This window comes from Diceros bicornis, chromosome 14 (assembly GCF_020826845.1).
Source record: "Diceros bicornis minor isolate mBicDic1 chromosome 14, mDicBic1.mat.cur, whole genome shotgun sequence".
Classification (NCBI taxonomy): Eukaryota; Metazoa; Chordata; class Mammalia; order Perissodactyla; family Rhinocerotidae; genus Diceros; species Diceros bicornis.
The window spans coordinates 14,282,250-14,570,607 of record NC_080753.1 but is presented as its reverse complement, the minus strand read 5'-3'; the positions used below and the strand labels follow the sequence as shown (position 1 = coordinate 14,570,607).

Sequence of the window (288,358 nt, the reverse complement as noted above, 5' to 3'; positions counted from 1 at the left end):
TTCTAAGCGTAATGGGGAGGGCAAAAGGGATAAAAGGACACATATGTATGGTGATGGGTAAAAACTAGACTATTGGTGGTGAACACAATGCAGTCTATACAGAAACTGATGGACAATAATGTACACCTGAAATTATACAATGTTATAAGCCAATATGACCTCAATAAAATAATTAAAAAAAAAAAAGACTAATGGGGGGCCATTGACAACAGTGGTGACACATGAGGAAAGCAGTGGGAGATGAACTTCAGGGCAGACAGTGAACTGGGCAAAGAACAGAGATGGGGTTTGGGGAGATGGACCAGAAGACCCTTGTGCTTAGCCATGGTTGAGATTCTAAGGGCTCTTTGAAAGCAGGGATCCTATTTTTTTATACTTTTATATCCATCACTACACCTCATTAAAATCTAAATATTCAAGGTTTAAACCATAGCTGAGAAAACTAAGAAAAGAGATAATCTGACATGAATACACTAAATAGTCTATAATTGGAAAACAGTGTGAAAACATAAGCATACATTTCCTATGAAACTTTGAAACAATTTGAACCATGGGTTTATTTTGTTTTATATTTTATCATCAAGATCTGAGGTAATTAGAGAATGAATTTACATTTTTTCTCTCTAAATCAGGAAATAATTATTCAATCTCTGTGGCATAGATGGAAAACAGAGGCAGAGAGGGAGAAAATCAGGACTATATTTTGTGTTTCTTGCCCAAATATTGCTACCATTTGCCTTGTGCTACCTAATACATACAGCATGGTCTGCCTACTGAGCACAAATCACTAATTAGAACCACTAATCCGGTGGCTGGATTTACCATTGACTTCTGTGACTGGGCATCTCCATATATTTCCTCATCTGGTCTAGTTCCTTCCAAATTCCTCTTTGAAACAGAGCTCTGATGAGGTGAGAAAAATGCTTACCCCGTGTAAAACATAAAGCTGATACTAAAATGGCCTTGAATTAAAAGAGAATGTGAAATATAAATGTCTATGCATTTGTTAAAAACAGCAGCATTGTTGGTATTTTTCAACATGGAAGAAAGCCACGCAGCTGAGACCCACGTGCCCCTTCTCCACTTTGTCCATATAGTAGACCCCTTGGTGATAGCTGGTCACACGGCCCCTTGGATCAAAGAGTACATTTCCTACTATCTCTTGCAGCTGGGTATGGACATGTGTCTAAGTCCTTCATATGTTCCTTGTAACATCTTTAAATAAGAATATCTTATAGTTTATATCATCTTTCTTTCTACAATATCAAAGCTTTTCAAAAGTTTTTAAAAATATTACCTGTTTCATTAATCAAAATTTAAATATCCATAGTGTTCAAGGTGTTATAATATTTTTATTACCAAAATACTTTATATCATGACTTTCCAACCGACTTGAGGACATTATTTTTTCTCATTTAAAACCATAAGTTTCTTTGAAAGAAAATAGAATAATGAAGCAAGAAGCAAGGGGTATAATTTCATTTTTAAATGTGAAATAATTTTCTTAGTAGTTATTTGCAAGAAAGGTAATTAGACTACCCATTTAACATTTTTTTTTTTTTGGTGAGGAAGATCAGCCCTGAGCTAACATCCATGCCAATCCTCCTCTTTTTTTGCTGAGGAAGACGGGCCCTGAGCTAACATCCGTGCCCATCTTCCTCCACTTTATATGGGACGCCACCACAGCATGGCCTGCCAAGCGGTGCCTCGGTGCACGCCCGGAATCTGAACCCGGGGCCGCCAGCAGCGGAGCGCACGCGCACTTAACCACTACGCCACGGGGCCGGCCCCCGCCTTTAACATTTTAATACCCAATTTAGGGTTAGTAATGTATAATTAATGCTACTTACATTTTACATGAAAAAATTGATGTATGAGAAGTATATATCAGTCAGGATTCTCTGTGGGAAGCAACAGAAACCAACTCTGGCTAATTTAAGCGTAAAAGGTGTTTATTTTGTAAATATTGGGAAGGTCATAGAATTGCCCAGGGTGAGAAAACCAGGCTTAGAGGCTACAATGCAGAACTGACATGCCTGATGAAATTTACATTTGGTGGCCTGCCAAGCGGTACCACCTAGTGGAAACAAAACGTCCTGGCTGAGCAAGGGCACAGTTTGGTGACCTTGGCATGATCTTGAGGGAGAAAGGCATACTTGGCTATAAAAATGGGAAATTATGGCCTTGAGGTTTAAATTAAGTTTACATGATAGATGATGACCACTATTTCTAATTTAACTCAAGTACACACACACACATCTACCATCTCATAAATCTTACAAAATTGAATCCACCAGACATTATAAATAATGCATACATTGTATCTGTTGTATTACAAATACAGACTGAAACGCCCTATATGAAATGGCTACCTTATTTATTTGTGCATATTTAAGGCTCAAAAAGTTGCCCCCAAACTCTCAGTCATTGAAACCACTACGAAGATTTAAGAGGGATTAAAATGGATTATTGGCGACAGTTCAGGCAAAGGCGAGGAGCCAGTCCTGGCGTTCTGAGAAGGTTGCAGTACAAAACAGCTCATTAACTCTTCCTGCGACCAGAGCAGAAAGCACCTTTGTCCTTTCTGCAGATGGTTGTTGTAAGTTACCAAGATGCCTTCACTTTGGCTGGCTTCAGGATTAGAGAGACAGAGGGACAAGTCTTAGTTTTGGTCATGCCCCTCAGCTCTAACTTGCCAACTTCTCAGGTTATCTGTGAGGATTGTAAGACCACCTACAAGTGTGGTTTGAGCGTCATTTGCTGCTTGTGAAAGAGGAAATGCCCCTCTGGTGTTCCCCCATTTCACTATCGCACTTCTTTTAAGACAAGAAAAGAGAGAATAGTCATAACAGTAAAAACTTCTAGCACTTTTTGAGCAGACGCTATGTTCCTGGGATTTGGCCAAACACTCAGATGCTTTATATCCTTTCATCCTCGTGAGAATTCTGGGCGGAAGGCGCGGCTACATCTCTGTTTTACAAATGAGGAAACTGAAGATCTGAAAAGTAGTGCAACTTTTCAAGGAAAAATGCATCAAGTGAGAGGCCGCCTGGATTAGAATCCAGTCTGGGTTATGGCAAAGCTGGGGACCCGAGCCACCACGCCACGCCTTGTTCCTTTTCTGTGGGATCCTGACCCTTTTCCTTCTTAGCATTTTTTCTAATAAGGACTGCAGTCTCTCAACACCCTCCTCTCCCCTTTGCATCGCTGTCTCTCACTATTAATCCCAGTGCAATGCCCTGGGAGTGTAATTATATTAGCATGGCTCACGGGTGAGCCTCTGTGTTCATGCTGAAACTTCATAGAATCAGCCACAGAATAATGAAATTAACCAACTAAGTGTTACCGCCCAAAAAGGGGACTCATCTGCCCACTGCAAGATGTGCCAATATTCAAGAGGCAAGGTGGTAGGAGAGAAAGACTCTTTATTACAGATTGCTAGCAAGAGGAAAGGGGGCCAACTAATGTTGGAAAGAACCATCTTCCAGAACAAAGACTACAGGCCAGTTATATAAGGGGCTGGTCTCCAGGTGGGGGAGGCAGCTGGTGTCCGGGTAGGGGCATCCATCTGGTCTTAGTTCCTTATAGTCTTTTGTTTTACTTGATATGCATCAGAGACCAGAGCAATGCCCTTTACCCTGATCTGTCAGTTGTCATTGATGATGGCTATCAGCACAGACTCTCTGCCCGGGGGCCATCACATTCCTAAGGAACTCAAAAGAACAAAGTTATCAACTTATAGCAGCTGGGAGGGGCCATAAAATCCACAGAGTATGTCTGGATTAGTTTGTCAGAGGTCATTCAAAGTTACAATAGGGTTTCTTTTCTACAATATGGTTTCCCTTATTCGACCTTGTGTTGAGCCGGTATCATAAGCACCATCTTAGAGGCCTCTTTGCATCTCCCGCTCCACCCACTCTGAGTTTGTGTCTCCCACATGGCATGTATCATTAGCAGCACTGTCTATTGCAGCATTACCTCTGCACGCTCGGGACCTGAGCTGCCTGCCCCCCCCCCCAACCACGCCTGACCACCAGGAAGACCCATCTAGGCTGGAAAGCTCGCCAACTGTAAGGCGTATCCATTTCCTTGCTTATCTGGCAGAAGGTGCTCCCTTCTGGCCTCAGCTTCAGTTTGTATTTCCCCTCTGGGCCCTCAGTCTCTGCATGCTGCTCCAGCCCTGAGTCCTGGCAAAGGAAGGGTCTTTCTTCTCAAACTCCCTCAGATTCCCCACTCGGGCTCAGGCCATCCTGCGCTAAGCCAGCCTTTTCCTATTGTCTCCTTCTGGAACAAGAGCGTCTCTGACATTCCAGGTTCTTGAAGGCTTATCCTCTGCCCTGACCCTTTCCAGGGAACCACCAGGCCTTGTTAGAGCTACTTTCTGCTGGCAAAAAGCCAACTATGAGGTAGGAGAGTAAGGAAGGGGTTCCAGCTGATCCTCCTCACTCTAGAAGTCTGCAGTCCACCAGAGTGCACACCATCTTCCACTGGAACTTTTTCAAAATGATTTTACTGAGGTGTTTTGCATGTCAAGAGTGCAATTCAGTGATTTTTAAGAAAATTTATCAAATGGTGCAATCATCAGCATAAACCTGCTTTAGAACATTTTCATCACCCCAATAAGATCCCTCATGCACATTTGCTGTTAATCGCTGTGCTCTCTCCCCTACCCCCTACCCTGCAAAACCACAAATCTAATTTCCGTCTCTATAGCTTTGCTCTCTGTGGACGTTTCCTATAAATGAGATCAGCCACTACGTGGTCTCTTGTGCCTGGCTTCTTTCACTGAGCATAAGTTTTTGAGGTTCATCTATAGTTTATTCTTTTTTAGTGCAGAGTAGTTTTCCATTGTGTGGATATACCACAAGGTCTTTTTGTGTGTGTGTGTGAGGAAGATCAGCCCTGAGCTAACATCCACTGCCAATCCCCCTCTTTTTTCTGAGGAAGACTGGCCCTGGGCTAACATCCATGCCCATCTTCCTCTATTTTATGTGGGACGCCTGCCACAGCATGGCTTGATAAGCGGTGTGTGGTCCATGCCCAGGATCCGAACCTGCAAACCCTGAGCTGCCGAAGAGGAGCACGCGAACTTAACCACTACACCACCGGGCAGCCCCGCCACAGTTTCTTTACCATTCACAAGCTTTGAGAAGCATTTAGGTTGTTTCCAATTTGGGGCTATTATGAATAATGCTGCTGCAAACATTTGTGTGCAAGTTTTTGTGTGGATCACTGGAACCTTTTTCAGAATTAATAGGCATTAATTGCTTTCACTCATGTCTTTTTGGTTTTCCTAGTCCTAATGGTCAAGTTCCTATATTTCTTTTGGAAACCACTCTCTAGCCCTTGGCTCATTTGGAGAGCAGAGGGGACTCAAACTCCCGAGCCAAGGAGTGATCACACGATCATAGTTCAGATCACTAGCTTCATCTATTAACCCAAATTCTGTCCGAACTTCTCAGAGACTCAGCTTCCACCTGGAGAAAGTAGAACTCCTAACAAATCCCCTGACACATATTTCTTCAGTCCAAGATGGTTTTCCTTCTAAAAAAAGTTTTAACAAATTTTCCATTGATGGATTTTCTGATTGTATGCAAACTCATAATTACAAAAAGTACTGCAATGAATAATCTTGTAGTACGTCATAAGTACAGGACGTCTATAGAATAAATCCCTGGGAGTAGAATTTCTGGGTCAAAGGCACATGCTCTTATAATTTGCATAGATATTGGCAAACTTTTCTTCAATGAAGTGGCAATGTATGTGTGTTTCCTCATACCTTCATTGGCTCTTTAAATCTTAACTTTTTGATCTTAGCTAACCTAATAGATGTAAGGTGGTATCTCAGTGTGATTTGACTTGTATTTCTCTTTTTATGAGTGAAGTTGAGCATAATTTATATATTAAGAACCATTGTTATTTCTTCTCTAAATTCTCTGTTCCTGTCACTTTCCCATTTTTCTGTCATGCTTTGGGTCTTTTCCTTACTGCTTTGTAGGGAAATTAACCCTTTGTTCCGATAGAAGTGGCAAATATCTTGTTTCTTTGCGTTTTGGTGGGTTTTGCCAGACAGAATTTTATTTATTTATTTTTTTATTGTGGTAAAACATATATAACATAAAATTTACCCTTTTAACCATTTTTAAGTTGTGAAGAAACAAAATTAACCCAGTAAATTTGAAGATTTAATTGGCTTTATTAAATGATTCATGACTCAGGCAGCATTCCATCTAGCAAAGAGAAGGGCGCTCCAAGGAGTTGTACAAAATGGAAAGATTTATAGGCAGAAGGAAGTTATTAGCAAAAGAAAAGAAAGGATTGTTTCAGGCCAGGGTGTATTATTTTAGGAGGCTGGGAACTCAGGAGTTTTATCACACAGATGACCTCACCAGTGCTAATCAGGAAATTTCAGATTGGCTGTTAAAAAGGTCACATTCCCGGGCTGGGTTGAAACTGTAATTAAGCCTTGGTTTGCTGTTGTGGGGGTAGATGGCTCCATTTTGGGCCTTCTATTTCTTTTTTAACAAAGTGTACAATTAAGTGGCATTAAGTACAGTCACCATGTAGTGCAACCATTGCCATTATCCATTTCTAGAACAGAAATCCCAAACAGAAACTCTATACTATTAAATAATAACTCCCCATTCCTCCCTCCCCATAGTCCTGGTAACCAACATTCCACTTTCTGTCTCTAGGAATTTGACTACTCTAGGTACCTCATATAAGTGGAATCGGACAGTATTTGTCTGTATTTGTGACTGGCTTATTTCATTTAGCATAATGTCATCCAGGTTCATCCATATTGTAGCACGGATCAGAATTCCCTTCCTTTTTAAAGCTGAATAATATTCCATTGTATGTACATGCCACATTTTGTTTATCCATTCATGAAAATTTTATATAGTGTGGGAAGAATCCATCTTTTTTTTTAATGACTTCTGATACTTAGACCAATCAAGGGTATAAAAAAATTCTCCTCTAGTTTCTTCTACTACATTTATAGTTTAATTTTTTTTTTTGAGGAAGATTGGCCCTCAGCTAACACTTGTTGCCAATCATCCTCCTTTTTTTTTTTTTTTTCTTTTTTCTCCTCAAAGCCCCCAGTACATAATTGTATATCCTAGTTGTATGTCCTTCTACCTCTTCTATATGGGGTGCCACCTCAGCATGGCTTGATGAGCAGTGAGTAGGTCTGCACCCAGGATCCAAACCTGCGGACCCCACCACACCAAAGCGGAACACGTGAACTTAACTGTTGCGCCCCCAGCCTGGCCCCTAGTTTAATTTTTTTTTAATTTTACATTTTAAGCTTGGCTTCAGGGAAATTTATTCTTGTTGAATATGTGAAGTTGGCATCCAACAAAGGAAGAAAGCCATTTTGAAGACTAGGGTCCCAAGAGACAGATTCTGGGACAGAGATTTGAGTGCAAGAAGTTTGCAGTGGGGTGCGCTCAGGAATACACCTATAAGGGAGTGAAGGAAGCAAAACTGGGCAGAGGGGGAAGTTGAGTTGAGATGCAGTGGCAACAAAGCTTCAGCCAATTCCATGAGCTCTGGACCTGGAAGGGCCTTTCAGAGCCGTCTTAAATTGAGGGAAGATGGCCAGGCATTCGTACTCCCACATCAACTGGTCAGTGGCTATGACGGACCCCAGGGCTGTAAGTTTGGATGAGGCAGCTCTCTTTGGCTGAGAGCAATTCCTGGGGAGGGACTCTTCCAGGAGCTTTCAGCAGACAACACTCCCAGCAGCTGGGGGAGACAGTGCCTTGGTCTTGAAAGGGGGATACCTATGGCACACCACAGCATCCTCTGCACCACCTTCCTAACACCACCTGTTAATTAATGCATCTCTTTGCCACCTTTATTATATACACAATTCCACGTGTATTTGGATCCATTCCTGGACTTCTCTATTCTACTCCCTTGATCTATTTCTTCATATATCAGTAGTATACTGTTTAAAAAATTATAGTTTTGGGGCTAGCCCGGTGGCATAGTGGTTAAGTTTGCACATTCCACTTCAGCGGCCCAGGGTTCTCAGGTTCAGATCCCAGGCACGGACCTACACACCGCTAGTCAAGCCATGCTGTGGCGGTGTCCCATGTACAAAATGGAGGAAGATGGGCACAGATGTTAGCTCAGGGCCGATCTTCCTCAGTAAAAGAGGAAGATTGGCAGTGGATATTAGGTCATGACCAATCTTCTTTACCCCCCCCCCCAAAAAAATTATACTTTTATAATATATTTTAATGTGTGCTAGGGCTAGTTCCTTCTCTGGCAGTCTAGTGGTTAAAATTTGTCACTCTCATGGCCACGGCCCAGGTTCGTTTCCCATTCAGGGAACCACACCACCCATCTTTCGTTGTCACACTGTTGTGGCTGTGTGTTGCTGGGATGCTGAAAGCTATGCCACTAGGATTTCAAATACCAGCAGCGTCACCCATGGTGGACAGGTTTCAGCTTCCAGACTAAGATAGACTAGGAAGAAGGACCTTGCAACCCACTTCCAAATAAGTTGGCCATGAAAACCCTATGAATAGCAGCAGAGCATTGTCTGATACAGCACTGGAAGGTGAGAGGATGACACAAAAAGACCGGGCAGGGTTCTGCCCTACTGTACACAGGGTCACTAGGAGTTGGAATTGACTTAGCACTAACAACAACAATAATAAGTCCCTTCTTACTAACTTCAAAATTTTCCTGGTTATTCTTGCTTTCTTATCTTTCTTTTATAAACTTTAGATCAGCTTGCTAATTAAATTTGAGGGAGGGATGACCGAATTAAATTCATGGACTAATTTAGAGAGAACAGACATATTTATGATGTTGAGTCATCATCCTCTACAAGAATATGCTTTGACTCTGCATTTGTTCAAATTATCTTTTGGGTTCCTCACTGGTGTTCTAAAATTTTCTTTATACAGGTATTATGCATCTATTATTAAATTTATATCTAGCTATTTTATCTTTAAAAATTTTTTTGGTAATTGAGGTCTTTTCTGTGTATTTTTGACTGGTTGTCTCTATGAAGGTTAGTTATTTCTGTATATTGAATTTGAATGCAACCACTTTACTATGTTCTTTTACTGTTCATAGTGGTTTTTTGGTTTGTTCTCTTGGGGTTTTCAGACATACAGTTTTATCACTTTTAGATAATGATATTTTTGCTGTCTCTTTTCCAATTTTTCAGCCTTTAACTTCTTTATTTTGCTTAATAATCAAAAGTACAAGATATTTTAAAACTCTAAAACGCATAATTGACAAGAGAAGAGAGCTGTTGTGTATACTTTTACAGCTGTGGTTACCACACTGTCTTATAGTTATAATTATATATTGTCATTCTAATCTTTTGGGTGGCTGTCTCCATTGTTAAATTATGATCTTCCTTGAGGGCAGAAACTGTTTTATTCACTTATATATCCCCAGCCCTAAACCTAGTGCCTCAATAAATGTTTGTTGAAAAATTAAAGAAAAACCAATAATCCAATCTTAAATAAGTTAAAATAACTGTCGTTTGCAAAGTGTCTGTCAGTGTCAACTGGCATTAACGTCAACTAGCCCTATTTCTCTTAAACATTTTGAGACCAATGAACATAATGTTTTTAGGTCAGAACACCTTCCCACCATGGCCTGGTTCTCTGTTCTGCCAACCAAGTGTCGGCTTCAGATGCCCACCGACCTCTCTATCACCAGACACCGTCTGCCTGAGACTAAGTGAACTATGCTGGTCAGCTCCAGCGCCCTGGACAACCTGGAGAGCTGAAGATTTCAACTTCCAGGTGGAAGACAGAAGTAACGTGGGTGCCTCCGGTATTGCTGATACAGCATTTTGTAGGGCATAAAGGGAGACTGAAATCCTTCTCAACAGTTTCTATTTTTGTTTTCTGTCATTTCCAACCTTCTTTGCCAAAAAAAAAAAAAAAAGAGAGAGAATCCAAATACGGTCTGGCCTAATTTGAGGTCTTTGAGTTTTATTGGTGGTCTAAAACATTCTCAAAATTGCACAAGGTGTAACTGATTCAGCCAGAACTTGAGGCTACATCTACTGACTCTAAGTCTAGTGCTCTTTCCAATAGATGATGAAGTCACGTCTACTTGAATTTTACTCATCAGAAACCCTTTCAGTTCTTTTCTACTTTGGTGATGGTGGTGAGAGAGTGCCTTCCAATTTATTACAATGGTGTCAATATTCCCAGGAACATTAACACACAAGAGGAAATTCAAGTAACAATAAACATTAAAATCTCAGCCACAATTTGCAGAAAGGATACAAAGTACCAAGTAATTTAATTCTGAGGTACTATTTTACATGTATTAAACTACCAACAAATTCTATAGTGATAATTTCTAATGATGGGAGATTATGCTGAACTGCTCCTTCATGCTGCAGTATGAATTGCTATAATTTTTTTGGAAAGCAATTTGGTAACAGATACCAAGAGACCTCAAGAGAGATGTTCAAACACTTTTACTCGATCATCCTACTACACAGGATTCATGTAAGGAGTTAATTCAATTGAAGATGATAGCCATCTGAAGAAAGATAATAATTTTATGTAAGATATACTCTATAATAATAAAAATAAACCTAAATGTTCAACAACAGAAGGATGATTTTAAAAAATTATGCTACATCAACTGAAGGGAATGTTATACTGAAATTAAAATTGTAATTATGACTACTATGTAATAATAGGTGAAAAGAGTGCTTTATGACATAGTGTTAAGTTAAAAAATAAACACAAAAGTACATGTACACAAAGATAATAATCAAGCAATATATATACATATATCGACTAGGGAGAAACAGAAAAAAAATAAAGTAGATGTATTAGGGAGGTGAGATTGATACAATTAAAAACTGTCACAAGTTGGACACCCCAGAAAGCAGACTCTGAGATGGAGATGTGAATGCAAGAGGTTTTTTTTACGTCTCTATCCCTCAGGATCAGCACCCGTGGGGAGTGACGGCAGCAGAGCGGGCGGTGGGGGGGAGTTGGGCTGCAGTGGATTCCCTAGAGGAGCTCTGAAGCTGGACCAGCCATGGGTAGCAGGAATGACTTTGGGTGAAGCAGCTCTCTCCAGCCTGACGGCCATCTTTCCCTGGGGGAAACTTATAAGAGGAAGGTTAACAGGAAAAACTAGAGTCTCCACCTGCAAACTGGAGACTATGGCTGACCTCGAGGCCCCACCTAATACTCATTACCTCCATCTTCTGCTATCTGTGAGAGGGTGCCCTTGCCCTTAGCCAGCACTGTTGCTGGTCTAGGTCCTAGGCTTTCCTAAGTGGGATGACCCAGGCTCTTATGCCTTAGCGGCCTGAGCTCCTGATCACTTTGCCCTTCTCAGGCTAAGGCTGCTGCAAGGCAGTACCAAGTAGATCATCTGGCGTCAAATATATTCTCCATGCCCCCCGCTATAGAACAACAGTCCTACCCCTCCAGATGATGATTAGGCCAATTACCCATTCAGGCAAATGACTTCTTTCCATGCCTGCTGAGTTCTTGGCGTGAGGAAGCCGAAGCGACTAGGCAGCAGACGAAGCTTGAATGGAATTCTTGCTATGTACTCTCGGATGTTCCACATGTTCTTCCTGGGACTCAAGATATCTAAACTCTCAGAGCCCAGAGATGCAGGAACAGAAGCAAAAATTCTCCCAGTGGGTCTCTGGGAGTGCGGGGAACCTGGGCCACTCCTGCTTCCGCCCCTTGGTTTTCAGACCTGTCTAATCTAACTATTAGGGACACTGCACCGTATCATGGTTGTTGATTTAGGGTACGTACTGTAAGGTATCACCTCCAAGCTGGCCTTTCCATTGCGTCTCAACAAGCCATTCCATTGCTCTATCTGTGTGACGTAGTTTGGGATAGGGCCGGTAATTCTCACGGTTGGGTACCCACTACCACACCTTATTTGCTATAAAGTGTGTCCCTTATTCCAATGTGATCTTTTGTAGGATCCCCTCTATATGGATCAAACTCTCCGTAAGCCTTTGAATAATGGTGCTGTCTTGGGCCCTGTAAACAGCAAAGGCAAACTCAGAGCTGGAATATTTGTGGATTCCAGTCAAGATGAATTGTTGCCCCTTCCACAGTGGAAGGAGTGCAATGAAGTTAACTTGCCACTAAATGGCTGGTTGGCCTCCCCCAAGAGATGGTGTTTATTAGGGACATAGAGTTGGTCTCTACTGCTGGCAGGTTGGAGCAGTAGCTTTGGTAGCAGCAGTAGCTCAAGCAGTCTTGCTGAGTGGGAGCCCATGCTGTCAAGCCCATGCATATCCTCCATCCCTGCCACCATGGCTATGCTGTTGTGCCAACATCGAGGCACAACGCAGAGGTTGGCTGACATCAACTGGCTGAGTCATTCTGTCTACTTAGACCTTAGTCTCTTCCGTGGTTCAGTCAAGAGTTCTTGGTGTGAAAACAGACTGATAAGGAAACTGAGCAAGGGATCATGAGTTTTTATTGGGACAGCTGCCCTCAGCCTCTTGATCATTCATCCTTGATTATTTTGATTGGGTACATGGAATAAAACTCTTGTTGGCTGGCCATCTATCTTGCCTATAAGGATGCTCTGTTCTATTAACATAGCTTTCAGTGGGGCAGGCTGCTCTTGCCACCTCTCCAACCTTGCCTCTCACTACAATAATTGAACCCACCTAGCCTCTAATGGTTAAGCACTGCCATGATCTCTAATATTTCAGGCTATTATCATCCCCATTGTTATTGTCGGGGGAAGAGGGAGAATCTCCCTCTGCCCTTTCCCTTAAGGTTCTTCTGGCTGGCCAAATAATCAACAAGACAGGTTAGCAGGAGAAAATAATACCAAGTTTAATAACATGTATACATGGGAGAAAGCAGGGACACTGCGTTTCTCAACACAATAGCAGAAATTCTCATCTTAAATATCATTTTCAGCCAATGACAAAGGAGGATTTTGGGGGTGGGGGGAGTCAGTTACATGAGATTACCACTAAAGCACAGTAAACAAGAGTAAGGTTTATTATGTAGCTCAAGGCCTCACCTTCCACATTGACAAGTCACTAGAGATGAGCTCATCCCCCTCTCTTCTCCAAACAGAGAGGGAGATACCTTTACACATGGAGATTTCCCTTGTAAATGTAAATGATTGTCTGGCAACTCTTCACAGGGTCATCCAGAGAATGTGGCCAGAGAGACAGAACTTCTGATAAGAGGGGCTTGTTGGTGCCTTTCCTATTGTAACATTTACCCTACGTTATCTTTACAGCCATCATGATAGATCTGTTCCAGGAAGGAGCCACCATGTCAAATTTTTTGGGCAGTTAGTGGGGGAGGTCAAATGTCCTCAGAGAAAACAACCAAGGTAAAGAGATAGATTTCAGGGTGGCCAAATCTTGATCTCCCACATTATCAAGGAGCTTAATTTTGTAATGACATCTCTTACCATGAGCTCTGGACTATACAAGAGAGCCACCAGTGCATTTCTCAGTGAATCTGATGTCCCTCTTACCAGGTCCTTCCTTGTTGCTTTAGTAAATGGAACGTCCTCTGAGCCTTCACATGGAGAATAGTCATCTGGTGAGGTTTCCAGCCTCACATTACAAATCCACTCAAGCAGGCACTCTTCTATGAGATATTTGGTTCCTTTTTCCATTGTCTGCAAAAGAAGTTCTGGAATTAACTCCTTATTGAGTGTGAGCATCACTTTCTCCAAGTGTCTGAGAGCCATCCTAGCAGCATGTGCTGAGGTCCCTGCCAGGGTCTAATAATCATATAGCTCAGGAGGATGCTCCCATATCAATCAAGACTCCCATAGCCAACTTTATGTTCTACTTCCGCTTGATCCCACACCCTCAGAATCCAATCCCATACATGCTGTACCATGCTGGTACATCCCGGCCAGGTCCTGCACCTCCTTCAAGGTATTGTAACCACGGGCCCGCTAGGACCAGTTCAACTGACCCCATCTCTTATCAACAGAGTGATTAAGAATTGTCTTTCAGAAAAACTGCAAAGTAACATAGCCAGAGCATGCACAGGAGAAATCTTGACCTGAAATGACTGCAGAACCAAAGATCCTCCTCCTCTTAGAACCCAAGGACTGGTACACAACCGGAACTTGAAAGTCGGACTCTTATTGGAAGCGAGGGGTCCCTCATTCAGGAAGATCCAGTGTTAAAATTCCATCCCTACCTCATCAAAAATGTTTAGAACCGTATCACAAAAGTTTAGAACCTCATCATAAATGTTTAGAACCCTATCATAAATGTTTAAAACATTACCATAAATGTTTGGAGCCCACCAATCAAAACCTGTCCTGCCTGTGTTTCCACATGCCAGCCTGTTCTCCCTAACCTCTTAAATTTTGCCGCAAATCCTGAATCGGGGAGACAGATCTGATGGCACACACCCCCCTCTCTCCCTTCAGGTCAATCTGGCAGAATATAGCTGATCTCTTTTCCCAAAGGCTGATACCGTAATTAATTGGCCATTTATGCACATTGGGCAAGAGAACCCCAACTTTGTGTGGTAATAGTATGGTCCCTTTCCTCCTGAGCAGAATTATTGCATCCCTGACTGGGTTTATTGTGACTTAATGGGCTATGTTATCAGCTATAATGGGTTATAAAGGTCTAGTGACAAGAAGGAAAGTGGTGGCAGATTCTGATGGGGACACATGTGTCTTGCAAGTCAGAGGCCTCAGCACCATCCTCAAGTGAGTGATGAGCACTAACCTTTGACGGGAAGGGTCAGGCCCTTTCTGCAGGCCTAGAGCCTTCAGGGGAATATGCAGATTCAAGATTTTCATTGTATCAACCCAAACACCCACATTCCATTTGTCAGGGCCCCACTCTTTCCCAGTCAGAGCTTAGAGTTCCCTGTAGCCGACCTGCCACTGAGAACTCAGTCTTTTCTGGAGCTCTGCTGCTTTTATGCTAAAGCCCTGAGCCTGATCTTCAGTTTTATCTGCCCTCCAGCTACAGGGGATGAGTCTCATTGTACTCTGCCAAGGAGGCCCTCTGGCTTTTATGTTTAGCTTTTAATTGCTGATTAATCACCTCAGCCTTTCCTTGTTTATCTCCAGAACATCTTTTGCCCCCAGCAACCACCTTCTGATACCATTGTCTTTCTAATTATGAATTCCCTCCTGCTTCTCAAATACTGGTTCCAGTGCTCCAGCTGGTACATTCCCTTTCAAAGCCACGCCACCCCAGAGTGTCAACAATCCACACTGCTGCTGGGGCCCAGCTTTATCCGTGCTCTACCTCCCACCCACAATGGGGCCCTTATTTCCAGCCAGCTGGTGGGTGACCCAGCTTTAGCATCTGCTCTCTTACACCACTCCTGCCACCAACTGTCACAAGCTGGGTTTCCTGGGAGGCAGACTCTGCAGTGGAGATGAACACGCGGGAGGCTTGTTAGAGAGCGCTCTGGGACCGACATCTGTAGGAGTGTGAAGGAGCAAGGATTGAGCAGAGAGATGTTTGGCTGTGACACTGTCACAACATGGGCCTCACCAGATGCCATAAGCGTCTCTTGAACTGGGATGGCTCTGATGCGTTGTCCTCCAACTGAGAACGTTGAGCAGTCATTGTATAACCGCCCAAAAGGGGGTTCGTCTGCCCGCGGCAAGACACACCAATAGTCAAGAGGCAAGGTGGTAGGAGAAAAAGGCCTTTTTATTATAGCTTGTTAGCAAGAGGGAAAATGGCCGACTCATGTCTGAAAGAACCATCTAAGGGGGCACAAAATCTTACAGCAGTTTTATAGGCTGGTGGGTTATAGGTGAGGGGCTTAGCTCCCTTCAGCAGAGGATAATCACAGGAAGAAGGTCTTACTTGGGATCTGTCAGCCATCCACTCTTGCAGCAGCTGGATGAAGACAAGCCTGAAAGGAGGGCCTGGGTCTAGGCAACACTGCAGTGTCCGCTACAAACACTTTAAAGTTGTTGTAATTGTATTTTAATAGTAAAAGAAGTCAAATTACTTTAAAAAAATTGCTGAGGAGAAAATGGTGACACGCTTTGTGTTCTTTGGTCCAGAGACTTTGGTCCTGGGGATGTTTCCCCACCTGAAGAATGGCTCAGACCTCCCACAAAACAAACAGAAACTTGGGAACGGCTTGGCCAGTGAACCTACTGATAGGGGGTCAGTGACCCTAGCCTGACTCACCTCTCCCACCCTACCCAACCCAGGCCACAAAGAGGTGGGTCAGGTGTAGACTGCGGGCTGCTCCATAGCAGAACCGGCAGGCAACCTGTGTAACCTGAACCAATTAATCAAGGCCTGCATGCTTCTGCTCGGACACCTATTGCCACCTGGCACCCACACTAAAAAGAAACATAATCTGACACCTAAGACCTTGAAAAATAATGTATGTCTTTACTGAAGTCTGGTGAAAATGTGGCAGGGACGTTTTATCACGTTTCCTAAAAAAAAAATTATACCTCCGTGGGGGCCAGCCTGGTGGCATAGTGGTTAAGTTCGTGTGCTCCACTTCAGTGGCCCGGGGTTCGCAGGTTCGGATCCCGGGTGCAGACCTACGCACCACTTATCAAGCCATGCTGTGGCAGCATCCCACATATAAAGCAGAGGAAGATGGGCACAGATGTTGGCCCAGGGCCGATCTTCCTCAGCAAAAAGAGGGAGATTGGCAACGGATGCTAGCTCAGAGCTAATCTTCCTCGCCAAAAAAAAAAAAAAAAAAAAATCATACTTCCTAAAAATCCTATTTGGACAGCTCATTCCTAACTTCCATTCATTCAAGCTGCTGCTTTCCAAACCTTTCTTTTCTACTGCCGGCAAAACTCCAAAGACCCTTTCCTCCACCTGTGGATTTAGTCCTTTCTTTCACAAGTATATATGCAAATTAATTTTATGTATATCAGTCAACTCAGCCTCTCTCTGCACTTTTCAATTCTCCTGTTCTCACCACCCTTAACGGCGTGCAAAGGGCAAACACAGACTCCTGAACAGAGGGGGGGATGTAAAATTTGACCCTATCACACTTGAACTGGTAAAAATGTTATATATTTTTAATGCTATGTTCATGGTGACACACTTCACCAGAGGAGAAGAACCCAACAATAAATTAACATGTGGGAACCGTTCCTTCTTTAGAGCTGCCATCTTATTACTCTGTGACCGCCTGTCCTCTCCTCAGTCCCCTCCTTGTCCATCAGTGTTTCCATGGTGCTTTGTCTGGAACAGACCTGGCTGCCTCCCACTTATCCTTTCAAAGAACACTCATCTTTGCCTGATGGGGAGAACACACGCATGTGAGGTGCAGGCTTCTGCATATACACAAACACAATTTTGCGTATAATTTCGGTGAGTTCATGGACCCCTGAATAAGTCTCAGTTAATAACCGCTTAATTAGTTTCCTTGCCTAATTTCACTTCCTGAAATCTTGACCCCAAAATTTTAGCTAAACTAATAACGTACTTAGATGCCACGACAGGATGCAAAATTCATTTTTTTATATTGGCAAACGAATCGTCCTTATAAATTACATAAAGCACACATAAATTGTGTACTAGCAAAGCCGACTTTTTAATTCATTCATTCCTTCCTCTGTTTCCTATTCACTCATTCATTTAACAAATATTGTTTGCTAAGTACTTACTCGTTTGGAGTAATACATTTATATAAAATCAATCTCCAACTTTAGGAATCAAACTAGTTAGGGGAGAAGCGATATGTAAATAGACAATTACAATGGTGTGCTGTGACAGAGCAGGCTGTAGGAGCCTCAGGGAAGACAGGCGTGAAGGGAGGGCAGCAGTGGGCAGGGCGCCTAACTCAGCTTGGGAGTTGGGTATGGCTGAGAGGGGTTTCAGGGAGAGCTTTTTGGACAAGGTGGCACACAAACTGTATCTTGGGAAATTCTTAGAGTTTTCAGAAGACATGAGTGGAAGAAAAATATTCCCTCCAGAAGGGATAGCGTTTGCAGAGCCCCAGAGGCAGGAGGGAGCCTGGTGCACTGGAGGGCTGTCACTGGTTTGCTAGGGCTGACGCTGGGTGTGGATATGGAAACTGTGCAAGAGGTGCAGCAAGGGCCAGGTCACAGAAGGCCTGGAATGCTGCTCGGAGGCATTTACCCCTTACCCTTGGCGGGATAGGGAGCCTCTGGAAGCCATTTCGCAGGGCATGACAGAATCAGACCTGCACAGAGCATGGACGGGCAGGTGGTGGGGCTCACACCCATGCACGGAGATTGCTTCTGTTATCAGTTGCATTTAAAGTTTGAAAATAATAATAAATAATTGAAATTGTAAATGACTTGCTTTTAATAAATTAAAGCAGATACTTGGTTATACCTTTATACAACAGCTCTCTGAGCCACTTGCTTTTAAATGTTATTTTAAATGGAGCTATCACCAGGGCATTTCTCACGTCCCAGCTTATCTTCGCGCCAGCTTTTAGAGAGACACCTGATAGAACCTCTAATACCAGTGGAGATTAAAATAGTGTTTCTTTATAATTTTATGTTTATTTCCACTTTCTTTTTATTTTTCCCACTGATTATATTTTTAGTTTAAAAAGGAGAGAAAATATAAATGAAGAAAACATGCATAGAAGATTAATATTATTCAATGGATACTTTACTTACTCGTATATTTATAATACTCTTTTACGAATATAATACCCCTTCCCTCAGTAGTCTGTGGTCTATCTGCTTTACTTTCCAGCTAAATTTGCATTAGAACTTAGATAAACTCAAGGGACTAGGTAATGCCTGTGCATGTCATTTGTTGTAGCAGGAAGACAATTTTTAAAATCCAAGCAATGCTGGGGTAGTAAAAAGAACACAAATTTTGGTAACAGACAGATCTGGGTTCAAATCCCAATTCTGTTAGTTACCAGTCGTGTAACATTGGGCAGGATATTTAACCCTTCTAAATCTTAGTTCCCTTTATGTAAAACAGCTCTAACAGTAATTTCCTTGCAAGATTGTTGGGATAAGTGAAAGAACATGTACTCAGTGCGTTTATAGGTGCTTAAAAAGTGGTGGTTAAGGGCCGGCCCCGTGGCTTAGCAGTTAAGTGCACGTGCTCCACTACTGGCGGCCCGGGTTCGGATCCCGGGTGCGCACCAATGCACTGCTTCTCCAGCCATGCTGAGGCCACGTCCCACATACAGCAACTAGAAGGATGTGCAACTATGACATACAACTATCTGCTGGGGCTTTGGGGAAAAAAAAGGAGGAGGATTGGCAATAGATGTTAGCTCAGAGCCAGTCTTCCTCAGCAAAAAGAGGAGGATTAGCACGGATGTTAGCTCAGGGCTGATCTTCTTCACAAAAAAAAAAGTGGTGGTTAATAGTAGAGAGATCACTGTGAAGGTGATGTGGAGGTGGACTCTGAGGCTGGGTTGCTTACCAAGACTAGATGCAGAAGACTCCCTCAGGCAGATAGGCAGTTAGCCCAGGAGGCCTAAACTAAGGCATTTGAAAAGGGGAGAGAGAATAACTTTTAGAAATATTAAAAACTTGATGGTTGTATTAGTGTAGGCTAACTACTTTAACCCACAACTCCCCCAATCTCCATGATATGATAAAATAAAGGTTTATTTTTCCCCTGAGTTAGTTCAGGTCGTCTGAGAAGCAGATGCCAGGATGACATTAGACATGCAAGAGATTTATTGGGGAAAACACCTGTGAAGGGTAACTAGGAGGATGCCAAGGGAGGCAAGGAGAGCTTTCAGACCACAATGCAGGTCTGATATCTGCAAAGGAGAGGGGCAAGGAAGGAGGATTGGGTAGGAAGAGTCCCAAGAAAGATTCAGCCAGGCCAGTGGAGAACCCATGAGTCAAAGTCACCTGCTGGAGGAATCCCGCGTCTTACAGGAATGAGTTTGAATTTGTGCCCCCACCACGCTCAGTCATTGGCTGGGAGCAGCCCAGGGGAAGTGTAGCCTTGGCTCAAACACAGTGATAGTCCAGTGGGGCAGCAGCTGGGGCCATGGTAAATCTTGCTCCCCAGCAGGAGCTCAGAATGGCACACTTTAATGACCGCACACCCCCATATCAGAGTACAATGCAGATTAGCTCTGGGAGTTGCAGAGCTCCATTGAGTGGTTCAGGGATCCAGGCTCATTATAGCTATGGTTCTGCCCTCCTCTGGGTTCCTGAAGTTCTCTCCATTCAGTCGGCAGATAGGGAGAGAACACAGATGATGTATGAAAGGTTTCCATGGCTTTCACCTGGACTTTGCTCCCATCGCCTGTGTTCAGACTACTGTGGCCGGGATGCAGGCAGATGGCCACACCTAACTGCAGGAAGACTGGAAAATACAGACCAACTGCAACCATTTGCATGAGGCAGACGAACAACGAACAACGCCCCTGGTTTCTGGCTTAGATTACTGGATAGATAGTGGTGTCTTTCGTTGATATAGAAAATACAGGGGGAGGATGCTGGCTTCAGAGGAAATGGAGCTATCTAGTTACCAGCTGCATATTCAAATCTGGAACTCAGGGTTAGAGATAACCCAGGTGGTGGTTGAAGCCACGAGTTGATGAGAGATAGTCTTAGCACCAGGAAAGAAAAGGGCTAAGAACATAATTCTGAAGAACACCCAAATTTAAGAGACTATGTGACTCAATGTCTATTTCAATCTCCTTTTAGTGTGCCTTCCTGTACTGCAGAGTTGGAAAGCTAAAAATGACATTTCCCAGACTTCTCTCTCCCATGGATTCTGTAAGTCAATTGATAGCTTATAATTATCCCTTTCTGCTCAAACTAGCCAGGGTGGGTTCTGCCCTTTGCCCCTAAACCATGATGGGTAAGTCAGAGAAACCTGAGCCTTTGAAAGAGGTTGCGAAGGAAAGGACAGAGAAATAACACTAAAACCAGGACAGACTGCTGCCCCAGAATCAGGGGAGGGGAGAGTTTCAGTAAGCAGTCAGTGATTAAATGCTGCAGAGAGGCCAAGGCAAATGTAAAGCAAAATAACGCAGCCAGGGGTCACGGGTGGTCCTGACAGGAGCAATTTCCGTGAAATAGTAGGGGAAGAAGTCTGATTGCAGGAGGTTTAGGAAACTCTTCCGTTTTATTTAGACTCAATTTATGAAGTAAGAGTGAGGTGTTATAGTCAGGTATTACCATATGGTGGAAGATTATTCAATGCTTATGACTGTGCCTGAAAATACAACATGGCGGGCCAATCCCCTAGATGTAGGAATTTTTCTTCTGGCATCCTTTATTAAAGGAGTCTCTAGCCGTAGCTCTGTTAATTCTGTAAAATAGTTCTCCGAACTTCCGTTTTTAAAAGAGAGAAAGATCCTTTAGAAAATGGATGTACTGACATGTAGCCTGCCTTCTGCACAGGCATAATGGCGTAGGAGAGAAAAGCACAGGATCTGGACTTGGCTAGACCCACGCCTTAGTCCTGGTTTGCCACTAGTCCTTTGGCAAGTTACCTACACCTAGCTTTCTCCTCTGTCAAATAGGGATAATGTTATCAACCTCCAAGAGTGGTTATGATGATTAATTGAGGTATTTAAGGCATTTGGCACAGGGGCTGACAAGTAAAAAGTACCCAGTAAATGGTTCATTTTATAAGTGGTCAAAAATACCTTTTGGGAAATAATGACCATTACTGCCTTCTTCACAAGGGTTGCTGGCCAAATGAGATAATATAAAGAAAGCAGAATATGAGGTCTATTATTAGAATGAAAGTAGACCATGAGAAGGTCACCCCTAAACTAGAAATTGACCAAGTTCCTTGACAACTAGATTGTACTGAGGAGAGGATGGGGAGGGCAGGGCCAGAAGAAAGAGGAATTGAAGAGAAACTTCAATTGTTTTACAGTTTTTCCCAGGGCTGGCCCTTCTTGGAATAACAGACACTCTGCCGCAAAAGGGCAGTTGATTAATACATACTTGTTGGTAAAGACAGAAACTCTGTGCCTGGGAGAGCTGGGTAAGTGAGAGGGCAAAAGGAGCAGATATATTTGCTTGAAATTGGGTAAAGGATTCATGTACCAAGAATCTCAGGGGGCCGGCCGGGTGGCGCAGCGGCTGGGTGCGCGCGCTCCGCTTCCGCGGCCCAGGGTTCGCGGGTTTGGATCCCGGGTGCACACTGACGCACCGCTTGTTAAGCCACGCTGTGGCCGCGTCCCATATAAAGTAGAGGAAGATGGGCACAGATGTTAGCCCAGGGCCAATCTTCCTCAGAGAAAAAGGGGAGGATTGGCATTGGATGTTAGCTCAGGGCTAGTCCTCTTCAAAAAAAAAAAAGAACCTCATTCTGGCTGGCTTCAATGCCACACTTCCCTCCTCTCCCTGCCTCTTTCTGGGCCTCTGCAGAAAGCACACACCAACTGTGTACAAAGTAAGAATACAAAGTAGCTTACTCGGAGATAAACCACCTGCTCGTACAAATAGGAAACCCAGAAATCCCTGGAGGTGAGCGAGGGAGATCCTCCTGCTCCCCTGCCGAGCCCAGCCCTGCCCTTGGTGCTCTGCTACCACAAAGAAGTGGAATTAAACTCCCTTCTCCCCAGGCCCCTTTCTTTGTTCCTCCTCCTGGAAACACATCCATAAAGGTACCTACTGGTAGCCAAAGGTGGCCCTCTGATGCCACCCCCTTACCCCCTGATCCACCCCCTACTCCAACCATCACTTTATCCTTATACTTGTTAGAGACTAAACACAGTCAAGGGAGTGAGTTCTCACCGTGGATTATTTTATTTTTTCCGCTCATTGTTGTTCTAATCAGCAGTCATCCATCTTCCCGGTTACCTCATTCTATAAGGTGAAGAATTTAAAACCGTGTTAGAGTTCAAGGTCAGGCTGCCTTCTGCAGCTGGAGGCACCCCCCCAAAGCCCTAGCTTTACTCATCTGGCTACTGTCGGGGACCCTTAGGGAATGGGCGGAATGGGCAAGTGGGCAGAGGCGATGTGACCAGCTCCACCACCTGCTGAACAGGTGTCAGTGCTGGCTGAGTCATTCCGCGAAGAGGGACAGCCCTGGCGCTGGCCCAGGAGAGGCTTAGTAAATCCCTGCTGATTGCTAACCTCTGAGACCTCACTTCCTATAATTTCCCCAGACAGACCTGTGATTACAAACGCCCAACCTACTAATCACTGCCCAAACCCAGGTGTTCTGAAGAAGTGGGTGTAAGCTTGTATTTAAAAAGAAAACGATAAGGAACTATTTGCCCAGCAAAGACATTCTGTAGAGCAGGTCCCATGTACACATTGTACTGCCTTCCTCCATCTTCCCACAGCACCCTACAAAGTCCCCACAAGCCACCAAATTAGGATGATATTGTGGCTGTCCTTTCTGTAGGCTGTGCTCCCATTTTTATAAAAGATGATTTAATTTTATTCAAATCAACCCATTGAGTTTATACATTTATTTTAGCATCTATTCTATGCCTGGCACTGTGAGGGTGAGGCATGAATTACAATATTGGGGCTGCCTTGAAGGTACATTCAACAGAGTTAGAGAAATAAGCACGTTTACCATTTCACAGCGATGACTGAGGCCAGTAGATTCAAGTGCTTTAGGTATCCTCCCCTTCACCATAGACCTTCTGAAGACCATAGCCTGTTCTTTCCTCCCTCCCTGTTTCTCTGGGGAAGAAAAATGGAGATCTTTATCCAAGGCTTATTCCTCTATGGGATTTGAACCTCACGGGAGACTTTGTTTCATTCATCAGCTTTCTCTTTTATTGTCAACCTCTTTGCACTTGCCCTAGAAACATGTCCAAATCTAATCCATCTTTACATTTCTTTCTCTGTCTTCCCTTCCTCTTGGGATATAATTTTTCTTCTCCCATTCATGCTATCATTTACTCATTAATTGAACAAATGCGAAGTGATGACACTATGGGTAAGGCCTCTCCTAGGCTGGAGACATAGAAACAAATAAGGTCCTTGTGTTTCAGGAGCCCACTTTGTGGTTGAGGAGACATTCAAACAGGTATATATTGGTGGCACCTTTCTCCTTCTTATCACTGTCAAAATTCCTGGAAGAGTAACCACCTATTCATTACTCAGTCTCTGTGGCCCACACAGCTCTGAAAAAGCCTTCAGGAAAGTCAGCTGGGACTTCCTATTTCCAAATGTCCTTTCTTCATCTCAGCGCTCGCTCATCCCAGCCCCCTTGCCGGAGTTGACATCTTGCTGAACTCTTGTCACAACATGGTTCTGCAGACAGAGAGCTCCTGTTCCAGCTACACCACTTACTAGCTGTGTGGCCTGGGTGTCACACATCCTCTCTGAGACTCAGTTTACCCTGATACTCTGTCAACTGGGAATTTAAGTAGTCCATGTATCAGGGTTATTGTGGGGATTAAATGAGATATCATATGAAAAGTTCCTGTCACGTGGTAGATGCTAAACAAGTATCAATCTCCTTTTCTTTGGTGACATTTTATAGTCTTTTTAGTTCTTTGCCTTTCTCTCTTACTTGAAATTTCTTTGCTGGATCATTATCTTCCCTATTCCCCTGAGTTGCAGGCATTGCTTAATGGAAATTTGCTCTTTTGGGGCAAATTTTCCCTCACCAAAATTCCAGGACAAGTCCAAGATTTTCGTCTGGAGAGTCTCCACCTTCCCAACCTCCAGCTCCATCCTGAGTGGTTTTGGTGGAGCAGATCTGGGCATGGTATGTGATCCAGGCCTGGCCAATCAGAGTCTTGAATTCTCCTGGACAAGTAGTGATTGGTTCAGAAATGAGCAGGAGACTCCCCTCAGAATCACTGAGATTCCATGAGACCTCTACTGAGGCTTCTGGGAGTAAGACACTTTTTCCCACTGGGCTTGAATGTAGGAGGATGTAAGACCAGATGCAAATGTGGCCATCCTGCTACCATGAGGGAGACCCAACCCGTGAATGGAGCCAAGCCCAAGGAAGCTGAGCCAAAGGATGTGGAAAGAAAACCTGGGTGCCGTGACATCATTTGGCCCTCTGCATCACATCACACCTAAAAGCAACATAACTTCTGGACTTTACATGAGCCATTAAGTCCCCTTTCTGCTTAAGCATTAATCCTTTTTTTGAACTGAGTTTTCTAATACTGAAAAGCAAATGAATTTTGGGGCTGGCCCAGTGGCGTAGTGGTTAATTTTGGCACGTTCCACATTGGCAGCCTGGGTTCGTGGGTTTCGACCCCAGGCATGGACCTATACTACTCATCAAGTCATGCTGTGGCAGTGACCCACGTACAAAATAGAGGAAGATGGGCACAGATGTTAGCTCAGGGCCACTCTTCCTCAAGCAAAACGAGGAAGATTGGCAAAACGTGTTAGCTCAGGGCGAATCTTCCTCACCAACAACAAAAAAAAAGCAAATGAATTTTAACTGAGAAAGAACTACGTTAATATTCACTTCTCATTCATTAACAAATGCTGATCAAGCATCTTCTGTGCGCTAAGGACTGTGCTAGAAACTGGAGATACAATTGTGGGCTAGACCCCATCTCTGCCTTCAAGAAGCTTGTAGTCTAGTAAGAGACAGGTGAGTAGGTAATGAAAGTACAGTGCCATTGGAACTACGGAAAGAGATTGTATAGCTTGCTCTGGAAGCACAAAGAGGGGACACCTAACTTGTCTCAGGGAATCATGGAAGGCTTTCTAGGGGGAATAATCTGCACAGAGACTCAAAGGATACATAGCCAGGAAATAACAGGAGGAGGGATGAAGAGTGTTTCACGCAGTGGGAAAATGGTAAGCAAAGGCTCAGAGAAAATAGCACAGGCCATTTTGGAGACCTGTAAGGAGTGGAGTAGAGTTCTAGGGAGAGGGTCTGTCAAGAGAGTAGAGAGGTAAGCAAGAGCTAAACCATGAAGGACCTTGCCCACTTAAGGAGCTTGAGTGGAAACATGAAATGCTTTTAGCAGGGGAGAATGTGGACAACGTGACTACATATACAAACGTCCCATCCGTTCCCACGGCTGCAAATGTCATCTATTTCTAGGGTGACGATATCCATGTCTATGTCTCAGGCCTCTGTCCTGAGCTCCAGATACACAACTCCACATGGACATCCTATGGGAACTTCAAATGAATCTCTTCATCCTCCTCCCTTCTTGTTCATTCTGCTTGAGTCCCCAGATTCAGTAATAGCATTGCCCTCTTTCCAGTCACTGGCTGTAAAGCACTGAGTCACCTTTCTCTCTTTCATTTCCTGCACTATGCTCCACGGTTGCCAAATCCCAACAATTCTTTTTTCAGAATGTCTCTTTTCATTTTCATGTGAACTGAAGGATCTTATATTTTCAATTTCCCAGAAAGCTTTCCCATCTCCCTTCTTCTGATAATTGTGCTGGGTATGTGCAGGCCTGGCTACTCATGGTGTCTGTGACACACAGATGCTAGGGTGGCCCCTCATGATCCCCACTTCCTGATGTGCCTCTGTGTGTTCCCTTTGCTTTGAGTGTGAATGGGACCTCTGACTTGCTTTTACCTGAGAGACTATGGCAAAGGTGATGAGATGTCACACCCATGTTTATGTTATATTACATAAGACCCATCTTGCTAGAAGGCTTGCTCTAGAGATTCTTACTGGTTTGATGAAGTAAGTGCCCAGGTTGGGGAAGCCCACTAGGTAGGGAACTGTGGGTGGCCTCTAGGAGCTGAGGGCAGTCTCCAGCCAACAACTGGCCAGAAGCCAGGGACCTCAGTTCTACAGCAGCAAGAAAATAAATTCTGCCAACAACCTGAGTGAGTTCAGAAGTAGGCTCTGTCTCAGTTTAGCCTCTAGACGAAAACCTAGTGCTGTCCGACCCCTTGATTGTAGCCTTGCAGAGAACCCCATTATGCTGTACCCAAATTGTTGACCTATAGAAACCATGAGACAAGAGATGTGTCTTATTTTGAGCCTCTAAGTTAGTGGTAAATTGTTATGCAGCCATAGACAACTAATACCTTGTCCATTCTCATTGCATGGCAGATATGTTAGCTGCTTCTCTACTGGCTGTTTTCCCCTATGTTCTTTCTGTCAGACACTAATTGTGTTTTCGATATTAGGCACCCATGTGCTTCATGGGTACCTCTCCACCCTACGAGATGTAGGTCGATCCATCTAAGCCACTCTTGTTTATCCTATTTGCCTCACTAATGATTGGCTTAACATGGGTATATGACACAATCCTGACCAATGAAACTTAAGAGGAAATTTCCTGGGAAGCTTTCCTCATCCTAAATATGGATGCAAGTCAAGGACTTGCTTCTTCCTGCCCTAAACCTTGTTCTGTGAGGAGATGATTCTTAGAAATGCAGCAGCCATCTTACCCTTGAAGAAAAGTCAAGAGAATAGCAGAGAAGCCCACCTGGGACCCTGATGTCATCAAATCACTGTCTAAACAAACAGTAAGCTGCCTCAGAACTTCTTGTAAGTAAAATATTATATTATCCTCAGTATTTAAACCACTTTTAAATGGGTATTTTGCAGCTCCCAGCCAAAAGTACTCTAACTGAAACCTTATAAAAGGTTCAGAACAAGAAACGGGCATGTGACCAAAGCAGGGCTTCTCAGAGTCATTTATCGGGATTGATCCCGATTCTGGGCCGAGTCCAATAGGCTTGCTAAACTGGGGGAGGAAATGAGTCCTGCCTGCTGGAAGCTGTCTTTACCCCCACATTCAGAGGGCCTCTGTGCAGGACACAATGAGGCCAGACTCAGAGAGAGACAGAGAGACATGGCAGTCACGAGTCCCCATACTGTCACCAAAGGTCTGGTTTCCTGTGGCTTCTGTTATTTGGTTCTCTAAAATAACCTCCCGTTCTTCCTAGCTATGCCAGCCAATAATTAAACCCTTGCCTACTTGGGTTTGAGTTGAATGTCTATCACTCACACTGAAAGAATCCCAACTAATACCCTCTCTCCTCTGCCCTTCTCGAACCTGCAGTAACCCTGCCTAATTTACTGCCTGCTACTTGACTGCTCTCCTCAATCTGTTCCTTCTATGTATCTGGTTATGCCACTTTCCTTCTGAGAAGCCCCCAGGGCACCACGTGGAAGGCAGCTTTAAGCCAGAATTCCTCAGACTGACATTCACAGTCTAGCCCCAGCCTATCTTTTCACCATCTTCCAGTACTTCTTAAGCTTCTCACTTTTTACCATCACTCACAATAAGAAATATTATATATAATATATAATATTATAAATTATATATAATTTATTATATATTTAATTATATATATAATTTATATTGCATTATATTAATTTATATTATAAATATAAATATAATTTATATAATTATATAAATTATATATATAATATATAAAAGAAGAAAAAGATAGTGTATAGTACATAGTGAGGGTAAGTATTGTTTGGTAAAACCTTTGTTTTAGTTATATGTGTGTATATATATATATAGGGTCAAAATGTAAAAAATACATCTATTGTAATATATATTTATATATTATAATAGATATATATTATATATAATATTACATATGCTATAAAATTATATACTACATATACTACAATATATATTATATGTATATTTATAATTTATAATTACATAGTCTATATTTTTATTTTGCATTTTTTACATTTTGACCCTATATATATACAAACATATAACTAAAACAAACGTTTTACAAAACAATACTTGACCTTACTATGTACAACACGTTGTCTTTTCTTCTTTTCTATTCGATTGATTTTTGTAAACATGCTAGTTGGCAGCCAAAACGTTTCTCTCCTCACGAGAGTGAGACACGCAATTGCTTTGCTGCTCTGAGTTGTGGTCACTATAGCGTCAGGGGTTTTGAGAAGTTCTGTGCCCTGACGAGGGGCTTTTATTATTTTTATTTTTATTTTTGGGGGTGAGGAAAATTAGCCCTGAGCTAACATCTGTTGCCAATCCTCCTCTTTTTCCTGAGGAACATTGGCCCTGAGCTAACACCCACGCCCATCTTCCTCTACTTTGTATGTGGGACGCCTGCCACAGCGTGACTTGATAAGCGGTGCCTAGGTCTGTGCCCAGGATCTGAACCTGTGAACCCTGGGCCACTGAAGCAGAGCGTGCGAACTTAACTACTACGCCACCAAGCCAGCTCCCCAGAGCTTTTCTTACAGGGAATGAATCTGCAGGCCAGATTTTCTTCCACTAGATTTAGGAAGTTTGCCGCTATGGATGAGGCTGGGCCTTTGTCAGGAATTCGGTGAGCCCTGATGGTTCAGAGATGGACTAAGATGAGCAGCTTCTCTTGGACAGTCCCCCTGGGGCACACCAAGATGCTCAAACATTGAACCACTACTCCTTGAGAGCCTCCTAACAATTCAGGGTAAAAAGAGTTCAGAGAGAGAGAGATCTCTAGGCATCTACTCCTGAAGGTCTAGTTTCCAAAGCAGAAGAGAACTTGACCTCACCTCAATACGCATCTACCCTACCCTCCATCCTCTGCTCCTTGATGGCTTCTTAAGGAGGTTCCAGTGGGACAGCTGTGCTTTCAACTGGATGGGGAAATCCATTTGAAACAGAAAGCAAGTTTGGAAGACAGAAAAATAACATGTACAATAATCACAAGTGAGAGCAAAAAAATGACTCAGCGAATTATTGAATAAAGATGAAGACGAAATGCAGAACCTTTGCAAAGCATATAAAACAAAACATAGTCAGTACCTTCCGTTAGCAAAGACAGTGTTTTATGTGTTGCTTGAATTCTTTTATTTTCAAGATAAGATAATAATCATGAAAATATGTCTTTACATATAAACCTCTCCCCCACTATCTTAATGGGGACAATTTAAGCTGATATTTAACATTCTGTAAATCGTTATTTTATAATTAATCATGGTGTAGAATAATAGGAAACTTTGGAAGTTCATAAGAAAGCCATCATATAGACCACAAATAAATATTGTAATCTTTAAAAATATCAGTACTCCCTATGCAGGCAATATTTTAGGTCACTAAGGTAGAAAAAAATGCAAAAACTTCAGCTTCAAGTAAAAAAGGCCCTTAGACAGGGCTACTTTTTATGATTGATTAGTGCCAGCATTTTAAAATTTTATGTTCCATTGTTACAAAAACATTAAGAGAACCTTGAGCAACATGATAGTAATGCGAGTTCTCTTTTGTCTTTAATTCCAAGAATCAGTTGTTTCATGACTTATACTGAATGTTTTTTGAAAAATCTCTTTTTTTGTGTTTTACATACATAAACAGGAAATAAAATTAGCGTATTCAATATAAATCAACGTACTTGTAGGTTCAAAGCTTTCCCCCAGAAGAGCTCATTTTATAATTTAATTCAAGGGAAGCCAGTAGAGAATGTTCTGCAAAGTTGCCCAAAATATAACAGGTCCTCAAATACTTGAAATAGAATTAAGTGAATATGAAGGAAATTTGTAATATTGTCGGTACAAGCTCCAGTTGAAATGAGTTGGCTTGCCACATATCCAGATTCTCAGCACCCCAACCTCTGATATGAACACATTCCTCCATCTTTCTTTAATGTCTTGTATGCTTTTCCCATAGACCCTGCCAAGCTCAAGCTACCATCCTCTTTTTTAATATATTTTTGGCTTTTTATTCTGAGATGGTTATAGATTCACATGCAATTGTAAGAAATACTACAGAGATCTCATATTTTCTTTATCCAGTTTCTCCCAATGATAATATCTTGCATATCTAGAGTACAATATCACAACCAGGAAATTAACATGAATATAAACTACCCACCTTACTCAAATTTCACCAGTTCTGTACGCAACCATTTGTGTGTGTGTGCATTTAGTGCTACACAATTTATCACAGGTGTAGATCATGTGGCCACCATCACGGTCAAGATACAGAGCAGTCCCATCATGGGGATTCTTCGTGGTACCCTTTTATAGCTACAGCCACCTCCTGCCCTTTCCCCTGCCCTAATCTATGTGGCACCTACTAATCTGTTCTCCATTTCTATTATTTTGTCATTTCAATAATGTTATATAAATGGAATCATTCAGTGTGTTACCTTTTGAGATTGCCTTTTTTTCACTCAGCATACTTCCTTTGGGATCCATTCAAGCAGTTGCCTGTATCAGTGGTTCATTCCTTTTTGTTGCTGAGGGGTACTCCATGAAATAGATGTACAACAGCTTGTTTAGCCATTCCTTAGTTGAAAGACATTTGAGTTGTTACCAGTTTTTGTCTATTATGAATAAAACTGCTATGAACATGTGCGTAAAAAACAAAACGAAACTAAACAAATGGCTGGTTGCAGCCCACTGAATTGATTTCATGCTCCACTAATGGGTTATAGCAGACAATTTTAAAAGAAGTCTTCAGTTACTTGGCCCTACTAACCTTGTTCTCAAGCCACGCTAGAGGTCTTGCTTTCCTCACACATGGCTCATAAGCTCCTGTATCTCCACTCCTGTTTATGCTATCCTTTGTGCCAAAAATGCTCTCTCTGAAACATCTTTGTCTAGTGAAGTCCTACTTATGGAAGCTAGAAATGTGTTTGGCTACAAATTACAGGAAATTTGACTATAGTATCTTAAAAAAAAAGTTTTTCTTTTCTGCCATAAACAGGTATTGCCTAGAGCAATAGCAAGAAAAAAAAAAAATAATATTATAGGAAAAGTTGACAAACTTTTTCTATAATAATAAGAGTAAACATTTTAGACTTTGTGGGATGAGAGGCAAAATCGAAGATATTATGTTGGCATTTATAAAACAGGAGAGAAAACTGCCTACTCCACTTGCTTGAGGTGAGCCATCTGGGCGGTGGGCATGCTTTGCATCCGGTTGTCTCCCGCTGCAGACATTCTCGGGAGAAAGAGCACCAGCCTGAAGGGGTGGAGCCTGGCCAGGTGGATGCTGGGAACCGCAACCTCCGTGGTCAATTTCACTCTCTGCCCCAGTGACATTCAGAATCCTATACATCCTATACTCCTGGCAAGCCCAGCTCATCGACTTGGGCAGCTGGCTAGAGGCAAGGCAACTTCTGTGGTTGCCAACCCCCAGAATGAAAGTCCACCACTCATTGCCTATCCGTTGTCAACAGTGGAGTCCCCAACATGTTGGTGGTAACCAGCTGGACCCTAGGCACTGGTGATGCATAGCTGCCCCCTGGCCTGGGAGCCAAATACTGGGAGCAGAGGGAGAAGTAGGGGCAGAGGAGGATGCCCTGGCTTGGTCTTCACCCCTCACAGTGCTAGCCTTCTCAGGCAGTGCCCCTGAAGCATACAGACACAAATTTGGCCTGAGAGCTGTAGTTTGCCAACCCTAGACTAGAGTAAGGTAATTGCTAGATATTGTTTGGGTGGCTTAGATATCAGAACTTATGTCTTTGTGATTCTCTTTGTCTTTCCCTCATGGTCTCAAGATGGCTGCTTCAGCTCCAACCATAACATGTGCATTCAAGTCAGGAGGGAGGAAAAATAAATGGGACATTGACTAACTCCTTACTAACAGAAGTTTTTCCAGAGACAAGTCCAGTAGATTTTCTTTAAGTTGCATAGGCCGGAACTGGGTCCATGGTTTCATTCTCAGGCTGAGTCTTTCAAAATGATGGTCAGTATCCCAATGGCAGCACTGGGTTTACATGAGCCTCACTAAGCAGATGATGCAGAGAAAAAGTGTGTCTCTTTATTAATGATTCCTGCCAGCCCTGGAAAAAACAAAAATGGTCCAGCTTGGGTTACATATTCATCCCCGCTGCCAATGGGTCAGGAAACTCTGACTGGCCAATTTGGGTCCATTCCTGACCCACAGGCCAGGAGAAATGGGGCAATATGATTATTAGCACTGCCATGTAAGGGAGGGTGAGTTGCTAAAGGAAAAGATGCCAGCAGAAACATATCCGCTACAGAAGGCAGTCAATGCATTGCTGCTAAATTGAATTGAAGTATGATTATAGAGTAGTTATACTCAAGGTTTTAATATATTTTTAAGTGCTGCTATCCTGGCAGCATTCTGGGCAGTATACAAACAATTAATAACATTTGACCTCAAGGTATTTACAGCCTGGGGTAGACAATGGTTATTTGGCTAAATATAATTCTTTTGGTAACAAGCAAAAAAAAATGTTTAACAAAATGTATAGCACAAAGCCATGAGCTTCTGAATAACAGAGACTCAGAGGTAAGTCAATTGTGTACTTTTGTGTAAACAAACTGAAATGGAGAAGATTTAAATGATGGATCTGGGCCGGCCCTGTGGCTTGGTGGTTAAGTGCGCGCGCTGCGATGCTGGTGGCCCGGGTTCGGATCCCGGGTGCACATCGAGGCACTACTTCTCCGTTCATCCTGAGGCCGAGTCCCACATACAGCAACTAGAAGGATGTGCAGCTACGACACGCAACTATCCAATGGGGCTTTGGGGGGAAAAAATAAAATAAATAAAATCTTAAAAAAAATAAATGATGGATCTACAGATGCACTGAAGGTAGTCACCAAAATGGGGTCAAAATACAGGATTGTTACCTTGGGAGGGTCGAATAAACCTCCTGAATCCCTCCAGCTTGGTGTTTTAGACTCTGCCCTTAGAGGAAGGGTACTCCATCCTGGCAGACATGACGAGTGTCTACAGACTGTGATCATGTTTCACCTTGGCTGGCTCAAAGCATCTGGCTAGACATGAGGCATTTTACTGTGCCTGGAGGTACGCATGCGTGCTACCTGCAGCCTGGCTGGGACTCAGCCAGTCAAAGAATCATTTCACAACAAGTGATACAGGACATCCTTGATGACTCATGACATTCTAGGTTTTCTCACTTTCCTTTGCCAAGTTTAGACTAGGACAGAGGGTGCAGAAAGTGGAAGTGGAAATCATAATGAAAAGAGAAGATAGTTGCTGGGTGTGTTATAATATCACAGAGTTATCAGATGGGGATGGTCAGAGGGCTTGGCAATAGCAAAGCAAAGAGCAGGAAATCCTCTTAATGTGTCCTAGACAGTTCAATGTTGTCTTTATTTGACAAATCTTGAATTAAACCACCATATCACAATGTGCATCAATTCCTGCTTATCAGCCACAGTCCAAATCTAGCAATTCAGCAAAGATAGATTCAAAGTGGCCACACACCCTCCCTAAAATGCAGTTATACTCTCCTTATCAGGATAAGTAATACAAGCACTAATTAATATTTCTCCTGCCATTAAAAAACGCAAGCATCCTCCATATTTTTATGATGCCAGGGGTATGAGACCGAGAAGCAGAGAGAATGTTGAAGGAAAAGACACCTGGAGTGACTTTAAGAAGACCTACAGTCTCCACTCTGACATATCTGTGTGATATCAGGCAAGTTTCTTTAGTTTTCTGGATCTCAGTTTTCTCACCTGTCAAATGATGGAGTGATTTCTAAAGTCTCTTCCAATTCTATTGTTTAAAAAAATCTTAATGTCTAAATTAAAGATTTTATTTGTTTATTTTTCCCCCCAAAGCCACAGTAGATAGTTGTACGTCATAGCTGCACGTCCTTCCAGTTGCTGTATGTGGGACGCGGCCCCAGCGTGGTCAGAGAAGCGGTGCGCGCCGGGGATCCGAACCCGGGCTGCCAGCAGCGGGGCGCGTGCACTTAACTGCTAAGCCATGGGGCCGGCCCTTAATGTCTAAATTAAAAGCGTTCTGAATTAGAACTCTTTTGGTTATCAATAACCGAAACTCACTTGAGCTAGATAAAGCTGAAAAGAGACATTAACTAGAAACTAGTGTGCAATATAAATTTCCTTTAACTCAAACAAAATCTGATTCTGATCCTCCATCCCCTTGTGCGGGCAAGAATGTGCAGGATAGGGCGTGTGCAGGTGCAGGGACAGGGCTTGGAGAAGCAGGGATGATATTAAAAATATTTAACAGCTGCTACAGCCATGGTGGTGCATACTAGCTGAACATCAGCCTGGGTGAAAGGTGTTGGGTATTGATGTTGGGGAGGTCGGGGTCAGTGAGGGAAAAAGAATAAAACACAAGTAGCTCTTCTCCTGTCTGATTCTTTTTCGCCAAAGCAGGAATATTAGTACCTCAATAAATTAACTCAACACATAAAGATCCATAGGCGTTTAATGGAATTAAGGGCAGAGATGCCGCCAGCCTGCAGGACTGAATTGGGCTCAGGGGCTTGAATGGCAGACTCTAGATCCGTCTCTCACAGGCCTTCCTGTGTAGGACTCGCTCACTGTTTTCTTTCTCTTGTCTGCTCTGACTGGCTTCATCTGGTTTTCCAGTTGGCATGCTGCCAATGTCTCCTGCATGTACATTTTTGTTGTTGTTCAAAATATCACATAGACTAAGGATAAACCAAGTTCATGAAGGTGGTCTAATTGGCAGAACTTGGGTAGGTGCCTTTTCCTGGACCACCTAGCTGTGACCAGCGGGGGATAGTCATATTGGAAAAAAATAACTGCTGGGAGCCTGTTGCTGCTACAATGTGGGTGGCAGCGCAGGAGTGTTATTGAAAATATTTAATAGTTGGGATGGGATAGGCATCAACCGTTGAGAATGGACACCAGCCATAAATAACCAGTCCAACTGAACCAGGGCATTCTAGCAGGATATCAGCCTGGGATGCGGAAAGAAGAGGACCAGTTCCCAGATAATGGTGAATAATCATGGATTGGGCAGTTAATCCAAGAGTGACTTGTTACCGAGTCTAAGGAAAAAATAGTCAAACCCATTTTAAAAACAAAATAATAGTGTTCCTGGAAAGTTTTTACCAATTAGAAGGATTATTTAAGTGCCATTTTGTTTTCTATTTGATTGTAGGTGAGAATTCCATACAACAATGTGCTAAGTGTTGCAAACAATAAAAGAAAAATATAGCACAGGACACCCCTACCCTCTGCCCTCAGGAGCTCTTACTCTGACTTGAGAAGGAAGACCTAGGGAACATCTACAGAACCAGACATTTAATTGAGTAGCTCACACAGAGAGTGCCCTAAGAGTCAGAGAAAGAAGAGATCCCCATGCACCAGAGAAGTCAGGGACACCTTCGGGGAGTGGCTGAGGGTGCTTTCTATGGCTCTTTTCAGCATAAAGATTTTCCAGATTCTATAGATTAACGAAGGGACCCACCATCTGGACTTGAGGGAGGTACTCAAAAGGTTGGAGAGAGCCTTACAAGTCAAGGATGGGATTGCAAGGAACCTTGCACAAGATTAATCACCAACCTTCTGAATGAAGTACTGATCCGTGCTACAACATGGATGAACCTTGAAAACATTATGCTAAGTGAAAGAAGTCAGACACCAAAGCCACATAGTGTATGATTTCATTTATATGAAATATCCAGGATAGGCAAATCCACAGAAACAGAAAGATGGTTTGTGATTGCCAGAGGCTGCAGGGAACAGGGAATGGGGAGTGACTGCTAAGGGGTACAGGGTTTCTTTTGAGAATGATGAAAATATTCTGGAATTAGACAGTGGTGATGGTTGTACAACTTGGTGAATGTACTAAAACCCACTTGACTGTACACTTTAAAATGGTGAAATTTATGGTGTGTGAATTATATCTCATTAAAACACAAACAATAACAAAAACAAAAAAAATACCAACTTTCTGGTTAGAAATACCTTCTTTGTCCTTTATCCTCTTTGCTTCACTCTGTATACTTGTCCTACCTACACCTGTGCTGCGAATGTCTATCTATTCACTGACAACTACCTAATCTATAACACCAGACAAGAACTCTCCTCTGGGCTCCAATTGCAGCCGGACATCTTCCCTGGAAATCCCGTAAGCACCTCAAACCCTACGGGACCAAAATAAAATTGCAATTTTAGACTCAAACCTCCCTTTCCACCTCTACTCCCTCCCTTTGTCGATAGCTCCCCTGACCATCCAGTCCTTTAAGCCATCCGTGTGTGGGTCGTTCTTTATGTCCTTCATCCATTTGTTTGTTTATCCATTCAGCTAATCTTTTTTAAAGACCTGTTCTATATCAGGTGCTGTGCTATGTGCTGGAAACATAGCTGGGAACAAGACACACTTGGTTTCGGCCTTTGTGGAGGACACTGGGAAGACTGTTTAATCAAGAATTCCAACAGAGTGAGAGATGTGAACTATGACATGGGAAATACAGAGATCTGTGCAAGCACACAGCACGGGAATCCAACCTCCTACCTCCAACTAGTCACCAAAGCTACTGACTTTGCCTTCTAAATACCTCTAGAATCTGGTGTTTGCTCTTCATCCACAATACCCTTGCCTTCTTTCAAGCCCTCATCAACTCTCGCCCAACTGACTACAACTGTTTCTGTTGGGAAACAGTTGTTGTCTGTTAGGTACTCTTCGTCCCAGTTTCTCACGCCTCCAACCTTGCTAGTCTCAAATCCTTCTCCCACACTGCTGCTAGAAAGATCTTTCAAAACCAAAACATCTCCTCATGCGATTTTTTTGTTTATAATTTTTTATCTCCTATAGTGACCCAACACCCCTGAGGGCTATAACATGCTCCCATGCAATCCATAACTGCAGTGATTGATGACATGCGGGGAGTTTGCCCCTCATTCCCAAGTCTGGTGGAGAATCGTGTAGTTCAAGTTCTTTCCTAGGACATGCAAAGTCCTTCATAACGTGACCCCTGCTTAATTCTCCAATCTCACTCCTTGCCACGCTTCCTCCCTTGTGGTTGGATGGATTTTCTTTCTCCAACTTTCCCCAGTGTGCATGGTCTACACATCACCAAGCTGAGAAGGCTTCCCGGGGCAGAGAAGTTGACAGACTTAATCTAACAATTCACCAGTGCTTTGCTAGCAGGAAGCTAAACCAGCTAAATTAGGCCACATGAAAGATCTGAAGATCTTTTAGATATTTGCCTCTGAGGCCAGTTCATGGGCTCTATCTCCCACCCACTCGATTTGAAGCCCCCAACCCAGTCCAGCAGCAGAAGTGGATGGAACTGAGTGACTGACAATCCCCCTAAGAATGAACACAAGAAGAGGTGGGATGTTGGACAGAGCAGGCAGTGGAGGGAACGAAAGAGTTTAAATGGATCAAAGAAATGAGGCAGGAGACAGGAGACAGAGAGAGAGCCCAAAGAGGAGAGATGACTCTCCTGCCCTTGCTTTCTCAGGCTGCAGACCATTCAGGGTGCGAATATTGACTTTAAGTCTTGGTGCTAGTTAGAGGAACTGGTGCGGTAAGAGGAGCTACTCCAGAATATTTATTCCCCTGAAGATTTTATATGAGTCGGAACGTGCCATTGGAACCCAAAGTAAAGGATTGCTTCTACTTTCTTTTATACTTTGTGTGTGATTACGTGACTAACAGTAAAACTACTTGGTTACGGACTGTACCATCTCTTCCTTCCATGTTGAGGGCTGTTAAGCTGGGGTTGCACCCATATGCGCTCCACACACTAACCATTGTCATTCCCTGCAAGTGTTGTGCTGTTGTGCGCCTCTGAGCTTTCACATCTGCTGCTCCCTCAGCCTCGATGCTCCCCTCCTCTCTTGTCTGCTTATCCTCATCCTTCATTGTTCACCTTGGAGCTTTTGCTGAGCTTCCCAACTAAAAAGCGAGGTGCTTAGGGAGCTAGGTGCCCCTCTTCTGTTTTTCCATAACATCCAGCGTACCTGTCTTACAGCTCTTGTAACACTGCATTATAATTATTTGTATAAATATGTCTTCTCCACTAGATGGGAGGGTGAGGATTGTATCAGGTTTATCTCTTTATCCTCAGGTCTTAGCAAAGTGCTCTTAGCACCCAGGTCATTTTCAATAAATATTTTCTAAATGGATGAAAGAATTAATAATAGAATACTGCATGTTGAATAATAGCCATATGTCCCTTTGTCCCCGGACTGAATCTTATTTAGTGTCCTCACAGCCTCCTAATACGGTGCTTCCCTTCTGACCTAAACAATTTTCTGACCTCCTTGTCAGAAATGCAGAGGGATCAGGGCTAATTGGATTTGTCTAAAAAGGAAGAGAGAAAGAGACTTAAAGCAGCCAGGCCTCATCTTGTTGCAAAGTTTACTGGATTCAATCTCAATAAAATTGGATCTGCTGGCGCAGTTCTCTTCCAGCCCTGATTTAATAGAGGCAACAAGAGATGTTGAATGCACCATTAAAGGGTAGCATGGGAGGAAGGGAGACTGCTCAGATCCAAAGGAGCTAGTCGAAGGAGCCAATCTTGCCCATTAGTCACTGCTAAGAGAGGGGGCACCTTGTCTATTACACTCAGTGTCCCCTCCAAGAACCTCGGGTTCCTGGAATCTGAGCACATCGAGTCTGACCTCCCTGCCACCTGCATCCGAGGTACCACCGATGATGGAGGGACTCTGACACAACTTATGGTTGCCTTGAGCAAATTACCACCTTTAATACCTACTTTAAAAAGAGAATAAAGATTCTTGTTTGTTGTTGTTATGAGCTCAGAAACACAAGGTGCTCACAAAGCACCCCACACATCACAATTGCTGTAATTAACTTCATTATATTTTTGTCCTGTAATAATCTACAATTAGTTATAGTCCATTAGAACTATGCTTAGGTACAGAACAATGAACAACAGCCATTTGTTTATGTATACGTTAAGGATATTTTGAAAAATATTGAAAATTATAAAAAAGAAAATTAAATTCTCCTCAAATAGCCCCATCTAGAAATAACCATTATGAGTGTAGAGTTTTCTTTCTTTTTTCATTTTTTTTTTTTTTTGCAATGCATATATATCTTTTTTAAAGAATTAGATCCCAGTCTGTTTTACAGAGCCACAGAACTGCAGACTGCATGTTTCTCTATGCCATGTGATCTCTGCGGTTTTTGAAGACTGTACAGTATCCCATCTCATGCATGGACCCTAGTTAATTTGGTCAGGCTTCAGTCATCATATCTCACCCCAGGGACTACTTGTTTTGTAAGCTTCCGCTGGAACTTCCAGTTGGCATTGCCAGGATTCTAAGCCTCTGGTCAAAAGCCACAGGCTGTTAGGTAATTATTGGAGGCCCTCAGGAACATTTGGGGAGAAGGACGCAATCAAGTTGAGTCTCCACATCCAGAGTGGCTTCCAGGGTCCTCCCTGGATGTCCTCAAGGCTGAAAGGTCCAGTCTGTGGTGGGAAGGGTAATCAGAGAAATTTAATTGAGAGGGAGAATGAAGGATGAGAAGAATTTTACTTTAGTTTGAACTCTTCAGGATGCCCCTTCAGTAGGCTGAATTCCTGCAACTCAATTTACTTCAGTTCAATGGAGTGTGACACTTAAAAAAATTGAGTGGTCTATTTCTGTAGTGCATTCTGCTGGGGACCTGGAATTACCCCAGCTCATTCTTTTCCCTTTTCTCCTCTTTTCTGGGAGAGATGGGAAAACATGCTTCTCCTCAATTGCTTTTTCTTGTCCTCATTGTTTCCACCACTGGGGCATATTCTCTTCTAGTCCATTTCTAGATCATTCTAGCATCCTCTAAGAGATCTAGAGTAAATGATGGTGGACCCTGGGCTAACCGGATTCCAAATATGCCAATCATTCACATCATTTGGTTCATTCACTTGGCAATTTTTTCCAGCACATACTATGTTAGGTCATATGGATGGCAACGAATAGCATGTACACAAACCTTGCTCCCTAGGAGCTTACGGCCTAGTGGAGGAGCCAAAGAAGTAAATAGGGAATTATAAAATGATGCAATGATGTAAGAGAGGTCAGCTCAAGGTACTAGGTCTCATTAGATCAAAGGTCACCTTTGGCCAAACTTATAACTTTAAATCTGGCTCAACATCCGGGTCCCTGGGCTCATTCATAGAGGTACATACATGAACTACAGAAGACTCCAATTTATCTGCTCCAGTCCTGTGGTCTGGGCTGGTGTATAGCCAAGGTCTCATCTATTCTGAGAGGCCTGCCAGATCGTCACATGCACAGGCCAGTCCTAGCCCCCTAGCTCACGCTTATGCAGTGAAAACAGACTCAGTAAACACCAGCTGAATTAAACTGGTCAATCTTGCATTGATTTTTTTTTTCTTTTTAAATAATTAAAACCCTAAAACCAAGCCAGGATCAAGCATGAATAATGCAGTTGTTACTCATTTTGTCCAAGATGGCCATTTTCATCTTTCCATCCTATTTAAAGAACTGAGAGGCAAGATTAGTCTCCTCCAGACAAACATCAACTAAAAAGCTATGGACAGAACACTCTGTCACTGCAGGGGCATCTGACTCCCAGGTGTTCAATGGAGGATGGTCCGTGCCTTTGCTCATTAGCCTACCTTAGATGATAGGTGACAGACTGAAACCAGCTGTCAGGTGTTGAGTGCTCCGCCTAGCAACACAGCAGGGGGTATGGTGAAACCCAGCGGTTCAAGTCTCAGTTTTCCACCCTGGGTAAGTTCAAAGGGCTCTCCTTCTCTAGTCCTAACCCTGAGAAATTTCCCTCCAAGATCTTCCTTTAGAACACAGTCCAGATGGAATTGGAGTTGGGCAGACTAAAAAATGTTTACTTCTCAACATTTTTGACATCAGTCTTTGAAGTTCAATTCTTCTGATTTTCTCCATGCTTGGGGATTGCCCACGCCCCTTCCTCCCCCAGGATATAATGACTAAGAATCAGGAGCAAAGTGAATGGAAGAAACAAAATTGTCAGGACCTTTGAAGAGGGGAGCAATCCAAGCCATTTACTTCGAGGTTTTTTAGTTGCAAATTTCTGCTGAAGAATAAGGAAAGGCCTCATGTTTTAATACCCACACTTTTATTTGCCCTTAAATTACTATGATCCAACTATATACGGTATTCCCTAAATTTAGGTCTTGTTTAGGAACAAGTGTTAAAATTAACACTTTTACACATGGAATTCTTAGAATTTAGGAATTCATATAATTTTATTAATAACAGAAAGGATTCCTGGTTGGTCACTTTATCATTCATCCTTGGAGTTTGCCATCTGAAACTCTTCAACCAGGAACTAGGTACCTCCGAGCACAAGAGATCAAACGTAGGCCACATAACCTCAAACGTGCCCAGGTTGACTGAAGGCCTGGGAGCAACTTCTGCATCTTGTCTCTCTTGCCTACATGTGTTAATTGGTTTGCTCCCTAAATTAATTAATTATTATTATTAAGAAATAAAATGGAAAAAAATCAAAAGGAATGATCCACTCCAGATGAAATCAAATTAGCCTTTAATAAACCCCTACCATTCCACAATTAAACGAGATAACATAGACATACAATACAAGAAAACCGTTATTCTTATTTTTAATCTGATTCAACCACAGCTCATTAGCATCCTGTGTGTGAAATTGGTGAAATTAGTGTCATGGTTGCTTTCCCAGCTGGCCAGCTGGCAAGGGATCCAAATAGAAAAGCTAATTATGGGTGGCTATCTGATGATGGAATGTCAAGGAATGGACAGATTTGACTTAAGGGTTAAAAATATAGATCTTCAAACTTCTCCAAATTCTTCCCATGTAGTCTGCTGGCATAGCACATCTTTTCTTCAAGCAGAAAATATCAGAACAAGAATCCTATAAGCCATCACTTACACGAAGCCAGTGCCTTTTTACCCACATTTATCAAGCCCTCATTATGTGAATGCTTAATGTGTATTATTTAATTTAATCCTAGCAATAACTGTATGAAGTGGGTATGACTATTATTTCCATTTTATAGATAAGGAACTGAAGCACAGAAAAGCTAAGTAACTTAACAAAGGCTCTAAGTGGTGGTTCTGGAGCTCAGACTCAGGAGGGTCTGACGTCTAAGCCCACACTGTTAACCACAGTGCACAGTGCCTCTCCTTTTCTCTGCCAAGATGGTGAAGAAATTAATGGCCTTCAGTCTTTCCGTAAGTCGTAAAAAGAAAACAATAGTGACTGGGACTTTCAAACAACTCTGTTTCTTGTATGAGTTTTCACGAGTAGGTCTTCTTGGAGGATAGACTAGTATAAACCAGTATACCAGGATGTTCCAGGCAAATGGTTTAACTACATCACACTTCCGTTTCTTCATGTTACAGTAAGGCTAACCGTTCCAGCCCTTTCCTGCTTCACAGAAAATATATGAAGTTTAGTGATGTGATGTCATCACATGCACTTTGAGCTTCTTGGAAAAGAGATGCTATGTAAACACACAGTAGAAGCGACAGAAAAACAGTGTCAGTGTGGTATGTATACAACACAAAATGGACCAAATGATTTTGTTAAAGTTTGGGACAAAAATAGCCCCTTAATCTTTCATATCTATTTTTTAATCATGTTGCATAGTGCCTGTGTCTGTGGCTTTCAAGGGCAATCTGAAAGGGATATGTGTCTGATAGAGTGTTGATTGGATTAGCAGATGAGCATTCTCCTTTTAGAGGAAATATTGAAATATCCAAGATCTTGCCTATTTCCAGCTTTTGGAAAAACCACAAGTCAAAATTTTGTTGCCAGATGAGAGTGTTATATGGAGAGGGGTTGGCTGTGAATTTCAGGATGGATACTAAAGGCCATCCTGACTCTCCTTTATGAAAAATCCAAAAGCCTTTTATTATGATTCAAAAATAGTAAGGTCACTTGAGGACTCTTTTTTTCCAGAGTTACCAAAACATCACTTGTACTGCCCAAACTGAAGTGGGCCACTTTCATCTCAGAGTAGAAAATGGAAGAAGCTCGTGTGAGATCCAAGTAGCTTTAAAAGACATGAAGGGTGTAAATGTATTTAATACTACTGAACTGTACATTTAAAAAATGGTTAAGGTGGTAAATTTTATATTATGCGTATTTTACCCCAATTAAATTTTTTAAAACGTTAAGATTGTAAAATTTATGTTATGTGATTTTACCACACTTAAAAAAACACCAAAACATGAAGGATGAGAAACCACCACTCTTATCTAGTGGCTCTGGACAGCACCACCTGTAATCAGAACCCCCTCTCCCACAGATAAAAACACCTAACACCCATTACACTTTATGATGCACTTTCACACCTGCCCCCTAGATAAAGGTTCAGAAGAAAGGAGCATTTACCATCTTCTTACTTCGAAGTTGAGAAACCATTAAAGGACTTGTTGGCCTTTTTTAAGACAAGAAAACCCTTCTCCACACTCCAGGCAGAGGAACTCTCAGGGAGAAAAAAAGCTGTTAAGAATAATCAGCACGAATTTCACAGATTCATCAGCTCTTACCCAACAGCTCACTTCAGTGGATGGAGCCTGTGATTGGACCTGCATATTTGCTGACCTGTAATTTTGTTTCTAGAGAGGAAGAAAAGGGACTTTTCACCTCCTCTCAATCAGCTGTTGTACAATGATGATCTCAGGCTGAAAAATAAATGCCTGTTATATTTCTGGCTCAACTTTTTGTGAATATAGGAGAATTCCCTGACATCTTTGGTGATTCTGTGGGAAGAGCAGTGGCTCTGAAGACCAAGCTCTTGACTCTTTCCTAGTCCTGACTGCTGCAAACCTGCCATTTGACCGCTCAGAGTCTAAATGTCTTCATTATGGAACTAAAATAACTCCCACTGGATAACCTACTATCTTTGTTTCATGATGTTTTGCTGAGGATAAATTAAATAATGGATTTTAAAATGTTTTGAAAAGTGAAAACACTGTACAGATGTGAGCTGTTGTTGGCATGTCACTGATGCCAGCGATATAATGGAAAAGTGCCGGGTGTCAACAGACCGAAATTGGGCCTGATGGTCTCAGAAAAGTAATGAAATGAATTAAATGAACCTCTCACAGTGGCATTGGTGCAGACCATCTTTCCAGGATCTGATGGGTTCTGATTGGTTTTTCTTTTTCCAGATAATGAAGATGGCTTTGTAATAGCAAAGCCAATTTGACTTGTTAATTGACGCTCCTACATGTTAAGTGTGTTTTTCTCGTGGTAAAATATAGACAGCATGGTGGGTGAGGAGCAAGTCTGGCACCAGACATGGAATTTCCTCTTCCCCCTACTGCTTGTATGTGTAGGTCATTGTTATATAAAGAATGGCTAGGGTTGTGGTTGTGGATATACCGGTATAGACACGGGTTCCTAGCATGTCAGTGTAAGAGGTGTGTTTGTTGTGCATAAGTCATGGGAGAGCCCTTCACGGGTGTATTTCAGGGATGCGAAAGTGTGTGTGTCTGCCACGGCCCTCCCTGGTGTTATAACATGATTTCATAGCAGAATGACCCTGACTGCGCAGATGCGAGTGGCGAGAGAACGCCAGGATTTGCATCAGTCTTGAGATGGAAGATGAAGTTTGCTGTTGTTTTTCCCCCTCGTGAAAGACTTGGGAAACGGCCCCTCGGGGTGGGTTCTCGGAAAGAGGACGACAGCGGTTAATGAGTCTCTCTCTCTCTTAACCCCTCGGGACTGGAGCAGCCGAAAGGGGACCGTGCGGGTCTGAGCCCTGGGTGGAAGGAAGAGGCGTCAGTCAACTTCCTCGGCGGCGGCGGCACCGGCGGCCGCGGGGGTGCGCGGGCCTGCGCATCCCGCCCCCGGGCCGGGAAGGGGCGGAGCCGGGCGGGGCCCGCCCCCGGCGGTCCCCTCCTCCCGGCCGCTCCCCCGTGCTGCGCCGGCCGCGGTCCCAGCAGCCTGCGGGAAGCTCGGAGCCGGGAACCCGAGCCGGCAGCGCGGGCTGGGCCGGGCTGGGCTGCGCGCACGGGCTCGGCCGCCGCCCCTGCCGGTGAGTCCCGCCGGGGAGGCGCGCGGAGTGTCGGGCGGGGCATCGGGACCGCGATGTTGGGGAGCCCCGGGGCGCGAGCCGGGAGGGGCGTTCAGAATCGCGATGTCGAGGAACCCGAGCCCGGGAGCGAGGGGTCGGTGCCCCGATGTTGGGGACTCCCAGAATCGGAGCCCTGAAGGCGAGGCGGCGGGTCAGGACTGCGATGTTGGGGAGTCCTGGAGCCCTTGCTTGCAGGATTGAGGGTTCAGGACCGCGATGTTGGGGAGCCCGAGCCCGGAGGGCGGGAGAGTCAGGACCGCGACGTTGGGAAACTCCTGTGCGGGAGCCGGGGGGGACGGAACGAGGGGTGTCCTGTCAGCATTCTTGGGGCGCCCTCCGCAGGGCGGAGGGGAACAGCACCCGGAGGGGAGTGCTGGGGAGCGGAAGCCCGAGGTGGGCGGGGCAGGAGGGGGAGCCCGAGGGACGGGAGCCCCCGAAAGGGTAGGATGCGGCGAGGCGCGTGGCTTCTCCGGGGAAAGGTCGAGGGGGCTTCGAGAGGGTGGGCGCGGGAAGGGGAGAGTCGGGGGGCGGCTGGTTGTGTTATGGAGGATAGGGGGCTGGAGGGGTGGAACGCCGCGGCGGGGATCCGAGGTGGCTGGGTGGGTGCTGGGGACTCGGGGACTGTCTCGGCCAAGGGAACGCAGCCTCCTCGGTGGAATGAGGCCATGGACACCTCGAGAAGGCACTCACCGAGAGAGCAAGACTAGGCAACCCCAGACGGGGACAGGTGGGGACTCTAAACCCAGCGAGCTCGGGGAGTGATGGGAACTTGAGCGGGGGAGACTCGGGAGGGGCGCCCCTGGCGGACCTGTGCAGGGACCTGAAGGCACGGCGTAGGGGGGAATCGCAGCATCCCGTGCAACTTGCGGCCTCAGGCACAGACCGGTAAGGGGGACGGGCTCTTTGTGGCACCCTGTATTTCTGAGCTGGGTTAGAAGTTATTTTGCCCAGGGCCCCGATGAGAAGTGTCTGGGCTTAAAAGAATAGTTATGAAGTGAGATTTCAAATGTACAGGTAAGATCTACCTGTGTGTGCGCCTTAGGCATAACTCATTAATAAAGGTGTGTGCCATTTTTAGATCCATATGTGCTACTTGCTCCCAACCCTCCTGTGCTCTGTGAGAGGCAGTTTCTGAGTAAAAACTGGAGGAAAATCATCAGAGCGCACGCACAAACACACACACGCCCACAAATGCACAGCATTCCACAGCCGAGTAAACAGGGGAAATATTGTAAGGTTTGGATGGTTTGTGTTGGTGGGCCCTTTTTACTGAAGTTAACAGGAAGTTACCTACATGGAAGGTGGGCTGCCCTTGACTGCCCTCCTAAGATGTCCACATTCTGTACCCACCCCTGCGCTGCTCTTCTGACCAGGTCACCCTGCAGGGAGCTAGGCTGCTTAGGACCTCAGTGGATGGGTATCCGAGTTTGTGTCTAAAGATAAACAAATGACCTGTGCATTGTCTGTTTTTTTTTTTTTCTGTTGTTTGTCTTGGGTTCCCTGGCTCCTTTTAATTAGTTAAATACTATTGACATATTAACTTATCCTGTATTGTTAATTATGTATGGTAATTAGTTTAATTATTTGGTATAACAGCTAATTCAGGAAGACCTAGGGCCCGGGAATCCTATTCTGTGGATTTCTCCATTGGAAAATTCCTGGGCTTTGGAGGACAAGGGGAAAGAGATGCTCCCCACTCCCTTCCTTCTGTGCTCTGCATATAGGTCCATCTTCTGGCACACGCTGGGACTGAGCTTCCTGGGAAGATCAAGGACTGTGTTGGCAGCTAGCATTTGCTGGGCCCATTTTTTTTCTTCACAAAAAGGAAATCTCTTCAGTAGTTAGGCAAGTTAACGGGAAAGCAATTTATTCATTTTATGAGTATCATTTCAGGACAAGCTTTTATTTCATTAACGGGGTGCTCGTTAGAACCTTTCACCAAAACCTGCATTATCATTATCTCAGCAGCACATTATTCACTTGGATGTAAAGCTAGCCGATTCTTCCAATTCTTTATCCAAATGTTAAAATAAATATGCCAGTATTTATACATTCAAATGAGTATTTCTCCCCTTCAGAAGCCTTCTCTTGGCACGCTGTGTATTAATTCTAGTGATGCTGTCATTGCTGAGAATAATTTTGGAGCTCCTGCTTTGTGGTTGCCTTCAGAGTTTGCAATGCATTTACGGAATTGCCTCCTTGATGGCAGACCTTCCTCCGTTGGGAAAGAGCCAAACAGCGTGTGGGGCCGAACTTTAGCTTCTGAGGCGGGGAGTTGAGGTTGCAATAGGAAGGATGACCATTAAAGTAATGAGTCCTCTTGAAGGACTGGCGCTCTAAAGGGGACATCCAATGAAGGTATGTGTACGTGGTTGGGATTGGGAAGTAACCGAGGTGCAGCCTTCATTTGGGTGTTTATGCTCTGAGTCTGTATGTAAGTTGATCTTATCACCTTATTGTCATACCTTATAGCCTATTGGGCTGGAGAAAATAAGCCTTTCTGTCCCCTTTCCAGGTACCATTTACCAGGCAGTTTCCATCACTGTGCATTTTTACAGAAAACAAAACAAACAAAAAGATTTCTTTTCTCACCAGAAAAGGTACCCAGAAAGTCACTTACTCCATATGTAATGAATGCCTGGTACTTGAGTTTTTATGTGAAGGGATCTATCTAGAGGCGAGAGGAAGAGAATGATTTCTGAAAATCCATTTCAGTTTTGGGATTCCATGGCACACAGTGTGAAAAATTAACTTAACGTATCCCTTTTCTTCTGTTGTTTCCCTGAATTCCCAATTTTTTTCAGATTATCTAACGTAAAGCTTCATACAGCCATCACTTGAATCTTGATCTAGCCATAATCCTGGGCAAGTTATTTCATCTCTTTTGGCCTCAGTTTTCTTACCTTAAAATGAAGATGCTAATGAGTATGTAGCTCACTGGGCTGGGATGAAGATTAAATAAGATTTATGCGTGTAGAACATTGAGTTTGGTGCCTGACACAGTAAGTGCTCAGTAGAGTCTAGCTATTTTGTTATTAACATTGTTTATTGATAGTTTCTTATTAAAATTCCTTTGAAGCCATGTACAAATTTACCATTTCCCAGGTAATGATATTCCATTTGGCTGGGCTTGGCAAATGAATATGTGAATGAGAACATTTTGTTTTTACTCTCTGGCCTCTTAGGAGTTTTTAAAGAGTGACCTTAAAAGCAACTGTAGCTAGCTACTTTATTTTGAATTCAAATGTTTTTAAAAATGAACATTCCTGTTTTAATTGTGTATTAAGTATAACGGTTTGGTGAACACCTGAAGGCAAAAAGTTTAAAAGCTTCTCCTGTAATTTTTTTTCCTTGATCCAATAAAATATTATTCTAATGAAATAGCTGCAGTTCTATTGGCCTGTATTGAAAGAGATGTTTCTGGCAAACACTTGTTTCAGTTAAACTTGAGTTTTGCTCTGCTTTTTTTTTAAGTGACAGAGAAGAATCACCTGGCACTAAGCTCTCAGCTCTTCCATAAATATTGACATTAATTTTTTTTCATATTTATGAATTTTATTAAAATATATATAAATTAAGAAGATACAGAAATGTGGGAATGTAATTTTATCTTAGTTTTAATCAGATGGTTAGGAGTTGCTGTGAAATAGATGTTTCATGAACTGTTTGACATTTAGTGAGAATTCTCTGTGATTTAGGCAAGTTTGTGCAGGAGAGAGAGAGAGGTACGAGAAACAGACTTTGTCCTCCAGAAGTTCACATAAGTTACTCTCTTAGGATGACGCATTAGTAAAAGTTTTTTCTCCTAATGGCTTATGGGGCTAAGGATTCATATGGATTTCCCTACACGTTCTTTTCCCTCAGTTTCTTGGAGAAAGCTAAATATATTCGTCACTCAATAGTGTTCATATTTTTGAGGTTGATTAACTCTTTTGGCATTAGATCCCTCTATGTACTCAGATGCCATGAAAGGAGATAATGGCTATAAAAGTACTTGTGAATTGGAAGTGATACTAAACCATAGGATAGGGGGGTATTATTACTATTGTACCGTACTTTCCGGGAGTGTTCTGATGATCACCACCATAGCAGTGTTTGGTTCTTGCTCTGTCTTTCTTCTGAGTAGTAGATTATGTACTTATAAAGTATCAGGAAACAGTACAGCATGGTGGTTTAGACCACAGCAGTGGTTTTTAATGGGATGGGGGGCATTTTGCACCCACTCAGGACATTTGGCAATTCTGGAGACATTTTTGATTGTCACAGCTAGAGGGGGAAGGATGTTACTAGCATCTAATGGATAGAGGCCAGAGATGCTGCTAAGCCTCATATAAGGCACAGGACAGCCCCTCATGACAAAGAATTATCCAGCCCCGAATGTCAGTAGTGCTGAGAAACCCTGGCCTACAACGTGGGATCTGGAGTGGGGATCAATCAGCGTCACATCCTGGCATGACCCTAGGTGAGTTCCTTAGACCTGAGATTCTATAATGAAATGCATGTCTGAAGAGAGAGAGATTGTGGAATTAAATGAGGGTATATAAAGTGCTTAGCACACAGAAGGTGCCCGGTAATTGGTAACTCTTGGTATTATGTCTGGTTAGTAAATCCAGGGGCTATGCTTCAGACAGCTTTGGTCTTTTAACCCATTGTGTACAGAACCAATCCAAGTTTCTTGATCCCTTCCAGGTGTCCAAGAGTAGGGCAGGCACATAGCCTTATGGCCTCCAGCATCTGTGGTTCCTTCTGCATTCTGGCCCAGGTTCTGCCCTGATTCTGCTGGGCCGCTAAGTGTGGGCCACAGATCACTCCAACCAGGTAGGCAGGGCCGTCCCTCAGACCTCTCTTGGGTAAAGCAGAGATGAGCTGAGGGTGGAGGAACTTTCTCTTTGATCTGGGATACGCCGGGAAGGAGGAGATGGCCAGGCCAGGAAGCCCCATCTGATTGAGCTTATCTCCAGCCTCTCCCAAGACCCCTGTCCTGCACGGTCAGAGTGGCCTCTGCTGCGTGAGCAGGCAAGGAAGTCTGGCAGTTTCCCTTTACTCTTCCTTAGCCCCTCCTACTCAAGCAAAGAGTTCTTGTAGGCATCCCTTCACTTTTAATAAGATCCTCCAAATCCACTGCAGTTTTTGCTCCGTTGGCGTCACTGGCCATCTGGGAGGAGAAAGGAAGCCTCCCATAAAGCCCAGACTTTGATCTTTATGCCTCTCTGTGTTTTCCTCCTGCACACTGGAGCCACAGGAGGGAGTAATCCACTCGCAGTAACCAGCAGAGCTTCAGCAGGCTGGGGGTGGGGCAACATTCCCGGTGCGGAGAGTGTTTAGCAGACTGGGATGTAAATAACAGTGGTTTTTTAGCTGTGAGCCAGAAACCATTAGTTCTGTGGATCTCAGTCCTGGCTGTACAGTAGAATCACCTGGGGCTAAGAATGCTGATGCTCCGGCCCCACCCCAAACCACTGATTCAGAATCTCTGAGGGTAGGGCCTGGCCCATCAGATTTTTTAAATGCTCCCCAGATGATTCTGATCCCTGGTGAGAGCTGAAGGTCAGGACCATGCCTTGTGAAATTAATAACCTGCATTAAAAAAAAGAAAACGAAGAGAACCAAATTAAAAATATCAAAGTAATAGAAGTATTATTTTGTTAAGCTTTTGTTTTAGTGATGAATGTATGCCTGTTTGCAATGTAAAATATGTTTCTTCTAATGGATTGTAGTCAAAAAAGTTTGAAAAACATTGTTTTAGTGCCTTGGCGGTATTTAATTAATATTGACAAATTTACCTCCTTCAGTATTTCTGTGTGAACATCTGCTGGACAGATTTCAAAGGGCTTTTATTTACCTTGTCAAATACAACTTTTGCAACCATCCTATGAGCATAGAGAGCAGATATCATCATGTTAATTTTTTTCACAGATGAAGGAAACTTGGAGTTGGAGAGGGTAAGAAATTTGTCAAAGTCATAATGAGAAAATGGCAAAATCAGGGACTCAAACCCAGGGCTTCTGATTACTGTACAGGGCTCTGTCCAGCTCATCTGTCTGTCTTCTGACTAGTAGACCGTTTGAAAAAGGAACTGCAACTACAGCAGGAGTCTGGCTTCAGCATCATGAAAATAATAACTATTGAGGGGCCGGCCCCGTGGCATAGCGGTTAAGTGCACAAGCTCTGCTGCTGGCGGCCTGGGTTCGCATCCTGGGCGCGCACTGATGCACCGCTTGTCAGGCCACACTGTGGCAGCGTCCCATATAAAGTGGAGGAAGATGGGCACAAATGTTAGCCCAAGGCCAGTCTTCTTCAGCAAAAAAAGGAGGATTGGCATGGATGTTAGCTCAGGGCCGTTCTTCTTTACAAAAAAAAAAAAGAAAGAAAACTATTGACTAAGCACTTTCTAGTGTCAGGAAATGTGTTTATAGTATCTCATGTAATTCTCAGAACAATCCTAGGAGACAGGTACTATTATTAGCCCCATTTCAGAGGTGGGGAAACTGAGGCATAGAGAGGTTGTGACTTGCCCAAGGAGTAGAGCTGGGCCTGCACAGCAAGCCCAAACTCTTTATTTGTGCTCTCTATTGCGTTAGTACTAATTTGTTGGCATTTCTCTAGCTTGTAGACTCCTCTCTCTAGGGGCAGTTTAAATAGCAGGGAAATGGCCCTATGTCTTAAGTCTGCTTGGGCTGCCATAACAAAATACCATAGACTGGGTGGCTTAAACAACAGACATTTATTTCTCACATTTCTGGAGATTAAGAAGTCCAAGATCAAGATGCCAGCAGATTCAGTTCCTTGTGAGGGGGCCCTCTACCTGGTTTACAGATGGCTACCTTCTTGGTGGGGGCAGGGGGAGCACAAGAGAGCAAGAGATTATGTGCTCTCTCTCTCTTCTTCTACTTATAAGGGCACTAAACCCATCATGGGGACCCAGCCCCAATGACTCATCTAAACCTAATTACTTCCCAAAGGCCCCACATTCCACTACCATCATGTTGGAGGTTAGAGCTTCAACATAAGAATTGGGGGGGGCACAAACATTCAGTCCATAACGTCCTTGTACTTGTAGTTTCCACTCAGCTTTCCTTGTGTGTGTGGCTGGAACCCTCCATCCACCAGTGATTAAGGGAAGAAAGCCCGCTCTGCTGCCCAGGCTTTGTGGATCCTTGTCCAGGCTGACACTTAGAGTGTCACTTTGTGACACTTAATGCCATGAGTTGCTGAAATTCGGGGTGTGGCTTAGATAGTCCTGGCTGAGAAGGAACCTGAACACTAACCCTTGTGGAGTGAGATCTTGATGGACTTCTCAGTGGTCTGGGAACGAAAGGATATCTTGTTCATTCATTCATTCATCAAATATGAAGGGCCAGGGTCCGTACCAAACACGGGCTAGAACGATGAGCAAAAATGCAATCCCTGCCCTTTTGGAGGTTACAGTTTGGAGGCGAGTTTTAGAGATGACACTCCACTTCAAAGAGATGGGTGGGGAAATTGTGCATCATGGCTCTCTAATACCTGTACACGGGGCGAAAATCACCAGGCCAAAGCAAAGCTCAGGACGCGTGTAAGTAGGAGGGAGCTGGTTGGTTACCTACTCAGGAGCTTAGAGCGGAAGAATTAGACTTCACATTATCTCACGGGACATTCGGAAACCACACTTCACCAAAGGTGGGGAACCGCTCTCTACTGTAAGTTGACTGGGTTGGATGATCGGGTTGAATTAAGCCTGGAGCTTAAGGAAGACTTTTCTTCTCTGTGTGTCTGGGAGGGTACAAGCTGTCTAGATAGCTAATAAACGATCCCTGTTTTCTTATGTGAGGACAGCCGGAACAGTATTTGTTGAATGAGTGAATTAATAATAATGCTGATGAATGTTAATGTATAATAGAGGGAATGGGAGACTTCAAGATTTTGAGAGAAGTGCACCCAGAGAAGAACCAAGGCTAGCTCTCTCCCTTTCCAGGCTGATCTGCTTCCTGACTTGAACCAATCCCCAGTTCCTAGGACTGTAAGAACTTGAAGGAGATCAGAGCTAGGGTTATTGATTTAAGATTTTTTGTTGGTCTTGAGATATAGCTAGCATTAAGGGCAGTGACATTTATCCTTCTAGGTGATGTAGCCCAAGATTAAGAAAAGCAAAGAAGAAAAAAATTCTCTATTCTCAAGGAATAGAGAGTTTGTTGTTTTCATCAGTAGCTTGAAACTCTGCATTTGCTCCATCCTTAGCACCTCCTCTTTGGAGTCTAAGAGAATACCCAAGAAGGTAAAGATAAGTCTACAGTCTGGAAACTGGAGGAGGGCTACACTTACCCAAACCAGTTGAAGGTGGACGTAAAATACGTATACTCTGCTGAATATTGCCTGTAGATCATACTTTTGTGAGAAATGAAACTTTTTGTTGGTGAAAACTATCTTCTCATTTTCTTTTTAGACTCATTCTAAAGAGGATTGGTAAAGTTGTATAAAATATGGAAGAAAAGGGAGGATGATATAAGATCAATGTTGGAGTGAAATGGCTCTTGAATGAGAAAATTTATGTTCTCCATGGTGTATGTAACTCTGTCCAAAGAATTTATTCCAGGAATCTCATCTTAGCTTTTCTATTCCTGCACTTAAGCGAGATAAAGGCATTGATATTATTGTCTTGAGTTGCCAGGAACCCTGAGCACTTTAGAAAGTGGAATTAGTCCGTTGCATGCATGGGCCAATGCTGAGGCTGGAACTGGCTGCAGTACTAGAATGTCATCCAGACAGGTTCAGGTAAAGCTCCAAGAATGTCGTTGATACTGGGTAACACTTCAGGAAGGTAGAAGCTGAGTCATCAAATCTCAGTTTGGTTTAGAAGGTTCAGTTATTTCACAAAGTGCTATAGGTATTTCTTGAATTGCGTGGCCTTTTCTTTTTTTTCTTCTTCAAAATATCCTGAATGATGACTTGTTGTTTAGGGTTTACATCCCCGGAAGTAATGCCGCCTTCTGAGTCGCTGCTGTCAATTCGCAGGGTCCCTGACAATTGTTTCTCTCATCTGGGATGTGCCTATTTTAGATCTTTGCAGCCGAAAAGTCATTATGACAGAGGAGCACTTGAGAGGAAGAGGGAGAAAAGGCAAATAGATGTCCTTGGGGTGTAAGTGGAATCATGCCATAGCAGCAGAGGTGGAGTTCAAATGGTAAATCTGTCAGTTCATCTATAGGGGTTTTTTGACCACTTAATAAGTGCTTGACACTGTGCTGGATACTTTGAGGGATACAGGAGAAACATGAAACATGACTTCTGTGCTTAAGGAGCCTATAATACGTTCGGAGCATCACATTTTTCTCATATGAAAGAGAAAGAAAACTTTAGACGTTTACCGTTAAGTGCTGGGCTGTGAAGCACTGGTGGTAGGTTGTGCCATTTGGCTTAGAAAAGGCAAAGTCAGTGTGAGCTCTTACAGTCGGAGTATAATTCAGGACAAACAACCCAAGAGAGAGCTGAGGTAACATTTAGATGGAGAAGTGGGCATTTCTGACAGGAGAAACAGCACAGAGGGCCACATCAGAATGGTATATGTGTATGTGAGGCCTGAGGAAATCACTTCATTCCACTTCATTTTTCTTCAAATCACGTGGCACCACTCCACATGTTATGTGTTTATTTGTTTATCCTCTGTCTTCTGCACTGGGTCACAGTGGTCAGCTATGTAAGGGATAGATAGGGCAGGATTTCAGATCTAGATTCCTTTCTGCAGTTAGGTGTTTGGAGAAAGGAAAAGGAAATTAAATCAGTTCATGAAAAAAGATTTTTCAAAGGCCTACTCTGTGCTTGGCACCGTTCCAGGTATCAGAGATAAAGAGATGATCAAGATCCCTGCTCTCGTGTAACATATGTTCTCTTGGGGGGAGGCAGACAATAAACCAGACAGTCAGGAAATATATAATTTTAGGTAGTGAAAATGCTATGAAGAAAAATAAATCAGGATAAGGGGAAAGAGAATGCTGGTTTGTAAGGTTAAGAGTAAGGATAAGATAAAGATTTTAGATTGGCCCTGAACTTCCCTAGAGAAGCCTGGTTACCACTGAATCACCACTACAGTCTGTGCTGATGGAGTCCAGCTTTATTATTCACATTCATGTCATCCGTCGGCCCCACTCCACAGTGTATATATGGTGGACGTTCAGCAAGCATTTCATAGTAGTAATAAGAATGGCCTTGCTAGACTTGAATTGGACCACAATTTTCTCCTTACTTTTTACTTTTTTATAATTTTTCTATTCATTTAAAAGATATCGTCCTAAAACATTTATGGAAGGAGAGAGGGAAGAATCCCACAGGAAAGGACATGTAGGTATTGACAACAGTAACAGTTACCTATACATGAGCTCTGTGGAGGACAAGATTGAGCGCACCTGCATCAAAATTTTGTCACATGAAAGAGAAAAAAAATATTAAACCATTTGTAATGATGTGGCTTTGAGATGTCTCGTGGCCTGGAGAACCACTGTGTCTAAATATATTAACCGAATGCCAAAGGAGGTAATAATACATCCATGTGTACATAAAGGCATATAAGACATAAAATAGCGACAATGTACTGAGCAATTACTCTGTGCCAGGCATTGTGCACTGCACTTTGTTTATATTATCTCTATTCACTGAAACAATCTTAGGAGGGAGATATCCCGGTTTACCAATGAGAAAACAGAGATGAAGTGGCTCGCCCAAGGCCATTACAGTTAGTAAGTGGCAGAGCTGGGATGGCAGATTCCTTGTTTGTGAGAGGGCGTGGGGCAGACAAGTTTGGGTTTAATTAAGGGCTCCCTTAAGTGCATATCTAGCCTGGAATTGATCCAGAGTGGGGTTTTCTGTCTTTCCAGCTCATCACCCTGTCTAAGGGATTCCAGAAGCTGGGAGTGTCTGGTACTGACTCTGAATTTATATATGTGATTCCCTGCACCTACTGGAGGCATAGACTCTGGTAGCACAGGGTGGGAGGTCGTGGTGGTGGTGGTGGTGATGGTGGTGTGCATTGAGCATTTTATCATTATTTCACATGCCTGTAAAAGTGTATATATGTGCGTCAAACAGCTACTCAGGCCGTTAAAACTTGGAAGTGCTTTGCTTTCCGCTGGGTGATAGCAGCTCAGTTTGGTGCCATCTGCCAACTCCTCTAAAGCTGACTTGAAACTCTGACTTGGGATGATGTGTATCTGACTAAAAGATGTGGGTAATGAATATTTAGTGGATGTGGTTGATTCAGTAAACGTTCAAAGCATAGAGAACCAAAAATAATTAATTTAAAATAGGTTTGATGGTGAAAAGGTTGGGCAATAATGGATGGCCTAGAGTGACAGTGAAGTTCTCAGTGGGTGTCTGTACCCCCCCCCTCCCCCCATTGCTGGCCCCAGAGCCCACCCATGTCTCTAGAGGGGCAGGCTGCTCTCACGGTGCCTCTTTGACCTAGAAACAAGGCCTTCGAGGCATTGAGCTATCTGAGCTATCACAGGTTACATACACAGCAGTTTTACATGTGTTATATTCTCTCTCTCAAACTTTCTTTTTTTTTTTTTTGTGAGGAAGATCAGCCCTGAGCTAACATCCATGCTAATCCTCCTCTTTTTGCTGAGGAAGACTGGCTCTGAGCTAACATCTATTGCCAATCCTCCTCCTTTTTTATTCCGCCCCACCCCCCCAAAGCCCCAGTAGATAGCTGTACGTCATAGTTGCACGTCCTTCTGGTTGCTGTATGTGGGACGCGGCCTCAGCATGGCCGGAGAAGCGGTGCCTCGGTGCGCACCTGGGATCCGAACCCGGGCCGCCAGTAGCGGAGTGTGCGCACTTAACTGCTAAGCCACGGGGCCGGCCCTCTCTCAAACTTTCTATTACAGGAGATTTCAAATAGACATGTGGACAGAATGGTATAATAAGCCCCCGCATGCCCATCCCCCAACTTCAGCATTTACCAACTCATGGCCAACTTCTTTGTATATACCTTACCTCCAGATGATTTTGAAGCAAATCCAGAAATCATATCAGTATTTGTTAGCATTTCAGAATGTATTTCTAAAAGATAAGGACTCTTTTATTATAATGCTTTAAGCTTCACAGCAACCCTATTAGTCAGGTACCAGTATATCTTTCTTTTATAGATGAAGACAGTGAGACACAAGAGATTAAATATTTGCCCAAGGTCACCCAACTTGTAAGTGGCAGAGTTAGACTTCAAACCCAGTTGGCTAACTCCAGAGCCCGTCCTGTTAACCCCATTTCTGTATGGAAGCCACTAGACCTTTCTGCTGTAGCTAATGCTAGCTACATTATGGAATTGGATCCTGGGAGTAGCAGAGCAAACTCCCAAGGACATAACTATTGATGTCTGTGAGTTCAACCACTGGGCCATTGCTGCACATTTGGTCTGTTTACGTGCACAGGGACAGAATGGCCATGAAAGGCTTAGAATTGTCATCTCTGGGAATGAAAGGACCAGCCTGAAATATTAGTGGATCCTATTTGGGCAGCAAAACTGATAAAGCACCGTTATCGTAATAGTGTTTGAAACGTCAGAGAAACCCACAATGAAAAGGACTTGACAGAAAATATCACTGTCATTGGGCCATGGCTGCCAAGGGAAGTACAAGGTTTCTTTTAAAATGAATTTTCCTTTGGTTTTCTGTCTTGGCAGAAGGAATCACTGTCTTCCCACTGAGTGTTTTCAGTTTGTTTCTAGCACAGCTAATTGTGTTTATTTGTCTCCGGAATCACATGGCTGCCTCCTCTCCCTTGCCTTTTCTTAAGGTCTCTTGCCTGCTGTGTACTACGGTTACTGCCAAGAACGTTCTCCTCACCTGGGAGCCAGTTGGCTGACAACACAGAGTAGATGTTGGGAGGCCAATTCTGTCTCTCCGGAGAGCTGACCTGGCCCCTGGCATCCCAGCCCACCTCAGGGGGAGGGAGAGAGATTATATAAGCTGGTATGAAAAGAACCATGTTTGCCTTGTATGCATCCACTCGGTCCATCAGTGTTAAGAACCAAGCAGAAAGCAAGTGAACTCTTGATTGATTGATTAACAGAGCTTTGCGAGTTCAAATTCAAGAAACTGATTCTCTATTTTTCCTATAAAAACAAACATCACATGACTTTTCTGTTTAATACTTTCCTTATCTTTGGGATCCCTGACATTCCCTTGATTCTCAAACCTCTGTTTCTTTTCCTTCCTCCTTCCCCACGCAGTCCCATCACAGAAGCCAGGTAACTGTTAGAGAACCACCCAGCTCCTTAACCCTCTCACCCGTGGAGCACCAAAAGGTGGTACTTCTCAGGGTGCCGTTGAGGAAGAGCTTAGCAATTCCACCTTAAGCTCCCACTAGGACATGCCAGCGAGGACCTCAGCTGGTGTCTTTTTCAGGGAACATGTATTTTCTTTAAACATTTGTTGTCACAAATATTTTGACATAGTTTTTTATGATTGATGCACTTCTGCTTTTAAAAACCCTCAAGTAAGGAATGCAGTGAACTGCAAGTCACTTAGCTCTTCATAGTAGAGACCCTCAGGGATGGCACATATGTGCTCTGTGCCGCAGCTCCCTCCTGAGCCTGGTCTCCCTCAGGAGCTAGTGGCAGTCACTATAAATTGATCACAGCACCTCCCTGGAATGCCTCTCAATACTGGACTCCAGGAAGCGTTATCAACAGGGCTGGCACAGGGTTGAAATCTATTGGCCATTTCCTGTGTACGTGGTCTTTAGAGCCCTTCCCACACTAAAATCCCTGAGCCTTTCTGTGGGGGCGTCACGTGAGGTCACTAACAGCTAGAGGCCAGCGCTCCTCTTTCACCAAGAATCAGATCTAAGGGTGAGGAAATTTTACCACGGGAGAATGCTAAACCCTTTCTGGAAAGCAGATGACAGGGGAAAATGTTTTAAATGCTGATAGTTCATGGAGGGTTTGGAGGTCGTGACTCTCTTCTCAACCCCTAGTGGGTCCTTCAGTGGTTTGTAGATTTGTTAGTCAGTAAGACTAATTGAAGTCATTCTTTTTATGGGAGAAACAGAATGCTTAATGCCCAAGGGGAATGCAAAGGAAATGGAAGCCCAGAGCCTGTCCTTAAGGAGTTCCTAATCTGGTATAGCAGTTGTATTATGTTGAATTTAGAGTCAGTGTAGTTTAATGAGATGCAAGAGCAAGAAACTTAGTGCCTGGTTATAATTCACTCACTCTCAGTTGACTAACAATTGTTTTTACTTTTGAAGAAATTTGGAGGGTATTAAGATAATGCCTGTGAAGCAAGAGGACTTCCCTGACAGAAGATGTTTTAAGTATTCATGACCATGTTATAGATAATGTCCTGGGCTGTAGGAATGGCTTAGGCCACTCTGTAGCCACCAGAAATCATGAACGTCTGACCAGCTGTGCAGGCAGAAGCTGTGCGGGCTGCTTGAGGCCTGGCTGTCTCCGGGAACATGGACAGAAGATACCGGCTGCCGTCTGGGCGGTGAAGATCAGGCTGTGTGTGCACGAGTGTGGTTTTCTCTTGCTGGTTTAATCAACAGTATATTCTTTTGCAAAAAAAAGTCAAACCAAGGCTCATTTGGAATGCTCTGCATTAACAGCAAGGACCAACAGAGGTACTTTTCCATTTCAGAAGTCTCAACTGGATATTGGAGGTAGTGGGAGGGAGAGGGGGTTAACAAACCATACAGGTGAAAACATTAGACTGGCCAAGTATTTTTAAAAAATCAGGTTAGGGGCCAGCCTGGTGGTGTAGTGGTTAAGTTCACGTGTTCTTCTTCGGCAGCCCGAGGTTCCTGGATGCAGACCTACACACTGTTCATCAAGCCATGCTGTGGTGGTGTCCCACATACAAAATAGAAGAAGAGTGGCACAGATGTCAGCTCAAGGCCAATCTTCCCCACCAAAAAAAAAAAAAAATCAGGTTAAATTTAGAGCCACCCTCCCCTTAAGCATGTACTCCTATGTAGCAATGCTTATCTAAAAATCACACTTAAGCTGAAATCACTTCTGGTTTACGATTATTATTTACTTTCTCCATCTTTCTGGATGTCATAGAAAAAAAGGCCAGAAAACATGGTTTGCTGTTGTGATTTGGGAATGTCCAAAATAATTGAATTCTCCGGAGGGAAGAGTAGCCAGTGAGGCTGAAATGGCCAGCTGGGGAATAATTGCGACTTTTCAGTAGATACTACAGTCCTTTGTTGGAGGGAGCATATGAAACTGCCAGCACTGACCTTGAATTTTCTGGTAACAATAAGTGCTTGTCTCTTCCCAGGACCATATGATCTGCAGGAATAGCTTCTGGCTGGTACTGCATCTTTTGTTTTCTTTTTTTTTTTCCCCCCAAAGCCCCAGTAGATAGTTGTCTGTCATAGTTGCACAGCCTTCTAGTTGCTGTATGTGGGACGCGGCCTCAGCATGGCTGGAGAAGCGGTGCGTCGGTGCGCGCCCGGGATCGAACCCGGGCCGCCAGCAGCGGAGCGCGTGCACTTAACCGCTAAGCCACGGGGCCGGCCCATCTTTTGTTTTCTAAAGGCACCCTGGGGACTTTAAAATTCACTCTTTGGGTTAAAATCATCTTATTTAAAAGCATCTTATTGAATGTTAACTTGATGGTAAACTTACATAATGTTGGCTATTAGACACTGAATAAGCTTGGAAGTGACACTTTCTGGACCAGCAGTCCTGCTGTCTTAGGCTTGTAACAGCATTCTTTTTTTTTTTTCCCCCACCATTAATTCAGAAATCTCAAGTTGTTGGCCTTTATTATTCTCAGTTTGCAGATGGCACTGCTGGTGCCAGAAGGATTGTGGTTTATTTTTAAGTATGTGATTCATTTAATCTGATGAGAGTAGGCTTGGGCCTTCTGCCTTCCAGCTCACTTTGCCTCCAAGATCAATACAACCTCAAAGAAGAAAAAGTTGTCCATTTTTAAATGGTGTTTATAATGGATGTACCTAGTTGATATTAATGACAGTGTCTCTACTTCAGCATAGATTTGATTAATCAAAGTCTTCAGTTAAACTGCTTTTCACTGACATATTCCACTTTGTAGAAAAAACATCAAAACACAGGAAAATAAAGTCCTATTAGAACTTTTAGGGGCCAGCCCAGTGGTGCAGTGGTGAAGTTCACGCATTCTGCTTCGGCGGCCCCAGGTTTGCCGGTTCAGATCCTGGGCACGGACCTATTCACCGCTCATCAAGCCGTGCTGAGGCAGCGTCCCACATAGAAGACCTAGAAGGACCTACAACTGTGTACTGAGGGCTTTGGGGAGAAAAAAGAAGAAAAGAGGAAGATTGGCAACAGATGTTAGCTCAGGGCCAATCTTCCTCAAAAAAAAAAAAAAAAAAGAACTTTTAAGAGCAACTTCCCAGTAAGGGCTTAGGCTCGCCATAGACACCATCCAATCTTGTTGACAATTGGTGCCTCCACTATCCAAGCTGCATAGTGATCACTGGTATCCAGAAGGAGATGAAGGACCTGGAGAGTTCTGAATTACTAAAATTGTATTCATGTGTGAAAGTGAACTAATATGTTTTAGAATGATTTTCAGTAAATGAGGTTGAAACAGAAAGCATTTCCTGAATATTGTAGAAGTTCAGGGCATGGCCTCTGGACCGAGACTACCTGGGTACACATTCTGGCTCCACCACTTCCTGGCTGGGTGACCCTGGGCGAGGCACTTAACCTGTTTCCTCATCTGTATTGCATTTCTTAGGGTTGTGAGGAATAAATAATAATATGCAAAGAACTTAGAACTGTCCCTAGCATAGAATAAGTGCTCAATATATGTGAGTCATTATAATAATTATTATTATTTTGGTGTACCAGGTTAAGGTGAGGGAAAAATATATCCCTGGTCTCTGGCTTGAGCACCTGGCTGCAGCCATTTACTGAGATAGGAACAAAGAGTACAGTACAGAAGCAGGTTAACTGAGGAAGCTCCAATCTCTTTTGGTTGAGTTTTTTGAGATATCTTTGTTACAGCTGAGCAGAGATATCAAATGGACATTGGATGTACCCTGTGCCAGGTAACAACTAAGCTTTCTGTGGACTACAGATTCTCTCCTTGGTTTTGTTATGGATTTCTTGTGAGCTCTCCAAAAAAACTAAATCCCATGTGCTTCAGAATTTCCATCTGAATAATATTGAACATAATAATGGCACACAGTAGACATTCAGCAAATATTTGTTAAAGGGATAATTGCTTTCCAAAGGTCCTAAGTAACTTGGGTAAAGGTAGTGTGTGGGTATATGTATATTTACATTCCTCTCCAAGGAATGTAAAGGCCAGTACACTTTCGGTGTGTCTGCATTTCACCCATTCATTTATTCATTCTTATAATGAATATTTACTGAGCATTTACTGTATACCAAGTACTGTTCTAGGTGCAGGTATATAGCAGTGGACAAAATAGACAAAGATCCGTCTGCTAATGGGGCTTATATTCTGGGCCAGCAGTGGGGCCAGAGAGGACAGGCAATACACATAATAAATAAAAATAATATATTAACATCACACCCATTAGGATGGCTACAATTTTAAAAAACTCGGAAAATAACAAGTGTTGACAAGGATGCAGAGATTGGAACTCTTATACATTGTTGGCGGGAATGTAAAATGGTGCAGCCACTGTAGAAAACAGTATGGCAGTTTCTCAAGAAATTTAAAAGTAGAATGACTGATGATCCAACAGTTCTACTTCTGAGTATATACCCATAAGAACTGAAAACGAGATCTTGAAGAGATACTTGTACACCTATGTTCATAGCAGTGTTATTCACATAGCCACAATGGAAGCAACCCAGGTATCCATTGACAGAGGAATGGATGAACAAAATGTAGTGTATACACACAATGGAATATTATTCAGCTTTCAAAAGGAAGGAAATTCTGACACGTGCTACAACATGGATAAGCTGGAGGACGTTATGCTAAATGAAATAAGCCAGTCACGAAAGGACAAATGCTGTCTGATTCCACTTATACGAGGTATCTAGAGTAGTCAAATTCATAGAGACAGAAAGTAGAAGGGTGTTTGCCAGGGGTTGGAGGAAGTGAGGAATGGGGTATTGTTTAATAGGTATAGAATTTTAGTTTTGTAAGATGAAGAGAGTTCTAGAGATTGATGGCGCAACAATGTGAATGTATTTAACACTACTGAACTGTACTTTTAAAAATAGTTGAGATGATAAATTTTAAGTGTATTTTACCATAATTTTTTTTTTAAATAGAGAAAGAAAATAATATATTAAAGCACGAGATGAAAAGTACTACAGAGAACAAAGAAAACGTTGAGCAGAGTGAGGGGGCTCCGACTTGCTGGGGAGGGTGCAAATGCACTATTCAATCCATAGGGCAGTGGGGAAGGCTCCTTGAGGAGGTGGGATTTGAGCAAGGCCTAGAAGGAGTTGTTTGTCTCTTGGCCTCTGTTATAATCAGCGTCTCAATCTTCGAGGGCCCGCAGGTGGTGTGTGGTGTGTGGCAATGCCGAGACAATGATCAAGTGGCCTTTATCTGTAAAGTTTATATTGTTGGCTGCTGACTCAGAAACTGGGGCCATGGGCATTTCAACTCGATGAAAAAACAATCCAGGCCCTCAGGTAGCACTTGCACAGATTATAATCAGACGTCTGCTGAGACTTGGGGTTATGTTACGTGCAGTAAAGAGAAATGGGTGTTCTTATTTGTGGCCTTTTCTAAAATCAAACTATGACCTAGAAACAACCATCAGGAGTTTGAGTCTTCAGTTACTCCTAAATTTGCAAGTAATTGTTTAGGCCATTTCCAGTGTAAGTTTGAAACTCCTTCATAAGATGAGGATTTTCAGGGCTTCATGTGACCTTTCTGTCAACCTAATACTAGAGAGGGCATCTCAAGAGTACTTATATCAGTTATTCTCTCTCTGGTAGGTCGTATGGCAGGGAATGGTGAGCTGCTTATAAAACTGTGACTGGGCCCTGTTTTATTACTAATTTATGAGGCTGGGATAAACAGGGATCAACTTGCTATCACTTTAAGCCAATACTTCGTACTCATGAAAAAATTGAAAAAAGTTTGCAGCGCTGGATTCTTGAACAGACTTTTCCACATCTCATTTTTAAACTTTTTCCATGTCTAATAAAAAAGATGTATAATGAGCATGCATCTGTACTTGGGAATCAGGAAGAAGTCCCCCACCATCCCCCACCCCCACCCCCCCACACTGAACTTGGAGGGGAGATGGGCATCTGTGGGTGGACAGGCACCTGTGCCCCTGTATGATTCTGTCCTGGCCAAGGATTCTGAAGCTATACTAGCAGCCGTTCAAAACACACATGCCTGCTTGTGCCCCTCTCCCCAGGCTCGAGTTGTACAGTAATTGCTAAGGTCCTGGGGACTGGCTGGGAGGAGCAACGGATTCCCTCTGTGAGTTCTTTCCAGGCTAACGGCAATAAGCGTTGGCTGACTTAAAAAGCACGACACCAATCTCAAAAATCACACCCCCACACCCCCACCCCACGCCATTCTTTGGTAACGTCCTTATCTGCCCAATGTTTGATTTCTTTTAGTTCTTAACAAAATTCTTAGGAAATTTTTGGCATAAATGTAATATCTTGGGTGCTCTGGCAATAAAGAGAGGAGGAAGAATATTTTCCTTGATCTTTATGCATAAGCAGCTGCCGATGGTCATTTAGCCCTGGCTGCTTATCAAGCTCAAGGTATCCCCTGGGACCTCCAGTTTCTCCCAACATACAGTGCCAACGATAGACAGGCTTCTCTTTCTTCCCATGGCCAAGGGATAACACCTGGGAATGTAGCAGCCATTAAGTGTATCCTGTTGTCCTTAGATATATGTCATTAGATGGTGAGAGCAGGACTTTGTAGCAAAAAAACGAAAGCTCAATGGATTCAACAGACATTCATTGAGGGTCGCCTGGGCAAATATATACGCTAGGCTCTAAGTTGGAGGGAGAGGGAATTAATGCCACATGACGTAGTATTTGCCCGTAAGAAACTTATATGCTGCTAGTGGTATAAGAAAAGGACCCAAACAACTACAGGACAGAGTTATAAGTGATGGTGTCATTTAAGTGGTGCAAACTGAAGGTCGCAGGATGGATGGAGGATATTGCTTTGACTGGTGAATTGGAAGGCATGGAGGAACCAGCATCTGAGAGTTGCCTTCAGGGATGGATAAAGTTTTCCGAGGTAGAGATAGGGAGGAGGCCATTCCAGGTAAAGGGAACAGCCCGGACAAAGACCTAAAGAGGAATCCCCTTCCAGGTATATACCCAAGAAGACGTGTACAAACTACCCAGCAGCCTTGTTTGTCACAGCAGACAACTGGAAACGACCTGTGTGTCCACCATAGGAGGAGGAACAAATAAATTGTGGAATTTGGAACATATTCAGCAAAGAATTGAATCAACTAGAGAACCATGTCACAATTAATGTGGAAAAAACACAACACGTGTCTTAAAGAAAGAAGGCTGCAGAATGTTAGGTACAAACGTTATATATAGGTTAAAAATATACAAAACAATATATATTGTTTATGCCTACTTAATTTCATGATGTTTTTATTATATCATTACATTTAGTTATATAATTTTATAGTGTCATAATGTTTTCACGTGAAAACATTAGTGGGAATGAAAAACACCAAATTCAGTGTATAGTGACGGCTACTGGGAGGGAGGGAAGGAAATGGATGGACACAGGAGGCTTGGTTGCAATTGTATGTGTTTGACAGACAGACAGACAGACACTCATATATACACAAATACACACACATATATATACATATAGATTTGTAAATCTAAAGTAAATATGACATTAAGTGATGACAATTGTTTGTTGTATAATCCTCTATACTTTTCTGTATACTTGAATTTCATAATTTCAAAATGAAACAGAAAGTCACAAGGCAAGTTCAGGAATAGCAAATGGTATAGATCGGGGGTTTTCAAGCTTTAACATGACCCTTGGTAAGAAATATATTTTATTTAGGAACCAGGAGTTTCATGACAGCACTTCTGCTTAACGTGTGGGGCGCACCCTGACGTGTTCTGTTCTATTCACTCTGTTTTGTTCCACGTGAAAGCAAGCAGTGGGTGATGTTTGAGGATGCAGATAGGACCAGGACATGGAAGGCTGTGACCACGAGTCTGAGGAGTGTGAGCTTTAGTTGGCAGAGAGGAGAGGGCTCCTGGCAGCTTTGAAGCATGTCATCATCAGAGCTGAACTTCAGCCAAATCAAATAAGATGGAACTGGAGCCAGAGATTGGAGGATGCAAAGTCAGTTAGGAGGTCACCACTGTGTATAACAGGGACAGTATATAAGCCTACAGGGGAGGTGAAAAGAAGGAATAGATTTTGGATATGCTGCCATTAAAAGAAAAAAAAAGGGTTTGATGCCTGGGATTTGAGAGAAGCAGGAAGAAAAGAAGAAATTCCACTTTGATTTCAAGGCTTAGGGACTGGGAGATTAGTCACACCGGTAACAGAACCAGGTACCACGGGAGAAGTCTGGTTATACACACAGTGCTTAAGGTGCTGATGGGACATCCAGATAGATCTAGTGAAGTCTTGGTTGAGGGTTAAAAGGCATGAATTCATAATGGCTTCATAATGTTTTATGATTTTCCAAAGCAGTACGTAGTACCTGTGAAGAAAAAAGAGAAATTAGGTGTAATCAAGGTGGGGCTAGGCGGGCCGACCCAGTGACGGGGTGGAGGGTGAGGAGAGCTGGCCAGGGTAGAAATGAGATGGCTGGACTGAGTCTGGTTTGTTTGGGGATGGCAGTGGGGCCAAATGAGGCAGGTGGACTAAGAGAGAAGAAGAGTTGGAGGAGCGGAGGATATGAGGAGCCCAGAAGGTGGGAGCAGATGTGAGGAAATAGAATAGGTGGCGGTCGGGAGTGTTGTGATCAGGAAGGGGAACTTCAAATCTGAGATCTTGGAGCTAGAGTAATCCTGAGAGAGAAATAATCACCGCCTTGCAGGACTTGCAGGCTAGGCCGGTGGGCAGTTGTCCTGTACGGAGATGAAAGTGGGAGCTGTGTGGCAGCTCACAGTTACTAATCTCAGCTGAGTAGATTAGCTCCTCAAATGAAGCTCCTCTTCATTTGGATTTTTAACCAAACCAGCTACTGATTAGGAATTACTACTTCAAATTGTAGAAAAGGGGCCAGCCCCGTGGCTTAGCGGTTAGGTGCACGTGCTCCGCTGCTGGCGGCACTGGTTCGGATCCCGGGCGCGCACCGACGCACCGCTTCTCCGGCCATGCTGAGGCCCCGTCCCACATACAGCAACTAGAAGGATGTGGAGCTATGACGTACAACTATCTACTGGGGCTTTGGGGGAAAAAATAAATAAAATTAAAACCAAATTGTAGAAAAGGCCACACTGGGAAGTAGAGAGGGGTCTTCAGGGGTACCCTTAGGAGAGCCCTCATGGAATGTCCTGGGAGATGAGGCTCTGGATAACATACCTGGGATGTTACAGTGAGCCGGAATTCCTAGTCCATCATCAGCTCAGAGGCAGACAGGCACTCACTTCTCATCTCGCTCTCCCTTTTCCATTCATGTTAGATGGACTTTCTTTTTCTGAGACACAGGTGGCTGGGCTCTTGGGACACGAATGTCAGAAGCACTTGGGTCTGCCCATACCTTAGGGCTGATTTGGTTTAGGGCTTCGAATAGGTCACTGAAATTCTGTATGCATTAATTCTTCTTACAATCAGGTAACACAAAGTAAAATGTTTTTAAAAAATGTCTTGAGCAATTTCCTTGTGCAACTCAATGAATTTCACAATTTAATGCAAAGAAAGATGCATGTACAACCAGTTACAACATAATGCTAAGAAGGTGTAACAGGACATGATTAATTCTGCTTGAGGCTGTTGCTAAACTTCACAGAGGAGGTTATATCTGAGCCTGAATGTGAGAGAGAAGCAGGCTTTGCCAGGCAGGGAGGGGTCAATTAACATTGGCGATGCAAAGTGTGTGGCTCATTCAGAGGCCCAGGACAGTCTGTTCTGCCTTCGTCTATGCAACAAGAATAAAAAACTAGGTCTCCTAATTCCTGCTCCACTGTTATTTTACTTTATTTTTCTTCTGCCTGGCCTCTCTATTTCCTGCATCTTTGTTAGGCATTCTTGGGCACAAAGTACCGATGGTAGGAGGAGATAGACCAAAAGTGAGCTGGTGATTGAAAATCCAATTAACAATTTAAATACTGTTACGGACACCTATCACGTAGCTCAACCACCCACAGAAAACAACATCCAACTCAAATGTTTCCTTTTGAAAAATATCTCACATTTTCATTATCTAAGATCGCACCGCTTTTACCTTTAGAAGCAAAGGAGAGTCTTATTTCATTGTCTTTGAACAAGTATCTGTTGACACATTCTGGGGCACCTTTACTCTGGTAGCTGCTGATGAGAGAAATAAAGGATGGGTAAGTCACTGCTGCTGTCTCAAGGAGCTGGCAACCCAGTACGTAGGAGAGACAAGGCCCTACACACATGAGTCCAGATGTTCTGCTCACCAAGTGTGTGGAATGGGTAGATAAACATTCAGGGAGAAAAGAAATCAAGATGGCCTAGAGAAGGCTTCCTGGCCAATGTGGAATTGAACTAAGGCCTGGAGGATGTCCAAAGAGAAACTGAGAATGAAGTGACTTGTTTGATTCTTGGTAGCAAATAAAAAGTCCGGGTCTTGGGAACACCAGGAGAGTGTATTTGCATTAGCTGCAAAAGGGTTAACTTTTAATAGCTAGGGAAACTGCATTCCTTACATAGTACTCCATCCCGGGCTTCATTTGTTATCAGATTCTTCCGCTCTGCAAAGTATATTTCCAAGATTGATTTCCTGCCAGTGGAAATCTGCTGCTCTCTTCAGGGTTCACCTGGCCTGGCCCGGGTCCCAGCAGGTTTGTGGATGGGTGATGGAGCTTCCTGCAGGCGCAAGGCTGGATCAAGCTGGGAGGCTGCATAACTGAAGCCAAACCACGGCTAATGAAGCCAGTAGTTACGCTCTTAAGGGAACTGCTGGGAGACTCCTGTGCCTAGGCTTTAATAGGCTTTCAGACAGCAGAGATTACCTTTACCCAAACAAGAAGTCTCTGAAGAAAAATGATCATCACACCCAGCTAACATATTGATTGACCTTAGACTGCTCAGTGTGTTCTAAACTGTCCCCAGCTCCTCCGAATTCTCCCACTAGCATTAAACACAGATACTGTTTATTGCGTGTGGAAGGTGCATTCTGTGTCTGCAATGATGCATTTTGAAAACAGTCTTGCTCAAGTTGAGATGTGGGAGGTATTGGAAGTAACAAAGAAAATTCGGGAATCCCAGCTAGGGAGTTCCAGCTGGAGAAAGAGAAAAAGGCATTTGGAGGAAGTGTGCTTTGCTCATCTTCCCCAGGGCACAGCAGCAAATTAAGGTTGTCTCTTCTTTCTCCTTCTATCGATATGGTGGGGAGCCGCAGAGGTGGAGAGGCCACTGAGCCCAGAAGGTGACATGTGCTCCTGGCACATCTGTGGCACACAGGTCTACCTCACCCCTTTTATAGGCAGTGTTCAGCCACACCAGGTATGCACATAGTCAAGGATTGACTCACTTATTAAGGCCATTTGGGTTTGTGTGCTGTGGGGAAAGTCTTTTGACAATATTGTGTAGACTGGCTTTCCCAATCTAAGAGAACATGACTGCTGCCTTAACAGTAGATGTTAAGTATTTTTTTCCCCTTCCCCACTCACCCCCACCCATGCCCATTTGCTTACATTATGGCAAATATAGCTAGGTTACTCCTAATAATAATTTTATTAGTATGGTTAGCTAACTAGTTGAGCTCAAAATCCACAGAATATTGCAAAGAAGTATGTATTCCTTGATAAAGCTGGGGTGTTTTGGAGGGGGAGGGCATCTTAATATCCATTGTACTAATTAATCATGTTTTACTGATTTTTACATATTTATCTCAAACATTCCTATTTGTAGAATAGCAATAACTTCATTTTTCCAGTTAGAAAAGTAGTAAATGTTCATTGTTAAAAAGTACTATAATGATAGTATCTACCCAGAAAAAAAGTAAAATTCCCCCATAATCCCACCACTTAGCAATATCTGTATTAATGTTTTGATGATGTGGAATTCTATACTTTTTCTGTGCCATATGTATATGTTTACAAAAATGGGATGCATACTTGTAATTTGCTTCTTCCTTGTAACAATATCTTTATTTATTCAACAAATCTTTGTCAAGCATTTACTATGTGCTAGTCAGTCACTGTTCTAAGTGCAGGGGAGACTATTGTTAAAAAACAATGGAGTCCATGAATATTTCATGTGCATCTTTAACAATGTGTAAATATATCTACATAATTATTTTAAATAGGTGCATAGTAATCTATTATATAGATTCATCATAATTTATTATATCAGATCTCCTATTTCTGGATATGGAGATGCTATTTATACTTGTTAGGTTTTCTTGAATATGAGGAGGATATGTGTTGACTGTTGGTAAATCTGAATTCATGTTAAAATGATCTCTGCTAGTAATAGGATTCTGCTGGTAGTGCTACTCCTTAAAATATGATTTTATAAACAGTGGTCAGATAGTTGGCAGATGTAGCTACAAAGATCAGTGTAGGCCCAGCGGCCTCTCACTTGATGGATGACTGTGGAGACCCAGGCGGCATCGGAGGCTGTTTGCAGCTCCACCTCTGTCTCTGGTTAGACCAAGGGCTGCTCAAAGCACGGTTCCAGTCTTTAACTATAACTGGACACCAAGTTGGCATTTTGGCCCCTCTTCCTTCTCAGCCATTTACGGTTATGCAGTGATGTGTGAGGCTGTGTTTCTGTGGATTCTGGAAGCATTTCTTTTGCCCTCTTTGATGGAAACTGCTGTTCTTTTGTTCTCTGTCCAACAACCAGCAGGCCACCTTCCTGCCATCTGTGTGAGCCCCACACACAGTGACACGAGGTGATGTCACAGGACCTGCCTGTTGGTGATTTCAGCACACTGCGTGATCTTCCGTACAAAGCAGACATAACCCAGATGAATTATAGAATTTCACAGTATTAGAGCTTGTAGAGATTATACCCCCGATTTTATGGACAAGACACTGAGGCTTGACGCTGTAATTAGTGGTAGAGCTAGAACTACAAGTGGGGACTTCTAATTCCTGGTCCAGTGCTTTTCCTGGGAATCAGCTTTTCCAAGTTTGTGGTCTGTTCAAGCAGAGTCCTTGTAATAGACCAGGGAACACCATTGCTCTGGAGACCTTGTGTTCAGCCACCAGATAAAATGTCGTCAGTACCAAACTATGTCCATTTCCCAAATATGGAGCTTTTTATTTAATTCTCTACTTTTTTAATCAGGGAAAGGCTTTTTAGATAGCATGCTTTATTTTATTTTTATTTTTATTTTTTATTTGTGAGGAAGATCAGCCCTGAGCTAACATCCATGCTAATCCTCCTCTTTTTGCTGAGGAAGACCGGCTCTGAGCTAACATTAGATAGCATGCTTTAGGTGTAGCAGAATTCAGTGACTATTCTCAGTGTCAGTGTGCTTTCCTCCAACACCCTGGTAAGCGACCTCAGCCTATAGGTTTATGACTGAGACACACCACTTCTGCAAAGCCGGCCACAATGATTCACATGTCTCTTTAAAATGAAAGAGGCCCTTAGGGCTTATGATCACTTTTATCTGGGTTACAGACCCTCTTGGGTTATCTGATAGATTCCACTCAGATTTTGTAGCAGTCACATTTTCTTCTCTTGGAAAGTACTGGAATCTGATTGACAGATAAACTCCATGGTAGAGAACTGAGAAGCTTTGCAGTCCTGATTGCTTTTGTAAAGCCAGTTGCAAATTATCTTTGTTAATGGAGCAAAGCAGTTGGTGCAGTGGCATATCTGAAGTTGCATATCATCGAAAAATATTTGAGTTTAGTCTTAGAGTGCATTTTTTGAGGGCATAATGGTTAAGAGCCCAGGCTCTAGGGCCAACTGCTTCGGGTTACCTCCTGGCTCTGTGATTTACTGTGTAGCCTTGGGCAAGTTACTTAATCTCTCTGTGCTTCTGTTTCCTCACCTGTAAAATGGGAATGATGATAATAGTACCAATGCCAGACAGGTGTTGGGAAGTTTAAATGAGTTAATATTTGCAAAGTACCTAGAACACTGTCGGGCATGTGATAAATACTATATAAGTGTTTGTTGTTATTATTATTCTGACATTTTCATTCCATTTACTTATTTATTCAACCATTTATTGGAACATCTCCTATGAGCTAGGCACAGTGGTAGGTGACAAAGGATCTTACAGCTTAGTGAGCAGAGAGACATATAACATAAACCAGGACATTGTAGCTATACAGTAAGGAGAGTGCGGTAATGGAGGACTAGTGCAATGGCAGTATAGACAAAGGAGAACCGGGGGGGAAGGCTTCAACAGGGGAAATTTGAGCTGGGACATAAAGGATGAATAGGAGTTGGCCAGTGGGCGTCAGTGGTGTGGGCACGTACACAAGCACAAAGGCCTAAGAGGATGGCAGAATTACTGGAACACAAAATAAAAGTGGCCAGGGTGGGGATGGTTGGGGACAGTCATGGAGACACACAGGTAGAGACCAGAGGAAGGGCCTCCGCCATCCTACAGAGGTTCCTGTGGGGGATAATGAGGACTCAAAGTGGAACAGTGGCCGCCTCACCCCAGCCCCCCACTGAGAGAGAAGCCAGCAGGTGGAGGAGGTTGCGAGGGGCGGTGAGGGCAGGGGCAGACCTGGTATACGTGGTTAGATCTGTTCCTGGGAGACTAGAGACGCCCAGACGCTGCTCTGCTCGTCCACACAGCTCCTCTCGGCAAGTTAAATGGTTATTTATAGGTAGGTGACATGAGTTTTTACTATGTTTTCAGGGGACCACAACAGTCACCAGAAACAGGTCATTTCATTGTTTTATTTAACGTTACTGAAAAGGAAATGCACTCTGGGTAGTTTTCCTCAGTCAAAACTAGGTAAACAAAGCCAAACCTTAAAAATGAGTACTTTAGTTGTGATTTCTTTTTAAAAAGAAAATCTAAATACACAATTTTTGGCTAAAATGTCAAATTATTGCCGTGAACATAGGTTTTACCCTGCTTTTCTCTCTCCATTTTTTCTTAGAGTAATTATCTTTAATTTTTTTCTAAATAGTTTTAAAGGAGCACCTGAGATGAAACTTTAAGATTAGACCCCTAAATAATCCAAAGCCTGATGTAACATTTTAAAACACTTTCTTACAAATGTTAACTGAATTCATGGTATAGATATCATACTCAGGTTATTAAAATAGAGTTAAATAATAGTTCATATTAAAATAGAACTTTTAATTCCAATTCCATTATAATCTGAGTCTAATTAAAACTCTCTACAAGGCAGTTGGGGGAGGTATTATGAGGATTCCCAGAAACGTAACCAAAAATGGTTAAACTCCTTTTTGGTTTTCAAAGATTGCATTAACATAAATTATAAGGCAGAAAAAATATATATATATACATATTACTAAGTTATAATCCTTCTGTGAGTTTAGTTTGGATATTACTAGTACTGCACTGTGCATGTTTTGCCTCTTCAAAGTACTTTCCAACTACTGCCCATTTTATTATTATTTATCCTCTTTTTTTTTTTAATTTTTTATTTATTTATTTTCCCCCCCAAAGCCCCAGTAGATAGTTGTATGCCATAGTTGCACATCCTTCTAGTTGCTGTCTGTGGGACGCGGCCTCAGCATGGCCGGAGAAGCGGTGCACCAGTGCGCGCCCGGGATCCGAACCCGGGCCGCCAGTAGCGGAGCGCGAGCACTTAACCGCTAAGCCACAGGGCCAGCCCAATCCTCTTTTTCCCTTGAAAGGTGGAGAGACAGGAAGTTACCTCCTCCCATAGGGAAAATGACACTGAGTAGTTGAATGTCTTGGGCCTAGCCACACAGCTAGTTGAGTAGGGCAAATGTGAACAGCCAGACTTTGCTGAACAGAAGGAAATTGGTGCCATATGTCCGGGCCCGGAGAACTATTCATTCAGTAAATAATTATTAGGTGTATGATTATTTTATAGGCCACATACCGTTTTAGACCTGGGAGCTTGCACACTGCACTGTCCTTGCCCCTAAAGGGGCTGGCCGCGAATGGAATGGGGAAATGAGCAGAGGAGACCAGTGATGGGGCCCCAGGAGAGAAGTGTGCTGGGGAAGGCAAGCCAGGGTAGGTGGTCGCAGAGGAGAGCCCTAATCCTGGTCTGTGGGTAAGAAAGGCTACCTGGCAGAGCTGGCTCCTGGGCAGAGTGTTGATGACCTGGGGTTGCAGGGCCAGAGGGTACTGAGGTTGCACTGGAGATAGAGAGTATGACACTTGTGAAGAACTCCCAGTATTATAATCTAGGCCATCTAAGTGACCTGGGGGCATGAGACCTCTCTGGGAGAGGAGGCTGGAAGAGGAAGGAGGTCAACAGAAGGGCCTGTTTGCATGTTAAGCACTTAGAGTTTGTGTTGTAAACAAATAATGGTGAGCTACTGAGGGATTTGAGGAGGGAAGTGGTGATCAGATTTCCTTTTTTGTGTGTGTGTGTGTGTGTGTAGAAGATTGGCCCTGAGCTACCATCTGTTGCCAATCTTCCTCTTTTTGCTTGAGGAAGATTGTCCCTGAGCTAACATCTCTGCCAGTCTTCCTCTATTTTGTATATGGGATGCCACCACAGCATGGCTTACTAAGTAGTGTGTAGGTCTGTGCCTGGGATCCAAACCCGTGAACTCCAGGCCACCGAAGCGGAGCATGCAAACTTAACCTCTACACCACCAGGCCAGCCCCCAGATTTCCATTTTTAAACTACCCCCCTGAAGTTGTTTGGAGAATGAAGTGAGGGTCTGGGAGACGGGAGGCAGGGGAACCATCACTTGAGCAAGAAGTCTCAGTCATGAGACTGCTGTTTTCGTCATCTACATAAGGTCACTTTGAAGCCCTGAGTTAAGGGAGAGCAGTGGGAATGAAAAGGACAAATGGATTCCAGAAAGGTTGAGATAAAATCAGCAGGCCTAGATGACTGATTAGATGTCAGGGAAGGCTAAGTCTGGGCCCGAGGAGAAGTGTAAAGATGTTGAGTTTCAAGTGCCCATGGGATATTCGGTTGGACAAATCCAGAGCTGTTGGATATTTGAATCCAAACCCCTGGAAAGATCTGTCTGGAGGCATATGTTTAGAAATCATCTGATATAGATGCTAGCTGAACCCAAGGGCATGGGAGAAGTACCCGTGTGTGAGGTACCATGGATGCAGAAAAGGGGGCAGGTGGTGGAACCTCGGGCACACCACAGTTGACGGGGGGTGGGAGAAAAAAACAGGCTAGACCAGAGAGGGTAGTGTCACTTAAGCCAAGAAAGGAGGCATTGGTCAGCGGTGTGAATCCCCCAGGGCTCAGGTGACAGAAGGATTGAATGAGCTGACGCTTCAGGGATGAGAAATGACTCCCATCTTCCTTCTGCAACATCAAAAATTCTAAACACCTTATCTAATGCTGCGGGCACCCACCCCACTTGCTTCCTCATTCCTCCCCAACAGCACCTCTGCTCAGGGGCCCACAAGGAGGCCACACCATTCCTACACTCATACTTTGCCCCTTTCCTGGAATGCCCCACTCCTCATTCCTTCACTTGTCTAAGTCCCATCCGGCCTTCCAGGCCCAGCACAAGTCCTGTTTTCCCCACGGCTACCCCAGCATGCCCTGAGCGCGCTCTGCTCTGTAGGGACCTGTTTGTATTTCATTCTACTTAACACTTTATGTGCAGACTGGTGGTGTTGGCTGTTGATTCATGAAGTTTGCTGCTTCTTGTAAGCTGTTTGAGGTAAGGAGTCGTATTTCATTTTTCCTCTGTGGCCTTTTGTGACCTGGAATATTGTTGAGAAGATAATCCTTGCTCTGAAAACTCTCTGTTGATCAAAATTATTGTCTTGAGCTTATCTAGTTCTTGAGGATTCTTAAGGAAGATTTACATTTCAGCTGTCCCAGCAGGGGAGTTGGAGTGTACCCTGTACAAGGGAGCTCATTCTAAGATAACACCTTTGTCAGCTGATGGAGCAGTGCACAGGGACAGAGGCCAGGAATGACGGAGGGGCCCATACTCAGAGCGGCCACCGGGAGGACTGGGAGGTGTGTGCCTGCACCAACATCATGATGCCAATATGTGGTTTCCTCCAAAACAGGCTTTCAGACTTTACAGCTGGCCCTTTGAAGCTGATTTCTGGAAGCAATGCCCACTCTGACTTGGTGAAAGTAAGATCTGTCTAGGGGGAAAGTAAGATCTGTCTAGGGGGATGGACCCCACTAGACAGCGACTTCTGTAGTTAAGGATGATAAAGGAATTATAACTTATTGTCATCGCTGTGGCTATGGTGGCTGCTCGTGGACGAAGGGAGAATTTTATGGCAGGGGAAGAGAAGTTGCTAAGCAAAGGACAGAGAAATAATCCCCTCTCTTTCTGACCATTAGTTTAGAATTTTCCATGACCCTGGACTTCCAAAGGGAAATAAATGTAGGTCCTTTTCACCCATAGATAGAGGAACTAGGTCTTTGCAGCCCCCTCATTGCTGAGGGAGGTGAGTTGGGGGCCATGGTGGTCACATCCCTGGAACTGCCAGGTCCCTTTGTGGGTGTCGGGCTACACACTCCAGAGGATGGAGTTATTAAGGAGACTCTGAGACTGGTGTGGCTGCATTTTAAAGGTCCTTGAAAAAGGAGGCCTCGTTTGCAGGAGAAATGATGATTCTGCCATTTTTTTTTACTGTGCACCTTTTCCATTGAAGTTCAAGTTAATATCCTTGTGGTCTTGTCCCTCTTTGCTTCTTAGTTCTATAAACCTCTTCCTAGTTTATTTTCCATAAGTAGGAGAGAAGTGGAAATAATTTTCTGAAAAGGACTTGTCAACATAAAGCCCTGAGATTAGGTTGGTGCCATGAGGACTGGAGGAACTCTGGGGTCAGAGCTCCGCAGACGTGGGTTTTCTGGAAACTGACAATAAGGCAGCGTCATGATTTATCCTTTCTCCCTCAGAACAGGCAGATGCCAGTTGGTCCCCAGGTCTGAATTGTGCTCAGTTCCAACCATTAGACAACCAAAACCCAAGGTTTTAGTCTTTAGAAATTCAGTTGTGTCGTTGGTTTATAAGAGCCTACTATTGTGCCAGGCACCCTATTTTAGAGGCTATAAAGATGAGCAGAAATTGTGCAGTCATGTGTTATTTAACTCTGGATGCAGAATTGTCTTCACTGGTTCAGGTGCCCGGAGAGGATGGAAACACCCTTGATCTTAGATGCAACGCAGGTGGGGCCCGCTGGGGAGCGTCTTTAGGGATTCCTTCTTCTATAGCTCATGTCACCTCTGTTTCCCCTAACCACAAAATCAGACTGATATTTTCATCTGATTCTCTCTCTGCTTCACAAGAGTTGGTAGAAGACTGTATCTAAAGAACGGAGCCCTTTAATTCCCCAGAACTCCGACAAGCCCAGCTCCCCCAGATTATATGCTTCTCAGTCAACAGCAACAGGGCAACTTGAAACGTCATCCCATGTTCCAGGCCCAGCCCTGCAGTGGGTCCACCTGTTCCTAGGTCCAGTTACCCCAGCTGTGTGTCGTGTCACCCCCCCCCCCCCCCCCCCCCCCCGTCCCTTACCCCTGCTGTGCTCGGTCACCAACTGCCAGCAGGTCAGGTGGAGGAATCTCCATCCAGAGCTTAACTCCCAGGCGCTCAGATCCCTCTGCTGGCTGACCACAGAAGCACTGCTTAGCTTTTTCTTTTTGTTTGTTTTTAAATGAATTAAGATGTTCTGGGACCATTTTCTTTCTCTCCCATCTTCCTTCATTCTGTCTTTCTGACTGACTCTGTAATCTTTAATAAATTTCTCTTGGGTCTTTAATTCCTACGTTGAGCACCAGTCTCTGGCCCGTTCCTGGTCGGGAACCACTGGTCGGTGCTTGCTAAACAAATGACTCAATATGCTGTTACCGGAGCCACCTCGTAGGTCCATGGTGCAGAGGGTAGTAGATCCTCCAATCAGGAACCACCCCCACCTCTCGCGCCAGTGGTGGTCCTAATAGTGGCAGATGATTCTGCGGACATGAAACCAAGGACTTCGTTAAACACTTTACAGGCGTTACGTTCTAGAGTCCTCTCATCAGCCGCATGAGGCAGCTTCTCTTTATCATTGGGTCTGTTTCTCAGATGACAAAGCCTAGGCTGGAGTTCCTCGGCTTGTCGATGGTGGTGCTCAGGGTTGGAGCTCATGTCTCTGGTGCCAGTGTTCTACTTGGAACCACACAGTTCGACCTCCTCCGGCGCTCTGGGCTTTCCAGGGCCTTATCTTGGCATGTGTTCTTTGGCCTTGCTGTCTGCCTAGAGATCTCTTTCCCCCTCATCTTCTTTCAGGAATTCTGATTTTTCCTTCAAGACTCAGTTCAGGAGTCACTTGGAGAGGCGTGCACACCCCTCCTTCCCTACCTTCCATTTTGGTTGTGTTTGCAGAGACTCTGCCCGTGAACCAGTGCTCGCCTCCCACGGAGCACTCATCCCACGTTTTTGTTATGATTTCCCCACGTGTCTGTCTCTGCCAGTCGACTCTGACCTCCTGGAAGGCAGGGAGCATATCTTGTTGGTGTTTGTGCCCCCGGCACAGGGCCCAGCTCCTAGTAATAAAAATAACAGCAGTGCTTAACATTGACTGAGCCCCTATTTTGGGCCAGGCAGTGTGCTAAGCACTTTATATGTTAGATTCTCTCATTTAATTGTCACAAACACCCATACGACAGGTGGAATTGTTACTCCCATTTTACAGGTGAAGGAACTGAAGCTTAGCGAATTCTATAACTTCCCAAAGGTTACCCCATAAATGGCCCAAACCAGGCTTGACTCCAGATCGCCCTGAACTTTTTTCACATTTTTAAAATTTTCATGCCCTACATTTTAGACGTAATTAGGTATTTTTTCTCTTTCAATATTGATTAAGCAGGGTGGGTAGGAAGGTGAAATTTTCTTCACTAAAATTAGCAGTGCCTTGAGAAGCACTTGCTATCTCTCTCCCAGCAGAAGGGCTCTGAAGGAAGGCGGCCATTTAGATAAATCAGGTTTTGAACCTTTTTGAGGAAAAGAGTTTGCGAAGTATGAAGTAGAAAAGGTCACTGGAGATATGCTGAAAATCCATTCCTTTACCCAGTAACTTCACATGAAATTTTGCACCTATTTTATAAAATAATCACTGTGCTCATCTGGCTCATCTGTCATCCAAAAATTCCGAGTGTAAGTTAAACATTTGAGGCCTGAAATTCATTGATTACAGATTTAGGTACCTAGGAGAAACAAGTCCAAAACTACTTACTTTCTAGAGCATGATTTAAAAACAAAACCAAACAAACAGAAAGCCACAATCTTTGCAATTAGACTTTATGTTAAATTTAGGCCACATGTTAATTTTGTTTAACTGTTAAAATATATCCCAGAATATGCATTGGTCTTTACCAGTGTCGACTGAAAAAAAGAGTCTGGATAAAGGTTAAATGGAGTTTATTCAAATAATCAAGGTGAGGAACTCAAGTCCTGGGAAACAGTCCAACAGAGTTATTTTGAGGAAATGCTCTAAGGTCTACAGATCTGAATGCAGTTTATATACTTTTTTTTTAACAAAGCAGTATATGTGCAGAAAAAGAGCTTACACATCTAATATTCATATACTTTAAAGATAACATAAACAAGAGCTTTTTGGTTATATATCAAACAAGACTTGTAATGTTGGTGTTATCTATGTGTGGAAGGAGGCAACAACCAGGGTCATTACTTTTTCCCTCAATCTCCAAGAAATGCAGCCAGGAAATGTGAGAGGGAGGTACCCTTTGTCTCTTCCTGTTGTGGATCTGTCCACTTGGTGTCTTCAGTCATGAGGTGAGGGGTTGCAGGGTCATTCTTACACAGGCTTAGGATGGCCTGCATGGCTGCTTCACAGGACGGCATGGATTTCTGTCCTGACTTTAAGCCTATGCAGCTTTCCTGCTAGATTCACCTGTTAGACCAGGGAGAGGGGCCCAAAAATTCCTTCACACCAACCTAACTGACGACTCATTTGCCTGTCTTTACTCTGAGGTTCAAGTTACCATTGCTTATCTCAGATTTTCAAGTTACCAGTTAAACTAGTGGATAATTTAAGATGAGGTGCTCAAGAAATGTAGGCTACCATTAGTAATATCAATATTTATAATTTTTGTATTTCAATATAATATTTCATACTATTAGAGCCTGTCTGATGATTACATTTTGATAACATCCAGAAAACTCCACAGGCTTTAAAGGTAACCTTACTTACCTTCTCGATATCATTAAAAGAGAGTGGCTAACATTCCCATTTTATAAGCTGTGACCGCCTCACTCTGTAGTGGCTAGTGGAGACAAAATCAGAATGTTAGGGTAGTAAGGGATCTTGATCCAACTCTATCTTTCTGCAGATGAAAAAAAAATGAGGCTCAAAGAAGCTGTCTGCAGCTCCCTGTCTCCCCTAATGCACTGGAAAGCCACTTTCCATTAAGAAAACCCTCAGGGCTGGCCTGGTGGTGCAGTGGTTAAGTGTGTTCTGATTCCGCAGCCCAGGGTTTGAGGGTTCGGATCCCGGGCACAGACCTACACACTGCTCATCAAGCCATGCTGTGGCGGTGTCCCATATACAAAATAGAGGAAGATGGGCACAGGTGTTAGCTCCGGGACAATCTTCCTCATGAGAAAAAAACAAAAAAAAACCCACAGCCCCTTCACTGTCTTAGCTCATCCCTCTCTCACTGCATTTTTGCCCATGTTACTTTCCTTCCTGTAGGTTGCATCCCCGTCTGGCCGTGCTGTGCCACCATGACCACCGCCATCCTCGAGCGCCTGAGCACGCTGTCTGTAAGTGGGCAGCAGCTGCGCCGCCTGCCCAAGATCCTGGAGGATGGGCTTCCCAAGATGCCTTGCACCGTCCGGGAGACAGACGTGCCGCAGCTCTTCCGGGAGCCTTACATCCACACCGGCTACCGCCCCACGGGACACGAGTGGCGCTACTACTTTTTCAGCCTCTTTCAGAAACACAACGAGGTGGTCAATGTCTGGACCCACTTGCTGGCGGCCCTGGCCGTCCTCTTGCGATTCTGGGCCTTTGCTGAGGCTGAGGCCTTGCCGTGGGCCTCTCCCCACGCCCTGCCCCTGCTCCTCTACATCCTGTCCTCCATCACTTACCTCACGTTTAGCCTCCTGGCCCACCTGCTGCAGTCCAAGTCAGAGCTCTCCCACTACACCTTCTACTTTGTGGACTACATTGGCGTGAGCGTGTACCAGTACGGCAGTGCCTTGGTGCACTTCTTCTACAGCTCTGATCAGGCCTGGTACGAGCGCTTCTGGCTTTTCTTCTTGCCAGCAGCCGCCTTCTGTGGCTGGTTATCTTGTGCTGGCTGTTGCTATGCCAAGTATCGTTACCGGAGGCCTTACCCAGTCATGAGGAAGATCTGTCAAGTGGTGCCTGCAGGGCTGGCCTTCATCCTAGACATCAGCCCTGTGGCACACCGAGTGGCCCTGTGCCACCTGGCTGGCTGTCAAGAGCAAGCTGCCTGGTACCACACCCTCCAGATCCTCTTCTTCCTGGTCAGCGCCTACTTCTTCTCCTGCCCGGTCCCTGAGAAGTACTTCCCGGGTTCCTGTGACATTGTGGGCCATGGGCATCAGATCTTCCACGCCTTTCTGTCTGTCTGCACACTCTCCCAGCTGGAGGCCATCCTCCTGGACTACCAGGGGCGGCAGGAGATCTTCCTGCAGCGCCACAGTCCCCTGTCCATCTACATGGCCTGCCTCTCTTTCTTCTTTCTGGCTGCCTGCAGCGCTGCCACTGCAGCCCTCCTGAGGCACAAAGTCAAGGCCAGATTGACCAAGAAAGATTCCTGAGGCTGGGAGGTGGGACAAGGTGTGGAGGTAGCCCATCGTGATTTGGGAAAACTCGATACGACTATAGGAGTTGACTTTTTGTTTTTAAGAGTTGGCTTTTAAATTAATACGTTTTTCCAAGGATATGCTGTAACTATGGCGTTGGAAAGCCAAAGGATTCAAGAGTTTTGTTGTTGTTATTGTTGTTAATGAAAGGAGTATTCCTTTTCCCTCTAGGTCCTAGCCTTATAAGGCACAGGAATGGAAAGGACCTGGCTAAGAGTCATGGAACACTGAAGTAAGGAGAACCATCTTCATGCCGGAAAATTTAGTAGGATTCTGAATTGGACTGAAAAGTAGGTAGATGGCTGGTTCACACCATATTGGAATGGCCATCTTACTATGCTGGTCTTTGGTAATTGAATAAATTGACCCAAGGACCATATTTCATTTGGATTTCATATTGTCCAGGGTGGAGAAGTCAGAATCTTCAAGATGATTCAGTGAAACCCTTAGACGTGATGAACTACTCTGTTCACCTGATTTCTGATCCCTCCTCTCTCACCCACTCTAACACTGACCCTTTTCTCAGGATGATGTCTGCCTGGCTGTTTCTCTAAAGTGCTGTTCACTCCCATCTGTACCTTGCCTGGTAATGTAGAGGACCATGGAGCAGTCATACTTCCAGGAAATGCTTGGACCCACATGGACATTCAGGAAGCTTATTCTCATGTAATACTGATGTAAACGGTACTAGAAAGTTCAATGCCAGGAGCCACCAGGAGGCCCAACCAACAAGCGTGGACACTGTTTGGTGTCATGGGACCCTTCTGTTTTTATAGCTGTGGACTGTGGGATTGCTTGAGATCTCTTAGGGCTGCCTCACAGGCCAAGAGATCGGGGGCTGGCTCCAGGGAATCTTCTCCAAATTTTGACCAGCATGTTCAGAAAGCCCCTGGTAGAGTGAATTGGTTCTGAGAGTCCCTCTAGGGATCTGATTATTTCAAGAAGAACCCAAGGTCCAGCCTCTTAAATAGATGCTGCCCCACGCAGGACTCTTGTAACCACCCCAGTTCAGGGTCCTCAGGCAGGCTGTTGTGCCTCAACTTGGAGCAGAACCCTTAAAATACTCAACCCCCAGGACAGGCGAGCTTGTGTGCTCACTGCGGGTTGGTCCCTGAAGGCTCCTTTGGGTAAAATGGTGAATCGGGCACCCGGTAGGTGGAATAGTCTGCTTGGAACATCATTGTCCAGCAGCTTCTGTGGGATAGGAGGTACTTAACGATTGATGTGTTCCGGCCACGCAGCCTGCTCTGAGGAGTGACTTCCGCACTATCCAGTGAAGGGGGCTGCGTTGATAGAAGGACCGTGGAAGCCTTTTCAGAGGCCACGTTTCCTATCAGTATAAGGTCCCTATCGACCAAAATGGGAAGTGGTTTGTTTTCACTCCAGTTTGATGAACCTCTTCTCTTACCACGGTACTTTATTGTCTTCAAATATTTGTTTTCTCATTCTCTGAGATATTTGTGTGTTTTGTGCCTTATAAATGGAAACATATAAACACTTTACTTAACATGTGGCCATGTGGGATTTTCAATTTTGGGTTATTGGGATAAGGAAAAAAGCTTTCCAACCAGTGGATGAAAGAAATTTCAGAAAATCAGAATTGCTTGTCAACCGAAAGACTCTTTCAGCCTGTATTTTGGCCAAAAAAAAAAAAAAAAAAGATATTCAACTGGAGTTTTCCTATAATCTTTATATTGAGAAAGTGTATGTCTTGTCAGCTACATAGTTTTCCTAGATGGATTTCTGCTGTTAATCCTCAAATACCTGAACTTCTGTGCTACCCAAGTGTCTTACACAAGCTTCTGGTGTCTAGGCCAAATTCACCACAAATAAAGTCAGCAAAACTGAACTGGGTCGAGCTAAACAAGGGAATGGGGGAATTGTGCAAACACATTGCAAGTTGAGGGTCAGTTTAAAACGGGGACTAGAAAGTCTTTGAAATGTTCATCATCATGGATTGAAAGATCATATTCTTGGAAAAGTTGGAAGGAAGATGTAAGTCAAGCTCTTGGATATAACCGTAGTAGTCATGGTGGGCAGAGATCTTTAGGGCAAAGGCAGGTGTTTTTTAAGAGAGCAAACAGGAAGTAGGACAGTGATCCCCAAATGCAGTCCACAGACCAGTGCCAGCCTGTATGCCGTCTATGGTCTGTGACAAGATAAGTACCGACAGAGAGACCAAACTGTTAGATGTTGCCATAAAATTTTCATTTTAATTTAGACAAGTATTGGTCCCTCAAGTGACTGGAAATTTTTTAAAAAGTTTTTTCACCAGAGGTATTTGAGAAACATTGAGGTAGGAGACTGTCTCATTAGAAACACCTGTATCTCATTAGAGATATGTGAACAGGAGATGCAGAGATTTTTAACTACTCGGACTTTTGAGAGCTCACATACTCCTTTTAAAACATTTTCATTAAAATGAGTGTATCAGTAACGAACAGACCTAGTTTGTTTAAAAGGAATAATGAAGTATTTGATAAAGGAGATGATTATCTTACTCCACCACAGCCCCTCCAACAGTTGACATCTACTGGAAATTCTGCTGGTTCTCTCTCTCTCTTTTTATTTTTTATTTATTTATTTTTAGTGAGGAGGATTAGCCCTGAGCTAACATCTGTGCCAGTCTTCCTCTCTTTTGTATGTGGGACACCACCACAGCATGGCTTGATGAGTGGTGTATAGGTCCACTCCGGGGATCCGAACCGCTGAACCCTGGGGCGCTAAAGCAGAGTGCACGAATTTAACCACTACACCACTGGGCTGGCCCCACGCTCTCTTTTTTTTAAAAGAAGACTTTCAATCTGTTGAAATGTAAATGCCTCTGTAAAAAACTAAACTATCAGTCATTTACTTCTTGAGAATACAGATTCTGATGGATTTGTATGAGGCCCTGTTCCAGGTAGGGAGAGGGGACAGCAGGACACAGCAGACTGGGGACACATTTGCCTGTTTCCCCTCTTGCCTAGTACTTCCTGCCCTATACTTACTAACAAGCTGATGTTAATACTCTTCAGATGTTAGAGTGTCATTTCCCACCTCCGCTGAAAGTACCTCAGTCAGTAACAATAATCTCAGTCCTCTACTGGAAGCTTGAAATCGTAGGAGCTCACGCCATGGAATGAAGGTAGTTCATTCCTGCCTCTGTTGTCCACTTGTTCACAAATTGTACCTTAATGCTTCAAAACATCAGGTTCTTCTGTTGCTGCACTGTAGTTTCACGTGGGCCCTCCAGAGGGCGCTCATGTCTTCCTCAGAGTGGGCGCAGCCATTGTCCGCAAGGCCTCAGCCTACCGATTGTGTTGGTCCCAGTGTTTTGCTTGATTGCTTGGCAAAGAAAAAATGGAAGTATTTTCTGTGTATATAAATCTACTTACACGAAAGACTATTAAACAGATTTTGTATACGCAAACAGATTTTGTATACGCATTCTTGTACTGTCAACAGCTACCTTGTTTCTTTGACAAGGCCCTTGACAAGTGCTACTTGGACAAGGCTCATCTTAAAGAAAGGTTTTATCTAGATAGACGTTGCCAGGAGGAGGAGGAGGTCAGAACACTTGATATATCCACCTAGAAGTAGGAAAGTATAAAAGCTTAAAAAATCTCCATACCCAAACCCCCAAAATACACCCCCCCAAATTCCCACTTGTGCGTAGATCAAATTGCCCCCCCCCAAAAGCTGGAGTTGATTTCTCTGAGGATTTCAATCTAGTTGAATAAATACTCCTAGTGTCATAGACCAAAGGATTTGGTGCCAATCAACTAAAGGATTTTGTAGCCTTAACTGTTAGATTTAAATAGCTGTGAAAAAGGTGATTCTCTGGGCTACTCCAGCATCAGGCTATCATATTATCACAATAATGTAAGAAAACAGCATTTCTCTGGCTTGAGGCTCCACTGGTAGGATTGTGGATGTCCCTCTTGCCCATACCCTTTTTTTAATGGGCAGCAGTGGCCCTAGGCAGTTTGCAGATGCTTCTGTTGTCAGTGTTAATAGTTTAACCACTCTTCAGTTATTGATTCAGCAAATATTGATGAGCACCAAGTATTTATGGCCGGCACCATGTTGGCATCTGGAGATGCCACAGTGAAGGAAAAAAACAGGGACCTGACGTGGAGAGTCTGCAGTCTGCCAAACGAGGACAACATCTTCCCACTTTGGGCCAGGACAGGTCCCCCTCTCCAGGTCTTGGACCCAATCACAGCCTGAGGGCCAGATGGCCTGCCAAACCCACGAGAGGCTGGGACCTGCTTCAGGCTAGAACATTTTCAAAGGATTGAGCGTTCTCCCTCTTCCCCCTAGGCTAGAAACATCTCCCCCACCAGCAAGGCTGTCACCTTAGGGCCGGCTCCTTGACCCTTCTGGTTACTGCTGCTGCTTCTCCAGCCATCTTCAATGTCCTCTAGTGTTTTAATTCAGTCTTGGCTATCCTTGACACATCCAGACACAGCAGCCCTGTATTGCCACAGGCAGTATAGACTGCCCAGGTACATAAAGTCCCATCCTTCTGGGAAGGGGATGTAGGGTTCCAACCTGAGTACAGGTTCCTGATTTGGTAAATTGGAAATGGCATGCCACACACTGGCTGCCTCCTTTTCAAAAAAATAACCATCTTATCCCTTAAGGAATTTTTATGGAAATAATTTAATGTGGAAGGAAAATCATTACATTAGAAAGAGAATTTAAATATTAACTTCGGGATCCTATCTATCTAAGGTAAGGGCTTTTCTTCCCTGACATAACTCTCATAGGAAGAGGTAGGCGCTGTATTGGAGACTCCAGGAGGCCGTGACCAACTCAAAGGCCACAGGATAACACCTCAGATCTTATCGTGCATTGTGCTTTCCAAACATTTCCACATCCATTTGAGCTTCTAAATAATCGTGTGAGGCAGGGCCAAAAAGGTCTCCATTAAACTAGAAAAAACACTAAGAAAGTAGAATGACTGAGTCACACAATTAGTTGTAATGTTTAAACTCAAATTCATTTTTCCTTCAGATAAATTCAGGGCTCAGCTAATCAACAAATATTTGCAGAGCTCTTCACAGCGTGGGAAGCCCTTTTCCACATTGTGTATACTTTAACCTAATCTCATGTAAACTTTTGATCCTAAATACCTCATGAATAGCCAGGGTTGTGTCTTCTCTTTTCTGGTTAAAGTGACCTTGCCATGTCCTTGGATGTCCAGTAAAGCATTCTTTGCACCTCATAGTCTTCTCAGAAGCCCGAAAGTTCCATTGGCTACAGGCCCTTTGTGGCCTGGATTATAAAGTCAAATCTCACTCTCTAGTCATGGCTTCTTGAAAATACCTTTGAGTCCTTGGATGAGAAACTCATCTAGGATTGATAATCTTGCCAAGGTCATGTAAGCCCTCGCTCTCATCTTTCAGTGGGATTGTCTGTTCTTCAAATAATTGGCTTTCCCAGGGATTTTGACGTCATATGACTTTGAACATGGGATTTAAAAAAAAATGGTTCTCTGCCTTATGAAAGACTTATGCAGACTTAGTAGCAAGTCCAAAAAATGTCACTGATTATTTCTCATTTTGAAGTAACATATGCTTATTAAAGAAAAGGCAGAAAAATAGGGGAAAAGATAATCCATGGACCCATCACTAAAATAAATGCCTTCGGGGGAAAAATAAGGCTATGTCAAAATGCTGTCAATGATAGGTAAATTAGCAGTGTCATATAAAGCTTCCTGAAAACCAGAAAGTGGGAACTAGGAATTTTAAGCAACCTGATACTTTCATTCTATAAAGTACCAAATCAACACTCTTCGGCTCAGTTTGCAGGAATACCAAGATAGTTACACTACACTCTCTTCTGACATTACATTATGTGGGTAATTTGATGATGCTGTGGCTGAGATACTGGCTCATGAAACAAAGCCAGTGATACATTATCCGGTGCTGAAAGAATTCTTTGAGATTCCTCTCCTGAATCAAGCCCTCTCAGAGTACTGTGGAAGACCTTCACTGGAGGCAGGGCCCAGCCTGTTGAACTGGTGAGTATGTAGATTCATCCACAGTCACTCCACAAACACTGAACACCAGCAGGTGTCAGGCCCTGGTCTAGGCACCAGGGATACAGCAATGGACAAAACACACAAATCCGTGCCGTTAGGGAGCTTACATTTGGGTGGTGGAGGTTGAGGGTGGGACAAACAATGAGCCAAATAAATTATATCGTATGTTAGAAGGTGATGGTGCCAAAGAGAAGGAGAACAAGGAAGAATGATAGGCCGGGGGGTGGAGTGAGTGTGCAATTTTAAATAGGATGGGGGAAGACCCCCGAAAGAGGTGAGGGAGCCAGCTCTGTCCCTCTCCCAGGCGGAGGTGACAAGTGCAAGGCCCTGAGGCCAGAGCATGGCAGGAAGAGCAGGAAGCCAGCACAAACAGAGGGGGGACAGTGGGAGATGACAGATTGTGAGAGCCTTGTAAGGACATTGGCTTTACTGTGACTTCAGGAAGGAACATGCCTGGGAAGAATTCTGCCCAAGGAAATTCAGGGCAGCTGCTTATCTGTATGGACTACTTCCCAATTGCACATTACCTTGCTTATAGAAAATAGAGCAAATTCCGTTCCCTGTGATCTACACGAAACCAGGTTATCATGAAATTATTCCCTGTGAGGTAGGTACCGTTATTGCCCCATTTTATAAATGAGGAAACCGATAGATAGATTAAGAAAATTTGCCCAAGACTACCTGGCTATTAAATAATGGAATCTCACAGAAACGCATGCCTTTGAATCCAGGGTCTATATTCTTAACCACCAAAATAAAGTGAAAGTAGAAAGTCCTTAGGTCTAACTTCCCCATTGCCAATTGCGTGAACCAGAAGAAGTATAGAATTGAGAGAGAAATGTAATGTGGATTTTTTTCCCCCTGATAAATGAAATAAACCTAAAGATACAGTTCCTGTTGCATTTCTAGACACTTCAGCCAAGCAAAAGTCCTTAGGGTGTTGCCTGGAAGTGGTACCAATGGGGAGGTTCTTAAATGTATTTTGTGCTCGAATCCAATGTGGGCCTAGTCACGTTACAAATGGTAGACTCAGGCCATCTGTGACCACCCGAAAGACCTCCAGGGGCTCAAACCAGCTTTCAGAACCACTGACTGTCTTCAGATTATTCCCCTACACTTCTCTAGTGAATCCGTCCTCAACTTCAGGACTTAAATATATCTCTGTTCCTCATTAACTTGAATTTGAGCACTATTCTGGGCTAAAGCAATTTCTTAAAGACAACTACGGCAACATGCAAAACATCACCACTCAGTGTTTTTTTCTTTTTCAAACAAGAACAAATTATCTTGGAATCTGACTAATTTTACTGTGGAAAAAAACACCTCAGCATAAAGTTTGTGTTCAGTAAGTGCTAGTGGCAATCGTTGTTTTTATTAGTTCTATCACTCAATGCTGAGCAGGGTGCTGTGGGTTCTATACAAACGCCTCCTCCCTCTCTGTGGGCTCCCAGAAGCTTCTCACCAGGGTGGGAGTCTCTGCTCTTGGAAGGGATTTCTCTCCATTCACAACAGATTAAGATGCGCTGTATTTTCCCAAGGTTCTGCGTGTGTTTTGGTGGGGGAATTTCTTGCTCTCCTCCACATTCCCTCTGGCACACTCTGTCTGCATGTCACAGACTATCAGAGGCATCAGCAGAGACCCTTCCCGCAGCATCCAGACCACCCAGATAGGCTGGCAGTGCCGTCCTTTTTCACTATGGTCCCCATGTGTTCTCAGCCTACGGAAGAAGCCCCACTACTCCACTCACCCATTATTTTACTTCTTGATTCCCATCTGTTGTGACTTGAATTATGTCTCCAAAAAAGATATTTTGGTGTCCTAACCCCCAGTTCCTCAGAAAGTGACCTTGTTTGGAAATGGTCGTTGCAGAGTAAGTAGTTAGGAGGTCGCACTGGAGTAGGGTGGACCCTTAATCCCATGTGACTGGTGTCCCCATGAGAAGAGGAGAGAGACACAGAGGGAATGTGAAGACATATGGCCACTCAAAGGCAGAGAGACACACACAGGAAAGAACACCATGTGACAATGGAGGTGGGGACTGGAGTTAGGCAACTGCAAGCCAAGGAATGCCAAGGATTGCTGGTAACAACCAGAAGCGAGGACAGAGAGTGTGGCTTCATGCATACATTGATTTCTGACTTCTAGCCCCCAGAACTGTTAGAGTATAAATTTCTGTTGTTTTAAGCCACCCAGGTGTGCTACTGTGTTATGGCAGCCCTAGGAAATTAATACACCACCCTAGGCCAATCTCAGTTTTTACCTCTCTGTTCAATTGACACAATTTGCCCTAACCAGTGGCTCTTAGTCTCTCAGCTGGGCAAGCACAGGTAGAGATGGAACATGAAGACCCCATCCTCCCCCCACCTGCACTCCATTAAAGGGAGAAATGGGATTTGCTGGTCTCTAGCAGAAACTCAGTGGAAATACTGATGGGAAGCTTATCACATGCATGAATGTGGTAGGAAGTTAAATACAGAGAAAAAATTCAGCACGGCCAGTTTCAGTGTGGTTAAATGTGCTTCCCACTGACGCTACCCTGCTGAAGCAGGTGCTCCTGGGCCGCCTTGCCAACTTCCCACCCAGGGCCTTGCCTCCACTCCTCAGCTCTCACAGCTGGCTCGTCTATCTGCAAGCACCTTCACCCTTGGGTGCAAAGGCTTCAAATTCACTGTCTGCTCTCTCATCCCAGTGGTGATAAAAAGGAGATGATGACCCAAAGGAACAGGGGAGAACTCCGTGGCTCCGTGGGAAGCTCCAGTCCCCCAGCATCTTCCATAGCACCCAGGAGGACCCTTGTGATTTTTTGTAACAGAGACCTCAAAGAGACTCTAGAGGCCCTCCTACCCTCTAAAAGGATCTTGGGTGTGTGTGTGTGTCTGTGTGTATATCTGTGTCTGTGTGAGATGTTTATAGAGAGTTTGGGGGGTGGAGGGGTAAAGAAGAAAAACTTAAGTCACAGATGCCAAACTTTCTAGACGTTACACAGGCTTTAAAATGCCCAACACACTCCCCACCTCTCTTCTTTTTCCTTATTCTGTCTCTAAGTAAGCATCCATAATTTTCCCAGTCCGCAGTCGCGCTCCAAACTGTCCATTCAGAATGGTCCCCCGGACAATGCTAATAGCAAACAGTCATTGAGGCTCACTACGTACCAGGCACTATTGTAAGTGCTCATATATGTTAACTCATTTAATGCTCACAACAACCTTAGGAACTGGCGGTAATTATTATGATCGCTGTTTATAGCTAAGGAAAGGATAAGACACTTCCACAGGGTCACAGAGCTGGTCAGTGATAAAATTAGGACGTGCACTTAGGCCATCTGGCTCCAGAGTCCACACTTTTAAAAATATTTTAACTTTTTTATTATGGAAAACTTCAAATATATACAACAGTAGACTGAATTGTATAATGAACTCCCACGTAAACGTGTCAACAATGATCTACTCATGGGCAATCTAGTTTCATCGACAACTCTACTCATTTGCTCCTTCCCATATTATTTTGAAGTAAATCTCAGGTATCTTATCATTTTCTCCATAATGCACGCTTGGGTATGTATCTTTAAAAGCTGAAAACTTTTTTTGCAAAACCACAATACCATTACCACACCTAAAAAATTGAAGAACAATTCCATAACATCATCAAATGTCCAGTGTTCAAATTCCCAGTGGTCTCATAAATGGCATCATTATTATCATTAATTTTTTTTGATGAGGAAGATTAGCCCTGAGCTAACGTCTATTGCCAATCCTCCTCTTTTTCTGCTGAGGAAGACTGCCCTGGGCTAACATCTGTGCCCATTTTCCTCTACTTTATATGGGATGCTGCCACAGCATGGCTTGATAAGCGGTGCGTAGGTCTGTCGCCGGGATCCAAACCCGTGAACCCCGGGGCCCCGAAGCGGGGCGTGCGAACCCAACCACTACACCACCAGGCCGGCCCATCATAAATGTCATCACTATTTTTAAAGTGTATTTGTTTGATTCAGGATCCCAACAGGCCCCACACATTGCAACTGGTTGACCTGTTATTTAAGTCTCTTTTAATTTGTAGGTTCCCCTACCACTTCACTCCTCCCCATCCCCAATTGCAATTCATTTGTTGGGAAAAAAGGGTCATCTGTCCTGAAGAGCTTCCTACAGTCCATACTCTCAACCACTACATTGCTCTGCCTCTGGGGAACTGTGATATGGACTTCTCATTCCATAAGATTTCAGAGAGGGCAGACCTCTAGACCTCAGACCCTAGGCCCACTGGAGCTCACTCACTAACTCCATGAAATTATAAGTAAAAATCTCTACATGTGAATATGTGCATTTTGGGGAGACAGGATCTATAGCTTTCACTGGGTTTTCAAAATGATCCCATGACCCCAAAACAATTAATGATCATTCATTCCAGCCCAGGCTTCTCATTTTAGAGATGAAAAAAACAGAGGCTCAGGAAGGTAAGTCGTCCAAGCTCACACAAATATTCATAACACAGTAAGGACACGAATATGGCTGTCAAGTCCCCCAATCTGATAATTCATTTTCTGTTCCCTGCCGCATACATGAAAGGGGAGAAGGAAGAGAGGTTTGAGATGTGGGATAGGAAAGGAGGTATCAAAGGCATTTCCTTATTGTTTCAAGGTTGCCACTACTTGAATTAATGGATTCACTTCCTGTCTACATTTGTAATCAATATTACTGCCACATCGCTGTCACACTTCTCTTTCTCCATACTGTTAAGAGCCTTATTAGGCCAGAGATGTCTGACAAGCAGGATGCCGAGATCAATGATCCCTCACCTGCTGAAGGAGGAATATCCTTCCCAGCTGTGGGAGGATTGAGGCACTCCACTGAGAACCAGTCAGTAACTGATGGTTTTTTAATCTCTTTTGGTCTGGGGATTTCTCATCAATAAAATGAGTGGGCTGGATTGTGTCAATCACTTTCCAAGTTTTTTGACTCTGACCACGATAAGAAATTTGAGTGGGTGTGTATGTATACGTCTTGAAAATTTTTTCACTAAATTATTTTTACCCTTACAACATGGGATGCATCCTGATAATTTATATTCTATTTCTTTCTTTTTTTTTTTTTAAATTCTGATTGGTGTCACAATCCATTTAGTTGATTTTAAGACCTACTAATGGGGATCCACTAGCAGCTTGAAAAATACTTTACCGGGTGATTTCCAAGTCATCATTCATTCATTTACTTGGTCAGTCATTTTACAACTGTTCACTGAGTATTAATGAGGTGCTAGGCACCGTGATGGAAGCTAGGAAAATGGTAGTGAACAAAACAATGAACCTATCTCTGAAGCTTACATCCTGTGGAATCTCTAATTCTGTGAAGTAATGTTTGATAGGCTTTTTCAGAGGGAAGGGAATTCCAACTGAATCAGCTCAAGTCATAGAATGGGTCTGACTTAAGGGAGAAAAAAGCAGCAGAAACACAAGTTTTTTCAATGCCCTAGCAGGAGACCAAGGCAAGACTAAAATAGTCTGATTCCAAATTGTGTGATTTTGTTTCAAATTAAGATTTCCTGTGGGTCCTAAATCTGCTCCGGAATCTGCTTGGAAACCACTGTGGACACTTCTCCCGCCTTTTTCCATAGTTTACAAAGATCAAAGTGGTTGACCACGCATTCTTCTTAGAAAAGAGATTCCAGAGACCAAGCAGTGATGAAAATGAATGGTAGAGAACACCCTGACGGAGGAACACTCCCCTGCGGGGTCTTCTCTCCATATTCCCACGCTAGCCGCACCCCAGCCCTTTCAAACCTACAAGCGCATATTAACTGGGTTTGTTTTCCAGAAACCATGCTGTACCATTTTTATCCAGCAGAGGGAAGCAGAGCACCAAGATCACTGCAGAAATAGCCAGGAGACACACACGTGCACCCACGCGCCCTTGTGCGCGCGCACACGTCCGCTTGGTATTTGTCCTGTGATTTTAGGTACTGAAGAATAAGAATGTCACAGGACTGAAAACAAATTATGGGTAAAGCCAGATGTGGGCAAAATGCTGAAAAAGGAGACGTTTCTTTTTGGAGACTGTCTGACATCTCCCATCAGGAGTCCCTGGGAGCCCTCATCCACCACCAGGCCCCCTCTTTTGGGCTTTGCCTGCGGGCAGTCTGATCTTTCTATATTTTCCATTCCTCAAGCTTTGAAACATCCGCCAAGGTCATGCAATGTCTCTGTGGTCTTCTGAGTCCAGGCTTAATGCACAGCCTTCAAACCATAGCACTTTCTGCTTCAGCTGCCAGGGATGGTCACGTTCCAGCTCTTTCTTACATATTCCACAAAGTGGGAAATGGTGAGGACAGACTGAGGTGCAATCTATGCTGAGCGGTGATGGTGCTCAGGGCAAGTTACCCCAGGAAACACCACTCTGGTATGTGGATTATTTCGAGCTGAAGACAATAAAGACTCAGAAAACTCAGGAAGAATATTTGAGTTTCCCCTCCCAAACTGCCTAAAGAATTTAAAACAAAAGATCTGTTTCAGGAAGGAGTTATTATCATGATGGCTGTAATGATAATGTAAAATAGATGTTATAACAGGAAAGGCAACAAGCCCCTTTTATCAAAACTCTCTCTCCCTGGCCACATTCTCTATAGATGGCCCTGAAAAGAATTGTTAGACAAACATTTGCATTTCTATCTCCATGTGAATTGTCTTCTTCCCCTCTGAAATCCCAGACCACTACCCACCCCCAACACCTTCCACCCCTTTAGCTACAATACATTCAGCTTAGACAGAGGGACGAGCTGCTCATTTCTGAGTTTTCTCCCATGTACACATGTTATTAAACTTGGTATTATTTTCTCCTGCTAACCTGTCTTGTTGATTATTTGGCCAGCCATAAGACCCTTAAGGGAAAGGGCAGAGGGGAATTCTCCCTCTTCCTCCGACAGCGGTCACGTTTGGGAGAAATGGAATATAAACTCTTTCTTACACCAAACCTTCTCAGGGTCCAAGAAGTTTTCCGAAGCCCTGCCTTTTTATTCCTCCTCCTTCGCAGACCTGTCCCTGTGCTTTTTAGCACTGATACAACACTGCCTGGCTTCCCCTTCTTAGACGTGATGGCATTTTTACGAGGCCACAGACAAGAGAAGTTTTCTTCACTATGCATTTCTAGGGTCCGAAAGTAGTTAAAATACACTCTGTTAACCATTTAACTAGTGTGCTCTTCTGGGAAAGAAAGGCATTTGAGCAGAGGGCACTCCTCAAATAAAAACAGATGCCACGATGGACAATAGGCTTATGCGTGACTCACCCTTTCCAGCCTCCGTGGGCTCCTTCCCTACCCAGCCCAGGCAACACAGATCCAAGTGCAGCCATGCAGTTAGTCCAGAGGGCTCTTCAAAGTGTATCCTAATGCCATGGATTTACGTTTATTAAGAGAGAGGGGAGGGAGGGATCATATAACTGGTAAGAGTTTAAGGTTATCATGAAGAGTCAGCAAAGATTATAGTCATCAGTGATTCTGGGTACTCATCATCAGTGAGGTGGAGGGAAGTGGGAGAAGCATCTTCTCTTCGAAAGTTGAACTTGCCATCTTGAAATATTCTCCCAGTGGCTGGCTTCCACCCTAGGTCAGTGGCTAAGAGATAATGCAATGGACAGATACTTTTAAAGTTTTCAGTAACTTCAACAATTTAAAATCAATTCATTGATTTTAAAAAAATGTATTCAATGCCTGCATTAAGGTAACATACTAATAGAAAAAGAAAATTTAAAAAGGTAAAAAACATAATAAAATGGACAAGAATGGGAAATAGAAGTAGTAAGGGGAGAGGAAGAGTTAGTAGAAAATAAACTTTGGGCAGAGTGCAGTAGGCAGACAACCAATAACTGCTTCAGATGCCAACAGTGGATTCCCGTCCTGGGCCCCCTGAGCTCCACGCCCACTAGGGAAACCCAACAGGGGGATTTGCTCTGACAAGCAGCGCTAAAACTAAAGCTGCTGTCTGTGTTGGCAGTAAACGACCCACAACACCGAGATCTGCCTTCTGTGTCAGGCTCAGCTACGCTCATGTTCCTAAGCTGGCTCATCAGAAGCAGCTGTAGCAAAAATCAGATTCCTGGGCCCCATTTCAGATCTAACGAATCCAGTGTGGGGGCACCTCGGTTTTGCTCGCTTTTTGTTTATAAGTTCCTCAGTGCTGATGGATAGCATTTTTATTTCTTCCCTGAACATGTTTCAGGAACAGCATTACATTTCTTTTAAGTAATAATAATTTAAACAAGTTTTGTAAAAAGCACCAAAGGCGAGAATATCTATGATCCTGACAATATTTCACTTCACTTATTTAGTTCTTTCTTATGACTTATTTCTCTCTTTGAAGGAGATGCGTTTCCTCTTGTGGTGCAGATCTTTTCACGGCAGCTGCAGGTAGGTGTAAACTAGAGAGCAGGAGAACTCCGATGAGCACCCTGCAGCTCTTCAGTCAACAAACACTGAGGGTCCTAAGGCCAATATGCAAGGCCCGGCCTACAGGAACTGAGAGGGTGCAGAACTGCAGCGACTCCCCGTAGAATAAAGAAGGGTGAAGGTGGAAAAAAAGATAATGGGGCTGTGGGAGCATTAGGGACAAGACGGTTGCATCAGTTCATTGAACATCCTTGAGCCACGGAGATACAACCAGGAATAACCCGCAGACGCTGCCCCCAAAACGCACGGGTCCCGGGCAGGTCACGCTTTTAACAGACATCAACCATTCACACTTCAGTGTGAACTGGGACAGGGTCCCTCTTCCCAGAGCCGGGAGAAGCGTGCCTGAGCTCACGGCGCCGGCCTGGCGCGACGAGGACTGGGGTGGGAAGGAAGCTAAGTCCCCTCCACCTCCACTCGTCTAAAGGCGCGCTCAGACGCCAGGACTGCAGTCTTTTCCCTTCACCTCCTCCCGCCCCGCCCACCAGCTCCTCCGTCCCAGCGACTGGAGCGGGGAGGGCGGGGCCAGCCCCGCAACGCCCACTAGCCGCGCCCCTTTCCCGGCGGCCACTTACCGCGAGAACGCGGAGTCCCGCGGGCGGCGCACGCGCAGACCCATCACGCCTGCGCCTCAGGCCCCGCCCCCTGGCGGGCGGTCCTGATGTTTGTCATTACCATGGAGCTTCAAGGCGCCGGCGGACGCGGCTCGTCGCCCGGGCAACCGGGGAGGACGAAACCCGGCCGAGGTGGCGGCGGCGATAGCGGCTGCGATGGTGTCCAACCCCGTGCATGGCCTGCCCTTTCTCCCGGGCATGTCCTTTAAGGACTCCACGGTGAGGACTTGTCTGCCCAGCCCCCGCCTGTCCCCACGCCCGGGCGGCCTCGGAGGGCTGGCCGCGGGTGCATCGCCATTCTCCTGCACCCGAGATTGTCCTCGCTCCCTTCAAACCCGCGCCCTGCCCCGACCCTGTTCTCTCTTCGCCGCCGCATCTGTGGTCCTCCCCACCCAGCCTCATCCTCTCTCTCCCATCCTTTGCCCACCATTCCATCCCTCTCTAGTGTTTCCACTCCACCCGGGCAGTCTTTTGGCCTCTTTCTCGTCCTCCGAGCCGCGTTCTTCCTTACTCCTCTGCTCCTATGGCTCCTGCCTCTGCTCCCTCTAGACCACTTTTCCCCACCTTGCTCCCAAGCACTGTCTAGGTCCTCTCCCTAGCTCAGTCTCCCACACCCTACCCCTCTCTGCCCAGCTGCATCCTTAACCCTACCCCTGCCCCCTATCCTCGTCCCCTTCTCCCACTCAGCCTCTCTGCACCTTCATCCTCATTCCCACAACCCCACCTCGCTCACTCTCCGGCAGCCCATCGTTCCCGCCCCTCCTCCTTCCTCTTCTGACTCCTGGACCCGGTAATCTTTCCCATTCCCAGCTCCCTTTCCTGCCTTACATATCATTTCCACTCATTCTCTTCTTTCCTGCCAGGTCCTTTCCCGCAGTCTCCGCTCTTCTCGTTTATGCTTCTGCCCAACCCCATCCCTTTTCTGTCCCTCACTTCTGCCTTTTCTACAATCTAGTCCCACTTTCTCCCCATTCTTGTTTTATCTTTTGTCTCAATTGCTGTTTCTCCAGAAGTTAGACTTTCATCGCTTGCCCATCTTCCTCTGAGACCAGCCTTCCTTGCTTTGTAGGAAATAATTACGTTCCAGTTCCTTCAACCACGATTGACGAGTTTTTTTTTTTCCTTCCCGTAGCTCTATTCTTTTCGCGCTAACATTTTTGTAAAAGATTCCTGTTTAGATTTTGTTTTGCTCCTCCCCTGCCTTAAGTGTTTTTAGTTGTGTTCTCTAGACAAAATGGAAGAGGAAAAAAATGCTTGTTTTTTTTTTCTCCTGACATAGTTTAGCCCTTGACAAAATTATTTAGTATTTGTTTTAATTCTAACGGAGTATTGAAATACATGTTGGAAGATCAGTATTGAGATTCAGTAGGCTGATTATCATAGATGAGGCAATAATAATTGATATTTATATAGTTTGATAATTTATGTTTCTCTCCATGGTCCTTAGGGTAGGATAAAATACGTAGTCAATTTATCTTCTTTGGGAGAATGAATTGAAATTCAAAGTTTGGGGAGGGAATTTGGATTCTGTATCTCTTCTTCATAGTTATTCCTGTATTAAGACACAGCATCATCGGTTTTTCACTTCAGTGGACTTTTCCGTTTTATGTAATTTAGAAAATGTTGTAGGCACATTTCTGCTCTGTGCAGGAGCAACCTAAGCATTGGGTGGTGGTGAGTGTGGGTTACCCACAAGGCAGGGTTGAGTTGATTTAGGGGTTACAGAGGTGTGGACTGGAAGTGCCAGTCTCTGAGAACATATATTGCTGTACTACAAGTAAGGTGAACTGTGCATTGGACATATTTCGTATTTTATTTATTTATTTATTTTTAAAGATTTTATTTACTTATTTTTTTCCCCCCAAAGCCCCAGTAGATAGTTGTATGTCATAGCTTCACATCCTTCTAGTTGCTGTATGTGGGACGCAACCTCAGCGTGGCCGGAGAAGCTGTGCGTCGGTGCGCGCCCGGGATCCGAACCCGGGCTGCCAGCAGCAGAGTGCGTGCACCTAACCGCTAAACCACGGGGCCGGCCCTCATATTTTAAATACACTGGCAAGTGCTAACCAATTTGCCTTATTTGTAATTTGAAAATCATGGTCACTGAAGGCTTAGGTATGTATAACTCTCAAGGCATTCAGAAGGTGAACCATAATGACTAAGGGGGTGGGGGCCTGAGGTTGCCTTGCCTGGGTGCTCATGAGGATCCACCAATAAAGATCATATAGCTGAGTGTTGGTAGAGGTCTCTGTCTAAAACGAGGAAGGCAAAGGAAGCAGCTGATGTTGCTTCTGTCTTTAGAGGTGGAAGAAAAGGAGCTTGAAGTGATCCAGGTTACCCAGTGAAGAAGTCACCTCAGCCCTGATGATTAGTGATGTCAAGCACCTTTTCACATACCTGTTGGCCATTTATATGTCTTCTTTGGAAAAATATCTATTTAGTTCCTCTGCCCATTTTTCAATTGAATTGTTTGTGTTTTTTTGCTGTTGGGTCGTATGAGTTCTTTATATATTTTGGATATTAACCCCTTATCAGATATATAATTTGCAAATATTTTCTCCCATTCCATCGGTTGCCTTTTCATTTTGTTGATTGTTTGTTTGTTTGTTTGTTTTGTTTGATGAAGATTGGCCCTGGGCTAACATCTGTTGCCAATCTTCCTCGTTTTTTTTTTTTTTTTTTTTTCTCCCCAAAGCCCCAGTACATAGTTGTGTATCATAGTTGTAGAGTTGTAGCTCTTCTGTGTGGGACGCCACCTCAGCACGGCTTGATGAGCAGTAAGTAGGTCCACGCCTAGGATCCGAACTGGCGAACCCTGGGCCACCGAAGTGGAACATGCCAACTTAACCGCTATGCCACCAGGCTGGCCCCTTGATTGTTTGTTTTGCTGTACAGAAGCTTTTTAGTTTGATATAGTCCCACTTATTTATTTTTGCTTTTGTTTCATATGCTTTTGATGTCATATCCAAAAAATTGTTGCCAAGAAGCATGTCAAGGAGCTTTTCCCCTATGTTTTCTTCTAAGAGTTTTAGTTTCAGGTTTTATGTTTAAGTCCAATTCATTTTGAGTTAATTTTCGTGAGTGGTATAAGATAGGGGTCCAATTTCTTTCTTCTACATGTGATTATCCAGTTTTCCCAGCACCATTTATTGAAGAGACTATCCTTTCCCTGTTGTGTATTTTTGGCTCCCTTGTCGAAGATTAGTTGACTGTATATGCAAGAGTTTATTTCTGGCCTCTTGATTGTGTTCCATTGGTCTATGTGTCTATTTTTATGCCAGTACCATACCATTTTGATTGCTATAGCTTTATAGTATAGTTTGCAATCACGAAGTTTGAGGCCTCCAGCTTTGTTTTTTTTTTTTCCTCAGGATTGCTTTGGCTATTTGGGGTCTTTTGTGGCTCCATACAAATTTTAGGATTTTTTTTTTCTTTTTCTGTGAAAAATGCCATTGGAATTTTGGTGGGATTGCATTGAATCTATAGATGGCTTTGGGTAGTATGGACATTTTAATAATATTAATTCTTCCAGTCAATGAACATGGGATATCTTTCCATTTGATTGTGTCCTCTTCAATTTCTTTCATCCAAGTCTTGTAGTTTTTGTTGTACAGGTCTTTCACCTCCTGGGTTAAATTTATTCCAAAGTATTTATATTTTCAATGCCATTGTAGATGAGATTGTTTTCTTTATTTCTTTTTCAGATATTTCATCGTTAGGGTATAGAAATGCAACCAATTTCTGTATGTTGATTTTGTATCCTGCACCTTTTCTGAATTTGTTGGTTAGTTCCAACAGTTCTTTGGTGGAGTCTTTAGAGTTTTCTAAATGTAAGATCATATCTGCAAACAAAGAGAGTTTTACTTCTTCTCTTCCTATTTGGATGTCTTTTATTTCTTTTTCTAGCGCGATTGCTCTGGCTAGGAATTCCAGTACTGTGTAGAATAGGAGTGGTGACAGTGGGCATCTTTGTCTTGTTCCTGATCTTAGAGGAAAAGTTTTCACCCTTTCACCACTGAGTATGATGTTAGCTGTGGGCTTATCATATATGGCCTTTACTATGTTGAGATATATTCCTTCTGTACTCAGTTTGTTGAGAGTTTTTATCATGAATGGATGTTGTATTTTGTCAAATGCTTTTTCTGCATCTATTGAGATGATCATATGATTTTTTTCTTTCGTTCTGTTGATATGGTATATCATATTTATTTTACTTTATTGAGGTAACATTGATTTATAACATTATATAAATTTCAGATGTACATCATTTTATTTTGTTTTCTGTGTAGATTACATCATGTTCACCACCCAAAGATTAATTACCATCCATCACCATACACATAGGTATATTACATTTATTGATTCACGTATGTTGAACCATCCTTGCATCTTAGCGATAAATCCAACTTGATCATGATGTATGATCCTTTTAATGAGCTGTGGAATTCAGTTTGCTAATATTTTGTTGATAATTTTTGCATCTATATTCATCAGGGATATTGGTCGGTGATTTTCTTTTCTGGTTGTGTCCTCATCTGGTTTTGATATCAGGGTAATGGTGGCCTCATAAAATGAGTTTGGGAGTATTCCCTCCTCTTCAGTTTTTTGGAAAAGTTTGAGAAGGAGTGGCATTAATTGTTCTTTAAATGTTTGGTAGATTTTACCAATGAAACTATCTGGTCCTGGGCTTTTCTCTGTTGGGAGGTTTTTGGTTACTGATTCAGTCTCTTTTCTCATTATTGGTCTGTGCAGATTTTCTGTTTCTTCATGATTCAGTCTTGGTAGGTTGTATGTTTCTAGGAATTTATCCATTTCTTCTAGGTTATCCAGTTTGTTGGCATATACTTGTTCATAGTAATCTCTCTTGATTCTTTGTATTTCTGTGGTATCAATTGTAATGTCTCCTCTTTCATTTCTGTTTTTTTTTTTTGAGTCCTCTCTCTTTTTTTCTTAAATAGTCTAGCTAAAGGTTTGTCAATTTTGTTTCTTTTCAAAACACCAGCTCTTAGTTTCATTGATCTCTTATATCATTTTTCTAGTCTATATTTCATTTATTTGTGCTCTGATCTTTGTTATTTTCTTCCTTCTCCTAACTTTAGGCTTAGTTCTTTTTCTAGTTCTTTGAGGTGTGAAGTGTGGTGGTTTATTTAAGATCTTTCTTGTTTCTTAATGCACTCATTTATTACCTTAAAATTCCCCCTTAGAACTGCTTTTGCAGCATCCTATAGGTTTTCGTATGTTGTGCTTCCATTTTTGTTTTGTTTCAAGATTTTTTTTTTCCCTTTTGATTTCTTCTTTGACCTGTTGGTTGTTCACAAGTGTGTTGTTTAATTTTAACTTATTTGTGAATTTTCCAGCTTTATTCCTGTTATTGATATCTGCTTTCATACCACTGTGGTCAGAAAAGATACTTGGTACAAGATTTCAGTCTTATTAAATTTGTTAAGACTTGTTTTGTGACCTATCATATGGTCTATCTTGGAGAATGTTCTGTGTGTACTAGAGAAGAATGTGTATTCTGCTGCTGTTGGATGGATTATTCTATATATGACTGTTAGGTCTGTTTGATCTAAAGTATGGTTCAAGTTCAGTGTTTCCTTGTTGCTTTTCTATCTGGCTGAGCTATCCATTGTTAAAAGTGGGTACAGAAGTCTCCTTCTATTATTATTTTGTTGTCTGTTTTTCCCTTCTGCTCTGTTACTATTTCCTTAATATATTTAGGTGCTGTGATGTTGGGTGCATATATATTATGATTGTTATATCTTCTTGATGAATTGACCCCTTTATCATTATATAATGATCATCTTTGTGTCTTCTTATTGTTTTTGGCTTAAAGTTTATTTTGTCTAATGTAAGTATAGCTACTCTCTCTTTTTGTTTCCACTTGCATGGAATATCTTTTGCTATCCCTTCACTTTCAGCCTTTGTGTCCTTAAAGCTGAAGTGAGTCCCTTGTAAGCAGCGTACACTTGGGTCTTGTTTTTTTTAATCCATCCAGCTTGCATTTTGATTGGAGAATTCAACCCATTTACATTTAGAGTAATTATTGATAGGTAAAGGACTTCCTAATGCCATCTTATTGTTTTTCTGGCTGTTTTGTAGTTACCTTGTTTCTTTCTTCCTCTCTTGCTGCTTTCCTTTGTGAATAAATTTTCCATAGTGATATGCTTGGATTCTCTTCTCTTCATCTTTTGTGAAACTACTGTAGGCTTTTCTTTATGGTTACAATGAGGCTTACATAAAACGTGTGTGTGTGTGTGTGTGTGTGTGTATTTTACACTGATAACAATTCAAAAACTGGTCTTGTACTCCCCTCCCTGTATGTTTTTTATGTCATCATTTCCATATTTTAATATTGTGTATCCATTAACAAATTGTTGAAGCTATAGCTGTTTTTAATACTTTGGTAGAGCTAAGTAGTTAACACATCACCGTATTATAGGATTAGAGTGTTCTGAATCTGACTTTATGCTTATGTTTACCAGTGTGTTGTATATTTTCATGTTAATAATTAACACCTTTTTCTTTCAGCTTGAAGAACTTCTTTCAGCATTTCTTTTAGGGCAGGGTTAGTGGTGATGAATTCCTTTAGCTTTTGTTTATTAGGGAAAGTCTTTATCTTGCCTTCATTTCTGAAGGACAGCTTTTCTGGGTAAAGTATTCTTGGTTGGCAGTTTCTTTGTTTCAGCACTTTGAATAGGTCGCCCCATTCTCTCTTGGCCTGCAAGGCCTCTGCTGAGAAATCTGCTGATAGCCTTAGGAGGTTCCCTTGCGTGAGAGAATTTTTTTTTCCTTTTACTGCTTTTAAAATTCTCTCTGTCTTTGATTTTAGACAGTTTTATTATTATGTGTCTTGGAGAAGATCGTGTTGGATTGAAATCTTGGGGTGACCTGTTAGCTTCATGAACTTGGATGTCCAAATCCCTCCCCAGGTTTCAGAAGTTCTTAGCCATTATTTCTTTAAATAAACGTTCTACTCCTTTCTCCCTCTTTTCTCCTTCTGAGACTTCAATGATACATACATTATTTCTCTTCTTGGCATTCTGTAAATCCTGTAGGCTTTCTTCATTCCTTTTCCTTTTTGCTTCTCTGCTTGGATAACTTCAATTGATTTGTCTTCTAGCTCACTGATTCTTTCTTCTGCATGTTCAAGTTTTCTGTTGAAGCTGCTATTGAATTCTTCAATCATTGTATTCTTCAGCTCTAAAATTTCTGTTTGACTCTTTTTTATGTTTTCTATCTCTTTGTTAAACTTCTCATTTTGTTCTTGTATCATTTTCATGATATCACTAAATTGTTTATCTGTGTTCTCTTGCAGCTCCCTGAGCATCTATAGGACAGCTACTTTGAATTTTTTTATCAAGCAATTCCTGATTCTCCATTTCTTTGGGGCCAGTTACTATAGGTTTACTGTATTCTTTTAGTGGAGTCACATTTCCCTGATTCTTTGTGATCTCTTGCTTAGGTGTCTTCGCATTTGAAGAAGCATCGCCTCTTTCAGACTCTATAGACTGCCTTCAGTAAGGGAAGACTTTCACCTGTGGGTGGGAGCACGCTGAAGTGTGCTATGACCCTGGGTCTAGTGGTGCAGGGCACCAAGTATAGGGGTGTGTGGCAGCATTGGGTTGGGGGTGGGGGCCATGAGGTCTCTTCAGCTCAGGCTGCTGGGGTCTACAGCATTGACAGCTGTGTGGTCCTTGGCAAGTACTATGTGGAATCCACAGTGATTGCAACGGCTGTTAAGGTCTTCAGCTGTACCTCCAGTTCAGTGGCTAGGGACCAGGGCAAGCAGTAGTGGTGACCGGAGCCAGTGGCATGCACATATTTGGCTGCAGTGGCCAGCTGCAGGTGCCTGTGTAATGACGGGGGCCTATTGCAGACACACTCATAATGGTGGGGGCCAGAAGAGGCAGCAAGGGCTGGAGCCAACTATGGGCTCACTGGCAGCTGCAGAGGCCCTGGCTGTCGGTGTGCTCGCCTGTGGCTGCACACTCTCCACCGGGGCGTGCACACTGCAGTGGAGGCCGGTGATGGGGGTCGGGCTGGCTGTGTGCAGTTGCACAGCTGGAGGGGCTAGATCCAAGTGCATACACAGCACTAGGGGTCAGCCAGGGCAGGGGCATCTATGCTGGTATCTTGTGCTTGAGCAGCTGCAGAGGCCTGAGCTGGCTGAGTTCCCAGGCTCTGGGACAGGGGTAGGGGAGGGAGTGGGGAGGGACTCAGGTGGCTGGTGTCGGCAAACATGAATACCTGTAGGTCGAAGGCTGATGAAATCTGCGGGGGGTGTGCGGTGGCTGTGGCTATGATGGCCATTGGCTTTGGGTCACTGGCAAAATCTGCTGGATTTGTTTGCCGACTAGATCTCTGTGAACCGCAGTCACTCCCACTAAGTGGCTGCTGCCAGTAGCCCCTGCTTTTCTTCCTTGTTCCCAGCTGGCTTTAGACACCTAAGCTTCGCCCGTCTGGGTGGGGTGAAGCTGAAGTGGGACCTTCGTGCAGTGCCCCAAAAGACTGGAGAAGAGGGTGCTCACCCTGCTCTTCCTTTCCGGGCAAGGGGAAACTCCCCCTTTCTAGCGGGAAGTTCCTGTTGGCACTGCCCAGTGCTGGCTTGGGGGATGGGATGATGCAAGCCATGTGAAGCTGTTTTCCTTCTCTCCTTGTGGGATTATTCTCAGCTTTTTTGTTTCTTTGAGTGGCTAAAACCTTCTAAAAGTGGCCTCTAGAGCTCTTCCAGAGCTGTTTTTTTTCATGGGTAGCAGTCCAATCATTGATCTTTGTGGAGGGATGAGGAGGCTAGGGTCTCCTATGTCACCATTTTAGTCTCCTCAGCCCTCAAAAATATTTCCTTTCCACTTTTTTCATCTTTTGTTTTTTCCAATTACCAATAAAAGTATGTTCATTGTAAAAAAAAAAAAACAAAGCATAATTCAGAAATGTGTAATACAGACAGAGAACATTCTCCAAATCTAATCTATTTTCATGCACGTTTGCTTGTAATTATAGTACACATATAATTTTATATGCTGCTTTTTTGGGCCTATTAAATCATAAACATTTTCCCCAGATTGCCACATGGTCTTTAAAACCAATATTTTAATGGCTGCATAATAATCCTTTGAGTGAGTTTTCCATCATTTACTCATATGTTTGTCTTTTGCGTTGTTTCCAATGTTTTACTATTGTAATTAACATTATAATGGTCAGCTTTAGGCATATTGTTCTTTCTCATAATTTTGGATTATATCCTTAAAATAAAGGATCAGGGGTGGAATTACAGAGTTTAAGACTTTAAATATATAACATCCATTTGCTTTCCAAAGAGTTGTATGAATGTATCAGGGTCACTGTAACAAGAAGGGCCTTTCATTTCAGGTAAAAATTCATTTCACAAAACCAGATCTTCTAGGTTCCATGGTTTGTGATCACCAGATAAGATGAAAAACATGGGAAGACTAGTGAAAAATTAAGTGTTTAGATGAGATAATATTTTAGTTTCTCGTGAAAAGTGAGCTGGTAATTCAGTTGGGCATTCTGGAGCGGGGCTTTAAGTTTTGTTTTAAGCTCAGGCTGTTGCTTCCCTCCTTGCTCCTAGCCAAGTGTTTTAGCTTAAAATACAAGAACCTTCTAAGGTGAACTTTTTCATATCAGGTTTGTGATGTTTATAAGCAAAGATTTAAGTTGTAATATTGTTGAGAGTTAGCTTTTTTGCCTGACAAATATTTGTAAAATATTATCGACATACTTCTTTTCTCCTTCAGAAAACTGCATTTCATAGAAGCCAGACACTGGGCTACAGGAACGGCTATGCAGTTGTTCGACGTCCGACAGTTGGGATCGGTGGGGACCGGCTCCAAGTCAACCAGCTGTCCCAGGCTGAGCTGGATGAGCTGGCCAATAAGGCCCCCGTTCTGACATATGGCCAACCGAAGCAGGCCCCACCTGCAGAGTTCATTCCTGCTCACGTGGCTTTTGACAAAAAGGTATCTTCTGGGATTTTAGGGTGCCCCTTGAATTCAAATTTCTGAGAGCCAACTGTTTTGCAGAAAAGTCAACAGAAAACCATAGGTTTTCCATGGTGCTCTGAGGAGAAAATTGTTCAAATGCCTCAACCCTTAGTCACAGACAGCTGAACTCAGGATTGAAAGAGGCTTTCTTTAGTCAGGAAGCCGGTTACAGAAAACAATTCCCTATAGACTTCACTGAAAATTTTTCCAAATACAGTTAAAGCAAAGTTGGATGAATTCTGAATTCTCGAGTTCATATTACTCTATGTTTACTTGCTCTGTGTCATCTACTTTTTGAAAGTCCTATGTCCTGTATTAATGACAGATCCTAATCTCTAAGAAATGCAGAATGTCATCATGACAACAACTCCATCTGTTGTCAGTTTTCTCCAGGCTGTCCCCACAAGTTTTTGTTTTTCAGGGAACATTTCTGGTTTGGCACCACATGACCAAAGGGTAGTGGAACGTTTTGTTTGGGTCTCATTTACCCCATGCTTTTGTGATGTGAGTCGCCTTATTTCCCTCTGTTGACATTTCCACATGGTGCTCGATTTTCCTTGTCAAGAAGCCTCCTCTTTTCACTAAGGTAAGGTAGTCCTAACCCTGGCCATGCAGCAGAATCCCCAGGGGGACTTTTAAGAAACTTAGGTGTCACCCCAACCTTCATCGATTCTAATTTACACATGATTTTTCTGTATGACTGGGTCTTGAGAACTACTGACCAGTTTTTATAAGTTAGCTTTCTTAATTTGCTCCTTGCCTATTTTCTTTCTCTTCTCATTTTATTATTTTTTTAAATGTCTATACCATTTTCGTTCAGCTAGTCAACTTTTATTGAGTACCTATTGAAGCTAAAGGCTAGAAGGTACAAAATAATCTGTTGGTGGAACTATGCCATTTACATTAATAATCACTTAATTTTTAAAGTTTTTAAATGTCTCAGCTGGGATCCATATAATCCCCTCTTCCCCATCTCAGTTAACTCATCTGATAGGAACACGTTTGCATATCCATCCATAGGCTGAACCTAAACATCCACTAAACGGTATCAGTTCCATGATTGAGTGTTTCTTTACCTTTTTCTTGTTTCTCTTGTTTATTCACAGCTGTGACAGGCACTGCAAAATCAGTAGATAAGAGAGAAGTGAAAATACAAGACAGGAGTAGGGTAGGCATTTAACAGTTTATCAAGATATAAATCCTGGTAGGTTCAATGTTTACTGAAAAGAATAGCAAATAACTATTATAAGCTAGAAAGTGACAGTAGTGTGTGCTGTGAGAAAGTATTAGTGAAATTCAGAGAGGGAGAAATTGTGCATCAATAGGAAATAGGCTTCCTATCTTTTGTTTTCCTATATTATTTTGTGCTAATTGTCATTACTTGATTTGTACTTTTAATTTTATTTATTTATTTATTTTCCCCCCAAAGGCCCAGTAGATAGTTGTATGTCATAGTTGCACATCCTTCTAGTTGCTGTATGTGGGACGCGGCCTCAGCGTGGCCAGAGAAGCGGTGCGTCGGTGCGCGCCCGGGATCCGAACCCAGGCTGCCAGCAGCGGAGCGCGCACACTTAACCGCTAAGCCACGGGGCCGGCCCTGATTTGTACTTTTAAAATATTATTCATAATTCGTTTCTTTAAAGAATAGTGGGCATGAAGAAGAATATTTACATGTTTATTTTCCTATTCATTTTACTTGGATCATCACGATTTCTAGATAAATGATCCTTACCATAGGTAATGAGGCAGAGAGCAGTTAAATGCATGGTTTTGAAACTAAGCTTTTCTTTTGCAATAAAGGAATTATGGCTTTTCTGAATTAAATCAGAGTTTAAATTTTTTAGGAATACCCGGAGGTCCACTTAATTGTCAACATATTTGTCCATATTTGGACATCCTTTGTACTGTTCTTCATCCTTAGAATACAACTTCATTTCTTGCACAGGTGATAAAGACGTGGACATCTACTGTGAGTGCCCTTGTCTTTTCTCTTTGCTCACATCTGGTTCTCTTCATCGTCACCCACTGTATTCTGTTTCCCAGGCTAACTGCCCAGTCTGTGTTCCTGATATGGTTCTTCTTTTGTCTTGTTCATCTTTAACTTCCATTTCAAACACTCTAGTGACTACTTCTCTACCTAGGGTCACGTTATCTTGTCTTTAAAAACCTTTCTACCTTGTGGCCCGTTTAAGCAACAGCACTTTGTTCCTCACTCGACTGTCAAATTGCTTACAATCGCTGCCCTCAAGCCCCAAACTAGTTTTTCCTAGGTGGACATTGTTGTCCTTTCTGCCAGATCTAGAGAGGTTTTCTTTGCTAGCATTCTCTTGGACCTATTTGCAACATCTGCTGTTGTTGATTCTCCCTTCCTTCTTGACACTCTGCTTTTCCTTTGCTCCCACGCCCCTGCACTCTCTTGGTTTTCCTCTCTCTCTCCATCTGGTTGCTCCTGCTCTGGCCTGCCTTCCTCCTCCCACTTGTTAACTATAAGCATGTCCAAGGTTCTGTTCTTATTCTTTACACCATCTTCTTGAGAGAGCTCACCTACTTTTGTGGTTTCAGGTATCACTTTAAGGTAGACAGCTATCAGTATTTATTTCCGGTTCTGACCTCAGTGAAACTGCAGACCTCTGTCCCCTGCCAGGGTACGTCTTCACCTGATGAGCTGTTGGCACCTTAGGTTCTGTATGTCTCTATCAGCTCATCACCTTTTCCCACAGATCTGCTCTGTCTGTATGGTTCCTCCAGATAATCCAGGCTTGAAACCTGAGCCGTTTTTGACTTTTTCTCCCCTTCGCTCCCTACATTCAGTGAGTTGTCAAGTCAGGTGTCTCTCACTTCCATTTCCTCTGCCACTACCATAGTTCAGACAAGCAATATGTCCATTGTTAACGTGTTGCCAACTGTTATATTCGTCTCATGCTTGTTTATTATGCTCATAACAGCTGGGCTGCTTGGTTTATTCCCCAAAGCACAGTTCTGATTATGTCATTTCTCTGGGAAAATGCCTTCAGATTCTCTTGCCCGGTACAGTAAACGTTAACACTGTCTACCTACCTGCTCAAACCCCAATTTGAAAGTCATCCTTGATTCTTCTTTTCTCTCACAACCCCCATCCAATCTTATTAACAAGCTCTGTCATTTCTACCTCTAAAATATATAATGCGTCTGTCCACTTATTTCCATCTCCACTATTACTATTAATTTATTTTCCATAGAACAGCTATTTATCTTTTAAAAATAAATATCAGATTATGTCGCATACTGACCTAAGACACTTCCGTGACTTTCCCATTTTATGTGGACTAAGGTCCAACTCTACAGGTGCCTCACAGCCCTGCTGGATCTGGGCCTCCCTTCCCCAGCCTCGTCTGGAGCCTTTCTTTTCCTCACCCACTGTGTTTCAATCACACTAGATTTATTTTCCTCATTTCCTTGAAATTGTAGCACTTTTTCCTCCTCCTTCAGGGCCTTTGCACATGCTGTTCACCCTCCCTGGAATAGCTTTCCCAATGCCCTTGAGCAGCTGACTCCATCTCATCTTTCAGGGTGGCTTACATGAAGCTTTTCCTGGCCACCGTTTTAAAGAGGTTCCTCCCCATTGTTCTCTCTGTGGTTTCTTCATAGCCCTGTATTACAGTTTGGACTGCTGACTTGTTTAGTGTTTATCTGCCCCACCTGACTGCATGCTTCATGAGGGCGCAGACTCATCTAGTTTATTCTGTGATTGGTACTCAATAAACATTAGTTGAAAAAAATGAGATGAGTCATTACTTAACAAAATTATTGTCAGTGTCACTGCTGAAAAATGACAAGCCGAACATGCAAAACACACACATACACACATAATAGAGTAAAATAAAAAATAATAAAAAGTGTGACTAGGCTTTTTATACTGGTATATGATATGAAAATATTCATCCGGCATCTTCCCCTTCAGTCTTGAAGTCATTGCGAATATTTCCGTGTTTGTTGTGGCATGCTGAGCACTTCTTGGGGGTCAAGAGACCTGGATTCCATTTCTGAGTCTTCTTCCAACTAGTGCTGTGACCTTGGGGAGTCACAATCTCTAGTTTCCTCATCTCTAACCTTAGGTTAGAATACATGATAACTAGGAGTCCATCCAGCTGTAAAATTCCATGAAAAATACGTTTTAAGCACAGTGTCTAAATATTATTTTTTTCTTTCTTTCTACATCGTACATTAAGGTGTTACTCTCTTTGGGAAAGCTAATGTTATCCTAACTACTTGCTAAAGAGCTTCCCCTATTAACTTCTTTCCCAGTCGTTTCTTTGTGGGAGGAGCGCAGAACTCTTAATTCTATTCTTAATAAGTAAATAGATAAATGCCTTTTAGATTAACAATCAAATGAATAAGTACTTTTGGGGTTACAGTATTCCTTACCTGAGACCTCACATATTAGCTTGGCTCTCTATAATATGAATGACATGTTGAAAACATGTAGTTTTAGCCACATGTGTAGATCATATGCCAGAGGAAACCCAGGTACTTTATTGGACAAACTGATCTATATTTTTATAATTTTATTTATTTATTTATTTTTTTCCCCCCAAAGCCCCAGTAGATAGTTGTATGTCATAGCTGCACATCCTTCTAGTTGCTGTATGTGGGACGCGGCCTCAGCATGGTCAGAGAAGTGGTGCGTGGGTGCACGCCCGGGATCTGAACCCCGGCCGCCAGCAGCGGAGCGCGCTCACTTAACCGCTAAGCCACGGGGCCGGCCCTGATCTATATTTTTAAATGGCAAAATTTTTGCCATGTACAGTTTATGTCAGACAGCAAACTCCCAAGTAATCAGAGAACTTGAGAATTTAGCGCCCTAGTTAATTGAATAGTCAGTTTCTTTGATAAGTACCAAATATACCATATATATAATCAGTTACTTGTTTTCCCTACACAATCTGAATGTACTAAAGTGAATAAAAGCAAAAACTGAGCTGTATATTATTTAATTTTTCTTTGCTTCAAAGGGAATTTTTTGGATTTTACAAAACGATCATGTGGTCACAATTCACTACTGTAGGTGCACAAAGATAGGAGATTAGGATTCATCTGTACTGGTCATATGGCATAGTCTAGAAGGTTTGTTTTTAAGTAACTCATTGTCATTTAAATTAAAAAGAATAGCATACAAAAAATTCTGGTTATTTGAGCATTTAAAATGTGTGTGTGTGTGTGTGTGTGTGTGTGTGTATGTATCTCCTCCCTGCCTCCCAATCTGAGGCCAATGCCTGGAGGCATTTTCATCCCCTCCAGTCTTAGAAAACAGACGGCCAAAAGCATGAGGGTGCCCCAAGGCTCAGTCTTTGGTCTTGTTCTCTGTCTCTGCTTGCTCCTTTGGTCCAAACTCATGGCTTGAAATGTGTCCTTTACGTGATGACGAGTTGTGTCCTGAAATCTAGATGGTATATGTAATTGCCTATTTGACATCTCCTCTTGAATGTTTAATAGAGATCTCAAACTAAATATGTTCAAAACCGAACTCCTAATTTTGTCTCCCCACCCCCCAAATCTGCTTACCACAGTTTCCCCCAAATCAATTTGATAGTAGTTCCATCCTTTCAGTTGCTCGGGTCAAAATGTTTGAGTCATCCTGATTTTTCTCTAATATTGACTTCTTTCCCAAAACCCAGTCCTCTATCTCACATTGCCCCCTGCAATATCAACTTGTGCTGTCACTTAAATTCAGGAAGTCTAGAAGTGAGCTCACTATCTGCCCTACTAAAATTATCTTGCCCTTAATGTCTCCATTTCTATGAGTATCACCACCATATCCCCAGCGCTGTGTTTTCCTCAAAACCTCATCTGGCTTCCATGCTCCCACTTCCTCACTATTAATCCAGTCAACCTTCCTTTGTTTTTCCATTGCTGCTGATTTATTACTGCAGACCTGGACCATTGGAGGGGCTTTCAATCTGATGGGCATGCCTAGCACCTTCCTCCTCTGTCATAGCCTGCATACTGCTGCTGGCATTCCTTCCTCTGCTTCTGTTGTTCCCTGCCCTGGAACCCCCTGTCATCCCCTCAACTTAAACTTTCTCTGACCGCTTTCATTCACACAGATTCCTTTTCTGAACCACTCTAGCACCTGTTATCTAAGAATTAGTGAAGTGTGTGGAGAGAACTTTGGGCTGTGAGTCTACAGACTGAGTTTCAGTCCTGGCTACGCCCCTGACCCATTGTTTGGCCTCAGGCAGGCCGCTCTACGGTCCTGAATCACAATTTCCTCCTTTGTCAAATGAGGGAGGTTCAATTAGCTGATCGCTCTTGGCTCTAACGTTTTGTATATTTATAAGCCTGTGGCTCAAGTACGGACCATTTCATATGTGAGTTACCGATCATGTCCCCACTTTCAGTTCTTGACGGTTGATCTAAAATGTTACTTTAAAATGATCTTTGTCTTTTGCTTTTACCATATTATTTTTCTTCTTTAAACATTCCATTCATCCATTTTCTCTTTTTATGAGTTTTAAGGCCTTTACTCCATTATATTCATATTTCTCCTATGCAACTATTCTGTTCCTCCACAATAGACGCTATCCCTTTCTAGTAACAGCACTCATGTATAAAATTGTTTCATCTTCCCATCGTTGGGTGGTATTTATGTCTTCACTAAAGGGTCTCCTTGGTTTGTTCCTCTTATTCTAGTAGAGGTTTGAGTTAACACTGTTGCCTACCTAGAACATCGTTCTAATACTTTCTCTCCCAGAAAACAAACATTAAAAATAGAAACAGAATAACAGAAATTCAAAAATCCCAAAGCATGTCAACATAGCTTTTTATGGTATTTTAAATGTTTTTTAAAATGTACAGATGGGCCATTTTGACTTCACGCTGATGCTGATGCACCTCAGAGGACCAAGGGTTTGCTCTGTCTGTCATATATGTTTCTGAGTACAATGAGGGTATTTACATGCCACCCAAAGATTCTGTGGTGGATTGATGCTTTGAGAGTCATTTATATAAAGTCTCTAATAATGAATATGTCATTAATATGCATTTACAAGGGACTCCACTTCTAAAGAAATGGACTTGAGCCTTCATTTTCATTTTGAAACCAGAAGTCATAGTATTGTCCAAATCTCTGACTCTTTCCAGAAATTCTAAGAGGGATTTTTGACATGGGAGTGAAGCTAAGAGAGTTAAGATCTTTAAGCCGTCTCATCAAGGAACACCTTCAGTAAATAGTCTACATATAGTCTGAGTATTTAGAGCAGAGGTCAGCAAACTTTTTCTGTAAAGGTCCAGATAGTAAATATTCTGGGCTTTGCAGCTGTCTTAGTCTGCTCAAGCTGCCATAATAAAATACCACAGACTGGTGGCTTAAACAGTAGAAATTTATTAGAAGTCCAGTATTGAGGTTCCTGCTGATTTGGTTTCTGGTGAGGGCTCTCTTCCTGGCTTGCAGACAGCTGCCTTCTTGTTGTGTCATCATATGGCCTTTCCTCGGTGCATGTGTGCTGAGAGTCTCTCTTCCTCTTCTTATAAAGCTACCAGTTCTAGTGGATTAGGGCCCCATCCTTAAGACCACATTTAAACTTAATTGCCTCCTAAAGACCCCATCTCCAAATATAGTCACACTGAGAGTAAGGGCTTCAACATATAAAATTTGGGGCGACACAATTCAGTCCATAGCAGCAGGCCATAGGGTCTCTATCATAACCACTCAACTCTGCCCTTATAATGGGAAAGCAGCCGTTAGCAAATAAGTGTTAATTATTTACATAATTTCATATAATTTCCATGTGTTGTGAAATTTTATGCTTCTTTTGATTTTTTTAAACCATTTAAATTTGTACAAAACCATTCTTAGTTTGCAGGTCATAAAAATACAGGTGGCAGGGGTAGATTTATCCTATGGACTGTAGTTGGGCAACTTTTAATTTAGAAGATGGGAGTGATGAGTGTTCAAATCTCCCTGAGTGGTTCTCTTTACAGGAGGGTACTTGATTATTTTTTGAGTGAGAAACTAAGACAATGCAATTTCTCCCTCCCTTATGGGTTATAGGTGCTGAAATTTGATGCCTATTTCCAAGAAGATGTTCCTATGTCAACTGAGGAACATTATAGGATCCGTCAAGTGAAAATTTACTACTATCTAGAAGATGACAGCATGTCTGTCATCGAGCCTGTTGTGGAAAACTCTGGGATCCCTCAAGGCAAGTTAATCAAACGCCAGCGGCTAGCCAAGAATGACCGGGGAGACCATTACCATTGGAAAGACCTAAATCGAGGAATAGACATTACAATTTATGGCAAAACTTTCCGTGTTGTTGACTGTGACCGATTCACACAGGTATAGTATATGTTTTTAGAAGTTGTGGTGTCTGAGGCATCATTCTAATTTATGGAAGGATACATTTCGTTTATTAGGGTAAGAGGAGGACCCTGATAATCTGTCCTATATGGATTATTAGGTAGGTTAATTTAGCATTTGTATATGTACTGATATGTGCCAATACTATGCAGTGACATCATCTTTTTTACAATGATATTGATACATATCCATTCAAATAAAATTAAACTCCCATCATAGCTGAATCATTTTATAAGAAACCAGTTCACATGCCAGTTGAAATAGAGAGTAGGGGAGGTAGCACTCTGGATGGGGTGGAAACGTGGAAGAGGCACTGGACGATTTATCTGAAGTTTGAGTTTACAGAATAGTAATACTTCTCTTAGTAGAGAGAGCCTAAATTTTTTTTTTTCAGAAATTTTAGAAAGTAGAGAACTTTAATGTCCACTAAAGTCGAACTCAACTGTATGAACATACAAGTCAGACCTACAAAATCACAGTTACCTGTTAGCAACATACTTTGGCTTTAAGAAATTCCTTCAAAACAAGTTATACACATATACACATGTATTATGTAGAGCCTAAAAATTTTTTATGCAATTTATATTTTTTCTGTAAATCATATTTGCTATGTTCTAGGGAAACTTGTATCTAAAGAATTCCTGAAATAAAACCATTTTTAAAGGAAAACACTTTTTTATATTGAGAAAACCCCTCCACTTTCTTTATTTCATAAATATGGATTTTTGACAACTTTTCTTAAAGTTAAGTGTACATATATATACTGAGAGATAGAGAGGAGATGGTGACCTTTCTATAGCACAAAATGTAGGCATTAGGAAATCAATTCCAAATTTATCTTTAAAAAAAATTTCTAGAAGCAAAGAAATAGTTTCTGAATTACTTGCTGCCCTTTATTCCCATGTTACGTAATGCCAAATGTGATTAATTTTTACTATGCACTGAGCTCCTATGAACTCACTCATTTACTTTTTTCATTTAGTAATTTATTTAGTAAATACTGAGTGTCGCTATGTGCCAGGCATTGTTCTAGTTGCCAGGTATAAAGACTTGCCCTTACAAAGGTTATTACATTCTGGTTGGAGGAGATAAACAGTAAGCAACAAATGTGTAATATATCAGATGCTGTTAAGAGCTGTGCATGAAACTAAAACAGATAAAGGTGATGGCAGTTGGAGGGGGGTGCTGTATATAAAGGCTGGTCAGGGAAGGGCTCACTGAGCAGATGACACTTGAATAGAGACCTCAAGGAAGTGAAGAAAGGAGCCACAGCATCCATGGCATCCCACAGCAGCAGAGAAAAACAATACAGAAGGTAGAGGTGCTGGATCATATTTGAGCTATTATCTCCTTCAAGCATGTTTTTATCTCTCGTTTTGTAGGTCCTTGTTATCATAGGCAGTTTCAGAATTGTACCAACAATGAGAAATTATAAAATGTTGTATAAATTTAAGGTATTACAATTATTTTTACAATTGTGTCTTTATGTACAATTTGAAGATTTGCAGGTTGATCACTGAGCAGTTGATCTAAGCCAGTTACAGTCAGTTCTCATTATTCATGGTAGTTGTGTTCTATAAAGTCACCACAAACACAAATTAGCAAATGCTGAACCATTGTTCCTAGGAGAAATACAGGGTTAGGTTCCTACAAGCCTCTGGTCACAACATTTTCATCACCTGATCAATACATAACATTGTTTTATGTGTTTCTGTTTAAAGATGCCATATTTAAAATATCTCGTTGAGAGGCCAGTCCAGTGGTGCAGCGGTTAAGTGTGCACGACCCCAAGGGCTTGCAGGTTCAGATCCCGGGTGTGCACCGATGCACCGCTTGTCAAGCCATGCTGTGGCAGCATCCCATATAAAGTAGAGGAAGATGGGCACAGATGTTAGTCCAGGGCCAATCTTCCTTGGCAAGAAGAGGAGGATTGGCATTGGATGTTAGCTCAGGGCTGATCTTCCTCTCACACACACACACACAGACACACACACACGCACACACACACACACAAATAAAATATCTTGTTGATTCATTAAGACTGAACTCATGGCCAACAGCACTGTGACTCATGCCTGAGTGAAGCTTCTCTAACACATATGTTCTCCTTAAGGCACATCACAGCTGCCTTTTTAATTTTTTATTGTGGTAAAATATATATATAACATAAAATTTACCATTTTAACCATTTTTAGATGTACAGTTTAGTGGCAGTAAGTACATGTCACAGCCTCTTGGCAACTCAAAATTTTCGCCACTCCATGCAGGTCTGTGAAGGACCACAGAAGTGTCACGAGTATTGATTTTGGGGGTTACAAATAAATTTTAGCAAGTAGGCGAATTTGTAAACACAGAATTTGTGAATAACGATGATCAACTGTATTTTAATAACTGATAATTGACTAGAGCTGTGTATTTCAGGCACTGATGATTAGATTGCATTATGTTTTCAATAATTGATTGTTAGGTTAGAACTTGGCTCCTATAACTGTTATACACATCTTATCTAATTTAGTGGTTTTCTTTAGGGCTGGACCTCTGAGTGGATAAGGAAGATAGTTGTTTAATGGTGTGTTTTGAACCAGGAACCACCTCTATTCAAATATATCACCACCATGATCCCTTTTCATCCCCTCCTCACTGCTCCAAGTAAATGTTTGGTCCTATAGACAGAAGGAACTGAATTAAAAAAGCAAAACTCCAGAAATGAGAGATCTAGAATTTATTGTGTTTGTTAAAGTATTGCTACTAGCAGAGCAGATGTGAATCCTACTCCACAAATGCAGATGTGCAAGAAATATTGTTTTGTTTTCTAAAAATATCTTAAAACCTACTTGAGCCCCAATCCAACAGGGCTGGTTTTCTATTCACCCTCAGCTTTGCCAAAGATTCCAAGCCCTAAGAACAAGGAAGCAGGGCACTTCCCGACCTAAAGGGGTCGTACGGGCAGGGTCCATAGGTTGTCCAGTGACCAAGGGCACCTCCCTGATGCTTTGGTGCTAGGTAAGATACCAGGACTCTGAGTGCCCGAGCCTGAACATGCCTGACTGGAGCATGTGTGCTCCGAGCACCCCTCCAGAGTGCGTGTGGAGTTCTTCTGAGTCCAGTCTGGGGAAGTTTCCGCCTTTCTCTTTTCTTGCTCTCAAAGACATTCCTTTCTCTCCTGTCCTTCTGGGTCACTTTAGAATAATCTCTTCAAAGAGTTTAGGCTTTTTTTAAGAGACAGGAAGCACAGTCAACTTCCGGAAGCGTCCACATTCCTGCCCAAATCCCCAAGGTAAGGTTAACAAAGGGCCTGGTTATCTGCTATAAGCAACAGAAAGGAGTAAAACACCCATTAAATACCTCAGTCAACAATCCTGCTGCACTAATACACCATCTCAAGGGAGAAGAGAATTTTATTGTCAGTCATTATCTCTAGCTCGGTAATTTTAATAGATGTTAAGATCATAATATTTTAATATTGAAAGGATATTGGAGACTGCCTAGTAAAATTTTAAATACTAAGAGTACAAGATAGTTAGCAGCAGAGCTAATACTAGAACTCAAATATTTTGGCCCTGAGTTCTGCTATTTTCTGTTGAATTGTCTGCAAGCAAACCACACAATTCCCAAAAGAAACCCAGATTTCAAGTTAATTTCCAGTTTCAGAATGTAAACGGATCCCATGAAATTGTTCTGTTCTTTTCTGATTATCAAAAAAGGTACAGTTTATTGTGGTGCTTTTAAGAAGAAGAAATGTGAAGTTGTATTGAAAGATAATAATGACTCTGAGAATAATATTATATTTATAGTCAGCCCTCTATATCCATGGATTCAACCAACCTCAGATTGAAAGGCCTACGATGGTTGTGTCTGTACTGAACACGAACAGACTTTTTTTTCTTGTCATTATTATGTCAGAATGACATTCTTGTCTTTATATATGTCTTGTCTTAACATTCTGATATTATGTCAGAATGACATGGTTGTCATTATATACAGTATAACAACTATTTACATAACATTTACATTGTGTTAGGTATTATAAGTAATCTAGAGATGATTTAAAGTATACGGGAGGATATGTGTACTTTATATGCAAATAGTACATCATTTTATATAAGGGACTTGAGCGTCCTCGGATTTTGGTATCCTCTGGGGTCCGGGAACCAATCCCCCGTGGATACCGAGGGGCGACTGTATTCATAATTAGCAAAATAAAATCCAAGATTATGTCAAGTTCAGTTGCTTTCCTTAACTTTTTCTGGTGAGATTCAAGAACTTGATTTGTCTTTTCTATTTTGCTAAAATATTTTCTGCTCTAAAAGAACCAGTGGGTATGCTTTCTTTTCTTTTTAGGGGGGAGATGATCATATACTTGTTTTAAGTGAGTTAGAAAGTTGGAAATTTGATTTCAGCTATACTTTTCCATTGTGCAGCTTGCCCCCATAGCTGATATGAATTACATATTGTTTGAAATTATAGTTAGGTTCTGGATGTGTGTATGTAAGCAGTTCTAGGACTCACTCTGTTCTTGGGCACCTAACCAAATTTCATTGACTTGAATTCATATTTGGAGCCAGTTATGTTACCATTATGTGTTCCAATAGCTTAGCACATAGCCTAACAATTTTATAATATAGAATTCTTATGGTAACTATTGATTATTACCTGCATTATAGCGTTGGGTCAATTGGAGGCTTAGTACTGCTAAGATATGCTCAGGCTGCAAACTAATGGCTAACTTGGGCAATGACATAGGAATTATTATTACACTTATTTTTACACCATCGGTTAATACTTTAAGAAACTTCAAGAAAGATGATCCTTATTAATTTTGAATTATTTAGGTCTTTTTGGAAAGTCAAGGAATTGAACTCAATCCACCAGAGACGATGGCTCTTGATCCTTACACCGAACTCCGGAAACAGCCTCTTCGTAAGTATGTCACCCCATCGGACTTTGATCAACTCAAGCAGTTTCTCACCTTTGACAAACAAGTAAGTGACCAAGGCACCTCAGTGGGTTTCCTTGTTTCCAAGTGTGGCACGTGTTTATTAGCAAGCTATTTTGATAGATGTGTTTTGAAACACTGTATCTATAACTTAAGGTTTGGATCCAGTGCTGTCCTTCTGGTTTCCTCTCCAGTTAGAGCTATAGGAATGCCTGAGTTTCTTATCAGAGATTCAGAGAAGACTGTGGAGTGAAGTCTTGTGAGTTCCACCAAACTTGCAGTCTTAAAGCTATTTCTGAGCTACATCTGCTTCTCACTTTACATTTCCAACTGACTATTTCTTTTCTCAAATATGAGTTAACCTCATAGAATCCTTTGGGAAACCTTAAATGAATTATGGGGAAATTTCAAAGCTATTGCATATATGTAGGTTTCTAATATTAAAATAGTAATTTCACAGAAATCCCGTTGCAAATGCTTCCTTGTTAAATTTTATATTAATGTGTGAGAACAGAATGTTCTGATTATTTTCCAAATCTGTCCAGCCTTCCTGTCCTCCCTCTTGTGGGCTGGTGTGTAGAGGCAGATTTGAGTTCTCCCTTCTGTACTAAAGGGAAGGAGAAAACGGAGAGATCGCTCTCAATGCTTCTTTGCTGCTCTTCTTCTCTCAGAAATGTAATTCCTTTCAGTTCAGAAAGTTTTATGTGGTCTTTTAAGGACATGGTTTCAATCATACATCTGTTATTATTTTATTTAAAGATTGTGTTGTTGATACTGTTACTAGAAGATGTGTATTGATGGAGCTAAAAAAAGACTGATTAATAAATGACAATTCTTTCCATATTAATTATATATAAGCCATTCACATGTGCCTTTATAAATACGTATAAACCACTGTATATAAAGGACTCATTACTCTCTTAATTCAGCTTCTCTTTCAGTGACTAATATTTTGGATCAAAGTGAATTCTTCTTTCTTTGCACAAACTTATAAGTCTATTATTTAATACTCTCCAGCTATTGGCATCTGGTATATAATTTCAAATATTTTTGTGGGTTTTTTTTGCCATCTGAGATTGCTTCATAGTATTTCCTGCTAATCTTTTCATCATTGACTGATAAAAATGCCAAAGGAGCTAAGTGAAACTCTCCCCTTGTAGAATTCTTACTTAAGTCACTACTTTGCATTCCTCAAAGGTTCTTCGATTCTATGCAATCTGGGATGATACAGATAGCATGTTTGGTGAATGTCGGACCTACATCATTCATTACTATCTTATGGATGATACGGTGGAAATTCGAGAGGTCCACGAACGGAATAATGGGCGAGATCCCTTCCCACTCCTGATGAACCGCCAGCGCGTGCCCAAGGTTTTGGTGGAGAATGCAAGTATGTTTGATTCGGTTTATCCTCTGTTAACTGAGACATTTTCTGGATCTCAAAGGAGTTACTTATCAGTGTTGTCATTCCATTGACACTTGGGGGGCTCTGGCTGTGTTCCTATAGGTACTCAAAAAATGGCTTTCCCATAATTTCCCTTCTTTACTTGTCTCTCAGTCCAGGCTTGCCTCTGAAATGGTCTGGTGGAGATGACTGATACCCAAATCAAGGAAACAAAACAAAAATAGCAGTGGGAGATCCATTTACAGTGTGAAAGACAAGGCTTCTGAACTGAAGCAATTTAGTATCAGACTTTTAATGCTTTTCTAAAACAAGCTTGTTTTCATCCAAAGATAGAGCTTACCGTTTCCTTATGTGCCTTCCTGACTTTGCTTCCCACCTCAACTACTTCCTATATAGGAAGTTTCTCTGTGAGATAACCTAAGATTGGAAAAGGCATGTCTGTGACTCACAGAGGTGGAGCCCCATTGTGTCAGCCTGCTCTTTCCTTGTTGGTATCTAGTGATTGGAGAGTGCGAATGCAACGAAGTGCAGCTGAGCCCTGCTGTCCACCAGTGTTTCTCTGGGAGAAACAGGCTTGCTTTAGTTATGGACTGAGTAGTTTAAGAATTTTCTCTTACAAAAATGTCATCTTGGTTGCATGTAGTGGCATCTCTCATGCTTGGATGGCTGACTGACAGAGCTCTGCAAATACTTTCATTGATTTTTTTTTCTTTTTACTCTATTTTTTTGGAACTAGGAGATAAAATATTCCAAGTATTGAGCAAGAGGTTTGTCTTAGAGGTTATAAACAAATTGAGTTAGAGGTTATAAACAAATTGTTGGTCTCAAGGCTAAATTCAGCCTACCACATGTATTGCTTGGCCTGCACAGTGTTAAAGAAAAATTTGTTACTATATGGGGGCAAGGAGTTGGAGATTTCTGTCATTGAGAGAGTGGATAAACAAATTCTGGTGAAGATATATCTTGATAAATATGTAGTACTTAGTTGCAATAAGCAAAATGTACAAGAAAGCAAATGGATGCATCTTAAAATCATAGTGCTGTGTAGAAAAATAAAATGAGATGTATAATGTAATAACATTTTCATAAAGTGAAATCACACAAAACAGTATACATAGTACACATATCATCAAAAAGCTGCACATTAGAGTGGTTGCACGTGATGGAGAGGAGAATGAGACTGGCGAATAGGATAAAAGGGAGTAAAAATTGTCATCATTTTAAAATTAAGAGAGTTAACATTAAAAATATCTTTTTTTGAGAAATGAGAATAATTGCTAACACAGCTTGCATTCTCAGATAGCAACAACTAGATCTGTGCCCTAGTTCAATGTGGTCTGGCTGCTGACTCCCATGTCCTCATCTCAGCCTCCTGTAGAACCTTCTTAGAGTTCATGACACTGGGACTAATGAACGAATGTTGGCCTTCCAGAATGCTTAAATGAGCCTGAAATTTCTGCCACCTAAATGTAAAACATTAGATTTAGAGAAGATTAAGAGGAAAAATGGGCGTGTCACTGAAACTGAATCTCTTGAAATCTTGGGTTCCATGTTTGTCTCTGCCTTCTCAATGTGGCCCGTGTTCAAAGTTTTCAACATGTAATCATCCTCTTCTATAACTTCTCAGATTTTAATGAAATTTTCATCAGAATTATATGGAGAGGCAGGCTGGTGACATGTAGGGTCCTTTAAGAGGTAGGAAACATCTTTTTGTGAAAGTTATTGTTAGTCATACAGTAGCAGGATGGAAAAGGCTAAGCTCCCATCAGCTAAGTAATTCCTTTTTCTAGAACTGGGGGGTTAGAGAGGTGGCATCTAATTGACTCAAAGGCATTATCCAATGGATTACTTTTATTAAATTCCGTTAAACAAGAGTTAAATGTCTGCTGTGGGAGCTATTTCACGTGCTAGTGCTGTGGAGGATAAAATGAAAATGTAAGTCCCAGACCAAGAACCCCCAGTCACTTCTAGTGACTGGGGAGACAAGTCATATAACTACATGAAGCTGTGAAACAGTAGCACAGTGTACCACATGGTCTGATTATGTGATCAGTTATGTCATGTAGACTGCTCAGAAAAAGAGAGGTGAGCTAGACAGACTGAAGAAGTCCTTGTGGCAGAGCCGGGATTGGACCCAGATTTAGAATGGCAGAGAACGAAAGGAAAGAGCACTTTCAGGAGAAGAACAAGAGCAAGGGTTGGGAATTGGAAACAAGTTTGGTGTGTTTGGGGACATCCAAGAGACAGTGGCTGGGCAGAGAGTTTGTGTTGGACAGTAATAGGAAATTCTGGGTGTATCTTTCAAAAGTTCTCTCTGCCAGGGTCTTGTTTTAAGCAGTTAAGCTGAATCAAAATGATAATTTTATGATGGATGGAGTTAAAATGTCAGGAATTCTAAAAGTTCTTTCTTTGTTGAAGGTAATTGCAGGTTACCACTATACGATGAGTAATGTCAAAAGAAGAGTATTTGGCTCATCAAAAGCCTTCTATTCAGCTGTTGAACCCAAGGCACTAGGTTCTGAAAGTCTGTTAGTTATTCTTTAGACTGGCTTTCCTACTTTGATCTTGCCTTTTTCTGGGTAAATACATAGGTCAAACATCAAAATTGTATACTCTAAATATGTGCAACTTATTGTAGTCAATTATACCTCAATAAAGTTGTAAAAATATAAATTCATACCTAGATATCATGGTCAAACGTTAAAAACACCAAATTCAAAAGGATCATAAAAGCAGCCCCAAGGAATACATTTACCCAGACAGAATGTCAGTTAGAGTGACAACTGACTTCTCAGTAGCAACCGTGGTCACCAGAAGACAGTGTAATGATATCTTCACAGTGCTGAGAAAAAGGAGAATTTAATACCTAGCGAAACTATCTTTCAAGAAGGTGAAATACATTTCCAGACAAACAAAACAGATTTTACTAACAATAGACCCTTTCCAGGAAAATTCTAGAGTGTATTTCTAGTAGGAAGAAAATGATTCCAGAAGTAAGATCTGCAATATAAGTGATAAATAAAGAAAATAGCAAAGTGTGAGTAAATCTAAATACATATTGACTATACAAACTAAAGGAACAATGTTGGATTTGTGAGAGTAAAAAAATATCAAGGTAGAATTAAAATATATTTACAATAATGGCATAGGAGGGGATGATAGGATTAAAAAAACAACAAATTTTGAAAAATGTTATTTTTAAGTACATACTTAAGATATAGGGACATAGAAAGGTTAAAAAAGATGCACAAGCAAATAACAAAAGAGACTGAGAAAGCTGTATTAGCATAATACAAATAGACATTAGGGCAAAAAGCATTGCTAGAGATAAAGAGAATCATTACATATTGCAAGAATTGTATTTATTGGGAAAATGTGATAATTCTAAACTTGAATGCAGTTAATTACATGGCTTCAAAACATAAAGCAAAAATTTTTAGCACTATTATGCAAAGAAAATGGACAAATCCATTAAAATAGTGGGAGTTATTAAAACATTTCTTTTAATAATTGTTAGATCAAAAAGATAAATCGATAAGTGTATATATATATATAAAATTTGAACAATTTAATTACCAATATTGATTTAATGAATATATATGCATCAACATTTTGATGTATACATGATGATATATATGCATCAAAAATGGGAGAATTTCCAGTTTTTTCAAGCACAAATATAGAACACTTGTAAAAACTGGTGAGTCTTAACAAATTTTAAAGACTGGACATCTTATACCATATTATCTGATTTCAACACAATAAAGTTAGAATTCAATTTTGGAAATATAAATCAAAAAGTCATGTATTTGGAAATTGAAAAACATTTCTAAATACTCCATGAGTAAAAAAAATACTATCAGAAAATACTTAGAACTAAATGATGGTAAAAATTCTGTCAAAACTTTTAGATACATATAAAGTGGTACTTGGAGGAAGATTTGTAGCCTTAAATGCTTATTTAAGAAAGAAGAAAGACTGAAAAAATAAACTAAGCATTTTTCTTGAAAAGTTAGAAAAGCAATGACAGAATAAATCTAAAGAAAGTAAAAGGAAGGAAATAATAAAATAAGAGCTTGAAAATAGTGAAATTGAAAACAAAAGTAACAGAAGATTTGTCAAATCAAAAGTTGTTTCTTAGAAAGGACTAATAAAATGACAAACCATCGACAGGATTTATCGAGATAGAAAAAAAAGAAGGCACATATACACCATATTAACAATGAAAGAGGCATACTTAAAAATGCAATAGGGATTAAACAGAAAATAATACCAACAACTTTATGCCAATAAATTTGAAAACTTTGGTGAAATGAGCAAATTTTTAGAAATAGAAACCGGATGTCTTTAATAAAAAATAAAATCAGTTTAAAAATTCTCCATAAAGAAAACACCAGGTCCAGATAATTTTTTCAGAGTTTTGCCAAATATTTAAAGAATAGATAATTCCAAGCTCAATACAAACTCTTTTGTAGAAAAGAAAAAGAATTTAATTCATTCATTAAAAAAGACCAATAAAACCAAAGACACCATGAGAAAGAAGTATAGTCTCACTCATGAACATATATGCAAAAAAACTAAACAAAATATCAGTAAATGAAATCCAGCAGTATATGAAAAACATAGTTGTTGAGCAAACAAAAGTGAATGGCTGGACAGCACACACACACACACACACACACACACACACAGACGTCCTGACACACACACACACAGATGTCCTGACACACACACACACACACACATGCGGACAGCACACACACACACACATCCTAACACACACACACGTCCCGACACACACACACACACACACACACACACGTCCTGGAACGTGGTTTCCTGAGGGAAACCCCTGGAGTCACAAGCTGTGTCCCCCATTGCCCATCGCTGCCTGGAGTGACTCAAAGGGATCTAGCAGGGTTAGGCACTAGACACTGGGAGAAGGAAGCCGTGGTCTGTAGGGCTTTTAAGATGCCTGATTAGGAAAACACTAGCCCTTCTCTTGGCATGACCGAGGGCTGGAATTCAAGCCTTTTTGTCTGATGTAGCAGAACCTTAGCCTCCTTGCTATTTTTCCATCCTGGCAATTATCAGTTGGAATACCAGCCTACCTATCCTGCCTTCTGTGATCAGAGTTCTGGGGCCAAGCGTTTTGATTATCACTATACAATGTGACACTTTACCAGAATAGCCTGACTGCCTCATGGTTTCCATGGAGGCCAGGCTGCAGGGAAGCAATCTTTAACCAGTGAACCCTTGGTTCTCATAGAACAGTGTGACGAAATTGGATTTATTCCAAAATGCAAGGTTGAGTCTGCATTTGAAAATCTGTTGATTCCGCAAGTAAACGGATTGCTGTAATCATCTCACTGACTGTCCCCACCTCCTGCCACAGGACTAGGTCAGACTGTCCTAAAAGCAGTGATCACAATTGAAAGGAAATCATTATTTGTGTAATTGTTTAGTATCTGTCACCCCAAACAGAATGTTTTCTCCATCTAGGCACGAGTTTTATCTATATTGTTAAGTGTAATCTCAGTATTTAGCAGTACGCCTAGTGCATGGTATATGTGGTCACCAATGATGGATGAATGAATAAATGGGTGGGAGGTTGAACTAAATGACTTGGGTCCCTCCTAGATCTCGTACTCTATCTTGATAGAAAGACATTTATCGTTTCTTCCTGCAATGATTTCTTCTAGGCGTTAATTCTACTAAGATTAGTGACCTGTAGTGATAGTTTGAGCTGAATATGGGAGAGAGACTTTACAAACACCATCTGGGATATTATTTGACAGGACATGTGTCCTGCCAACAGATGGAAATACACAGCCTTATGTTCTGCTGGGCATGTGAGGAGTCCCTGACCCTTGACCAGAGCCAAAGACCATCCTCCCTCATGTTCTCAAGAATTCCCAGCTGTTGTGTGTCAGTCTTTCTTCCCACCCTCATTCCTTTTCCTTTCCTCTCTCCCCACTATCTTATGTTAGAAAACTTCCCTCAGTGTGTGCTGGAAATCTCTGATCAAGAGGTGTCGGAATGGTATACTGCCAAAGACTTCATCGTGGGGAAACCACTCACTATCCTCGGGAGAACTTTCTTCATTTATGATTGTGATCCATTTACTCGACAGTATTACAGAGAAAAGTTTGGAATCTCCGATTTACCACGTGTTGATGTGAGCAAGAAGGAGCCACCTCCTGTAAAACAGGTAATGGAACTCTAGTTCTGAGTGTAGTGAGAGAATTAATCTTTTCATTTAGAAGTTTAAGAAAAAGGAAAAAAAAGTCATTTATCTGAATGCCCAATAAAAAAGCATATGAGCAGTTCACAAAAGAAGAAGCACAAATGGCTAATGAACATATGAAAAGGCCCCCAACTTAACTGATAATCAAAGAAATAGAAGTGAAAATAATGAGGTTTTGGATCTATTTGATTTAAAAAGACTCACAGTATCCAGTGTTTGCCCTGATGTGAAGAACTGGGCATTTTCATGTACTGTTAATAGGAGAGCCAATGAGAAAAACCTTTCTGAAGGACAGTTTGTCATCATTTTAATTTTTTCAAAATAAAATATTACATGTCTCTTGAACCAGAAGATCTGGTTTGGAGACCATAAAAAGGTGTGTATGAGGATGTGTATTGTAGCATTATTTATAATAAAGTGTAAGGAGATTGGCAGAATAAATTATAGTATATCCGTCCATACAATTAGGGGACAGAGGAAGTAAGTCTATGCATTTTAACATGGAAAAATGTCCATAACATTTTGAAGTGAATGTGTATACGTGATATGTCTCTGCTTTCGTAAATGACTGGGTACAGTATCTGCTTCTCCACACTGAGGAGGAGACCCGGAGGAAGATCCGCCCATTCTGTTAGCAGTGGTTAGCTCAACGTGTGGGAGTGGGGAGTAGGGAGAGGAGTGGGAGATGACAAGGGACCTTTCTTTTTATGCTCTCTGGTTTTAGTTTCTCTTTTTATACCAAGCCTTGTATTACTTTTATAATTTTTTTCATCTTTATTAAAAAAAAAGGACATCTTTTAAAATTTCGGATCCCTTGGGCATTTCCTTGTTCCTTGCCTATTTATCAAACCCTTTCAAATAAAAACTGATTGGGAGCAAAAGAAAATCTGATTAATTGAAGATGTTGGCAGATGGCTTTCTTTCCTTGCAACATAGCTTTCCTTAGAGTCACACCAAACCACAAACTTCACTTCTGTGCACCCCAGAAGTCCACTCTGATCTGAGAGTAAGTTTATGGTGCTTTTAATGCACCAAAATAGTAATCTGATAAATTTGAGCCTTCAGAGTGGATCAGCCACATATTTTAGAGATTCACGTGAGAATTGCATGTTTTAAAAAATTACACATTACACAGCAAATTCAAGAAGTATCTAAAGTATTAAGGCAGCACAGTTCCGTGGACTGACAGCACTGATGCTTCTTATACCTGTTTGGGTCAGGAGCAATTCATGCAGCTTCCTTGTCTGTTGCCCACGTGTAAAATAGGGTGTTAATACCTGTGGCCCATGTTTTTTTTTTTTTTTTTCTTTTTAGTGATAAAGATTAGCCCTGAGCTAACATCTGTTGCCAGTCCTCCTTTTTTTTTTTTTTTGTGGTGAGGAAGATCAGCCCTGAGCTAACATCCATGCCAATCTTCCTCTTTTTGCTGAGGAACACTGGCCCTGGCCTAACATCCGTGCCCATCTTCCTCCACTTGATATGGGACGCCGCCACAGCATGGCTTGACAAGTGGTGCCTCGGTGCGCACCCGGGATCCGAACCCAGGCCGCCAGCAGCGGAGTGCACGCACTTAACCGCTACGTCACGGGGCCGGCCCCCCAATCCTCCTCTTTTTGCTGAGGAAGATTGGCCCTGGGCTAACATCCATGCCCATCTTCCTCTACTTTATATGTGGGACACCTGCCACAGCATGGCTTGACAAGTGGTGCCTAGGTCTGTGCCAAAGATCTGAACCTGTGAACCCCGGGCCACTGACGCGGAGCACACGAACTCATCCTCTATGCCTAAGCTTTTGAGTCCTGGAATACCTCTGTTCCCCATCCTCGTTGCTATCATCTTTTTCCTCCTAACCTGTCTTCTAAAGAAAGAAAAAGGAGGGAAAGCTTGAATAGAGGGCAGAGAGAACTGAAGAGCTGCTGTAGGTGTTGGTTTGTTTGTTTTGCCCTATTTCAGTCACTCTGGATAGTAAAACTAATTCTACATGTACACATATGGCATATTAATGACAGTGTTTGGTCAGTTTATTTTCAGTATATTCTCAATAACAAATAATTCTATTACAAATAAATTCTCTCTGGCTGTCCATGAAAGTCTTTGTTGGAAATGCGTAGGAAAGCTCCACTTACCAAACGGCAGATACCTTTTAGCTCTCCTTAGCCATCAGACCTCAGTCATGTAAACCCTGAAGAACGCAGTTGGAAGGCAGGGATGGGAAGCTGCGGCAGGGTCTAGAGGGACAGAGCTAGAGCCAGCTAGATAAAACTGACGGTCAGGAACAGAAGGGGATATGAGGCGGATATATTCAGTTCGAGAATCATGACACTCAGAGGGCAGGCTTATCTGCTAGATCAGGAATAAGTGAACCTGGATCCAATGGCCAGATGCGCTCTGTCTCAGGCTGGCTCCATCTGGAGACATGCTAGTAGGGAAGAGGAAGCAGCCAGGACTAGGAGAGCTCATCTGCTGTGGAACTGGCCCCTAAAAGCAGTGCGTGAGGATTATGGGGCTCTCAGGCCCCATAGGTACTTGCTTTGTTAAGAAAGCCTGGGCAGAGACTCTGACTGGGGGGTCATATGAGCAGGTGTATCTAGGAGTGATAATGTCCACAGTCAGAGGAGTGACTCAGCTAGTTTAGAACAGGTCCCAGGCAGTAGCTTGGAGTACAAGAAGCATGGTGCCAAGACTCCAGGCATATGGGCTGATATTTAGGGAAGGTCTTCATTTCAAACGGGATATGAGGTGTGATTAAGGAAAAACAAGTAGAAGCCTGTTGAAACACAAAAGGAATTTGAGAGGAAGGATAGAGGCTTACAGCTACCTCCCTAGTTCAGAATCCTTCAACCTCCACCCCAGCCCCAGCCGGGTTGCTCTCTTTGTGTATTGATGTGGATGCAAAGCAAGTGTAGATTCCACCACTGCACATTTCTGCCTAGCCTCCAGAGTAACTCAAATGCTTCTTAGTATTTGGTGTCTCGCCCAAGGTCACTCTGTCCATGGCAATTTGTATATTCATTGAGCAGTAGTTTTGCACTTGGAGCCAATTAGTCATATTCCATAGTGACTGGATCCACTAGTCATGTTCCAGCCTTGATGAACACATTAACTACAGCCCCAGGAAGTGGGTGAAGGTCAGTGTTCCAAGCACTACACCTTGCATGAACGCGGCAGTCACGGGTTTTTGTGGGAGTACCCTGTCACAGATGGACCAGGGATCGTGTAGACTAATTTGTTCAAGTGCCTGAATACAATTTATAAACAGATTTGGGGAAGGTATTTACAAGTGAAAAGCATGATGCGAGCTGAGTTTGCTGAGAAAGCATGGTGAAAAGGAGGCAGAGAAGAACTCTGCTGCGGTCTGCCCAGCATTGATGAGAAAGGGGAAACAGCTTCTGATCTAAAGTTTATAGACAAACAAATCCTAGTGGCCTAGAGTGATGCTTTCAGCTCTTCGTGGAACCTGGATGAAGAATATAAGCTCATCCTTTACTTTCTTGCTAACTCACCAAATAACCTTCGCATCTGAAATTTGGTTCCTTGAGTTTACTCCTTCACTAGGAAAGGAGAGTCCTGGGTGGACAAGGGGCCTGAGTTCTCAGTGGAGTGTGGCTGTCATCCCTCTTCTGTGAGGCAAAAATCAAGAAATAAAAATATTAGAAATATGGAGGTAAATAGGAAAAAAGTAGCATGAATCAAGTCCAGACCCACACCCCCAATTCCAACACACATACACACTTGGAGTGAACTGAGAAAACAGTTTCCAGATCTGCCAGGTTGAGGCCCACACCCTAGCACAAAGAAGTCACAGACAGACCCATGGGCTTCACCATGTTAGATGACCACAAGGGCCAGGATTGGGACCGGGAGTCGGGCCAGGCCCTGCCTCGGCAGTAAGGGGTCAGTGGACATCAGCAATAGTTTCGATGTAGCCCCGAGGGTTGCATTTGCAGCATTAGTCACTTCTGTGAGCAGCGATCATGGTGTAAAGTCTATAAATAAAGAGGCACGGAGCATGCAGTATGACTACATTTGTATATATGGAAATTGCTTTTGAATAAATATTTTCTAGATGTTTTTTAAAAGGAAACAGTTACTGTTAATGTAATGTTTAACACAAAGAGCATCTGCTTTACTTATTGTTTCCTGTATTTCTTCAGGAATTACCTCCCTATAATGGTTATGGACTAGTTGAAGACTCTGCTCAGAATTGCTTTGCTCTCATTCCAAAACCTCCAAGAAAAGATGTTATTAAAATGCTTGTGAATGATAACAAAGTGCTTCGTTATTTGGCTGCACTGGTGAGGATGGTTTTTATATACTAAGATTCTGTTCTGTCTCAGTACTGTGCACAGTTGTCTATTTTGTCTGTAAGCTGTAGAATAATAGCTGTAAGAGTTAACTATTTACTTAACCATTGGATTCAGTACCCAGCCTTGAGGCAGGTTGGATAGTATTAAGTATGGTGCCCCCGAACCAAGACCTAGCTCAAGTCCTGTCTCCCCCCAAAATATTCCTTAGATCATTAATCTCTGTTCTCTACCCCTCAAATTTTGACAGATTTTTGCCTTTTTTATTAATCAGTTGTGAAAGCCTGACTTATGTTCAAATTATTTGTATAGCTGTATGCCTTTCCAGTGTACTGTGATTTCCTTGACAGTAGGGACGTCTTACTAATTTTTAGCATTATCTGTGATATCTAGCTTGATGCACTTTATATTCATTAAATGTAATAAATGGAATCATACCGATTTAATAGATGTTGCCTTTGAGAGGTCATATGGCTAGTGGTTAAGAGCATGGGTGTAGAAACAAACATAAATTCAAATCCTGAGTATTCCACTCACTGGCTGAATTACCTGAGGCAAATTACTGCTAGGAGTTCAAAGGATGATGTCTCTAAAAATGGAAAAAATATAGAAATAGGAATATAAGCATTTTATTGAGAAATATGGACATAAACAGCAGAAATTGAAATACGTTCCTTCTGGCAATAGGAATTGGGAGTGGGGAGGGGTGGGTCAGGTGATTTTTCAAACTATATGCTTGTATTTGAAAAAAATAAAACTTAAATGAAAACACAATTGACTCATAAATTTCAGAAAAATGTTGAACAAAGCTTAAAATAAAAAGGAAGTTCTAGGGGCCGGCCCCATGGCTTAGCGGTTAAGTGCACGCGCTCCGCTACTGGCGGCCCAGGTTCAGATCCCAGGCGTGCACCGACACACCACTTGTCCGGCCATGCTGAGGTGACATTCCACATACAGCAACTAGCAGGATGTGCAGCTATGACATACAACTGTCTACTGGGGCTTTGGGAAGAAAAAGGGAAAAAAAGGAGGAGGATTGGCAATAGATGTTAGCTCACGGCCGGTCTTCCTCAGCACAAGGAGGATTGGCATGGATGTTAGCTCAGGGCTGATCCTCCTCCCAAAAAAAAAAAAAAAGGGAGTTGTAGCAAACCCTAGGCCAACTAGAACATTCCATACCATAAGAATTCTGATTAATGAAGGTTTTGCATTATTACTAAGTTCTTTGAGTTACTATTAAAATTCAAGAGGCCTGTTGAATTATGATGTAGTAACTGTAAACTCCTTGAGGGCAGGGATCATGTCTTTCTAGACTTAGTAGGTAATCAGTAACTGTTGGTTGAATGGGTAAATGAATTTATTTACACATACACTATCCATGAATTAGGTAATATAATATTATACCCATTTTATGTTTCAAAACATAGGAATCAGAGAGGCTAATTGGCTTGCCCCAGGTCTCAATGCTGCTTAGGCAGAGGCAGGACTAAAACTCAACCTTCTGACTTTCAACCCAGCACTGGTTTTTTTTTCATTTTTGAGGAAGATTGGCCCTGCGCTAAGATCTGTTGCCAATCTTCCTCTTTTTTCTTTTTCTCCCCAAAGCCCCAGTACATAGTTGTATATCATAGTTGTAGAGTTGTTGCTCTTATATATGGGACACCACCTCAGCATGGCCTGATGAGCAGTGAGTAGGTCCACGCCTAGGATCCGAACCAGCAAACCCTGGGCTGCTAAAAGCGGAACACGTGAACTTAACTGCTATGCCACCAGGCTGGCCCCCTCAGCATTTTTTTTTGAAGTTAAAGAGTATATATATATATTTTTTTTTCATCTTTTTTTTATTGATGTCATAATAGTTTATAACATTGTGAGATTCCAGTTGTACATTATTATTTGTCAGTCACCATATAAATGTGCCCCTTCACCCCTTGAGCCCACCCCCCAAATCCCTTTCCCCTGGTAACCACCAAACTATTCTCTCTGTCCATGTGTTAGTTTATATTCCACATATGAGAGAGGTCATACAGTGTTTGTCTTTAAAGAGTATATTTTTATTTTACAGTGTATATAATTCTGGAAATATGACAATACATTCAGCATAAGCACTTTTAATACTGCCATCTTATATGTGAGAGAAGCAGTAGAGAAAAGAGTATCACAGTAGTTTTCACTACTGAGAAATAGTTACCATAGCCCTCAAGAAGGTGACATGAAGAGTGACCACAAGGAAGGAAGTTGGAAAAAAATCCTATTCCTGCAGCTCTGAGAATCCTCAACCCAGTGTTCTTTTGAACATGAACCAGTATAATGCTTAGGCTAAAAAAGGGAAAAGGACTCACATGAGTTTGTAAACTACATAATTATAAGCTTAGTTTTCCTACCTGAAAATCCTGGGAAAATTGTTACATAATTGATTATAAAAATTTCTATGAGAGGAAGATGGGCACAGATGTTAGCTCAGGGCCAATCTTCCTCAGCAAAAAGAGAAGGATTGGCAACAGATGTTGGCTCAGAGCCAGTCTTCCTGAGGAAAAAAAAATTTCTATGAATAACGTTAGATATTGCTAAATGAGGAGAGAGAATACATGTATATTGACTGCAGTCTTCTATACTCACAAATAACCCAGGCAAATGTGGTGTATCACAAAAGGTTGAAAAGTAGGTAGACGACTTCTATTTCTAGCAATGATAGACTAGGTAATTTGGATCAGTCCTCTTGCTGAGGACAACTAGAAAAACTGGTGTGTGTGTGTGTGTGTGTGTGTGTGTATTTGCTACTGCTGGAATGTGCTGAACAACTAAAAAGAAGTGAAGAATCACTGAGCAAGAACCAGGAGAATATTGACAATCAGAGAGGCGAGCCTGGCAAATGGGGCCATTTTCCCCTGGGAATGTTTGCTGTTTCTAGAAGGCAAACATTGGTTTGAGGGCATTCTCTGAGGGCAAACATTGGAATCTAGGGCCTTTCAAAGGCAGAAGCACCTGGTAAACCCTCTGTGCTTTAGTCTGTAAGTGGCTAATCCTTGAAGGGACTATCATCTGGTTTTGATTTATCTTAGTCCCTGAATTATCGCAGTTCCTGAAATCAGATTAAGATGATCCTGGATTACTGATGCCCCCAGGTATCTGGCAGAAGCAAATGTAAATTCTCTGAAGATTGCTTCAGAGAATTTGATCCTAGGCTTCAAATTATTTCTACAAACAATTTAAGAAATATGATGTATTGGGGCTGGCCCCGTGGCCTAGTGGTTAAGTTCAGCACACTCCACTTCAGCAGCCTGGGTTTGATTCCCAGGCGTGGACCTACACCACTCATTGGCGGCCATGCTGTAGCGGTGACCCACATACAAAATAGAGGAGGACTGGCAACAGATGTTAGCTCAGGGTGACTCCTCTTCAGCAAAAAACCAAAAAAAAAAAGAAAAGAAATACGATGTATGGCACTCATTCAAAAACACGATATTAATAATACAATGTCCAGAGGAAGAGCAAGAGGATATGAAGGAAGCTGAGCAGAAACAACAGACAATAGAAATAGATCCATAGGGGCTTCAAATACTGGTGTGATCAAACTCAAACTTAAAAAAAAACTATATTTACTATGTTTAGGAGATAAAGGATAAGATTGAGAATTTCAGAGAACTATAAACAAAACTATTTCAGTTTTGAAAAATTATAACAGAAACAATAAAAGAAAAAAATTAGGTGCAGAAAAGTATTTGATAAAATTCATCTATTATGGTTTTAAAACAAAACTCTTAGTAAATAGGGGATAAAAGGGAAATTCCTTAGTCTGATAAAGGATATCTACCAAAAATCTGCAGACGGCATACTCAGTGATAAAGTGCTGAACGTGTGCCCTCTGAGATCAGGCACAAAGCAAGACTGCTCCCCGTCACCCCTTCTGTTCAACGTTGTCCTGGAGGTCCTTAGCTAGAGCAGTAAGACAGTAAGGGAAATAAAAGGTATAGGGATTGAAAAGGAAGAAAGAAAACTGTCATTATCTAAAATGAATGCTTTTCTATGCAGAAAATCAGAGAGAATCTACATTACATGTTAGCAGAGTCATTGTACAAACAGCAACAAACAGAAAATAAAGTTAGAAAAATGCCATTTACCATACATAAAAATATTAAATTCCTAGGAATAAATCAAACAAAAGGTGTGTAATACCCAAAACATTATAGAGAGAAAAGTAAAGAAGACCTAAATAAGTGAAGGGACATACCATGTTCACTGGTTAGAAAATTCAGTATTATAAAGATATTTGCCCCAAATTGATTTATGGATTCAAAGCAATTACAGTGAAAATCCCAAAGGGTTTTTATTTTTGCAGAGCTTGACAAACTGATTCTATAATTTATGTGGGATGTAAAGTACCAAGGATAGCCAAGACTCTCTTGGAGAACAAGATTGGTGGATTTGCTCAACCAAATATCACAGTATATTAAAAAGTCACATAAAGTAATTAAGACAATCTCATATGAGTGCAAAGATAGATAATTAGGCCAATGGAATAGAATAGCCCAGAAACAGACCCCCACACACTTAAGATATATGACAAATATGGCACTGCAGAGGGGTTGGGAAAGGAAGGTCTTTTCAGTAAATGACATCGGAACAATTAGATATCCATATGGGAAAAAAGAAGAGAACTTGACCCCCCCACACAAAAAATAAAAATCAATTCTGTGTGGATTGAATATTTACATGTGAAAGGCAAAGCAGTAAAACTTGTTAATGATAAGATAATCTTAACTTTGTAGTAGGGAAAGATTTCTTTAGTAGGACACAAAAAGCAGGAATTCTTTTAAAAATGGGTAAATTTGACTGCATTAAAATGGAAAGTTCTGTTCCTTAAAAAACACTATTAAGAGAGTGAAAAAGGCGAGGTCCGAGTCGGAGAAGATGTTACTAAGGAAATCAACCAAGAACTCATATCAAGAATATGTAAAGAACACTCTGAAATCATTTTTAAAACTAAGCAAGAAACTTGAAAAGGCATTTTACAAAAGAGGATATCCAAAAGGCTGATAAATGTATGAACAGGTGCTCAGCCTCTTTAGTGATCAGGGAACTACAAATTATAACCATAGTGAATTGCCCCTACTCACCCACCCGGATGATTAATGTGTTGGTGAGAATATGGAACAATTGGAAATCTCATACTTTCAGTGACACACTCACTTAGGAAAACAGTTTGGCATAGTCAAGTACACTAAATTGTGCCAAAATGGTACACTGTGTGTGCACCAAAAGATAAGAATGTTCATAGCAGCATAATTCATGATAGCCAAAAATAGACCAAAATGTCCATCCATAGGAGACTGGATAAATAAATTATGGCATATATGCAATGATTTGAATTCTGTTCAGCAATGAAAATTAAGGAACTACAGCTACAAATAAAGATAAGTTGCATAAACATAGTTTTGAATGTAAGAATCCAGACACAAAAGAATACATACATATTATGTAATTTCATTTAGATGAAGATAAAAAAACAGGCAAAACAAAGCTGTTTAGGGATGCCTGCTTTGTAGTAAAACTAAACAAAACCATGAAACTCAAGATCATGGCTTTTTTGGTGGGGGAGGTATAGGATGATTGGGAGGCTGCTTTCTGGGTGCCGTCAGTGTTCTGTTTCTGGACCTGGGTGGTGGTTACATGAGTTCACTTTGTGAAAATTCTTTGAACTGTAAATTTTGTTTTTTTTTGCAGTTTTCTCTATGTGTGTTATGGTTCCCAGTAGAAAGATATATTTAAAAGAACACCAATAGAACTATTAATAAAGAAGCAGTGGATATCTTCCTATGGGCAAGAAAAAAGAAGTGATATTCTGGTAGTGGTAATTTTCAAAGGTTTTTCCCTGACCTATTTGGTGAAATAGAGGGTGTATTCATTCAGCTCATCACAAAAGCTCTGGGATGAAAGAAAGGTTGTCTGACAATAAGGGGAAAGGGCTTAGGAATAAGGTGAGGACTTCAGAAGAAAAGATGGAAATTCAAAAGAAGGGAGTATGCTGGAGGAATGACCAGAGACAAATATAAATTAAGTTCAGGTAACACTGGGCGTGTTGCGAGGAAATAAAGTATATAAACCCAGGTAGGCGATTGGTGCCCAAGTAAAAGTATCTGGGGCTCAGAGTGGAGCACCAGCTGAGAAACTCGAGGAGGCTTTAGAAGAGCAAAAGAAACGTGACTCGAGCAGTGATCTCTATAGCAGCACGCACACCCTTCCAGGGAGTATGCGAGACGGTGTAATCGATGGGGTTTATTAAGAACGTATGATAGCCTCTGTTTGTATTTTATTAGGAGCGCATTTATTTTATAGCCCTGATATTTTTATATATGCTTTGTAATGCACAAAACATTTATATAGAAGAACGTATGTTCAATTATGCATTCATTCATTCAACAAATATTATAGAACTACTCTGAGCTTGGCATAATTCTAGGCATCAAGGGTACAGTGGAAAACAAGACAGACAAATCTCTGCCTTCATGGTGGACTTTCTAGTCAATAAGTAGATAGATCCTAAAGGGACAGGTAGTAGCACATGCTGGGTAAAGCAGGAGACAGTGATGGGGATGGGGACTTGTTTACATTGGAAGATCAGGGAGAGCCTCTCCAAGGAGGGCACAGCCGGGCAGAGACCAGAATGAATAACCGAGGGAGCAGGCCAGGGGACTATCCGAGGCAGCTGCATTCCAGGCAGAGGCGGTGTACAAGGAATGTGGGTAGAGGGGCAGAAATGAAGACGGAATAAGGCCGGAGGGGTGGGGTGGTGGGAGCAGTCATCCAGGGTGCAGGTAACAAGGGGTGTAGGTAACAAGCCTGTAGAGAATTTGAAAATAAAACCAACTAAAAGTTGATCTGCTTCTTATTGTCATCATGTGCCTGTAATTCTAAACAACATCAGTGATAAAATACTCATCCCCAAAGAGACAGCTCCTCCGTATAGTAGAATTTCAATTAATAAATGTAGAAGAGAAGAGGGCAATAGAAAACTACCATTAAGCACACACCACAGCAATAACTGTTGCAGATAAGATCCATCAGTGGATGCTAAGATTAGTGGGCAAACCTTTGAAGAGAAACAAGATTCTCATAGTTTCAGAGTATCTCTCTCAAGATCTTAACTGCAAAGGGAAAGATGGTAACTTTATAGGGGAGAAACCCAGCAGCCGTCTTCTTAGGCAAGTGATCAAGTTCAACGTACCAATAATAAGATACACTGATATCATGAACTCCTTGATGTGCACTCAGAAGGACACGCTATTTTTTCTGTGGTGTTATTGCCATAGATGCAAAAATGAGATGCATGAGGGACATTCAACAAAATAATTGACCAGTACTCTTCAAAAGTGTCAAGGTCATGGAAGACAAGGGCAGACTGAGGAACTGTCACATGAAGGAGGTTAAAGAGAAATAACAACTCACTGCAGTGTGGGATCCTCTACAGGACCCTGAAACAGAAAAAGCACATAAGTGAAAAACAGGTGAAATTTGAATAAGGGCAATAGTTTATTTAATAGGATTGAACTATTGTTATTTTCCTGGGTTTGATCATTGTACTATGGTTATGTGAGACGTTAATGTTAGGGGAAGCTTGGTGAGGGGCTTATGAGAATTCTCTATTATTTATGCAACTTTTCTGTAAGTCTAAACTTAGTTCAAAATAAAAAGGTAAAAAAAATTTTTTTAAGTTTTAAAATCCTCCCTCCTGCCAGGGTGAGCCGTTGCCACATCCTCCCAACCCCCTTAGTACACCCCTGCCCGTAGCCCTGCTCAGAACTTGGTGTTTTATTCTAAGTGTGATGGGAATCCTCTGGAAGTTTGAGAGCAGAGGAGTGATGTGATTTGATTTTTATTAACTATATTGGGGATCTTTGCTAATTTTTTTTATTATAAGGGTGTCCAATCAAAAAAGTCTTGGAGACTATTAGATAAGGGAATGGTATGAGGAAATTATTTTGCTAAGAGGAAACCCAATGACTTTCTTTAATAAACGAGAAATTATTACACAAATAATTCCATGGTCTGAATGAAAAGATATGTGCTGAAGTTGTGATGTGAGAGGATTTTAGTCAAGAATAAGCATGTCTGTACGTAGATTTGTTCAATCTGGAATTTGTTTCTTAAGGGTTATGTGATCACTCTTCAGTAATTTGATTTAGGAAGTGACTTGTCTACAAGATAGTTTCTCAGAATCACTTTCAACTCTATAATGTTACATTACTCATTCCTCCCTTCTTAAATTTCCTTTTTAAAATGATGTGTATAAATGGATTTGTTTAAAGAACTAAACTTTGCATAATCATCTTAGTGTCCACGAAGTTGAACATGGTGTCAGCTAAGAGGTCTCAGACTGGCAGCCTGTGGGCAGAATGTAGCTCACTTAAGTGTTTTGTTTGGCCACCTGGTGCTTTAAAAGAGTTGAAGTCAACATTTTAAAATCAGAGATTTTATATAGTAATCCAGATTTCTATCTTCTCATGAAAAATTGGAAGATGTAGCAACATTGGGCCTACATTCCCGCAGAGCAGCAATCAACTGGAGTTGAATTGGGGCAGCCTCCTTTAGATGGGCATGTCCTTTCCAAGCCACCAGAGGCCCCCCATACTGTTCATTTATCTTATACTTTATAGATCATGTTTATATTATATAAGTTTGGAGCATCTGGATAGATCATGTACCTTCATAATATCCTCTTTTCTTCACCTTTCTAGGAATCCCCCATCCCAGAAGACAAAGACCGTCGATTTGTCTTCTCTTATTTTCTGGCCACCGACATGATCAGTATCTTTGAGCCTCCTGTTCGCAATTCTGGTATCATTGGGGGCAAGTACCTTGGCAGAACTAAAGTTGTCAAACCATACTCATTGGTGGAAAACCCCGTCTACTACAGCCCTAGTGACTTCTTCATTGGTGCTGTGATTGAGGGTAGGTCTGATCACGGGTTAGGCTGTCCTACTAGCCAAGTGAATGGGTTCTTCTTTGGAATTTAATTCAATTAACCCTTGTAGGAGGCAGCTGGGCTGCATTCCAGCTGAGATAAAGCTAATCTTGTATAGGGGTACAGTGTCTTAGTCTCCTTCCTTATCAATTAAACTGTAAATTGGTCGCATTTGTTGGCTATAAATATAGACCCTGAGCTTCCTAAACACTAAGCATACTACTACGTATTACTTTAGAGAGCTTTTGAAAGTTCATTAATCTAGGTCACAAGTGCATATCTGTGAATTTGTCATTGGAGGATCAGTATTATTTTACTCCTGACTGCATGATAAAAACATAACCAAGCTAAATGTATTTCTACCCTCTCCTCAGTGTTTGGCCACCGGTTCGTCATCCTTGATACAGACGACTATGTTTTGAAATACATGGAAAGCAATGCTGCCCAGTATTCACCGGAAGCACTCTTGTCAGTTCAGAACCATGTTCGAAAGCGAGAACCTCCCGCACCAGAATTGGAAAAGTATGTTTGACCGTCTAGGGTCCATTCTGGCTTTGGCACATATGAGATATTCAGGAAATAGTTCTTGATCAAATGAATGGGCAATCACATTTTAGATTTTCAGATTTCCCTCACCAAGTGGGAGCTATTAGTCATATACAGAAGGTTCCCTGGGTCCAATATAATAACTAGCAACGTAGAACTTTTTCAACTTCATTTATTTAGCAAATCATTATTAAATGCCTAGTATGTGTCATATACTATCACTAGGCCCTTGGGCTTTTGTCAGTAAACAAAATAGACAAAAAGTTGTCGCCCTCATGGAGTTGACCTTCTAAGGAGCAGGAGCCAATAAACAGCACAGGTAAATTGAACAGTATATTAGGTGATGAGTGCTATGGAACAGTGGAGGAAAATAAGGGTGATAAGGGTTTCTGGAGGGTGGTGGTGGGTTGCAGTTGATTGGCAGAGGTGGTCAAACTTGAGAAGGTGACATTGAGCAAACACTTAAAGGTAGAGTAGTTAGCTGTGTGGATATCTGGAGGAAGAGCTTTCTACGAAGAGGGAATGGTGATTGCTACGGCCCTGACTAGTAGCGTGCCTAGAAGTAGTGCCTAGAATACTCAAGTAACACTGGCAAGAAGTAGGCCGAGGAGAGTGGCTGGAATGGAGTGAGTGAGAGGAAGGGGAGCAGGCGATGGAGTGAGAAAATTAACAAGGGGCCAGATCATATGGGACCTACTAGGTCTTTGGAAAGATGTCGGCTTTTCTCCGAGTGAAATGGAGAGCCACTGTGGGGGTTCTGAGCAGAGGAGTGGCAAGATCTGACATGTTTTTAAAGAACTACCCTGGCTTTTGTGCTGAGAATAGATTAGGAGGGACATTAGGAGAACATGCAGTAATCCAGGCAAGAGATGATGGTGCGTGGACCCAGGTGGTATCAGTGATGGTGGGGAGAAGTGGTCTGATTTTGGATATGTTTTGAAGGTAGAGCCAATGAGACTTCAGCAGTTTATACGGGGGATGTGAGAGAGAGAGTAGTTAAGGATGACTCCAAGGTTTTTGGCCTGAGCAACTAGAAGGAAGGAGTTGCCATCAGCTGAGACGGGGAAGAAGTGCATCGTGGTAGAGGAGGTTTTTTTGAGGGGGGAGGATTTCAGTTTTGGATATACTAGGTTTAACACACCTATTAGACATCCAAGTGGAGATCTCAAACAGGCTGTTGGATGTATAAACCTGGAGTGCAGGCGAGAGGTCTGGGCTGGAGATGTACATGTGGGGGTTGTTGGCATATAGAGGACATTTTAAGCCACAGGACTGGGTGAGATCTCTAAGGGAGTCAGTGTAGATAAAGGAGAGAAGAGCTCCAAGGACTGAGCGCTGGCGTCCTCCAACACCACGAGCTCAGAAGAGGAGAGCGAGAAGGATAGCTAGTAAGCAGGAAGACAACCAAAGGGGTGTGGTATCCTGGAAGCCAGATGAGGAGAGTGCGGGCAGCCCTCCCTTTGCACAGAAGTGCGGGACTATAAAAATGACAATCTTAATAATCATAGGAACATTTACTGTTGTTCTGTGACCTTTAAAAATTTTTGTCAAAACCCAAAAGACTCTGATGGTTATAAATTTATAGGGAAATGAAAAAATAGTAAAACTAATTTTTATTCAGTGCACTGTAATTTAAAACATCGGCAACATGGAAAATGAAAATGTTTTATTTCTTTGTAAAAAACGGCTCAAGAGTGGTTTGAACCGTGCTTGCCTTCTTCTCATCGTATAACTTATGATACAGAGTGAACATCTTTTCTGTGCCTTGGTAAACTGTCAGATTCCTTTCTAAGTTTGGATCAACTTCCAACATTTTATATTTTTACTTTCAGTGCTGTGAAATGTCTTCTCGAGTTCCTTTATGACAGTGAAATATCTCAGAGTTCTTTTAATGGGCAGTATTTTCTTGGCATCTGGAATATGTTCACCTTTTCTTTACTATCCCTTTCCTCATTTATGTCAATAAGTGGCCTTCACGGAGTTCCTCTGGCTGCACATCGAGAGTCTCTTGGACGGCGGCTGTGTCAGCATTCCCACAGTCGGCTCTTTCTTCTCTAACTCCATTATGTTTGATTCGAATTTCACTTCTAGAGTTATCACTTTTTGTTTCTCTGCCGCACTTTCATCTTTGTTGGCCAGTTCCCTCGTTCAGTTATCCATTTTTATAAAATGTCATGTGAGTTTGTCACTGAGAGACAAGAAGGCAACATAGTTACACACTTTGCTTTCTCTGTGTGAACTGAAAAACAGACGCCCACGACCAATCACCAACAGACTTGAAAGAAGTGTTACGACTGTCACGGATTGTGATGCACGTCTGTTACTGATGTAGAGGGTAGTGGACCGAAAACCTGACAGTGAATTTGTACTTGATGCAATTACTCACGGGTAATCAACTGTGGTAACTGAAGTTTGAACCATGTTGTTGAGGGACTGGGTTATTTAACCAAACGGTGGTAACTGAAATTCATGCACGTCGGAACTGTGCCAAGCGAGAAGTGCCTGTATATCAAGGAAGACAGAATGGGGCATTGTGTCAAATGGGGATTTAGCAATGTAGGGGGCGTTGGGGACCCTATTGAGGAGTTTCAGTGGAATGGGAGGGTAGGAAAATCTGATGGGAGTGGATTTAAGAGAGAATGGGGGACTGGCCCAGTGGCGCAGTGGTTGAGTTTGCGCACTCCGCTTCGGCCCCCAGGGTTCGCCGGTTCAGATCCTGGGCGCGGACCTACTCACAGCTCATCAAACCATGCTGAGGCGGCATCCCATATAGAAGAGCTACAACTCTAGAACTATGATACAGAACTATGTACGGAGGCTTTAGGGAGAAAAAAGAAAAAAAAAAATTGGCAACAGATGTGAGCGCAGGGCCAATCTTCCTCAAAAAAAAAAAAAAAGGGAATGGGAGGAGAGGAATTCGAGATCAGAAGTATGTATAGACAACTCTTTTGAGGAAGTGTGGTGCAAAAGGGAGCAGAAAAATGGGGCAGCAGCTGGCAGAGAAAGTGGAGTTAAGAGAAGGGTTTTTTGTTTATTTGTTTTTAAGATAGAATAAATAACAGCATATTTTTATGTAAGTAGGAATGATTCTGTAGAGAGGGAAATGTTGATAAATGTGTGAGAGAGAGGGGAGATTTGTGGCCTATGTGAGAGAGGATGGAGTTTAGTACACAAATGGAGGAATGGCTTTAGATAGAAGCACCAGTCATTCATCTCGGGCAGTAGTTCTCCAACTGTTTGATCTCAGGACACCTTTATACTCCTAAAAATTATCGAGGACCTCCAAGGGTTTTTGTTTAGGTAGTTTATATCTATTGATATTTACCATGTTAGAAATTATATGTGAGACATTTAAAAATATTTATTAATGTTCTCAAAAGCAATAATAAACTCATTTCATGTTAATACAAATAATATAATTTTCATGAAAAATGACTATTTTTTCCGAAACAAAAAAATTTAGTGAGAAGAGTGGCATTGTTTTACATTTTTCAAATCTCTCTAATGGCTGACTTTATTAATAGAAGACAGCTGGATTTTCATCTGCTTCTATACTGAGCCTTCTGCAATATCATTCATCATGTAACTTTTGGAAAACTCTACTGTGCATTTGTAAGAAAATAAAAGTGAGAAAGCAAAGAAGGATTTAGTATTATTATGAGAATAGTTTTGACTGTAAGACCCCCAAAGAGTCTCGGGAACCTCCAGGGGTCCTGGGATTCCTCTTTGAAACCTTGATCTGTGGTAACAGGCAGGAAGGCAGAGAGTGTGGGTACCGATGCTGGTAGGGGTGGATGTGGCTGAGGGGTCCTGCTGATTGTTTCATTGTTTTCAGTGTAGTAGTGCAGTGGGAAGAATGAGACGGGAGATGTTGGAAGTTTCAGGAGAGAGGAAACGTCGTGAAATGCTCTATTCTATTGACTATGTAAATTAAATAAAATGAATATAGAAGTAAAATGAAAATAAATACACATTATATCTACTAAGAAATAAAAACCAACAATTATAATTGATACCATCAATTAAAAAATGCATCCTGATTCCAGAGATGTGAAAAATGTTGTCTCAGGACTGATTAAATATGGCCAGTGTCTCAGAAAGTGGGAGGGCGAATGGACTAGAGAAGCGTAATTTGGTGGCTGGCAGCATTAAGTGCTGAGTTGAGATTCGTGGTCATACATTTAATTCATGTACTTCTCATAAGTTTTTTTCCTGTAATTTTCCCCCATCTGTGCAAATACCAGCAACACTGGAAAGCTGCTTGCTTTGGCATACTACCAGTAGAATCTTTTTTTTTTTTTCCCTGACTTAGTTATGAGCAAAAGATAGCACTATGGCACTTAGAATAAGATACCAATAAAACAAAGAGAAATTCAAGTTCTGGGTTAAGAGATCCACTGCTATTCTTATTTTGATCCTCACCTTCCCTCTCTCGTAGTGGGTCAGAAGATGACTGAGAGAAAGTGCTCACAGATGATGTGGATCCAAGGGTCATGCCTTCCATCTTCTAGCCATTCTGTCTTTGGCTTCTAACTCCTCCCCTCTGGTAAGAATCCCGCTCTAAGGAAATACAAATCCTTTATTTGACTAATCATTTCTAAGATTAATGAAAGAGGATCCCAAGTACTTGTCAGGCCTAAGTACTTTTTATATCAAGTGTCAATTACAGGATGATGAAATTTGGGGTTAGCTATTTTCTTTCTCTGAGCCAGAAAATTAAAATAGTGCATGAGTAATTGAGTATTGACTTCATCTGAAGTTCTTTTGGGTCCTCATTGTAATATATTGAACTCAGGCTTTCAGATAACAAATGGTCATAAATCCAGCCCTCTCCGTGGAGTCTACGTATGTGAGCAGCATAAACACACGCATGGGGTTCATGTATATTATTCTTGTTCTGTTAGCTTATTTGTGCTCTGCAGCTTCAAGAGGACCCTCCTCCCCGATCAGTGATCCTTTTAATCCTCTCTTTTTCACTTGCAGCCACTTTTCCCATGTAGACATTTCCAACTGTTCTCATCTCTTCTTCCATTTCCTTTAAGCCTCGGGCTCCTCCATATTCACCTTGCTGTTGGTGTCAAATATAAGATCAAAGGGTCCAATGCGAGCTGCTTCAGTTTTCCACTCTTCACCTTAGAACGCTTCTGTGCTGTCACTCATCTTCTCTTTACCTTCTTGTCGGAGAAGAGTAGCTCCTATTTCTCCAAATCTAAATCTTCTATTTTGTGTCTAACCGCCTCCTTTCTGACCGCTCTCGTATCCAAACACTCTTCGTAAATTGCTTTCTTAAAGGTCATCGATTGTTTCCACATCTAATGGTCTCATGTCATTTATTCATTAATTTAACAGACGTGTGAGCTTGCACCATGTGCCAGACCTTAATAAATGCTTAGGCAAACAGATGAGAGAATAGGGAGCTCACAGTCTAGGGCAGGAGTTGGCAAGGTTTTTTGCAAAGAGGTGGGTAGTAAATAGTTTAGGCTTTGTGGGCCATACCATCTCTGTTGTAACTGCTCAACTCTGCCCTCCTAGGGTGCAAGCAGCCATAGACAATGTGTAAATGAATGGGTGTGGCTGTGTTACAATTAACTTTTCTTTAGAAAAACAGGCAGCAGCCTGGCTTTGCCCTGTGGGCCGAAGTTTGCCAACCCCCTGGTCTAGTGTTTAGCCTTTTTGGGGTTTTTTTTTTTTGGTGAGGAAGATTGGCCCTGAGCTAACATCCATTGCCAATCCTCCTCTTTTTGCTGGAGGAAGATTGGTCCTGAGCTAGCATCTGTCCCCATCTTCCTCTATCTTGTATGTGGGACGCCGCCACAGCATGGCTTGATGAGCCATGTGTAGGTCTGTGCCCGGGATCCGAACCCACAAACCCTGGGCCACCGAAGTGTAGTGTGTGAACTTATCGGCTGCGCCACTGGGCTGGCCCCTAGCGTTTAGCCTTTTTGATCTACCTATAATATAACACTCCTTACCCCCTTCGTTTTGAAACCCTTTCTTTTGAGTTCTAATAGTCAGAGTCTCGCATACTCCTCCTGCTCCTCCGGGAGCCTGTTCTTTGTTTTGTATCTTCTTCCTACTTCTGTCTCCCAGGTTGGTGTTTCTCAGGGTCCTGATTTTGGTCCTCTTGTTTGCTTTCTCTAAACTCTTGAAATCTCATCTCATCTCCCTGCAGAGTGGCTAAATAAGTTGCTCTCCATCCTGACCATTCTCCTGATAATATTCCTAGATGCCTGTCTGCCTGTTGGCTGTGTCACCAGTACCTCACACTTGGCACAACTAAAAATGAAACCATTGTCGTTTTCATCTTTCTGGCACCCCTGCTCTTCCTTTTTCCTGTTCATCTGCCTCATCGAGTTGTGGTAACAACGAGCTGTGATAACATATGTAAAGCGCCAGCACGGTGTCTGGCACGCAGGAGACAAGCAGTAACTGTTAGCGCCTCTTTCTCCTAATCACATCAGAGTTCCATTTACCCTGATTTGAACCTTGGAGATTCCTTTGACCTCTTCTATTTTCCATCAATTCAATAAGCTGCTAATTTCTTTTACTTTATTCTACAATATCTCTTGCCTCTGACTTCTCCTTTTCATTCCCACCACCATTTCCTAATTTAAAGCACTCAATCAGTTAGGAGTTGCATTTGTCTGCACATAACAACAACAACAATAACAACAGAAACAAATTTCCATTAGCTCAACCCAGTGGAGTTTTATGTTTCTCCTGGAACACAGTGTCTGGAGGGAAGCAGTCCGGCTGGTGAGATGGCTTTACGGTGCCAGCAGAGCCCTGACTTTTTCTCTCTCTCTCCTCAGACGTCCTTAGCAAGTAGTTTTTGTCCTCATGCTTTTTACTCTGTGCCCACAAAGTGAGTGTTCCATGTCCAGCATTGCGTCTGTATTCCAGGCGGGAAGAAGGGGAAGGACAAAGGGTAAAAGACTGAAAAGCCAATCTCACCATGTCTTTCCTGTTTTTGAAGGGCTTATCCAGAAGCCCCACCTAGCAAATTCTGCTTACATCTCATTGTCTGGGCTGTGTCACACAGCCACTCCTAATTGCTGCTCCAAACAAAAGAGGGGCTCTATTAGGAAGAAGAAGAGGATGAATGTTGGGCAGGTAACCACCAGTGCCTGCCACGCTCCCACGCCTGCTTGCCTAGGCTTCCACAGTGCCTCCTAACTCATCTTTCCACCTCCACTCTCTTTCCTCCTCAGTCCACCTCACACACTGTTACCAGACCAGCCATCTATTCGGAATTGGCTCCGAATTCATCATACTCCCTCCTCCCCCAGTTTTATTGAGGTGTAATTGACAAATAGTGTATATATTTAAAGTGTACGATGTGATGATTTGATATACTTTGTGAAATGATTAATTAATTAACACATCCATCATCTCACATAGTTACCATTTAATTTTGTGTGTGTATGGAGGGAAAACTTAAGAGCTACTGTCTTAGCAAATTTCAAGTATACAGTACAGTATTATTAACTGTAGTCACCATGCTGTACATTGTATCCCCAGAACTTATTCATCTCATAACTGAAAGTTTGTACCCTTTGACCAACATCTCCCCTTTTTCCCTAACCCCTAGCCCCTGGTAACCATCCTTCTACTCTGTTTCTATGAGTTTGATTTTTTTTAGATATAAGTGAGATCATACAGTATTTCTCTTTCTCTATCTGGGCTATTTCACTCAACATAATGTCCTTCAGGTTCATCCATGTCGTCACAAATGGCAGGATTTCCTTCGTTTTTATGGCTGAATAATATTCCTCTGTGTGTGTCACATTTTTTTTTAATCTTTTCATCTGTCGATGGACATTTAGGTTGTTTCCATACTTGGCCATTGTGAGTAATGCTGCAGTGAATGGTGCAGATGTCTGTCTGAGATACTAATTTTGTTTCCATCAGATGTATATTCAGAAGTGTGATTGCTGGATCATATGTTAGCTCTATTTTTAATTTTTTGACTGTTTTCCATAATGGTTGCATCAATTCCCACTGTTGGTGGGAATGTACAGGGTTCCTTTTTTCTACATCCTGGACAACTTATTTCTTGCCTTTTTTTGTGTGTGTGTGAGGAAGATTAGCCCTGAGCTAACATCTGTTGCCAATCCTCCTCTTTTTGCTGAGAAAGATTGGCCCTGGGCTAACGTCTGTGCCCATTTTCCTCTACTTTATACAGGACGCTGCCACAGCATGGCTCTACAAGCGGTGCGTTGGTGCGCGCCTGGGATCCGAACCGGCGAACCCCGGGCCGCCGCAGCGGAGCACACGCACTTAACTGCTGCACCACCAGGCCGGCCCCCTCTCTTGTTTTTTTTGATAGTAGCCATCCTAACAGGTGTGAGGTGACATCTCATTGTGGTTTTGATTTGCATTTCCCTGATGGTTAGTGATGTTGAGCACCTTTTCACGTACCTGTTGGCCATTTGTGTGTCCTCTTTGGAAAAACGTCTATTCAGGTGTTTTGCCCATTTTTTCATCAGATTGTTTGGGTTTTTTTGCTGTTGAGTTGTGTGAGTCCCTTATATATTTTAGATATTAACCCCTTATCAGATATATGGCTATGGCCTGAATGTTTGTGTACCTCCAAAATTCATGTGTTGAAATCCTGATGCCTCATGTGATGGCATTAAGAGGTGGGGCCTTGGGAGGTGATCACAGCTCTCGCTCATGAATGGGATTAGCGCCTTAATAAAAGAGGCCCCAGAGAGTTGGCAAGCCCCCTTCCACCATGTGAGGACACAGTGAGAAGGTGCTGGTATGAAGCAGGAAGAGAGCTCTTTCCAGCCTCCAGAACTGTGAGAAATAAAATTCTGTGTTTATAAGCTACCCAGTCTCTGGTGTTTTGTTACAGCAGCCCGAATGGACTAAAACAGTTTGTAAATATTTTCTCCTGTTCTGTAGGTTGACTGTTAATTTTGGTGATGGTTTACTTTGCTGTGCAGAAGCTTTTTAGTTTGATATAGTTCCACTTGTTTATTTTTGCTTTTGTTGCCTGTGCTTTGGGTGTTGTATCTAAAAAATCATTGCCAAGACCCATGTCAAGGAGCTTTTTTGCTATGTTTTATTCTAGGAGTTTTACAGTTTTAGGTATTACAGTTAAGCCTTCAATCCATTTTGAGTTAATTTTTGTGAATTGTATAAAATAGGGATCCAGTTTCATTCTTTTGCATGTGGATATCCAGTTTCCCAGCACCATTTATCGAAGAGACTCTACTGTCCCCATTGTGTATCCTGGGCTACCTTGTCAAAGATTAGGTATGACCATAATATGTGAGTTTATTTTTGGGCTGTCTATTCTGTTCCATTGGTTTATGTGTCTGTTTTTAGGCCGGTACCATCCTGTTTTGATCATTGTAGCTTTGTAATGTAATTTGAAATCAGAAAGTGTGACCCTTCCAGCTTTGTTCTTCTTTCTCAAGATTGCTTTGGCTATTTGGGATCTTCTGTGGTTCCAGATCAATTTTAGGATTTCTTTTCTATTTCTGTGGAAAATGCCATTGGAATTTTGACAGGGATTGCATTGAATCTACATACTATTGTAGATCACTTTGAATAGTATGTACATTTTAACGATAGTAATTTTTACAATCCAAGAACACAAGATTTATTTGTGTCTTCTTCATTTTCTTTCGTCAGTGTCTTATAGTTTTCAATGTACAGGTCTTTCACTTCCTGGGTTAAATTTATTCCTAAGTATTTTATTGTTTTTGATGCTATTGTAAATAAAGTTTTCTTAAGTTCTGTTTAAGATAGTTTCGTAATTTCTCTTTCAACTGATTTTATATCCTTGATTTTATATCCTGGAACCTTACTGAATTCGTTGTCTGGTTCTAACAGTTTTTGGTGGAGTTTTTAGGGTTTTCTATATATAAGAGCATGTCCTCTGCAAACAGAGATGATTTTACTTCTTCCTTTCCTATTTGGGTGCCTTATATTTCTTTGTCTTGCCTAATTGCTCTTGCTAGGTCTGTGTTGAATAGAAGTGGCGGGAGTGGGCATCCTTGTTTTATTCACTATTGGGTTTGCTGTTAGCTGTGGGCTTGTCATAGGTAGCCTTTATAATGTTGAGGTACATTCCTTATATACCTAATTTGTTGAGAGTTTTACATGAAGGATGTTGAATTTTGTCAAATGCTTTTTCTGTATCTATTGAGATTATATGATTTTTATCCTTCATTCTGTTAATGTGGTGTATCACATATATTGGTTTGTGTATGTTGACTCATCCTTGCATACCAAGGATAAATCCCACTTGATCGTGGTGTATGATCCTTTTAATGTTCTGTTGGATTCGGTTTGCTAGTATTTTGTTGAGGATTTTTGCATCTATGTTCACCAGGGATATTGACCAGTAATTTTCTTTGCCTGTAGTGTCTTTGTCTGGCTTTAGTATCAGGGTAGTGCTGGCCTTGCAATGTGAATTTGGGAGTGTTCCCTCCTCTTCAGTTTTTTGGAAGAGTTTGAGAAGGATTGGTATTAATTCTTCTTTAAATGTTTGGTAGAATTCACCAGTGAAGCCATCTGGTCCTGGGCATTTTTTTGTTGTTAGAATTTTGATTACTGATTCAATCTCCTTACTTGTTATTGATTTGTTTAAATTTTCTATTTCTTCATGATTCAGTCTTGGCAGGTTGTATGTTTCTAGGAATTTTTTGTTTGTTCATGTCTAGGAATTTATTCTTTTTTCCAAGGTTATCCAATTTGTTGATATATAATTGTTCATAGTTGTCTCTTATGATCCTTTTATTTCTGTGGTGTCAGTTGTAATGTCTCCTCTTTCATTTCCGATTTTGAGTCTTCTGTCTTTTTTTCTTAATTAGTCGAGCTAAAAGTTTGTCAATTTTGTTTATCTTTTTAAAAAAACAGCTTAGTTTTGTTGATCTTTTCTATCATTTTGCTTGTCTCTATTTCATTTATTTCTGCTCTGATCTTTATTGTTTCCTTTTTTCTGCTAACTTTGGGCTTAGTTTTTTCCTTCTTTTTCTACTTTCTTGAGATATAAAGTTAGGTTGTTTATTTGAAATCTGTTTTCTTAATGTAGGCATTTATCACTATAAAATTTCCTCTTGGAACTGCGTTTGCTACATCCTATAAGTTTTGGTATATTGTATTTCCATTTTTGTTTATTTCAAGATATTTTTTGATTTCCCTTTTGATTCTCTTTGATTTCTTAATTATATTACTTTTAAGAGGTTGTCATCACTTAAAAACAAAATTCTAAAGTTCTTAGTCTGATATCCAAGAACCTCCATAGTGTGGCTCCAAATGACCATCTGACTGAGAGTTCTAGCTTACCTTTCTGCACACTCTGCCCTCCAGACAAACAGGTTTATTATATTAACCTCAAGCATTCCTTTCTTCATGCCTTTTCCAGGCTGTTCCCATTGTCTGCAGTTCCTTTATTTCGTTCTACAGGTCTAAGCCCTCACATCCTTCAAGGCCTAGGTCAAATGCCACCTCCTAGATCAGCCCTTCCTGATCCTCTCATCCTCTGTACCTCTCTTAAAATGGTAATGGTCGGGCCGGCCTGGTGGCTTAGCGGTTGGGTGCGCGCGCTCCGCGGCTGGCGGCCCGGGTTCGGATCCCGGGCGCGCACCGACGCACCGCTTCTCCGGCCATGCTGAGGCGGCGTCCCACATACAGCAACTAGAAGGATGTGCAGCTATGACACACAACTATCTACTGGGGCTTTGGGGGAAAAAAAGGAGGAGGATTGGCAATAGATGTTAGCTCAGGGCCAGTCTTCCTCAGCAAAAAAAAAAAAGAGGAGGATTAGCATGGATGTTAGCTCAGGGCTGATCTCCCTCACACACACACACAAAAAAGTGGTAATGGTCATTTTTCTCCCATCTGTTAGGAATTTTAAAGTCTGTGTCTTAACTCCCCTTCTGGAGAGCAGGGATCCTTACTAAAAACAGGTCCCTTGTCACACTCAGCAGTTTATTCTAAAGCTGGCGTTGAGCCATGTGTGTTCAATTAATAGTTGTTAGATGAGTGAAGGGCTGTTTCTACTGGGACTGTCAAATGCACTTTGTTCAAAGCTGACATCTGTGTGTGTCTGCTATGTCAGGCATTACGGACTGTATATGTAATAACTCGTTTAATTCTCACAACAGTCTTTATGAGGTGGCTTCCCTTAAAAACTAATGTATTACAGATAAGGAAGCTGAAGCACAGAGCAGTTAAGAATCTACTCAACATCATGCAGTCTTTAAGTGGCAAAGCTGAGATTTTGAACCAGGTAGATTCTAGAGCCCATGCTCTTAACTACAGTTTGTTCTGCCTCACCAAAGAAAAGCACCCAGAAATTGGGGGTGTTCTTATTCAGCTTCCTGACTGCCTGAAGCTCTCTAGGCAAATGACTGCCTGTCCTGGGAGTGGCCTTACCTTCACTGGGGCAAAGGGGAGGCCCTGGATTATGGATCAAGGATAAGGTTAGGCCAAGGGGTCGACGCTGAACCTCTGCAATCGAAATGGCCACACTTTAGAGTTTTAGCACATTGTTGGTATCAAAGAGTTGCCCACCACCAAAAACAAAAGAAAAAAACTGCAATAAAGAAAGAACAAGATTGTTTGCTTTTTAAGAAAATATGTGAATTCCATTTAGTTCTTGCTAAGCGGAGGGCTTTGCCCGAGTGCTTGTAGGAAAATATTCTAAGAGTGGACTGAAGACCATGACGTCTCTCTTGCCTGTGAGAGACGAATCACCCTATAAAATTCACGTTTGCGTTTATGGAAAGTAAAGGAGGGGCATTAGAGGGCCTTCACAGAGTCTGCACCTAGCATGTTGGGAATCCAGCCACCTCTCTCAGTTGGTAGTCCCTGTTATGGATTACCAGCCAGCCCCTGTGTTCCCTTGTTAACCTGTGGAACAAACCTTACCCTGGGTCTTGCAGCTCTCCCCCACAACAGGCTGTGGCTTGGGCCTCACAATAGTGTGGGGGCTGTAACTTTAACTAGCTCTGTCTCCATTAGTACCACCTGTTGCAAGCTCTCTCTGAATTGACTCCATCTTACTCAAAGGCAGCAGATTGCCGCGGGCATGTCCCCTGTTGTATGAAGCAGTATGGGTATCTGGCTTCTTCAGGGAACAGGAGTTATCTTCTCTTTCCCGAAATGATTGGATGATCACATTTTAAATTTATATGCTCCCTGGCTCTAACTCCTGGAGAGATATGGAACATTGAGGTTTGACTGCTTTCTGCCACTAAAATAGCTCCCTGGCAGTCATTCATAATTTAGTGTATATGGTTGGAGTTATACCCATCAGATAAACATATTCTGCTTCTATAATAAATAATGCCAGATAGCATTTTGATACTGGAGAGTCTTATTACAATTTTTGTTGTTTTTGTCTTACTACAAAAGTAATACATGCCCAGAATAAAAACATTAAGGGAGTACAAATTTAGGAAATACAAATAGAAATAAGCAAAAATATTTCTTAAAATCCCATAACCCAGAGATCACTACTTCTAATATTTTGTTTTAATATGTATATAAAATGAAATAATTCTGTAATAACATTTTACCAGCTTTGTTCACTATATAGTATATCATGAACATTTCTGATATCATGAAATATTTTATGGGGTACTGATAATTTTTGAGTAGGTATTATATTCACATGGGTTATATATATATATGAAGGGACCAATGAAAAGCTTTGCTCCCACCTCATCTTCCATCTACCTACTTGTTACCCTCCCTTCTCTGTAGGTAACTACTTCTTTCATGGGTTTTTGAATACCTTCTCAGAGTTTCTTTGCACAATATAAGCAAATTTAAATAGATATTCCCATTCCCTCCACAACTTTTACACAAAAGGTAGCATTCTACACACAGTTTTGCACCTTAATTTTCTCACTAACAATTTATCTTTCTACGGTTTCTGCAACATTGTCAATGCTGTGTTATTATATTGCCTGATTGCAGTGTATATTATTTAACCAATTCCTGGCTTTTGGACAATTTTTTGGACATTTAGGTTGTCTCAAAATAGCTTTATAGATGTATCTTTGTATACAACTTCTGATTATTTCCTTAGGATAAATTATTTGAAATTCTTTGCTGGGCTTTTGCTTCATGTTTCCAAATTGTTCCTGAAAGGTTACCACTGCATTCCTCCTCCAGCAAGAATCACCAGCAGGTAAAAAGGGAAATGAGTGAAAAGGCTATTTGAAACAGTGAACTGTTTTAAATATTATGTATAAGAAAAACTAGGAACAAAGAAGCACTAGTGCATTGGTATTGTGCACGAATGGAAGGAGAGGGGTCATTGAGAGGTGGTTGGGCGGACTGGAGAGAACACGTTAGAACGCGAGTGAGGTGTCTGTTCTGGTCTTGCCTCTGACATGAGATCTGGGATAAGTCACTGAGTCTGTTTTCTCATCATTGAAAAAGGGAGGAGAGCTTACTGAGTTTATTTGGGCCTCATTTTGTTCCCAAATGGATTTATGAGGATGAAACATGAGAGAATCCTTTCCAGCTCTAAAATTCTTTAATTTTATAATTGTACCTTCACGTTCAGAGGAAATAAAGATCAGGCTTCTGCTTCTCTTGGTTGTGATTTGCAGGGATAAACCTCCCTCTTCCTAATGCTGGGGGTTACCAGTCTCCATTCATTTCAGTAAATACTAGGCCTAAACTTCTCAGCCCATCACACGGGGCAGTCTCTTAACTTCCATAGATAGCCTTCCACAAAATGCAGAGTGAAATCGGAGAGGGGATGTTAAAAATGCAAGAGATTCCTGACTGCAGTTACAGTTAAATATTTTTTAAACTCAGACATTTGTTTTTAGACGATGTAACATGGAGGATGTAGGTCTGCAACGGCATTAACAGGCAGTCGTGTGACCCCACAAACAAGGAACTCGGGCGGCGGTGGTGGTGGATTTGGCTCCTTGTGGTGCAGTGATTTAACAGATGGCAGCAGGGGAGGCTGAGCTTCAGTTCAAAAGCTGCCCCTAGTCAGGCCTTCCTGATGTGGGGGTCAGCCATCAGCCAGCCCCTGCAGGCAAGTGTTCAGTTACTGGGCTGCTCAGCATCAAAGCTGTTTCTCATTAGAAGCTTCCCCGACTTCACCAAGTGAGAACTTTGGTCACCGAGATAAGATAGGTCAAGAATAAATACCTTGTCCAGTCATTTTCTTCCTTTCTCTACAGCAAGCAGACTGAAGTGGATCCAGGCGTGCAAGAACTGGAAGCATTAATAGACACAATCCAGAAGCAGCTGAAAGATCATCCATGCAAAGACGGCATTCGTGAGGCATTTCAAGTTTATGACAAGGAAGCTTCAGGATATGTGGACAAAGAGATGTTCTTTAAAATCTGTGACTCTCTTAACGTCCCAGTTGATGATTCCTTGATCAAGGAGGTCAGTTCGAGTTACTCCTGGGTGGATCGCAGAGGCTGAGTGCTGTTCATTCTCTCCTGAAGGCAGTTGCATGTGTATTTCGTTTTAACAGAGGAAGATCGAGGGTGGTGAAATCAGATCTCCTAGTCTATCCCAATTATAGTATTTCCCCTTGACGCTAGCACTGGTGTTCCTCTCTAGTTGCTGTTGCAGGGCATCTCTTTAAAGGGGTGTGGGGCTGGACAGCACAGAGTGGCTGGTGAACATATCGGGGCAGAAGGAGGGCAGGCAGCAGAGGTGATTATGGAGGGGCAGCTGCCAAGGGGGACTCAAAGGCAGCTGGATTGAACATGTTGGCGGGCAGCCTTTGACACCTGTCACAGCCCATCAGTAGGGCCAGCATGGAAGAGGGCATGACCGCTGCCCAGGGACACATGGCCAGCTGCACACGGAGGAACGACACGGACATTCTCCTCCTAGAATTTTCACTGAATGAGTTGAAGAGGGCGTTTCATGCCTTTTTTATTATAAACCCCTTTAGCCAGGGTTTCCCTAAAAGTCAGAACAAAGTTTCTCCCACAATTGCCAACAACTGTGGCTTATTACCACTGAGACATTCTCACCGATTAAGAACACTGAGGTGCTACTGTAGATCTTCTTAAAGATCTTTGAGCAGAAAGAATGTTCAGAAGTTAAGACTCATGTAGAGAAGGCTTTTGTGTAGGCCTAGAGTGACTAGGGTAGAGACAAAAATTTGTTGTAGACAGAACATTAGCAAGGAGCGGGGGAGGCAGATAGAAAGGTATTGGTCCACGTGGCCAAACACCCATTTACCTTCCCAAATTTCTAATGACCGCATGCCCAGATTTTGATTTTTAAGTCATTTGTACTATCTGTGACCTGATATGGGAGAGAGGAATTGCCATCAGTGGGAAGTAGGCAAGGAAAGGCGTGGGTGGGATGGATTTGCACATATCATGAAGGCACCAGAGCAGATCAGTCTACCACCACTCACAGCAGAGTTTCAGGGGACGTGGTTTGAGCAGTGACATAACTAGGTTCTTCTACTAGGTATTAGGCTGTGATAACAGCAACGTGCTATTTTAAAGAGTCTTACTGTGCACAAAGTGGGTGGAAAAGTCTTGTATTTGAATATAAAAAAAATTAAAAGTGCTTTGGAAATGACAATGTCCTTATAAATACAAATGTTAGTCCTGAAATCCTGGGCAGGCCATTCACTCCATCTGAGCTTTGATTTCATAAAGTGTAAGATGGGGATGATGTCTGACAGGATCATTTCACAGGATCATTTCAGAATTCAACTGAGGATATAAAAACTCGGAGCTGGTGTACAAAGGCTGGGGATCATGATTAATAAGCGCGCTGCAGTTAAGCAGAGGGCAGCCCTGCGTGTCTGTCTCACTGCTCTCTCTGCTCTCTGCAGTTAATCAGGATGTGCTCTCACGGAGAAGACAAGATCGACTACTATAACTTTGTTCGTGCTTTCTCCAACTGACCTGCTGATGAGAGAATGCAGTACAGTTTTTTGAGGTTGGACCTACACTTTGAAATATACCTTGTACCCTTTATAGAAGCATTTACGGAGCTCTTGAAATTGTATTTCTTTTTTGGTTCTTCTGTTTCCCTACTACTGAAGTCTAAATTAAGCTGGGTCTTGTAGGAGCTAAGATTGGTGCCTTATTTAGGGAGGAAGGGGTAGGGGTGTCATGATGGTTAATTTTATGTGTCAACTTGACTGGACCATGGGTGCCTAGATATTTAGTCACAAACTATATTGGGCGTGTCTGTGAGGACCTTCTTGGATGAGATTAACATGTGAATTGGTAGACTGAGCAAATTGCCCTCCCCAGTTGGTGGACCTCATCCAGTCCATTAAAGGCCTGAATAGAATAAAAAGGCTGACCCTTTCCCAAGTAAGAGAGAATTCTTCCTGCCTGTCTTCGAACTGTGACATCAGCTTTTTCCTGCCTTTGGACTCAAACTGAAGCATCGGCTCTTCCTGGGTCTCAAGCTTGCTGGCCTTCGGACTGTACAACACCAGCAGCTCTCCTGGTTCTCAGGCCTTCGGACTGGACTGGAACTACATCATCGCTCTCATGGGTCTCCAGCTTGCTGACTGCAAATCTTGGGACTTGTCAGCCTCCATAATTGCGTGAGCCATTTCCTTATAATAAATCTCTTTCTCTCTATATATACATCCTATTGGTTCTGTCTCTCTGGAGAACCCTAATACAGGTTTACAATGATTAAGAGCAGGAAGAAAGATAGAATTTGCTAGAAGCATCATTTGGGTTGTTGGAAATAAGCACACAGTCCCAGTATTGCTGGTACCAATGCCCTCACCCCCCTAGTATTGTAGGGAAATACACCACATTTTTCAAACTGTGGTGCTAGGGCCATAAGTAGGACCTGTATTTTTTAAAAAGTGGAATAGAAGAGAAAATATCAGAGTGTGTACACACAGTAGGGTATGTATTGTTTCACCCAACAGAAGTAGGGTGAAACTCCTGTTTCAACTGAGTATGTATTTACTGGGTCATGATGTAAAATGTATTTCTTGATGTAGATTGTAGTAAAAAAAAATTTTTTAGAAAAACTCTGCATTTAGAGAGCCTGGCCTTGAGATGGGAGGAAAAGACTAGTAGCAGTTACTGGTTTTCTAATGAGCTGACAGAGTTCTTAGAAGCAGGGCTGCTCCTTAGTTGAAGGCAGCCACCAACTTCATCTTAATAAATGCCATCTCAGACTCCTCCCTGCCACCTAACAAGTGGTATAAATGAGGATGGAGTTACATAGGACCCGGACGCCTGGCCCTCTGAACTCGTGCAGAACGTCCCTTGATTTTTCCTCTCCTGATGAGCCAAGCCACCTCTGCCAGCTTCTGAAGAGGGCTGCACATGCATTAGGTGACTCCTCCTTTTCTGCTCCAGGTTGATATCTCAAGAATAACCAGGTTTTGTTTGGTTTTCCCTAGTCACTCATAACTATTAAAAACTGTTAAAAAACCTAATTTTTAAAATTAAAAATAGAAATACCTTATGATCCAGCTATCCCACTACTGGGTATCTACCCAACGAACCTGAAATCAACAATCCAAAGAGGCTTATGCACCCCTATGTTCACCGTAACATTATTCACTATAGCCAAGACATGGAGGCCACCCAAGTGTCCCTCGACTGATGATTGGATAAAGAAGATGTGGTATATATATACCATGGAATACTACTCAGCCCTAAAGAAAGACAAAATCGTCCTATTTGCAACAACATGGATGGACCTGGAGGGTATTATGTTAAGTGAAATAAGCTAGAAAGAGAGAGACAAACAGTGCATGATTTCATGCATACGTGGAAGATAAACCAACACACACACAGATAGAACTGTTTGGTGGTTACCAGGGGCTAGGGGGCTCTGGGGTGGAGGGATGCACTTAAACATGGTGACTGATGAACAATAATATACACCAAAAATTTCACAATAAAAAAAATAATTTTTAGGTATTTAAAAGTCCATTTCAGTCTAAAATAAAAATACTAAGCTCTATCCTGCCTGCCCCAGCTCAGTCCCGCCCCAAGTGTGGAAGCCTGTAGCGTGTGTGGTGGGGCAGGTGTGCTGGGTTTGTTTCTTCTTCCGGTTTCTGCTCCCTTCGCCCCCACTCAGCCATACTGCTGTTTATGACCTTTGTAAGAGTGTCGGGGAGGGTTGAGGGGTAGAAACGGGAAAAGGGCAAAGTCTTATTTCTGCGGCTGGTAAAGTCATAATCTGGGTCAGGGCCCTCTGAGTGGCCTGTGCCTGAAGGCTGGCTCGCTCTCTCCCAGGGCACCTTTTTCTGTGAGTTCTTGGGACTGTTCTCAGAGACTGACTGCCCACTCTAACAGACCCTTGCTCCGGGCTCCTTCTCACCCTCTGAGCTCCTCTTGGTCGGGTGGGCCCATCAGGCCACTCGCCTCTGGGGGCATCCACTCTTGCTCACATTTCCTTCTAGATTGCTCTCTTGGCTGTGCAGGTAGGCAGCTCAGCCAGGCCCTCTCCTTGAGACGTTTTAGGTGAGACTCAGGCACCCAGACTCTTGTGCTCTCCCAGCTCCAGGGGACCCACGTCAAGCCCCGAGTCTGTTAGTGCACCTCCCTCAGGACCCACAGCGCTCTGACAGCTCCTTTCAAGAAAGCCACTCTCTCCAGTAATTTCTCCATCACCCCTGGCTCCTGTGGAAGAGGGACATTTGCAGAAGCTTGGGCCCCTCTTCAGCAAGGCTTTCGTGATCTGCACCAATCTGCAGCATACAGAGACGCTTGCCAATTTTTGCCCTTAACTGAAATTCGAGACCTTGGGAAAAAGTCTTATTTAACATCCTCTTACCCAGCCTTGGAGATGCAAGTGCTCACAGCCCTTCTGACCTCAGTTCTGACATCTTTTCTGCTTTTCTCCTCCTATACCTTTTCCACTGTAATGGGGACCAGCATTAAAATTCAGCCCCACTGTAATTATTAGAAGTGTCTGACCTGTTCTTAAATAAGCTTGGCACCATCCACATGTATGCCTTAAGCTGGCTGTCCACTCCTCACCTTCCAAATTTACCCAAGGTGGAGAAGTTGAGATCTGCCAGCACCACCACAAGGTATAAAAGCTACTGCACAGAAGACCAGAGCCAGCAGGTCATCTCTGTGGTGTCGGCACTCACTAGTTGATCCAAGGCGGGCAAGCGTAGGAGCCACAAACGTCAGAGCTAATCACTTCTCCTGCTGAGATCCTCAATCTCAGTGCAACCAATGGCAGTGCAACCACTGGATGTCACTTTTGCCACCTTATGCTATAGCCACACCTGGCATGCACCTGGAGTCCTGGCTCAGGGGATGGAAGGGAGCCGAGCACTAGCCTGCAGCAGCAATACCGTGGGAAGAAGAAATGACGCTCTTTTGAAGGGGCCCCCCGGGAGCCGAGACAGAAGTAGCATCACCTGTTTGTTAGTGTGTGAACCGAGGCATGCCAGTAGCTACGGTAGTGGCGCTCACTGAAGGCTGTGTTGTTAGGATGCTTTAGGGTGGCTTATGGGTTCAGGGCTAGTAAAATCTGCCTGTGGGTGAAGACTGGCTGAGGGTTAGCCACTCCTCAGGCCCTGGGCCTGGACTCTGTCTGTACCACCAGGGAGCCTTGAAAATACCATCTGATTAGGGTATATACAACCCATATCTACAGGCTTTGAGGGTATTTGGGACCGAGAGGTAGACAAGATGTCTCTAAATATTGTTTCCAGAGAATCAAGGGGCACTTGGGTGAGTGACTCCTCTATATCCTGCTAGCACATGAGTATGTTCATTAAAAAAAATTTATTGAGTGCTTTATTTGTACCATGAACTTAGCATTCACTATCCCTAAATCTATCCCCACCACTCTCTGCAAAAGCAAGCAAGCAGGCAAACCAACCACCCTGCAGAGCTGTAGAACACAGAGGAACAAACAGGCTCGGGAAGACGAGCTGCTGGGGGTCAGCCGGCTTCTCACGGCAGAGCAGGCCTGCAGCCCAACTCCACACCAAAGCTCGCCCTCTGATAGTACCGCGCCCCTGCACCCCCGTCAGCGTTTGCTGCTTAATCCTCAGACCCTGGGGGAGTCCTTGCTAGCTGCTGCCTGTAACTGCTCTCATCTCTAAAGATGGTTCTGGAGAACACAGCAGGGCAATGACACCAGCAATGCTCACCATTATTACGAACACTTGGACGTCTTCTTTTCAGCACCGACACTAATATGTGATGGCTTTTACACACACACTTACTTAATCCCATCCTCTCCTAGCCAGATGACTCATTATACAGTAGCCATAAAGCATGGGGTGCTTCCTACCCACAGATCCACGCCAAGACAACTTCCCACTCTCATACTTCACCGTTATAGACCATGTAAAATGATGCCTATTACTCCCAGCACTCAATATACCAACTCTTTCTCCATCCTTAATTCCAACACCCTAATTCATGTGACCACAATGAACAACTATATCTCAAAAATATACAAGAAATGACTAATATAGTGAAAAGCATTAGAAATGAGGCTAAAATTGATGCGACCTCATTTTTCAAGTAAAAGCAAATGAAGCATCCAGATTTAAAAAGGAACATAAGGAATTATACCAGAGACAATTAGACTGATAATTCTATGCCTTTTATTCAGTTATTTCAAAAATATTTGCTGATCCTTTGTTTCAAAATGTACATTAAAAAAAATCCATACAAAACTGTAATTTCTTTTAAAACCAGACAGAAACAGTTGAAAAAGGATTTTGAAAAAAGTTCACTGAAAGTAAAAAGTCCCCCCCCAAAACCCTTTGACATGAAAGCATAAATACGGCACGTACAAGTTTTCCTTGAGTTCCTTGTTGAAATTTGGTCCATAACATGAACAGGCTAAAGTGGAAAACAAAGACAGTCTGTCCACGTTTGCATTACGAGTTGCTCAGGACACCAGCAGCCTCAGCTCATCCTTCAGATGTTCATGAAACACGAGGAACTGAAAAATGAGGTTTATCATCTCGTCACATAAACACTCGAATCTGTACCCAAGGACACGGCGGTACTTAGTCACAGCCAGATCCTACCAGGTGGACAGGGCTGTCCACGCGGGGCTGATTCTCAGGGAAATCTCCTCCCTCTCCACATGAACTAGAAACTCCAGAATGCTCTTAGCCAGAGTGATGGTGATGCCTCGGGTGTCAAAACAGATCTTATTCCCAGATGCTGACTTATTAATGCCCCATCATGAGGATGGTTTTTTTCCTTTTCAACAGATTTTTGAAAAATAGATGGACTTCTAAGATGATGCTACAATGTTCTACTAGAGTGCCACAGAAACCCAGCCAGGCTCACGAGAATGACAGCAACAAAGGGAAAGTGGCTGACGTGTCTTCTGCAGGGGATGACCACCACCCCTCCCGTGGGTCCCTTCCCTCCCCAGTTGCAGGGCGTTGTAAGGGGCAGCGAGGCCTGTGGAAAGGACCACTGGCTGGAAGAGTTATTGCACAACCCGGAAGAGCAAGGAAAAGGCAGGCCAGGAGGGGACCGGGGAGCTGCTGCCAACACGCGGTGACACTGAATGAGGAGCTCCAGGAAGTTCTGCAACAGCCAAACCAGACCCACCATCACATGGGCATCCACGACTTAACACTGGTGACTCGGAAGTAGAAGTACACACCTTTATCATACCAACTTTGGGTTGAATGGGAAGCAAGGGAGATGGGAAGAGGTTATCGCAAGGCTGCCTTTTCTTTTAATGTGGGGCGAGCTGGAACAGCAGGGCTCACTGCGTGGGGCCAGAGGCCCAGGGGGGCTGGTGCCCCCGGCTTCCCTTAATAGGCAGGAGGCACAGGTGCCTGCCGATGGGCCCCACAGAAAACTGACACAAGGGAGAAACCAGAAACAACACAGAGAACACACCACAGACCCAACACAACGGGGGGAGACGAATGAGGCGTAACTCTCACAATCCGTGTCCCTTTTACATGTAACAGTACCAGGTCTGGTGTCCCTGGCTGCACATGACACATGGCAGCTGGGGGCAGGCCATACAGCACAAGGGAAGGCTGAAGACCACCCAGCAAGTAAGGCACTTCTTACACCAAAAGAAAAAGGATCTGCTTACGACAAACACTCGCCGGGGTTGCCGAGCAAGAGTCCACACAGAGCCAGCAAGTCCCGATGTCCTGGTGCTTCTCTGAGACCTCTGGGAAAAGTGTAGGGGGTGGGGGGCAGCAGAGGAGGGGTCTTTTTCAGCCTTTTGGGAGGAGCAGTTGATATTCATGTGAGAACCAAGAACCGGGGTAAAGAGTGGGAGGAGGTTAGTGAGGGCTTCCTCATTGGCCAACCCTGGGCAGGAGAGGGATTTTCTTTAGGTTTTCAAATGATCTGACAATGACCCAGCTCCCCAGTCATGCCCAGAGTCCCTCCTGAGGAACAGGGCTGAGCGCTGGGAAGGCAGCGGGAGGGAAGCAAGACCACCCAGCCGTCCTGACTCACGAGCCTTCAGCACGCTCGCCGTTAGAGAAGGACAGGGGCCTGGAAGGTCAGGAATGGAAGTCTGCTCACCGTGACACCAGGCCCTCGCGCAGGGCCGTTACGTCCAGACCACCCCACCTTCTCTCACCCTAAGCCTACGAAAAACCACCGGGGAAGGCTGAAGCCACGAAGGAAATCCACGCCAAGCCTTCCCCAGCCGCATGGGGTCAGCAAGCCGCTGCAAAAGAAAAGGGCCTCCAGGGAATAGAATTTTCTGTTGCAGAACTGTGGGAGGGGGTGCACTCTCTGCCCCTACCTCATATCTGCCACTTAGAAAAAAGTCAAAGGGTGCTGAGGAAGAAGGTCCCAAAAGAAAAGCCAGATGCGCACACTCCTGGGACAGCCACCCCAGGTTTCAGGGCTTTCTATGGTCCGAGGGATCCCAGCCACGAGACGCACCTGCAGCGGTGGCCAGAGCGCAGACGTCTGCTCTGGCTTCTGAAATGTCAAGTTCCGCCTCGGGACAGAAACGGAAAAGGTTCTCAGCAACAGTTTGGGTCTGGTGGCCCAGACACACGTAGGGTTAGACTTGACTAGAATGGGAGAGAAGCACATCTCCTCGGCTCTCCCCAGAACCCTCCCTACCTTCAAAAGGAACAAATGTAACTGATTAATAGTACAGCTATCAGGGACTGGATGGTAAAAATAACCTTCCCATCACCGAACCTCCAAGGAGGGGAGTGGGCAGCACGGGATCCTCGTTCTCCCGCCACTGCCACCGGCCCGCTTCCCCCGCCTGGGCCGGTCAGCGACTGAGAGGCAGCAGTTGCTGAGGTAGATTAGCATCTGTTCACCTGCTCCTGGCGGGTGGCGCTGAGTGGCCTCTCAAGCTGGAGGGGTCTGGCAGGGCCTTCACAGACGGCTCGGCACTTTGGGAACAGGAGAGTGTCTGGGACAGAAGAAAACAGCCAGAGTGGCCAAATCCAGCCAAGCCAGCCCACCAGGCTCAGGATGAAGTGGAACTGAGTTGTCTGGGCCCCTGGCAACATGGTTTGAGCCAAACTGCCAAAGCCTTGGCTCTGCTCTGCAATAAATGTGCCAGGAATGCTGGTGGGGTGACAAAGACCCTACAACTTCCCCCTTGCCCTCTCTCCTCGCAAATCACTCCTGAAGCCCTGCTGGTGAGCTGCTAGCCTTACTCAGTCTCAGGGGTTCTTACACAGCAGAAAAGATTTTCCTGACTCTCATCACCAAACCAACCCCGTCCTCCAGGAACAGAGCCAGCGTCGCCCGGCCCCTGGATCGGTGGTACCACCTCCGAGGCGCACTACCCTGCAGAGCCAGGGGCTTGCAGGAGACCTAGGAACATAAAGCCATGTGGTCTCCGGCAACCACCACCTTCATACACAAGAAGGGCAGCTGCCTGATGGCATGACATCAGCTGTCACCACCTCCCTGCCCGCAGCACCCGCCCGCAAGCCACGGACTCGGTACCTGCTGAAGGCCTGACTCAGCAGGCACCCTGGGGCACACCTGGGGGGCAGCCTGCTGCCGGGCGCAGGCACGCCTGTCCAGGTTACAGGCTGGACAGAACTGGGACGGGCAGCCAGGCTGACGGGCGGGCTGAGGCGGCCACTGGCTGAACACCCCCTCCATTAGCGGTCACCAGGCAAGGTGGGGGGTGTGAACTCAACTCCAGCCACGTCAGGGCTGTTAGACTGAAATGACTAAGGGGGTCCAGCTCGGTCTGCTGGGGTGAGACCAATGCATCCTTTGACCGACATTCTGCTTTGCTGCCCAGAGAAGCGTCAGGGACAAGAGGGCAGGATGGGAGAAGTGTGTATTTTCCTAACGGTGATCAGAAGCAGCCAGGGGTAGTCCTTCCCATTTCTGCCACCTGATCGTGGACAGAGAGGAGGGTCTACAATGGTGTTAGGTGACAAATCCCTCAGCCACTGGAGAATTGATCTCTGTGACATGGAAAAGGGGAGCTGCCTTGAAGAAAAGACCCGTTTCCCCCCTTTTGGGTAATAATCCAAGGTTTGGTTTCTCCTGTGACATCAGAAAGGGGACCAGCACATCAAATGACACTAATAGTCCTGTGCCCACCAAGAACTGCTGCCCCTCGCCTCAGCACAGAGTTCAAGAGTTCTTAATTAGGACCCCTGAAAGCCTAACTCCCCTTCTGGAAGTACTCCCCAGGCACCATAAGGACCTGGGGCCTTGTCTTTGGGTGGAGGGAGGGGAGGGATGTGTGAGGGTGGGGGCGGAAACCTCCTATGGGTACAGCTGTGTCTGCTCCCGAGCCAGCAGAGCGACTCTGAGTGAGCCCTGGTATCATGCGGTCTAAGATGCTGCCGGTGGGCCCAGCAAACATCAGCAGATGACAATTCCAAAGAACACTCAACGAGTGAGTCCAGAGGGTGAGTGCCCAGGTGACCCTCCCTGGGCCACCAGGGGGCCAGCGTGGGGCTTAGTGTTCCTGCAGCTAGAGAGAAGTTGGGGAGCAGGCCCGGCCGGGCTGGGGCTCAGGACCAGCAGATCCCAGGCTGGTCGGTTAACTGCGGTCTGATTTGGTTTTCTGAATGCTGGTGAATGGTTGAAGAGCAGCCAAGGCTGCTGAAGAAAGGCCCAGGGCGACTCCACCACCACTTCCGCGGCTGTCACCTTTCCAGAAGAGCCTGCTGCTCAGTCCGCTTGCTCCCGCTCTCGAGTGGGCAACCTCTCTTCCTGCGGTGCCTCCCCGACAGAGCGAGAGCAGGCTAGTTCCCAGGCCAGGACCAGCCCCCCAGTAAGCTGTCTCGAGTCACGGGACCCAGGGCAGTTCACACCATCCTCTGGACCGAGCCGTCCTGCCCGGAAGCCAAATGCCTTGGCATTTACAACCAGCAGTGGCACTGTGGGGCCTCAAGACGGCGCGTGCAGAACTGGAACCACACATCTCGTCAGTTAATCAGCACCTAGGAGATCGTGATCCAAGAGGGCCGGTCTCTCCTCTTCCTGCCCATCCGCACGGGGACCACTGGGGGGCCTGCCACCGGCCCCAGGCGGAGGCTCCTTGGCACAAGGTTTCAGACTTTGACAGGTCCCGGGAATGACGCTGGGTGCTGGATGCCAGGAGCGCAGTCTCAGCTCCCTCTCATTGTAAAAATCAGACACAGAGAGATTGCACGATACAGTGAAATGAAGAAGTAAAAAGAGAAGGCAGCAGCAGTGAAGGAAGAGAAAGAGGAGGTGAGCAGAACGCTAACCATGAGAAGCTGGGCTTCTAGAAAACCCAACCCAGGACAGAGGTGAGGACATGAGGTGGCCTGAGGGAGAGAAAGAGGAAGGCTTTTGGTTTTATTGAGAATGGTTTATGGAAGAAGAAAAAGAGAAAGCCAAAAAGTAAGACAGAGGAAAAGCCCTGATGGAGGACAGGTTCCTGCTGTTGGAGGAGGAGCGTCCAGGGCTGGAAGCGGGAGGCAGGGATGGAGGCCGGGCTCCCGCCGCCCTGCTGGGCCCCGCCGGAGGATTCCTGTTCCCAGCACTTTGGCCTCAAGGAGACTTGAGTTTCTTAGTCCGTGGGGAGGTTCCGTTCTCGGCTTTCACCACGCCATTTTCATGGTAACCTAGGAAGTGAAGGGAGACACAGACACGGTGTTCCCGCTGGGACTGCAGCAGGAGAGGGGACATGGGCCGGGCTGCCCTGCGGCTGTACACAGGCTGAGCCCAGGGGACACAGCAACTGGAAACCAGCGGACAGCTCCCGGGGGCTCGTGCCTTCCCTGGTCTGGCTGCCAGCGGCTCTGTTTGAGGTGGTGGCTCTCTGACTGTCCTTCAGCGGGATGGGCTGGGATGACACAGGTAACCCCGGAGAGCCAGAGGCCCGCCCGCCCAGGCCTGAGGTGGGGCCAGATGCTTGTGAAATCACTTAGAGGCTGCCGGCCCGTGTCCTCAGTTTCTCTCCGGCCCCTGCTGGGCGCCAGCCCACTTCAGCACCAACTCCGGGGAAGGTGAGAACAGAGAGAGGAGGCAGAGACTGTAGTGACAAGGCCTTACTCAGATGCCTGACGCGCCTCTGGCAGAAAAGTTGTGCTATCTTTTCATTGTTGTCAAAAACACCTCCATGTGCTTGCTCACAGTCAAGGAGGCACATCTGGCTGCGGCCTCCTGCCCACACCCCCCAACCAGGCCTGACGCCTCGTCACACCCAGCCGTGCACGTGTCTGGTTCAAACACACAGGAGCCCTCGCCAAGCAGGCCACACCTGGAGAAAGGCAGGTGAGTCAGAAAACAGACCCTGGTGCAGACAGGCCCCCAGGCTGGACAGAAAGTGCAGGGCTGGCAGTGCCCCGGGCCCCGGTCGGGAGCAGGGGGTTACTAGAGTGTGTGGCAGGGGCCAGACGAGACGTGGGTGTCCCACCCCTGCCGCCCACCTAGCACTGTGTCACCTTGAGTCACTCCTGAATGAAAACAGAGGAGGAGCCAGTAACCTGGGAGGCAGGGCCAGGCCGAGATGTAGAGCAAGAGGGCAGGTGGGGACAGAGAACAGGCGGCAGAGCTGGGCTGGCGTCCAGACGCCACCCTGAGGACACGCTTCTCGCCAGAGTTCCCCACCCAGCTTCTGCCCTGCCCATCGTGGCCAGGAGGGCTCCCCGCCTAGTCAGGGCCAGCCCCACCCACCACGTGTCCCTGGCCCATGCCCAGCCACGAGCCAGGCAGGCCCCGGCAGGAGCCCCAGGCCCAGGAGCGGTCAGGGCGGAGGAGTGGCGGCACTGGTCGGGTAGAGCCCACGGAGCCAGACTTCACCTGCTGCCTGGCCGCGGCCCGGCACTCACCGGCTTCCCTCTTGATGAGCCTGGCTGGCAGTCTGGGGACAGCCGGGACTCTCCGCTTGGCGCTCTGCTCGTTCCAGTACTCCCGCCAGTGCCGCAGCTGGGAGTGGATGAAGCGCCACATGAGCCAGGCCTGGGCGGCACACACCAGCAGCAGCACGCAGAGCCTGCAGAGGGCACAGTGTGGGCTCAGGGCTGCGGGCGGGCCCACGGCCCCGGGCAGACGGGGCCAGGAAGCCGAGCTCCCGCCACCCTCAGCGTCGGCACGCCCCCATCCCGCCACCACCACCGGGGAGAGCGCCAATCTCGGGGCCGATCTCTGCGCTAGCGCACTTGAGGGGTGGTGACGGAGGGACAGGGGCTAGGGAGACCGGGAAGGAGGACAGACGCGCGTCCAGCTCCACAGTCACACTGTCCCCAGGCCTGACGGGCATCCACGGGCTTTGTGCCCACAGCACAGAACACGACTCATGTAAGCTCCATATATACTGGAAGAATTCAAATGAATTATGATATAGCAGAAATAATTCTAGAAGAGTGGCTTCTCATCTAGCGAGCCACTCACACGCTAAGCAACCCTAGACAAAGCAGGCGGCCCCCCCCCCCAGGCCCAAGGGTCTCATGAGACACAACGGCTTCCTCGCTGCCTGCCTTGCTGCTACGGGAGGCCACTGGCCAAACCGTTGAGAACATGGCTGTAAAGAGCCCAAGTGACAGTGGTTGTGACAGTCAGCTGAGAGGCTGGACCAGGTGAGGAGACTCCAGTTTGACTGGGACCCCGACTGCAGTCTGAGCGGGCGGGGCCAGGAAGGGAAGGGGGTTTTGATAGGAGCAGAAGGCTGGTCTCTCTTCTGCCCTCAGGCCTGGCGTCCAGAGATTTCCAGCTAAATATCAATGTGCGGGAGACTTGGGTCTGACCTTCCGCGGAAGCTGTGCCAAGTTCAGGGGGCCCCCAGCAGCACTCGGGGAGCCCTGCTTTATCGCCTCGGGCTTCTGCCCAACTCACCTGCAGAGTAAAGTGTTGAAGTTCCCCCTCTCGGGGTCAAAGGCCTGGTTCTCCATGCGAGCCAGCCCAAAGCCGATGGCCAGCACAGCGAGGGTGAGGATGAAGAGGCGGGTGACCCCAAACACGGCAGCCCAGGCGCTGAACCTGCTCACGGAGTGGGGAAAGGGACGTCAGCCTCCGGGGCCCGTGAGGGAACCCGCCCCGCTTCTCCAGAAGCGACCCCAAGCGGGAAGAGGGTTCTCAAAGGTGGCCGAGTAGGGTGCTTGAGGGATGAGGTATCTAGAACAAGATGCTCAAGGAAAAAGCACGACCTCGGGGTGGCGCCTGCAGGTAAGGGGGCACTTTGCCCCCAGGGCAGGACTTTCCCCGTCAGCCAGGCCTAGGGGGGTGGGGGGCCAGTACCCAGCAGCGCCACTTACAGCTTCTCGTTGTTCTCGTCCGCAAAGTAGAAGAGCCGAGCCATGTGGAAGAGGAACTCGGTCGAGTACTGCAGCAGCAGCAGGATCAGGCCCAGGCGGCTCAGGCTGCGGAGAAACGGACGAGCCTCACACTCCCCCCAAAACGCCACGAGAGCAGAGCGAGGGGCCCGCGCCCCGGGTCTGCTTTCCACCCCCCCTTCCCGGCTGGCCCTGCCTCCTCCTTGAGGATGCAGTTCTGCTGTCACACCGTTAAGAATTTTTCCTGATAGTGACCCCGCTGGCCGTCCACCCGGCCTGTCTGCGTAGGCGCCCTGACCTGCACCCACAGGGAGCCTATCCTAGGCTCTTTACAGCACTTGTCACCTTGTCCTTGTCCCCTAGCCCAGGACCAAGCACGTAACAAGTCTGCTGCACTTTCATGTAGAAATACGAGGGATTCCCGCCATCTGATCTGTCACCATCCAAGTCTTCACAGCTAATAACGCAAAAATCTGTGCGAGTGAACCGACCTCTTATAAAATTAGCACCCACTCAGACATGCCCCTCTGCTTAATTCCAGGCGTGACACTGTTACTGTTTCTTAGGCAGTTTCCTGCAGACAGTCAGTTGAAGTTCAAACTAATGTGAAAAGACTGCAAAGTGAAATTACAGATCCCGCCAAACACGCAGGGCTTCAGGAAGTCGATGAGATCATGTGGGAGCACTCCCACGGGCAGTGATAAATAAGGATCCAGCCGATTCCACTGAATGAGACCAAAGAGGTAGAAATCTTTCACGATGGTCACTGGATCCTGAGAATGGTCAAGAGATGATGTGAAAACTACCCAATGTCTTCACATGGCCTAGAAAGTCCAGCATGATCTGGCCCATGGCCTTGTCCCAATCCTCATTTTCTGTACTCCAGCCACATTGGGTTTTATGCCCACTCCTACCTCAGGGCCTTTGCACCTGTTGTTTCCTCTGCCTGCCTGGCAATCTCCCCAGCTCTTCATGTACCTGGCTCTTATCATTCACTCCTCAACCTGAGTCACCTCCTCAGAGAGGCCTTCCCTCACCACACCAAAGGAGCCAGGTGGACACATCACTCTGTTACACTATCCTGCTTCATTTTCTTCATTACACTTACCACCTTGGGAAACTATTTATTTATTTCCTTAGCTATGGTCTGCCTCCCAGGGAACGGACGCCCCAGAAGAGCAGGGCTGTGTCTGCCTTCACCCAGACGTGACCGCAGCTCCTGGAGCAGCGTCTGGCCCACGAGAGGGCTCAGGTATGTGCTGCGTGAGTGAAGGCCTCCCAAAGCCAAGCTCTTCACCAAAAAGAGACCCCGTATCCTTCAGCATTTCAAAGGTCTTTCTTCCTTGGGAAATCCTGCAGCCAAGGGTCTCTCCCTTCCCCTCACTCCCCTCTGAAAACTATAACAAGGATAGAGGAGAAAGGAGGTCATGCTACCTAAAGGAGCAGAGAGAGGAGGCCTCACCTTGAAAACAGTGCCAGCCTCACTGGGAATGGAACGGAATGGGTGATTGTGGAGGATCTGCTGCCCCCTGCCCTCTTGGTTCTATTGCAACTCCAAAACCAGAATTCTCAGGACTCGGACCAAACAGGGTCAGACACCTGCCCTTGTCCTTCGCTGGGACACGTCGGATGTGGGGAAAACAGACCTTGGAGTGTCTCACATCTTTGGGAGGAATACGTGATGATACAGTAGGGACTCGAGAGCAGCCGGAAGCTCTCCTTCTATGTGGTCCTGCCTGTGCATTCTCACCCTGGGCCTAGCCACACACTGCTGGGGCGACAGCACACCCTGGCTTTCTTACACCCAGCCTGCGTGCGACACACGAGCATCCAATACAGGAGCCGAGCTGGCCCCACCACACAGCCTGTGCCCCTCCAGGACCCCTCTGGGGAGCGACACTGCCCTAGGCCTCCCGAGACGGGAGAGCAGTGTTTGACAGCTGCCTTCCTCCTGACTCTGCCACCTGAGTCAGTCCTTCTCACAGGATGCCTGCTGTGGGGACCCAGGAGATAAGGGGCCCCAGGACCTCCAGGCACCTTAGCAGAAATTTATACATCACAAGTTCTCGAAATGCTGGCCTAGAGAAAGTACAGGGTGTTTTCCTACACGGCATGGATCAAGCTCAAGAAAATTCCAAATGAGCAATGACTGATCCTCTTCATCAATATGATTCTTTTTATAAAGGAGACATTTAAGGCCCAACACAATAGCAACTCTTCCAACTTCTGAACAACCACCCAGCGACTACTCCACATTTCATCACAGATCAGAAAGGAAGGGATCCTAGGGCTCTGAGCCCCGGCCGGCGTCCGCCACTGGACATGAGGCAGGAGCCCAGCTCCGGGCTGCCTTCAACCTGCAAAGCCACGCACGGTTCAAGCACGACACCCCTCGGAAGCCTTCCCTGGCTCTGTCTTGCGTTGAGGTCGTCAGTCACCCTTCTGGGTTCCCATGGCAGATGACACATAGTACAGTGCTCACCATGCTAAACCGTGCTGGTCTATGTCTGTAACTCTCTCTCCCACTAGGCCAAGGATGAACCACTAAAGATAAAGGAATTATCTGTTATCCATCTTTGTATTTCCCAGGTCTTAGCATGATGCCCGGCATACAGAAGTCATCTAATCAATGCCTCCTAATTGAATGAACGTGTGGAGAGGTTCCCTTGCCCATAAAAGGGCAAGGAGATGGGCTGGCTCCGGGGTCTCGCTCACTTTAAGAGGTAAGCTCCAGCGATGTGGACCAGGTACAGGCAGATGTACTGGAGCTGGCGGGGGATTTCCTCCTGCAAACGAGAGAAGCAGACAGTGACCGTGCTCATTCCCTGACTGAAGACGCAGGAACAGAGGGAAGCACAGAGGGACGGGGTGAGCCAGGCCACTCTCCCCGCATGTCTTTAACACAGACGGTCCCAGGGTCCCAGGTCACACCAGAGGCCCGAGCATCAGGCCACTGAAAAGCCTGAAGGCAGACGAGGCAGCAGCTTCAGGTTCACGGTCAGAGGGCGAGGTTGGGTTGAGAAAGAAGAGACAGGGACTGGGGAACAGGGCTTTTGGAAATAATTCAGAAGGAAGCTATTAAAAAAAAAAAAAAAAAAAAAAAGACTGTGGGAAAGGCAAAATCCTCTCCAGCCGCCCTCCAGAAGATGAGATTTCGATTTCCCCCAGAGCCACATGTCCAGTGTGGGAGGCAGGAAAGAGACGGGCGCCGGCGGCCTCCTCTCCTGGAGGTCTGCGTGGAGACTTCTACAGACTTCTGACTTGGCGCTTTACTCGAGCCGCCAACACGTCCCCATGGCCACCCAACCTCTGTGCTTCTAGACGAAGGGCCTGGGGCAGCGCTGGGAACAGCAGGAGGGGAGGGGAGACGAGTGAGTGGCCTCCAAGAGGGGGAAGTGAGTACTCACCTTCCGTACTTTCTGGAAATAGAGCTCAGGAAGTGCGTGCAGCCAGTAGGCCAGCTGGCACAGGTAGAAAAACTTCACCTGGAAGCTGGAGACAAGGGAGTGAGTCACACAGGAGGGATGGAGACAAACGTCCCTGCAGGCTCTTGCCGAGCACAGGAGGGAGAGGTGAGGGCCAGGACTGTTGAGGAGCTGGTCCAGGAGCCAGGGAAGGAGGGAGGCCACAGCACTGCACCTCTGAGCCTGGGGACCCTGCTCCACAGACGAGGGCACTTAAAGGGCCAGAAAGTCCATGGAAAGAAACAAAAATGATGGAAAGAGTGCAGAAGGGGAGGGTCTTCCGCCTGGAGAAGGGCAGGCTAAGGGGAGAGCGGATTCTAGAGCACCGTCAATGGAGAAGACGGCAGCACAGATACACTGAGGAATGACGCGTCTCAGAGCAAAGGCAGGCTGTGACTCAGCTGTGAGTCCTCTGCTGTCGCTCTTAAGGGTCTCAGGAAAGGCAGAGTGGTCTCCTGAGGGAGGCGGGCTCAGGGGCCGTCCTCCTGGAGTCCCAGCGGCACAGAGCAGGGGAGGAAGGGGATGCTGCCTCTGAAGGATCACCAGCCATGGACGACTGGAGGGAAGATGTGACAACGTGATGGGTCGTTAAGAAGGTACAAAGCCCAGAGAACTTTATGGAGATACTCTGCTTCCCTATCTGTCTCATGTGGTTTGGGTACCTGCTACAGCCTGAATGTCTGTGTCCCCTCAAAATTCCCATGTTGAAATCCTGACCCCCAGTGTGATAGTATTAGAAAGGGCCTTTGGGAGGTGATATAGTCATAAAGCCAGAGCCCTCGTCAGTGGGATTAGTGTCCCTGCAAAAGTGGCCCCAGAGAGCTCCCTCTCTGCTTCTGCCCTGTGAGAACACAGCAGGAGGATGGCCATCTATGAACTAGGAAGCAGGCTCTCACCAGACACCAAACCTGCTGGCACCTTGATCTTTGACCTCCCAGCCTCTGGAACCATAAGAGATCAATTTCTGTTGTTTATAAGCCACCAGTCAGTGGTGTTCTGTTACAGCAGCCCGAGCTGACTGTGACATCGCCTCTGTGATGGGGGCTAGTGCAGACCACACTTCACCTTGGGATTCTCCAGTCAAGCACACTGGAGGAAGCAGCTCCCAGACAAGTCTCCTCCCACAGCACTGTGCCGCGACAGGCTGGCGTATGAGCCGGTCCGCACGCCAGCTGGCCCTGTAGCATTCTGGCCACACTCTGGGAGGAGGAAGCCAGGGTCCAGCCCGCTCCTCCCCAGGGCCCGAGTCACGAGCATACTCACGGGAGGTACACGTGCGGGTAGTCTTCCCAGAGGCTCCTCGGGTTTGTTAAATATCCTTCCTGTAGTGGGCGAGAAGAGACAGCATTTAAAGACGTGAACATGAGACTCCTGGGGTCTGGGCAGGCCCAGGGATCCAGGGTCAGGGATGCACCCAAGCCCCAGCTGCCAGAAAGAGGAAGGAACAGGAAGCGTGAAAACGGAGGACCTCCCTGTGGGACCCGCTGGCACCTGGCCGGTTTCTTTATTGTGACAGAGTCACGACAGAGTAGGAGAGCTCTGCTCTGGGGTCAGAAGCCCTGCGTCTGAACGTGGGTCACACACTCACTAGTTGCATCCTCCAAGCAAGTTAGTCTCCCTAAGCTTCAGTTGGCTCATCTGTAAAATGATGATAAAAATACTCACCCTCCCAGAGTTATTATTAGAAATAAATGTGACAGTTTATGTTGATGTGACAGTGTCTACTCTTATGTCTGGCATGTTGGCACTGAGGAAATGCTTGTAGAATGAATAAGCAAATGGACTCCAGAACTGCCGTCCACTGGGAAAATGAAAAGCTTAGTTTGGCTTTTCACATCACCATGAATAAAGAGAATGGCAGGACCCCACAGGCCTCACCATGAGGCCTCGTCCCACAGGCCTCATGAGTACGACACTTGTCACACTGCATCACTGCAGCCAGTTGCCTCCATTAAGCTGCAAGTTCCTTCCTTCTGGGGTCTTTTCTTGCCCTTCTTTGTACCTCCTGCATCTAGCCCTGCGCCTCTTACAAAGTGGCAGGTCACCCAAAAACCCTCCCATCATAACACATCTAGAAATGCTGGATGATATCTAACAAATATTCTTTTAAACTCAAAGCTGAGCTCACAATAAGAAAGGGAAAACCCCTGGGACCCAAAAGGGACAAGGAGCTGAAAGCCAGAGCAGTAAGGTGGCGCTGTAGGGCCAGGGTGTTCCTGCCCATGTGGGGACAGAAGCTGGTGCCTTGCGAGGTGGAGGCGAGACCCTTGCAAAAAATCAGGACCCTCAAAGGGCTAGCACCTCAGAGAAAGAGTCGACTAGAAAGAGTCTGACAACCAACACAGGGAGATGAAGATGTCTGCTCACCCTGGACTCAGGATGAAAACAAAATATTATCCTGCGAGAATTTGTAACCTCGGGTTCACTTTCACCTGGGTTTGGGTTTAGAGTTGAAATTTACAGCACCTGTGTGGTCCAGGAACCACCAAGCTAAGAAATCAGTATTAGTAGTGTTGTGGGCCATTGATACCTTTGGGACATACTCTCATCGGAGGATGTCCAGGATTCTCACACATAAAATCCTGCTAAAGATGAGTTTATAATCCAAGATTACAAAACACATGAGGAAACAATCCACCATGAACAAGAGTCAGCTGACTCCACAAGAGTCCAATAAAAACTTGTTGGTTGAATGAATCAATGAATGATGAATGCTTTAGATAATTTCTGTCTTCTGAGGAAAAAGAAAAGGCTCTTATGTGTCACTTAGAGGTTAGATTAGTATGGCCTCATTTTAGAAACAGGGAAATGAAGGAACAGACAGGAAGGATCTCCTGAAAGGAGATGGTTTTTCAGCTGTGCTGCTGAAATCTCAGCTGCGCCACCAACCTCCTGTCCAACCTCAGCCAGGCTGCTTCAGCGAGTCAGGAAATAAACTGAGCTGGTGCCTCTGACAAGAAGGCTGAGACCTTCAGTGTTCACAGCGGGACTGAGGGCACGGGGCAGCAGTGCTCAGGAGGAGGGGGAGGCCAACAGGGTTGAGTGAGAAACCCTGGGTGGACTGCCCAGCGGATCCTCTGTTGTATTTCCAAGGGAGGGCTGATCCACTCAGCCAAGTCACTGAACGTCCTTGGACACATGGAGTACAATCCACAGCCCCAACCCCACACCCTAGGCCCTCATTAGCCCAATGACCCAGCAGGTCCAATCAGGCACATGCACCAGTGTAGTCATGGTGATGTCTCACCCAAAACCCTCATGGCCTCCTTTCTACTCTCTCCTCACTCCTGTAGCCCTTTCTCCCCAGGTCATGCACAGAGGTGGAAGGTCTTGGGGCACTTGCGGGGTGGGAGGAGTGCCTTCCAACTCCCACACTGCTGTCATCCCTCTCTCCTGCATCAGAATGTGGCCCCGGGCACACGGCCATACACGGTCTGCCACCCTCGCCACCTCACGCCAGGGAAATCAGAGAGGTGAGAATGTTCCTTCCTAGAGGAAGCAGCGAGGTATTTAAGGAGAAAAATGGTACTTCTGGGACTGAGGTGGGAGAGGAACTTCTGCCAAAAAAAAAAAAAGGTCTGGCCAAGGAAAGCAGCACTGAGAGAAATCTAAAGGCCAGATGATCTTGTGATCTTCAACAGGAACCCTCCTTGGCTTGGCCCCTTTACTTGGGAGACAAAAAGGTCAAGACCTTGAAGCCAACAAGCCAAGAAAACTCCCCAGAAAAATGCTGCCTGCTTGCAATGTCCAGTCCCTGGGGACTGTGCAGGAGGGGCTGGAGGGAGGGGAGCAGGGGGGCCCAAGGAAAAATGACTCACTGCTCTGAGAGCAGCCTTTTCCAGAGCTCAGGCCAGGCAGCTACCTGAGGGTGGCCTGGACGCGGGGGGCACCCTCAGAGCCCAGCCATCCCAACTACCTGAGGCCACAGGGGGCCGAGTGAGGCAGAGGGAGCACGTGGAACCCACCCCAATCCCACCCACCGACAGGCAAAATAAAACTGGTTATTTCTGGAGGGAGAGATTTGCTTTCTTTCTTGAACTTTTACATATTGCTTACTTTTTAAAAAATGATCATCCATGATGCTTATAAAAACAATCAATTTGTTACTTTAAAAACTGTTGAAGGTTGGAGCAAGAAGACGGTTGCAGTTTATTCATTCATTCTCACAACCAGTATTCAGTGAGCACTTAGGACGTGCCAGGGACTGTACCAGGGATACAGGAGAGCATGGCGCCTGCTTGCAAGCAGCTCGGGGTCTAGTGGGAGAGACAGCAAAGAATACACACACAAACAAGAAAAACACCATGGTGATGGGCATGGTGCAGAAAATATAAACTGAGGGGGTTCCCTGAGGAGGTGACATTTAGGTGGCGACTTGGATGGCAAGAAGAAGCCAGCCAAAAGATGTCAGGGGATGGAGCATTTGATCAGAGGAACCACCGTGCAACGTCCAGGAGGCAGGAATGCCAGGAGAGTTAGAGGAGCAGAGGCAAGACGGTGGGGCTGGGGCCAGTGAGACGAGACAGGCAAGGCTGCAGGGCCCAGAGTACAGAAGTGAGGAAGAAAAACAATTTCACTGCCAGTGGGATGGGGGCTTTTAAGCAGGGGAATGCATGACTGGCTGAGCAGTCTGGCTGGCTGAGCAGAAAATGGATTAGGGCGGGAGGGTACAGGAGTGGAAAGAGCCTCTTTCAGTGATCCAGGCAAGAGATGATGGTAGCTCAGACTAAAGATCAGCCAGCCTTGGCACTACTGACATCTGGGACCAGATAAAGCCTTTGTTGTGGGGACTGTCCTGTGCATTGTAGGATAGTCAGCAGCATCCCTGGCCTCTACCCACTAGATGCCAGTAGCATATTGCCAAATGTCCCAAGGGGAACAAACTCTTCCTGGAGAGAGCCACTGGCCTGGGGGCGGCGGTGCAGGTAGAAAGCAGCCGACACTACCTCACTGTGTCTGGAGGTAGAGGGTTGGCGGTACCTGCTGATGGACTGACTGTGAAGAATGAAAGAAAGAGAAGAATCAAGGAAAATTTGCATCATATAAAAAAATATGATTTTTTAAAAAACCAGCTGTTTTTACTCCTTTTACAAAACTACCCTCTCTTCTTCGTTCACTTTCATCCCCTGCAGAATGGCTTACATGGAACAGGTGAGGGCCAGGAGCTACTTGGTGTCATTAGGAGTTGGGGTCACTGGAGCTTCCCAGGGTCCCCTTGGCTCCATTTCCTGTGGAAGATGTTGAGTGAGGAACTGCCTTTCACCATAACAGAAGCCTGTTCTGAGCTTCCTCAAGAAAAGTGCTACACACTCCCAGAGTAATTAGCATCACCATTTTGCAGCCCTTGAAGGCCCGAGAGAAGCAGAGAGAGCGGTTGAGCATTTCACACTCTGGAAGGGGTGTTACGTAACTTGGCTGTTGGCCTCCAATCCGATCTAATGTGTCACAGCTGGGGTGGAATGTCTGGCTGTAAGGTAGAAAGGGTCAAAGTGATTCAGAGATGAGGCAATGCTTCTTCTGAAAGAGCAGTTAAATGAGGCACCCTGAGGCCGGTGTGCCTCAAAGCAGTTCAGGGTCTCCAGAGGCCCCACGAACCAAACGCCAAGCACTCGGGAGAGGTCTGGAATCCAGAAGCACCTATGCTTCCCAGGGCCAGGATGTGCACTGCACCATGCCAGGGGGTGCTATTCACACAGACCACACTGGAAGTCACCCCCTGGGACAGAGGAACACCGCAGCCCTGCTTGAGAGGACAGTTCTGTTTAGGAAAACTGTTGTGAGATTAAATGATAATAGACACAAAAGCAATAATCAAAAGGACATGTCACTCCTGCTTTGAGAATATGAATTCAGCTCTCAGCTCTGCAGACAGAGTTCCTTAGTGCGTGAAAACTCCTCACTGTTGCTGAAGGACGGAGGAAGAGGAAGGGGGTGAGGGGTCAGTGGGAGGGAGGGAAGGAAATCTGTAAAAGGTGACACAGGGTTGCTGAATTTTCCAAGCCCTGAGCCTGGATTTCTCTCGGGACAATGCTAGCTCCTGAGAAAGAGACCAGGTTACAGACAGGCGGCGCTCCAGGGGGCTGTGTGTGTGTGTGTGTGTGTGTGTACTCATGTGCACTAATTAAACACTTCCGAGCACGACAAGCCTGGTCTGGTGACAGCGAACCCCAAAGGACTGTCCACGTTCCTTCGTATGAAGGAATTTTGCTGTATCAAAGGTTGCTTGAAGTAAGAGCCCTATCGTATAGAAAGGGGAGTAGACAAATTGTCTGGTCCTCTAGGCCTTTGTGGGAATGGCGTCAGCTCTCACAAGATCTGATCTACGGACACGGGGGTGTTGGCTTTGCTCGCAGAAGGACAACGTCATAAAACAGAAAGTGTGCTGAATTTGGAACCAGACCCTCAAGTCCAACCCCTGTCCTTGACACTTCAAAATCAGGTGATCGGTGTCAGCCCAGTGGCGCAGCAGTTAAATTCTCGAGTTCCACTTTGGTGGCCCAGGATTCGCTCGTTCAGATCCTGGGCACAGACCTAAGCACGGTTCATCAAGCCATGCTGAGGTGGTGTCCCACACACAGCAACTAGAAGGATGTACAACTATGACATACAAGTATCTACTGGGGCTTTGGGGAGAACAAAAGGAAAAAAGGAGGAAGACTGCCAACAGATGTTAGCTCAGGGCCAATCAAAACATAAAAACCTGGTGATCATGAGCACACTGTGAAATCTGAGCCTGGGTTTCTTCAATCCATCACACGGGTATCAGAATGAACATAAAATTTCTCTCATGGATAGCATTTGTAGGAGGGCCCTGTAAAACGATGCAGTGCTATGTAGATATACGGTATCATTATCGTAACACCACATTACAGCCATAACAAGTGTTTATTTTTGGACAAGGTGACTCTCCAGCTATAAAATGGCATCTATACAGTTTGGCCTTTCTCTCACTGCAAATACCACAAGGCTACAAAAATAGCTTCAGTTCTAAGAAACTGCCCCAAGTTTACATACCGCCCCTTACTCTTTTTCTTCCTCACTAAGCCCTTTGCAGACATCTCATTAGCAATCCACGAAGAGACCCACTGCCTGGCAGCCCCTCCAGCAGTCCCGAGGGCCACTCACCGTCACCACCACATAGAAGCACCATATCACCGAACTGAGATGAAAGACGACCAGCTGTCCAGACTCATTGAACTTGCTGTGTTTAACCTTGGAGAGATGAAGCCGTTTGCTGATTTTCTAAAAAATAATAAAGAGAATCCTGCATATTAATATAAAAGTGTATTGGTACCAGGCATTGACTCCTGTTTTCTCCCCATGAAAGGGCTGAAGTTTGAAGGCAGCCATAATCCAAGTTATTCAGTGTAAGCCTACTGTGTGCATACAGTGCTTAGTTTAAGGCAAGGATTCTGAGAAAAAGCAAGATTAATGTCTTTAGCCTGGATGTAAAGAAACCCGCCCCCATCATGCTATGTACCATAGACCCACAAGGACGCCATCTTGTCACAGCCCAGGCAGCTCTCTCCCGTGCGATAAATACTGCCATCCCACGTGCTGACTAAAGGAGGCTGTGAGAGCGACAGAGACCAAAGTGTGGTGAGGGACATGGAGTCAACAGGACCAAAGAGGGCACACAAATTAGGGGGTGAACAGGTACAGAGCTGCAGTTTCCTCCCAGCAGCCCCCCGATCTCTGTCTCAGGATCCAGACACACCACTTACGTCTAAAATGTACTCTTGAACCACGGCGTGCAAGATGATGGTGATGAAGACGTAGAACGAGATTGTGACCAGGTCCTTGGGCCCGTAGTGGTAGTGCACGGTCTCGCTGTCTGCGGAGGTGACAAGAGCCCCGTCAGCGTCCCTGGGGGGAGCAAATGCTCTGGGACCCAAAACTGAAGAGAGATCTGAAGCAGAATGTGCCATCGAATGCTTCCCTTTTGCTGTAACCCTAGACTTAGAAGAAAGAGTTCCTTCCCTAGAATCCTACCCAACCTGTGGACTTGGCCCTTGGGTGGCACCAACGGGGCAGGCTAAGGAGAACCAAGCCCACTACATATCGTGATGACTACATCTCCTGAGCCTGGGCAGGAGGGCGCAGTGGTGACAGCCCAGGGTTGGAGACTGCCACCCTCCACCACTCCCTGGCTGTGTGACTATGGATAAGTAACCAACCTCTCTGAGCCTCAATTTCCTTCTCTATAAAACGGCACTGTAGTTATACTTTATTGAGGAAGCACAGCATAGGGGTTAAGTATGTGGACTCAGAAGCCTGAGTGTGTATCACAGCTCTGTCATTTACTTCCCATGTGACTTTAGAACACCTCTATGAGTGACCTTTCTGTGCCTCAGTTTCCTCATCTGTAAAATAAGGATAACAGTTCCTGTATCACAGGGTCATTGGGAGAATTAGATGACTTAATAAACGCGTAGTGCTCAGAACAGTATCTGGCACATAGTAACTGCTATCCATGAAGTTGCTATTATTCTTGTTGAGATTGGGCTATTGTGAGGATTAAATGAGACAATTCGTATGCAAGATGCTCATCACAGTGCCTATAACCACAGTATGCACGGAATAAGTGGAAGTTTATTAAAATACTATTTAACAGTAATAAGTTAGCTAGAATCCCAGCTGTATAAGTCTTGTAAAGCTCTGTTACCACAGCCTCTTTCTCCACGCACACAGGAGGATTTATACCTTCGTTCCAGTTAGCAGGCTGCAGGGTTGCAAGAGCTCATGAACAGGGCCTGGCTCTCTGCTGCTCCCTAAACCCTCCTCCCCCAGGCAGACACACGGGCCGCCTTTCCAGCTGTGCTGCATTCAGGCTGAGTCACACACATGAGTCATCCCTCTCCGCCAGGATGCATTTACCAGAAGGTAGGCCGGGGTCGGTGAGTTTCAGAGTGGCCATGGAACCAAGAATTGCTGACTGGGCCACTCTGGGAGTCAACCCATAACCTCCCTCACCCTAGACTGGGAGAATGTGATGGTGGGCGGGGTGAGAGGGGGTGGTGGGGACAGTGAGCACATGAACTTTGAAATCAGACAAACTTTCCCTTTTCCTCTCCCTCCTCCTTTCCACAAAGACCTACCCTGTTGAGAGGCACTGGGCCAACTGTTGAAATACGGAGATAAAAGACACCGCCCCAGCTTCAGAATGCACAGCCCAGCGAGGAGACTGACAAAGAAATGTGCAACTACCTACACACGGGCACGCGGTACCAAGAAGTAAACACAGAGACGCAGCGAGCCAGGGCAGGCGGGGGCCCGACTCCGGCTGGGGCGGAGGTGGGGGGCAGCAGGTCAGGATGAACAGGATGACACTGACACTCGGGGATAAGTCGGGGTAGTCAGGTGTGGGGGCATCGTAGGCAGAGGTGGCAGCGTCTAAAAGGCTGCAGGGAAAGAGGCTGGAGGGCTGGGGCGGCCAGGGCAGCAGTCGTGGTGGATGCTGAGGCCACTGTGAAGGGCCTGGGTGCCACGTGAATGGTGTGGACTTTATCCTGAAGGCAACGTGGAAACATCAAAGAATTCAAATTCCATAGGAAATGATGAAATTGGGGTTTTGGAACGTTTACTCTGGCAGCAGTGAATAGCATCGTGCCCACAGGTCCACACGAGGTAGGGAGCTCTCGCCACCATCCAGGCGAGGAACCACCATCCAGGTGAGGAACCACAGGGCCTGAATGAAGCAGGAGAAGACAGAGGGAGGGAGGGAGGGGCTGTCAGTGACAGAGAACTGGTAAGACCTGGGGCTGACCCACCAAAGGGGCGGAGACCTGGGGGGGAGTCAGGGAGGACCGAGGACCGAGGAGAAGACACTAGAGGTGGGAGGAGAGATGGCGGGTGACTCAGCCTCTCCTTTCTGCTCTGCCACCCGTGAGGCCGCAGTACACTTTCCCTGCCTTCCTCATAAGGGAGGATCAAAGGACACTAATTAGATGGCAGCATATTTTGAAACTATAAAATAACCGAACACATGGACAGTTCCACCATCAGGACCAGCATTATTAGACAAAATGGGACTTACAGTCGACAAACAAGCAGAGTCCAAAAGCAGTGAAATAACACCCGTCTAGACTGATTTGTCCATTGTAAAGGCTATTCAGGGTCACCTGCCATGCTTCACCACGAATGCTATGGTTCCAAAGAGAGGTGACCAGAGCCTTAAATCCTCCTCAAAACAAGCATGAATGCACGAATTAAGACATTCTTCTACTCCTTCGCTGTTGAGAGCTACATGCATGTTTGTTCATCAGCCAATAACCATGTGCAGGCTCTACAATGGGCGCTGGGGGACGGCAGGGAACAAGGTGGGCACAGCCTTGCCCGTAGATGTTAGCAAGTACACACCAAATTCTCGTACACCTAAAAACCAGAGGCCAAAGAACTACGACCCAACAACAAAAAACCAACAACCAGCTTAAAAAATGGGCAAAGGACTTGAACAGATATTTCTCCAAAGAAGACATACAAGTGGCCAACAGAGACATGAAAAGATGCTCAACATCACTATCATTAGGGAAATGCGAATCAAAACCACAATGAAATACCACCTCAAACCCATGAGAATGGCTATAATTTAAAAAAATAGAAAAGAAGTGTTGGTGAGGATGCGGATAAATTGGCACCTTTGTGCATTGCTGGTGGGAATGTAAAATGGCGCAGTCACTATGGAAGACAGTATGGTGGTTCCTCAAAAAATTAAAATAGAATTACCAGATGATCAGCAATTCCAATTCTGGGTATATACTCAAAAGAATTGGAAGCAAGATCTCAAAGAAATATTTGTATTCCCATGTTCATTGCAGCATCATTCACAACAGCCAAAGGTGGAAACAACCCATCTATCAACAGATGAATGGAAAAATAAAAGGTGGTATACACATAAAATAGAATATCATTCAGCCTTAAAAAGGAAGGAAATCCTGTCACTTGCTACAACATGGATGAACCTAGAGGACATTAAGCTAAGTGAAACAAGCCAGTCACGAAAAGACAAATACTGTATGATTCCATCACAGGAGCTTCCTAGCACAGTCAAATTCATAGAAACAGAAAGAAGAATGGTGGTGGCCAGGGGCTGGGGGGAGGGGGAACGAGGATTTGAGGTTTAATGGGTATAGAGTTTCAGTTCTGCAAGATGAAGAGTTCTGGAGGTTCGCTGCACCACAACGTGAATATACTTAACACCACCGAACTGTACACTTAGAAATGGTTAAGATGGGAAATTTTATGTTATGTGTATTTTACCACAATTAAAAAAAACACTAGCGGCCAGGTGTGATAAGTGCTGTGACGTGGACTGAAGGCCGAGGGGGAAATAACAAGGAGCAGCAGCCCCACGGAGGGTGGTTGAGGAGGGGACAGGAAAGGGAAGCAGAAGCTGAGGTGTGCAGGGGGAGAGAGCTGGTGACGGCAGAGCCCCTGCGGGGAAGCTTCAGGCAGTAGAGGGATGGAGTGGAGTTGGAGAGCAGGGGTGGGGGACACTGCAGAGGTGGGAGGCCATATCACGAAGGGCCCCCTTATAGGTCATGGCAAGACATGTATCAATAAGGCAATGGAGGATTTCAGTTACATACGTGTTTATAAAGATCACTCTTCCTGCCATATGGAGCAGGGGTAGTCGGGCAAGGATGCCGGGAGAGCAGTTAGGAGGCACCTGCGGGGATTCCAGGCCGGGGGGTACAGCAGCAGACGCCCTGCGCTAGGTTGGCGCCAGAGCAATGGACAGAAGATACATTTGGAGAGTTGTGAGTGATGGAATCGATCGAACCAGCTGATGGACTGGCTGTGGGATGATTCACGAGTTCCTTCTGGAATCTCATCTGTACTCTGTAGCCCTCCACGGTTTCAGAATTCTGCAGTGTGTTATCTTGTTTGATCCTCGTCACCATCTCATGAGATGGGCAAGGAAAGTGGATGAAGAAACAGGTTCAGAAGTTAAGTGACATGGGCCATTTCTCAGCTCTCCCAGTGTCCGCACCCCAGCCCAGCCACCAAAAGCCACCTCAGGTCTACACGGCCGTCAGACCCTCCCAGGGCTACATCCCTACTGGTAAGAAGCCACTCCCTTGATCTCTTTCTCCTGCAGTCACAACAAGTGCAGTCACACGCAAACACTCAACAGCTGTGCTTGGACTCAAATCCTCTCCATTGCTTCCCCTCATCTGCCATCTTCCTGCTTTTGAGCCGAAAGGAAATTTGTTTGGCTCCTTCTGCTTCCCACAGAGCTATGGAGGTTGGAGCTTTATGTTCTCCCAGGAGGCTAGCAACAAATTGATGTTTTGGATTTTTTTCTTTTTAAATCTCGGATTGCTCACCAATTCTTATAAAAATCCTCTCATTACTCAAGTTGGAGCTCCCCTCTTTCAGCACCGCCCGTCTCACGTGAGCTCTCAACAAGAACGGCAATGGTGCGGTGATAACATATTACAAGTGCTGAGAAGAGTACGACTCCGCTCGTCTCTGAGCCATCAGACCAGGGAGGTGACTCTGGTCACAAGTCACAGCAAAATGCCTGCAGAGACCAGGTGGGTCACAAAAATGAGCAAAGTGGTCCAGGTGTCTTAGGACAGATCGTTTCCACATAGCGGTCCGCTGCATTAAACAGGTAATAGTCTTCACTTCCATAATATACTTTCCACCATTTTTTCCTTAAACGTATCGCCCTCTTGGTCTATCTTTCACATTTCCACTTTGAGAAAGGAACATCCACTTTCTTTTTAACCTTACTGAAAGAAAAATAACAGTTAAAACTGGGATAAATGGCGACTGACAGGTAGTCTCAATGCCAGGGACACACTAGAGAGGAGTGGTGACTGTGGAAAACTGCAGAGTGCATGCCCCAAGGGGGTGAAGGAGGGAGTGGGGAAGGTGCTTCTCAGCTACTGTGGCCACGGGAGGGGTGTAGCCCGATGTGGACAGATTCTTGATATTTCAAAAGCAAAGAGAGAGATCTTTACATGAAATCATCTGATTTAAAAATGTTGGTGACTAATTCAAAAATTTTAAAAACACTTTATGGGCCAACACCAAACTGGCCTAAGAAAACACATTTGCAAGCCAACTATGACCACAGGCCACCAATTTGCAATCTCCAGCCTAGATGACCCCTGACACCTTTCCAACACCAATACTCTGAGTCTTCTTCCTACACCCCCCCATGGAGTATGTCAATACACCCTCCTGTGGGAATTAACCTAGCTGTGGAAGAAAGCACCTTCAATAATGATCTTCCCACTGCAGATGAGTTATCCCATCGCCATCAAAAGTGACACTTGCTTTGCTTATCTCTGATTACAGTTTGAAAAGAAAGCTAAAATAATCAATCGGAGCCTTGGCTGTTTTGACAACCTCTGTTACTGGCTGGCCCTTTTTGGGAGTAACATTCTTACTGACCTCCTGTTTTGCTTCCTATGACTAATAGATATTTTCCTGTTTCCTTTGGTGTCACCTGTAAACAGCTTCTCCTGCCTGCTCCTACATGTTCCCACCTCATCCCAATACTACTGGGCAGTCTCTCTCTGACCTCCTCCCTGTGGCCTGAGCTGGCTGGTGGCCCCTGGTTGCTGCAGTCCCATCTGCTTTCAGATCTCCTTCGAGTCCAGACATCTGCCAACGAGGCTTCTCCTTTGTCTGAAAAATCGGTTGTTTAAAGAGAATCACTGCACAGCCTGGATGCTTCTTTCTCTCTCAGTTTCCTTCTTCGCCATTGAAAATCTGGATTTGTAAAATTTACTTTCTATTGGTTTCTGTGCAGATGGCCAACTCTGTTTTCATATTATTTCGAATCTTTTACAATATATATAAATCCAGAACTTAGGTAGGAGAAAACTACCATAAGCAAAATCAAGAAGCAAATGATTACTTGGGGGAAAACATTTACAATTCAGATCATAAACAAAGAGCTAATCTTGCTAATTGTAAAGAGCTCCTAGAACTTGAGTATAAAAAGATAAAAAATCCAACAGAAGAATGGGCAAAGGATATGAACAGACAATTCACAGAAAAAAGAAACAAAGATGGCCCTTATACATTTAAAAGATGCTCAACCTTACACAGAAGAGAAATGCAAATTAAAACTACAATGAGATACCATTTCCTACCTATCAGATTGGCAAAAATCCAAGCTTGACAACACACTCTTGTGGAGACTTTGGGGGAAACAGGCTCTCTTTCACACACTGCTGGTGGGAATGCAAAGTGAACCACCTCTTTGGAAGGGCAATTTGGCAATTTCTATCCAGATTACAAATGCATCGGCCCTTTGATGCAGCAAGTCCACTTCTGGGAATTTATCTTATAGCCAGTACCTACCACGTTCCAAATGACACGTGTAGAAGGTTATGCACTGCAGCACGGTTTTTAACAAAAAACTAATGGAAACGACTCGAGCTGCTTTCACCTCTAGGCGACTGGTTAAATAAACCATCGTTCTAATACACTGGGGCTCTCCAAGTGTGGCCGTGGGCCAACAGCGTCAGCATCACCCTCGAACGTGCTTAGAAATGCACGTTGTTGCGTATCTACCAGGGCCTCGTGAATCAGACACTCAGAGTATGGCCCAGGAGTTCATGTGTCACGGCATCTCCGGGTGACTGGGACGCACGCTAACATTGAAGAAGCACCGATGTACACAACGGAGCTGTTTTAAAAAATCAGACAGAAATGAAGATCAAGAGCAGGTAAAACTGGTCAGGAGACTTGGCAGAACGGTGGCTGCCTCAGGAGGGGTGGTTGACGCGGAGGGGCATGAGGAAGCTGGCGGCGCTGCATCTCGATGGAGGTGATGGTTACGTGGGCGTGCACACGGGTAAAACTTCGTCATGCTGTACTCTTCAGAACGTGTGCACGTCACAGCACGCGCTCTCTCTCTGTAAAATCTCTGAAGAAACTGACAACACTCTACATATCGCTACGATGTGATATCCAGGACACAGTACTTAGTGGAAAAAAGCCAGGTACAGAACAGAACACACAGTATTCCAGCTGTTACGTGAGAAAGGGGAGAAAAGAAAAATATGTATTTGTATTTGCATAAAGAAACACTGGAAGGTGAGGTACAAAATTCGGGAAGGGGACACAGGGGACAACAGTGAAGACCCACAGGGGATGGGAGTCAAAGGAACGGGGGGCAGGCTGCGAATAAGACTTTCACTCTGACTTTTCGTACAGGTTCATACTTAAACCTGTGTATTTTCTATTCAAAAAATATTTTTTTTAATAAATAAATCTTCAAATTCTTCCTGCTTCATACAAATAAAATTTTAAAAGTGGTGTCTTCCCTACTTCATTTCTCTATTTTTTCCCTTAGGGACCCTGACCAGGCATGACAAGACCTGAAGCTCATTTCTGGAGCTGCCACTTGCCTATCATGTGATCCAGGGTCGCTCTGCCTCAGTTACCGGCTTCTGGACAATGAGGATGTACCATCTACCCTTTCTCACAAAGCTGTAAGGATGAAATAGATAGCTGACTTATAAACTGTAAAGTGCTACACAACTAGATGAGATCATCATGACTGCTTCCAACAGAAGGAATCAGAAGCTAAAAGAACAGAACAGTCACCATGAAACAGACACACAAAAATACTCCCATTAGGGTGCTTAATTAGGACAAATAACACAAACGACAACTCTAAGCCATTTATGGGGCACTTGCTCAGTGCCAGGCCCTGTAGTAAACACGTCTCGTAAATGACATCCTGTACCCCTCACAGGAATCCTGAGTATTATCCTGTTTTACAGACACAGCAGTCAGAGGCCAGGAGTGACTGAGCCCCCAGGACCTGCAGCTAGTTAGGGGTGGGCCGGAACCCTAACCATGGGGCTGATGCCAGAGGCCAAAGCTCACCGTCTCCCCACCAGGCCTCTCTGCTTCCTGCCTCCCCTTCAGATCACACCGAGAGTGCACTGGTTAAACCCTGGAGGCTTGCCTGCTCCCTGAGGTGCCAGGGAAAAGAAAGGGGTTGAGGACAGGCAGGGGGCACACAGCGTCGAAGGGGAGCATTCTGACCTCCACCCCTGCCCCGTCTCCCCAGGCTGCCAGGACACACCTTCCGTGGCCTCCCAGCCTGGAAGACGTGGCCAGTGGCGTGTGAACTACAAGCACCATCACGGTCCTCATATGCACACACGCTGCCTGTTATGCTTTGAGTTATGGCTCCCCGGCACCCCTCCCCCGAAAAAGATATGTTAGAGTCCTAACCACCAGCACCTCAGAATGTGCCCTTAATTGGAGATAGGGTCTTTACAGAGGTCATCATGTTAAAACGAAGTCATTAGGGTGGGCCCCAATCCAATATGACTGGTGTCCCTATAACGGGAAATTTGGACACACGGACAGACACGCCTAGAGGGAAGAGGATGTGAAGAGACACAGGGAGAAGACAGCCCTCCACAAGCTAAGGAGAGAGGCCTGGAACAGATCCTTCCCTCACAGCCCTGACACTCTGCCAGTACCTTGATCTTGGACAGCCAGCCTCCAGAACAGTGAGACAATAAATTTCTGTTGTATATAAGCCACCCAGTCTGTGGTACTTTATCATGGCAGCCCAAGCCGACTAACACACACACACACACACACACACACACACACACACACACACACACACACACACTCACATATGCCCTCTCCCTCCCTCCCAGGCTGCCCAGAGAATTGAAGATCTAGCTGAGGAATCTTTGAAGTCACCATTCTAACCCCATATTGCATGATTTGGAATATATTTTCTCCAGTTTTACAGAAAGGTAGAAAAACAAGGAAAGGATAGTTTTATGATGTAAAAATGTGGCAAAAATGAGAAATGTAGTGAAAATGAGAGAAGTGTTAAAGAGAATTTGGAAATAAAAGTGCCCAGCTCCTGAATAGCTTTCTTGATGTACCATTCCTTTTTATAAGGCTGTAATCCTCCCTCTGGCCTTCAAGAAAGAAATATAGCAATAACTGCTCGGGGCCAGGCACACGCTCGGCCCCACTGCGGTTTACACGGCTGAGGCTTCCACACACACCCAGCCTGGGTGGACAACGGGCAGCACGTGAAGAAGGCCGACAGCAGGGAAAGGGGTGAACTTTCTTTTATTAATTCATTGAGAGTCATAAAGGATAAATAATGCCTCAGGATCACATACCAAAAAAGTCTAAAATCATGGTCTTTTTTTAAAATTTGGATTAAAATAACAATGTCAACAAGCCCATTATTAAATTAAGGACAAAAATTATTTCAGTAAGAACAACTGAGTAAGGAAAAAATTATCCTAGCTAGATGGGAGAAGAAAAGATCTGATCAGGAGAAAAGGGAATGGGAAGGAGTAAAATGAGGGGTGGGGTCCAGGTCAGAGGGTCTGTAGGAGGGAAGGGAAGGAGGATCCACCAGGAGGGGAGACCCTGGAAAAGGCAGCGGGAGGCAGCAATTCAAAGCAGCCATTGGCAGAGTTCTGGCCGCTGTTCCTGCCCATCTGGGCCTTCAGGCTGATGGAACAATCAGCACAGCAACTCAGTGGTTCTACCTACTTCAACCTCTGGAAGGTCACACTGAACAGGGTAAATTCTCTGGGCTGTAACAGGGAATTGGACAGAGTCAAGTCTAGGCTGGAAGGGGACACTTCTGAGGTGCTGGCTACATGGATGTGTTCACTTTGTGAAAATTCATCAACACTTATGGTTTGTCCACTTTTTCACACAATTGTTACACTTAAATAATAAGTGCTATGGTCTGAATGTTTGTGTCTCCCCATAACTCACATGTTGGTATCCTAACGCCCAGTGTAATGGGGGTGAAGGTGGGGCCTTTGGGAGGTGCTTAGGTCACGAGGGTGGAGCCCTCACGAATAGGATTAGTACCTAAGAGACCCTACAGAGCTCCCCAGCCCCTTCCACCATGTGAGGACACCACAAGAAGTCTGTGACCTGGAAGAGGGCCCTCACTTGACCGTGCCACACCCTGAGCTTGGATTCCAACCTCCAGAACTGTGAGAAATAAATTTCTATTGTTTATAAGCCACTCAGACTGAATGGACTAAGACAGTAAGTTTAATATGGAATTTCTGTTTACTGGGGAAAAACATCAAGTGCAGGGCTGGCCCTAAGTCCTGGATCAGAGGCTCCCACTTCTTCAGATGGCTGACCAATAAGGCCGGGGACACTGAGGACTCTGGTTTATTTTCTCTCCTTCATAGACAGGACCTTAGGGTCAAAGGGTTTCTTAGTGGCTGTTTGGCCCAAGGGACCGGAACAGAGCCAGGTCTCTGCCTCCCTGGTTGAGTCCCCCCTCTGCCCACCACCCCATTTGAGAAAAACAACCTTCCCACAGCTTCCCTGGGCCCTAGTGCTGCATGGGGTGTGAGCAGCCCAGCCCCTCCCCTGCCCTTACTGGTGTATCCCTGGGAATGTCAATCAACCCTCTGCGCCTCAGTCCCCTTGGTGTAAAAGGATCAGGCCGAGCTACATGAGTCTCAGGTCTCCTCCAGCTGGAGAGGCTACAGGTCTGGTTGGTAGCTTTCGTCTGTAATCAAGTAAGGCTTCCATCTCCAGAGCCACCGCTGCCCACCTATCTCTTCCCTCTTTTGTTGCCTACAAGCTCATCTCACAAAGAGGCGCTCAGTTTGCTATGTGGTGCCAATCTTTCAAGGTCATGACACAAGTATGAGACAAGATGAACTCCCGCCGGCCAGCACAGGGAACAAAAACACACTCTGAGCTTTGGACAAAAGCCTTTGGCCGAATGAAGCCTTAAAACCATCTGTCTGAGGTTGTTTTTACGAGACAGTGTGTCTCATCCTACAGGGGCCGTGAGAACAACGGCCAAGCTATGGTGTGGGAGGCCCCCGGGGTTTTCATTTCCAGCTGCAAAATGCTACACAGCAGCTGGTGGCGATAGAACCATGGAGACCAACAGAGCCAGCGAATGGGTCCTTGTCACATTTGATTACTGCAGAGCAACTCCCCTCTTGAAGAGTCCTCACTCTCGGCCTTCTTGTTCTGGGTGGGCAGCCGCGGGTGGGCTCAGCAAAATGAAAGCTACCAACTCCTACCCACACTGCCTTATAAACGTGTCCATGAGTTCTGAGGAAGCGGCGGGCCCAGCCTGAAACCAAAGCCACCCACTGATACTCCCCACCTCAGACCAAACAGTTATAGAAAAACCAAAATTGGAAGAGAACAGAAAGATGCAAATGAGTTCTGGATTTAGCAGGCTTCCCTGTCTCACCTGTGGGGTTAGAAGCACCGGGTCATTTGAAAGCCCACCTGGAGCTCGTCACCCAGGGCCCTTAAAGCAGTGCTTCTCAGATTTAATGGGCACAGGAACCAGCTGAGGATCATGTTAAAACGAAGGTTCTGGAGCGGTAGGTCTGCAGTGGGGCCTGATAATTTGCATTTCTAACAAGTTCCCAGGTGATGCGAATGGTGCGGGTCTGTGGACAGTTTGAGCAGCAAGCGCACAGGAGGCCTCGCAGGGCTTCTTGTCTTCAGGAGACACTGGGGTTGAGGCAGTGACCATCGGCCTCGATTTGGCAGATGGGGATGGAGACTGAGATATTAAGTGGTTTGCACAAGACAGTTCAGCAAATTAGTGGCACAACCCAAAACAACTTGGTAAGTGCTTAGCGTGTTTGGGGTCACCTGTTCTGGATCAGAAGGGAAGCCAGCAGGCCTTGAGTCTGTCTACGGAAAGGATCAAACCTCTATCCTTTGCTGAGCTTTTACATTCTGTATATTTCTGGCCATAATACTAGATAGTTTATGGTATTTTAATCAGAAAGACTCAGAGTGTCTAATGGTGAGACCGGAAACCTGACACTTTATTCCTGGCCAGAGCTGGGCAGGGTGTACAGTTGCCAGATAAAATGCAGGATGGCCAGTTCAACTTGAGCTTCAGATAAACAAAGTATAATTTCTAGTATAATCATGTCCCATGCATAATCTAGGATATACTTACACACACAAAAAAAGTATTCGCTGTTTATCTGAAATTCAAATTTAACTGGTGGTCCTGGATTTTATTTGAGGGACTTAGCAAATAACAGGGTGGCAGGTGGGAATAAGGAGCGAGGGGGTTTGGTAACAAGGAACATTTCCTGCTTCATCGCTGTCCACCTTAAAGAAAACCACAAGGACACAGCGTGGCAGGCTCTCCACCAGGATGTGCAACTGTGCCGTCTCCTCGTTTAGTTCCTAGCTCTGAACGGAGCTTAATCTTCTGAACTAGCTCATTATAATGTGACAAAATCATACATCCATAGCTGGTGTCATGAGGTGAACTGTGTCCCCACAAATTTCATATGTTCAAGTCCTAACCCCCAGCACCTCAGAATGTGCCCTTCCTTGGAAATCACCGAAGGGCAGATGTAATTAGTTAAGATGAGGTCACAGTGGAGTAGAATGGGCCCCTAATCCAACAGGACTGATGTCCCTATAAAAAGGGGGAATTTGGACACAGAGATTGACAAGCACACGGAGCAAATGCCACACGAAGATGGGTGTTATGCTGCCACAAGCAAGGAACCAGGAGCGAGGGTTGAGGACCGGGACAGACCCTTCCTAGAGCCTTCAGACAGAGCGTGGCCCTGCCGACACCCGTGCTGTGGACTTCTTGCCTCCGGAACTGTGAGATGATAAATTTCTCCACCCAGTTTAAGTTTAAGCCGCCCAGTTTGTGGTGCTTTGTCACCACGGCCCGATACACAAACGCTGGGGGCTGAAGAAGTGGGGAGAGAAGGAGAGGCGGTGAAGCAGAGCAGGCGAGGAAACGCGACATCACCACGAGCTCTTTTCCGTAGAACGCGATCCTCAGCGAGGGACGACACGGGATTTGGAGATGGTAGACCGCTTTGTCTGGGGATAGTCACTGCTCTACTGAAATTCAAATTTTAGATATGGAGTCGAACAAGTTACACGCTATTTAAAGAAGAAACCTCAGAAATCAGAATTTACCCAGGTTATGCAAAAAAGGATACCTTCCCGAGCACTTCCAGCCTTAAAGAGATTTGGGGGAGGATTTTAAAAATCACAGCCTCAACAGAGCCGTTATTGTGAACTTTCTCCCACGAGAAGTTTGCTTTCCTTCAGTACTTACAAACCAAATATTACCATCCTGGGTGCGTGATTAAGGAGCTCGAAACGAAATTAAGCAGGCTATTCCGATTCCATTGTCTCTCTTGATTATTTGCTTGTCATATTTCAAATAGCCCCGAATGGCAAGATTTAAACAAAAGATAGGCTCTTGAGCAATACTTTATCCTCTCTTTCCAAAGTAACTGAAACCTCCTCAATCCAGTATGGACTATAATGCACCTTCACCTGTACCCAGGCCTTGTGTGGCCCGGAGGAGAATTCCAGAAGCAGAATTCAATAACCCCACCCCAGAAAAATGCAAAACCGAGCTGGCTCGGGTCACCCTGGCCTTCGTTCAGTTACTAGAACATGCCAAGGTGTTTGTTTCTCACCTGAGGCCTTTGCACACGCTGATCCCTAAGCCTGGAACATTGTTCCTTTTGCCCAGACCTCCTTCCTATCCCTCCGACACAACTTCCCACACACACTCGGCTCAAACATCAGCTCCTCAGAATCATCTTCTGTCATCACCCTTTTCTTTTTCCTTATCACACAACCTTATATATTTCCTTCACTACCCTTATTACTAAACTATAATTATTTATTGTGTACTTGTTTTATTATCTCTCCCTCCCTAATCAAAGGTCAAGCTCGATGAGTCAGAGATCAGACGAGTTTTAATGGAATCCTTTTTTTTTTTTTTGTGAGGAAAATCAGCCCTGAGCTAATATCCATGCCACTCCTCCTCCTTTTGCTGAGGAAGAGCGGCCCTAAGCTAACATCTATTGCCAATCTCCCTCCTTTTTTTTTTTCCCCCAAAGCCCCAGTAGATAGTTGTACGTCATAGTTGCACATCCTTCTAGTTGCTGTATGTGGGACGCGGCCTCAGCTTGGCCGGAGAAGTGGTGCATCGGTGTGCGCCCGGGATCCGAACCCGGGCCGCCAGTAGCAGAGCACGCGCACCTAACCGCTAAGCCATGGGGCCGGGCCCCAGACACGTTTTACAAATCACTTTACACCCAGGGCCTGGTGCACAGTAGGCACACAAATATTTGTCTGGATTGATCAATTAATTATTTAAAACAAACAAGTGAAGGCATGGTATGATTGACAGAGGGAAGCTCTTTATGCACAGAACCTCCGAGGGCAGCCCTGGAGCACAGTCTAGGCTTCTCATCCTTGCTGTGAGAGGCATGCTTTCAGGATATGACTTGTCTGCTGACTTCTCCGAGAAAGTGTCAAACTCAAAAGCCGATCCTCTGATCACGATCTGGCTTTACAAACAGGCCCCTCCTATAATAAAGGCATGCCCTGGTCACACACACGTCAACTGCTGTGACCCCCAGGACGATACATTCTCATGGTAAATTAATAAAGCAGAGTTGGGTTATGATCTAGCATCCGATATAAATTGACTCCGGGGAGAAATGTAATGAAAATACCAGCACAAAATTTGATAGCTGGATATCTCTTTATAAATTAATAAATTAGCATTCTGACCTTAAAAAAAGAAAAAGCCGGGGCCGGCCTGGTGGCGCAAGCAGTTAGGTGTGTGCACTTCGCTGCGGCAGCCCAGAGTTTTCCCATTCGGATCCCGGGCGCCCACCGACGCACCCCTTGTTAAGCCATGCTGTGGCGGCGTCCCATATAAAGTAGAGGAAGATGGGCACGGATATTAGCCCAGGGCCAGTCTTTCTCAGCAAAAAAAAAAAAAAAAAAAAAAAAGAGGAGGATTGGCTTGGATGTTAGCTCAGGGCTGGTCCTCCTCACCAAAAAAAAAAAAAAAAGAAAAAGCCTATGCATTTTGTATTTACAAAAAGTTTAGAAACTTAGGATTTATGGGTCATAAGAATCAGATGACAGAGAGGATTTTGGCAACACATATACAAAACCTTTAAAATGTACATACTACTTGACCCAGAAATTCCAATAATAGAAATTTATCCTAAGAAAATAATCATGAATGCATGCAATTTTAGTCACAAAAACGTTTACTGTAGCACTGTTTATAATAAAAATTGGAAACTTAAAATATCCAATAATATGGAATTGGATAGATAACTTGTGGTAATCCCTATTAAGAAATACTCTGCAGCTTTTCAAAATATCTTATTGACTGGAATAATAAAGAATGATATGGAAAAAAAATTCATCATATGCTAACACCAAAAAAAAAAATGGGTTATGAATCAACACTCCAAAACGTTAACTCTAATTTTTGCTGCGTGGTGGGGTCATGTGTGATTTTTATCTTCTTACATTTACCTATATTTTATAAACTTCCTCTGCGAGTCATGCATCACTGATGTAAATGTATTTTGAGAAATGTTTATTTAAAAATAAATTTTAACCAGTCACAAAAGGACAAATACTATATGATTTCACATATATGAGGTACCTAGAATAGACAAATTCATAGAGACAGAAAGAAAGGTGGTTGTCAGGGGCTGGGGTGGGGGCAGAATGAGGAGTTATTGTTTAATGGGGACAGAGTTTCAGTTTTGCAGGATGAAAAGAGTTCTGGAGGTGGATGGTGGTGATGGCAGCTCAACAATGTGAGTGTGTTTAATGCCACTGAATTGTACACTGAAAAATGGCTGAGGGGGTAAATTTTATGTTATGTGTATTTTACTACAATTTTTTTAAAAACTAAAAAAAATTAAATCAGTAAATCCTAAGTAGAGCTGGTCTAGAGGTGTCTAACTTAGTCATTAAGATTTTCAAGAGACAGGAGTGGAGAAGGCTAAATTTGACCTTGGACCACACGGCACTGAGCAAGACAATCCATCAGGCCCCCAGGGCTGGAGCTTGCCCTGGGATGAGCAGTGTTTGCCTTGTTTCCTGACAGCGGCGCTGGCCATGGCCTGGCCTGTCTCTTCTTCCCTGAGCATGGAGTTTTCTTCACAGGCCATGGGTTAAGAGATTTGCCCCCAAAGCCCTTCAATGAGTTCCTGATGGAGCCAGGCAGAGAATGGAGTCTCACCCTGAAGTCCAGACAAGTCACCACGCTGCCACAGAATGAAGGACGGGACCAGGTTCAGCTAACACAGGACCAGGTTCGGCTAACACAAATTCCTCTTTTATTCATCAAGAGGGCGCCCAGCGCTTTGGAACTGGGAAAGCAGGGCAATGCCTGGTTCCTGGCGGTGGGACCTGAGGGGTCCCCCCAAGGCTGTGGAGCTGTGGGCCAAGGGCTGGACGTGGCCTGCACTGTATCTTAACAGCAGTAGGATGCTGGACACTGAGTTTAAATATCTAAAAAGATCATACAAATACAGAGGAAGGGGAGGTTTCCAAGTTCTCCCAGGCTAACAGTGCCAGGGAAGGACAGAGTCAGTGCTTCTCTTACCTGCTGTAGGCACGCTAACGTTATACTGAGGTAAAATAAATAGGAAGGCAGTCTTGGCGGTGACCTGTAAAATAAAGGAAAAAGGTTCCGATTTAGCTTCTTGCTCACATCAAAAGAAACTAGTGGAGCCTGCGACCAGCCCCCAGGGCCCCCTTTACATCTCAGACCCACTGGCCTCTCCAGTGAGGCGTTTTACCTAACACAGAGGTAGCACCAGGTTTGCTCTGTTTCTTTAATGACATCCCTCCCAATACCTACACAAAAACAAACAAAGCAATCCCGGGCCCTGGATGGAATCGAGACCTGTGCTCGCTGCAGGTGGAATGCAACAAGCTGTGCTCGGCCGGCTGAGAGCTCACAGGCTAAGGGTACAAATCCGTCTGCCATTCATTCATTCATCCAACCATCCACTCATTCATTCAAGTATTTACTAAGTTAGTTCTACATACCCAGCATTGCGGAACATGGAAACCAGTAGATGAGGTCACAGCCTTCAAGAAGCTTCAGACCTAGGTTTCCCCAGCACATTGGTTGACTGCACACTGCACAGCAGCCCCAAAGTCTAAACCTGAGCTTCAGAAACCGAGAATTCCAGCTGCTAATTTCACATCTACCTTCCTGTGGGGCACGGGGCAAGCCATAACACCCCACACTGCAGGTTTGTTTATTTCGAAAGCTGCTTTTAAAATCTTAATTGTGCCGTGAAAAATCTGCGGTTGTCACCTGGTTATTAATGGCCAAACCAGTACTCTGGCAGTTCAGCCTGCAGGGGAGAGATTCCAAACACGGGGATCCAAAGCCTAGACTCAAGAATCGACTGCCTGGGTTCATGTGCCACCTCTGCCATTTGCTGCTGTGTGACCATGAGCAAGTCACCTTACCCCTCGAGCCTCCACTTCCTGGTCCAGAAAGCAGGGACATTTGTAGGACCCCAGCTGGTCTGGGTGGTGCTGGCCCAGCTGTTGGTGGTATCTGAGGCTCCCCAGAGGTTTCTGATGTGCAGCTGGGGCTGAGCACCACTACCCACACAGTTCTGGAGCATGTGCGGAGGCCAGGTGAGAAGGAGGCCTCTGGAGACACCTCATCATTAAAGAAAGAGTTACTGGTCCTCCTCTGCACAAAAAGCTTTGAAGGACACACCGTGGGTGTGAGGGGAAACACTCTGGGCGTGGCAAAAGCAGCATGCATCATTCCTGACAGCCCAGAGGGAGGTCACTGTGCTGGCCTAGCCTAGAGAGACCACCCTCCCCATTACAGGGCAAAACTCTCCCCGTCAACATGCCCCGTTTCTCTGCAGTGGGGGGTCATTTGCTCTTTGTACCTAGTGATGCACGAGCCTTCCCATGTCTTTGCGCTGCTGCCTTAGCCGTGTTCTGTCAGGCTGGCAGGGACGAAGTCCAATGGGACTAGGCGAGAAGGCGCTCTGGGAACACAACACCCTATCTGGATACACAGGTCTTCCCTCTCCCCACTCCACAGCCTTATCAGTTTGGTGCTCAAGACCTTTTCCAGTGTGTTCCTGACCTCCCTTCCAGCCCAATCACCTGCACAGTCATGTGTCACTTAATGACGGGGACACGTTCTGAGAAATGTGTCGTTAGGTGATTTCATCATTGTGCAAACATCATAGAGTAACTTACACGAACCTAGATGGTATAGCCTACTACACACCCAGGGTGTATGGTACACATCTTATGGGACGTCCCCTGCGGGACGTTGGTGACCGAAACTTCGTTATGTGGCCCATGGCTTTATTTCTTTAGAACAGACATACTTTGTTTCAGCCAAAATGTGCCACTCACCCTTTGGCGGTTTTAGCCCCTCTCATTTTGTACCCGACTTCCATACCCTCCCCCACAAAGCAAAGAAAAAGCTCCACTGATCAGAACCTCGCTCATCCTCCGTAACCCAGCTCAACTGCCCCCCCCCCCGTCCGCGAAGCCTGCCCCCTGGTCACCACACTCACAGGGGCTCTTCCTCCAGAGCCTCAGGACCACACCCCACTGTGCCACCATTCCATGCAGTTCTCCTCAGCGTCACTCCTTGAGGGCAGGGGCTGTGCTGCCTCACCTTCCCCCACACCCTGCTCAAGTCACTACCCCAGGTGCTCACAGGAAGTGCTCAGTAACCGCTCACTGAAGAAGACGCAAGTCAAAAGCCGAGTCTGCGCTGGCTCGCTTCACTCCAACGTACTGTTCCCAAATACAAACTGTATCTGTCCTTAGTGGGAGCAGCCCCAGTGCTGTCCCTCCAGCTGTCCTCTCTGTCACCTCTGTCACCACAGCCTTGAGACTCGTCTAGCTGCCAAACCACCTAAACCCAACCCCTGCCAGCTCTGTCATGAAGGCCCCACCACCACCACCACTCCAGTCACAGTGGTCTCCCCAACCCCCCAACTCCACACACGCTGGTCATCCTTGACCTGACCACCTAGCTCTCTACATCGCCTGCCACGACTCCTTTGAGGGTACACCTTGTCTTCTCAGGCTGAAATCCCTGTGAGGGAAGATCAGAGGAAGCTGGAGGAAATGGGAGAGAGGAAGGAGAGAGGAAAAGGCAGGCGGGCCAGCAAGAAGGAAATATTTACCAAACACTCTGCCATGCCCCAGGCACACAGCTCTCACTCAGTTTCCTTCAGGAAACACACTCGTCCTTTAAGGTCATGGGGCGGAGTGGACCTGCGTGGGGTTTTAGCCCACCAGCATCCATTCCCCCCTTGCTAACAGCACCCAAGTTTCCTGAGGAAACACCTCTCCCCAGCTGTGGGAGCACAGGGTGTGTGGGGGTCACTGTGGTGGCCAGCTCCCTTCTAGAAGGATGAAGGGGCCAGACCCTCTCTCCAGGACAGAGGCCAGCCAATCGGACACCCTCTCCTGGGCTCTGAATCTTGGGCAGTAATGGAGGAAGTGCTGGTCAGTGCCGTGTGCCTGCCCAGATGCTTCCACTCTGGTCCCCACAGCCCTGCCCCTGAAGTGCCCCAGAGCCCCATCAACTGTGGGAACCCCCAGAGCACTCCCTACGTTGGCCAGAGTCCATTTCTAAGATACATTATTATTCAACGTGTAGAGTGCTGGTGTTCAATCCTGGCTACATATTTGAATCCCTGGGGGAGCTTTTAAAATCTCTATGCCCAGGCCACCCCCAGCCAATTAACCCAACCCTTTGGGGCATCAGCATGTCATCAAGCTCCCCAGCGCATTCCAACATGTAGCCAAGTCCAAGAGCCACTTGTGCAGAGACTGTCCCTCATGCTCTCAAAGCAGGCTCCTCTGGCCAGTCTGTCTTGGAACCTTCTCTGTGTCCTTCATAGAATTTATTTTTTAAGTAAATTTTTATTTTAACTTCAAGAGAAATACACATACTTTAAAAAACTGAAACAATTTAGAATACGTAAGAAAAACCTAATATTCACTCTATGTTCTTTGCTTTTTTCCCCTTCTCCAGACCATATTCATGTCTCCCTCTGCATGTTCGGTGTCAATTCTCTGAGAGCTTTTCCTATGTGTTTATCCATGTGGAATTTATTTAATTTTGGCATTATAACTTGGACTGTGTTTACTGACACGAGGGATTAAAGAGTGAAAAAATTTTAAAAGAGCTACGACTTATTAAATAATATTTAAATTACTTTTTTAGCTCTGTTAATCAATGGCTGTTGCACGTCATACAGACCAAGGTACAAATCTATTCAACATACATGAAAGTATCCAAGTACAGTTACATATAAAAATGCGGGTGTCAACCTTTTGTTTACTAATGCCCACATATATAAATGAGTGGTTATATACTAAAACCTTCCTTATACATACTGGTGCTTTTCATTAATATTTCCCACAGGGTCCCCCCTAATGTTTAACACTGAAAAGCTCAACCAAATACAACAGGCTCTGCGGGAGCGTACATAAATGTATAGAGTCTGCCGTCCTTTCTTCTCAGAATAATCCCACCTTCTTTCTTGAAAGGAAGGTAGACTTTTGGTCTATGGGCTCTACATATATTCTTGCCCTACTCCCACATATTCAGTCAATTCTCGTTCTTCACAGTGGTTCTGGTCTATGAAGTCACTGTGAACACTGAATTAGGGGATCCTCAACCACCGCTCCCGGGAGAAATACAGAGTTAGGTTCCGACAAGTCTCTGGTGACAACATTTCCATCAACTGATCAATATATAACCTTGCTTTATGTGTTTTTGTTTAGACGCTGTCTTCGATATCTGCTGTTGAAGCATGAACACTGAACTCACGGCCACCAGCCCTGTGGCTCATGCTGAAGGAAGTTCATCTCACACACATATGTTCTCGGGAAGGCATGTCACAGCCTCCTTGCACTTAGGGACACCTGACAGCACTTCAGCACCAGGCTTGAGGGCCGCTTTAAAAAGTAAAATCACCAACAAAAAGCACAAAAATGAAAAAGGTGTGGCACTACACAGACTATAAAAAGGATGCTCGTCTGTAGCAGGAGAGCTGAAACAAGAAGGCAGAGCGTCCTCCCATTTGACCTCAGCTGGGAACATGCTCATCGGGAGACTCAGATTTTTCACCACTCTGTGCAGTCCACAAGTGACCGCCACACCGCTGTGAGTACTGATTTTGAGGTTACAAATAAATTTTAGGGAGTAGGAGCGTTGGCGGACAGGCAATCTGCGAAGAATGAGAATTAACTGTATTGGGGTAAACCCAAATGCAAGCTCCATGAGGGCCAAGATTTCTTCTTTTTTAACACCTTTATTGAGGTATAAGTTACACACCATAAAATTCACCCATTGTAAGAGTACAGCTTTATGGGGTGTATCTTTGTTTTTAAACTCTCTCTTTGCTGGAACATAAGTTCTAGGAAACTGGGGATCTTACTTGTCTTGATCATCTTCAACCCAATCTCATAAATACCTATTTGATGAAGTAATACTGCAAGCAGCTGTAATATTTGGTAACCACAGACAAATGCTTAACAAATGCTTTCTGAACACAATTCTGAGAAGAGAACAGGATCTAGGACTCTGATTAAAGCAAAAATACTAGATTCCAGTATTTTTCCATTCCTACCCCCCTGGTAGAAGCAGCAGGTCATTCCAAAACGTGAATCTTTCTTTGTCGACAGCCATGCTTGCTCCCACTTTACCAAGTCTCAGCAAGATGGTGTCAGTTTCCACGTCTTATAGATGAAGAAGCTAAATAAAGCTGGGGCACAGAGAGGGCAAGTGGCCTCCTAAGACCTCACACCTTTACAAGCAGAAAAAGCAACATTCAACTTGTTTTTTTAAAAATCTGTTCCAAAAACAAATTTAGGATACACGGAATACGGCACATAAAATGGAAGGCAACACGAAATGGAAGCAGGAGAGGACCAAGAAAAATATATCAAAGGCAAAGAGACGGAGCAAGGAATGAGGCTGATCTACAAAACTGCATTCCATGAAGTTCTACTCATTGGCTAAAGGTGGCTGGAAATTTGGCTCTGAGCTTTCTGGAAGCCATATGAAGGAGGAAGGGGCATCAGCTCCTGGATTCACCACGTCCGTTAGTTAAAAAAACAGAGACTGCTCAAAAAAAAGCAGCTCTACTTCTCCAGCATAAAAACCACTCTCTGTGCTTTAAAAAGTCCTTTGGCCCCAAAACTTCCCTCCATAACCCTCTCCCAACTTCAGACCAGGGACAAAACGACTAACAAGCTCCTCTCTGCATGCGCTGGTTTGGTTCACGTAGCGCAGAGGGCTGAAACAGGAGCCTATTAAAAATGTCATTCCAATTATGTCCCATCCCTCTAAGGCTGTTTATAGGAAACATTATTGGGTTTACTAGCATTTTAAACGCCAGGCTCGGTGGGTGAAGGGTTAAAAGTGACAATGTGCTAATACACTAACGCAGAGGGAGAACACTCAATGACGCAGGAGGGGTCACGTCCCTCTTTCTCTCTCTCTCACGCACACACAGAAAGCTTCATTGAACTTGTAACTACAACAGAGCATCAAGCACAAAGGCAGTGACATTGAGCGTGCTTGTGTAGCTATAACAAAACCAAAACCCTTCCACATGCCGCATTCTATTAGGGGCACACAAGTCTGAGCTCTTGGGTGCAACTAGACCAAGGATGCTGGTGAAACAGCTGCTTCCAGCAAAGTGAAGTGTGCTAGGATGCCAGTCGCAGTTCTGCTCTGGGGCAGCTGGGTGACCACAGGCAAGTTACCTCTCTGGACCCCAGTTTTTCACCCATTAACTGTAATGGCCATTAAGGTTATCATGTGCTTACTCAGAGCCAGGCACGGGTCTAAGTGCCTTACATAAATTATCTTGTGTAATTCTCACAATGACCCTGTGAGGTAGATACTAATAATATCCCCATTTTACAGATGAGCATGGAAAGGATAAGGCTAACTCAGGTGATCAGAAGGGATGTTCTTAAAGGTCCTCTCCAGCCTCAGCTCCAACAGGCTATCATTTCCTGATTCCACTTATTTGTCAACACCAAAAACACAGCGTTACACTGACAACCTGCTGAGAGGTCTTCCCTAAAGTTTAAAATAGACTACTGCTTCTCTGCCTCGTGAAGACGAGGTCCAGGTATCATCCATGTCTGAGAAAGCAAGAAAATAAGGCCTCTCGAGTTAACCCGCCAGCCTGCCACCCACCGACACTGGGCATACCCAGGCTTCCGAATGCCCCAATCTGTTCCCTTTTCACTGCAAGTTGATATCTGGGCACCAAAGAAAAAGAGAAGAGCTGTGCTGGAGGCAGGCCCATCGCCTTCTTTTAAGTAGGTAACGTACTCGATCTTCTGGTTTGGTTTATTCCATTTATTTCTGGGTAGACACAGCCACATGGTGGCACTTGGAAGGGGCTGTGTTTGCAGACCAGCCACCGAGGACAGGATGGGGGATGAAGCCTCTGCTCCAAACCGCTTCTGTCCCATGGACACCACCACTGCCACCCCAGGGCTGAAACACCAAGCGGAGCACGTGGCCGAACTGTGACCCCCCCATGACGGACAGCGAGGCGGTTGCTACCTTCTTCCTCAGAGGCACAGGTAGAGCCAAGAGGAACGTCCTCTCCCCCAGCGCAGCCTGTTCTCAGGAAGACAAATGGTCTCCACTCAGACTTTCCCAAAACTGACTTGGCATCTTTCTGCTGACGCAGTGGATGGGAAAATCTCAGTCAGACAGGAAAACACGTGAAAGTCAAGCCCAATCGGTGGGGCAGTGGCTTTCTGTAATAAAAGAGTCTCAGCCCTTCTTTCCTGAACCGTTCGCTCCCCGAAGTTCTCGCTCCAGGAGAAGCCTGGGAGTCAGGCTCATCAGCTACACGTGTGTTCTTACGGCCGGGACTCGACGTTGCTGGGTTTGCAGCCCCTCTGTCACTCAATAAATGGCGGATACAGCTGAAACAAAGATGCTTGTCACTCCTGCTTTCTGAATTCTCCATTTTGGTGACCAGAGTCTGGTTGGGAGGCCTGAGCGCCTGAAACCAGGGGGCAGAGTCCTGACAGTGCCTTCCTGTGTGGCTTTTAGCAACGTCCCGAGATTCTGGTTTTCTCACTTGAAAAACTGCCTTGATATAAGAATGAGCCTAAGCTAAACACACACACAACAGATTCTCTATGAGCCGTGTTCACACGCTGAAAAGACTCACCATTAACAGTCCCGAATGCAGTTTACATTGGATTGGAAATGACAATGTACATTTATGAGAAAAACCCATAATCAGAACAGCCATGATAAAATTATATTACTTGCTTTATTATATTCATCAGTCTCAAAGCCTAAACTTTATATCGGGATAAAGAGGAATTTAGAAAGGGTCACTTAGTTTTAAAAATTTTTGAAAATTTTTTTTTAATTTTTATTTTTTAAAAAAAGACACATATGAAGATTGAACTTGCCATGCTATCCATCCCCAATCTGGGAAGTCAATCCACTCCTGAAAAACAGGAGGTGGCCTCGAGACAGTGCTTCCTACTTCCTTGATCTCCACCACTTCATTAAGACTCTAAGAAGACGGCACATTTATGCAACCTATGCTTGCATAGATTGAACTTGACCTACCATGTGCCTTAAAGATAACCTTAGATAAAATACATGTATTTGCATAAAATAAATATCTTTCTTCTCTGAAGGTCTTAATATACATACCTTCATCTGTCCCCTTAAAAGAGCCCTGATCAATATTTCTAACACTCTTACTTGATTATATACTTCACTCTCCTTCACCTGCTCCCAACAACTTTGCCCTTATTTGGAGAGCATAGCCTACTCATAAACCATTCCTCATGGAAGCTAAAAATTTAATAAAGATATAGAAGTGCTCACATAAAATAATTGTTTAGAATATCAATGTTCTTAAAATGTCTCTCTCTCGCACTGCATGGCAGAGTTCAGATTATTGGTTGCATTGTGGATATTCCTAAAACACACACACACTGGTTGGGAAAAATATTTTTAATTTTGGCCAAAAGCCACCTGCTCAGATGCAACATCATCTTAAAAATAAATTAAAAATCAGGGCCGGCCTGGTGGTGTAGTGGTTGGGTTTGCACACTCCGCTTTGGCGGCCTGGGGTTCGCAGGTTTGGATCCCAGGTGCAGACCTACACACGGCTCATCAAGCCACGCTGGGGCGGCGTCCCACAGGCAAGGTAGAGGAAAACTGGCACAGATGTTAGCCCAGCGACAACCACATAACAGTGTGGTCTTAGCCACAGGTTTTAAAGAAGCTTCAGCTCCCTGAGGCAGGGAGCACAAAGGGAGGGGGTAATGCTAATTGTCACAGATGTGTCTGCGACAGCCCATCACTCGTCACTGGCAATCATCAAGAGTGGGTGCCAGGAAGAATCATCCCCAAGGAACTTCTGGCATTTCCCGGTATTTGGGGAAATGAAAGGATTACTCCCAAGACCCAGGGTAGCTGGACCAAGCGGGGCCCAGGTGCATTTGCCTTCATTTGCTTGTTTACGCTTAGGGAAGGAAAATACAGGCAGACGGCGATCTACTGCAACCATTTTTGATTATTCTCTACCACCTGGAAAGTTTCCTACTCAGACATCAGCCTGTCGATCCCCATGTTTTGACTGAAGAGCCAGGCATGTGGAGTAGAGCTTGCTGGAAAAGTGAACTGCGAGTTTACAGGGATGGAACAAAGTGAAGCCGTCTCCAGGGGCCATAAACCACGTCTGTCAGCAGGGCTGCCAGCTGATTTGCACAGGGAGCCTTCAGGTTCCCCAAGGAATCTGTGTCGGGGCACTTAGAGAGAGGCCCTAACCCGGGGTGTCCACCTCCGCCCACATCTAAACTGAGTGAACTAGGGCTGGAAGGCAAACAGATGAGTTTTAAAAAAAAGAAGCCATTCTGTAGGAATTTTAGACGTGGGATCTCTGATGTCCTAGTTTCCACACACCCCTACTCCATTGGGGCAGGAAAGAGATTAAGTGCAGGGTCCCAGGGAATGGGCCACCGTGGTAGCATTCTGATACCAGTAGGAGCCTTCCTCTCCCCCACTCAGCAAGAAGCGGAGGTCAGGCCGGGAGCTCTGCTCTTGTATCTTGATTCTGAATCACCTTAGCTCCCAGCACTCTCTGTGCTACAACAATGCACCCCACTCCTGTGGGACGTGCATGAGAACCCCACTCTGGGCTGGCATCCAGCCCTCTCTGCATGGGTCTACAAAGACCTGCCAAGCACCACCTGCACGAGGGCACCTGATAAGTAGAACTTGATGATGATGATTCGATTCAGGTGAATTAAATCAAGGCCAAGAGGGTTAATGAAAAACATCCAGCACTCCAATATCCCTGTTCCTCAGCAAATAACATTCACAAGGGATGTGCTGAATCGTCTTCAAAGTGAAGGAAAATAACAACATAAAAGGCAAGAGTTCCCAGAAAAATGTGCTACAGATAAACAGAAAAGACAAATCTAACCCCAAAGGCCTGGGCTGAGGTAAACACTACCCAAGCTTTGCCACAAACCAGTCCCTTCACACCCCTAAACCAAATAAACAGTCTAGGAAAATGCTGATATTTAGGTTAAAAGCCATATTCCAAGATATTTCTCTCCCTTTCTCTCTCTCTCTCTCTCACACACACACTTAGATATAGCTGCATACATTATTACAAAATCTTGTTTTACTAATTGAAAGTGGAGTTTTAAATAACATCTAAAAATCTGAGGGGCTTTTTCTCAGCCCAGCAAGGCCAGTCTCAATTACAGCCCCTCAGCACCCCAGGAGGCTGGCTGTGACCCCACACACAGCAAAAGCAGCCCAGGAAGAAAAAAACCTCAGCGGGACAGGCTAGATCCCCAGTCTGAGCTCAGCCCGTCCTTGGAGGTTGACAGGAGGCTGCGGCACCCACATCCGGGGCTCGAGGTGCAACACCCCCTCTGCTGATGAATCCGGGCCTCGGAGCAAGAGCCAGAAGTCCAGGTGTCCCCCACCCAGGCCCGCTGGGCAACTCTATTTCAGGCGGACACAAGGAGGAACAGGAACTACCTGGGACACTGGTGACCTTAAGCTTTGGCCAAGAAGCACAGATAATCTTTACACGAAACAATCGCACAGTGAGAGCCGAAGGAGGGGAGGACACAGACACACACAAAGGGGGAGGGAAGAGGAAAGCGCCCCCTCTGCCAAGGCCTTGTTGGGGCGGTGAGCGAGGTTCAGTTATCTGCAGCCCTGCTCTGTCCCCTCCCTGTCTATGCACCCTGAGGCAGGGACCAAGGCCCTGGCCTGCAGAGGGCAGATGAAAGAACTACCCTTGAGAGCTGTCTCGGCCATCTCCCCTGACTGCCCTGGGGAAGAGGACACATCCACCCTCCTAAATGCCCTGTTCCACAGTCCTCCGTGACTCCCCAGTGCCTCGGAGAGGATCAGGACCCCGGCCTGGCATCCCAGACTCCACAGGTACCCCACCTCACCCTTCTAAGCTTTGCCCCCTCAACTCCCAGACACGGGAATGCCCCCTACCCCCCACCCCTACACCATCCCAGGTAGGAAAGGCACCACCCAAATCTGGAGCCCAGTCAGACAAATCGGCATACAAAAGCCCATTTACAACACAACAAAATCATCGTTATTAGAGGGTAGCACAGGCAGTTCAGGAGGCCAGAGGGGGCCCCCGGCTGAGACAGGGACTGAGCCCCGCCTCCTATGGAGAACATCACCAAGGAAGTTCTGTCCGCCTGTGTCGTGAAGGGATGGACAGGCCAAAAGGAGGAGGGAAGGGGGCTGCGTGCACTAGGGTAGAGAAGGAGAGAGGTGACTTCTGGGGAAAATGACTGGACTGTGTGTGTGTGGAAGGTGATGGGGCTGGAGGACTGGCAGGAACCAGGTCTCTGAAAGGCCTTCGGGCAGGAATCAACAGTGGACTCTGTCCTACATGCAGGAGGTGGCCACTTACGAGTGCGAACAGGGGATAACGCGATGAGACGGCCCTGGCAGAGAGCTCCTTCTGCTCACCGTGTAGAGGACCGGCTGGGCAAGAGGAGGGAGGCCAAGCAGCGTGGAGACCAGTTGGGAGGGAGCTTGCTGTGAGAAGGGCTAACGCAGGCCTGGACGAAGGTAATAGCAACAGACTCAGGACAGCGTGGGGCGATCTTCAGAAGACTCGAGGCACGATAAACTAAGGTGAGGGAGTGGTCAAGAGTGGGGCTCAGGGGGCTGGCCCCATGGCAGAGTGGTTCAAGTTCCCGGTGCTCGGCTTCAGCGGCCCGGGTTCGCGGGTTTGGATCCCGGGCACGGATATACTCCACTCGTCATCGGCCATGCTGTGGCGGCATCCCACATACAAAACAGAGGAAGACTGGCACAGATGTTAGCTCAGGGACAATCTCCCTCAAGCAAAAAAAAAAAGAGGAAGATTGCCAGCAGATGTTAGCTCAGGGCGAATCTTCCTCACCAAAAAAAAAAACAAAACAAAACACAAAACGTGTAGGTGTTCAGAGAGTATTGTGGATGGTGGTACCATCAATCGCAAGGAAAAACAGCAGCAGTCCAGGGCTGGGGGGGAAGGGGAAGGAGACTGAGAAGGACAAGTCAGAGGCCAGAGGAAACCCAGGGGGGCCGGCAGCCGAGGGAGGATGGCACTGCGAGGAGTCAGTGCGAGCCGGGCGGACCTCCAGGGCGAGCCAGGCAGCCTGGGACTGAGGTGCGAGCTGCACTGGGGCAGTGGTAATTTTTTCTCTGATGGGTCCCGAGTGGCTGGAACAGTGCTCGGCTCACAGTGGAGCCTCAATGTTTGTGGAATGAATGAAAGCATGAAGAGTCCATCAGATTTGGGGACCACAAGGTCACTGGGACCCTCGCTGAGTAAATGTTGGAGGAAAAGAGGGGGCAGCAGCCGATGTGCGTGGGTGCACGTGAAGCGGGAGAGTGGAGACTGAAATCTGGACTGCTTGCTGGGGCAGCCGGGAGACAGGGGCTGGGAGGTCAGGGAGGGATGGAGAAGCCAGAACCAACGTGTGGTGAGGAGAGAGACCACGGGGAGAAAACTGGTTGGATATGCAGAGAAGTCGGGGGAACTGGAGAGAATATATCAACTCAAGGGGTATTTCTTCAGGAAATGAGATCCAGGAGCACAGGAGAGGTGCCCAACAGGGAGCAGCGGCCCTGGGCGGCTCCCCACCAGACTCCACCGCCTCCCCAGGTCACCAAGATCTCTGCTCCCTCTGAAGTTCTGATACTTGTCCAGATACAAACACTAGATACAGAGACGATGCTCAATCAAAACTCCTGGACCTGATGTGATTTAGAGGAGGAAACAGGAAGGTGAAGAGGAATATGGAGGACCTGGGAGAGAGGCAAAACCAAAACGCACATCCCCCATCATATTCACAACAGGACTAGGAAACGCTTCTGCTATCTACTTAGTTCTTTTGAACCGGTGCCACACTGCCCCTCTCAGCACGACTTTTCTTTCACTCATTTCCCAAGAGGGAGAGGGAGGGCCACCTGGACGGATGTACATTTCCCAAGAGGATGGCTGCTCAGCGGGTTCCAAGGTGGGGAAGCGTTAGGGTGCCGGCCAGATGGCCATCAGGAGGCCTCCAGCTTCCCATCGGTCTGTCAGCCTTTCCTGTCTCTGGCCGAACTGATGGGGTTCAGAACCAGAACCCTCAAGCACGCAGAGAAGCATCTGTCCGTGGGCTGGGGTCCATGTTCTGAGGCCTGCAGTGACTGCACCACAGCCACCGGCTTGATTCCAGGGCCTTCTCGTGGATCTTGAGAGAAGATGGCTACACCAGGTTTTCCAAACCGATCTGCCAAGGAAAGCATTAGAAGCGTGTGTGCACGTGTGCGTGTGTGCAAAGCTGGCTGCTGAGGCACTTTCACACCCCCAGAAACATGCCTTTGTTTAGCACAGTCTCTAGAAAAACCGAATTGAAAATATATAAAATCAACCCTTCAATCACAAAATATTTACTGAGTGCCCGCTCTGGGCGAGGCACGACCAACCTCTTTCCCTGAAAGGCTCAGAGCCACCATCAGGAGCTGAGCTATCAATCTAGTCCAACTCCCTTATTTCAGAACTGATAACACTGACCACCCTTCACTGGACACTTACGGCAAGCGGGCAAGGTCGAGGCACTTGACAAAACCACCTCATGTAACCCTCAACACCCCTGTAAGGAACACCGACAACTACGGTGTGAGGTCATTAAACGCTACACACCCGAGGTTACCTCATTTACCCTCCAACTCGAAAAGGAACTACTGCTGCTACTACTATTTCTGAGCGCCTACCACATGCCAGGAACTGCTCTAAACGTTTACAGAAATTAACTCCTCTAATCCTCCCAGAGGCCCCATGATACAGAACAAGTGAGGCACAGAAGGCTTAAGACTCTTGCCCAAAGGCACACAGCCAACAAGCCCCAGAGGTGGGAGCGGAAATCAAGATCCATCGGACTGTGACGTCTGGATTCTTAACCACCATGCTACCCGAGCGATGTGCCTGAAACTAATGGTCAAAGCGAGTCTGTGACGCGGGAAGAGTTAGTTTTAAGACAACAAGATGTCAGGAATTGGGACACAATCAGGCAAAGGAGAAGTGGCGGCTCTCCCCCTTTCTCAAGGCAGAGACCATGGCTTTACTCATCTCTGTGCCCCCACGGTCCTTTGCACAAAGGAAGGACTCAGTAAAGTGCTCTGAGTTTGGAGATTTACGGATCTCCTCTGGGAAGACTTCTGGGAGAGGGTGAGCTGAGCCAGAAAGATGTACAGAGAGTGGATAAGTAGAAGAGAGCGGCAAGGGTTAGAACAGGGTCATGACGGTGCTGAGAAAGTACAGAAGGAGGCCGCAAGATGGCGAGGCTTAGATTCATGTGGTCACAGTGGCTTTGGGGGACCACCCACTGTGCGGGCCAACTTTAGTTCTCAGCTGTCCCCTCGTGTTTCAAACTAGCTAGTCCAAAACGGGACGAGGAAAGGAAATCCGGCCCTCAGACCCCTTGAAGCTTTCATTCATTCATTCATTCATTCTAAAAGCTACTGGGCCCCCAAGTCAACTGGCTTTGCCTACCAAGTCCATCAGTAGGGATGCTGTCTATTCCAGCACAGAGGGCATTTCAAAACCTTGCTTCCCAAAATCATTCAAGCCAAAATAAAGAAACAATTGCTTCCCTCAAAGTAAGGGAGGCAACATTGTAATATAAAAATTCGAACTCTATTTCTAGCCACAAACGCTAAAAACTATCCCATATATCATAATTTACCAATTAAATTTTATCAGTTACCTAATGGACAAGCGAGTCTGAGCTCCTCCATGTGAAACTGTCAAGGAAGTAATTTCCTGTTGGCTACAGACATCCAAAGACTAGCGGTAACTGGACACGGCGATTAGAATCCCACTTATGCTGCACTGGAAACTCATGTTGGTCCCTGAGGGCCGAGTGTGCAAAGCACTGGGGTAAGAGAAGGAAATGGGTTTCAGTGGTCCTGGAGTATTACCTAACTAGCTGCAAAAGACGGAATTGGAAGCATCTAATGTGCTGCCACTTTTAAGAAGCAAAGGTGATCCTGGTCTCACCAGAGATCAGGGCAAGAAGTAGCGTAAAGTAGATGTTACACCATTCGGCGTATTGCAATCAGGAAACATCTGTCCAAAAAGCCTGATGTCAGAGGTTGTAGTATTTCAGGAGCACTGGTCCTGCTGTGCCACCCTTTCCGATCGCCTGTGGGAGCAAATGGGGCTGGATTCAAATAGGAGATAGGGCAGAATCTGTTAAGGGCTACCGGGCTGGATAATTCTCCACCGTGCCCTGTGTCCCAGAGCAGAGAGCGGATGACCTTCATGGAGTGCATCAATGGGCTTCCTGGTCCTCTGGCTTCAGCTGAAGCTGCAGGACAATAGAGGGCACCAGGAGGGTGTTCATTCCCCGGCCCCCTCCCTGCTGGGCAGGTGGGGTAGTGACACGATCCTCTCCCAAGGTCCAGCCCCTGTCCTTCAGCCACAGCTCGCTGGCATCACCTCTCCCTCCTCCTTGCTCTCTCCCTTGCATCTTAAGAAGTTCTGTATCCACGCCACCCCCTTCTCTTCAGCCTTAGGGATATCTCCTCACTTTTGCAAGCCCTGGATGCTTTACCACCCCTTACCTGTTTCCCCATCCAGTCCACACCCTTATTAATAGGGCCTTCCAGAACCTTTGCCTAATTACCCCATCTGTTTCCTGTGGGACCCTGACTGATGCAGTTATGCTCCTCAATGAAAGGCTTACTACTAACACCACATGATAATAATTAACCTCGTCAATACAACCGCTGGCACGGGGCACTTGAAATCAGCAAAATTCTCTCCCATCCATACGTGCCGGGAATATTCTTCAGGAAACCAGTGGGAGGCGGACAAACAGCCACTCTCTAAGGGTCAGCTAAGTTCTGATGACCAGCAATGCTGACAACCAGCAGAAACAGCGCTCTTTGTGCAGGACGCCCTGGGACTGGCTTCTCACAAACTCCGATCAAGACAAACCCCCACTGCGGATCAGCGCCCACCTGTCTGAGTGTTTCAGGGACCTTTACTGAGGACGGATGAGCGGGACGCAGGCCCTGAGGACACCACTGACCTCTGGCTGTAGTAACGTCCCCCGGGCCTGGCTTCATGAACATTCAACTACATAGCTTTTAGTATTGATTTCGGAAAATCATGCCCACATTGAATGGGCACTGACTTTATAGTGACCAATAATGCCTTGTAAATAACATCTGATCTGCTGCAGCCAGGAAGCCCGAGGATCTTTGGCTGCATGTGCTCAGAGCACCATGGAAGGGGTTACTTGGGTGCAAGGGATGAGCCAGGGAGTCCCCAGCCCAGTCCCTCCCCTGACACAAAGAGATTCTTTTCCCTTCTATTTTTTCAAGATGGAGCAGGAATCAGAGGGAGGGTGGGCATGAGGGGGAGGGTGAATGAGGGAGGAGGGACAGTCTGCAAACAAACGGGCCACTTATCTGGGGCTGTCTTTCTACCTTTCCCTACAGCTGAGCAGCCCGGGGGCAAGTTGTCTGCCAAGCTTCCCCGCCCGTGTAAACACTCTGGCACCAGCTGGGGTTTGGAATCTGCTGAGTCTCTGCCAGCTGGCGACCTGCAGATCGGTCAGATTAAAGGAATGCGTAATGAGTGAGGGGGTGGGAGACAGAGGCTGTATTTACACGGATGGGGTCTGCAGGGGTCAGTAAGACACTGGCCAAAGGAGGCTCTGGAAGTAGAAAAATAAGAAGAGAGGAAAGGGGTTTGCATGTGCCCAAGCACCACACCCCACACAAATGGCCCAAGGCTGTTATGTTCATTTATTTTTTTCCTTTTAAAAACTGACTTCTTTGTCTCCCTCTCAGTCCCCCTGCACCCCCCCCAACATCTCCCAAACCAATTACACACAGCTCTTTGAAAGGTTCTCAGCTGGCTGCTGGAGAAGTCTCAGCGTGATCAGACAGCACAGACACTCAATCCTCTGCGATCCCAATTTGGGAACGTTAACACGGAAACCCAAACCACGTGCTGACAAGCAGGCCCTGGGCCACGGTCGGCCTGGCCCAGACCAGGCCCGGCCCAGAGAGTCAGCAGTCCCGGGCAGCCAGCCTGGCCTCCAGGCTTAGAGAGAGACCTCAGGCCCTCCCATGCAAAGCCCAGAGGGCAAGGATTCGAGGAGATAGCCCACCTGACAAGACCACCAGGCCACTCAGGACCTTTGGCTGCCCTGCAGAGGGAGCTGGGGACAGGAACAGACGGAAGTCAAAAGTCCTGGTAGGCACCGGTGGCCACACCTGCTGGGAAGGCCACCTGCAGCCCTCCTGAAGCACCTGCAGATCTCAGACCCCAGACGGCTATGTTTATCCCTGAGAAGAGGAAGGCGGCAGCACTGAAGAGCAGAAGAACAAGGGGCGGGGAGGAGTCGAGTCGGGAGACCTGTTCTTAGGCAGCTCAGCCACAGACCAGATGTGCAGCCTAGGCTACTCCCACCCCCCTCGCCAGACCTCAGGGTTTTTATTTTCCAAGGCTGTTCTCTGAAGTCCCTTTGCTTCCTCAGATTCTTCCACGGGCTTCCAGGACAGGATTCAAGCCTCAGCCCTTCCAGCTCCCTTGGCAATCCCTGCCACCAGGGGCCACCTCCGCTCCTATGACACTCTAACCTACTTCCCTACTTGGATCTTCCTCCTGAGGGGCGGTCCTGCATCTTTACCTAAGCAGCGCATCATCACCTCCCATTCGGCATGCCAAAAACCAAGCTTTGCATCTTTCTTCCAAAAGTGGTGCCCAGGAGACATCCTGAATTTACACCCGTGCCAGGCTGCACTCAGGGACTCCCCACCATCCCTAACGGCCACCTGTTGGCTTTCTCCTTTATTATGTTGTTAAATCTGTTATTTCCACTCACAGTGCTCCGAAAGAGCCTCACACTCTCATCTCTCACCAGCCTGTAGAAGAGGCTTCTAACTAGATTATCTGCCTCAGGACTCCACCCTCCTCCCTCGCCTCCCACCATCCTAGACAGAACAGCCACGCCACACACAACATAAACAACAGACAGCCCCTTCATGGCCCCTCACTGCTTACAGGAGAACGTCTAACTCCTTAATCTCACATTCCTGAACCTCCTCCTCTCTCCATCCTTAATGACCACAACTCCCCCAAAAGAACCTAGTACAATAGCCCTGGGAGTCCTAAAGAATATTCTAGAATAATTCCATGAAATACTCTCCAAGGTCAACAAATACGTTTGGTACACATATACAATACTCATTACCACTATATTAAAGGCTCTGACAAGTCCTGCAGTAAAGAAACCTGTTTAGCCTAGCATTTCCCAAGTCTATCTGGCCCCAGAACTTTCTGTAGCATTGCATCTAGGAACTGCTTTCTTCCATTCTCTGACCACTAGCCCTCTGTTCTGTCTTCCATTTCTGTCTCTGCCTTGACCCTCCTTTGAGGGCCAGCTCTGGCCTCCCCTCCTCTGGCAGCTTCCCCCATCCTACCATCAGTACCCATGCTGCTTCCTTCCCTCACACCTGAAGCAGCTGCCTCCTATACCTCCTTGTTGAGAGGCGGGAGAGCACAATAGCTAAGAGCCTAGTTTTGAATTCAGAGAGACCGGTGTTAAAATCCCGGTTCTGCCCTCACTACCTCTGAGATGGAGTCGTTCGGCTTGTTTATGTAGAGAGAGAACAAAATCTATTAAAGAGGACTGTTGAGGGGGTTAGTGGGATTAGAAGATCAAGTCTATACCACAAGGCCTGGCACATCACGGTATTCAGTAACAATGAGTCACTTTTCTTCTTGTTTTTTATCATTGCTATGTCGTTTATCATTTTCTGTGTATCTTCTAGACAAGAAGCCTCTGGAAGCCCCAGGGCTAAGCACTGTCCCTTCCTCTGCCCTCCCCCTACATAAATCTGGTTTACCAATCACATGTTGACAAGGCAAACCCCCCAACAGCTCCCCCGCCCCAGAGAGCAGGGGAGCACACACACCTTGGGCACGAAGCAGAACCACCTGCCCTGGTCTGTTGGTGCTGAGTGGAGGCTGGCGGTCCAAAGACTCTCTGAGGCAGACAAGTCCTAACAGTTCTCAGAACCCCCTGAAGGTTGCTGTCCTGCCCTGCCCACCCCCCGACTTGTTTGCTAACTACACCCCTGAAGGGTGGGGAGGCCCTCTGGAAACCAGAGTGAATAAGCCTCATCCCAAAGTGGCCTGGGGGCTCCATTTCCACAGCCCCACAACTGGGCAATGACAGGCTGCTGCACGGGGGTTTAAACTTTAAATTTTCAGTTGCTGGTTTTAAAAGCTTGAATTTTCACATTTCATTCATGTGACTTGCTCAGTTAATATCTGGAACTGAGAAGTTTCATTTCCACTTCTAGTCAACCCTGACTTGCGTTTTTCTTGATGCTTTTGTATAGGCTTCTCTGAACGGTTTAAAACACCCCCATTTCACCCTCTGAGCCACTCTTCAAAAGGCTTCTGAAAAGCAAACCTTTTATTTATAGTAGGTGGGAACGACATCTCTATGATCGAGGTCACGGTCTTATCTCTACAGCATCCCCGAGCTGCTCTGCTGAACCCCACCCCCCGCTCTCTCCCCTCCCCACCCCAATTTCCACTCCATGCTCCCGCTTCTCTCCCTCCCTTCCTCCTCTCACCTTTCCTGCTCCCCAAGCAACAGGCCCTGTCACTAATCCAAACTTGCCATCTCTCCATTCCCAAAATGAAAACAGCTTTACCATGCCTTTTCTTTTTTTTTTTTTTTTTTTGTGAGGAAGATCAGCCCTGAGCTAACACCCATGCTGAATCCTCCTGTTTTTCGCTGAGGAAGGGTGGCTCTGAGCTAACATCTATTGCCAATCCTCCTCCTTTTTTTTTTTTCACCAAAGCCCCAGTAGACAGTTGTATGTCATAGTTGCACATCCTTCTAGTTGCTGTATGTGGGACGCGGCCTCAGCATGGCCGGAGAAGCGGTGCGTCGGTGCGCACCCGGGATCCGAACCCGGGCCACCAGTAGCGGAGCGCACGCACTCAACCGCTAAGCCACGGGGCCGGCCCCTACCATGCCTTTTCTGATCCTCAAAATGATAGACATTTCCTTGAAATATATACATGAGTAGATAAAGCATAGAGAAAAAATAAAAATTACTTGAAATTCTACCACATAGAGAAAACCACTGATTATATTTTGATGATTATCCTTATAGATATCTTTTTATAAAAATAAAACAAATCCAAATTGGAGAAAAAGGCCCACACCAGTCTCGCAATCTGGAATCTGCTTTTTAAAAAAAAAATGCCACCATATGTTTGGGACATCATTCTGTGACACTGCATGTCGATTTATATCCTCATTTAAAGTGATCTAACCAATCCCTTACTGGTAGACATTTAGGAACAACCTTATCTTTTAAAAATGCTAACATCTCAAAATATTTGAATACAATATTGAGTGGAAAAAAATCAGAATTTGGTCTGTGCATTTTTAATACAATCACGAAAAACCCTCGCGTCCAGGCATAAGAACAGAGTAGAAATTAAATTAATTGTGCTAAGTGGGGGAGTTAAAGAAATCTGTTTATAAAAGCGGTATTCAAACAGCAAAGAAAGTCCTTCAACAAAAATAACTTGTAAAAACCAAAATCCCTATTATTTAAAAAAGTGGTATGACAGGTCACACCTCAGTATCAGATATTTCAAGCAGCTGATCTCCACTTAATTTAACCTCATAGTTTTCTTCCCAGTGGAAAAGGGAGATAGCAATCTTGAAGCCATAAGATCTCTGAGACAGGGAAAAGGAGAGGGGTAATTCTGGAGCTCAAGGCACTGGAGGGAGGGCAATCAGGGCAATCCATGGGGAAAACCATGGACTAGGGGCGCGGGCTCAGAGCCCACCGAGGAGAAGCCCTCAGCAAATGGACTCAACCTGCACCTTTCCTGACAGCCTTGGTGACCCGTGTCAGGCAGCAATGTTTGAGTGTAAAAGGCGTGTCCAGTGCAGAATGGATGCACCAGGAGGTACACACTCTACATAACTATAATATGGAAACGAGCGGTGTAGTACAATTGCTGCCTAATGACGGCTGCAATAGTCATGGCATTAATTAATATTCATGAGGAACTAACATCGATTGAGTCCTTACTTGACATCAGGCTCTGTAAAAATGCTGTGCCTGCATTATGAGCTCACTTGATCCTTCCAAAAACTCAGTGAGGTAGGCACAATTATTTTCATTCCGATTTTACTGACCAAAAAACTGGGGCACAGTTAAGTAACTTCATCAAGTTACCTAGAGAAGAGAAGGAGCCGGCAAAGAATCAGGCAATCTGGATGCAAAGCCTGCACTCCCGCCCTCTACACACTCCACGGTCTTCACGGGCCCAACCCAACCTGCTAACGTGACATGCAGAATCAGGGTACACGTCCAGACGGCTAAGGCAACTGAGCCTCAAACCCGCGCTCTATCTTTCAGGGGAAGGAGAGCCTGCGAGTTACTCATCGTCATAAACCTCCTCTATAAGGAGCTCTCCGCATTATACAAGAATGCCACGGCTCTCTTCCTTTCAAGAGGCCCCCATGGAAATGCACAAAACCCAATGCGACGTGGAGCCAGCCCTCTCCATCTGTTTAGATTTACACATGCCCCTAGTCTGGGACTTCGGCCACGTCACCACGGTCATTTTTTAGCAGTAAAATGGAGAAAAGGCACTTAGGAATAATCCCAGAAGTCATTCCTGGAGGACGCTGAGCTTGCAAGCTGGAGGACAGTATATTTAGCTTAAACATGACGGGTGGAGGGTCTAGGATACTATATTTGGGCAAACCGTTGATTTGGGGTTTGGTGAAGTTCTGGCTTTGGCAGCGGCGCCCTTCTCCCACCCTGCCCCCGCCCCCGGCCACGTGGCTCGGTTACAGAGCTTGGCTCTCACACAGGCAGAATCCAAGGACGTCTCCCCAGGGCTCTGGAGAGCAGAAGGGGCACTACTCCAGGGAGTGATGGGGTGAGAAACAACCAGCAAGAAGCCAGGAGACAAGGAGCCTGAAGCACCGGGTGGTAACGTGGTCCCATCCCAGGGAGCAGAAGCCCCCCAAGGATCCAGTCCCATAAGAAGCACTTCACAACTCTGACCACACTCAACTGTAACCACTGGTTTTCTTATTCATCTTCCTCATTAGCCTGAGCAGGGAGTATATCTTAATCATCCCCATGTCCCGGGCACCTTCAATTAGTCCGTGCTCAGTAAATGTTTGTGGAATGAATTTAAAAGAGTTCTGGAGATTGGTTGCACAACAATGTGAATGTACTTAACATTACCAAACTGTACACTTAAAAAATGGTTAAGATACTAAATTTTATGTTGTATATATTTTATCACAATTAAAAACAAAACAATAGCACATATGACAGAAAAAAAAAGGTGGTGACACTCAAAAACATCCAGTACTCACTGTATGAAATTTGGTGGAGTGTGGTTGAATAATTTGAGTTTAAGAAGCATGGGGTGGGTTTAATTAGGTAACTGTCATCAACAGCGGATCAAGATTTACTGAAACGAAGGGTCACAAAGAGATGGCAAACACGATGCTCAGTAAGTTCTTCCAGGTAGAAGTCAATAAACGGACGTCTAGAAAGTCTTCTCTTCCAGGAAGACTCAATAAAATGTGTAGGTGGTTTGAGATGTGGCCCCAAATCCACCCAGGAAATTCCACTCCACTAATTCCAACGAATATGCTCTTCCTCACACACATCCAACCCCAGCCTTTAGAGCTGGCACTCTTATTTATTAACGGAGAGAGACAGACAGACAGAAAGCTCAGCAACCCGCCTTCGCCCGTGCTTCCTTATAGGATGGGAGGGTAGCGTTTCACAAAGCGAGATCTGTGGGATGTTACTAAATACTACTTGAAAGAGATGGTCAGAAGGTCTGGGAAATGTTGGACGCTACTTTAATAAGTTTATATGATATGTGGATCTCCAAGAAAGAGGGCATGGTACCAAGAGTTTCACACACCTCTGCGACCAGAACCTCCCCACCTCCCATGACCGCAGCCAGGGATTTCAACAGCCTGGAACTCAGAGAGGGAAACATCAGGGTAACAGACACGATGGGTTATCTGGGTGTGTGACAGATCCTGACTATGTGATCTTGGGCAAGTTACTTGAATTCTCTAGGCCTTGGTCTCCTTCCCTCTAAAATGGAGCACAGGACCCGCACTCTGAAGTCAGAGGGATGGGCTCTGAATTCTGGCTCTGACATTTATGACCAATGGGAGCCTGGTCAGGTTACTTGGTCTTTCCAAACCTCGGTTCTCTCATCTGTAAATGGGAGTAACCATAGCCTCTACCCCACAGAGTGATTGTGAGGACTGAATGAGAGAATTTGGGTAAAGTGCTTGTCACGGTACCCAGCACGAGGTAAGCACTCCATACACATTTCTTCTTTAACTCAATAAACTGTGAAGTGCTGTGTAAATGTTACCATCCTTTAAGGCCCAGCCAAGCTTCTTTCATGAAGCTTCCCTGATGGCCAGAATCTAAAAGCTCTCTCCCCACTGGGCTTATACCATTTGTAAGACTACCATATTTAGCACAAATTTATTTGGCATTTAGTCAAATGCTGATATGTAGGGTTATATCCAACACTAACATCTACTGTTTCAGATATAATTCTTATCTCAAGTTCCTTGTTTTGCAAAATAGAATTGGGGGAAGTTAAATGAATTTAAAAGCTATGCATACCTACTGTAAAAAAATTTTTAAAGGGAACCATATAACGTTGAAAGCTAAAATCTTCCATAACCTACCTCTTAGAGACAAAACCAATGTTGACAATCTGCTGTGATCTTTCCAGATTTTGCCTGTGCATACATAAACATAAGTTTTTTATTAAAATGGGCTCATTCTGTACGTATTAACCTCCTGAGACATCAGTCCATGTCAATACATAAATATTGACCTTATCCTCTTTTAAACAGCTCTGGAGTATTCCATTGTATGGCTATCCCATAATTTACTTAATCGGTTCAATACTGATGGATATTTAGGTTGTTTCAAATGAATGCTGACTTTAGGGCAAGAGCTGTGTCCTGTGTATTTTGGCATTGCCATAGAGTTAGCACAGGGCACACTGTGTAAGAATTCAGTAAATTCTGTTGTGTAAACTCTGACAATATTTGCCTCTGAATCACAGATGACACTGGGACAGAGTCTATTAGACAAAACTCTCAATAGCCAGCACTGCTGTGTGAAGCCTGGATAATAATGAGGAATATTCACAATACTGGCCCTGAGATATAACTCCTAGATCAAAAGGACGAACTGTTCAATATAGTTTCAATGCTGGCTCCCTTCCTGTATTAAAGTTCTTGGATGACTCAACAATTCTACTCCTAGGTATATACCTAAGAGAAATGAAAATATTAGGGCCACACAAAAACTTGTACACAAATGTCCATAGCAGCATTATTCACATAGTATAGTCGAAAAAACCCAAATGTTCATCAACTGATAAGTGGATAAACAACAAGCGATATTTGCATACAGTGAAATATTAGTCAGTCATAAAAAGGAATGAAGTACTGATACATGCTACATCAGAGATGAACCTTGAAAACATTATGCTAAGTGAAAGGCGGCAATCACAAAAGGGCACATATGATTCCACTTACACGAAATGTGCAGAAAAGGCAAATCCAAAGAGACAGAAAGTAGATTAGTGGTTTAATTAAAGTAAATTAAAGTAAATTAAAGTGGTTTAATTAAAGTAAATTTTAAATGGTGAATTTTATGATGAATGATGAATTATATCTCAATTAAATATGCAAAAAAATCTTTGAAAACTGGTTATCAATTGGTAATTCTATTTTACCATTTATTCACTGAAAAAATATTACATGAGAACCACCAGAATGCCAAGCACCGTGCTGGGTACTGGAGACACAGTGGGAGCAAGAGCTTCTCCTGCCCTGGAGGGGCACACAGTCAAGCCATGGAGAGTGACAAGGCCACACACCGTAGAGGTGGGGGCAATAAGAACTGTGACATGCTACAAGATATGCATGTATAGGTACAAAATGACATGTGTACCAAGATATTCATTGCAGCACTGTTTATAAGAGCAAAAGATTGGAAACAACCCCAGAGTCCATCAAAAGGGGCTGGTTAAATGAATTACAGTGAACCTGCACAATGGACACCTATACCTTAGACACAAATGAGGAAATGCTCTGTGTACTGACATGGAAAGATCTCTAGGATGTTTTGTTAACCTAAAAAGGCAAGGTGCAAAACAGGGTAGATTATACACTTCGTTTTGCGTAAGAAAGGGGGCAGGAACACATACTCGCGTATGTAAAATCTATCATATATTTATAGCTGCTTGTATTTGCATAAATAAACCCAAGAAGGATACACAAAAATTAATGAAAGTGGTTACCTGGGGGCAGCGGAGGGGAGTTGGATGAGTAGAGGTTGGGGAGGGACACTTCTCAACGTATCCTTTTTCACACATTTTTGATTTTTGAACAATGTGATTGTATTGACAAATATCACTTATTCAAAAAAATTCTTTTTGAAGCTTTAAAAGGCTAAGATTGTAGGTTCTCTATCTGTACGCACATGCTGAAGTAGCCGGCATTCCTAATGTGCTCGCAAGCATCTCTTACTGGTTACCTGAGAACCCAGAAGAGACGGCATGGATAGAAAAGCTGCAAATGACCAGCAGCGGGAGCAGTAGGAAAGCAACTCAAGACACACTATCCTGCATGTGCACTGGACCATCGGCGATCAGTTCATACCAACTACGCATCAGGTACCAGAGATGCTGGGGAGACTGAGAAAATATGCAGCAACCCTTCTTTTCAGGGGGCTCACAGCAAATCAAGGAGCCAGCCTCAGCCCCGCTGCCTGGGACCTTCCTAGCACAAATATGATCAAGTCACTTCCATGCTCGGAAATCTTCAATGGCTCCCTATTACCCAAGCTGAGGAGCAAATCCAAACTTTTGAACAAGGGCTTCCATGGCCTGAACCCTGCCTGCCAGTCCAGACTCATCTTCCATCACTTCCTTCCTTAACCCCCACACCTCCACTTTGGCAAAAGAGAACCAACTGCCACACCCCCATACACATCTCTGTCCTTTACACAGGTCCTCCCACTGCCTGGAACACCCTCTTCCCAGCACGTCTGCCTGACCAATGCCCCTCAGGCCTCAAGGCCCAGACCAAACTTCTCCTTTCTCAAATCAACTGTCCCTCACCCTCACAGGGGAGTTATGCTCCCTTCCCTGACTGTTGCACTGAACCTTGTATGCACAAGAGCAGCAATGACACTGTCACCTCCCTAAGGACTCTTGGCTCCGTGATGCCAGAATCTTCGCCTTTTCATCTTTTATCCTGGCCCGGAGAACAGTGCTTGGCAGAGGGCGAACGCTCGGTCTGAGTCTGGCTGAATGAATAAACAAGAGAAATACAGGGGCGAGCAGACAGGAGCGATGAACTCTATCAGGGAAGGAGGGCCAGCGACACGTTCCGAGCAGGTGGTCCTTGTGTGATATCAGAGGTGGGCATTGAAGGAGAAGTAGCAGTCAGTCAGACGAAAGGGACAAAAAGAAGATGGGGTGGGTGCATGAACAAAAGCAGGGAGACATGAAAGAGGAGGGAATGTTCAGGAACCCCAGGTAGGTGGTTTGCCATGGGGGTCAGGGCAGAGGCAGGGCCTGAGTCAGGAGCAGAGGAGGTCGAACACAAAGGCTGCTCAGCCTCCGGGGAGCCCTGAACGCCATGCTCAGCAGCTCGGACTTCAGGTGGGCACCATGGAAGGACTGTGAGTAAGGGAGACCCGTGCTCGGCTCTCTGTTTGAGGCCAAGCAGTGGTAGCTGCGGGCATGAGGGACCAGAGAGGAGACAAGGGGCTGAGGACCAAGTCAGGACCCACCATCACCTTCAGGTGAGAGATGTCAAGGGTCTGAGCTAAGGCCAAAGAGCAGTAAGGGGAAGGGGGGACATGGGGGCAATTCAGGAGGTAAAGCCGATGGGACTCAGTGACCAGATGTGGGGGACGAGGCAAGGGAGAAGTGACGACTATGGGCTTTTGTTTTCTCTCCCTCTTCTGGAGACAATGTAAACCACGGTCACTCATTGGGGTAGAGGGTGGTTAATAAAACCGTGGAGGATCAACAACAGACCTTGGTAAGAAGACCCCCAGGTGTTCGACCATGGAGCTAGAAATCAGACACGGGGAAAGTCTCATTGCACGTTTCCAGGGGTCTGGTGGAAGTTTAGAGATGGAAGGCACATGATGGATCAGCTAGACCTCATCTTGTCAAGCTCACTTCAAAGAATTATTTACTGACAGCTGTGAGGTCCTCCCTGACAAAATATGGGCAGACTCTAGGACAGAGTGAGGGTTCGAGAACTTTGTGAATGAACGCTACATCCAGGCCATGCCGACATTCCTGTCCACCAATCCACCCCCCATGTCCCTCCCCACCCCCACCTATCCCTAGAACAGCCTCCCCAAAAGAAGATCCCCCCACCCCGAACACTGGAACAAAACCAGCTTCCTTCGGTAAGGCCACAGAACTTGAATGCAAGCCTCTGCACAGCTTCTTTAGCTAAAAAAAATAAAAGGCAGAGGAAAAAGATGTTCCATCCAGCTGAAGCCCTAGTTTTTAAAAAATTAGAAATCACATTAGATGCAGAAAATACTTTTTTAATAAGTCCGAAGGACATTACAGTGATAAAGTCATGCAAAGGCAGCACTAGACAGAAAAACAGAATGACATTCCCGCTCAAGGGCAGCATGGCATCGACGCGCGCCTCGGGTTACAATGAGCTCTGAGGAGAAGCCGTCTCTCTCCCAGCTCTAACCGTCCCTGTCCGCCCCACACAGCCGCCCTGCAGCTAGTCCGTGTCACACAGAGAGTACGGGAAGGAGAGCTGGGACTGAGGAGGCCCTGCAGTTCCGGGACTCTGGATCAACACTGAGAGTTCAGGTGGGGGGGTCCCGGGCAGACTTCCTGGTTGGGGGTGGAGCCTGAAATTTCGAGGGGCAGGGGCCAGTGCTCATGTGGATCAGTGCCACAGCCTCCTGACCAGACTTCATCTCCAATCTCACCCTCCACGTAGTCTCCAGAGCAAACGCCTCACGTCACTGTCCTGCCCAGAATTCCTCAATGCCTCCCCATTACCTCCAGGATAAAGTCTCAACCCCTTGGCGTGACCTACAAGGCCCTCCATGATCTACCTTCCCTTCTTCTCCCCACCTCCAGAGTATCCTAGGACACCAGCCTTCTCCACACCAGCCCCAGCCCCATTTCACCTCTGTGGCTTCACAAGGACAAGCTCTGTCTAGTGCCCTCTCCCACATCCTCTTCTCTCCCTGGCCTTACCCAGCATTCACTCGCCCCTATTCTGGGCTAGGAGCCCCTCCTCCATGTTCCCAAAGCATCCCCTCTAGCAGACCACTGCTCAGTGAACACCACTGTGTGCTGGACACAGAAGACCAGATGGCAGCTCAACTGGAGACTCATCGTCAAGTAACTGTACTTGTTTCCTTTTATCTGTCTCCCTCACTAGACGGTAAGGTTGTTCCCTGCAAGTGGAGAACATGTCCTTTTCCTGTGTTCCCAGAATCTAGAACAATGCCTCGCACAAAAGCACTGTTTACTCGATGTCTCTAGAATGAGGGGGCAAGAGATTAGAACCAGCTTAGGCCAGACTCACATCCTTGGGCCACGTGAGCAATGACCCCACCGGTGAGACTGAGAGGCCAGCCACACTGGTCAAGAAACTCAAAAACAGTAGCCGAGAAGCGTCTCATTCTCCAAAACTGACCACAGTAGAGCAAGTCATGTCAACAAATGTTAGCCGGCTTCCATTGCAGACTTCAGTGTCTTGCACCGAGTGGGTATATTTAATGAACGATTTAAAAAAAAAAAAAAGAATGAAGGTTGAATGGCCAGGTAGTTGAATGGTATTGAACGAAGGTATTACCCAGGCTGGATCATAAGAATGTCAAAAGTGCCTCTTTCACATTTCTTGGGTAATAAAGTGCACTGAATAGCAGACCAACTTTGCCTTTTATTTCAGGGCTATACAACTGGCTTGCCAGAAATTTCTAGGCTGAATCATTCTGGATAGCCAAATTTTCCATATTGTTAAAGACTTAGGTATTGAAATTTTAATCATTGTGCATAGAAATCTTTCTAAAATCTTTCTGAGTATATTGCATACCTTTACTTTTTCATGAAACTACAGGTAATCATTACCATCCCTGCATTAGTCTATCATAATAACCTCAAAATCTACCGAAGCTGTTTGTTCATATTCTAAATGACACCAGGTACTCCTGTCTTTTTTTCATTTCTTACTACTTTTAAGTATTTAATAATAGATAGCCCTCCCAGCTGTCAGCTACCCCCAGGCTACCTTCTCCCACCTTAACTTCTTTCTTCTGTCATCTTTGGAACCAGATAACCAAGCTTCACATAACTGTATGTAAAGTAAGTGTAGATGGGCCGTGAGCAAGGGCCTGAGGCGTACAGAGCATCAGGGCGTGGGGGAGCAAGCTGAGGGCCATCATCTGGCTGCTCTGGGACCTCCCCTTGCATCTCTCTCTCGGCTATGTTCCAAATGGATGAGGCAGCCACAAAGGGGAGGTCTACATAGTCGAGGTATCACCCCAACACTTTTCGAATGTACCAAGAACAACAGGTAACACGTATTGGGCTCTTACCCCATACCAGGCCTTCCTTCTACGTGCTGTATTTGTATTAACAGAAATGTTAATGTAATGTAATGTATTTTGTATTAATGTTTCTAATCCTCCCAACAACTCTATGACATATTACTAACCCACTTTACTGATGAGGAAACTGCAGCACAGAGAGGTTAAATAATTTTCCAAGATGGGACTGCTAGGACACGGAAAACCAGAATTCAAACTCAGGCAGTTAGCTCCAGGCCATGACCTCGGCCAATGCAACCTCTGGCCTCTAACGATCCCCTAACAGACCACATCACAAGGACCCCTTATTATTTACTTCCACAAAAACAAAAAAACACACAAAAACTCAGAAAGCAATGCATAGACCAGCGCCGTCCAACAGAACTTTCTGAGATGATCGAAATGTTCTACATCTGCCCTACGGAGCCCTTGGAATGTGGCTAGTGTGACTGAGCCACTGAATTTTTAATTTCATTTCATTTTAATGAATTTACATTTAAATAGCGAAATGTGGCTAGTAGTGACCTAGTGGATGGCACAGGTGTGGACTACTTTTGGTGAGTCAAAAATTGTGATATTTCAAACATTAGATATAATAGTCACTCCCACTTGAAACTAGGCTTCAGAAAAATGTAATTAAGCACTGATGCCTCTCCTTAACATCTCCACCCCTGTATTGTTTTTAATTCATTCTCATAATTTTGAGGAAGAAAGCACGCCAGGTGGTCAGACTAGTTGAGGAGGCCTTCCAGATGAAGCAGGACCTGGGAGACGTCACGGTATTAGTTGGCCAGGCAAAACCGTAGGAGTGCTGTTGGGGGGTGTGGGGTTGGGGGGGTTGGCAGATCACAGGTCAGGTTTCAGACACTAGGTTCACCCTATTGATCTGAAAAAAAAATAAGCCACAGATGAGCGACTGTGTGTATGTTTGAGCATATCACTGAATAGGAGAATATGCTCAAGCCCAGGGCCCCAGGCCACACTCAGAGGACTGGTGTGACAAGACCTGACTCGACAAAGCCGAAGGCATGAGCCATTCTCCCCAGGGCAGTGGGGCCTTGCTCTTCCCAGGTCCCCTGGTGGGCCTTGAAGAGGCCACAGGGCCTTTGACATGACAGTCACAAACCAAGCCTTCCCCCTCCTCCACTCCAGAAGATTCCGTTCTAATACATGGATTTTCTCCTTCCCCACCACTGGTTCCACTAAGCTGTATTATCTGTGAAACCCAAATTTAGGCCAGAACCTGACTTCAACTCAAATAAGAAATGAAACCAAGATTAGAAGTTGAGGGGCCGGCCCCATGGCTTAGCAGTTAGGTGCGCGTGCTCCGCTACTGGCGGCCCGGGGTTCAGATCCCGGGCGCGCACCAGACGCACCGCTTCTCCGGCCATGCTGAGGCCGCATCCCAAACACAGCAACTAGAAGGATGTACAACCATGACATACAACTATCTACTGGAGCTTTGGAGAGAAAAAGGGAAAAAAAGGAGGAGGATTGGCAATAGATGTTAGCTCAGAGCTGGTCTTCCTCAGCAAAAAGAGGAGGATTAGCATGGATGTTAGCTCAGGGCTGATCTTCCTCATAAAAAAAAAGAAGTTGAGACCACCAACCCAGTGGAGGTGCAATTTTATTCTGACTAATCCTAAATCTATACGGCTGGGAAGATGATGCCTCCTTCCCTCTCCTCCCAATTTCTGACCAGCAGCTTAAGTTTTATACACATTTCCCAGCCCTGTTCCACATAGCCATGTGAAGAAGGCATGACTGAGCCACAGGACGGTTGACACCCCCAGGAAGCAAGTGGGGCCCAGATTGGTGAGGGCCTTGTGTGTGCCTCACAACTACTTAGTGGCAGAGCCCAGAGAAGAATCCAGGCCCCCAGGTCTCAGTCCTCCCCGTCCACCACACACCTCCCTGCCCGGGCCACAACTCATGCCTCGAGAACTCAAAGAGGAGCACACGTTCACACTTCATGCCAAACCAGAGACCAAGCTGTAATTAAAAACAAAAAAAAAAAATCAGCTACCAACCATTCCTTTCCACCTCAACATCCCTCTTCCAAACAACAGTCACAAAATCCATACAAACAGGTTAGTCCTTGCCCATGGAGGTCAAAAGTTGATCCAGTACAAAGTCAGACTACAAACTAAACACACTCTCAACTCCAGAAGTGTTGGGTCTGAAAAGTTCAATTCTGCTCCGAGTTCTGAGCAATTCTCAGCAGGAAACCAGGCATTGTGAAGCCGGCCCTGCAACTTCCTGAGGGACTCCAGGAATTGCTGGAGGGAAGGCCTGTTTTTCCAGGTCAGGAGCCCCCAGACTGCTCTTAACCTTCGGGAAAGGAGCTGATAATGCATCCCTGGCACCTCTCAACATAAAACCACGACTCTCAACGCTATCTTCTGGCAGATTCCAGCACCGCCCCAGGCACACAAACCAGACCGTAAACACTTGTTGACCATAGTCCTGGGCATTCCTCAAAGCAAGGCAGGGTGATCAACAGAGGAAGGAGGGGCATGTTTGTAAAAATTACATCTCTACCCTTTGTCCTGGGTAGACACACTCTTCCCCCTCCCCTAAAGCCACAGAAGCCTTCATAATGGTGGTGGGTCACGAAAAAGTCTCTTTTTAAAATTCTCTATAAAAAGAGAGTATCTACGCCTTTATAATAAAGATGAAGGAACAAATTGATTAAACTAATAATACTCTGCGTTTGCAAAGCTCAGGAGCTTTCTTAAGAAACCCTCTCCCTACAGGGCAACTAAGGCTCAGAGGATTATGTCCTTCTCTCCCCAGGTATGATCGCCACTCCCACCACGTCAAAAGGAACATTCAGACCAAGTTCGAGTTTGATAGTAAAAATCTTAAGCAACCATATGGAAGAGTTCTCCTTCACCTCAACCAAAGTTTCAATCAGTAAAGGCCTCCCAGTACTAGAAATCGCACCTGCACACACACGCACACACACGTACACTTACCGCCTTTGGTCAACTCACTTATTCGTAAAGCTGTAAAGTACAAGAGCACCAGCTGTGCCTTACAAGATGTCTAGGAGTGACCGCCACTCCTGTCCTTTGACTTCTGACAACCCCACCCTCAGGATGTTAGGTCTCAGTTCAGTAAACCGCCTCCTCCACCAACAGCAATGGCTTGAAGTTGAGGCCCAACAATCTGTAAGTCTGTAAGAGGCACCTGCCACTTACATAAGTGCAAGACTTGACTCCTATCCACAAATAGTCTACCAGCTTTAAGCTACCACTGTGACCTCTGTGAGGACTGGGTCCCCACCTTCTTCATCTGCATTCCCAGAGCTCACACAGGCACACAGCAGGCACTCAATAAACAGCTGCCAAACAAATGACTGCAGCACACTTAAGAAAGAGAGACCAATTTCAAGGCTTCTACACACACACTGGCATTCAAAGGCAGCATCTAGAACTCCAGTGGGCAGATGTGTAGAAAATGCACTGGACTTGAGTCAGAAGATGTGGATTCAAGCCCCAAGTTTGCCAAAACTTCACTCCACTGTCCTGGGCAAATCCCCCAACCTCCGGGGGTCTTATTTTCCTCTTCTATAAACACAGTAGATGACTTACAGGTTTCCCTGTAGCCATTAAGCTTGTAAAATGCAAAGAAAAGATGTGCCCTTGAGCTATGGCCACAATATTAACCTGATGACGAGGGCAGTGAAAATACAACAGCCAGAGGCAGCCCTTCTTACACAGATGTCGGCTCATCACAGGCAGCAGCTTTAATTGTAGGTAAAGCCTCTGCCCATTCGCCTGTGCTCACACGTGAGACACACATTTGGGTCACTCTCTATTAGGGAGATGCAAATTTCCATGATTGTTCCTGGCAGAAAAGCCTCCAAGTGGAACAATGACCCGCAGACATTACTTCCAGGTAATAAACAGATTCCACTCAGACAAAGACAAATAAAGCAGCCCATGGCTACATCCGCCCCATCCCTGGAAGCACCAGAGCTGAGCTCTAAATGTGAGCCAGACGGTGCCGAATTCTTATTTTGGCTCCGCCTCTAACTCGGAGTGGATGGTCCTTGGCCAAGTCTCTCCTCTAGAAGCCAGGCTCTGGATGGGTATGACAACCCCCATAAACCAGCCAGATTACAGGGTGAGGCGAGTAAAGCATTTCACAGATGTAACGTGCTGCCAACCACTCCAGACAAGTGAGGGAAGCCGTCAAGAGGCAACGTGGCTTGGGAGGAGAGCCCCAGAGCAGCCCTCACCCAACCGTGCGCTCCCACAAACTCGCTGGAGGGCTCCGGAGGCCTCAGAGCCCCCCACTTGCAATCTGGCTCCACTTCCTCTGCTGAAAAGCAAGGAAAGCCATGTGAACCGACACTGCCCAGAAGAGCCGCTTGCAAAGCTCTTTAAACCACACAGTTAACTCGCAACGTTAACCAGCTGTGACTAAGTTAGGTTTGCTTCTCTTCTCCTGCGGGACATGTGAGGCAGTAGAGGTAAATCAGGCAAAGCCATAGACTTGTGTGAAAGATACAGGTCGCTCCTGAAATAAGAAGGGCTGTGACAGGAGCCATGTCACTAGTTTACTGTTCTCTTTTCCTTTTTTTTTCTTTTATTTAACCATTAGGTACCAAGGGATACCAGATACACAGCGGTGGATAAAAAGGTTAAGAGATAGTATCAGTGAGTTTCCCACCAAAGCCTGCTAATAGTGCTCTGGCTGATTAGAAAGCCCTTCTGTAGTTTGGGAACTCTAATCCGGTCTTATCAACCCTCTGGCTTCGTCACTTATCAGGGTGGGAACGGGAGGTACATCAGCTCTGCCACAGAGTGATTTCTGGGGCCCCTGCCCACGAGGAGGCAGATCGAAAAGGAGCCCATGCCTGCCAAGGTGAAGTTCGCACCATAGCAACACATGTTACTCTGCAAACAGCCAGGACCGAGGCGCTCTGTTGTGAAGGGTGTGAACAGTGCCCCCGAGAAACGGCAGACTGAGCGTTCAGCATCAGAGGGAGCGAGAGAAAAGTGGCACCTACTTAGCTTGCGGGGCCATTCACTCCTCCACACAGCTGACACGGCAGCACTGACGCCCCAGTCCCCATGGCCTGTGTCCTAATAAGATGGATGTCAGGGAGAAAACAGGTGCTCTCCGTCGAGCAGCTGCCCAGGGAAAGAGGGGCTCAGTGTAGAAGAATGCTCCCCTTTGGGGAGCAGACAGCCAGCACTGGGGAACCTGGGCAGAGGTCTCATCGTGAAACACGTCACGTCTATAAGAAAGTACAGCCCGGGTGCCCAACGAGCTGGTCTGACGGTGAAGGCATCCTCACAGGCCCTACAATGACACCAGCAATGGTAGTCCTCGGTGTGATTGTTGAGAACATTGATCAAGCGCCTGTGTGCCAGGCACAGTGCGGGGCATTTCTACAGGGATCAGTCTTTATCCTGCAGTTAGTGTTAAAACTCACTAACTGATCAATGCCACCTTTCTGGAAACCACATTTTTGCCAAGGCAAGGAACAGGGATAACAGAGGTACCCTTACACCCCACAGGATAGGGTTATGCTGGAGGCTTGACCAGGAGAAAAACCAGCTCCAAATTTCTGCTCTGTCGTCAGATCACTGAGCAACGTGTGTAGAAATCCAACCACAGAACAAGGGCACCCAAGGGACTAAGTGACCCTTCTCGGTTTCCCCTGACTAATTTCTCTAGAACTGATGAACCATGTCAGAGGCTGGAGAGGAAGATGCATAAAGCCAGGAACTGTAAAAGCTGGTAAAAGAATGTTTCAAAAGCGCATTAGAAGTTAGTCAAAGAAAGACGACCTATGTCCGCAGATGCATATCTGTGCCAGTTACATACCTCTTTGTATCAACACAATCTAAGCAGAACTGTTTGTAATGCTAATATTAAGAGGCAGGACCAGCAGCTTCCCTTCAGGTTATGATGGTGGCTACAGGTACGTCTGGGAGGATGTGAACTGGTGCCACGGAACCCAAGTACTAACAGGCTGTGACGCACGGGGCTCCCATTGTATATGCTGCCAACACATCATCCTGACAAGTCAATCACAGAGCCAGGAACAGGGAAGAAGGTAATTCCTGGAGAATAGGCAGCTCTACCATATCTGCCTCCAAAACAATTAAAAAGCAAAAACCAGCCACTACCCAAAAACTCCTCTGGGTCCTAAACCCATAAGTCATCACAGACCAAACAGAAACCAAACCTACAAACGACGGGCCCAGAATTTTAGAAACATTTCCTTGCTGTAGAGCCAGCAGAGCCCGCAGTGAGCTTTAAAACAAACAAAAAAGTTTCTGTCTCGAAATGACATTTCAGAGGTAATGTATAATTGCTTCTCTCAGTTCGATGCTCCCCCTTTTTCTCACTCTCTGTTCGCTAATGAGAGTTTTCCTCTTCCCCTGCCCATTTCAGTTTGAAACGTGGCACTGAACGGGACACTGGAGAGCGAAGCGAGAGGGGAGGGGGAAGGCTGCTTTCAAATCTGACACACACCTCAACTGGCCGCCCACACCCTGAAGGAAGGCAGGCCGGACTCCACCTAAGACAGCACTGAAGGCTCAAACTGTGGAGGAGAAACTCTCCCTTGCACCACCTCTGGAAAGCAGAGTTAAGAAAGAGAAAGCTGGAAGGGAAGGAGGGGGAAAATAAAGCTCCACATTCCTGAGATTTTTTAGCCAAGTGCTGTGGCTGCACAGAACAGCTCTATTCCAAACAGTCTGCAAGATGGAAAGAAAACCTGGGTCCAGGGGGAAGAATCAGCCCCCTGCCTTGGAAATGGGAGAAGGAATCTTAGGATGGCCCAAAACTAAACCAAGAGGAGGAGGGAGGCGCACCCTTTCATGTGTGTTCCCAAAAGGAAGTGATCCCAAGGGAAGGAATTTGGAGTCCTCATCTCCCAGGGGACAGAACTGAAGTCCTGGGGTCCCCCAGAGGGGAACGAAAGCCCCTCTGAACACTGGCCAGCTGACTAGCGACTTGAGGAAGGGGCACAGCTGGGATGAGACGGAGACTAGTTAGGATGCGAGGGCTGTGGCTGCTTGGGGTCGGGGGAGAGGGGCCCAGCTCACTGGCAGAGGCTGTGCAGGGGGGACCCGGAGGGCGGAGCGGCCAGGAGAGTGGCTCTTTGTGGGAAGAATTATAACTGAGCCTGACTCAGCTTCTGAATGAAGGAATCCTCGCCCTGCCCAAGTTAGAAACGCAAGAGCCTGCTGGCCTCTCTCCTTCTCTCCCCTTCCCTCCCCTCCTTCTGTCCTCACTTCTAGGAAAATGTGTGCTAAGTGCAGGGCTGCCCCCCCATAGCAGCGCTCCATACACACACAAACACACCACACCCCCAGGGAGAATCCAGAAGGCCCCAAGTCACATCTAGAAAGTCCTGTGCTGGGTTATGAAGCCACTCCACCCCCGGCTTTCCTCCGAATGTGAAGATGCCCACATGTGTTGCTCTGAGGTCCCTAGAAGTAACTTAGCTGTTTCTGCTCTCATCTGGTAGGCAGGCCAGAGTTCCAAAAACCTGAGTTCCCCCAAAATGCCTATCTCTGTGGAGAGTCAGTTGGTAGGCAGAGACCAGGAGGACCTACTATGTGCCTGGCACAGCAGAGCATGTGTCCTTCATAAGGAAGGTCTGGGCACGGCCCTCTCTCCCAGACCAGCACACACCGACAACCCCACAACATGCCTTCCACGCAACTCGGAGAGAAGGAGACAACCTCCCGCAAGCGCAGACACCTCAGGCCGATGGTTCTAAAGGAAGGGGTCGATGGTTCTACAGGAAGGGGTTGGGGAAGAGGGAGCCTGCAGGCATTCCAGCCAGGTCCCTTTCTTCACTCAGAGCCCAATCCCAGGAGGGGGCAGAGAGGAGGGCAGTTGTTTTGGTCATAGTTGTTTTCCACCTTGGGCCTTTCTCTTCTGTCAGGTACCGGGAGTAAGGGCTCCAAGCACTTTTCAACTCCCATCATGTGCCAAGTTTAATGCATAGGACTTTCCACAAGACTGGAGGGAGGGAGGGAGGGAAGAAGGGACCCAGCTCAAACACTAGGCAGCTCTTTTTGAGCAAAGATAAAGCAGGTAGAGCCACAAACCTTAACAAATGACAGAAACACAGCAGAGAGAGCCATAAGGCTGTAAGAGACTTCGCTGGCTGCGAGCGTGTGGCTACGAGGTCTACAGCTGTCACGTGTGTCTTTCCAACCACACCCTCCCAGACTGGTGACACGGCACTGGGAGGCCTCTTAGAACGGAGGACAGCAAATAGATACTGAGGGTACTAGCTGGACAAAAAAAAACACTCTCCTATTTCGCTAAGCTACTATGATAATAAATAATTACAGGGCTTCAGGAGTAGGCGACATTTGTGGAATCGGTTATGGCTTTTGTTGCTTACACGATCTTAGTTAAACCTTACAATAACCCTGTGGAGAAGACAGGTTTTACTAACCTCTTTAACGATGGGGAAACTGAGGCTGCAGTCAGGTTTTTCATCAGACTAGTGACAGAGCAAGGCCTGGGACACAGGGCAGACCCTGCTTGACAAAGCCCTTTCAAACCCACCATGAGAGCTGCCCAGGTTTGAGGAAGGAGGAGGGAGTGAAGTAAAGGGGCACTCCCAAAAGGTGCAGTGCGACCCCACTCCTAGGCTCAGGTTTATTTCCTACAGACCCTGAAGCCCAGCTGAGGACACATTCACACATCCAACTCTGACCGGGCCACCGCAAGAATGTCGCCAGCTTGAGGGCAGCTTCACCAGCCAAGGAGGACCCTTGTCATCCATAGAGAGGAGACAGGGGACCCACAGACAGAGGGACACAAAAAGGAGACATTAGCCAGGCTAGGACTCCTCCACCCCCAAGGCAGTTCATAAATAGTTACAGTTTCCTATCCCATCCCTGAGAATGCAGATAAGCAGTCCCACCAGACGGAGGACAAGGCGTTGCCTCCCAGGGGACCAGCCGAGAATGAGGGGAGTGTTACTCACCTATCTCACTTTTGAGACAAGATATACCACAGCAAGCCCTATTCCCAGTTGCCTCCAGTTCTTCCCACTTTGAACATCACATCTTGTCGCTGGCTCTCCAGAGGAGAGAGTCCTTCCCATCAGCCTCCTTGGACCATGACCCCCTGTTCTGTGAGGCCCACACCAGCAGTGCTGTCGGGGAGACCCCACGCTCTCCCTCCACCCCCAGGCGATGAGAGAATCACCTTTCCCCTAAAAGCAGAGGGTATCCCTGTCCCTCTCCTTGCCCCTCTACCCAGGAGAAGCTCTGCGCCCACCACACAGGGCTCTCAAGGGACAGTCCACAGAGTGATAAACGGGATATGAAAACTGGCCTTCTGGGCAGGAGCGGAGAAAAAAAAAAAAAAAGTGAGGTAGGAGGACGGCCAAAGAGCACTGCCGGGACTGGCCGGGGCCACACGTGAACACCCCAGCGCGGTCCAGAGCTGAGGATGCAAAAGGCCCAGACAGACCGGCGGGAGGTGGAAAGGGTAGGGGTCCCTCCCACTGTAAAAGCCCAGAAGAGCTGGCAGCCACCGCTTGGGAGGGGGAGTTGTGCAATGACTGCGGGTCTGGGAGTCTCCGGGCTTGGCTCCCGGACACCAGAAAGGAAACCCCAGTCGTCAGGCCAGAGTGGCAGCGCTGCGGTTGGTTCGAGGCCAGGCTGGGGCTTCAAGGCTGCAGAGAGAGAGAGCTGCAGGAGACGGCGGGTGCCCAAGGGGGCGGCAGAGCGGGGCCCGGCTGGCAGGGCGAGGAGCTGGGGGGCAGTGTCTGGGCTGACCAGGAGGCCAAAGGGGTACAGTGCACAAAGCCGGGCGTGCAGCTAACGTCCAGGGCAGCCGGGCGCCCCGGCTCAGACGAGGCCCCCGGGGACCTGCAGGGGTGTGCGGCGCGAAGCGCCCGAGGGGGCTCTCCCCTCCCCAGCCCCGCTCACCTCGAACATCAGCCCGATGAGGACGCAGAGCACCAGGCAGAAGCCGATGTCCGCATGGTTGTGGATGACGAACTCCTGGCTGAAGAGCGGGTAACTTTTCGTCCTCCTGCGGAAAGCCATGGCAGCGGGCGCGCAGCGGCCGGCCGGGCCCGCACCCTGCGCTCACGAGCCGCCGCGCAAACTTCTCCAGCCGCGGCCCGCCGCCCGCTCGCCCTCCGGCCCGCCGGCCCAGCGCCCAACAACTTCTCGGGCCCGCCCCCTTCCTCCGCCCGCCCCGCCCCGCCGCGCCGCGCCGCCCGGAACCGCCCCCGGCCGCAGCCCCCTCCCCACCGGCCGCCCTCTGCGCGCCGGGCTCGCCCGGCCCCGCCCCCCGCGCGCTTAACCCTCTCGGCGCCGGGGCCGCGCGGGGGGCGGGCGGGGCGGCGAGCGCGGCCGGGTGCCGGAGCCCGGACCCCCACCGCGTGCCCGGCGCCGCGGCCCGGCCGCCTCCCGCGCCGAGGGGGCAGGCCGCGGGGACGCCGCCGCCCGGCCCTGCCCGCACAGGAAGTGGGCCCCGGCTTCCACGCCTCGGCGCCCGCTCCTTCCTCCGCGGGAAGGGAAGGGCCCGGGAGGCCGCGGCCGGCCGGTGGGGGCGCCGGGCGGCCGGATCTTCCCGGGGGGGCGGGCGGTGGCCCTGGGGGCCGAGAGCGGCGCAGGTTCGGTGGAGGGAGGGCAGCCGCGGGCCGGCCTTCTCGCTGGCCACAGCGCCCTGCACGGCTGAGAAATGAATGGACGGCTCCCCGAGTATTGAGGAGTGCCCGCAGTGGGCTAGGCACGCTTCGGACTGCTGGGCTGCAGCAAAGGGACAAAGACGACCCTGCCCTGGGGGAGCTTGCGTTCCAAAGTGAATGGATTTCAGTAGTTGTTAAATTAGTTTTACACGTCTTACCCAAAGTCTACCTTCAATATTAATTGATCTAGAAGTGGAGGCATAAGCACTGAAGAAGAAAGGAACATTCTCACTGAAAGTTTCTATTTAATATTGTTTTAAAAGTACTTCTGGAAAGGACAAAATGTCTTTTAATAAATTAATTTATGTGAGCAAATATTGAGTTTAATCCTACCAGTAAGGAATGAGTCAACTAATCACTTTCTAAATGTGCAAAAATATGAACTGAACTAAGAGCTACTTAATTCCTATTCCCTTTTTTATTAGTCCACAGTTATTTCACTTTTAAGTAAATACGATTTCTTCAAAATGGCACAGTGTATGAAATGTGATTGAGACTAGACTTACGTGGAGTTCCTAGATAAATTTACTTCTTCAGTTTCTTAACTATTCAGGATTCAGCATACAGTCTTCGGTCTTTAATTCCTTTATGTGACTTAAGGAAATGGGAAAGTAATGCCTATATTGGACTAAACCTCATTTCACTTCAAAGACTAACCTTTCTTAAAGTTGGACCTTAGTCTTGTGAGGAATAGAAAGATCAAGAACTCTGGTGCATCTCAATTTTCCATCTGTGAAAAGGTGTTCAGATTTTCAAACTGCAGCCACCTCTATTAGGTTGAACCCTATGAAATTGGTTGCTTTATAGGTCAAAACTGGAATACCAGCATTTCAGATGGTTCACACTGATAGTTCCCCCGTATTTCCCCATGACCATTTGTAGAGGATGTTGTGGTGGTGTGGTGTTGCAAAAGGTGGGATGTTGTCAAGCTTTTAACGTTAAGAGTTAGGGCTGAGAGTCCTGGAGATAGGTATTATAACCTCCACATTTATCAATGAGAGACCAGAAGCAAAGGGGATGGCTTTGACAGTACTCATACTGCTGACTGCCAGCCCTGGGCCTTTTCTAATATAATTGAACAATTAGACATAGTGTTCTTAGATGCGTAGTTTCGTATTTCATCACCTTGAAACCCCATGGAGGAAGTACGAGATGCCTTTTTCAGCCATCAAAGCCATCTCTAAGTCCTGGTTTCAAAACCATCTTCAACCCCAAATGGATCTCTTCTCGAGCCTTCTCATCTAATCAGTTATGGAGTCCTATGAATTCTTTCCTCAGAATCTCTCCCACCAACTCCCACCTCCACCATTCTTCACCTGGCCCACACTCATTACCAGGGATCTCGCCGCCCCCAATATCTGCCCCTTTAACAAGTCAGTCCTTTAGGAACGTCTGTTGAGCACATACTAAGTGCCAGACACTGTGCTAGTTACTGGAGATAGAAAGATAAAACAACCCGTGTGTAGTGGTTTGAAAATATGTCCTGGGGCCGGCCCCGTGGCGTGGCGGTTAAGTGCACGTGCTCCACTGGACAGCCCAGGTTCAGATCCCGGGTGCGCACTGATGCTTGTCAGGCTGTGCTGTGGTGGCGTCCCATATAAAGTGGAGGAAGATGGGCACAGGTGTTAGCCCAGGGCCAGTCTTCCTCAGCAAAAAAGAGGAGGATTGGCATGGATGTGAGCTCAGGGCTGATCTTGCTCACAAAGAAATAAATAAATAAAACATACAATAAAATAAAATATGTCCTCAAATTCTTTGATACTCCTCTCTTCAGGCCTAAAAGGCATTTTGGCTTTCTCCTTTCTCTCTGTCTTGGATCACTCGCTCTGGGGGAAGCCAGCTGCCATGTTGTGAGGATACTCAACCAGCCTGATGGAGAGTCCACATAGCAAGGAACCAGGGCGTCCTGCCAACAACCAGCACCAACTTGCCAGGCTTGCAAGCCATCGTGGAAGCAGGTCCTCTGGCCCCAGGCCAGCTTTCAGAAGACTACAGCCCAGGGTGACCTCTTGACTGCAGCCTCATAGAGACCCTGAACCAGAACCAGCCAGGTAAGCCACTCCCAAATTCCTAACCCACAGCAGCTGTGAGATAACACACACCTTTGCTGTTTTAAGCCACTAAATCTTTTTGTCATTTGTTATGCTGCAAGAGGTAACTAAGAAGCCTGCTGAAACTTACAATCTTTTAGAAGAGACAGAGGCATCATTATAATTCCGTGTGATGATGGTGACTCTAAGAACAACTTGAGGCCCGGCCCCGTGGCTTAGCGGTTAAGTGCTCGCACTCCACTGCTGGCGGCCCTGGTTCGGATCCCAGGTGTGCACCGATGCACGGCTTCTCTGGCCATGCTGAGGCCATGTCCCACATACAGCAACTAGAAGGATGTGCAGCTATGACATACAACTATCTACTGGGGCTTTGGGGGGAAAATAAATAAATAAAATTAAAAAAAAAAAGAACAACTTGAGATATATACACTATGAGTGCAAAGAAAAGGTAACTTATTCTGTCTGGGGTAGAGGGAAGAGGACATTTGGGCTGGGCCTTTGTCTAGTAGGATTTTACTGACAGAGAATGCAGAAGCGTGGTAGGAGATGGATTTTGGAGAGCTAAGATGGAACTGGATTATAACGGGTTTTGAATGCCGTGATAAAGAACTGTGACTTTCAATGTATATGTGTATCAAATCATCACGTTATACACTTTACATATCTTACAATTTTATTTGTCAATAATATGTCAATAAAAGTGAAAAAACATTTTTTAAACAGTCTTGTGGGGGCTGGCCCGATGGTATAGTGGTTAAGTTCACACGCTCCACTTCGGCAGCCCGGGGTTCGCAGGTTTGGATCCCAGGTGCGGACCTACTCACTGCTCATCAAGCCATGCCGTGGTGGCATCCCACATACAAAATAGAGGAATATTGGCACAAATGTTAGCTCAGAGACAATCTTTTTCAAGCAAAAAGAGGAGATTGGCAGCAGATGTTAGCTCAGGGCCAATCTTCCTCACCAAAAGAAAAGAAAAAAAGAATTGTGACTTTATTCTGCAAACGGTGGGAAGGAATGGGAAGTTTTTAAGCATGATCAAATCGGTCTTTAGAGAGAGAACTATCAGGAATAAGAAAGATCATTTTGATTAAACAGAGTGGTGTCAGGAAGACCACTTGAGAAACTATTATAACAGCCCAATAAAGAAATGAACACTTCTCAAAGAATAGTGGCGATAAGAATAAAAGGGAGGCGAATTATTTCAGAGACATTTCAAGGGTTAATTAACCGGATTGATGACTGCTTTAATATAAGACATACAGGAGTTGGAGGGGCCAAAACTTTAGGCTGGGACGATGATGGTGGAATCATTAAAAAAAATATATGGGGGCCGGCGCGGTGGCCTAGCGGTTAAGTGCGTGCGCTCCGCTGCTGGCAACCCAGGGTTCGGATCCCGGGCGCGCACCAACGCACTGCTTGTCAGGCCATGCTGTGGCAGCGTCCCATATAAAGTGGAGGAAGATGGGCACAGATGTTAGCCCAGGTCCAGTCTTCCTCAGCAAAAAAGAGGAGGATTGGCATGGATGTTAGCTCAGGGCTGATCTTCCTCACAACAACAAAAAATACATAAATATATATATATAAACAACAGAGAAAAAGCAGCATAAGAAAGGAGAGGAAGATGGTCTCTGCTTTGAACAAGCTGGGCTGAGGAGTCATGGGACATCCAGATTGACACCTTGACAGGTCAGTTGGAAACGGTTGGATTGACTCTAGGGAGGGAAAACCAGAATTCAAGGTATTTGTGGTTTGTCTGCACGGAGACTGTTGAAGCCATCAGGTTAAGGAAGTGTTCTGCAGAGAATGTGCTGAGTGAGAAGAAGCCCGAGGTCAGCGGGAGTCCCAGGGAGCCCAACACTGAGAAGGGAGGGGGAGGAAAAGGAAAGGGGGGCGGAGGAGGCCACGACACACGCCTTTCACAGGGCAGGGTCAACCAGGCAGGATGAGAAGATATTGAGCCCCTGGGGGCAGGCATCGTGCCTTTGAGACCCCGCTCTTAACTGAACATGGGAGTGGGCTTACCAGTGGGTAGAAGATGAGAAAAGGATGTGAGAAAATAGTCTATTCCTTTAAGAAATTTGGTGAGAAAGAGGAGAATGGATGGTGTTCCGGGGGATATAGAGAATCTAAGGAAGGATCTTTAAATTATATTTATTTTTTGAGATTGGAACATGTTTGGAGACAGGGAAGAAACACTCAGGAGAGAGAGGGAAATACTGAAAATCCTAGAAACATGGGAGATTATTGCTGAAACCGAGGAGACTACAGGGTAACTCCAACAACAGGAGGAAGAAGGAAAACTCAGAGGCCAGAGTGAGGACCTAAGAATGGTGAATAGCTAGTTACGTCTGGAGGTGGAGGAGATAATAACCTCTCGTGTTCATACTGCACTTTGCAATCGCTCTGTGAGGGAGGCAAGACGGTTATTACCAGCCCCTTCTCGGAGCTGTTCTGAGACACATGGATGACCCACATAATTAATGGGTAGCCGAACGAGGACTCAGACCAGCAGGTCAGCGCAGGGCTCCCTTGCTGGACTACACTGTAGCCTTTCAGGCTTCCTAAAGCGTGGGACTGATCAGGTGGTCACCATCTGTCCCTCTGCTGTCCAGTCGTGACTGCTGACTACTCTGCTACACCAACTCTTAGCTAAATTGGACTAGCCCCTCTTTCCAGAACCGACCCTGTGGTTTCCGATCTCTGTGTCTGTGCTCCACTCACAAGGCCCTTGCTCCATGCCCCTTTGCCTAAAAGGTGACCATCCTTCAAAATCAAGAGTGTGTACCTCTTCCTTCACAAAGCTGTCTTCAGGACCCCAGGCTGGAGGTGTGCACACAGCACCTTGTGCACACCTCTCAGGTAGCAGCAGGTGCCCCTGCAATCGGTGTGTTTTCCTATGAGTTTTTCCCCCTTTGGATGGTGTATCCTTCAGGGCAAGAATCCAGCCATTCGGCCTCATATTCCAACAGCATCAATCACAAGAGTCCCACATGGTGTGTTCTCACCAAGCATTGGTTGAATGAATGATTGAATGAGAGATGCTGTTGCCGTGGGCAGTATAAATGTGACCACCATCCCCAACCAGTGGAAAATGTATTTTCTCACATAACAAGAAGTCCTGAGTTAGTTCATTCCCAGGTGTAAGTGATCCATCAAAGACTGGAGTCTCACTATCCTCCCACTTTGCCACTCTGCGTTTTTTTTTTTTTTTTTTCGGTCTCAGGCTTGTCCCTCATTGTTACAAAGTGGCTGCAACAGCTCCAGGCATTCTATCCTTCATACAACAAGACCCAAAATTCAGACAAGAACAGGAAGGACATTTTGAAGGTAAAGAAAACTCTCCCAGAAATCCTGGAGTTCCCTTATGTCCCCCTGGCCAGAATTGCATCACATGCCCATTCATAAAGCAGTCATTGGCAAGGTGAGTGGAACTGACATGATTGGATTAACTTCACCAGGAAGCCATCCTCAGAGGGGCTGAGGAGAGTTCCAGCCTCCTTTGAAGACCTTGGCTACCCCTTACCTCAAGAAAATAAAAATTCTGATGGCAGCACAAAAGGGGAGGATTGGTGTGGAGCAGCCCCCCAGAAGTGTCTGCACTGTGATGTTTCCAGGGCCTTTTACTCGTTATATTTTTGCCTCTTCGCCTCACAGGACATGTGGCATTTTGGCCCCAAACAAGCCTTGCTTTCTGGTGTCTGTACATGAGGCACACGAACCTTGCAAACATCACACCCCTAACAGTCACTGTTGGAGTGTCTGGCTGAAGGATCTCCAGCTTGATAAAGTGGCGTGTTTGTGCTCTGGCAGTCCAGCATATTATATCAGGCTCAACGGCGCCTTTCACCAAAGGATAAGACTTCACAGTCATCAGATCTTCTTCCTCCCAATACCATAGCAGTTTGATGGAATCAGGGGTGTACCAAGGGTAGGGCGGTGGGAGCGGTCAGCCCAGGGGCAGGCACTAAGGGGTCGCATGATCTGTAAAGGATTTTAAAACAATGATAAACCTCTAAATACAATGTGGTATCCTGGATTGAACGCTGGAACAGAAAAAGGACATTCGTGGAAACACTGCTGAAATCCAAATAAAGTCTGTAGTTTGGTTAATAGTATTGCACCAATGTTAATTTCTGTGTTTTGATAAATGCGCCATGGTTATATAAGCTGTGTGAAGGTATAAGGGGACTCTCTATACTATTTTTGCAACTCTCTGATAAATCTAAAATTATTTCAAAATGAAAAAACATTTTTTAAGGATAAAACTGACTAAAAATTGGTCTGCTTTTTTATTACCACCATGGCAATCTAAACAATGTTAGTGATAAAAATACTCCTGTGCCCCAAATATTTTGGTCTAAATTCTAAACTATTGTTGAGTTACTGTTGAGTCTTAATAATATATATGTAAGTTTCAACTTAGCACATTTTTATTATTTATCTTTTAGTAAACATTGCATTCTGCGTGCACGTTAATCCTAGGACTCGCATATACACAGCTGACCCCTGATATGTGCAGCCTCAGATGCACACATTTGTTTTGAGTAAGTTCATATTCCGTTGGAATTTTCCGAGCTGGTTTCTAGCACGGTCGTGTCTCCAGCACTATGGTACTACAGAATCTTGCATTTGAACCACAAATTTGAAACAAACAGTGACAGCACAGTGATTTTAAAGATGAAGAAACAGAACTTGTTACTTTAAGTCTGTCGTTCTGTGTGACCACTTGCAGCTTCTATTTGTGTTTCACGTTTAAAGCAATGAAACAGGGTACAAAATGGCATTATTATTATTTTTTTCATGTCATGTGCCGTAATTATTTCTGGAATTTTTTTTTTCATGTACAAGAGCAGAGTGTTAAAAACAATCTGCTCCAGGTATTAAATAGGCTAAGTCTGAGAGAGAGTGGAATTAAGATTCCAGGTATTAGAAACTACCTTAACGATCAGATATCCACTCGCCTCATTTTAGCAACAAGGAAAGGAAGGTCCAGAAACTCGCTGCTGTTCATAAGGATTTGGTGAATCAGGTGAGGACCGGGACCTCTCCCTCCTGGCTCAGTGCTCCCAGTACCATCTCTGCATCGCATGCCTGCTCTCCTTTAGCAGACAGGCAATAACTCAGAAAAACCAAGTCGCTTGTCCAATGTCAGCTAGTGACTCAGTGGCAGAGAAAGAGGTGGGAACCAGGACTCGTGACAGCTCAGGGCTCTAATCACTGCCCCCTATTTCCTCTTTCCAGTTCTCACTCAGCTAGAGACAGAATAATTCCAGACGATTAAGGAATGTGCCACCTGACATTCAGATGGGAAGAGGGGGGCATTTTTAAAAAGAGACACAACTCAAATTGACATTAGAAATGAGTAAATTTCCGTCAGAATTCCCACAACCAGAAAAATCCTGGAATACAACATCTGAGCAGCATTGATTTCCACTGAGTTCTCCAGTTTAGGGGGCATCTTTCGATGGAAGGTATATTGGGAACTTAAACTGCCCACAAACATGCTTATCCTTACTTTTCCTATGTTCAAGGAGAAAGCAATAAGTATCAGAGCGTCTTTGTGATGCCGTGGGCCATCACATTGAGGAAAAGCTCAACAGCAAGATCTCTGGAAAGAAGGCTTCATGAACTGCTGTTACTTGACTGCTGCGCCTGCCTTCTCCGAGCAGCTCTCTCAGGCTAGGGAGAAACATAGGTACTATCATGGTTAGAGTTAAGCACCTCCCTCTGAACCTTTGTTACCAGTCTTTGAAATTCATCCCTTCTCTATTTCTCAGATCACAGCCCAGTGTTCAGATCTTGTGATTTGTCAGGCATGGACACCACATGCAATCACTGGGGTTCTGTCTTTGCACAGCTCCCTACCACAGTAATTGGCTAGGTGTGCCCTGCTCCCTTCTGAGCTAATAATTGACCTCCTACCGCATGTTTGGAAGGATAATGGATGAGTGAATGGATGGATGGATGGATGGATGGTTGGATGGATGGATGGACGGACGGACGGACGGATGGATAGGTGGGTGGATGGTTGGCTGGGTAAGTAGATAGATGAGTGGATGGATGGGTAGATCAATGGGTGGTGGATGGGTGGACGGGTGAATGAATGGTTATAAAAGTAGGTGGTTGGATGTGTAGATGAGTGGATGGGTAGATGGATTAATCGATCAATATGCAGGAATCTATACCATTCCATCTTTATATTGTTGCCCAAGGTAATTTCCATAGTGACGGGGCCCCAAGGGGATTCTGCTCCACACAGGAGATATGTTCAAGACCAAAGCTATATTTAGGTTGGGTAGAACTTTGCCTTGGGGTAGGCTTTAAGGCCCTGAGGGTCAAGAATCATAGCCTTCCATCTGTGTGCCTTAGTAACGAGCTCATTCCTTGCTGCGTAGTAGGTGCTGAATGAGTATTTGTTGATAAAAATAAGTGAATAAATAAATGATTTGAGAAACAAAAGGAAGCCTCTTCCTGACCCTGAAATTCATCCCCACATTCTGATTTTTGTGTGTGTGTGTGAGGAAGATCAGCCCTGAGCTAACATCCGTGCTAATCCTCCTCTTTTTGCTGAGGAAGACCGGCTCTGAGCGAACATCTATTGCCAATCCTCCTCCTTTTTTTTCTCCCCTGAAGCCCCAGTAGATAGTTGTATGTCATAGTTGCACATCCTTCTAGTTGCTGTATGTGGGATGCGGCCTCAGCATGGCCAGAGAAGCGGTGCGTCGGTGCGCGCCCGGATCCGAACCCGGGCCACCAGCAGCAGAGCACGCGCACTTAACCGCTAAGCCACGGGGCCGGCCCCCCCACATTCTGATTTTTTGTACTTATATTCCAACATTACAATTTCACTCCTTTATAAATCAATTATGTATCCAGAAAGTATCCAGTTATGATGCAAAACATTCCTGGATGTTAAAGACATTAAACCCTTTCCATCTGTTGTCTCTTTGGCAGGGATTAGCTAGTCACATTGCTGTCTCTCCTGATGCTTTGCTGAGGAGGTTGGGCATAGGGCAGGTCCAGAGGTTTCTCTGACTGGACTGAAGGACTCTTGCTGACAAGTGGGGGAGGGCCCTTTACATAGAAAGCACCGGGGCTGCAAGGAGAGACCCAAAGACTCTCCCCTCTCCTGATCTCGGGCAGCTAGCCCCTGGCCACAGTGCCTTCTCAGCAGCCCTTCCTCCTGAGATGATAGGAATTCCTCACTTTGTCCCATGGGTTTCCCTACCAAATGGGCAGGGCTGAGGTGGGGAAAGAAATGAAGAGAGAAGGGGAAAAGTAAGAGCAAGAAAGTAAACATGAGAAGAAGGGAGACACAGGATAGTAAGGAGAGAAGAGAGGAAATGAGGCTGGATATGGGCAGAGGGTAGGAGGGAAAAAAAAATAGATTATATTTGCAGCACAATGCTTCCAGTAATAATCTCGTCATTATCTTGCCTGAACAGACGTGCAAGGACTCCATCTACTCATTATACAACATGAAAATGGAACACGTTTCTATCAGCCTCATCGGAAATCTTGGCAGATGCTGTCAGAAAGTGCACACTGCTTCTGAGATGTGATTTTTCAGTAGCGTAGACTGTACTTTTTGATTGGGGTTGGGGAAAAGAGGAAAAGGCAGTTGATTGTGGTTTTTTTTTTTTTAATTTTGAAATTCTTCTCTTCAAGGGGGTTTTGCCTTAGACCGCATTGAGCTCCATTGACTAGCCATGTCAGCATGACCAGTGGTCAGGGGCTGGTCAGCAGTCTTAGGGCCACACTAAAGCTCTGTGCCAAGGCCCCATTCCTTTCAAAGAGCCCTCTCTGTCCAGTCTTCAGAGCATGCTCTCCGTGGCTCCCACCTCCCCTTATGTCAGCATTATTCAGAGCTTCCTTTCCCTTCTACACCACTTCTGCCCTGATCTCAGGGTCCCTGACTTGTATTGAGATGTCTGAAGTGCGTGGTTCAAGCAAAGAGCATTTTGTTCCCAGCTGAACAAGGCTCAGGCAGACCAGCAGTACCAAAGACAGCAGTGGGCACCGCTCGTCGCTGAGCTAAAGCCGGGCAGTGTGCAGTTCCCCACGACAAACACCACCTTTCCCTGGGAAGGCGGCCAAGGCCTGGAGCCCTGTGTAGGAAATCCCCTGTGAGAGGCCACAGAAAATGGTTCTTTTCATCGGCTCTGAGTCCCCTTCCTTTCTAGCCGTAAAGGCCCACATCACATCCCCTGTCCTGGCCTTCTACACTCCATTTGCCTGCCAAGTGCCCCCAGCCAGGTGCCTCATGGCTCCCACACCCCTTCTCCTTTCCCTCCATGCTCAGCTGGCTCCCCAGCCTCCAAAAGCTGCCTCCTCTCCCCACTTGGGCAGCTGACCCTTCCTCCGTCCTGCGCTCTGTGCCCTCACACGAAACCGTTCCCTGCCATGACCTTCCATCTCCCGAGGCTCCTCTTGGGTTGAACAGAAATGATTTGTTGACATAGCCAGATTAGCAAGGGGAGCAAATTCCACAGATGCCTCTGTCCCTAAGTCTCAAAGTTCAGACCTCCAGCTTGATAGCAGGAGTGAGGTGATGGAGGCAGCCTGAGATGGCACGGAGGAACAACAACCATAACAATCACGCTTTATGGAGCAATTACTAGCTGTCAGGCAATTGTCCAAGCCTTTCTCGTGGATTTATTTATTTAATCCTCTCAACAACCTTCTGCAGTAGGTACTATTATGAGCCCCATTTGACAGACCAGGACATGGAGATTAAGATGTTAAGATGTTAAGAGATGTTAAGTAACTAGCCCAAGGCCCAGGCCAGAAAAGGCAGAGCCAGGGTGTGCCTGGGGGATGGCACTCCTGCACCCACCCCACTGCCTCTCCTGACAAGCCCTGGGAGTGGTAGGAGGCTTGGATTCCAAGCCGGCTCTGCCACTCCTGAGGGGGGTTACTTCAGGCCTGCCATGCTCATTTTTCAAGTCTCCATTTCCAAAATCAGAAAAATTATGGCAATGAGGTGATTTCTTGGGGCGTTTCCATATGGTGATGCTATGATTTTTTTCCCTAATTATAAAGGTCCTCAGAAAGATCTCCAAATTTTCTGGGCTGGGGGCCACCCCAGGTAAAGGGATGAAAAAGGTGGCAAAATTGATCTTCGGTGACCCCTAAAGGCTCATCTGTGCACCGTTTCCCTCTGTCCAGATCGGGCCTTTGGTGCAATCTCCGCTGCCCCTCGGGGCCCCAGGGTAGGGTCCCGCGGTGGGTACAAGGAGGGTTTGTCCGTCACCTGATGACTTGAAGGACACACAGAGTCCACACATCAGGATGGGTCAACCTGGGCTCCTTATTAAAAGAGGGCTGTCCTTTGAGTGTGTCCTCATTTGTGACAGGGCTGAACACACTGACCAGTGCTAGTCAGAGGTGAGCTCCAGGCCAACTCTCTTGGGCAAGAGAGGAGTGACCCTTCACGCTTTGAAATGAGATGGAGTCATAAATACTGTTTCAGATACCAGGAGTCGTATAATCAGAGACATTAGTTATACTCCTCCGCCAGGCCCCCCTCGGTGACTGCCCATTGCCTGCAGGAGGAAGTCGGCATCCTTTAGCTGGGCCTCAAGGAGCTCCAGGACACACTCGCACCTTCCCACCTTGGCCTCTCTCTTTCCTAGAAACTCATGAGTACCACCCCCGGCCAATTTTGACAGAGCCGCAGCATCTTAAGAGTTAACACTTTACCTTTGGTGGAAGATATGTAGTCGCATATTGGGTCAATTCTAAGTTGCACCCTTTTTCTCATTTTAACATCTTATTCATTTAACGTTGATCTTGCAATCAACGGCACGTCGTCGTTCATTTGGCAGCACTTTTTCTTTTGTAGTGGTTTGTGAAATAATAGTGTATCTTACAACTGAAGGCATTTGATGAAGTTGAGTAAGTAGCACTTTCCAGATTTGAGCTCTAGAAGCTCAGCCAGAGGCTAGGAACCAGTGTGCCCATTCTCTGAGTCTTTTCTTCACAATCAGGCCTGGGTCTTGGTGTAATGGGGGTGAGCTTTGGAGGCCTATGTGGCCCCCTAGTTGTAACCATGGGTGATATTTAAAATGTTTAATGACCAGGCCAATCAGAACAGAAGACAGCTGAAAACATGTGACACGTCTGTCCTGGAGCTTACCTGATGCCCACTCGGCTGTATGACTCCTTACCTGTTGGCTCCAAACCCCTCAGCATTTTCCCTCCTTCCTTATTTTACGGACACTTGCCAGCACACTCAGAGAACTTGGCCTGTCACCCAATTCCAGGGGACAATCCCTAACTGGACTATACCAAGCACGGTTACCCCATCTCCTTTGCCTTTATTGGCTTTAGGGGTGGGCATGTGTATTAGTTTACTATTGGTGCTGTAACTGATTACTACAACTTTAGCTTAAGGCAACAAAAATTTATTATCTTATAGTTGTGTAGTCAGAACTTGGGTACAGGTCTCCTGGGCTAAAATCAAGTGTCTTAGGACTGAGTCCCTTTCTGGAGGCCCTAGGGGAGAATTGGTTTCCCTGCTTTTTCAGGTGTTGGCAGAATTTAGTTCCTTGCAGCTGTAGGACTGAGGTCTTTGTCTTGCTGGCTGTCAGCTGGGGGCCTCTGTTAGCACCTAGCAGTCTCTCTCCAGTCCTTACACACAGCCCTTTCATCTCAGAACCAGCGGCAAATCCTCCTCATGCTGCCATCTCCGTCATCCAGCTGGGTTTATGTGATTAGACCGGGCACCTCAGATATCCAGGATCGCCTCCCCATTTCAAGGTTCTACCCTTAATCACATCTGCAAAGTCTCTGCTGCCATATAAGGTAACTTGTTCACAGGCTCCAGGAGAGAAGAGTCTGAGCCTCTTTGGAGGCCATTGTTCTGCCTGCTACAGCATCTGACCCACTCTGGCCGATGAAACGTAAGGGGAAATCTGCTGGGGTTTGGGGGAAAGATTTTGCTCCCTGATAAAAAGACAGACATTGAGGAGGCTTGCCCCATTCCTCCGTACTTTGATTGAGGTTGTGTGAGCTGTGGCAGCTATCTTACCACCATTAGGCATTAACACCAAGAATAAAAGCTGACACACTGAGAATAGCAGTGAGAATATCAGAGTGAAGAGAGAAGGAGAGAGCTTGGCCTTTTGATGACGATGTTGAGCCACTGAACCAACCTAGCCTATTTAACCTAGACCCCCTGCCTAGCTCCTGCTGGCCTCTTCTTTAGGGGCCAGGTGAGGCCCCTATATTTCCAATTATGGCTGGGGATTAGTCTCGGATGAACAGATCTCCCATAGTCCATAACACTGCCTGCGAGATTGTACCTCCGGCTTGAGACAATTGTCTGAATTATGCCTGAACTTGCCGTGCCCTTCAAACTTGACTGGGACTGCTGGCTGCCCTCACGGCGGCTCAGTCTCCCCAGTCCTGTGCCATCCAGTCTCAGCTTTTCCCTCCTTGTTAATCCTGCATTTCCAGGGTCCCCTCACACCTGCACACTGCCCATCTTGATGTTTCTAGTGTGTCTTAATATCTAGATACCCTAGATATACTAAACTGGTTAATATCTAGTTAATATCCAGATATCCTAGACTGCTGGCCAGTCTCTGACTGGTCCTTCCACTTCTGTGCGTCTACATCTTTCCTCATGCTGGTCCCTCGATCAGAGATGCCCTTTCACTGCTCTTATATCTTTTCCATTAAATCCTTGTGACAGTCTTATAAGGAGGTGCTATTAATACCATCTGGTGAAAGATTCAGAAACATTAGGTAACATTTAAGGTGACATGGCCTGTAAGTGGCAGAACTGAGGTGCTAATGTAGGTCTTTCTGACTTCAAAGCCCATGTCCTGTCACTCCCCCGTTTGTCATCTTAGAGGAGACACTGCCCAACTCAAGTCTGGAAGGACTTGTCTCCCTCCCTGCATTAGAAGCACCTTGAGGGCAGGGAGTGAGTCATTCCTTATTGACCCCAGAGTCAGTGGTGTGCTGGTCAAGGTTAACAACTGGCTCTGACAGGGGGAAGGGGAAGCCCTGATTCGTAGTGTTCTCCATGCGGTAGATACTCCCATCATGGCTGATTTCAAGCTCCCAATGTGACATCACTGAACAAGGAGAGTTGGGAGGAGATGTGCAGAGGTACACCGTTATATGATATTTCCACTGTACGGATACAGTAGATGTGAATAACCTCAAGAGCACAGATAATAGTAAAATGTAGTAAAATAATTAGGAGGTGAATGAGTTTTGATTATTTATTATCTTTGTTTTAAGTCTAGTTTATTCCATTTTAATTTCATGTAACTTAATCTGTAATAACCGTTGTGTTTAACAGTTGGCTTGCAAATTTCCTGAGAATTTAACAACTAGGGCCGTGACTGGTTTGAGCTGGCTCCAGCACGCCACTGGTAGCCTAGTATAGTGCTTTGCTTTTAACAGGCACTGGACTGGTGGTGAGGATGCTAATAAAAAGAACATGATTATCCACTAATGAACTTTGAATAGAGCTGGTCACCCAGACTTCAATATTCTTTCCTGTGTCTGAGAATTTCTTAGTTACATTGCTCATACTTAACAGAAGGCCAAATAAATAAAAACTAATTGAGGGTGGAGACCAAAGACTAGCCAAGCCTCCAGCTGAGGGCTGTGAATACTGAACTCTGCCCAGTGTCAGGGTGGGGCCCTGTCTGCTTCCAGTTCAACGGTCCTTGGCTATTGGCCTTGAGCAAGCCTCTAAGTTATAACTGTCTTCTCTCCATGCCTGCCCCCGACCACGCCCACAACAAGAGCAGACTGAAGAAAAAGCCCCAGTCCTATTATTATTCTACTACATTCCAGAAAGGGTAGCCTCCCAGGAATTGGAGAGCCTAGAGAGAAATAAAACAAAATTGCAGCCTCCCTAAGGCACAAAGAAGTCATGCACTTGGGCTGTCTTAACCTTTGGTTATGGGCGCAGGGCTGATGTCACTGGAAACTGGAGTGGGCAGGCCCAGCTTAGGGAGGGAGAGGGACAGCTGGTGAATCAGCTGTGTTGCATTACACTCAGCACTACCCCTGTCACCGTTCGGGGATTGTACCATATATGGACTCAGGCTCAGCACGGCAGTCCTGCTGATTTGCATCGGGACTCCCTTAAAATTGCATTTGAGGATTAGGTCATTGTTACCAGCAAAAGGGAGACCCCAGAAAGGTTGGTCAGCATGAAGAAATCAAGGCTAATTGTGGTCTGGCAAGGAAAAGATGAGAGAACAGGGTGCAGTCCCTTTCCAGCCAAGCTGCTCTTGGGAACGAGGGCCAGAGCCTGTGAACGCTGTGGGAGTGGCTCTTAGCAGTGGCCACAAGGGGAAGGATTCGGCAGGGACTGGCCCCCTTCTGCAGACTCCATTCTGCCTCTGGCTGGTGAGGGGCTGCAGGACTTTATCCTGAGGCCGATTCAGACACGGGAATAACTCCAAAATTTCAGATGTGACAGGCAGCTTCCCCGACTGTGGGTGAAGGCGGCTCTGATGCTGCTGAAGGTTCGGGAACCCTACCGGCCAACTGAGGGACGGTCTCAGCTCTGAGTTATTCTGAGGTGAAGATGGGCTCACCCAGGTAGAACACAGCTAGTTAACCTCCAACCCCGTCCCGTCAGTCCAGACTGGGTCAGCCCAGTGTGTCACAGCTGGGGCTGTGGGAATCCAGGAAAACAGCATGGAAAGGAGTGTTGGGGAGTGATCTGGGCAAGTGTCTTCTAATGGATGGCCAATAAATTGAATCCAGTTTGTAAAGATTAACCAACTTTTTGTTGTTGTTTCAGCAATTTGGTTGCTTTAATTTCCAAACCAAACCAAAACAATTTGGTTCCTTGTTTTTTAAGGACCAGCTTGAATGATTTCAGGACACGTCTCTCTCTGTGTACCTCTTGAGTTGGTTCAGAACCATGGAATACTCCATCACAGTGAGAATGAACTACTCCATATGCAAAACACAGACAAATCTCACAAACATAATGTGGAGTGAAAGAAGGCAGACACAAAAGCGTACTGTGAAGTCCCATTTATATCAAGCTCAAAAACAGGCAAAACCAATCTGTGATGTTAGAAGTCAGGATAGTGGTTCCTTTGTTGGCCTTGGCGACTGGGAGGGGCAGGGGGGCTTCAGGGGTGCCGGTGATGTACTAATCCTTTGTGTGGGTGCTGCTGGCACAGATGCAACACACTCAGTTGTCCACTTGTGGTCTGTGCACATTTCTGTATGTATGTTATATTTCAATCAAAAGTTTCCTTACAAAAAAATGGAACCAGGATGTAATTATGTGAAATAAGTGGTGACAGCAAGAGTAAATTCCTGTGTGCCAACCAAAAATAAGCCTCTGAGGGTTGGTGTGACAGAATGGCATGACCACGGGGCCAGGAGTCAGAACACTCATTTCCAATCCCACTCCATTTTTCACAGCTGAAAGAGTCCTGGAAGCTTAGCTTCCCTGCTTCTCACTTCCTCTGCTGCAGAATAAAGAGGCTGGATTCAATTAAATGATCTCAGATTTCTTCCCTACCTGTTTCAGTGGAGATGGGATATGACAATGTTCATTTCGCCTCTCATGTGATCTTTTTATAGAGGAATGATCTCCAGGCTTGGAGAGCTCACAGATCACTTTTCACACTGTCAAAACACGCACACACGTGCACAAACACACATGCACACCTAGGAGTATTTGGCCCATCTCAGCATCCTCTTATCTCCCATCATCAGCCTTGACTTTCCCCCTCACCTTCTTCACCTTCATCTCCACCTTCCTGGATCTTAGTCAGTGTATTCGTTTCCCGGGGCTGCCATACAAAGAACCACAAACTGGATGGCTTAGAACAACAGAAAATTTTTGTCTCACAATCCTGGAGACTAAAAGTCCAAGGTGTTGGCAGGCCATGCTCCCTCTGAAGGCATGCAAGGATCTTTTCCATGCCTTTCTCCTAGTTTCTGATAGCCTCAGGTGTTTCTTGGCTTGGAGCTGATCACTCCAATCCTTGTCTTCCCATGGGCGTTCTCCCATGGCTTCACACAGTCTTCCATCTGGGCATGTCTGTGTCTGTGTCTTTGTCCAAATTTTCCCTTTTTATGAGGACACCGTCATATTGGGTTAGGGCCCACCCCAACGACTTTGTTTTAACTTGATTACTTAGTAAAGAACCTATTTCCAAATAAGATCACATTCTGAGGTACTAAGGGCTAGGACTTAGACATAAATTTTTGGGGGGACACAATTCAACTAGTAACAGCCAGAGATTAAAAGGCTTTAGGAAAACCTAAAGTAGACCCCCAACTCCATGCCCTGCCAGGAAAGGTGAAGGATCCCAGTTGAAGACCAAACACCAAGAGACTTGGATAAATAGCAAGGATCTCTTATTTTCTACAGGCTTCCCACTTTCATGATCATTTACCATTTGATTCTTCACTGTAAGAAAGGTAGAAACGCAGGCTTTGGGGACAGACGGTCTGGGTTGGAATCTCTGCTCCATTGTTACTAGCTGCCAGACCCTGGGCACATTACCCCTGTGCCTCAGTTTCCTCATCTCTCAAACAGAGAGGTGGTGAGGATCAAATGAATTAACACGAGAAGCACTTACAGCAGGGCCTGGAACACCCTCGGCATTGATACTGTTAGCAACGACAGGGACAAAAAGCCGGATAGTGTCATCTGCATTTTACAGATGAAGAAACTGAGGCACACAAGGCTAATTCAAGGCAGATCCAGATGGAAACCCAGGCCTTCTGGGTGACAACACTGACTTGGTAGGTGACGTGGCATGGCTTGCTGTCCATTCTTAGGTATTAGTAATAACGATGACAACAGCTCCATTTTACTGAGCACTCATTGAGCACCAGACACTGTGTTGAGCACTTTACACAGGGCATCTCATTTAATCCTCGTGATACTTATGAGGCAGGATTGTTATCCCATTTTAGAGAGGTGCAAATTGAGGCCTAGAAATTTAGAAAGCAAAGCTGGACCACCCAGCTGGTGACGGGTGGCCGGGATTTAACACAGGTCTCTGCAACCCCAGGGCCTGAGTTTTCAACCCCTTGTGCTCCGAAACGTCTGGAAAGAAAAAGACCATGGTAATTGCTTGCTTTAGAAATAGCTAGGGGTTGCCAGGATGAACTGGGTGGTATTTGTAAGTTCCCCAAGGGTCAGGAAGAAGCCATTCTTAACCGTCCTTCATCCTTCCCCCTGTTACCTCAGGCCCTGGACCCCATCTGTGTCCCATATGCTCCCATGGAAGAATTTGCAGATCTGTCCCCAAGAGATTACGACGCCAGGCCTAGGAGTGGAGAGGCGCCAGAAGAGGGCTTGATAGCCACGGCCGGGGCTGGGCGCCAGGGGACTGTCTGATGCTGCCGAAGAGACCGAGGAGGACCCAGTGCCAGAACCCAGAGGAAGCCACGGTGCCCGGCACAAAGACTTTGTGACACCGATCAGGTTTGTGAAGAGAGAGAAGAACGAGACGTCACATGGGTGCAGCTAGTCCTAGAAGGGGGAATGCTACTCTTCACAGACGGCTGCAGATGGCTGCCTGGGCACGCTTTCCTGGTCTGAGATTTCACGTGAAGGCCTACTGGAAGCAGCCCTCTGGGGGCTTTGCCCAGGCTAAGGTGACAGACATTCTGATGCACACACATGGTTGTGGCTGGCAGCCCAGACAGACATGACTGTTTTGGCTTCTGTCACTTCTTTTTCTCCCTCTATCGGCAGCTTTGCACTCAAAGTCCTTGATCCAAGCTCGCCTGATTAGGGTCATCGCAATCCGTGCCCCCTGTCTGTCCCTCCTGGGGTCCCCTGGTGGACGAGCGAATTTAAATGAATCATTTGAGCAGGAAATAAAGGCAGACATGGTGGCGGAGAAGGGGTGGGGGTGGGGCAGACATTGTCAATTTTTTTCCAACAGAAGTGGAAGAGCTCTGCTGCGAATCTCTCTCTGGTCCCCCATTGGGTGAATAACTCATTGTGACTTGAGGGGCCTGAAACACAACAGCTCTGACCCTGGAATGGACTTTGAGGGGGAGGCAAGATAAAGGGTTGGCCTCTTCTCTCGACTTCCATTTGGAGTGCCCCACAACTCTCAGGGCATTTGAAAGGTAACACATTTAGAGTTTTCCCAAAAGAATATGAGCTGTGGCTTGAGCAAAAGGTGTTTACTCCCACGGAGGTGGGATTTTTATTGCTAGTTTCAACATCAAGGAAGTGTGAAAGTTATGTGCAATCCTGACAATCAATACCACCTGAGGAAGGCCAGCAAAGGGCTCCACAGGCCAGCGATTCTCAGACTTAAGGTGCACAGTTTGGAAGCACCTGGAAATCTCGTGAAAATGCAGATTCTCAATCAGCAGGTCTGGGTGGGGCCGAGACGCTCCTGCTCCTTGTGGTAGGACCACTCTGGACTAAGAAATACTCCTGTTGTTTTCTTGGCATTTTCCTCCACACATACCTCCCCCGACCGAAAACATAAACTAAAAGACAACAGGGAAATTGCATGTCCTGAAAGTGTCTTACATAATGCCAAATATTGGGAAAGGCCTGCCATCCTGTATTTATTTATTTTTTTTTAATTTTATTTATTTATTTTTCCCCGAAAACCCCATTAGATAGTTGTATGTCATAGTCGCACATCCTTCTAGTTGCTGTATGTGGGACGCGGCCTCAGCATGGCTGGAGAAGCGTTGCGTCGGTGCACGCCCGGGATCTGAACCCCTGGCCGGCAGCAGCGGAGCGCGCGCACTTAACCACTAAGCCATGGGGCCGGCCCGTGCCATACTGTATTTAGAATTTTAATTTGTCCTCTTCCCCCACCAAGAATGGCCTTATACTTGACTGAGTCAGAGGGTAGGGCAAAGGACAAAGAAAATTCCACAGAGAGTCAGATTGCTTGGGCAATCTTAAAGAATAAGCAGAAATAATAGTATTAAAACTACCATTTTTTTGCTCTAAAATACATTCTTAAAGGTGGCTTTGACTGATATATACGCATAAAAATTACTAGAAAACATACCCAAAGGCAAATTTTATCTGTTCTTTGCGCTTTTCTGTCTTTCCCAAGTTTTCTACAAACGTATGTTGCTTATATTTTTTTTAAAGGCTAAACTTGAAACATCCTGTATGTTAAAATTCACAGGTCTTTTCCCTGGTACTAGGAACCAGAATGGAATCTTTACCATCTAAGAGCTGATACTGTACATGCAGGTACACTCTGCAGATAACTGGACCTCTGGGGACGAGAGGAGGACAAGAATCTTGTGGGGTTAAGGAGACGAAGCAGCAGGGCAGGTTGGCATTGAATCACTATTCGGCGTTGAAGGAAGGCTAGAGAAGGCCTATGAGGAGCACCCAGTCTCTGCCTCCTGAGGTCATGCTGACCGCTTGCTGGCCCGAGGTCTGATTTATTTTAGTTTCCTTGTCTGTGAGCAAGGCCAATTTGCATAAATGATGGTCTGGCATCTTGATCCATGTTTACAAATCAATGAGCAGACGACCTAAATCAATGAACTGTGATCTTGTGCATTTTATGGAGGAGAAAAAGCAAGTTGGGGGAGGGAGGTTGAAGAGGGTGGAAGTAATCATGGAAATGGAACCTTCCTAACTCAGTTTCACATCCCATGGCATTTCCTTTAAATCAGAGATTCCCAATCTTCAAAAGTGCTGGTGCAGCATAACTTTGGACAAATACAGTCCTCTCTTACCAGCATGGTGCTTTGTCTACAGTAGGTACTCATTTTTTTGAATATGCTAATGTTTCTTTCATAATGGGCTGAGCATAGAGCGCAGAGCAACTTCAGGAAATTGCCATCTTTTCTCACTGATAGCAATAAGCTTTGCAAAGAGGTTTGCATATGCGGTCACCCAATACCTGTTTGTTAAATAGAGGAAAAGAACATTGAAGCAACAAGATTTAGGAGGATTGGAACAACAAAACGGATTACTAAGAAACCAGAAAAGGCATGACTCTAAATGCAGCAATAGTCTTTTATATTTAAACATATAAGATGCCTTTATAGGTTTCAAGCATGTGATTTCTAATGTTGGAGGAAATAAAATTATAGGAGGGCCCCCTTTTTAGGTCTCTCCACCTGCTGTTCGGGAATGAAGACCGGCCTTCTGTTACTATCTTGGCTGATCTCTCTACTGCTTTTTTATCAGTCCCACACTATTTTAAATAATCGTTATCCTTCATGCTTGGGCTGCAGAGGTAAATATAAGTGACATTTGCTCTTTTTGTCTCCAGCCTTCATTCCTCTCTGTTCTTTATTCCCTTGACCATGACTCTTCCCATCAATGGTCCAGTATTTTCATGGCTTCCTCTAGAAAAAAGGAAAAACTCCTTTATACAGAGGTACAAACAACTGATAACAGTTTAAAGTAGCACAGGGAGGTTCTATTCCAGACTGCAAGCAGAAAAAATTCGTCTCCTAAGGATCTCCTCGACTATTTTTGATCTTCTGTTTTCAGTGTCAAGACATCCTTGGCTTCAAGAGCACCTCTCTGAGGCTCTCTATCAGTTCAGGGAAGGCTCCATATCTGCCACCTTGCCCAACTCCCATAGCTGTCTCCCTCTCACCACCCCAGGCAAACTTACCCAGCCTTGTCCCAGCCTTCTGTGTCTTCATCATAAATTGACCAAATCTACCAATAGGTCCCCTTGATAGTGAGAATTAGAGGTAAGTGCATTTTTGAGATGATAGACCTTCAAATCACCCACTGTAAGCAGCCCTGCCCTTTGGTCCAGGGGCCCAACAAAGGTTGATGACAGACGAGTTAAGCTGTGGCTGAGGTGGTCTTCCCTTGATTTCAGAGCACCTTCCTGCAAGCCCTTTGGGCATCAGTGACTCACCAGCAGTGTTGGAGGATCAAATTGCTCCCTAAGGAAAGCAGATAAAATGAAAAGACAAGGTGATATTTGCTGTGGTGGATCATTGCCTCTTCAGTGTGTTTGCCTTGTCTACTTCTGATCCAAGGTCCCTGGCTGAGCAAATTGATACATGAGCAGTTCAATTTCCTCTGCAGTGGATTCGGCACACGCCCAAAGCCGTAATGAAGCGCTCTCCCTGACTGCCTTGCTAACGGTAAGTGGGCTCGGCAGCAGACATACCACGTTGGGAGAACTAGAAGACCAGACGTGGGGCTCGGTCCCCGTTCCCTCGGCAAGAACCAGCCCTGAGTTCCCACAAGGCTGCCATATCTTACCACTGTCCTACATCGAGCTCCGTAATTGATCATGGAGAGCAGTCTGTTTGGAGAAAAGCAGCGGGAGGATTCTCAGACATCCTGACTTCTGGGCTGTGCTAGCATCAGCAGCTAATGAAAACAGAGCTGCATTCATTTGCTGTCGGAGGCAGCATGAGCTGGAGTTTTCAGACCCAAGACAAGTGAATGTGAACTTGAGAAGGGAACTCTCGGTAAGCAGGGGAGGAGGAGTCTCCCATCTTTGTTACGCCAGGCTGTGGTGGTGTCTGGTTGGAAGTGCAAACCCCCAATTGAGAGTATAGGTTGGGGTCTGGTCAGGAGTTGGAGCTATGGTGGGCCACACAACTCCCTAGGACTTTCCAGGGATCCTCCTAACCAACAGTCACTCGGATCTGACTCTTTCTTAGCTCACTGAAGGCTACTGGCAGGAATGGGTCTCTCAATCTAAGTGAGGATGTTGGGTTGGAGCAATTGGAGACATGTGTTCATGGGGGGTGTGTGTGTGTGTGTGCGCGCATGTGTGTGTAAGTACCACTTACTTTCTGATCTGAGACTAGATGTGATTGAACCAAAAAAGACTCAAGGAAGGATAAGTTACAGGCAAACATAAATGTTACCAGTTCACCTCTTAAATATTTATCAGCCTAAAGTCACTTATCTTGAGAGGCCATATAACATAGTGGTGAAGACTTTGGCATCAGACACGTCTGGGTTTGAATTCCAGCTGTACTCACTGTGTGGTCTTGGGAAAGTTACTTAACTTTTCTAGGTCTTAGTTCCCTTAGCAATAAGAAGGAGATGATGATAATAACAGTACCTTTCAAGTAGAGTTATTGTGAGGAATGAATGAGCTATTGCAATCAAAGTGGAGTGTGTTATTTAGTGAGTGCTCAATACGTGTCGGTTATAAGCTTGGGAATGTGAAAGCTCATCATGTTTTGGTAAAAGTCAGATTTATTTAGGTCTAATGTATGTACAATAAAATTCACCACTTTTGCTGTACATTTCTAGAAGTTTTAACAAACACATACAATCATGTAACCACCGCCATAATCAAGATGCATCACTCCAAAAAGTTCCTTTATGCCCCTTTGTCATCAATCACTCTCCCCACGCTTAACTCCAGGAAGTCACCGATCTGTTTCTGTCCCTGTAGTTTTTCCTTTTCCTGAATGTCATATAAATGGAACCATACAGCACATAGCAGAAAGCTCATCATTATGTATTTGGCATCCAATAAATTTCTCAGTGTATTTGAAAAATCAAGTTACAATTTTCATTCCAAATCAAATGATATATTTCCTGCTGACTTTTATAGAAGAAGTAAAATATTTTTGAAATGCCTCCTGAATTAGTTCCTATATGGGTAAGCTGGCCTTTCTCAGATGCTATCTGTTACTCATTAAGTCTCCACTGTGAGGCTGGAGTTGGCAGGGAGGAGGAGATGACATAGAGGAGATCTCAGGTATTCAGAAAGGTGAAAGAAAAGCAAGGTTCCCTTTCTTACTTGAACGGATAGTGGGGAGAGGAGATAGTCAGTGCAGCAGGAAGGGAATTATAGGGGTCTCCATCTCTCCACTTTAGGGGAAGTGTGGGGAGCTGTGGAGAGGAACGCCAAGGGCAGAGGCATTTTGTTTGTTTTGTTTTTTTCAGTTCATGGCTTGGACTCTGGAATGTGATTGCCTTGCAGCCTGCCCTGCACCAACCTAGTGATAGCGACTCCAAAGTAAATGTGGTGGCACAGTGACTGTCTTGGTCCCCATATGGTATGGGGGGCACCTGAAGTTCCCTCATGGAGTGAGAGGAGAGAAAGTAGCTGAGTTGAGAGTGGTTCACTGTGACAAGGGGAGATGACCTTAGAGCCAGGGCTAATCCCCTAGACCAGGGGCTAGATAGAGGATGTGGCTCAGAAGGGTTTAACACTAGCAAAAAGCTGGAGACCCCAGGCAGCCAGGAATCACCCCCAAACCCTGGCCAAGAGGCCAGATGTTGAAGCACACCTACCATCAACTTAGCTGTATATAAAGGTCAGCAGGGAGGCCAATGCCCAGACAGGTGGGCAACAATGGGAATCAGAGCATCCAGGTCACTCCTTGGATTCTAGAAGCCCTCTACTCTAGTGCCATGATGACTCAGTTAACACATCCCTCCTCCTAATCCCATCTTGTGGAAGCAAAGGAGAGGGCAATGACATCGGAAAGACTAAGCGTTTTCCTCAAGTATCACTCACATGATTGCAGCAGACTAAGGTGGCACAGTGGGCGAGGCCTTGTGAGAAAGGAAAACACTGTTTTCTCAGCCCACCTGAGCATAATGTGTGTAAATCTCCAGCCCCAGTACACTCCCATTGCAAGTCCACAGCTACGTTATCTTAATTTCTGACATATTACCTCTTGGCAGTGGCCCCTTAGACTGCAGCATTAAGACTCTTGGTCTTGCAACTTCTGCAGAAGCTGGACATTTTAAAGAATAGTGCAATGCATCCCTCTGCAGATAATGATTTTTAAAAGTTTATAACTCAAATAGGCACTCCACAACCCGTCTTTAAGTTCAGGATTTCACCAGTCAGATTTCTTCAAATGGGCCCTCTTCCTTTCTTGTTGGATACACACAAAGGAACATCATGCCATTAGATGCATTTGTGTATTTCTATAGAGCAAACATGAGCTTTTTATAATGATCAATTTGAGTGGGATTTAGCTGCTAGGAGAAGATTAAGAAAATGATTATAAATAACAGGGAGAACAAATGCCCTTTATTTGAGAGCAAATAAACTTTAAATGTTAGGGCAGGTTACAATGCCACGGTGATAAAGTAGTTAATAGTGCCTATTGAAACAAGCCTAACCCAAGGGAAATTCCATAAGCTGTCTACTTCCCATGTGTAACTGAGCAGGAAAAATATGAGATTTTAGAAGGTAGAAAAGGAACGTCTTTGTAGAACTGCGTTACCATTGGATGTCGGAACACGAATGCACTCTGAATTATATCATTATTTTTTTGCACCCTTTTCTCACTCTGAAGCAAGGAAATCAATCTAGGGAAAAGTGAGAGCTGGCATTTTGAAAGGCGTTGGGAAATTATAAATTATGAGAGCTATTGATAGAGCTGATATTTATAGCTCGATCGAGGACTTTATATGATTTACATCTGGACTGTAAACACAGTCAAAGCCTGCTAACCCATTCCAATTTATTAATGCTGTTTCCATTTTCCGAGTCATACAGGACTCTTCTTGCAGCCAAATACACATGAGACACAGTCACTCTGAGAGGGTCACTTGGATCAAGATTTAAAATAAAGCCCAAGCCCGACTGTACATTTTGACATAAATTGGGTCCAGATTGGCATCATTGAGGATGTATTTTTGGTATTCATCTACAAACACAAATTCTCCTGAGTGATGTCAGATGGTGGCTGGGCAGATTAAATGTCCAGTGACCTGCTGAATTTCTGATAAGTCCCACCTTCTGAGTCTGTAGCTAGGAGAAGCATAATCAAAGAGGAAGCATTAACAATTTTCTTTGTTTTACCACCTCTGTCCACTTCCCTCAAGTCTTAAGTTCCCCCTCCTTTGGTGAGGTCTTCAGTTTCATTCATTCAGTTACTGATTTGTTCATTTATTTGTCTTATTAGTTATCTGTTACAAATTGCCCCCAAGACTTAGTGGCTTAAAACCATACACATCTCTTATCTCTTAGTTTCTGAGGGTCAGGAGTCTGGGCATGGCTTAGCTGGGTCCTCTGCTTCAGGGGCTCTGGCAGGGCTTAAATCAAGGTGTTGGCCAGGGCTGGGATCTCATCTGAAGGCTGACTGGGGAAGGATCCACTCCCAAGCTCATGTGGCTGTTGGCAGGATTCAGTTCCTGCAGGTTGTTGGACTGATGGCCTCAGTTCCTCCTGAGGCCAACCTCAGTTCCTTGTTACATGAGTTTTTCCAACATGGCAGCTTGTTTCATCAGAGCATGTAAGCTGAGAAGGTAACTAGTAAGATGGAAGTTACAATCTTTTGTAACCTAATAATGGAAGTGACATACCCTCAATGTTGCCATATTCTATGGTTTAGAAGCAAGTTACTCAAGGTAAGATTACACAAGGCTGTGAATACTAGGAGGTGGGGATGATCAGGGGCCACCTTAGAGGTTGCCAGTCACATTTGCTAAGAATTCATTGAGCATCTCCTAGCTGCTTGACACTGTATTAGGTCCAGGGACAATAGTGATGATCCTTCTCTCATCAGAACTCACAACCTATCTGGGGGAAAGGAAGCAGACATTAAATAGATTATTGCAATTGTGATAAGCAGACTAAATTAGAAATACAGGGAATAAAGAACACATCCTGCTCTAGGTTGAGGGAGGAAGGATGAGAGGCAGGGACATTTCAGTGGAGACTTGAAGAAGGACTGGCCCAGAAAAGAGGAGGAGGAAGAAAGTTTTCCAGGCAAAAGGAATGGCCTGTGCAAAGATCCTGAGGCAAGAAAGATCACGTTGCATTTGAGAGAAGAGTGGCTGGAATGTAGAGTGAGAGAATGGAAAGAGCGAGAGAAGGAAGTGGGGCCTTGTCTGCTATAATAAGGAGGTTGGTCCAGAGCAATGACCAAAGGAAAGCCTTGAGAAGTGACTCAGAAGATCCCTTTGGCCACTTTCTCCTTCTCCTATAGGTCTTCTCTCCTCTGGCCTGCAATCAGTCTTGAGGCTGTGACCATGCTCAGACATTTCTGAGTGACTTGACTCCTCTCTATCCTGTAACAACATCCTGCCGACATTGTACTATGTAGTCCCAAAGACTCTTCCTCCTTCCACTTGCAGGATTTTTCTAGCAGTTTTCAAACTTCTTTCAAACAAAACCAGATGTAGACCCCTAATATATAAAATAGACGAAAGCAGTACCACTTAGATCAAAGATAGTTACAGGAGGAGAAGGGGCCCTTGGGAGCACTGTCTCCCACATTCTCAGGGAGGCCCCCAAGACACCTCTCTGGAGCTCTAGGGCTCTGAAAATCCCAGTTTGGGAAACAGGTCTCTAGGCCACAGCTTTGCCAGCTGTTATTCCTAAGGTCTCATTCTTTCAATAAATTTTTCTTGAATCTTTACACTGTATCGGGCATGACATAGGCACTGAGAATACGCAGGTGATTAAGACATGAATTCACCTCCCTGAACTCACTGTCTCAGGAGGGATTCACGTGCATGAATGACCAACTGCATTACCACATGATGTGCAACTATGGAGGGTTGGGCAGGGAACCGTGGTGGCTCAAAGGGACACAGACAGGGAAGACTTCAAGAGTAGAAGAAGCTTGGGCTGGCCCCGTGGCTTAGCGCTTTAAGTGCGTGTGCTCCAATGCTGGCGGCCCGGGTTCGGATCCCAGGCGCGTACCGACGCACTGCTTCTCCGGCCATGCTGAGGCCGCGTCCCACATACAGCAACTAGAAGAATCTGCAACTATGACATACAACTATCTACTGCGGCTTTGGGTGAAAAATAAATAAATAAATAAAATTATTAAAAAAAAAAAAAAAAAGAGTAGAAGCAGCTTGAGTGAAAAGGAGTGTGCCGATAAGCAAGAGGCCTAGTGGTACCTCTGAGAATCTGCCCTTGCATGTGAAATCACTCCCTTCACTCTGCCCATCCCAGACCCCCCTGTCTAGGTGGGATGCCTTTTGTCACTAGGCTACAACAACTGCCCTAGGCTTTACATAGAAAGGCCTGTTGATCTCCCAGTTTCTCTAACAACCATGGTGCTAGAAAGCTTGTACTGGATTTTTGATTTCTCACAGTTTCTTGGTTAGAATAAAAGATGAGCAACTTCACACAGTTCTATACGCCAAATCATCTTTCTCCACTTATAGAAGGAGGGACTGAGCAGAGAATACTCTTTATATCCCACTTCCGAGCATTTCCTCCCTACCAAGGCTCTGCACAGAGGAGGCTGCAGCAGCCTCTGACCTCCTGTCTGGTTTCAGATCTTAGACTGGGGTCACCCATCAGGTCTAGCCTCTTCTGTTGCTCTCTGGGATCCTCCCCAATGTGCCTTGACAACCCAGAATTCTAGGGTGAGATGGTTTCCATTTGCTGGTTAGTTATCTAGGGATTTGACTCCTCATTCATAATGACAACTAAAAGCTCATACTGGTCCTAAAACAGTAAATTCAGTACATTTAAAGTCTTAAAGCAGTAAAGACTGAGGCTACACAATATCAGAGCAACCAGCCATTCAGAGGAAAAGGCTTCAAGAGCGGGTGCTGGGTTGTGCATGCCAAGCAGTCTGTTGTTTAATTGTTTTATCTCTCAGTGACTCACTCGGCATCTTTTAGCTCAGCCTCAGGCCACGTTTGGAATAATAGTGTAACAGCAAAAGAGTCCAGCTCAACGTTCTCCTCCTCTGTAAGATCTTCCCTCCAACAAAAAGTGAACTATGTCTTTGTCCTACGAGCCCAGACCACCTCTTGATTTTTCCGCACATTGTAAAGTACTAGCCTAGCATCTTGGGACATGTACACCTCTTCTAATGTTTTATTAAAAATTTTATACTCTTTTTCTTCTCAGGTGATTCATTTTGTCTGCCTGAGTAGATTGTAAGCTCCTTTCAGGGTCAAAGAATGTTTTAGCCATATTGGTACGTATGGTCTTCTCTTTCTCCCACTGCCAGTAGACTTAGCACAGTGTCCCACAACTAGGCACTCTATAAATATTTGTATGTGAATGGATAACCGTGGCCCACCACGATCCATCGATCACGCAGACAGTCTCATTGACATGAGGGTGACCTAGCCAGGGCATTTGTGGGGGAAAGGAGTTCCAGAGGCAGTCTGGGTAGGCTGCATGTGGTTCACAGCAGGCAGGCAATGTCCACAGACCCTAGGCCAAGTACATGTGAAAGTTAACGTCTTTATGCCTTAAAACAAAAGGCCCTGATCAAACCTGCATGGAGGGTGATTACCATTTACTTAACCCCAATGTGGACGACATCTCACCCGGCTTCACTTGCACCCTTTCCTTTAGTTATAAGTCAACCATTTCTACCACATCTCACTTCTTTAGCTGAGACCATTCCCTGAAAACAGCCAACCTGAAGATTCTACCAAGAGCAGCACGGTTTTGACTTCTTTTCACTATTGCAACCAGACTACAGGCAATTCGTCTCATCTCCTTCGACCTAGATGAAAAGTTGAAAAGCAGAAGTCATGAGGCTCTTATTCAAAAACGGCTTTTGCTTTTTAGTGCAAATATGGAGACCGCATGTTCTTAGCCCTGGATAACCATGTCAGGAGGGGATAGGTTTCTCTTCTTAGGACAGTCTCTCTTAGCTTTATGACTGTGGGTAACTCATTCAACCATCTGGCAACTTTCTTCCCGCCATTAAAGGTAGAAGGAGAGTGGGGATATTATGAATTGCTTCTCAGGTTTAAGGATATTCTAAGAATGAATTGCTTTTTGTCCATCTCTTCTAGGAAAAAAATACACAAAAATTGTGGATTCCTGGACTCAACTTTTCCATAAACTGGATCCTCTTCCTGTCTCCCCTATTTCTAGCAATAGGACGATTTTCTACCTGACATCCTTCCAGAGGCAATCAGTCAAGTCTTATCAAGTCTTCCTTTCCAAAGCCTGTGCATCTGTCCCTTTTTATGCACCTCATTCATTCACTTAGTGACTATTACTGAGCATCAGTGAGATGCAAGCCATTGTATTGGTTGCAGTGAATAGAAATAAGAATAAGTCTAAGAAATGGATAGAAACAAGAAATAAGACTTGGTTCTCACCATTAAGAAGCTTACAAAGCTTCTTAAAGTTCACAATTATCAACTATTTCTCAGGTTTTTTCCTCACATGTGAGAAATTGAGGTTTCAAGTCTAATCTCTAGTCTGCAATTTCTTATTCATTTTCTCTATCGAACACTCTATTGCCAAGTTAATATTCCTAAGTAAACATTTTAATCTTGTCAGTTAATTTCATGGAGTTAAAACTTTCAATACCTCTTCACTGCTCTCAGGATAAAGATCAAACTCTTAATTCAAGTATTTAAGAGCTTCTCATCTGGAACGAACGTGTTTGCTGCTTTTACTTCCCACAACTCCTCATTATAAATCTTCTGCTTGGACAAATTGGTCAGATTACTATACTAAAAGTACATATCCTTTCCCTGCTCCAATTCACTTATTCATGTATTCAAGAACAGACTGGATGTCTTCTGTGTGGCAGTGCTGCGATAAGAGATGGTGCCTGGCTTCTACCCTCAAACAGCTTATTTTTCAGTTAAGAAGACAGACAAATAAATTGACCATGGTAATGACAGAAGGAGCACTGGACGTAATGAAGCACTGGGTGTGATGGGAGTGCATAGAATCACATCTAATCCGGCCTTGGAGAAGTCAAAGAATGTTGCTCAGAGAAAATGACATCTAAAGTGAGACACAAAGATTGAGTAGAAGTTAGGCAACAAGTTGAAGAAGTATGTACCAAGCAGAAAAAGCAGTGTATGTATTCAACGGCCTGGTGATGAGAACACGTTGGGTTGAGGAACTGAGAGAATCTGAATCAGAATGCAGTGTAGGATACGTGTGTGTGTGTGTGTGTGTGTGTATGTGTGTGTTGAGGATAGGATATTGCAAAAGAGGCTGAAGAGGGAAAGCAAGTCCAGATCCTCTGAGATCTCACAAACCAGGCTAACTGGTTCAGGATGGACAGGTTTGAAGCAACAGAGTGTCATGACGAGATAGGGCTCTCATCTAGAGAATGCTGTACCCTAGCCCCATAAATCAGGAATGGAGTGTTTGGGAGAGTTAAGTAAGGCCTTCTTTTCAGGATTATTGTTAATGATCTTGTTAAGATATTTGATTAATTTCCCTCCATTACTCCTGAATATATGAGAAATCCAACTGAATCATTCTTTGAGAATTCAGGCTCTTGTAGGGCCTTAGGAGAATGATATGGGAGAAGGGCCTAAATCAATACAGAGACAAGAATATCCCCTGGTGGTATTTCATACCAAATTCTTGCCATAAAGATAATAGCTCTCACTGGTTGAGCGCTCACACCATACTTATATACTCATGTGACTGTGCATGAGGTACATATTATCAGACCCATTTTAGAGATGAGAAAACTGAGACTCAGTTTAAGTATCTGGCTCAAGGTCTTAGGCTTGATTGTAAATATTTGCTTTACTATGAGCAAATAAAGCTGGAATTTGAACCCAAACTATCCCACTCCAAAGTACAGGTAATCTTAGGGTTTTGTTTAGTTGAAATTTACGCTGTGTTAATCAAAAATATTTTAGGATATTTCCTTTCCATCATCCTTTCTCATAAGTCCAGCTGTATAGGCGAATCTACGCTTTGCCTAGAGCAGTAGGTATGTAAAATATGCATAGCATTGGGTAAAGAAATGAGCAGGAAAGGAGGGTACCTCAGGGGAGAGAGTGAGGGGGTTTTAGGGTGGTGTGAACTGATAAGATATGGGAGAGCAGAATTTAAATCAAGCAAAATGAGTAGGACTAACGTTTCTCTCATGGACTTCAACTCAGGCCCATGGCTTATAGTAACAACTAGTGGGTTGGAGTGAAATTGCTTCTCTTCTATGGCTCATTTGAGAGGGGTAATGAATGGTTCCTTACATAAGGCTCCCTTGTATGGAGGAACACAAGTACACAGAACTGAGTCCTCCAAAAACAGAGGCCCAGGTCCAGGTTTTAAAAACCACCAACCAACCTGTACCCAGAAACAGTCATTCATTTAGATGTGCAGGAACTGAATGACTTCAGAAATGTTCCAAGCCAAACGGCACAGGGTGAAAAATAAACACCAGCAGCTCGCTCACATGAGGTTTCCAGGAATCACCCCCTGCCCAATAAAGAAAACACTGGCCAAAAGCTGCTTGTTAACCAGTTCAACTCTGAGAGGATAACTCTGGATCTCAATATTGTTTTACTCTTTAATAATGGAAAAAATAACGAAAATGATCCGAGACCTTAAAAATAGTTTAGGAACTCAACGAGAAATCAGAATATTTCAGCTGATATTCCACCACTTACTATCAACCCTAGGAAGCAAGCACACAGATGCTCATGACAACATTGCTTGTCATTGCAAAAAAACCAGAAAACAACCTAAATATCCATTAATGGGAGATGGCTAATCCGCTAGTGTAGTAATATTGTGGAATACCATGCAGCAAGGAATAAAGAAGTACAAATGGGCACTGATAAGCATTTCGAGGGCTAGCTTTCCTTGTCATCCAGTTGAGCGAGAAAAATAAATTGCAGAACAATACGTACAGTTTGACAATACTTGTGTATTAAAAAATAGAAAGTAAAACTAAATTTGAGCAACTCTGTATCTTTTCTGAGAGTAAATGTATTGGAAAAAGCTCTGGAAAGATACATAGCAAATTGATAAGAGTGATTACTTCTAGAGAAGACAGGATAGAGGATGAGGACAAAGTGGAGACTTCAGTTTTATTTAAAATATTTAATTTTTTATAAGCATATATATTCATCCATTTGTTGTGTAATTATAAATTAGTAATAATTATCAAACAAATCATAATAAGTTAACTTAAAAAAGAACACGCTTTAGGGTTAGTAATATGAGGATCCCACTTGGATATCTGCTGAATTCACGTAGGAAAAAAAAAAAAAAACCTTGAAGAAACTTAGACTTCTTAAGGAAGAACTTCCATTAGTGTTAGTGTATTGAGACTACAAAACCATGTTTTCCATTAGTCGATGTTTTGAGACTACAAAACAGATAACCAAATGAAAATGTAAAGACTTTCTTACTGAAAACCTTTATTACTAGAAACTACTTAATAAGTAAACTTGAGAGTAAATAAGGAAACTCTCAAAATAAAGTGAAATTGAATAAAATATCCAGAGTTCTGCTTAGTTTTCCAATATATAAGCAATTATTAATTGGAAGACACTAATGAAAAAAATTGCATTCATAATAGCAGCAGAAAGGCATAAAACATTCTAGAATATACAGGAACTATATGACCAAAACTTTGTTAAGAAATATATAAGAAGACTGAAATAGTGGAGAGGTAGATTATATTCCTGGTGAAAAAACTGAGTATTGTAAAGGATGAACAAATACTTCTCAAATTAATTTATAAGATGAAGGCAATCCCATTGAAAAATCCCAGTGGAATTTTGTTTTATTGTTGGAATTTGAGGACATAATTCCAAATTCACTTGGAAGAATAAACTGATGAGAAAAATCAAGATTTTTATGTTCTACAATATATTAAAATATAGCACAGAACTTCAATTTTGAAAATGTTGTGATATTGATATAAGAATCAAAAGAAAAATTAATGCAACAGAATAGAATATAGTCCTGAAACAGATCTGTCTGTCTGTTTTGCTATCAATGGATGTATTTGAGGTAAATACCACAATCCAATGATGAAAGGAAGGATTATTCAACTGATGATGTATTTTTTAATTGGTTATATGAAAAGAACAATGAAACCAAGCTTATTCCAGTGTTTTGGCTTCAAAATTTGCATATAACCATAAGATATATAATTTTATTTGAAAATGTAGATTAAGATATAATTGATATTTATAGAGAAGAACGTTCCAAACATAAAGAAAGAGATCATAAATAACAACAATAAACAAACACATAGAGACAGAGATTGGATTGGTGGTTACCAGAGGGGAAGGGGGGAGGGAGGAGGGTGAAAGGGATAATTCGGCACATGTGTGTGGTAATGGGTTGTAATTAGTATTTGGGTGGTGAACATGATGTAATCTATGCAGAAATAGAAGTATAATGATGTACACCTGAAATTTATACAATGTTATAAACCAATGTTACTGCAATAAACAAAAAATTAAAAAAAAAAAAGAAAGAGATTATAAAAGGAAAGATCATGTTTTGAGCACATAAAAAAGTAAAACTCTTTTACAGGATTTTTGAGTTACACAATTACAGAGGAAGAATGGTGACTCCGGAAGCCTGCATAGCCCCACAGTCTTGCTTCTGTCTATCAAAAAACACCATCATCCAAATTAAATTAAGGCAGAATTGAAAAGCACTTCTTCATCACATATGGCAAAGAAACTCAGACACAGCTATCATTTTACAATGCAGGAGATCACTTCCCTCTCTTTTCAATCCTTCCAGTGGCTTCCATCTCACTCCAAGTTGAAGCCAAAGTCTTTCCAGTGGCCTCAAGGCCCTATGGCACCTCTCTGACCTCCTCTCCCTCTAGTCTTCCTCTCTATTCCTCTATTCCAGCCACACTGGCCATTTTGTACCTTGAACCCACCAAGTACACTCCCATTCCCAGACCTTTGCTCTTGTTCTTCTTCACTCTGCCTCAAGGCTCTCTCCCTCACTTTCTTCAGACATCTAGGTCACTTTTTCAGTAGGGGTGCCCCTCCCGGGAGCTTGCTTTATTTTCCTCCATGGTATCAATCCCCACTGACATTCTACGTATTTACTTGTTTCTCTGTTTCCTGTCTCCCTGCCTCTTGAATGTAAGCTCCATGAGGGCAGAGTCTGTGTCTACTTTGAACACTCCTGTATCTCCAGCATCTGGGACAGTGCCTGCAGGTAGTACTCAGGATTTATTTGTTAAACGACTGAATAAATACACTTATTAGTTAGTACTTTTTATTACAATTACAGAGAACCATTGGAGCTAACAAGTTAAAACTGACGAAGGGTGGGAAGGCAGCTGGACCTCACTTACTAAAACCAGCACTAGAACATTATCAAGATCTGAGATTGTTCTCTCTCTTCTCTGCTTCATACTTAGCTTTCCCTACAGATCCCCATCTCTGTTTCCCAGAGCACATGATGGTCAAATGGCCTCCAGAACCACCCAAGTTTTATTATAACTTATTCAGCTACTTGGAGAGAGGATGACCTGACTCTGTTGGTTCTATTGCAAATCCCTGGGGAAGGCTATGAATAACTCAGTTTGGACTGATATCTATCCTAGGACCAATCCACCGAGGCCAGGGTGGAGGTGGAAGTCAGAAGTTCAGTGTGAAACCATGGCTTCCCTGCTGCAACTGTACAGATAGAAAAGTTCGTAACAAGGGGTGTTAGGCAGATAAGCCAATAGGTGTCTACTACAACATAAAATTAACTCTTTCAGATCAATTATAAAAAATGCCAATCTCGAATTTAAAAACAAAAAGGTATGAACAGATAATTTGCAAAAAAGGAAATACACTTGTCCAATACATTTCAAAAAGGATTTGACCTCATTTATAGTCCAAAAATAGTCTATAAAATGATGGTATATTGCTGGGAAAAATATTTGCCACAATATGACAAAAGGTTAATATCCTTAATGTATAAAGAGTTCATAAATGTTGAACGTGAATGATACTAACATTGCCTAGGAAAGGCAAAGGATATGAAAAAGCTATTCATAAAAGAGAGCAAGCTTGGAAAGACATTTGTGTTCACGGATTGGAAGACTTAATATTGTCTCTATGTCAAAACTATCCAAATTTAGTGCAATTTAGTGCAATTCCTATCAAAAGCTCAATGGTATAATGGAAATAGAAAAACCCTTCCCATGCTAACACTCATATGGAATCTCAAGGGATCCCCAATAGCCAAACAGTACTGAAAAAAAAAGAAGAAAGTTGGAGGTCTCATATTTCATGATTTTAAAACTTATTACAAAGCTACAGTAATCAAAACATCATGGTACTGGCATAAAGACAGACATGAAGACCAACGGAATAGAACAGAAAGCCCAGAAAGAAACCTTCATATATATGGTCAAAGGATTTTTGACAAGGGTGCCAAGACCATTTAAGAGGAAAGGACAGTCCTTTCGACAAACGGTTGGGGAAACTGGATATGCACATGCAAAATAATGAAGCTGGATCCTTACTTTACACCATATACAAAAATCAACTCAAAATGGATCAAAGACCTGAATGTAAGACCTAAAACTATAAAACTCGTAGAAGGAAACATAGGGAAAAACCTTCATGACATTGGATTTGGCAGTGATTTCTTGGATATGACACCAAAAGCATACTCAACAAAAGCAAAAGTAGACAAATGGGACAACAGCAAACTTAAAAGCTTCTGCACACGAAAGGAAACAATCCGCAGAACGAAAAAGCAACCTATGGAATGGCAAAAAATATTTGCAAATCATATATTTGAAAAGGAGTTGACATCCAGAATATATAAAGAACTCCTACAACTCAACAATAACAAAAAACAACCCAATTAAAAAATAGGCAAAGAACTTGAATAGACATTTCTCCAAAGAGGATACACAAATGGCCAACAAATATATAAAAAGATGCTCTGCATCACTAATGGCTAGAGAAATGCAAATCAAAACCACACCTCACCTTCATTAGGATGGCCACTATCAAAAAATCAGAAAATAACAGGCGTTGGTGAGGATGTGGAGAAATTGGAACATTTGTGCACTGTTGGTGGGAATGTGAAATGGTGCAGCTGCTATAGAAAATAATATGGAGGTTCCTCAAAAAATTAAAAATAGAATTACCATATGATACAGCAATCCCATTTCTGAGTATATGTCCAAAAGAATTAGAAGCAGAATCTTAAAGGGATATTTGCACACCCATGTTCATGACAGCATTATTCACAATAGCCAACAGGTGGACGCAACCCAAGTGTTCATCAACCGATGAATGGATAAACAAAATGAGGTATATACACATAATGGAATATTATTCCACCTTAAAAAAGGAAATCCTGTTATATGCTACAATACAGATGAATCTTGAGGACGTTATTGCTAAGGGAAGTAACCCAGTCACAAAAAGACAAATACACAAATACTGTATTATTCCACTTATATGAGGTATCCAGAATAGTCAAACTCACAGAATGTAGTAGAATGGTAGTTGCCAGGAGCTGGGGGAAGGGGAAAATGGGGAGTGGTTGTTCAATGAGTATAGAGTTTCAGTTTTGCAAGATTAAAAAGTTCTAGAGATCTGCTGTGCAACAATGTGAATATACTTAACACTACTGAAATGTACACTTAAAAATGGCTAAGATGGTAAATTTTATGTTATGTATCTTTTAAAAAAGAAAAAAGAAGAGCCCCAGGTGGATTTGAGATGCACTATTCTACATACTAAAACCCCTCGTATTGTACCTAGAATTTCAAAGCTTTGATACTCTTAAAAATTATTTTATACTAGTTATCTGGAGGATATAACAAAACAGCATTTGAACAAAGCAATGAGTACAATGAAAAGAGATAATGAATTACAACTTTCAAAAGTAGCATCCACCAAGGAGATTTAATGTTGGTTTACAGATACAAAGCAAGTAAAGCTTTCACTCATTGACTAAAGTGCAAAATTCCAGCTGTTGAAAAAAATGTATTGATGGTCAAAGAAATTTAGTGATCCCTCTTTCAGGCATAACGATCCACAAGGTGAAATGAAAAAAAAAAACAGATATACTATTCCCATCTACCAAGCTGGCAAATATAAAACAGAAATACAATGTAAAAAAAACCATATTGAGAAATAATAGACAGACAGTAAAGGATAAAAATCTTAAACGTAATATTCAGTGAATTCTGACTGACATGCGCGCGCGCGCGCACACACACACACGGTGAAACCACACAAATCAAGACACAGAACACTATCAAAACTACAGAAGACTCTCATGCCGCTTCCCAATCAATCCCCCTCCAGAATGTTTTAGAGATAATACTCAGCTCCTGCAATTATGTCGTGTGACAGGCGCTTCCATACAACATTAACCGTAGGGTAATTAGTGGATGCTTTCTGTAAAGCAATTTTATAATATTGTCAAAACTATTGATAATGTTTAAATTCTTTACTAAGGAAGGAATTGAACTTCTTGGAATCTATCCTAAGCAAATAATATGAGATGTAATAAAAAATCTACTTATAAGAATGCTTATCACTGCAAAAATGATACCAAAAAATTGGAAATTGGGGAAATGTATGTCAAAGGATGCAAACTTTCAATTAAAGGAGAATAAGTTCTGAGGATCTAATGTACAACGTGGTGACTTATAGTTAATAATACGGTATTGTATACTTGAAGGTTATTCAGAGTAGATCTTAACGCATTCTCCTCACAAAAAAGAAGAGTCAGCTATGTGAGGTGATAGATGTGTTTATTGTTTTGATCTTGGTAATCATTCCAAAAGGTATATGTATATCAAATCATCACGTTGTACACTTTAAAGAGTGTGTACATGACATTGGATTAGACAGTGGTTTCTTTTTTTTTTTTTTTTTTGTGAGGAAGATCAGCCCTGAGCTAACATCGGTGCTAATCCTCCTCTTTTTGCTGATGAAGACCGGCTCTGAGCTAACATCTATTGCCAATCCTCCTCCTTTTTTTTTTCCCCAAAGCCCCAGTAGATAGTTGTATGTCATAGTTGCACATCTTTCTAGTTGCTGTATGTGGGACGCGGCCTCAGCATGGTCGGAGAAGCAGTGAGTCAGTGCGCGCCCGGGGTCCGAACCCGGGCCGCCAGTAGCGGAGCGCGCACACCTAACCACTAAGCCACTGGGCTGGCCCGGCAGTGGTTTCTTAGATTTGATACCAAATCTCAAATCTTCTCATTCTCTTGACGTTTAAATATATACAATTATATTTGTCAATATTCCTCAATAAAGTCGGGAAAAAAATAAAGCACACACACAAAATTAGAAATAGCCTAAGTATCTGTCATAAGGGAATGGTTAGATTATAATATATCCATTTGATGAAATAGTTTGTAATCATTAAAAATTAGGTTGTGAAAAATTTTTGACATGAAAAAACACTCATAATGGCTAGGTATTAATCAATAAGTTATCTTTATGGATGAAATAAAATGGGAAATTCAATATGATCTTAATTTTGAAAAACATTACTTGTATGGAAAAACATTACTAGTTTGGTATTATCTCTAGTCAATAGGAATATAGGACATTTTAATTTTGTTCTTTTGCTTTTTGTATTTTCCAAAATTTTTTATAATAACATGTATTTCTTTTATAAAGTAAACCTTATTTAAGAAGGCAAGCAAGGAAAGTAAACAAATTGTCATTGTTTCAGTTCCTTTGAGGATAAAATAAAAGCTTTCCAATGGTTGACTGCAGTTTCCAGACAATTTACACTGGAGACTTAAATAATGAAAACAACAAAGCACAGAATAGATCAAAAGTCAAATGGATACTTCTATGAAGAATCTCATGACACACCTTGTGTTATAGACAATTGACAAAGGCTCAACATTTCAATGATTTACCAAAAGGAAAAGACCATGAAAACTGCATAAAATTCTATGCTAGTCCTTCAATGGGAAAAAAGGAGGAAATAAAATAAAAAGCCCAACCCTCTGTAATGACTCATTTTCCTCTTCTTTCCAGAGTTCACAGGAGAGATTAAAATCAATCCAATCTGGAAGCTTCTGGAGGGAACCCAAATTCCTCCTAACACCCACATAATATAGATTACATGCATAAGCAAACATCTGACCTGCTTTTTAGTAGTTTTAAGCTTCTTTACCAAAGAGCAAAATTTGAAGCCAGAGACCGTGTCCCTGGTGGACCCTTAAATAACTCCCTGCTTTATTTTTGCTGGAAATTGGAGGGGAAAATAAACTTGCCAAGGTCTGTGCAACACTTCCATATGGATGGAGCAAGAAGATGTTAGGATTTTAATTTATATTTATTTTCATGTCACCTTTTTAAAAGGTGTACTATTTTCTCTGTGTATGGAATATATCTGCCCAGTGGTACATGTATATAATTTTAAAATAAATGCACATACATATAGTCGGGAGTTCATGCTCATATTTTTTTAATGGTAAGGGTATATGCAAAAAAAAAAATTGGAGACCATCAGTTTATTTATTTATTTTATTTTTTTAAATAATTTTATTTATTTATTTTTTCCCCCAAAGCCCCAGTAGATAGTTGTATGTCATAGCTGCACATCCTTCTAGTTGCTGTATGTGGGACGTGGCCTCAGCATGGCCGGAGAAGCAGTGAGTCAGTGCGCAACCGGGACCCGAACCCGGGTGCCAGCAGCGGAGCGCGCACACTTAACCGCTAAGTCACGGGGCCAGCCCGAGACCATCAGTTTAGACCAGAGGATCTCAGCCCAGTTAACTGTGAAACATGTTCAATTAGTGTTTTACTGATAATAGTGAAATACTATAGCAGTTTGAGATTTTTAGAAATCAGAACAGATTCAATATTACCACTCTCAGTTCTTACATACGCGATGTGCTTTAAAAATTTTGTTTTTAATTTTAAAGACTGTTTTTTAAAGCAGATTTAGGTTCACAGCAAAATTAAGAGGAAACTACAGAGATATCTCATATATCTCTTGCCCCTACATATGCATAGCCTCCCCCACTACCAACATCCCCCATCAGAGTGGTACATTTGTTACAACTGATGAACCTACATTGACTCATCATAATCACCCAAAGTCCACAGTTTACATTAGGGTTCACTCTTGGTGGTATACATTTCATGGGTTTGGACAAATGTATAATGACATGTATTCATCATTATAGTATCACACCGGGAATTTTCACTGCCCTAAAAACCCTCCGTACTCTGCCTATCCATCTCTTCCTCCACCCTCCAACCCCTGGCAACTACTTATCTTTTTACTGTCTCCATACTTCTGCCTTTTCCAGAATGTCATATAGTTAGAATCATACAGTATATAGCCTTTTCAGATTTTCTCCTTTCACTTAGTAACATGCATTTAAGCTTCCTCCATACCTTTTCATAGCTTGATGGTTCATTTCTTTTTAGTGATGAGTAATATTCCATTGTCTGGATATACACAGTTTATCAATCCATTTATCTACCGAAGGATATCCTGGTGGCTTCCAAGTTTTGGCAATTATGAATAAAGCTACCAAAAACATCTGTGTGTAGGTTTTCTTGGACAGAAGTTTTCATCTCCTTTGGGTAAATACCAAGGAGCATGATTGCTAGATTATATGGTAAGAGTATGTTTAGTTTTCTCAGAAACTGCCAAACTGTATTCCAAAGTGGCTGTACCATTTTGCTATCCCATCAGCAATGAATGAGAGGTCCTATTTCTCCACATCCTCACCAGGATTTGGTGTTGTTGGTGTTCTGGATTTTGGCCATTCTGATAGATGTGTGGTGGTATCTCATTGTTGTTTTAATTTACATTTTCCTGATGACATATAATGTGGAATATCTTTTCATATGCTTATTTGCCATTTGTATATTTTCCTTGGTGAGGTGTCTGTTAAGGTCTTTGGTCCATTTTTTTAATCGAGTTGTTTTTTTTTATTGAGTTTTAAGAGTTCTTTGTATATTTTGTATAACAGTTCTTTACCAGATGTGTCTTTGCAAATATTTTCTCCCAGTCTGTGGCTTGTCTTCTCATTCTCTTGATGTTGTCTTTTGCAGAATTTTTTAATTTTAATGGAGTCCAGCTTATCAATTATTTCTTTCATGGATTGTGCCTTTGATGTTGGTGGTGTGCTTTTTTCAGTGGAAAAGACAGTTACACAGCTTGCCCCATTTTCTCCAAAGCCCCAAACTAGCCCTCATTACTGAGGTACTATTAATAATTAAGAAAATTGTAAATCATTGTAATGCATTGCTTTTTCATTTTCTTATGAGGAAATTTCCCATTTTCTTTTAAATGAGAAACATGGATAGATGTATAATAGAATACAAATAAAGTATCCATACACTGGAATTGGGTGCAGAATTGTAGCTGGTGATCAGAAGAGGGATCAGAATCAGAATGATAGGATGACCGGATATCCCCATAGGATGACCGGATATCCCCACGCAAAAGAATGCTGTTGGGCTCCTACTTCATTCCATCTACAAAAATTAACCCAAAATACATCAAAGTCATAAATGCAAAAGGTCAAACTAAAAAACTGTAGAAGAAAACATAGGTGTAAATCTTCATGACATTAGATTAGGCAGTGGTTTCTTAGATTTGATACCAAAAGCACAAGCAATAAGGAAAAAATAGATAAATTGGACTTCATCAAAATTAAAAACTTTTGTGAATCAAAGAGCATTATAAGAAAGGGAAAAGACAACCCACAGAATGGGAGAAAATATTTGTAAATCATATATCTGCAAATCATATATCACATATCATATATCAATAAATCTATACTCTAGTATCCAGAATATATAAAGACTCTTATAACTCAACAATAAAAAGACATATAACCCAATTTAAAAATGGGCAAAGAATTTGAATAGACATTTCTGCAAAGATGATATACAAATGGACAATAAACACATGAAAAGATGCTCAACATTATTAGTTATTAAGGAAATGCAAATCAAAACCACAACGAGATACCACTTCTTCATATCCACTAGGATAGCTATAATCAAAAAGACAGATAATAACAAGTGCTACTGGGGAGAAAGTAGGGAAATTGGAACCCTCATCCTTTGCTGGTGGGAATGTAAAATGGTGCAGCCACTTTGGAAAACAGATTGGCAGTTCTTCAAAAAGTTAAACGGGGCATTACCATATGACCCAGTAATTTTACTCCAAAACATATACCCAAGAGAACTGAAAACATATATCCACACAAAAACATGTACATAAATGTTCATAGCAGCAGTATTCATAACAGCCAAAATGGAAACTATCCAAATGTCCATCAACTGATGAAGAGATAAATAAAATGTGGTATAGCTATACAACGGAATATTATTTAGTCATAAAAAGGAATGATGTACTGATTCATGCTACAGTAAGTATGACCTTGAAAACAATATGCTAAGTGAAAGAAGTCAGTCACCAAAGGCCACATAGTGTATGATTCCATTTTTATAAAATGTCCAAAATAGGCAAATCCATGGAGATTGTAGAAAGTAGATTAATGGTTGCCAGGGGGTAGAAGGAGAAAGGAATGGGGAGTGACTGTTAAAGGGTATAGGTTTCTTTCTGGGGGAGATGAAAATGTTCTTGAATTAGGGAGCGGTGACAATTGCACAGCTTGGTGAATACACTAAAAACCACTGAAGTGTATACTTTAAGAGGGTGAATTTTATGGTATTGAATTATATCTCAATTTAAAAATTCTATGAAAAAATAGTGATGACTAGTCTCTACTTAGATCAATCAAATCCAAATATCTGGGGAGGAGGCCTGGGCATTTGATTTTTGAAGTCTCCCTGGTGATTCTGAAGCACCCTGGGCTTGTAATCCACTGCATTAAATAAGCCATAAATCTTTTCTTATTGTAAATTTTGTTGGAAGAGATTAACAAGATTCTTTGACCCTCCATTGCTCTAATGGTTAATTTTAAAGGGGACAGAGGGTAGGAAAAGTTCTAGAATAAATCATAGATAAAATTCACCAGAATTCACTATCAACAAAGGTACATATTACTTGTTTCATTACATTATAATGTGTTTTTTAAATAACAATTTTCCCCAGTGGTAATCATTTAGCGTGTTTTTACATGTTCTCTGCATTGTAATATCATTTAAGATTTTTCAAAGGATGTAACATTACCCTTAATCACAGTGTCAATATAACAATCTGTAACGCCAGGATTTCTTTTGTGTTTTTTTTAAAAAATCTACTCCTGCTTCAAAGTTCACATTGGAACGTGGCTCTGAGAATTTCTCCCTTTGGACCCAAAAGTGGGATGCAGACTTCAGATCCTGGGCGGTCCAAAGGGTACGATGGGGGCGCTTTAAGTGAGCATAGACCAAACTATTTCACCTACTGTAAGTGAAAGCAAAAACCACAACTGCCCAATCATTTTTGGTTTTACTTTATCATTTGTTTAATATTCCTACTTAATTCCAAAAAGGAAGTTGAAGTAATTTGATTATTTGTCTAAGAAAGTAGATTTAAGCCCAGAGCAGGCCTGATATGCTTATTAGGTTTCCAGCATGGTTCCTTATGCAGAGAGATATGAGCCTACTAATTCCCCCTACTTAACCTCGATATTATGTATCATTTTGGAAAATACTTGTTTTCTACATGGTCCGATCCCACGATGAGAAGCAGCAGGGACAAAGACGGGCAGGAAACACAGACGTAATGGCAAAGTTCTTGTACACTCCACTGGGAAACACCTCATTTCTGCTAAGATTCCAGAATCAGTTACAGACTTTTTTTTTGTTAGAAAACGTTTGCACATTTAAACAATAAACTTTCTGAAACATGGGAGTCTCTAAATAACAGCTTTCAAACTTCTAATCTATTAACAAGCATAATGGATGAAATGCAAAATACACTCCTGCAGTATATGAGAGTTATGCAAAATAACTCTACCTATAATTTAACTACTTTGTATTCCATACAAGAAAGCGTAAATTGAAGTGAGTAAAAGCAATGTTATTAATTATCGAATCTAGACTGCTGTTCATTGTACTAATTTTTGCTAATATTGAATTATACTAATTATATTAATATTTAATTTTGGAGTAGATTCAGTAGAAATGCCATTAGTACAATCTGTTGAGGTAGGTTCAATATTGGGGTAATGTTGAATCTACTGAATTTAGAATTACCCTAATAATAACATCAATTTAAACAAATTTCTTACTAGATACTTCTGTCCTAGCCATGATGGAGTAAGTAATATCATACAGCCTTCCCACTACAAACAACCATAAAACTAGGTAAAATACATGAAATAGCTTTTTTCAGGCACTGGACAACAGTCAGGGAGGACTGTAATTCCTGAAAGAAGGGAAACAAACAAGGTAAGTTACATACACACCAAAAAAACTTTACTGATGAATTATCTCAAACATTTAAGGAAGAAATAATACTAATCCTATACATCTCTTTTTAGAACATAGAGGAGGGGGACACTTACAAACTCATTTTATGAGACTAGAGTTAATCTGACATCAAAACCAGAAAAATACATTACAAAAAAGAAAACTACTGATCAATATTATTGTAAACGTAGATGTAAAAGTCCTTAACAAAATTTTAGCAAATGGAGCCTGGCAACATAGAAAAAGAACAGTCATCACAGTCAAATAGAGTTTATTCCAGTAATGCAATGTTAGTTTAACATTTGAATACAAATGGATGCAATTTAACAGAATAAAGAAGAAAACTCATATGATCGTCTCCATAGATGCAGGAAAGGCATTTGACAAAATTCAACACTCATTCATGATAAAACCTCTCAGCAAACATAGAATAAAAGGAAACTTCCTCAACCTGATAGACTTCTACAGCTAGCAACATACTTAATGGTGAAAGATTAAAACACTTTCTCCCTAAGATCAAGATCAGGGCAAGTATATCCACTCTCACCACTCCTAGTAAAGGGCTTAGAGGCTTTTACCAGAGGTCTTCAACAGCGTAATAAGGCAAGAAAAAGAAATAAAAGGCATAGAACTGTGAAGGAAGGAATAAACTGTCCTTACTTGCAGAAGACATGATCACGTACATAGAAAATCCTAAACAACGTAACAAATCTACCAGAGCTATTGGTGAATTTAGGAAGGTTTCAGGATACAAGGGCAATATACAAAACTCAGTTGTATTCCTATATTTTAGCAAATGAACATTTGAAAAATTAAACTTAAAATAATACCATTTAGAATAACACAGAAAACCCAAAATACTTAGGTATGCGCTTAATAAAATATATATCAGATATGTACCCTGAAAACTACAAGTATTGCTAACAGAACCAATGAAGACAAACAAATGGAAAGACATACTATTTCTTGTTAAGATATCAGTTTTCCAAGAATTGATCTAAAGATTTGACACAAACCTAATCAGAATCCTGGAAAAATGGACTATAAAATTTTTATAGAAGTTTGAAGGGCCTAAAAGAGATGAAGCAATTCTGAAAAAAACAAAACAAAGTTGGAGAGTGTACACTATTTGAAGATTGCTATAATGCTATGGTAATCAAGAGAGTATGGTATTAGCACAAAGACAGACAAATAGATCACTGGATTAGAATATAGTATAAAAGTAGACCCATATGTGTTGATTTTTGACCAAGGTACCAAAGAAACTCAATAGGGAAAGAAATACTCTCATCAAACAGCGCCAAAACAACTGGCTATCTACGTAGAAAAAAAATCAGTTGCAACTCATATCTGACACCAAACACAAAAATTAATTTGAGATAGATCATAGTTTTTAATGTAAAAGCAGAAACCTTAAAGCTTCTAGAAAAAAACACAAGGGGCTATGTTTGCAACTTAGAGGTGGGCAAATATTTCTTTGTCAGGACCCACAAAGCACTACTCATAAAAGAAACAAATTGATAAAATGGACTTAATCAAAATTTAAAACTTCTTTCATCAAAAGACACTATTAAGACACTGAATAAGCAAGCTATATATGGGAGAAAATATTCACAACATACATATCTGACAAAGGACTTGTATCTAGAATACATGAACAACTCCTATGACTCAATAATAAAAAGAGGAACAAACCAATTTTTAAAAAGTAGTCAAGAAAAATTCTGCTTCCAGAAAGACGGAGTAGACATATTTTTCTCTTACTCCTCCAGCTAAGTACAGCTAAAAATTCTGGACACTCTGTATAAAAAGCAAAGATAAGAAGACTCCAAAAGGTGGAGAGAAGGCAGACCAACTCTAGACCTCAGGAACTGAGGAACAGGTGGTGAGTTCCCTGGGTTTTCTTTTTGACTCATATATCCCAGATTGGATGCTGGAGAAGCCAGCAAGCTGGAAATGCCAATGAGTGACACAGACGCCCTTAGAAAAGCCTGCTGGCTCCAGCCAAAGGACCCAAAGGGGTCAGCCTAGGAAGACAGAAAACTGTTAGACAGCAACTACTCTACTCCAGCCAAACACCACAGAAAAACCTGCAACCCCATCCCCATCCTCGCCAGCAAAGGCCGCGTAGGGAGCCCACAGCTCCACCCTTGTGAGATTATAATGGGTCACCCTGACCACCCCTCCCCGAGAAGGGTGATATCAGAGGTCACAGGGCTAGAGAAAAAGTCCTGGCTTTACTTGAGTCTCTAATTCCAGTTATTTAACCTTTCTTTGTATGCTATGAGGCAGTGAATCACCCTTTTAGCCTAAACTACTTTAATGTGGTTTAACTAAGAGCCCTAATTCAACTTAAAACTATTTTTTTCTGATATCTAAACTCTACTTTCTTATCTCAACTTCCTATCCTTCCAGTCTTCTTACTACTTAATTCTCTTCTCTTTAATTGTGTTGGCCATGCTTGTCCCACCTCCTTCAGTGCCCAGCCTGTATGCTATATTGCATCTCCTCAACAATGCTTTTTGTTGATTTCAATTTTATTGAGCTATAATTTGCCTGCAATATGCATCCATTTAAGATAGGCAATTTGATGAGTTCTGACCCATGCATATACCAATGAAACTATGACCACAATCAATATACAGAACATTTTCATTACCCTCAAAAGTTTCATTTTGCCTCTTGGCAATCCATCCCTCAGCCCCAAGGGGTTTTTTTGTCACTACATTTGCATGTTCACTATAGTTTGTATTTGCATTTTGGGTTCTGGCTTTTTTCACTCAGCACAATGGTGTTGCATTTATCTGTAGTTCATTCCTTTCTCTTGCTGAGTCATAGTCCGTTGTACAGATATATACTACATTTTGTTTATCCACTCATCAGATGAAAGGCATTTGGGTTAGATCTTGTTTGGGCTTTTGTGAATAAAGCTGCAATGACCATTCATGTAAAAAAAAAAAAAAAAGATGGCATAGAAGTGTCTTTATTGATAAAGAGGTTTATGACCAATTGCTAAATAAAAAAAATAAGTTACAGAACAGTTTATTCAACATGAACGCATTTTTGTAAAGAATATATCTGTGTAAATATAACTGCAAAGAAAAAAGCCCAAAAAGCTCATGATGGTTACCTCTGGGT

General features: G+C 44.5%; 3 protein-coding genes across 10 annotated transcripts; 2 read left to right on the top strand and 1 right to left on the bottom strand.

The window, feature by feature from the left end:
- Positions 1 to 45,396: 45,396 nt before the first annotated feature.
- PAQR8 (progestin and adipoQ receptor family member 8) lies at positions 45,397 to 85,926 on the top strand. 6 transcript variants are annotated; one of them, XM_058554173.1, is made up of 3 exons: positions 45,437 to 45,477; positions 59,737 to 60,111; positions 81,379 to 85,926. In XM_058554173.1, exon 3 carries the CDS (start codon positions 81,411 to 81,413, stop codon positions 82,473 to 82,475), a length of 1,065 nt encoding a protein of 354 aa, XP_058410156.1. In that variant the 5' UTR covers positions 45,437 to 45,477; positions 59,737 to 60,111; positions 81,379 to 81,410; the 3' UTR covers positions 82,476 to 85,926. The 6 variants fall into 6 exon arrangements, 5 of the variants coding, with proteins under 5 accessions (XP_058410152.1, XP_058410156.1, XP_058410151.1 ...); XM_058554169.1 differs by lacking the exon at positions 59,737 to 60,111 and having other exon boundaries at positions 45,397 to 45,477; XM_058554168.1 differs by lacking the exons at positions 45,437 to 45,477; positions 59,737 to 60,111 and adding an exon at positions 46,188 to 46,243.
- Positions 85,927 to 97,702: 11,776 nt separating this feature from the next.
- EFHC1 (EF-hand domain containing 1) lies at positions 97,703 to 160,039 on the top strand. The gene is made up of 11 exons (XM_058554164.1): positions 97,703 to 97,817; positions 107,357 to 107,578; positions 115,632 to 115,919; positions 120,773 to 120,922; positions 122,074 to 122,266; positions 128,272 to 128,492; positions 132,683 to 132,823; positions 141,568 to 141,781; positions 142,169 to 142,316; positions 157,514 to 157,724; positions 159,148 to 160,039. The coding sequence occupies exons 1-11, from the start codon at positions 97,755 to 97,757 to the stop codon at positions 159,217 to 159,219; spliced, it is 1,923 nt and encodes a 640-aa protein (XP_058410147.1). The 5' UTR covers positions 97,703 to 97,754; the 3' UTR covers positions 159,220 to 160,039.
- A 3,822-nt stretch (positions 160,040 to 163,861) lies between these two features.
- On the bottom strand, positions 163,862 to 239,657 carry TRAM2 (translocation associated membrane protein 2). Of its 3 annotated transcripts, none has more exons than XM_058554166.1 (11): positions 239,463 to 239,657; positions 199,843 to 199,906; positions 183,158 to 183,342; positions 182,559 to 182,675; positions 176,697 to 176,755; positions 175,377 to 175,461; positions 174,685 to 174,755; positions 171,952 to 172,056; positions 171,533 to 171,676; positions 170,501 to 170,693; positions 163,862 to 169,320 (listed from the first exon to the last, which is right to left on the bottom strand). In XM_058554166.1, the coding sequence occupies exons 1-11, from the start codon at positions 239,580 to 239,582 to the stop codon at positions 169,297 to 169,299; spliced, it is 1,167 nt and encodes a 388-aa protein (XP_058410149.1). In that variant the 5' UTR covers positions 239,583 to 239,657; the 3' UTR covers positions 163,862 to 169,296. The 3 variants fall into 3 exon arrangements, with proteins under 3 accessions (XP_058410149.1, XP_058410148.1, XP_058410150.1); XM_058554165.1 differs by having other exon boundaries at positions 170,530 to 170,693; positions 239,463 to 239,656; XM_058554167.1 differs by having other exon boundaries at positions 170,530 to 170,693; positions 183,158 to 183,267; positions 239,463 to 239,655.
- Between the last annotated feature and the right edge of the window lie 48,701 nt (positions 239,658 to 288,358).

Excerpts from the sequence above, each read along its gene's own strand:
- PAQR8 (XM_058554169.1), top strand. The coding sequence starts at position 81,411 with ATGACCACCGCCATCCTCGAGCGCCTGAGCACGCTGTCTGTAAGTGGG.
- EFHC1 (XM_058554164.1), top strand. The coding sequence starts at position 97,755 with ATGGTGTCCAACCCCGTGCATGGCCTGCCCTTTCTCCCGGGCATGTCC. Across the intron at positions 132,824-141,567 it reads TTCGTTATTTGGCTGCACTG|GAATCCCCCATCCCAGAAGA; the intron begins GTGAGGATGGTT and ends TCACCTTTCTAG. Across the intron at positions 142,317-157,513 it reads CCCGCACCAGAATTGGAAAA|CAAGCAGACTGAAGTGGATC; the intron begins GTATGTTTGACC and ends CTTTCTCTACAG.
- TRAM2 (XM_058554165.1), bottom strand. The coding sequence starts at position 239,582 with ATGGCTTTCCGCAGGAGGACGAAAAGTTACCCGCTCTTCAGCCAGGAG. Across the intron at positions 176,756-182,558 it reads GCTTCTATGTGGTGGTGACG|GAAGGATATTTAACAAACCC; the intron begins GTGAGTGGCCCT and ends CGCCCACTACAG. Across the intron at positions 175,462-176,696 it reads TACCCGCACGTGTACCTCCC|CTTCCAGGTGAAGTTTTTCT; the intron begins GTGAGTATGCTC and ends CCTTGTCTCCAG.